The sequence below is a fragment of the Musa acuminata genome, chromosome BXJ2-6 (genome assembly GCF_036884655.1).
Source record: "Musa acuminata AAA Group cultivar baxijiao chromosome BXJ2-6, Cavendish_Baxijiao_AAA, whole genome shotgun sequence".
NCBI lineage: Eukaryota > Viridiplantae > Streptophyta > Magnoliopsida > Zingiberales > Musaceae > Musa > Musa acuminata.
The window spans coordinates 4,695,608-4,926,849 of NC_088343.1; the positions used below are offsets into that span (position 1 = coordinate 4,695,608).

Genomic DNA, 231,242 nt, shown 5'->3' on the forward strand with positions numbered 1-231,242 from the left:
TCCCTAATTCAATACTTTTAGATTTGTGTGATCTTTTCGTCTAGTAGTTAGTCAGATGCATCCAGATAGGTCACACACCGATATACATATGAACATTTCGATCAGCATAATGCCGATTAACAATCACTGCAAAAGTATGATATAGGTTTTCAAATGTAACCTTTAGAACCTTGGGGCTGTTTAGATGTGCTGATGCTACTAAAATTTGATTGTCATCAAATAAGAAAACCACAAATGTATATATATGATACTTCACATCTAGAACACCTCCACTCTAGGTAGTGGAGAACACCCTGTTTATATTCTTTGCCTTTGGGCATGTATTGTATTGATTTTCCTTTTCTAAAAGGCAGCTTTTGAAAAGCTTCTTTTGGAATTGATTTGTGGAAGTACTAGCATACCGTGAATATGCTTTGTTATGAACAGTTTGTTTCTAAAATTGCTTTTTGGCCAAATGTTTTTGTGAAGCAAAGTCTTGACAAGCAATGGCATCATCGGAGGAGATGGTGGTGGTGGCAACAATAGCAATCATCGTAGTAATGCTTTGTAATGGTGCAAATGTTGTTAATAGTGTTGGTGGCCAATGGAAGTGGTGACATTGGTGGTGGTGGTGGTGGTGGGGGTAGGGAGGTGGTTGTAATTGATGGTGGTAGTGGTGGTGATTACAATAGCGATGCATGTCGAGGTCGAGAGTAATTGTGTCAGAATTCCTTTTAGAAGAAGTCAGAAACAGGTCATGACCTTTTCTTAAACATTTTTTTTCTTTTATCTTTTTTTAAAAAAATCCTTTCAGAAAATGTGAGCAAATTCCCAAATTTTACAATAGCAACTTCTTAGTTTTAGAAATTAAATCTGCCAAAATTTTAGAAAAGCAACTTCTTTGATTTAAAAGTTAAAAAGTTGCAAAAAATTATTTTAACAAGCACAGACATTTTTTCTGTTCTTTTCCATCTTTTCGCCCTTTCTCTAACTTAGCCTTTTGCTATTTTTCTTTGGCGAGGCTGAGATATTGCATTATCATATTCTAGTTGGACACTTGTTAAAGATATCATTATATATCTTAATTATCACCTTAGATGAACATGAAAAGTGAGACATCCTGGTTCATATGTGCTTATCAACTTATTTCCTGCTCATAACACTATGGCATGAGGATTCTAGATAGTTTGTGAAAAATTATTTTCTTCTATCTGGTTTCTTGCCTTCTTTTATCTTTGTTTCAGATTTTAAACCAATATCTATGCATCTCAATCAATTTATGTGTTCGATCGTTTGTAATACATGTTTGTAGGAAAATTCTTTCGATCTTTCTTGTGTGGTGATTATGTTTCTTGTAAAAGCATGTGAAGCAGCCATGATTGAGTTATGGATGTGGTGTTGACAATAAAATAGTCAACTGTCTTTCCATTAGGAGGGACTTCTAACTCAGAAGGCTCAAACTAAATTAATAATGAGCGGTACCCTTACTTCACAATATGTAATACTATGTAGATTGGGATATCAGAGCATTGAGCTAGTAATCAGTTTAGAGGATTTTTTTTTTGAATGAATGAATGGGGTTTGTATTGATATGACACTATATATTTTGCTCTCTATTTTAATAAGTGATGCAATATATTTCAATTTAAGATTGGTATTGTAGAGGTTTGGTTTAGAAGCACATTTGGTCCATTTATCGTGGTATAAAAGATATCTCTATTAGATTTCATTGGATGGTCATATTTTGAGGCTAGGGAATGTTTTGGAGGATGTTTAGCTGGTGACTTTGAATTATAAGTTGTTTATTTGCCAGAGCCATTGTATGATTTTTTTTTTAAACTTTGAAGATTCTTATTTTTGTTCAGAAACATAGTCCACTGAAGAATTAAGATGTTCTTTCGTAAGCTGAAGTTTTATTTTGTTAGCTTCATATGATTCATGGTTTTTTTTTTTTTTTTTTTTTGCATATCTATCATTGATGGCTGGAACCAGTTGATTTGTTGTTATGTTATCGTGCTTGGTGGTTCATTTTAAGAAGCAGCCATGAACACCCCTCAATATCTGTACTCTGTACAACCTTTTTCATTCTCCAACTGTAGTTCCATTGTACTATTCATTCAGACTGATGAACTTGTGGTACTATTATGTGAATAACTGTGGTAAACCTTTTTTTAAATGAACTCTTTGGATTTTCTATTCCAGATTTACCAGTACCGGCATCCTATTCCAAGTTAAACAGAAATTCGTTTCGGATTTACTTATAATCTTCTGTCGATGTGGTTCTTTATATTCACTAAGAAATAGTGGCCATATCTTTGTTGTAATAATATAATGTTGGATCATATTTGCATAGGATTTAACTCATAGTAGTATTCAAGTATAAGTAAAATAATTGGAAAGGGCTTGTTGAAGGGCATTTTTGTCCGTGGCCATAACTATGTTATAATAACTTAATGTTGCATCATATTTGCATAGGAATTAGATCATAGTAGTCTTCAAGGAATTAGATCATATCATCATAGTCGTATTCAAGTATAAGCAAATTGTGGCCATAACTTTGTTGTAATAACTTAGTGTTGCATCATATTTTGCATAGGAATTATATAGTAGTAGTATTCAAGTATAAGCAAAATAATTGGAAAGGGCATGTTGAAGGGCATTTTTGTTCATGGCTAGTCTAAGATAATTATCTGGTGGTGTATGATAAACAAGGTATCTTTGTGTTGATTTTGTCAAATGATTTCCTGACTTCCTTCTATCTTCTATTGAATGACAACCTATCAATTCACAACTTATTCTGTTCTTAATGTCAACTTTGGCTTAATGCTTAAGTAGCAAACTTCCCATTGTGAACTTTCTTTTCTTTTTCCGTACTAGTTGTATCTCCTTACAATTTGATTTGGAATAATATCCAATACAACTGATCTATCTGTATGTAATATAGAAATTATGCTTGCAGTAAAAAAATGACATAATGCGCAGCTTCTTTACTTCTTGTACTTGGTTAGCATAGTATTAAGTTTTTCTTTTCCTGTTATTATCTTATGCAGAGATAATTTGGCTGTTTATGCCAGAGATTACCAAGCCAAATTTGTATTAGGATATTGTTCAATCTACATCTTTATGCAGACATTCATGATACCTGGTACCATATTCTTGTCATTACTGGCTGGAGCTCTTTTTGGGGTCATAAAAGGTGTTATTCTGGTTGTTTTCTCTGCAACTTCTGGTGCTTCATCCTGCTATTTCCTTTCCAAGTTAATTGGCAGGCCTTTGGTCAGCTGGATGTGGCCTGAAAAGTTGAGATTTTTCCAATCAGAGGTACTGACAGAGTTCCTTGTGTGATAATTTGCCTTTTATTTTCTGGGCTGCCTCTGTTTATATTTTTTTTCTAGAGACCTTTTCAGGCTTATGGCTTTCTTCTTTACATACTCCAATCAATTGATTAACAATTTGCTCATCTCAGAATCTGTTCTTTTCTGGATGCAGATAGCAAAACGCAGAGAAAGGCTGCTAAATTACATGCTCTTTTTGAGGATAACCCCGTCTTTACCTAACACATTCATAAATCTGGCATCTCCAATTGTTGATGTTCCTTTTTGCATTTTCTTTCTTGCAACGTTGGTTGGTCTTGTTCCAGCATCTTACATAACTGTCAGAGTAAGTTTCTTTTTTATCTGCTAGAATCTACTTATTTTGAACTGTCATTTCGTTTTATTCATTTTCGAATATCCTCTTGATATCATTCATTTCCACTCTAGTTTGCTTGGCTGTGTAGCCAGCTAAGATGTTTCTATATGTGGCACTAAATTGCTGTTGCATTTTTGCCCTATAATTCACTGGTGATGGATGTGTATTGAGATTAAAAGTTTTATTCAAACTTGCTAGTATGTTACATTTGAGCAACAATAGTGATCTTTTTCACCGTATTTAAAAGGTTGACCTATATGGGGTTAGCTCGTAGGTTTGTTGATCATTTCACTCTTGCAAATTGACATTTAAGTTAAGCCTTTGCAGACACTGGCTGAACAGGCTGACCCTGCAACATGGCCCAGCTCTTTCAGCCGGGGCCTATGAGGTGCCTACCCCTCTATTGCCTGCATTAGGTTCAATTCCATTTATAAAATTTACAGATTTTGAGGACCATCAATTTAGAAAAAGATCAACCCAGTGCATGAGGTTTTTGAGGGTCATCATTTCTATGCTTTATAATTTGGTGCCATCTGTTGCTGTGATTTACCAACATCTAAAGTGATTTGGGTTTCTTTTTTTTTTTTTACTATTGTATCTATCTCCTCTTTATGAATGCTGAGTTTCTTACTCTTGTTATGATGGCACGCATGTCACATCTGTGTTGTCCAAAATGCATTAAGATGAGAACTTGCAAGATCCGTAGACCCGTAGAATGTACGACTTGTAATAGATCTACCACCATCCTTGGTAGTTCGTACTATTGTTTAGATTAGCTTCACTTGAACTTGAACATTCAGCATATAATTCATTGACTAGGCTCTGGTGAATTATCTGAAAACATCTTGTTCTCTATTGGCATTTCTGGGTTGGTTGGTTGTTTGTTTGTTGATCTCTTTTAATCAACTCGAATTGGCCTTTAGCCAACTTTTATCATCATTGTTCATATGTTTTCCTATATAATACTGGGACTAACCAGACTCTACTGCTTTGTACCTGAAGGCTGGTCTGGCTCTCGGGGACTTGAAGTCTGTTAGGGATCTCTATGACTTCAAGACATTGGCGGTCCTGTTCCTTATTGGATTCGTCTTCATATTTCCAACAATCCTAAAGAGAAAGAGAACATATGAATGAGGCAGCTTGCTTGGCGTTGACTTTTTTGCTTTCTGTGACGAATTATTGTTCTCAGTCACCGGAACATTAGAAAAAGTAAGGTATAACCCTCAATTTTTTTATGTTTTCTTTGGCCACGAATCAAAGTGTTTAACTTTCTATTATTGGTGATACGAAGTTTCTGCTTTTGTTGTCGTAGAGATTGGACTTTTCTCTTGTTGTCGTTGCTATTGGTGATACAATGTACGGTTCTCATCTGTCTCGGTTCCCACAGGAAACAGGACTCCTCACTAGTCTGCTTCCCTAAGTTCCATGACGTCAGCTTAAGGATGCGATCGTCGCTTGAGTGAGAGAGGATTGGAGACGGCGGGGCCAACGGAGTTGCTAGCGTTGTGGGTTCCAATTGGATTGGAGACGGTCCTCAAATAAAATGTAGGGAAAAAACATGACGTATATAATTGTTTTTTATGTCATTCTATGTTTCGTTAGGTTTTGATATGCAAAACATTATTTTTGTTTTCATAAATAGTCATGAAGCTTTAAAACAGGCATTATGACAATAGCAATGAAGCATCACTGTATCATTATTACTCTTTTAACCTCATTATATCATCAGGTCCATATGGCCGGCCCATCACAACAAGCTCGGCGGCCCATATTCCTCCTCGTAACTCGCATGTCCTCTGCTAACTCGACAGCGTACATTTCTACATTACATATAGAAGTATGTTAATTCTTAGGATACGAAGACATGCAATGATTAATTAGTACTGCAAAGCTTAATTGACGTGCAATGGCACCTCCAATGGCAGGCATATAGAAAGAAAGGTCATGGAGACGGACGAAAGAAGAAAAGAAAGCAGGTAGGATCAGACGGCGGGTGCTGTGCGTCATTGCCCGGTCGGTATCAATCCATTTCGTATGTCGTCGGCAAATCATTCAACGTACTGATGGAATTATGGCTGGGCCGTCTTACTTGACAGCCTAATGGGCCTCCGTTTAGGCCCAATATTACCTTTTCACTAAGCGGCCGAGCCCATCTCTCTCCTGTCGTCCGTTACAAGTAATTCCCCGTTCCTCTTGACGCAACTATTCGTTCGCCGCTTCTTCGACCCTGCTGCTCTTCACGCCGTGGAAGAAATGGCCGATCGCGATCCTTCCACCACTTGCCCTCCCCCCTCCTCCGCCTCCATCTCGTCGCCGCCCACGTTCTGCTGCGCCTGCGGCGCCCCGACCGCCGCCCTGTCGTCCCCTCCGGCGTGGTCCGACTCCTCGCCCCCGCCGGTCTACCGCCCCATCCGGGCCCCCGCAATCAACGCCCCCTCCGCCACCGCCTCCATCGTCCTCTCCCCCGTCCCCCAACCCCTCCCCGTACCCCCTGCCGAGCCCCCCTTCCGGTTCGAGGTCCCGTCCAAGCGCATCTCCTCCCCCGACGACATCCGCCGCTTCCACGCCTCCGCGGCTGGCCGCCACTTCCTTGGCTTCATCGCCGCTCTCTCCCACTCCGTCCGCGGCCGCAAGCTCTCCGATCCCGTCCCCTCGCCCCTCCCCGCTACCCTCTCAGGCCTCCTCTCCATCCTCCAAACCCTCGCCCGCTGGATCGACGAGATCCCCCCTCTCCCCCACACCGCCCGCTACGGCAACCCCGCCTACCGATCCTGGCACGCCCGCCTTTCCGACGAGGGCCGCGGCTTAGTCCTGTCCCTCCTCCCCTCCGACGAACTCCACCCCGCTGTCGACGAGCTCCTTCCCTACCTCCTCGACTCCTTCGGCAACGCCTACCGCATCGACTACGGGACCGGCCACGAGACCAACTTCGCCGCCTTCCTCTACTGCCTCGCTCGCCTTGGGCTCATCAAAGAAGAGGACTATCCGGCCCTCGTCCTTGGGGCGTTCGCAGCCTACCTCGACCTCATGCGGAGGCTGCAGACCGCCTACTGCCTCGAGCCGGCGGGGTCGCACGGGGTGTGGGGACTCGACGATTACCACTTCCTTCCTTTCATCTTTGGATCCGCTCAGCTGATTGATCACAAGTACATGAAGCCGAAGTCGATCCACAACCAGGACATCCTCGATAACTTCTCCAATGAGTATATGTACTTGGCATGCGTTGCCTTCGTGAAGAAGGTGAAGAAGGGGGTGTTTGCGGAGCACTCGCCCATGCTTGATGATATCAGTGGTGTGCCGACGTGGAGCAAGGTGAACAGCGGCATGCTGAAGATGTACAAGGTTGAGGTGCTCGAGAAGGTGCCCATCATGCAGCATTTCCTCTTCGGGTCGCTCATCAAATGGTATGTTCATATAAATCGCTCTCATTTGGTTCATGAACTTTGGTTTGGTTTGGTTTACTTGGGTGTCCGATCTGCATTTCTCTATTATCATATCAACAATGTGTTGTTTCATGTTCTACATTCTGATTAGTGGTTAGAGTTGCCTTCTCTAAGTAATATAACAGAAAAGAAAATAATATGTTGAGTACAGATGTTTTTATGAAAGGAAAGGTTAAAAGGAGGAAAATATATTGGAAAGACCATAAGACAAAAAGCTAAATGCTCCCTCACTTGGAGAAAGAATGGTCCAAAGTGACATACTATGCAATTAGTTTAGAATTCCTGAGTAAGTTATCATGTATTACAGAAACAAAAGCATGAAGAAGGAAATATAATAGATGTTCATGGTAATTTCATCAAAGAAATTTATCGATAAGCTGATGTATAACTTTGGTACTTCATAATTGGTTTTACAATGTTTCATGATGTTCAATTTTCTAGCATGGTTCGGCTGTCAGGAGTTCTAAATGCAATTTTTTTTTCATCCTGAAATTGTTGTTGCATCGTGCGAGATAGACACATGTGTCACCTGTTACAGTTTTGTCCTGCCTAGACTTGTCAAACTTGCAGTGGCGGTAACTGATGTTTTGAATATAAAGTAGTTCTGCTAGAATTCTGATAACGATTCTTTTACTAATTTCTTCAACAATATACTAAATCTTAACTCAATTTGCGAGGGTACTTAGTTCTTGCTTCTGCTTCCCTCTATGCTATGTATTGGGAATCAACATGGTGCAGCTATTGCACGATCGGTAGCCCTAACGTTGCTTTGACATGCGTTTAAATATTATTTGAAGATTTCTTGCAGGTATATGAGTGTTAGTAAAAATTTATTGGAAACTTCACTAGAAAAAAAGGAAGCTGCACAAGAACTAAGAATAAGAAATGTTCACATTCATAGTTCTGATTAAGAAAAAAATACAAGAAAACCATTAGACGAGCTTAATCGATTATGATTATTGATCAGTGGTGAGATGAGAATCAGAGGGAAGTCCTGAAAGAACTTCATTAGGAACCATAAGAGGTGTTCTTACTGTTTTTAGTTTGATTAAGTGGCATTGCCCTAAACATAGTTAAATGGAAGGAAAAGAAATTCCATGTGATAATTGATACACTATTTCTCGTTATTGAAGTATTAGGTCAATAATTAGTATGTGAACCTTATTTTTGTACTTGTCCCTATGTCGATATATTAGCAGCAGTTGATTACCAGATCTGCAACTTTGTTGCATAGGGTTATGCTGCTGGCTTGTGCTATCCGTTATCATTTACTTCCTAAATGTATATCTGCTGATAATTATTCTCTTATTGGAATAGCATAGATGGTTTTGTGATTGGAACCAACAGAACATCTTCTAGTACCCAAAAAAAAATTCCTTGATCTGATATTACTGTTCATAAAGTATGTTTATGATCTATACATGAAATACTTTAAAATCCTTTGTGAAATTCCTGCTTGAAAGATTAGTTATATCACTTCTAGGATTAGTTTAACCAAAAATAAGAGAAATGCAGGATTAGTTTTCTGCATTGCATATCAAAGTTTAAAGCATATTCATCCAACTCATGAAAGACATGAAAAAGTAACCCAGCACAATCTAGATTGTTGGGAGCCTATGGTTTCCATGCTATTGGTTCTCGATTATTTTATATTTGTTTTCTTGGTTATGTGATAATCCAATATGTTAACAGATATAGATATAGTTTCATGTCTTTGAGCAATGTACCATCATAACTCTTGATCCCTGATGCATTTTATTCATCTGCCAACTTTTCAGGGAGTGAAGGCAGGCAGCTTCATCATCAGGCTTTTATATCATATCCTCTATGGATTCTTCAGGCATCCAGTGAAAATTCAAGATCATCATCTACTTGCCCTATGCTTTCATATGACTGGTTTTGCATCAAACTGAACAACAAATGAACTCGACTTCTTTGATCTCCTCACAGGTTTTGTTTCCTCCCCTATGTAAATACAAGGATATATTCATAAATGTCCAACTCAACCTTGGCCTATCTTGTCTACTGCTTCAGCGTTGATGATTCCGGCTTTCTTATATTCTCTTGCAGCTTTTTTGGAATCAAAATAAGATTTCAGGGCTTTCTTCTTCTTTCAGTGAATGTTACCAACAGATTTAAATGTTCATATTCCCTCCCAGTCGGTAGATATGCTTAAATCATGTCAGGCTCGAAGAAGCATCACTGATCTGAAACCCAATTGATTCAATTTGATCCATTGATTTTAATTGAAAAAATAAAATACTTTCCTAAGATTCTAAGATTTATTTATGTTTTATTTTTATATAATTTATTGATTAAAAATCATCGATACCAATTCGGCATCGCCCGATGCCGAAACCATCGACTTGATTCAACTCCGATTTCGAATCGAAACTGACTCTGATTTGAAGCTCACTGTGGTCACGAAGGCTTTTGTTTCTTATCCAGCTTGACAGGAAGAAGTCTCACCTGCGAGCGCTGACGGTGAGGATAGATAGTGTTAGAAGTCAATTCATTTTTCTCATGACAACTTCTACGAAATGCCAACTCAATTCGCTAAATTAGTAACCTTCTTAGCTCGCAAAGTACAGTGAGCAAAAATATAAAGAGTGTGGTATTTGACTGCCGCAATCTTTGACCCCACGTCATGGCTTAATGAGGGTCGTCAAGCTAAACCCACACTGTGTTATTCTATTCCATCAATCAGAAACAGCAGTCTGCAGTGACTAAAAAACCCTTTTCAAAGATATATGTCACTGCAGAATTCAAAACCTTCAAATTCGATATGGTCTCAGCACTCAATTACCATTTCCAGTACTGCATAAGAGGGTTAATTACATTTTCTCTTATGTTTAACTATATTTAATATTCCAATCTCTACACTTTAAAATTTTATATTAACATCCCTATAGTTACAAAAATAAAATATTTATATTCATTTACCCTAATAATATCGATTTTATTAATAGAAACACGAAAATAAAGAGTAAAAGATAATTTTAACACACTAGTTGTTGATCGGTAGTGGCTAACATCATAGCCGTTAAGAATCATGGGAGGAAGAGAGTAACGACGAGATGTGAGTGTCGCTATGCATCTACATCAACGTCGATGCAATTGTAGAGCGATCCTTTTATCGCTTTGCGATTGCATCAGTGTCGACACAATTACTGAACGACAAAAGAGACACTCGACATTTGCATCTACGACTCTTTTGTCGCTCGACAACTACATCGACACCGAGCGATGTCGCTCGACAACTACGCCGATGTTGACACAGATATATAACAACCTTAATATCTCGTTATCGTTTTTCTCATCCACAACAACTATCAACGACTGTAAGTGACATCATTGTCCACCACCGACCAAAATATTAAAATTATCTTTTTATTTTCGTTGATAAAACCGACAGCATTATAATAAATTGATTTAGATTTTTTACTTTTGTGTCTATAGTGATGCTAATATGATTTTTTAAAATGTAAGGACCAAGATGCTAATGATACTGCAAAAGATAATACGTAATTAACCCATTATAAAATTCACACCATGAAAAATAAAGCCATGCGGAACTAAATCGATGGGAAAATAAGCTAAGGTGAAGCTAGTCATTTCCAACACTCATCTAAGAGCTCAGTTTTGATACATTAAACTGATAACTACGAGAATTATGCCGTGCAAACACACCTGTAAGTAATAAGAATTGTAACATAGAAGAGACCCATCTCACCAATTTCTGAATATTAAACAGTAAAAGGAAAGGTATGAAAGTTTATACAGACATCAGCATCACTGAACAATTACTATAGAAAGCATGGAGAAACCTCTGCTTTTGCTTCTTTCCAAGAGAATACAAAACAAAGAATGTATTCTCTGTTCGCTCAAAGTCAAGATAGGTTATTAGCGAGTCTGAATTATAGAGAAGAAAGTCTCAGTATCAGAAGTTACTGCCGCAATCCATACTACTAATTTCTTATTGAGATAAAACATAAGGATCAATGTATGGATGAGGAAAATTGAAGGCCTATCAGATGCAGGCTGGGGGATTCTTCATGCATGATATATTAACTTATCAAAGGTTATCAGCTTGTAAAAGACGTAATAGATTCAGTTGCTACAGGTTCATACTAAATGATCTTTTAAGGAACAAAATAAATGACCAGACAAATGAGGGATGAACTTGAACAGGGATTAATGAATTATAACAAAGTTCACAAAATTTTACAGAATGTCCTCTGTCATATCATATATTAAGAATCTGAAATTGTCCTGCAAGTTTATGTCCAAGAAAGAGACGACAAGAGGAGAAGTTAGAGTGGCAAGCTGCCGGTTAGCTAGACAATAAAAAAAAAGCTCATAATTTACAAGTGTGTTATATTTAGGGAATTACCACAAAATTTACGGAGGCATACAACAATAACAAGCCTATGATATGATGATTGGACCAGGTGACAACGACAAGGATTCACATATGATCAACTGTTGGCTCATTCATCCAAAGGGATTGCAGCTTATCAACATGAAAATGCTGGAGGAAAACAACTAATATTCAAAGATACAAGATGCAAAGTGAGGCAAAGAGTTTGGAAGGCTGGCTTCCTGTCTATATTTGTGTGGAAAATAGTAAACTGGAATCATTGAAGTAAAAGAGACATTGAACCTTTGCTGATGATGGAGGTAGAGGAACCCGGTTTACCCGTCCTCTTAGGGATAGGAAACAGCAACGATCTAGACATTGTGCAGCATGCCCATGCCTAGACATTTGGAGCATACAAATGCAATATCATGACATGGCTATATGCATGACACAGCAACATTCTACATGTGCAAATAAAAAAAAAAAACAATGTTAACTTATATCGCATGCCTATGAAAGTAGCTACTAGTTTATGTATTTTATCAAACTTTTTAAAATTGAATGTATAATAAAACCAAAAAACCAAAACCTAGATATTAGCATGGTCATGCATGCCACATGCCCATGACATGATATGATATGTACCTTGCAGCAACATGTTAATCCATGAGACAATTTGCACAAAGTAAAATCAAATATTGAATGAAAGGGAAAGACCGACAACAACAATTATAAGAAAAAGTCTCATCGACTAGGACCAAGGTAAACAGAAAGATGGAACAGATCCCATAATAGATTGTCTCCAGCCTCACAATGGAAAATGTATTTAGCCAATTGCCTGTTCACGTATCTTTCTATTGCATTATATGACTAATTATATTTACAAAGATAACATAGAAATGCAACCTACAGAAGGAGCTTCACTAGAAAGCTAACTAACAACTAACGTTCTTCTGGTATTGTTCATCATGGGCTCAGATTATCATTGGTGATATATCCACAAAATAATACCGCTTGAATTTCACAAGTCAGAATAGTAGTTCAATCAATTGTACACAATTTTCTATTACTTAAGTCTTTATCCATGTTTTATGGTACATTTTGCTTCGTTTACCGTATGCAGTATATACTTTCTTCCTCGGGCCAAACGTAACTAATTTGAAAGCTCTAAATTTAGGCTAATCTCTCAACTTTGTTTTATAACATCCTAAATAAACTACCAGCACAGTCATTGCCCTAAAATTTTCCTCATTTGTTTATTGAATGAAGATATGAAAGTAGAGGATTGTCGGTGATGCTGTTTGAAGGTTCCTTTCTACCAGGATGTTTGGAACTAGTCCTAGATTTTGCCTCCATAGCCAGAGGAAAAATAAGAAAATCAAGGGGTCAAGTTGCTAGACCGGATGATATTTCAATCAGTCAGGTAAAAAGAAGGCTCTCTTTTTGGCCATCTCTATGCAGTTTAGCACTAGAAGTGTGGCTCATTATGTTAGCAGTTAAATATATCAGGGTTGTTCCAATTTTGATTTTTCATACCCAGATAAAATAGATATTTCTTAAAAAAGGTTAATCCTTCTTTCATGAACAATTGGCTAAAGGATTTAAAAGAAGAAACAACAATAACAAGAAAAAAGAAAATAGAAATGGTCATCCATCAATGCTTTTCTTGTCAAAGAATTTTCACAGTATAGCCGAGGCAGATGGATACCTACCATCAAAGCAGCACTTGGAAGTAGAAAACATAAGGTCATTGCTTCTTTCCTTTGTTCATTCATGCCCAGTCTTCTGCGTGTTTGTTTTAGGCTTATCTTCTCCAGGGCTGAAAATAATAATTAGTTTGCTGATACTATCACATTGTCAGCTGCTCCTTGTTCAGGGTCAGCCTTCATTTGACTCCAAGGAACTAGTCAAATGAAGCAGGAGGCTGCAGCCCCCATAACTCACCTCTTTCTCTTCTAGCAAAGGACAGGTGCTATAAAGAACAACAATAGTCCTAAAAGGTATGGAAATTTTACGGTTGCAGGTTCCAACGAGAACCTTCAGAACATTAACTTCCCCTAAGAACAATGATCCTAAAGATATATGCGATTTCAGAAGCTGTAAACCTGTAACCCTAAGAGACTCGTAGGCCTTGCCCTCCATGAAATTTTTTTTTTAACAAGCCATAGACATTTTAATCTAAACAGAAGTCTCTCATCATCTTTCCATATTCATACACCAAAAACATAGACTTTCCACTAACTTCCTCGTCTAAACTACTTAGAAATTTCTGAATTGAAACTAGAATGATACTTACTCAGAGTTGATCAGAAGAACGCTCAAATAATTCAAAGGCAAAAATCAGATCAAAGTTCTTAATCCAGTGTAATGCCTGCATCAACTCATGGAGCCTCTCTCTCTCTCTCTCTCTCTCTCTCTCTCTCCCCCTCTCCATATTCATTGGTACCAATCGGATCTGTTAAATTACCATGGAATATATAAGCTTTTTTCGAAGTATATGATAGATACTCCAGTTGCATGCTGATAGCCATAGATGAAAATTCCATCATTTGGTTTCTCCCCAGAGTAATAGATTCTATATGATGTTTTCTCATCTTAATCCTTTTTCTTTCAACAAGAAAAAAGAAAACAGATCACAAATGCAAGAATGAGAAAAGTTTCTCATCATAGTAACACTCATCTGGTTGACTTCCTTGCATTCCACCCGATGGACTCAGTAATTACTAAACCATGAGCTCACAACACTACCAACAGATTCTATAACTATTGTCCTTTGATATGTTGGATCTTGTCTTCTACCATCAGTCAATAGTCCACATACACAGACACCACATGGTTTTCCATACATGAAAACCAAAATCATCATCTTGTCGCTCGTGATATAAAAAATATTTCCTTTTGTTCACTTTCACAACTTGAGAATTTCTCTGGTGCACTGAAGACCACTGGTTGGGCAAAACATGTTCCTTCGCTTCCTTGCTCATTTTGTCTCACAACAGTCACAAAATAGGAAATGATCGAATATATGTCTGGGAAGCAAATTAAGAAATAAAAAATAACAGATTGATTCAACACAAGTTGATTATTATCTGTTAAGCAAACTGGCAATTGCCACCTGAGCCTTTAGGACGGTCTTTTGAAACATCTATTCGTTGGTCATTAGTGCACACCCATGTGATTGATAGGCAGCAAAGCTTATCGATGAACCATCTAACTCCTTTAATCAGATAGCCCAAGACCACAAAGATGACACCCTTATACTGGTCAGACTAAAAAAGCTCAAACAGCAAGGTGAGAATTGGCTATGTAAGCTTAAACAAAATATAAAATAAAATAGAAGGGGCCAAATTTCAGACCTCAATTAGAAGCAGAAAGCAAATGAAGAAAGAAAATATTCTAGAACATAAAAAAAAATTGAAACTGCAAAATTAGATGCGAAGGTCTAGTTCAAATGTACCTTTCTCAGCCTTTTTGGGCACCGGGTTAAAATTGTGAATCACAAGAAAGAAAAAATAGAGCTTTATTTTGGACAATGATACACTATGAAACATGGATATAGATATGACATGATATAGATATACCAACATGGAAAATCTTATATAAGACCCAACCCGGCATGGACACAGCACTTGGAAAATGTAAATTTTCATCTAGTATAGTAATTTTTTTCTTTTGTGCAATGTATTTCTCGTCGTATACTTCTAAGATGCAAAAACTAGAAACAACTTCTGTAGCAATATTTGAACCTACTGAAACTTTTTCCAAGCAATATGTTTTTCCTCACTAATCCAGTGTCATGCCCTTCAGGATCAGTTTAAGGGTGGCATTAGGAAGGAAGAAAGATGCTACAAATGCCCTCAGTAAGCAGATCAAATCCCGCAGGTGCAACAACAAAAGCATACTGTTACTCAATTCCTGAGGTTCCCACCTACAAATGGGAGTAGAAGGAAAAAAAATCAAATAAAAGGCGATTAAAATGGGCATAAATGAATAATTAATTGAAGGGGGAAGGCCCACTAACTTGAAACCATCCAAGATGTAATTATTGTTAATTGAGTGACCAAAAGAGGAAGAAAGGAAGGAAGGACATGATGCATGACCTTTTGCAGTAGCTTATAGATCGTGAGATTTCTTGGCCTTCTTGGATGAAGGAAGAGCGTCGGCGATCATGTCCAAGAGGCACCGCTGCGACTCCCTCAGCATCTCGGCCCTCTTCGTCTCCATCTGCATCCAATCCCTCTCCACCTCCCTCATCAACTGCATCCTCCTCTTCTCCATCCGCGCCAAGCCGTCGCCGAACCCCCTCAATACTGCCGCCACCTGCGACGTGACCTCGTTCCCGCCTGCGTCCTCGCCCTCCGATTCTTCCTCCTCGGATTCCCCTTCCTCCATCTCCAAAGCTCTCCTTGTCGCGGGGACGTGATTTCTGGGAACCCTAGATGGCCCCCAGTTGGGCTCCCGAAGGATCCCATTGATGCTCCGGGTGTTGCTCCCCACCCTCTCGTCCTCCTCCTCCTCCTCCTCCTCATCCTCCACCTCGTCCTCGTCGGTGGACGGGGCAGAGGCGGGACGCGGCGGGACCGGCTGTCGGGCGGAGATGGGAAGGGGTCCGCACTCCATGCGGTCCATCCGGCTGAAGAAGGGCCAGACGGAGGAGCCGGGGCGCAGGCGCTCGGCGCGGTAACGCTTGCGGAGCTTCTCGATCTTGTGGCGGCATTGGGTGCCGGTCTTGGACGGCTCGTCGATGCCGCAACGGGCGGCGACGGCGGCGGCGACCTCCTCCCACTGCTGGGCCTTGAGCTGGCCGCGCTTCAGGGCATACCACCGCTCCGCGTAGGCGTCGATCAGGTGGGTCGTCTCGATGTGGGACCACGGCTGGCCGGGGACGGGCCTCCTCGGCGGCGCCGCCGGCGGCCCGGCGGCCGCCATGGCTTCTGATGCAGGACTTTGTTTAGGATTAGGGTTTGTGTTTGGTGGTAGGCCGTCGGTATTGGGGTGGGTATGGGGAAGTGGGCGGGTGAGGTGGTGGTTGAGTGGTGGTGGCGGTGATGGGGGATAATGGTTGGGGGTGGGCCGGTGGAGTTGAGTCGGAGGCCAGTCCGATTCGGTTCATTTTTATTTCGGACCGGCCCTCTGGAACTGGATGGGGGCGTTGAACCGCGGATCCGGTCGACGTCACGTTGACAGTGTCTTCCTCATCATCAGATGATATTGCTTTAATTATTTTTATTATTATTTTATATATCTGATAATGTTTAATCAGAGCATTTGATGTTTAAAATAGCATATGAAATTAATATTGCTTAAAATTTGATCATCTATAAAAAAAAACAAATTAATAATGAATCTATCTTTTCTTACTCCTTTTACTAAAAGTAAAACATCCATATTTGTATGGAATTTGCAGTTAGGAAAAAGACATGATAAATTACATATTTTTTATTTGCACTTTCCCTGCGAAAGATTTAAGGTGTCTCACATGCTAATTTATTCCACCGAGCTTCTTAAGGTGAAGCCTCAATTTCCAAGGAGGATTGCTCTTTGACATCGATGGATAGCATAGGAGCCCTCACATATAGAGCATTAATCTTGGGCTTCACCTTCTCAGCAATCTTAACAGCACCCAAGAACATTAGCCTATAGAGCATCACCATGGCAAGCAAGATGGCAAGGTCAACCCACTTGGAGTATCCCATCTCCACCTGCCAAACACCTCTCAGTATCTCCTCACCCGTGATGATGGGAGAACCTCCTGCTACGTTTCCAGGAAAAGTCAACCCCAAGAACTCGTTCTTGTAGAATCCCTGGTTGGCGTACTTGTGGAACGCCATGTAGGACATGGGGTATCGCCACACTGGCTTGGGCAGGTCTTGTGGCAGCCGGAAGAAGCCGCCGTTGAGCATCATGACTCCTTGGATTCCAGCTCCGGTTATGATGCCCATGAGGAAGTCCGGGACGAGGCTGGCGACGATCATCATCAGGCCCTCGACGACCATCATGCACACGAACAGCACCAGCGCGAAGTAGACGAAGTGGTCGGCGGGCCGCTGCAGGCCGACTAGGTAGTACGCCATTGCTCCTGGTACGACGGAGATGAGAGCCAGATATGGAGTTGCAGAAAGCGTGTTGGCGATCGTGAACGCCGTCGCACCATAATGCCCATTTAGTCTCTCTCTTCCAAAGATCTGGGTAGGTTTCGGGATGGTAAATAAGCATCGGTCTGTACTCGCAACTGATCATTCTACCACAGGAAAAGATGAAGGAAAAGAATCAGTTCATGATCAGTATATGACAAATTCCACAAACCTTCATATCCTCCACAAAAGATGGGAAACCTCCAATCGCCATGAAGGTCAAGAAAGCCGCTGTGAACATGAGCATGGAACCCCTCGCCTGAACCAAAACAGCACGTAAGCAAGCATTAAAGAGGTCAGAGGATGAAACAATACGATTTACATGCCTGAATCGAGCCAAAACTATGGCCAACATCGTAGTAGATGGAGCCCACACACAAGCAAAGTGCGACGTAGATAGCGAATCGCAACCAGTAATAGCCTAAGTCTCTGTACATGTTGACGAAGGATCGTCGTGTGAGGACGCGCGTCTGAGTGAAGAAGCTTGCTTGGCTCCTCTTCTTCACCAAAGATCCTCCCTTCACACAGAACTATAAGCCTTTGATGTGCCTCAAGCAAACATAGTTAGTAGTTCAACAACATTGTGGTTACCGTATTCCGCATCAGTGCTATTTGTTGTGTGACTTCGTGTGAGATATCTGAAGAGCTGTAAGACCTGACGAGGAGCTCAATTGCTTGGGAAGCGCTTCTCGACTTGTGCGCAAGACTGTCCTCGTTATCCTGGTGATGGAGGCGTTAGCTTTGGCATCGATGAATAGTTATGTATGAAAGCTTTGGGGAAGATGAGACTGACGATGTCAAAGTCTTTGTTGATCGTCCTCAGGTAGTGATCCGAAGGATTGCTTGGGGAAGGACATGGGAAACCATTCGAAGCAAAAAACTGCATAAAAGATATATAGCACTGATTGGCTACAACGTTTTAGGACTCAAGAATCAGCCGAATATTCGATTCAAACATAATTATAAATAATATTACTCACAGCTTTATTGAGAATCTAATGTATATTAATTTTGATCGATTTGGATGAGACTCATAATTTCTAACGTGAAACCAAAGCAAAAGTTCATTTAAAAAAATAGTAAATAAAAAAATAAATCTAAATATTATTTATTGTCAAGTGAAATTAATCTATCCTTATAAATAGACGATTCAATAAACTAATTATATATTATCCCCTATAATTAGTTATGCATTCTGGTTCCTATATTTTTAAAAATTATATTGAGATCCCTATACAAATATTTTATATTTTATATTTTATAAAAATCGATGATGTAAGAAAAAATGAGATTAAATATTTTATAAAAAAATTAATAACATTACACATGAGAAGAGACTAAAAATAAGAGTAATTTCACGAGAATCCAATGAAACTTCAACTCACGAGAATCCTATATTTTTAAAAAAATATCCTTGTCGAATTTACAAATCTAATTTAGATATTTATTTTTAATCACATATTCAATCAAAGAAATTTAATGGTGATGAATCTGAATCCAACTAATTATTATCGCGTTCGAATTCTCATTACGGCGAGTTGGTCCCGAAAGCTACCTCATCAGCCATTTGAGGAGGGCCGAAGTAGACTGTCCTACCATAAGCCAGGAGGCTAAGACCGTGGAACAGCTCGAACACCTCGCTGCTCGGCTGATGAATGGCCGCCACGACCGTCATCGCCTCTCGCCTCGCCAGCCGAGCGATGCGGTTCATGACGTGGTACGAGGCGGCGCTGTCGAGCCCGCTCGTGGGCTCGTCGAGGAAGAGGAGCCGCGGCCGCGTGAGGAGCTCGATGCAGATGCTCACTCTCCTCTTCTGGCCGCCGCTGATGCCCTTGGAAGCCCACCCTCCTATTCTCGTGTCCATGGCTGATTCCAGCCCCATCTCCCGGATCGTTGCCTCCGCCCTCGCCCTCTTCTCCGCCCTCGACATGGAATCCGGCAGCTGCAGCTGCGCCGAGTAGTACACCGCTTCTCGAACCGTCAGTGTCGTCATGAGTACATCATCTCGAGTGACGTAAGCCTAAGGGAGAAGAACACACCAATGATCCTTACACAAACATTTAACAGGGAAGGACAAGGAGGAGTCGGATGAGAGCTTCGTACTGAGGTTCCGAAGGCGAGTTTCTGCTTCTGGCCATTGATCAAGATCTCTCCTTTCTGACTTACATTAGATGCTAGTCTTCCTGCAAATTGATTGAGCAACAAGGATTGATGTAAACGGAGATGAAAGAAACAGAAGGATCATATGGATGTATGTGTGTCACCTGCTAATGCGTCGAGGAGTGTGGACTTGACACAACCGGAGGGTCCCATCATAGCCAAGACCTCACCTGGCCGTGCGAACCCGGTGATCCCACAAAGAATGGAGACGTGCCCTCCCTTGCGGCCCGGCGCCGAGACCCACAGATCCTCCCAGGTGAGGAAGACACCTTGATCCACGCTCCTGCCATTTTCGACCTCCCCCGTCGAGCGGAGGTGCGGGGGAGTGAAAGAAGAAGCACCGAAGGGGAAGAAGGCGGCGTCGTCGACGTCGGCAAGCCTGGCTGGCGAGCGCAGCGGGCGGGTTGAGCTCGGACTGGGAGTCCATCGGGGCACACTCGACGGGGAAGGCATGGTCTGTTCCATCTACTTGCGGGTGGTCTGTTTTCCTGCTGCTCCTCTATCTGACGGCGTGCCATTGCCATCACATTGGAAGGTTTTTATCGATCACATTGATTTGGCCTCGTTCTACTACTTCACAAGTTGGAGCGTGGCGCAATTTTCCTCCATTAACTCCTATGTGACCATTAATTCCGATTGGAACGTGCATCTGTCTCTGAAATGAATTCCGATCCGAATCAATATCCGATTTCCTTTTCGACAATTAACATTGCCATCCAATGCGGAGCAGTATCCCTGTAGGTCGACAGCGCAGGGCACAGAGGCGACGACGAGGGAACGCTTTTTCGAGCTCCTTCTCGTGTACCCGTCATTCCTACCTGCCCTGTTATCAGAGGAATCATCGTCCCACATGTGGGACCCGCATGAGCAACGATCACGAAGCAGGTAGACCGGGCCGGTGACCGCAGGTAGTGAGAATAAAAGAAGAGCGGGAAGAAGAATGCTTCTAAAAGAAGTTAGTGGCCAATGTGAGCGCACCCGCATGGGACCCACGTTGTCGGCAATGCCGAGATGCCGAATTGCCTCATAATTTACACCATGGAGACAGGTGAGGCGTATCCGAACACATATCACTCGTTTAATTGGTTGGAGATATACCCACGTAATATCATCGATGATAATAAGAATACATTTGATTCTTTTATGATTTTGATAAGATATAAAGGTTGGAAAGTATAACTCATGTTCATTTCTCTGTTCCTAAAGATTGGCCTTCGATGTGCTTGCACGTCATAAATGCACACCAGTTCTTATGTTGATGACCTTGTCAATTTGGTGTTCTATGGATCTAACAAATTTGGCTTACCTTCTGCTAAACAAAAATTAACGACAAAGAAACTCGATCTATATGTGCAACTCTCATCTCTACGTTCTTTGATCTGTACAATAACAAGCAAACATTTAACGCATACGACAACAAGAAGAAGACATTAAAAGAACTTAATGCTAGTAGTAGCCGAACATGTAGAGAACGACTTGTGTTTTAGGAGAATAAGATCCACTTCGCTGAAGGCTTCTCTTTGAAGGTCTGTGGGCGCAGCGAGTCTCCATTACCCTCCTTCTTCTGTCTCCTCTTTGAACCACTGAGCAGCCATGACCAAAACTTGTCTTTCTTCTCCACCTTCTCCTTCTGTTTTCCTTTACTTACATCTGTCTCCTTTTCTTTCTCCTCATCCTCACGACTTCCGACGACGACCACCAGGGACCGGCTCTTCATCAGTGCACTGCTCGCCGCTGTGTCGCGCTTGAGAAGAAAGGAGACCCTCGCCCTCTTCACGTCACGGTGGCGCGGCGGTGAGGAGGCAGAAGAAGATGGGTTGTCGGAGCCGGACGAGGAGGACGATGAATGGGCCCATGGAGAAGAGATGTAGGCTACAAAAGAGGAAGAGGAGGAGGAGCATTGGGAGAGGCGAGAGAGCCTCTCCCGGAGGCAGAAGGGGCAAACTCCGGTCGACTGTGGGTGCTTCGGGTGCCGCTTGCACCAGCTTCGCCTCGTCTCCGGCCTCCCCATCCCTCCCCGATCTCTCCTCTGCTCCCTATTGCATTGCATGGGGGTGCGAAGGAGGCCAGAGATATAGAGGCGGGCGCCCCACACGAGCGCTTCTCGCCTCAAAAGCCGTGTACGTGCCTCGGCGCCCCACATTGGGAGTTTGCTCCCACGATAGCCACGTTCGCACGTGTGCTGTCTCCCTCTCACCTGACCGCTCTCAACCCGAGTCACGTTCGTGTTACGTGCCCTCGCTCGTCTCCATTCACATCACCCTTCTATCTCTTCCACACTGTCAATGGTTCCTTTTCAATGTTGTGTGAATTGCTTCTTTCTACAGTGCATCAAGTCTCTTCGAACGAGGAGAACTTGGCAACATGGCAAAGCTGCATGCAATTGCTCACTTGCCTTGATCATTATATCCACTTTAAGGTATAGAAACTCTCCTGTTATATTATCTGCAAGAATACAAGATTCGAGCCAAGGAAAGAGCTATATTTCCGGAGCTGTTCCTTTCAATGTTTTAGCACATTGCCAGAGCTTAGTATGCAAGAGCTAATTGTTTTGAAGTCAATACAGCTTATTCCTTCCCTTCATTTGCTGCATATTCCCAAATAAATGTAACTTGCTCCATAAATCACTGGCCATCATAATTGAGTTCATCTTTCTGCCCAAAGCAACCTGTCTGGTTCAAGAATTTAGCTTCTTCTTCTTCGTCTGGAACTGACCATTTCTTCACACGCTCCCTTGCTATGATTGCCTGAAAAGTACATGATTTATAAGAAACAGAGTAAAATTTTTGGGTAGGAATATGGTTGACTGTGTTACCTCTCTATCCCAGTCACACCGAATGGTCAGAATGGTCAAGATCAATGTCTGAATGCCTGTTCCACCAATCATTCCAGCCCATATCCCCTACATTAACACAGAATCAAAAGCGCATATTGTAAGTATTTTTGCATGATTTCATGTTCCAAACTTCCAATAACACAGTTTTATTGTTGTTCGTCATCTTACTATCTTCGTTAATTGAGAACAGAACAGTCGAACGTACCAGTACGCCAAGTTTAAGAATCCATCCTAGAAAGATCCCAATGGGGATTCCAATGAAGTAGTATGAACCTATGTTTACGTACGCCGCCATTGCTTGCCACCCTGACCCAACAGCAACACCTTCAGAAAGAATATCCTGAGATCAGTATGCCAACAGCCCTGCTGATGGAAATCAAGAGACTGTAGTGTAGATATCATCAGAGCTCACCGGAGATAACTGGTTGAACACTGTTGAGAAGAACGGTGAATGCCAATAGGATACTGAGCCTGTCAACGGCTTCAAGCACAACCGAACTCGACGAGAAGATGAGAGCTATCTTGTCGTGGAAACCAATGATTAGGGACCAGAAGATGAGGCCTATGGCTGCAGATGTCGTGACAGAGACGATGGTGGCAAACCTTGCTCCCTTTCCATTGCCTGCTCCAAGCTCATTAGCTACCCGAACTCTTCATTCTCGCCGGAAACCAAGCATTAGCGAGTACGGATTCAGGTGAGAGGGAATTATGCAAGGTGCAGGAGAGAGACTGTAGTATGACAACATACCCTGTGCCAGCAAAGAAAGCTAATGGAATCATCATCTCCCAGGAATTTATGTTCATGCTGTTCAGCCAAAAACGGAAGGTCCAAAGTCAGATTTCAGTCATCTTGCCAATTTTGTTACTGTGCATTGGCCGGCTTAAAGAGTCATAAATAACACACAAATTTCATATGCTTCTCACCACACTGACAGAGCATCCACTGCTATTTCAGCGTTCTTTAGGTTGCCTGCCAGTAGAACAAGTACCCTGTAATACCAAATCTCCAAGCTGCTCAATAAACATCCATCTCAGTACTTATGTTTTCTAGTTGAGTATAAAGATCTAAAAGAACAGTAGAATTCAAGCAATCAACAAGCGAAGATTCGTTATATACCATAGCATGACACCAGATGAGGCTGACAGTTTGAGGTACTCCCACAGCCCGGCCATTGCTTCGAAGGAGAATCCCTTCCAAGTTCGAGGACATCCCCCACAGACGACGTACAGAAACTGACCCGCCACCGCCATCCACCAAGAGAAGTCGAGCGTCAGCGCCGCCGCCGTCAACCCGAGCTGAAGCTTCCCCATGAATAGCCAACTGATGAAGATGTGGACGAGGAGAGCGAGGACGGTGAAGGCGGCGTTGACGGAGTTCTTGAGCTGGCACTGGAGGAACCTCTGCAGCGGGAACAGAATTGCAAAGGAGAAGTGGAGAGGAAGCAGCCACAAGGAGAGATATCCGGCTTCCCGTGCGATTTCCTTGGACTGCCCCAGTAACTCCAGTAACGGGGTGGCGAAGATGTACAAGGGCAGGAGCAGGAGGGCGCAAAGGAAGAGCACCACCATCGATCGCTGCATGTACACCCCCAACATGTGGTACTGCTTGGCTCCGAAGGCTTGCCCGCATAAAGTCTCCAACGCACTGGCCATGCCAAGCTGCATGCAATGCAGGAGCAAGAGCTTGAATCTGATACGAATGATTCTTAGCACGGGGAATATAGTACCAGTAAGCCGAAGGCCAAAAATGCGACGACAGTGAAGGCAATGGCGAAGGAAGCAAGCTCGAGGTCACCGATATGCCCAGCGTAGGCTTGCGTGATGACGGACATGGTCTGCAAGGCAAGTCTACCGATCATGGACGGGCCGACGATCGCCCACAGCTTCTTCAACTCCGCCCACGCCCTCCTCGCTAATCCCGGCCCGTTCTTCACCTCCCCATTCGTCAGCAACGCCACACTGGTTTCCCCAATCTCCGTCTCTCCTTCCATGGTCGACGCACGTACGTCCTGGGGTGATCATGGAATGCTTAAGAGAACCATGTCTACTTTTATAGATAAGATATGAGCAGCAGCTGCAACGAGGTCAACTGCTCCCTCCAATGCGACAGTAGGATTAATTAATGTCAGCATTGCGATGGCAGAGCAAATACAACATAAAAGAAAGGGTAGAAACAACTGAGGATGATCTCTTCACCTCTAAAAGCCTTCTGTGTGGCAACCACGAGAACAGCGGGTGGAAGAAAGAATCAAACTTGTTGTTCTTGTTTCCATTTCATGCAGGAACGGAAAGATATACAGACGCCTTGGTTTAATACCATGGCAGTGACAACTTTTGCATCGTACAGAATGGTCGTTGGGGTTGAGATCCACATCACCGATCTTTCTCGTCATTTGGAGATCCGACAGAATGGTTGTTTAAGAACCTTTCTCGTCACCTGCCATCAAACAGAATGGTCGCTGGAAGAGCCAACCACACTCCAACCAAAGAACCTTCCTCCTATGAGGTGCTTTAGGATCGCACGGGTTAACTACTGGGAACTATTGTTCAGCTTTGACTTCAATTGACTTCAATTATGCGAACCGCCATGCCAGTTGGTCAAAGGTGTGCTCAGGTTTGACTTCAAAGACGTGTTCGGGTCCCACAACGGGATGTCTCACTGGGTCCCTGTCCACGGGGATAATGATGTGTCAGGACGTGTCCGTCACGTACGATGAGTGACCACCTTGCCAAAAGTAAGTGACACACACGCGTATCCACTGACCGCTTTCCGCGTCCTCGAACGTTTCGGACAACGCGAAAGTAATCTTCTCCTACTAGCTCGTCAAGCAGTCGCTCATCTACCCGCCTTCTTGATCGTAAGAGCCAATGGGACCCACTACTTTCCCTTCTGTACGAAAGCGGGTCGGACGTGCCCCATGCCTAAACGATCCCCGCGACAGCACCCGACTTTACATTGTAGTTCGTCCGATTCGTCTTCTAGCCCGTCCTGTGATGCATGGGACCCGCATGTCTTTTCTGTGGGTCGAAGGTTTTCAGCCAATCAGAAGGCGGGTACTTGCCTCAACTATTACGTTGTCGTAGGTTGACAAGAATACTGAGATCGCTCTTTGGTATCTCTTTCCGTCCGAGCCAAAACATTCGCAAAATAGACGCCTGTGGCACCGCCCAAAACACACAGTAACCTCATCCGCAATGGAGCTCTTCGCGCCTCCCAACGGCCTCCTTTGCCTCCCGCACCACCGCTGCCCCTTCACCGCCTCCTCCCCTCTTTTCCTCACCATCCCCAGAAAGTCTCTCCTCGCCTCCCGCTCCCCCATCTCCAATCCCGGTACTTGATCCGATTCTTGTCCTGTTCCTTCTTTTTCGGGGTTCAATTCGTTGTTCTCTTGGCGTTTGGTATCCATTTGGTCGCAAATCGAAACCCTAGGGATTTGTTTGTTTGGTTCTGGATCCAGGATTGGGCCGTTCTGGTGCTCGCCCGCTGCGGGCCATGGTCTCGGGCGAGGAGACCTCCGCGGCTGTCGTAGCCGATGATGCTGCGGCGAAGCCACTCGAAGGACCGTCCTCCTTCACGAACTCGTCCTCCCCAGGGGAAGAGAACCCTGATGGTGGTGGTGAAGCGATTGCTGAGGCTGTGGATGATCTTTTATCTAAGCTTAATGATCAGGTCCTCTCTCACGAACTTGTACCATGATTGTTTGTTTCTTTATGCTTATGATTGAGGAATAATGCTTTGATGGTGCTGATTTTAGGTATATATGCTAGCTTGGCTCTGGTAAACATTAGTTCTATGTACGCATACCTTCTAGGTTGAAGCTGATAGAAAGAAAAAGTATCTACTAGTCTTATGTCAAGGGTTCTGACCATGGCTACAGATAAGCAAAAATTGGATCATTAGTTGGTACTTCTATAGGGTACAGTGCTCAAGTCCTCACTGCTTTTGCTGACATTGATTGATCCTCTTTTATCACGGACATGTTACTCAGTGTTGCTTTTGTAGACTTTTGTACTATGTTTTCCATTCAGCACCAACTTGTTTGAATCATCTTCTTTTTTGTGGACACTGAAGATATAAATGAACTGAACTGCAAAGGAAACGAGTACCATTTTCTCCCCTACATAAGGCTGTCAAATGTAAAAGCCACACTTGCAAATTTGCTTAATCGATTATCTCAAGAGGCATATCACAAAGTTACTACAATACATCATGATGGCTTACTGACATTGAGTTCTGTACTTCTCTTGTTATCATCAAATGCGACTTACATTTTATTTCTGGCTTGCACATAGTGCTGTTCTTGGCTAGAATAAGAGCTATGTTAGAAATACCTTATTACTTCGTAACATGGCAATAAAACTTTTTGGTTACTGAAACCTTCCATGTTTGCCTAATGATCTGTCTTTCTTAAACCCACTAACTACCAACAATTATCATAGCTTTTGCAAAGGCATTTATACTAAAATGATATTTTGAGATGGCATCAGTACAATCCATCGGTTTTAAATTCTTTGTACATTGTGGTATACTATAGACCCTGACTATCTGTTACCTAGGTCGGGTCAAAATGGAGAGAATGTGCCATTTCCATGGCTGGTTAATATTTATCTCAGAGCTGGAATTTAAAGCTCCAACATGTCCTTCTATCTTGCTCTACAATGAGATTCATATTATTTAATGAACAAAATTATGAACTGTCATTTGGATAAGGAGATGGTTGTGCATGCTTTTTGTCATATAATTTTATTTATACAGACACAAATCTGGGATATGAATTTTCGAAGTCAAGAATTCTTATTTCAGAAATTAAGAATCTGCACAAGAGATGATTTGCTTTATTATCACCGAATATTTTTCTGGTCTTATGGGCAATCAATATGTCTAACCTGGAATTTACCATTCGGTACCAACTCTCTTAATGCGTCTATTTTTTGGGAATTATTTTTTTCTCTAGTACTTTTTGGGATTGTTTATAGCTTTCCTAAATTATGTGATTGCCTATGATGCAGGTGGACTCTACCATCCTCTTCTATGGAGCTGTTGCACTGGTTGCACTGTGGATTTCATCAACAATCATTTCTGTCATTGATTCCATCCCTGTGGTATGCTTTTCCATTTAAGTTGCAGAAACACATGCCTAATAGTATTGTTGAACAAACTAGTTAATCTATCATTAGATCAATGATGGCAATACATGCTTTTTCTTTAAACAGTTCCCCAAGGTGCTGGAAGTTGTTGGCCTTGGCTACACAGTCTGGTTCAGCTCGCGATATCTGATCTTCAAGGTGAACTTTTGTTAACTGTCGGAGTTCTTTTCGTTTTTCTCCAGCTTCATGCTCTGCATAATAATCAGCCTGTTTGTGACCGAGGTGCAGGAAACTAGAGATGATTTTTTCTCAAAACTTGATGATCTCAAGGAGAAGATATTAGGACGTCGTGATGATTGAGAAATTCAGATAACAATATTTTCATAAATAGCCTGTTGTTACATGTTATTTTAGTGGTTTACATTTCCATACTTCCCTTTGTTGCATGTGTAGTCAATTCAAAGCGTCTGGATGTAAACTATGTCAACCATAGAAATGTATGTGGCTGTGATCAGGATTGGTACAAGATTGAACCAAAGGTAAGTTATTCATTTACGATGAGTGATTATAATCTTTCACTACTTTTGGATGTTTTTACCATCTTCAAAAGAGAGAAGATCGACATAGGTGAAAGTGAGGCAAGCGCCCAAAAGTTTAATGTCAATGTAACATTGTTCTGATAGGTAATTTAGGATAGTTGGCATAGTCTTTATAAAACTTAGCAATATGCACTTCTTGAGTATGAGCTATTTGGTCATTTGATCATAATATTACTTCTGTATTTTGTTCTATAAGATAATTTGAGTTACATCATGTGAAAAAAAACATACCTTTTATATCAATTAATTGGCAATAATATAAATTGAGGGACTTTACTTTACTTTACATCATGCTGAAATATTCAATATATCTTTTCGACTTTGTTTATGAATCTGATTTTTTTGTGTTAATCTGTATTGCTGGAAACTTATCACCATTTTCTTTGAGAATAAATAAAAGTAAATAGATAAAAGAGTAAGCAATAGAATCAGGTCATAATATTTTAAAAAAAATAAAAAAAATATTTTTTTATATTAAATAGCGTACAAAACTTTCAAACATGGTTTTGAGACGTATCATTTTGTAAAATAAATAATACACTACATTGATGTCTCAACAAAGATTAATCATATTATAATATTTATACATATTACTATAATTTTGTTCTCAGCGTACTTAGTCGCTTTAATTTGTGACATGAAATGAACATTTAAGTACATGTTGCATGATTAAATTTGCATCACTGTCCATAAGCAGTTCACTTTTATGATTTGAGGGCTGCAATTATGTCTCTTAAGATATAAAATGCTACCTCTTCCTAGTGACATTTTTGCTGTATCTCAACAAAGGCATATACATGTATCAGATGAATAAAGAAACACAGATGAAAACCAGCAGAAGAATCAGGAAGCTAGAAAGATTATTTGAAGACTTATTCATCCTTTTTTTTTCCCCTTGCACATGTGTATGTACAGTCAAACCCTGAAACTTCAGAGAGAGAGAGAAAGAGAGAGAGAGTTGTTTATGGGGCCAAAATGTACCTGAATCTGAATTCATATCTCAGAACTTGAATTGCCAGTGGAACAATCCTCCTGTCCATCTCAAGGCATTTAGCTGCTTCACTCCTCAACTCACTTGGTAGCTGCAAGCAGATCCAGTCCATCAGTGACCACACATCCTTGGCAAAATCAAGTAGGTACCAATCAAGCAGCTTAGGAATTGCCAACTTGTTTGGTGTGGATATACCAACAGCTGCTTGCAAATAATCCCTTTTGGCTGTTTCCAACTCATTCTCCACTTGTGCTGCTGTGTATACTCTCACCTTAACAAAAGACAATTACAAGTATCAGTAAACTCATGAACAGTAGAAGAGACTGAAACTGTTTCATTCCTAACTTTGACATCCCCTCTTGTTTCAGATCACTCTTCATTGAACCAGATATGGAAGATCAAACTTACAGCAGGGGATGACCAACTGCCACATGAGAGAGCAAAGGTAACCAGAGGTTCCCACCACTCCAATCCAAAGATGCCTCTTATTGGCATGGCACCATTTTTTGGTTCTTTAGGAGAGACCTTTAGGCATATTAAATGGGTCATTTTCAAATGGTTTATAAACAAGATTCCAAAAGTTTGAATAAGAGAAATCCTTACATTCTTCCAGTAATATGGAAACCTCAATATGATATGCTCTATGGTAATTGCACTGAGAAAGTGGCCACCCACATTTATCACTGCCTGAAATTAGAAAAAGCAATGGTGAAATTGCATACATAATATGTTCAACATAAATAGCTTCTCATAAGCATACTGCATTCTATGTCTCTGAAAGAAAGTTAAGAGATGAGGCAGAGAAGATCATACTTTTGTCATCAATGCAGCAATCATCTCAGGATTTGTTGGTATGCCTTGCTCAAGAAATGCCTAAGATCAAGAAATAAAACACAGAATTCAATCATAACAGAATGTAATTCCAGTGATTTCATGCAATTCATAGTTTGATTCGGATATAGAAGATTTGGTGGTAGACTAAACAGGGATTTGAGTTGACATCATACATTCATCATGCATGAGTTATAGATGTTGATCCAGAAAGCAAGCTTCTGCAGGTGTGTGAGCTCTGATAGGTCAACCGATTCAAGCTTTCTGAGTAAAACTCTGGAGTTGAGCAGATAGACTGTGATGAGAACCTCATACCACGTAAAAGCATAGCCAACCAAATTAAGAAGACACAGCTCACTTTAGCCTGCGCTTGAGAGATGCTGAAGCCGTAAGGTTTTGATGGTTCCAACTCACTTCAATCGATCGAAAGTTCTTATATGGACCGATGTCCCTTTTCCCGAATTCCGCACAGATACCATAAGGATCTTGGAAATCCGCCTCTACATATCTTTCACAAGAAGCCGAAGTCGAAGGAGATGTCTCCATGCCATCTTCTATCTTCTTTGAACTCATCCGCAAGAAAATGTTCATCAGGCACTTCACGATATCCTCGGATAATTTGTTTGGAATCACTTCATCCGAAGCATAGTCTCTCTCTCTATCAGTCACTGCACATTCTGTCTAGATTGATGACCAAATTGCAATTAACAGATGCTCGAGGCTGACCGAATACTTAAGTTGCTATATGCATGAGCTTTAGAAGTGGAGAAAGCAATTTACCTGTGCATCAGCATGCTTTACCGGAGATCTCTTGCTGTTCCTACTAAAGTTAGTGATCCATTGATTCTCTTTGCCTCGCTTATCTTCATGAAAGGCTAAAGGAAATCTCTGTTTTTCCGGTGTGTTTTTTATGTTTGCAGAGTGGTCGAAGGAAAGCCCAAATCGTTCCATGCCTGAAGGTTTGCTGGTTTTGGAGCATTCGAAGAGGCGACCATCCAAGCACAAATTTGATTCACCTTCCTTGGATTGCTTGGAGGATGAGATGCAGATAGCTTCCTGATAAAGGCCTTGCCGAAACTTCACTACCTGTTCTTCAAGACGAGCCACTTCTTCTTCCAAGACTGCTACTTCGGCCAGAAGCTCAAGTGTCTTAATGGGAACGAAAAGAACAACATAAATGGAACTTCTCAAGAAGCTCGACTGATTGGATTAACATATGAAAGCAGAAGAGAAGCTACATGCGAAGGGAGATATGGAGGAAGTCGGGGAAGTGCGCCCGAGGGTCTGGTGAAAGCCCTCTCCAAAGCTCTGTGGATGTTCTCTTCTTGTCTAAGCTTCTTCATTAGCTTGTCAACCTAAGATTGGAAGAAGAAACATAGCGCAACGCAAATTGATCGATACAGATTTAGTCGAATTAGAAGTGTATGAAGAAGAGCTGATACATCTTGTTGTAAAGCGATCTTCTTTTGTCTTCTAGACTGGCATCTGCTGAATCCTTCCTTTCTGTTCCCCTGCAGCTCGGTCTTCTTCTCCTCCTCCATTTCCTTCACCAACAAAAGATTTATAAGAACAAGCACGTGGAATCAGATAACGGAAGTATTGATCCTGCTGGCTAAGATTTGAGTGAATCAAAGAAACAACTGTTCTTTCTATATCCGAGATGATTCCATTCCTCGAAGGAGAAGAAGTAACGGAAGAAAACGCAGAGCCCATGTCGAACTCTGATCCAAACCAAAACACAATCGAAGACGAATAAAATTCTCGAGAAAAACCAATCTTTATAGCAAAATCTCACAGCCGGCCTCAGAATCGAAATCCACGGCGCATCCGTACCGTGTGAATCAATGGCCTTAAAAGATCCCATTTTGGATTCAAAAAAGGAACGGAGAACTCTCGATTCAAGCAAAGGAGCCAACTTTCCGATGCAAACAGTAAGAGAATTCAAAGAGAACAGCAACCCGTCACAGATTGACTTCAAAGAAGACTACTTTATCGTGCGACGCTGTCCGGACTCTGGCATTCATCGCTCCCTCGTCTTCCACCTCTCTCCTCCTCCGCCGCTTACACCGACCGAAACCCTCCAAAGTCACTGAAAAGGAGCCGCGGCAGTGGAAAAGGCTGCAAAGCCGTGGCTCGCAACAAGCCAACACCGCTTCCCAGACACGACAGAACTATCAAAACAGCCAGCACAGGAGATACCAGAGCGACAGAACCAGCCAGCGAAGAGGAGTCAAAGAAGAGTCAAACTCGGGGATGCCATCTCACGCCAGCATCAGAGCGGGAAAATTGAATGTGAACCGGAAGAAAAAGAGGACACCATTAAATTAAGAGAAGAAGAAGAAGAAAGAAGATAGGTGGGAAGCGCTTCGCCTCTCGCCTGCAAGCTTCGGTTCTTGAAGCTATATGGCGATAAGGGTTTGTCTAATGTGCTTTCTTACGCCCACCGCGCAGCACCGGACCGAAAGAATGGATGAATGATAGTTACGATGGCAGCGCACTGTAGCGTGGGAGCGTGGGACCGCGCAGGTTAGGGTGGGTTTTGCCACGCGGTCATTATTAGTTAACGTGCAGCCACCAGCTTTTGCTTCGTATGCTATGAGATTCCTCACCAAAGCAAAAGCGTGAAAGAGGAAGAGAAAACCATGTCATTTACTTCAGATGTTAACACTGGTCTCTTGGCTTCTTCTTCTTCTTCTGCTGTTCCCTTCTCCTGTTGCTTTTGCTGGTTCTGTGGTCTTTTAGTCATGGATCCAAAGGGACAGATCACAGCGAGACACGAAAGTGGAAGAGAACATACAGTGCAACCCTTGTGGTGTGTATAATCTGATCTCTTGTCTCCATCTTCTTTTTCTCTTCTCCGTGATCTTCTAGGCATGGAGGCGAAGGGAAAGACAGAGAACACGAGTTTGAAGAGGCACGCCATGCATGAAACCTCCCTTTCCACCACGTCCATTTCCAACTCTGAGCTCCAACTCCTACTACTATTCAAGTGACATGGATATTATAATACGTTGGGCACAAGCACCAAACTACAACTTGCCGTTGATATTGCATGCATGCATGCCTGCCTTGGATGAACTTGGTTGGGTTTTCCTGCATCAAGGAATCAAGTGCAAAGTCAAATTCCATCTAATCTATTTGTTGTTGTTGTCATTGTTGATGATCTTGAAGAGAAGGTTGCCTTCACATTCCTTCGATGTGGTTATCAAGAAAAAATTATTGAGAGTTACAATAGAAATGATAAAATAGATTGATGGGATCTTAGCATTGATCAAGACAGAAAACATCGATCAGACTTGAACCACATTGGAACATTCGATTGAGATCAGTAGCGTTTATCATAAAAATTTCTCTCACGATCGAATGCTAATTCATTGGTTCTGTAGTTCTTTCTACCTCAAGCTCAGAACACTTCCTACAGGCTGATGACAAGCTAGTTTTGCACCGATCATTTGATGTCAATGTGCAAGAGTGTTGCACTTCCACTTATTTCACCAACCACATTACCTGTTCATGATAGATCAGTCCTCCCCATTTGTTTCCCCGAGTCCAAAAGGGCATATGAACTTCGATCCGGACAAATGTGATATCAAAAGAGGCTCATAGCCTTTATTTCGATAATTAACAATCAGTTGATTGGTTAATTATCGAAATTAAATTTAAATATTTTGACTAATAATTTAGGTTAAATAAAGTTAATTGGTTAATTATCATATCAAACTCGGATGGTAACATTTAATATTAGAGGGCTTGAGTAGAAAATGATTATCGTAGATGAAGATGACTTATTACAATGTGCCATCACTATTCACATACACCATGTTAGGGTTATATCTGGGCTATGTTAGACCTTGATAATAACATCAAGCCGCCCTTGAGTGAAATAAAATTATAATATTCTGATTAATCCCACATTGGAAATAGATAAGTTTAAAGTTAACTTATAAAAGTTTGATGAATATATTATTATTAATCTTGATTTAAATATTTTGATCAATAATTTAGGTCAAATGAACTTAATCAACCTACTAGGCTCTTTGCAACAAAGACAAAATTATATATGTAAACCTCTAGTAAATAATTTTTATATTTAATCTTATAAATTTATTTTTATTTTTATATAAATTTTAAAAATATTTATAAATTAGTTATCTATCGAATCAGATTGTAATAATTGACACAAGAATTGCCACAATATTAGACATATATAGTCTTTTATATATATATATATATATATATATATATGTGTGTGTGTATGTATTGTATATAGTCTAATCAAGGTATAGAAATTTAAGATGGTAAGAGAGATAATAATAAGAATTTAATCATTGTTCACCATTTTCTCTCCTCTCATCTCACTCTTTTGTTTTTTTATTATGGATTTATGAGGGTTTTTAATATGCTATCAAAATAGGATTGATTTTGAAAGTTATTGAAGATAAAATCTTGATAATACAAAAAAAAAAAAGGTAGGCTGGAATTATTCTTGAGTTTGTATTCAATATCATCCAACATCAATAATCAGACTATAAAATCATTTTTAAATTTCGAAGAATGATAAAAAAAAAACTTAATTTGGAAGATAATTATCCTTCTTTTTAAAACTAAACACAAATATCGATATTTATATTATCATTTCTATTTTTTTTCCAAAAAATAAATAAAAGGGGATAAAAAAAGATATATATTATAAATACGTGAGTGTTCACTTCTCGGACGGTAATCTTTGAGCGGTCACCGAAGCGGACACATCCCTAATGTCGATATGCCTCTCTCCGGGCACGGGCTAAAAGGAACCCACGCCATCGACTCTCTGCTTTCCTGCCTTCGTCACCGACCCCGTTAGGGTTTCGCCCTTCACCCCACCCGGCCATCTCCGCCGTCCGCCACCGAGATGAACCACTCTGTCGGCTCTCAGTGCGCGGTCTTCGTCGGGGGTCCGTCCATTGCCGCGCCCCGACCAAGTGTTCGGCTTTCTAGCAACCCGGATTGCTCAAGACCCTCCAATGGTACTATTTTGATCACAAATTCACAATCGCTAGTTTTCTATCAAACCGTGGTTTCTTGATTCTCCATGTTTGTGGATAAGTTTCATGCTTTGTTTGTCAGAGTATATCAAAGTATGAGATGTCAATGTTGGTATAGTTTTGGAGGCAATCATGTGGTTGTTTACTTCAACTTATGCTCAATTACCTATTGACACGTTGGTGTGTTATCTCATGTTTTCGCGTCCGCCCAAAAGTGTTTTTCTGGACTTGTTTTTTAGAGGCTATAATGCCATTATAGCTCGTCATTCTACATATTGTGTGGTAGATGCTTGTCTTAATAATTGGTTTTAACATGCTGTCAACTCGAATACATTGTTCTATCTTGAATATCCCATATATCGATCATTCAAAGTCTTGAAATTCATGCTGGAGAAAATGAAGCACATGTTTCGCCTCTTTTTGTGGCTCATGAAGGCACTTCTTCTAAACAATTGCAGGGTTGAGGATCCATGTGGGGAGACTAGTAAATTGTTCAAGAAGATATGCTGGCACTTTGGCACTCTTCATAGGGCCTCAGTTGGGGCACTTCAGCTGTACTTTGTCGGGCAGGACTAGTGGAGACAAATTTATCGGACACTCGTCAAGAGGTGAAACAGCATTTACATTGTATGCATGGTCAGACAAACAGGTCAGTCAAAATTGATGGAGTAAAGTATCATAACTTTTGAAAGCATGGAATGACCTTAATTTTTTTTAAACATAGATGAAGAATGCTGCTTTAGGTCCTTAGACACATGGTTCATGATGATGTTGAATTATCGGGTTCAGAATTCATTTCCTGTTTTCGGAGATCTGTTACGTTCGTTTTATTTACTTTTTCATTAACACGGTGAAGTAAGAGCAAGAAAATTCTTGTGCTACAAGACACCAGGAATTTTACATGACCCTATCATTTCATAGACTTAAACATTTTGTCTCTGTACTTTGGTACCTAAGAATTGATCCAATGCCGCTACACATGTTGTGTTCAGTTTGAGTCCTTTGCATTCGTTTTGGGGAATCAACTTGATTAGTATTGCTTTTCTGACTTTCTTGGTTATATATTGTGGTTAATGGAGAGTGTTATCTCTTTTTCACAATGATCTGAACTCTGAAGACAGGAGTCTGGATAATGTTGTTGGTTAGCTAATTTTTTCTTACTTATCAAATATTCCATTGTCACTTGCCAACCATCAGGCTCTCTATTCTTGTGTATTATGTGGCGTACCATTTTTTTTTTTCCATTCTTAACCTTTCTTAATTTGTTTTTTATGACTTAAGTGATCTACAATCATGATGTTTGAATATGTTAATTTTGTCTTCGTGAAGGGTATCTTATTTATGTTGGTCTTATGACCCTCACAACTGCTATTTCTATGATCAAGGATCATTTCTTTTTATGGTTATCTTTGGTCATGTTTGATGCTAAATTAACCATTTCTATTTGATTATCTCTTGTTTCTATGTTTAATCATATAATATAAATGCTCATGTAATTTTGAAGGTCACAGTTCATATTTATGATAAAGTCATTGCAACTAATATATTCAATACAAATTATGAATATGATGAATGCCATGCGAAAAGATAGATGCTTAAACCTTGGCATTTTGGAGTTTGTAAGTGATGATAGATGAGTTCATACTAATTCTGATACATGGTCCAATCTATATTGTTCGCTTAATTTATTTTTTTTTTTCTTTGACCAATGATCTGATATACTTTTATCTTCTAGAGGCCAAGAATTTGTATCTTAGGTGGTGGATTTGGGGGCTTATACACAGCTCTAAAGTTGGAATCTCTTGTATGGACTGATGACAAGAAGCCTCAGGTAAATAGATAGATATTCCTTTATAATGCCTAATTTACTACTGGTGTCTCACTGTGGTTACCTGTGCTTTCTAACTTTTACATATATTTGAAGAAAGTTACTACTTTAGTTCAAATCCAATGACTGTAATGTTAGTGTGTTTAACAAAATACGTAAAGATAAAATGATGCAATTTGCTACTTAGGTTTGAGTTTTATGTATTTGCAGTAGTTATGAATGTTCTTACCAAACACATTCATGATGATTATCTCTATATACTGCACCTTTAACTACCCTTGAAGCCAATGCATGCTGAGGATGTCATTTCTAAATGCCATCAGAACTGTTCATCACATGAAGACTTTGGGACTCTTATCAGATCTTTGGTCTTTTTCCATATCAAAGATGCATTACTTTGTGACTCTGTTACACACTTCGATTAGACTCTGCATATTCTTAAGATGGCTGTGGGTTTTTTTCTTTGAAACACAGCTGGTGTCCTTTCTCAGGAAGAGGCACAATTTTTAGAGAGTGAATCTAATCCCAGCTGAAACACAGCTGGTGTGCAATAGCATGAACCTATTGCTAGCATAGCTATATACAATTTTGGTTTGGTCATAATATTTTGGTTTGATTGTTATGCTTAAGACTTAAGATGATTCAGCTCTTAAACTTTAATAGAAATTATAAATAAAGATTTAAGTACTCTAAACGTAACTAAACATGTGGCTTTTTACAAATCTCAATGTTGGCAAGAGATCTATGTAGCCGACCCCAAGTAGTTGGGACTTATGGCTTTGTTGTTATTGTTGTATCAAATATATTTCATATCAATAGTATTGGTAAGGCAGGACTTATTGTTCCAAACTAGAATGTCAAGAGTACTAATAAATCCAATATGGACACATAGGACACAACTTTGTTATCTCTTTCTTTTTCTTGTCTTTCCCTTCTTTTTGTTCTTCGTATAGGAAAGTTCGGCTCCACTTTCATTCTCGTGGAAGATAGAATAGGTTGGCAGATCAATTTTTAAAGAAATCTAACTATCTTTCTTCTTTAGGTTTTATTTTTTTTCCTAGCAAATTTGTATGAATAATGCCTTTTTGGTATTTTTGGTGTTATCCTATCCATCTTGACGTGAAGATTTAATATTGCATACTCTCATAGCAGATCATGCAACTACTCCTTTCCTTTTATTTTCTTGCATCATCTTTTACCAGCCCTCCTTATAGCTCAAAGTTTGTTCCATTTTAATCTTACTTTTGGCATCTGATGTTTCGTCCGTAATGCTAATGTTCTGTATTCTTCTGATATTCTATCTCTTAACAAAATTGTTACAGGTTCTTCTTGTAGACCAGTCCAATAATGAAAATGTTCTTAGGCCTCCTTCTAGCTCATAGTTTGTTCCATTTCAATCGTACTTTTGGCATCTGTTGGTTTGTCCTTGTTGTTAATGTTCTATACTTTGTTAATGCTATTGTAGCTCATAACCAAAATGTTACAGGTTGTTCTCGTTGACCAGTCTGATCGATTTGTTTTCAAACCGATGCTGTATGAACTACTGTCAGGAGGTATGAGAAGTTTGATTTAGATGACAACTTTTTAAATTTTATATTATATATAACATTATTCTTTCAGTGTCTATAATTTCTTATGTAGTGTTTACTACATGGCAGAAGTAGATGCATGGGAAGTAGCACCTTTATTTACAGACTTGCTGAAGAACACAAACATTGAATTTATCAAGGATAAAGTAAAGCTTTTAGACCCTTCTGATCACTTAACAAAGGAACCTGGAAGTACATGCTCTGGAGGAACTGTTCATCTTGAAAGTGGAATCATCATAGAATATGATTGGTAAAGTTATTTCATTGCCTGCAAAACTTGTTTTATCATAGAATATGATTGGTACATGCTCTGGAGGAACTGTTCTTGAAAGTGGAACCATCATAGATTATGATTGGTAAAGTTATTTCAATGCCTGCAAAACTTGTTTTATCATAGATTTTCTTTCCTCTCAAACAAAATAAGAGAAATATTAATCTTTTTTTAAATTCTTTCAGCTACCCTTTTAGCTCACTCTAGATGCTCATTTGATATTAAATTCTTTTCTTTGCTCATGCATCACTGATCATCAACAAGTTTTGAATATCTTATTAACCAAATTTAATCTTGTTAATATGTGATTCTGTATTTGTTTCTTTTAAACTTTAATGCACCAAGTATCACAAAACTACTCTGTCTGGCAAACTGTGATAATTCAACATCGACAGTAGAATATAATTGGGAAATTTTATAACAAGAATAATATGAGAAGCATCCGTATGCAGGTGTTATTCTTTTGAGATAAGTAAAAACTGACATTTGTACCAGTTTATTTGGATATTCTCTCTAATTGCGATAGTTGCTTGTCACTTTAAATGATCCACTGATGTGGCATTCCTTTTCTCTGTTTTTGCATATGTCACCCTATCTATCCTATGTTGCTGATTTTGCATTTCCTACAACTGGGCAGCCCAGGCTGGTCCTAGCTTTAGGAGCTGAAACTAAACTGGATGTCGTTCCTGGATCTGCTGAATATGCCTTGCCTTTCTCAACCTTGGAGGATGCTTGTGTAAGTATCCAGAGTATTCATGCCTCTTAATTTATTATATATGGCTTTCCCTATTTTGGTCACTTTCTCTAGATGATTTTTCTGTAATGCGTTTTTTAATTATAGTAGATTAATTTTAGGCCTTTCTTATGTTAGCAAGAACAAGCTTTTCCTAAGAAAATTCCAAGAATTTGTTTTGATTGCATCCCCCAATTTTACCCGCTAAATTCTGCTTGACTGGGATATAGACAACAATAATTTTCTGATGTCCCAAATCAAACTCATCAAATTTCATAAGAACTGCCGATAGTATGACTTCTTTGCATATATAATGTGAAAACATACATAACTTAAAGGTATTTTTATTTGCCAATGCATCAGAAACTGTCTGCTCGTTGTGTATATGTATATACGTACACATCTATAGTCTTCAATGTTTGCATCCGTCACTGTTTTGTAAATTCTTCTCTTGCAATGGTGCAGAGAGTCGACAAAAAATTGAAGGTTTTGGAGAGAGAGAGGTTCGGTAAGGATTCCTCTCCCATTCGTGTGGCTATTGTTGGCTGTGGCTACTCAGGGGTGGAGTTAGCTGCTACTATCTCTGAAAGATTACAGAATAATGGGATAGTTCAAGCAATCAATGTTGAAACTACTATATGTCCTAATGCCCCATCTGGAAATAGAGAGGCTGCACTTAAAGTAAGAATTCTTCTTTAACTTTTTATCTTTTGTATCTCACTTATGTTATTGTAAGTTTTTTTTTTTGGGTACCATATTCTGCTTCCACTCAGTTTTCAGGTTATTGGCTAGATTTACCTGCCATTTATCATGCTGTTAAGCTTAAAAGTGTGGAACACACTAAAGTGGTTAGAATTGTAAGCTTAAGGGTTGCTATAAAGTACTAAAGTCCATACAATCAAAACTATCTTAAATTACTGTAATCCACTACCTTCTAAAATGCTAGGGAAGTCCTTACTGATGTTGCAATTCACAATAATATCACACTATGTTGGCATTCATCTAATGGTTGTTTTTATTCCATATGAATTAATTGGAAACTTGACTATGTATTTATTTATTTCCTTCTCTTTCCATGCATTTCTATAGTGGGCATCAAGGTTCGAAATATAACATGAGAGGATTATCTAGAGGGTTAAAATTTCATTGTAGTTGCATGTATGTGATGTAAAATTTGGTTGTAAGGCAATTGTAATGTGAAAATGGAAAAACATAAAATCCTTTCTACGAGATAATTGCAAGCATACACATCATCTATCAACTTTACTTAAAGGGAGTACCATGATATTTGTAAGTCTACATAAAAGAACAATGACTGTGTGCATACTATTCTTTTAAATGTTGCAATTGAATGATAGTTAAGATAAACAAATGCAAATGCACGATTGTACAATAACCTCTTGTAACATCTGTCTATTTGATCAGGTTCTTCAATCTCGGAACGTTCAGCTGTTCTTGGGATATTTCGTCAGCTGCATAAAGAAGATTTTAGATTCTGAAGATTCGGCCAAGGTGATTGGGATTGAAGAAGAAATGGGTACTGAGACTGCAACCTGTGGAAAGAAATTTATTTTGGAACTTCAACCTGCACAAAGAGGCCTTCAGAGTCAAGTTCTTGAAGCTGATTTGGTGTTATGGACAGTAGGATCTAAGCCTCTGCTTCCTCAGGTGGATCCATCAGATTATTATAACATGATTCCACTGAATGGTAGAGGGCAAGCTGAGACAGATGAAACTCTCCGCGTAAGAGGACATCCAAGAATATTTGCAATTGGTGATTCATCAGCTCTGAGAGATTCCTCTGGCAGGATACTCCCTGCAACTGCACAAGTACACCCATTTATTGTTTGCATGCATCATGTATACTAATCCATGAGCTAACAACACTTGCTGCAATTGATTCTTAGGTTGCTTTTCAGCAAGCAGACTTTGCTGGTTGGAATCTTTGGGCGGCGATCAATGACCGACCTCTATTACCCTTCAGGTTAGTAACTGTTAGGTCTTTCTTTGCTGGCAAAGCATGGTTGATATTGTAAAAGGGATCACAACAGCACAATATAAACTTGTTTTTTATTATTAGCTATTTAAGCTCCGAAACTCTGATGAATAGAACCTAATCCATTTTCAGGTTAAATATGCAAAGAATCACCTCCTATGTTAGCTTCTGTTATGTAACATATGTAATAGGCAAGCCTAGTTCTATTCAACAAATATGTAACATTTGTCCGTATTGATGTTACCTTTCAATTAGCTCTAACAAAAAGTGATTTGCAATGTAGAAGAAAGTAGTTCCGTTGAATGCAACTTTCAGCTCAAGATAACACTTAATGTTTCATCTGTCGTGAAAATGAATACGCCGAGTTAGTTTTGTTCTTGCTAAAACAAAGGGCGTAAATGATTGTTTTGTTCTCAGCAAAGCACATGATTAGTTAGTGGTTTAAAGCTTTCCCCTTTTCTGGTAGCTGAATCCGGCTTTTGTTCTGATTTGTTGGATCAGTTTTAATAAAATTATACTGGGACTGATAGAAGATTCATGGTCCAAAGGATTTACATGGTTCATGCAAATTTTCATCTTAGGTTCCAAAATCTTGGTGAGATGATGACTCTCGGAATGAGTGATGCTGCCATCACACCCAGTTTCATCGAGGGACTCACCTTGGAGGGTCCCGTTGGGCATGCTGGTATGTATTCATGCTGACCTGCTTCTTTGCTCGTTGCATGATTAGTGAAATCCAATTCGGTCTTCATGTGGCTTTTACATTGCAGCAAGGAAGATAGCATACCTGTTCAGATTGCCCACCGATGAACACCGGCTGAAGGTAGGCATGAGTTGGCTTGCCAAGTCTGCTGTTGATTCGGTTGCTTTGTTCCAGACCACCATTACCAAAGTCATTACAGGTTCATAGATTCTTACTTTTTCTTAGAGTTTTGCTGTATCTTTTTCATGAAATAAACAACTATATGCTTATGCATCTTGTCTGTGTTATTAATTAATTGCACTCCTATTATTTCTTGCCATCAAAACAATTTTTTGCTTGATAATTCATCCTATATTTTGGTGGTGGAACAAAATCATAGACAGTCGTTTATGAATTATGTCATTCAGCTGCATGAGCAAAAGAAATGTTTTTAGATTATGTCATTCAGCTGGCCGGCCGGCCGGAATAAAGAGTATCAAATGCTTCCCGTGAAGATGACACTCTAACCAACCGAGTAATTTCCCGAGTTGATGAGTGTTATTTCTCGTGACCGCCGATGGTGACTCGATACGATCTCATATATGGATCGAGAAAAGGTGGGAGGACATCTTCATGTCTGATGAGATCACTTTGAGACTCGTGGCGATTGTGGAATTTTTCCCGTCGATCGGATCGATGGATCAAAACTATGATTGGGTCAAACATTTCAACCTCAGGAGTTATATTATTGATCGACTTGTCTAAAGTATCAAACGCAAGAAGATCCACGGCATTCGATTTTATGATGTCTAGAACCGTTGGAAGCACGGTTTATTGATGGCTCCAGGTGGGCTGTCATCCGTCCGTCCATTTCTGAACTCACGGTTCCGATCAATCGGAAGTGAGGAAAGAAACCACGGTCTGCATCATGCTCACCGCTTTCGCGCTCTTGGGATCATGGATATGGAACACATGCTGCTCCCCCTCCGCCTCCATCAGCCGCGCCTCCCCTTCCCACCCGCTCCGCTCCAGCGCCTCGTAGTACGCCCGCCCCCTCTCCCGCAGTATGTCCTCCTCCGCCACCATCACCAGCACCCGCCGGCACGGCAGCCCGGCCATGCTCGTTGCCCCCTCCGCCAGCGGGTTCAGCCGCGGGTCGTCCGGCCCCACCGTTCCCGGGCACACCAACGTCCAGATTTTCTCCGGCCCCGCCCTCGTCTCCGGATCCCGGCTTTCCGACCCCAGCGGCTCCGCCCCCCAGAAGTACGGGTGGATCAGCAGCAGCCCCTTGATCGTGGCTGCACCGCCCAACCCCTCCGCCGCCACCCGCAGCGCCACCTGATGCACGATGTTGGCGCCCGCGCTGTCCCCTGCCAGGAACACCCGCCCCAGGTCCCCGCGCTCCGCGAGCCACTCCTCCGCCGGAGGCCGCGACGCAACCCACTGGAGTGCCGCCCACGAGTCGTCGTACGCGGCCGGGAGAGGGTGCTCCGGCGCGCGGCGGTAGTCCACGGACACGGCCACCACGCCGGCCGCGGCCACGAGGGAGTTGAGGTAGTTGTGGTACGTCGGGGAGAAGGCGGTCTCGATGACGAAGCCACCGCCATGGTAGTAGACAAGGACTGGGAGTTTCCTGTCCGGTGGGCTACCGGCGAGGTCCGGGAGGTAGAGGCGGGCCACCAGGTTGGTGGCCGGGTCGATGAGGACGTCCTTGGAGACGACGCCGGTGGCGGGGTCGAGCCCTGCGGGGAGTACTTCGTTGCCGAGGAGGCGTTCGACGCGGCCGCTCTTGAAGATGCGAACGAAAGGTGGCGCATCGAGCACGACTTCGGCATCGGCGTCCATGGTTGCGAACTCTCGCGGCCGGAATGGTGGTGAGAGAGGCTTATAAAAAGGTGGAGTGCAAGCCTTCGCCAATGCTTTAATAGAAATAAATTAATCAGATCGTTTGAATTTTCAATAGGTTGAAGAAGTATTCTCAAATTTATAAAAATAATTATAATAAAAAAATATTTTTTTTTATTTTTTATAAGTAAATATTATATTCATTTCTCTCATTCTCTTATAGTTCTCTTTTATTATTTTTTAAAAAAATTATTATATGTTTTTTTTATATTTTTAAGGTAATATGTATTTTTAAAATCATATTTTCTAAAAATTTATTAGGTTTACAATTCGATCAATTGGATTCGATTTGGATAAATCTTTAACGAAAACTTAGTACATCATTTCATATAAGATAAAAAAAATATTTAATTTAAAAATCGAGAGAGAATCTATTCCAATTGGAAACTTGATATATTAAATTATATCAAATCCGATTCAATCGATTAAAAATATCTGAACTTGATTTAAGGAGATGAAGAAGACAGGAGAGAGACCCAAAAAAATCAGATTTACTAATATGACGCATGCGATGACGGATTGAGTTGAGTCCATTAAACGTGCGGTGCACGCGATTTCAAAGGGCGAGAGAGAGAGAGAGAGAGAGAGAGAGTCAAAAAGAAGTGGATTCGATTGGAAGAACCACTACCGACTCTATCAACGGTATCAACGTCAAGCTGAAGTTTCAATGCATGAGATGAAGTTGGGAATATTATAGGATTGGGACGGAACATAAAGTCCTCCCTTGATTTGTTGTTTTCGATGGCAATTAGTTCTCAAACCAAGACGTTCTTTTATGTCTTGGTCTTATCAATGAAAAGGCGGTCACCCTTTGCAATACACTCCCATTAAACCTAGCAATATAATGATGCATACAACATCACTTTCAACCTAATTAACAACTGTGGGGGTGATTTCCAAGCAAAAGTCATCTTTTTATATTTTTTTAATAATTAGTATCCTTTAGCTTTTTTTCCATCGTTGTGTCTTTTTCAACTACGGGGATAAGGATGACGATACGAAAGACTATCGGAAGCGAAAGTGATCAGGACATTTCCATCAAAATGTTGAAAAACAAACGCTCTTATGTTGAAAACATTATGAGAACAAAATAAACCTTAAAAGCAATTTTTTTAAAATAAAATTATTATATATATATATATATATATGATGAGATTTTTAATCGATTAATTACAATTAATTTGCCGATGAAATAAGAAAAAAGAATGAAGTAATAGATGCAAATATCATGATAAAAGAACTCAGTTCTAAGGACAAATTTACAGCCGAATTCAATTCTCAAATAAACTACTTCACGTAAAGCCATGTTATGATGATTAATCGAATATTATTTTTATGTATAACCTTATATAAAGTGTTAACTCGGCTTTGCTGTCGCTTAAATCAATGAAGTTGTCGATGTGGAGAGTACGGAGTGCGAGAAGATCGAAGAACATATATCGTAGTCGAGGAACCTTCTATTTATAATTTATAATAAATGAATCAATATAATTTATATTGATTAAGAAAATATTTCTAAAATCATTATAAATTCGAAGAATATTTTCTATTATGATAGATGCTTATGTGACTGACATGTCTTACTTGAGCAATTTTACGAACATATTATTCTCGGCTACAATTGTTTGTATGTAGCAGAGACGATTACAAAGAGAACAAAAGGGTATCACTAATCTCAAGATTGGAACATCAAACTAACATCATCTAAAATTTTGAATTAATTATAAATTAGCTATCCATAATATTCTGATACATATATTTTAAAAAGTTATATTCACATATCTATAATTAGAAAAGTAAAACATCTAAATCTATTTACTATAACATTGTTGGTTTTAACAACTAAAATATTAAAACAAAGAATAATAATAATTTTAATATTTCGATTGGTAATAGCAAACGAACAATATAGCTAGGGACCATAAGTGATTGTTTTTGATGAAAAAATAACGACGAGAGGTAACAGTCGCTATATATTTACGTCAACGTGAATGTAATTACCGAATGACCTTTTCACCGTCTTGTATCTACATTAATATTGACATAATTACAGAGTGATCCTCACCTCTTATCGTCGTTCTTCTCATCCATAACAATCACCCATAACTCCCAACGACACCATCATTTGTCACCATCGGCGACGTCTATCATCATCAACTGAAATATTAAAAATATATTTTTATCTTTTATTTTTTTATTTTTATTGGTAAAACCGATATTGGATGTCACTATATTTTTTTTAAATATAAAAAGAGACTTGTACTTGAATTCTGCATTAAGGGACATGCTTGTCATAATATACAGGTTGGATGATCAACCCAAAGCTGCACTAATCACATTAAACTCGGTACAATATAATCATACATCGGCATTTGCTGTCTCAGATCTACTATTATGGCCTCAAGCAGTAATTTAGATGACCAAAAGGAGGCAAACAATCCACCCAAGCATCACTAACCACTTTATACTGAATCAGCACAAAAGAATCCAACCTTTTGTCAGTGTTTCAGATCTGTTGTGGTCTGATTCAGTGATTGAGATGACCAAAAGAATGTGGATAGAACATGAGCATCTTTCTGAAAGTAGTTATTACTTTTGTTCATTTTGTAATGGAGATCAAACCCTCCACTACTTTTTTTCCACTGCACAGATTCATGCTCACAATCATCATCATCATCTCAACACTTAAAGCAATAGCTCAGGACAATTATTCCAGTGCCAGCATACAAGCACATGCTAAGCATCACAATTAGACATCAAATTAAACTCACAATTATTCCCCACCTCAACATTAGGCATATGACAGTCCAAGGAAAAGAACAAATAAGAAGTCAAGCTCTCACAAAAAACATTAGGAACCACAACCATCAATTATTCCAATAATGCAATCAAATAAGACATCTCACAATAATGTACTTGTATATTGCAAGCACCAACACTCAAACAGGCCACATCTCCATATTATGCACGACAATTAAGACGAGAATCATGAAATAAGAGATAGCAGTAAGCTCAGAGATCAGCACTATCAGTTGGCCTCTCTTCCCCACAAGACACAGCTCCCTTACCTGTGTCAGGCCACATCTCTGGCTACAACAGACTTCACCTTGGGAGGCCAATGCCATCCTCTCTTAACCTCACCAGTAGCAGCAGTAACAGGATATACAACTCTTTTTCATTTTAAAGCACCAAAATTTTTGCATATAATCCCTTCTGTATGGTGGAATATGCTTGTTCTGATAGACAGAGAAGTTCTTCCCCAAATGAGCATGAACAAATAATACACCAACATCACACTGTTGAAAGAAAGCTCAAATAGAACAAGAGCAATTCTACTCATAGTGGATATGCCTAAAGCTTATATTCTTAAAACTAATTTAACATACAATTAGGGCCTTAAAAGCATTACAACAGTGAATTCACTTACTCGATTTGTAATCAGATATACCTTTTACCACATTTTCCAGACACCAGATTCATGCATTTCCAGTAGTTTTTCCAGGGAACAGATTCATCATGCACAGAGCAGAAAAAGATGCTAGTTAAGGCAAAATACAGACAACTCATAAGCAAGGTTATGCACCACAATGCTACCACATTCCATCCCCAATAGAGATGTACACACTAAGCATCACAAAAGGCAATCCATCTCAAATTCACAGTAATTTCCTAATGCAAACACAAACACTGTCACAGTAACAGGAGAAGTAAAAAATTAGAAAGTAAAGAACTCCCAGGAAAGATAGAAACAGTAGAGATCTGAAAGATGCACCACAATCATCAGTTTTAGTCAGTCATTTTCGGTAGCACAGTCGACTAAGACATCTCAGCATAATGTACACGCAGATTCCAAGCACCACCACCCCGACAGGCTCCATCTCTAAATTACTCACAACAATTAAGACAAGAAACAACAAAGAAGAACGGCAACAAGTTTAGATATCAGCATTAGAAGTTGACCTCCCCGGTTTGCTCCACTCATGCCGCCTCCGTCACTAGCGAAGGCTTCACCTTGGGAGGCCGACCCCGGCCTCTCTTGACTACACCACCGGCTGCAGCGGCGGCGGCAGCGGGAGCGGCAGTCACTGACACAGCAGGCCGTGCAACCTTCGGCGGCCGGCCGCGGGGGCGGGGGAGCCCGGCCGTGGCCTTGGCGACGGCCGCGGCGAGGGGATCTTTAGGCTTGGGGGGCCGCCCGCGGGGTCGGGGCGAGGGGAGGTCGGCGACGGGTGGCAGCGCCGGCTTAGGCTTCGGCGGCCGGCCGCGGCCACGCTTCGGGGGCGCGTCGGCACCGGGCCTGATGTAGTTGTTCTTGACGAACAGCAGCTCGCCGCTCTCCTTCATGCGGGCCAGGTGCGCCGTGAGCAGCGACGAGTGGGCCGGCGGCAGCTCCCCGTACTTTGACTCCATGTACTTCGAGATGGCCGACTTGTTCGACCCGTTCTTGTCGTTCAACGCCTCGATCGCCTCCGTTATCATCTGCAACTCGCACACAAACCAACACATCAACTCAAGATTCATGATAAGGACACCATCTTGAGAGAGAGAGAGAGAGAGAGGAAAGATCTCAACACACCTCAGGGTATGTTTTGCTAGCTTCCTCATCCGTAGTAGCCATGGAGAGTGTGATTTCAGCTGTAGGATTTGGGGTTGGGGAATAGGTTGCTGATTGGGGATATCGGTTGCAGGATCGAGAGGGCTTTTAATGGAGGAGAAAGAGACGGGAAAGAACAGAAAAGATTAAAAAAATTGGCTGAAAATAAAAGAAATAAAAGGGAAGACGGTGATAAGAGATGCGAAAAGGAAAGGGAGACGGGAGATGTGCTCGTTCGGGAGAGCCGATGGACGGTCCGGATGTCAGGAGACGGTCAGGATCGAAGCATGACGAGTGCCGCGAATTGACGCCTCGCGGATCGGTGACGTGGTGCGGAGTAAGGCCGTCCCCGTCATATCTGGGTTTTCGTTGTACTTGCACGCTTCGCCAAGCTGAGCTGGCATTGGGCCGGTCGGATCTCGGTTCCACCCATCCATCCCGGATCCGAACCGGGCCTAATTAACGGGTCCTGTCATTAACGTAATTTATTATTCATAATTAGATAAAAATAAGTTTCCCGAAAACAGATGGATATGACTTCATTTAGTCATTTTATAGCCTATCGATTTTTATAGACAACTTCATTTAATAGCAAAACTATATAATTTTTGCATGATTTGCTCGTATTGCCATTGGAAACGACAATTATGTTAACTTCATGATATAAAATGTACTTAATAGATTGAGTCTTTTCTTGTTTTGTCTTTTATTCTATTAAGATACCGACACTCATCTTGTAGCATCAATTATTATAGAATCGATCCAATATCAGAATATTCCACACTTCCTAATCGCATAATTTTCCATCGAAACACTTTATTACGACTCAATTATTAGCTAAACCTAAAACCTTAATCATGCTCAAATGCTTTAATCTTAATCAGAGTTCAGACTTGTCATCTATCTAATCCATAGTTACATTAGTTTAATACGGTGTGGTGTGTAAGACGCCCTTTGTCTGGTCGTCTCTTTCGTCGCGGGCTATGGTTGCACCCTTTAAGAAGCCCAGTCGCTCTGCTCTCTCTCTCTCTCTCTCTCTCTCTCTCTCTCTCTCTTCCCTTACGAAAGTAAGTGTAGAAGTGCTGTTCTTTTGGTGGAGATGAGTCCATCGATGGGTTCAGAGGGACGGGGAAAAATGGGAAAGAAGAGATCGAGTGCATTAATGAACAAAGGGACAATACTGTACGTAAATGAAGCGTTCTTGCGGACGTAAACTGCCATGCAAGTAGTGGTTCTACGGATGAATGCTATCTATCTACCAGACTGTAAGATGGTGTGCTGTAGATTGGGCGAGGATGTGAACCTGAATGTGATCGAGTGGATGCATGATGCTCGACTCTACGCTGAGACTGCATGCATGCAGCTGGGATCACAATCTTCTCTTATCGTTCATGTCAATGAGCAACTCCATAACATCTCTGTGAGAGTGTGTGCAGCTAACAGTTATTCTGTAAGAGCTCACCCTCGTTTGTGATTTAGAACTCAAACCAAGATGGGGAAGAAGGTGGGCCTGATGTTAAGCATGATCTCCTGGCACACAACACCGTCCAAAGATCACTGGTGATGCAAGGAGAGGAGGAGGATAAGGAGTCACTCGAGAGGGAGGGAAAAGAAGAGAGCCATCACATGTGTTGTCACCTTTGTGCATTTCTTTTCAATCAACTTCACATTTGAATTTGCCTGTGTCGTCTGGTCCCCAAGAAATAAAGAAGAAGCCAACGCATCTACCAAGAGATGATTGTTGCATCATTTCTGCCTTTCATCATCTCCAAAAACAAGAATTAAAGCAAGAGGGAGGCCACTTTTGAGTTATAATCATAATTGGGTCACTGCCCATGGCTTTGTTCCATGGTTAAGTCTAGCAAGAACAAGAATTGTTGCAGAAGAATGGGGGAGAAAGCAAAGGACAAGTACATGCATGCATGGCTGCTACCTTTCGCTCTCGTCGTCGTCTTCTTCTTCCTCTATCATCATTAGCTTCGTCCAACCGCATCTAAGAACATGTCTCCTTCCATCGTTTTCCATCACATGCCTGCTTGTGTAGTTGCATACAAATCTTCTCTCCAGCTCCCATCCATCATCATTGCTGCTCGCCAGGGAATTCAAGCTCATAGAGTCGCGAGTTACGTTACGACGGACAGACATGGCACGCATCCAAAGACTACATCAATAATTGTCGCTATGATCTCGCAGGTTTTGATCTATCTGTTGATAGGACGACTCGCCTATCTAAATTCAAACATTTTGATGATGCCAAAATTAAATGAGTCTCAGCTCACTAATTTGAGCTAAGATCTTAGCTTAGCTTTCGAATCTTACATAGATCGAGATAAGAAACTCGGTCATCCTTTAGAGTGAGCTCGTTTTTAAGTTCAGATTAATATTATTACACCATGAGATGATCTTATCTATACGATAGAGAATTTTTTTCAACAAAATAAAAAGATTTCCTCGTTTTAAAAAGATATAGACGTCCTTGAAACTTCGTTTTTCTCACTGCTATGATACCATAATGAAAATAATAAAAAAATAAAAATAATTATTTAAAAAAATTTATTAAAGAAATAAAAATACTTTAATATATTAAATGGAAATCTTATCGTATGTCATCTTATAATGTATTGAATACCGAATCAAAGTTATTTTTGACGTCATCTATTAGGTGTTGCATATAATGCCATATAATATCGTTGCGGAGATATTCGTCGGTGTTTACAGAAACGTTTCTCTTCGTAATAATAATAAAGATTTTGACGGCCAACAACACGGCGTGAGATGACATCACCCGTGACAGTTTGGAGGATGAGATGACATCACATGCGCTCTCGAGGGGAGACGCCGCCCAGGAAAGTTGTCAGGGTTGAATCAGTCAAGCTATCGATCGCAAAGTCCTGGCAATTATTGGAGATCGTGATCTCGCGACGGGGCCCACACCTCGCACGAGACAAGTAACGGCACTGATGCCTGCCTCACAGATAAGGGTGTTTTTGTCGTGATGTCGTGGCCGGACGGGCGGCCCAGATTCCATCACCCGGCACGAAACGCGAGACGTCAAATCACGCTCGGTGCCTCTTGGCCTTTGCGAAACGCCTCCCCGAAGCGTTACCCTTCTCTCTCGCGGGCGGGCCCCACGCTGCTTCGTCGGAGCGGAGAGAGGCGTCGGTGCGCGCCTTTGGGGAAGCGAGAGTAAGTCTCGTATTTCTTTTCACTCGTCACTGTGTGATGAGAGGGAGTTGTCTTCAAAGTTGATGGCAACGGTGAATGGTCCAGAGTCATGGGGCCCGCGATAGCTGTGTCCAGTGGTTATCCAGCTAAGCTGTTGGACCATCTTTACATGGTCCATGCTGAGGGCATCGCTTCCCCATTAAATAATGCACAGCTGCTGTTATAGATTAAAGGATGCGAATGAAAAATAATACAAAATAATATTAGAGTTTTGGAAATCGATTTTCTAATATATATTTGTAATGAGTGTTTCACACGTGAATTTTAATATGAATATTCGAGGAACATTTAATTTCTTTGATCGTATTTGTTTAAATATATTGAGTTGATCGTTTAAGTTTATTTAGATTTATAATCATATAATTAAATTAAAATAAATAAATATGAAAAAAAATAAATAAATAGATACCCATATTGGAATCTCTTTACTTCGATTTGTCCTATTTAAATGCATAAGATTCGTGACACACATATAGGAAAAGTTAGATACTCATTTAAAGCATGGCATTTTGTTCCCAATATATGCATGTCAAAAGTAGATAAATAGGATCTCATCTGATTTATCGACACACCTCATGAAATATCACTTACCTTGTATATAATTTGACTCAAAATGATATTAGAAAAACTTGATCTTGTTTCTTTTTTTCTCTCAATTCAAAATAAACTTTGTAATTATATAATGTAATATATTTTTTTCTATAAAATGATAAGCGGTGAGAATAAGATTTGATCATAATATCGGATGTATGTGCGCGAATATATTTATGTATTTGTTTGTAACCTACGATTAAACATCCTTCGAGATTGTGTCAAATATTAACTTATTTTTATGAATATCACATGAGCTAAGATAAGATAATTAGCATATTTAAGCTCGAACGAATTTTCAAATATTAGAATGAGCATATAACTTAGCGGAAGATATTAATATAAATCTATATAGAGTATAACTATAATCATGGAAGACATAATTATCAATATATAGTTTTTTAATGTATATACACCAAATCAAACTTATATAATTTTTTTTTTTTGTTTATGATGGAATGAATCGAAGCACTAATTTATTTCTTCAATCGATAATCAAACGAGATTTATCAAATCATCTTATATAAGCTTGAACTCATCATTATATATTATTATATATATTGTTATGTTTGATTTGGATACCATCAATTTTTTTTAAAATTTTTATTTCTTTTTATCATTAAGCAACTAAACTTTATTGTGAGCATAATTTTTACCTTAATTCGTGACTACCACTCTAAATCACACAATCTTTCTCCATTTCTTTTCTCAATTGATAATTATAATATCATTTGTGATCCACAATTAAACAAAAAAAGTTATATTTTTATCGAACAAATCAAAATACTAATTTATTTCTTCAATTAATAATGAAATGGGACTTATTAAATCATTCGATGTAAGCTTGAACTTGTCATGATATATTGTTATGTTTGATTTGGGTACCATCAATTTTCTTGAAATAAGAAAGTTAAACGAATGATATTTTATTTTTTTATCATTAAACAACTAAATTTTATCATGAGGATAATTTCTGCCTTAATTCGTGACTATCACTCTAAATCACACAATCTTCATCCGTTTCTTTTCTCAATTGATAATTATAATATCATTTCCCATCGACAATAAAACAAAAAAGGTTAAATATTCTTTTTAATTTTATTCCTAGGTGAATAAATGATGTTAATATATATAATATCATTGGTATATTTTTTAGGTGTAGGTGAAAGATTGTACATAATAAATGACGAATACAATATTTGATGTATTTTTATTAGTTAAATCAGTTAATATCTTTATAATTCATAAAATGCAGTTTTGAATCGTCAATCTAAAATAAAAAAAAATACAAAATAAATATGTCAAGCTTCGTCGACATGGGATTGAAGATGAGAACAAGTCAAATTATATGGCTTGTTGCTCCAATATATCTAAATCTACTCGCATATTATATTTCATGTGCCAAATGCTTCTCGTTAGAGAAGATACAATTAATTGCCTCATTGAAGTTGTGACAACCACAAGCATACAATTATTTATGTGCTCTAACTATGCTATACGAATACCGTATGAAGAGGATGATCATATGACAAATGACATGTAGGCACGACGTGGATGCAACATCATTTCCAACGCATCAATAACTAATATTGGATCATTTACATGAAACAATCTTACCATTGTAATCTTGGTTTATACACCAATACATTTGGTTTATACACATTATTGATTATATCATACTATTTTTTTTCTAATATAATATTAATTCATTAATAGTTAGAATCTTATATATTATATTAATATAAATTGATAGATAATGTATTTATAGTTGATATTTATTCGACACTTGACTATCATGTGATGTTAAGGGTGGAAGAAGAAAACGGAGGTCATCAAGCACTCGTCTTTTTATATCGGTAATGGTTCAAAATAAACGATCATGAGTTACACTCGTGTCATCCGTATGAACGAAATATCAAATAATGATTATTGGATGTAATTATATATTATCTTATTGTATAATATTTCATATAATATTATACTCATTTACGTTCGATGGGAGATCACCTTTATGAAAACTTATATACGTACTCGTATATCTTTAGTTACTAATTGAAGCGTCAAATAAATCGGATCAAAAAATATCTGATCTTCATATAAATAACATCTTATAAGCTCGTTCTTTTCACATCCAAAATATATGAGATAATCTTATGCATATGAGTTCAGACAATGACATCAATTACTTATTCGAAGAGAAATTATCATTTGAAATGTCTGAAAAATAATCTAAATGAGATTAATTTATTCAAAGTAGACCGGTCTGACCGATCCAATATTTGAAAAGTGGCCTACTCCTATTAAAAGATCACAAAGTATTAGACGTGTCGATCGTGAACCTATTGTAGGGACGATTGTATTGGATCCTAACTCTTGCCAAGTTGATCGCATCGGCCCAAGCCGGCCGAAGTGAACCGAAACTGACCCAAGTTGTGCTGATGCGAGCCGAAGGATACCGTGGAAGCAAAGAAAAGGACGGGCAGTGGGTGGGGATCAGCTGCTCCACGCTTCAAGTCATCCATCCACAAACCGATCCATCCCAACGCTGCTGTGGAACGGGAACGTGGCTTTTGGCGTAATCAACGCGCTAGTGGCCAATCGTTGTTTGACAACACAGCTATTCTCGTGTATCACGATTGACATCTGACACCGGATCTCGGTGGAATGGCGATTCCGTAGTTACATTGGAATAGAGGGGCAGATCAGTGAACCCATTTCCACAATCCCCGTTCCTTCGAGCTGGTCTCGCCGGCATAAGCGCCGTGCACGAGATCTCGGCCGTTGATTTCGATAACCCCATCGCCTACAGCCCTCCTTATTGCTATCTTATTATATAAAGGAACGAAACGGCATATTAAATTGACCTCTTGATTTGGTTTCCCGAAGAGGAGAGAGAGAGACGGCGGCGAAGAGGGAGAGGCGCGATTTCTAGGGTTAGGAATAGGGCTAAGGTTTCGGCTTTGTTCCTGCCGGCGATGGAGAGATCGAAGGGTCCTTACGTGGGGTGGCAGGAGGTGGTGGTATCCAACGACAGGGGTCGCCGGGTGGTGCACTACTACCTCAAGGGCGCCGGCGGCGGGGCGGATCTGGCGGTGGTGGGCCGCGAGAAGAGCGTGCGGCATATGTCCTACGCCGTTCCAAATCAGTTCGTTAGATTGCTCATGGCTAGGCCTCACGTCCTGCCTTCCTCGCCCTCGTCGTCACCGCACTCGCTGCAGGCGTTGTTCTCGTTTAAGTGGCGCTCGAGGAGGGAGGTCATCGACTGGCTCTCTTCTTTCGTTTCAGGTGCGCTTGAAGGTTCCGATTTGCTATTTGAAATCGTCGGATTTGATAAGGAATATGTGAAGAAACGTTGAAAATTGAAAACACACTTTTTTTAAAGAAGCGAGTTGGTTTTTATGGCCTGTAAAATGGTTTGTGTGGTGAATCTGTTTGGTTCGTGATGGGAATTGATTGAAAGGTCGCTCCTCGTGGGCACTTTGTTTGATGATTTGGTTTGTTTGAGCGTTAGCCTGCGGGTTTTCTCATGTTTCCTTTCTTAATACGTTTTTTCTGTATTTGATGGACACCGGTGCTTTCTTTTATGCTTGAACTTTTGCAGCAGTATTTGATTTATTTCTGCAATTGATGTGTTCGTTGGAATTGGTGTTCTTTTCCTTATCTTATGTGCCAATCCTTTTCAACAAATTTGTAACAATTGATTGTAGGGATGGATATATTTGGTTTCTAATGGGATTCTTGCCAAAGGTGCATCCTTATGACTGCTCGTTTCTGGTTTGTTTGGATTGTGAATTATCTCTTGTGTTCTTTTTGAGGTGTTGTGTGTGCAAATGTTTATCCGTGAATAGTAGAATTATATTCAGCTGAGAAACAGGAACAAAGAAAGATCAAAAACATTTTTTTCTCCTGGATTTGTGTTTCGAAATTGTGGAATAAAACTTTGCAGTATTAGATTGTTTTTATCTATCGATGTGTTTTTTTTGGAGAGGATCTTCGTTTCTCCTTGTATCTTTCTTTGGTAGATCATTTCTTGCGCGGTAGAGTTATATGATTCTTTCTTGATCTCCAGTTATACCCTTTTTGTTGGCATGCTGAGATAGAATAATAAGAAATATAACAAGAACTCACGGAAAAATAATGAAGTTTTCAACAAGAATTCCTCTGGATGTCTTGATGTCTTTTAGTATTGTTTGGTGAAATTTACAGTGTTTAGGATTTTTCACCCATCTTTTTTTTTAAAGATAGAGTAACTTAAGAATCTATTTGGTTGGGTTTAATGTGTTTTTGTTGCCTTATTTTTTTTCAAATATATGCATCGATTTGATCTAAAAATATGCAGACTGTTGCACGTGTTCAGTTTGTGTTCTTGTTGTTATGTATACACATTTATAGCATTGTTTTTCCCTTTTTTCATTGAACTTGTTCTTTTAGATCTGGATTACTTTATTTTTCTTTTTATCTTTTGTAATTACTTTCTCTTGTTCGTTTTATTTGTCCTTTCTCTCCATTTTTCTAGAACAAATCTAGTGGTGCTTGATTTGGCCTGTGGTTATTGCTTTCTTCCTTGTTTCCAATCCTGCATGGTTCAACTCTTTTGTCTTTGAAGTTTATTGAAGGATGTTGTAATTCTTTTCTTTTGTGACTCCTCCTCATAACTGAGATATATTTACCAGTTTCATGTTATTTTCTTCCTCAATTTATTGATCTGTGGTGTGTCTAAATTCTTCTAGTTGGACTGTGGATTCTGTCATGCCACACTAATCTTTTGTGCTTATGCTTTTGCCTTTTTAGATCACAGTGTGCTAGTTTCTCTTTAAATTATCTATGATTTCTCGTCGTTCATCCATATTAATAAGATTTTTTTGGATGTTTCTGCCAAAACTTTCTGAATATTGTATTTATTTAATTTTTCATTTTTACCCTTTGATATAGTTAAAACTTTCATATCTGAATCACTTTTGCCTTTTTAGATCACAGTATGCTAGTTTCTCTTTAAATTATCTATGATTTCTCGTCGTTCATCCATATTAATAAGATTTTTTTGGATGTTTCTGCCAAAACTTTCTGAATATTGTATTTATTTAATTTTTCATTTTTACCCTTTGATATAGTTAAAACTTTCATATCTGAATCAGTTGCATGGCTGATTATTTCTCTTTTCTATTTCAGATCTCCATTGTGAGAACTGAAATAGAAAAATACCATGTTGCTATTTCTCTTTTCTGTCATATTTCTCTTTTATATTATACCTTGTTTCTTTAGATCTTTTCTTTAGTCTTAACATTGGTCGAAGTGAAACAAATTGATTTATTTATGAGAGAAACATTTTGAATTAGGCCAGATTTCTACATCTACTTTACCATGTGAAAAACATCCATGTGTTCTAGGATTATAGTGTATGCACTGATTTTTGTTTGGTTGTTGTCTTATGTTGAAACTTCAGTAACTTCAAATGTTTTATTGATGGTTAAATGTAGTTGTTTAGGAGCCTTGTGTTGCATATTTGGCAACTAATGAATCATAGGGGAACTCTAATTTATATGTTGATCATAATTTCTAGTTATTTCTGTTGGCCTCTGTTTTGTAACCTTAACAATCCTGTTTGTTTTTCTTGATTGGGATATAATAGTAGTTTTCCTTCTGATTTTCATTTACTTAAGTCTCTATCTAGTTGAAACATGTTGTTACCCTTTTTTAATTTTCTCACATTTTGTGGCTTGCTTTCTCTATTCAAGTTGTAAGTCTGGAATTTGTTCAATCGAATGTTTGAATAGCTAACATGCTTGTATATCCAGATGCCAATGCCACCGAGTCTCCTCTGGCAGTTGATGGATTTCCGGATTGTGAAGATTCTGAAACCGATCTCCCAAATTCCAAGGTACCAAAAACAGTATAATTGGATGTCTTTTAAAAATTAGTTGCAATATGATACTCTTCTATAACAGAAAAATATTTTTTTATTAACTTCAATGCTCATGTTCATTCAGCTTCCTTCAAGAAAAACAGCACATCCATCTAAAGAGTTTTCATGGCTAGGTGCCTCATGGATCTGCCGTAAAAGGAAAAAGCATTATCGATCCTTCTGCAAGAACGGAACCACAATTTCAGTAAGCACTATTTCCAAAATTTTCTTTGCTACCAATGTTATTGGCAGGTCCTTGATTATGAATGCTTTTCTTTTCCTGCGTAGGTCCATGATTTTGTCATTGTAATGGCTGAAGAGAAGAAGAGTCTTGTTGCTTATGTGGAAGATTTATATGAGGACTTGCGAGCTAACAATATGGTTGTGGTACGGTGGTTTCACGAAGTTGATGAAGTTGGTATTGTTTTGCCTCCCGACACTAATGACAGAGAGATTTTCTTTTCACTTTGTCTTCAAGATTTCAGTGTTGAGTGCATTGATGGATTGGCTTCAGTTCTCAGTTCTCAGCATTTTGAGCAGTTTCAGAACGAGGCAAGACACACCAACTGGAGACCTTATATGTGCCGCAGGCAGATTGATAATGATGATGTAAAGCCATTTGATATCACCCAACTCCAAGGCTACTGGAGCCAGCAATTACTTCGGTCCATGTTCACATCTCCCGTTAAGTTGAGGCTGAAGATTACCCGTGGTGGTTCTGTTTTATCTGCAGAAAAAAGTGATGTTTCCCTAGGTGATTCCAGGAGGAATCACCAGTTGCATGATCGGGATATCCAAGTTGCGGAAACCACTATAATGGATATGCAATCTAGAGGTTCTGCTGTTAGCAGAAAAACTGGAAAGAATGTCACAAGCACCCTTTCTGGATCTGCTTTGATAAGAAAAAAGTTATTTAAGCAAAAACTTCAGCAACAATTATATCCTGGTTGCCATGTTGAAGTGCTTTCACAGGACAGTGGAATAAGGGGTTGCTGGTTCCAATGTGTGATTATCAAAAGGCATCAGGATATGGTAAAGGTCCGTTACCAAGATATACTAGATCCTGAAGATGGTGGTAATACGGAGGTAATTACTGGAAACATTACTTTTAAGTTGCCTCTCTATCACATCTGTATCTATGCTCAGACCTTTTTTTTTGGCAGGAGTGGGTATCGCTATCCAGGGTTGCAGCACCTGATGAGCTTGGCATTCGCTGTGAAAGGACCATTGTTCGTCCGCACCCTCCTCAGAGAGGCAAGACATACAACTTTGATGTTGGTGCTATTGTGGATGCATGGTGGCATGATGGCTGGTGGGAAGGAATTGTTATTCATAAAGATTTTGAAGGGCAAATGCATGTGTACTTTCCAGGTATTGTTACTACTCATGTTATACAAGTTATGCCAAATGCATTCCAAAATTAGATATTTCATCCTGATAGAATACTTCTATGCTACTAATGTCATGTATTGCTAACTCTGATTGTGCAGGAGAAAATCGCACCTCGGTTTTCTGTCAAGGTGAGTTGAGGCAGTCTCATGATTGGATCAATAACAAATGGAACAGATTAGAAGAAAGGATGGATATTGCAGATTCACTGTTCTCAGACACGATGATCAATACGAAGGATTTATCTGATTCTGAACAATTCACCAAAGAGCAATACACGGAAGAAACTAATGGCAGCAGCTTACCAGCTGACATGGTACAAGATGAGAACATTCCAAGTGGAGATTCATCGAGCGATGGGGAGGCAGGCATACTGGACCTTACCAAAGACTCCCATTTCAATAAGCTCAGATGGAAGAGAAAACGAAGAAGGGAGCAAACAGAAGATGGTTCTTCTCACAAGAAACAACACTGTGAAGCTAGCAGCGGTGGCAGTCAAGATGCGGCGGAGTCCAATGCCTGTGGGGGCTTTGTGCTACCCAAATCATTGACTGTTGATCACGAGAACTGCAAGATCGGTGGTGACCCTCTGTTCAATACGCCAATGGCGATCTCCAGCCTCGTGATGTCCCAGTAAAGCCTGGTGATTGTACATTCCCCACGTTGGATGTTGCTTTATCTGAGGATTACGGCAGCCATGGCGGGATGCGGTTTTCATGCATCCCCATGCTCTCCTCACTGAATAAAGCCCTCAGCCTGACACTTTCTACGTTTGTGTTTCTGTTCAAGGATGAGGAGGATATGCAAGAACTGAAGCATTGACCTCTAATGTATCCTAACCCAAATTTTGCCCATCATTCATTTCGAATGACGTCCCATCTCAATCCCAGTCTTGCCTTTGAACACTAACCGTTGTATTTCTTATTTAAGTGAAAGAAATGACTACTTTATGTTGTTACTTTCATCTCTGTCGGTAAGTTTTTACTGTGCATAGACAGTACACCAAATCTTTAACCAGGATAGATTGCAGTGCTACTGATGGTATTGTCAGGTTGTGATTGCAAGTAGCTGCACATAATTAGTCTATTGCTAATTCTCGTCATCTGCCGTTTCCCGCAGCTCTGGTGTATATAAGGTGCTTGCTTTGGTTGGCAGAACAACATATTATAATTAGTCCCGACTGTTTTGTGCTTCAAAAACTGGTTAGCTGATGGTTGGAGATTCATCCGTCTGGTTGAGTTATCAGTTCATCACCCTCGTCACTGTTCTTATTTTCGTTGACTTCGGACTACTACGAGACTGTTGACCGCGAGATTTGAAGCACATCACCAATTTGACATCAAGTGCTTATCGTTCCGTCTCGGGAGCCCACAATTTACCCCTGTGGTGACTCCTTGGGCTCGTCTCGGGACCCACAAGACGCACTGACGAGCGACTTATTATACCCACCGACCATGTTGCAATGTCACATATGCGGGACCCGACAGGCACCGGAAAAGGTAAGCGAAACGGGTTCGAATTTCCCAAGTCGTCTATTAATTGGTGCTGGCGGCCCTTCGTCAATTTCTGGTGGTCTAAAAGGACGAAAAATCAAGTGTCAATTACGATCGGTGGGTGATTAGCTCACCGCCTTCCTCGCCCCGCAATCCCAAAGCCACCTCGCATCGGATCGGATTGCTGTTCGCCGACTCTTTCCTTTCTTCGATTGGTCGTCGCTGATGGCGACGAGACCTAAGAAATTCTTGGAGAGCCTCATCAAGCCCTTCATCGGCGGCCGCAACAAAGGTAGGTCTTTTTCTCTTCTTCCTGGCCTTTGAGTCTTTGAGGTTTGTTTTCCGGCTCCAATCCATTTGTTATGGTGTCTGCAGAGGAGAAGGGGGAGGATGACTTGGAGGCGATCGCGGCCACGGAGCACAAGGTGTTCCGCTACGAGATGCTGGTTGCGGCCACCCGCAACTTCAACCCCAAGCAGAAGCTCGGCGAAGGGGGATTCGGTCCCGTCTTCAAGGTAAAGTGTGCGCAATCGATTAACGACGATGAATTAGGGCTTTGAATTTAGCGGAGGGAGAAGTGGCGTATGTCGATTGATGAGTAGCGTGATCGATATTGCAGGGACGGTTGGAGGATGGGCGGGACGTGGCGGTGAAGCGCCTGGGGCGGGGTTCGCGGCAGGGGGCGCGGGAGTTCGAGAACGAGGCGATGCTGCTGTCGCGGGTGCAGCACAAGAACGTGGTGAACCTCTACGGCTATTGCGCCCACGACGACGACAAGCTCCTCGTCTACGAGTACATCCCCAACGAGAGCCTCGACAAGCTCCTCTTCTCCGGTAAGCACTCACCCCCTTCTTCCTCCTCCCGCACCGCACCCCCGTAGTAACTCAACGCACTATTCAATGGCCGACGAAAGTCACGACGACCGAATGGTGTCATCGCGCACTGTAGACCCACGGGGGTGCATGTGCGCCACCTCGGTCACCCGGTGACCTAGTCGTGACTCGAAGCGCGTCTCGTTTTGCAGCTTGTGTTCATCTGACATGCATCTCTGAGCATTCATTCAGATTGCAGGAAACGCGTCGAAAACGACGACGCGGTGATTCTTTAATGACTACGATGCATCATTTAGGAGTCCCACTGCCTGACATTACATGGTCCTTCGACCCAAATCATCACATGTGAATCACTCGAGTCACGGCTTGTACGTCACTTTCTTCGCATGGAAATGGTTTCTTGAGAATGGGGTGAGTTCAAATTTTCCACGGCCAAATAGTAGTCCCATCAAATCAGACCGCGAAGCCCGTGTGTAACGTGTCTTGCTGATCAACAAATGCTGATCAACATAAGTCAGCATTTGTTGATCAGCAAGACACGTTGCATTCCGTGCATAAGTCACCATCGATGCTTCCTCGTTTAGACAGAGAGCACGCAAGAAGGAAACCGACGCAATGTCATCTTGTTAGGATCCGTATCCGGTAGTCTCACCTTAATTGTGTAATGGTGGTCAACTAATAAGACCACCCAAAAGGTGCTTTTAGACGTGTATGATTGGTTTCACCCCATGCGGTCAATGTAGGCATCGATGAAAGGCAAAGTCAATAACTTTGACTAGTCTACCGCTGACAACAGGCTGAGCTGGATTTTGCATCATCTGGTTGAGCATATCTGGAGAACCACTGTAATTATTTCCTCTTAATTTTATGCATGGAACATGTGAATTGTGATTGGTAGCTGACGTTTACTGCAATTTCTTTGTTGAGAAGGAGAAGCCGAGGGTAATGGGAGCCAGATGCAGCTGGACTGGAAGCGGAGGTACCAGGTGATCGTCGGGGTGGCGCGGGGGCTGCTCTACCTGCACGAGGGCGCGCACACCGCCATCATACACCGTGACATCAAGGCCAGCAACATCCTGCTCGACAACCGGTGGGTCCCCAAGATCGCCGACTTCGGCATGGCGCGGCTCTTCCCCGAGGACCAGACCCACGTCAACACCCGCGTCGCCGGTACCAATGGCTACATGGCGCCGGAGTATGTCATGCACGGCTCCCTCTCCACCAAGGCCGACGTGTTCAGCTTCGGCGTCTTGGTTCTCGAGCTCATATCAGGCCGGAAGAATTCCGCATTCAGCCCCCTCCCCGACCCTGAGGCCAACAGCCTTCTGGAATGGGTATGACCCCTTCCTCCTCCATACCTATATATTGTCGGATGACATGTTGATTCGAATGGCTTCTTCTCAGGCTTGGAAGCTCTACAAGAAGGGCCAGAGGCTGGAGCTGCTGGATCCTGCTGTGGCGTCCACGGCCGACGCAGAGCAAGTCGCGATGTGCGTTCAGATCGGCCTCCTCTGCACACAGTCTGACCCCAAGCTTCGGCCGGACATGAAGCGCGTGGTGATCATCTTATCCAAGCAGCCGAGCGTGCTCGAGGAGCCGACCAGGCCTGGCATTCCTGGATCCAGATACCGAAGAAGATCCTACGGAACCCGCGGCTCCCACTATTCAGCCGGCGAGTCCTCCTCGACTATCAACTCCGCCTCCACCGCTGCCACGACGGCAACCACCTCGACCACCCTCACTATGCATCACGAGTCGCATCAGGAGCAACATCCTAATCCTACGTGACAATAGATTGTGTTGTTCGCACTCTCTTCGTTATTTTGTATAAAACGAGCAGGTATTAGTTTCGTTTTATTATACGTTGTTCCTTTTGTTGTGTGTAAATTCTTTTAGGAACACTTGGTCTCTTGGACGAGCTTTCTGGAAGTAGGAAATCTTTAATGCAGAGAAATGTTGGTTTTGAGATAAATTAGTTGAGCATAGATAGGAAATACATAATTAACTATTCATCACCCGTCACGCAAGCGTCACATAAGATCCATGGGAGGAAAAAGCTCAGACGACCTGCCATACGCTTGTTTGTGCGGATAGGAGTTCAAATGACAGCTCGGGGTGGTTATAAATTGCATCTCTTGTAAAATTTTTATGGGAATATTTGATCTCTCTAAGATTATGTATAAAAACACACTCTCAACTTTAGATAGAGAGGCGTCCAAATTGAGAATATAGACCCACAGAAATTGCCCTCGAGACTAATTTGAACGTCGAAGGAACCGATAAGGGAAACCTCTTTCGACTTTGATTTTTATGCACGTTTTTCACCTCGGATGACTCTATATATACATATCAAGACTATATCGAGCTGATAAGAACATCAACAATATTTTTTCTTAACAAGTATAAATAATAAAATATTAAATTAATTTAAAATATCTTAATAAGTATAAATAATAAATTATTAAATTAAATTGAAGATATCAGCTAACATAATTGGAAAGTATTTTAATAGTTTAATGTAAGTTCCTAGGATCGAATTCTATCTTCCGTCAGTTACCCTTAAAAAAAAATTTGTTGAAGAAATAGTTTATGATAAATTTGTTGAGCATAAATAATAAAATACTCGAGATAAATCGATTCGCTTGATAAAAAAAATTAATAATTTATCGTAAGATCCGGAGATTAAAATCTGTCTATGTCACTTACCTTAAAAGAAAAAAGTTGGAGAAATAGAAAGAGAAGGCTGGAAGGAGGATAAGATGAACAGCAAGAATACATGAAACAAGCAAACAGGACTATGATGTTGCATGGAGACGCAGTTTCTCGGATTATATCGGATGAAGCATCCGAGGCCATTCCAAAAGCCACTCATGAAAGTAAAGAAAAGGTGATCTCCAAAAGACTTGGAAATGTTCAAGCCAGAAACCAAATCAAACCATTCATACAAAACAGGGAGTGATATCAAGAACTCCATCTAGCTATAATATATGCCTCAGCAATGGAAACTGCATGACTAAACATCAAAATCCTATTAAGCTCATCTTAGCTGACAGTATTCCAACACCTGAATCCAAATGGCAGTCACCCTACAATGGATGCCGCTGTGTGGAAAAAGTCGATCTTGAGCATCGAGGGGACTAATCGATAGCGTAGGAAAAAGGCCATCCACGACAAACAAACAAGAACAAGATCACTATCACTGGAGCAACCCAGATGGATCAGTAGCTACTTCTACAGCAAATGATGCAATTCCCTTATATATATATATATATATATATATATATATATATATATATTATGCGACTATCATTCCAGCAAAACTTTGAGATGTCCTGGTTCAGCTATCATCGTCAAGACCTCTGCTTTACCATGGACCTGTTTGTGTCCTCCTCAAGAGATGTTTCTTTGTTCCATGCAGCTGACTGATCATCTGCAAGTCCTGTTAGAACGAAATTTAAACCTTAAGTACATTCATCTTATATAGAGTATATCAATATTCCGATTAGATAAATATATTTGCACAACAAAGTTGATATATTAAAGAAATTTGACAATTAATTAATGACTTTTGGTCTGTTGGATTATTTTGGCATGTTTTGATTAGGGCTTGAAGTTTGAAAGAACATTAAAGATTATGAGAGGTCTACTTCGGCGCTATTTTGATCCGCGTTGAAAATAAAAAGCATATCTTGAAATTCTAAGTCGAGAACAGCAAGATTATTGCAACATCTTTAAATAGAAGGAAAAATTATAAATGAACGATCGTTTTAGAAAGAAAGAGTTACCTGATTCTTCTGCATCTCCATCATCTCTGCCTGCAAACATTGAACAGTGTCACCGATGTTACTCTCATGTTTGCACATAGTGTCGTATATAACTGTGTATAGTATGGCTTTCTAATATCATAACTTTCATATTTACATGCTGTGGCATAGTGATAAGTGTTCATGAATATCGATGAAACAAACGAAACCGGAAGGTGTTTTTTTTCCTCAACAAATATGTCCATTCTCTTATTATGTAACGAAAATATCATAGTGTTAGTGACATCATTCAACTAACTTATAGGCCTTTCCAGGCAGAAGTATGAAATCAGGATTTCCAATTTAACTTAAAGGCTACCACTCTCACTTTGATCCCCAACTTGCAGCCTCCTATCTCTGATAGTCACATACAAGCTGCGACTTCATCATTATAAACATCCAAGTGGAAAAGACGATGACAATGTTACTGAAAATTTCGGACAGTGATGCAAGAATTGCGGTCATAGAAAGGAAGAAACTGATGGACATCTATTTTTATAGACAGATTTCAATGACTTGATGAAAAATTAAATCATGTTATCATGAATCGGACATGTAAATATAAGCATTACAACTAGAAAAACCTGCTTTTCTTGCAATTCTTGATTTTGCTCTTTGAGTTTTTCTACTTCAGCCTCCAGCTCCATGGTATAAGCCTAACTCAAATCAGTAAAAAAAGAGTATCCACTCAGTATCTACACAATGTCCTTTAAAAAAGAGAAACCGACAAAAGCCCTTGTTCTCCATTCAAATGACAAAAAGAAACTGGAATTAGGAACATAGCCAATGATTACAAGCATTATTGTTTGTCGTTGGGAGTAACAGCTTAATTGTTCTATAGATTACCACCATAAAATACTAAAGGAAATATCATGCCAAATAATTTATGAATCATCAATGTAGGATTGAAATATGTAATCTCATTCACAGAAAGATAAATGCTCAGCATCAGGCTAAAGCTCAATTACGACTTTGCTTGCCTAGATCTACATTGTTCTGATACTTGTCCTTCCAGCATCGGTTAGTTGTCCGCAAGCATGTTGATCAAGAACATACTTGCCTTCCAGGAATAAAATGCATCTATATATGCCACATGGTGGCCAAAGATCAATCAAGCCTTCCATCTTTCGTCTGAATAATAATGTTCAGAAAACTTTTTGACACCGAACATTAACAACATGAACCGTGTTCGTATATCGTATTGGTTTCATTATCATGTCACGATCGATTCAGGATCCTAAATTTCTTGCAACCTAAACAACAAATTTTGTAGCTCAAAACTCGAAAAGCTGAGGAACAAATTTCTTACCAAAGAACAGTCTCACATCTCATGCAACAAACTAAGAGAAACTTGGCCAGGCTAAATCTTAAACTAGCACTCACAAGTAGAACACCAAATCCAAAATGCATAGTATTGTTCTATTAATGTGCAATTATGCAAAGAATTCAAGCAAAGCATAAACTAGGAAAGGTACCTGTTTCCGGGCACGCGATCTAGCAGCTGACTCCCTGTTCTTGATCATCCGCCTCTGTCTCCTCTCTATAACTTTCTCCACGCTCCCACTGCGCTTCCTTCCCCTCATCCCGCCACTAAACATGTATGGAACCTTCGGCACCGAAGACAGATCCCTGTTGGCTTTCTCGAGTATGTCGGGAGAGAGATGATTCCCCGGCGACCCGGTCACTGCTGCAACTCTAGCTCTGTCTGGGCCAATTATCCCTGTCATCAACCCATCGGTCATTTCAGCATCATCGAAGCTAACAAGTCCTCTGCTTCGCACAGGAATCGGAGCCGCGTAAGGTCTCGCCACGGTGACCATCATCCCCAGATCGGCAGCTGAACTACGAGGGATGCAAGCGTTGATTGTGTTCGTATTACTTCGATGCTCGAATCCAAGAGCAAGCCCGGTGGCGTTGTTTATCGTCGGCATATCGTCAAACAACACATTGGTGCTACTGCTTCTGTTGCCGGCCGGCCTTGGAAGTGCTGGCGACGGAGTCGAGTCCTCCCGCACCACCCCGGCTTTCACCAAGAACTCCTCGAGGGTCATCTCTCCTAGACTGGTCTGCTGCGGGACGTCAGCGCCGCCGCCGGCGATTCCCTGAACGTAGGAGGCGGTGGAGCCGCCGGCGAGGTCCCGCCAGACCTCGTCGACCGTCTTCTGGCTGAGGGTCCTAGGCAGGGTGAGCAAGCCCTGCTGCTGGAGGCCAGGGCCAGCTGCTGTGCCGCCGCGGCCCTCACCGAAGGCCGTGGTCATGGCGTAGGTCTCCTCCGCGGTCCACACGTTCTTGAGCAGCTCGTCCATGTTCATCGACCCGAAGTCCCTCCCCAGCCCACCGAGCGTGGTCTGCAACTCGTCGAACGTGAGCGAGTAGATGGACCCCTGCCGTGCCAGCGGCGGCGCCTCTCTATCGGCACCTCTGCCACCTCCAAAATTCTCGAGATTCATCTCTTTCCTTCGACCTCCGAAAAATGTAATCCAATCATGACACTCAGTTGGATTCCACAAACAAACACTCAAAACCTGCTTGCAACCAAACAGCAGTGACAACATTTCCCACTACCATATCTCACATAATTTATCTTAAACAAATATATCTTACATAAATTAGCATAGCATCGAAGAATCATCATCTCAAACAAATATATCTTACAAAAATTAACATATCTTACAAAAGTTGACATCATAAACAACTATATCTATATCCCCATGTAATTCTTCTTTCCAAAATTAGTAAAAACACTAGATTTCTTATGAACGTGGGTTAGATGACGGAGACGAGGAGAGGAAGGATGAGAAGAGAGGCACGCGTCTCTCTTCTCGTATTTGCTTGGTGATGGCAGCTTGGAGGGAGGCCCAGGTGTCGGAACGCGGGAGGGCGGGAGAGACGAGGGAGGTTGGGGCGGCGCATTAGAAAAAGAGGTGGCCGCTCGCGACGTGGCTCACTCCGAGGGGGAAGCAGCGGACGAGGGCCACGCGCCGCATGAGGATTCGCCTCAGGGTGCCGCTCCCGCCGTCGCTTTCGCGGCCCGGACAGGTGAGGTTGTGCACGCGGACAGCACGAATGCGGCCCACTAGCGGCTTCGGTGTCTGCTTCCCTCACCCTTGGATGGAGATCTTGTGGGGAATTGTAAGCAAGCATTCATGGATGGATCCATATTGTTGAATCGAAGTACCTCGGGGTTCATTGCGAGTGTTACTACACTTCACCAGATTGAAAGTACGATTGACCGAAGAGCTTTGCACAAGTAAACACAGACATTGCCGGATGTGCGTCAGGGTCTAGTCCGGATGAAGCAGGAGCTGTTGCTGGATCATTGGAGAGAATGACAGAAACCAAGGAGGTCTCACATTCTCATTGATGGCTTGACATGAGAACTTTCTGTCATGTCTCAGTCAAAGGCTCCTCTTTGCTTGCCCGATGATGTCGAACCCGACATGGCTCAGATGAGTCGGTTGCCGGGGAGCAACTTCTGACGGCCAAACATTATAGAATAAAGGCAGACCATCCGACCAGAAAGCTTGTACTGAACAATGAATCTCCTGCACTTGCCAAACTGGCTGCGCCATTGCGTCTGTCCCTGAACTGACAAATCCAAACACCAGTAATCCTTCATCCACCTCGACCATAAAGCTGTGGCCCCAAGAACGCAGATGAACCAGAGGGAAGCAGCAGCAGCAGCTGAGGCTCCGTGCACGACAAGGTGGGGAAACGACGTCTGCGCGCCGCTATCTCGATATCAGGGAACGCGAAAACTCACAGACGCTTATATGATCGCATTTGTAATAGTACAAAAAATATCGATGATATTTAAAGTAATCCGATTTGATTCGGATGAATGTATCTAAGAAGTTTGATGTGATAAGGAGAAACTCAAACACTTGTTCAAAGATTGATGTGGATTCGGATACTAGTCGATCTGCATAAAAATCAAGGTTGGAAGGGTTCACAATGGTAGTCTTGACTTCAATATTAAACATTTGGTCATAACATCAAGCATTTGCTTGCGTAAAACTTACGACCTCACATACATTACCGATATCCGTATATATATATATATATATATACATACACTTTACCATGCAATGTGCTCTATTCTCAACTCGTTATACGGCTCAGCGCACCGCCTCGGCGAGCTTCTCGATTTTAAGAGCAATCGCCGGCGGTACCTTCACCGGTGGGTGGCGTTCCGTCCCTCTTCGCGGCCCGAGGTCGAGGCCCAGCGCGTCGGGGAACTCGTCGGAGCCCCAGCCAGCTCTAAGTAGCGAGTCGGAGCAGACGTCCACCTTCACGAGCAGCGCATCGAGAACCGCCTCCGCGTCGACCGCGGCGTCCTGGTAGCCGTTGAAGGCCCCCGTAGACGACATGTAGACCATCTCACTGATGTCCGATTCCCCCCACCCGCCTTGCCTCAGGACCGAGCCGAGCCGGTCCAGGTAGCTCGTGAACCAGGTCAGTCTTGGCGTCGGGATCTCCACGAACCGCTCCCGGTCCAGCGGCGGTGATGACGAGGACGAGGAAGGCGTCTCGGGAGCGGATGAAGAGGAGGTGCACAAGGACGACGACGACGACGATGAATAGGAGTTTCGGCAGTGGCTGTCGAAGGCGGCTTCGCTCCAGAAGTCTATTCGGCGGGGGCTGAATCCGGCGGTGGCGTCGAGGCTCCGGGGAAAGGCCTGAAGGGCCGCGAAATGGCGCTGGAAGAAGTCGGCCAGGTCGAGGGCGCAGGAGAAGACGCGGGTGTCGTCCACGTAGAAGATGGGGTTCCCAGCAAGGCAGGGGTAACAGGGGAGGTAGCAGCGACGGAAGAGCGGAAGAAGCAAGGGAGCACGGCGCAGGGCGGCGCGGGCGCAGCGGAGGGCACGCACGGGCTCGGCGGGGCGAGGCCCCCAGGAGCGGGGCCAGAGAGCGCCATGGGCGACCTGAAGGGCGGCGGCGGCGAGGGGGAGGCGTAGGAGGCGACCGGGGCGGGGGGCGCGCCAGTCCGGGAAGCCGGGAGCGGAGGGGAGGGCGAGGGCGAGGAGGGCGCGGAGGTCCGGGGGGAAGGAGAGGGAGAGCTCGGCCTCAAGACGGGCGAGCTCGGGCTCGGAGAGTCCCGGGCCGAGGGGGACGGAAGACGCGCGGAGGTGGGAGAGGACATCCTCGGCGAGGGGGCGGTGGGAGTGGAGGCCGCGGCGACGGGAGGAGGAGGAGGGAGCAGCGGCAGCGCGGGAGGAGAGGCGGCGGAGGCCGGCGGCGTGGGCGGGTGTCAGGGCCGCCATGTGGCGGTCGACGTCCACCATGGAAGCAGAAGTGCGCAGATAATGGGGGGGCTTATGGTTTGGAGATGGCAGAAGGCTACAACTCCTCTTCGCCGTGGGAGCTACGGAGGCCAACTTATTGGGAGAGGGAGGAAGAGAACAGTAGAGACCGAGTGGGAAGGGACTTGGGGACCTCGAAAGAGTTGCTTCACTGCAGTGTGCACTACCTTCCCAGCATTTACAGTGTTCAATTCATTTCACATATGCATCGATTTGTAACATAGTTAAGCGATTAAAAGAAAAAGCTTATCTTTTCTTATTGTAATTATAAGGAATACTTTACTCAGCCTAAAATGTGAAAATAATACAGAGAAATTGCATTGCACCATTTGGAGTACCTATTTATTTTAAGCCATTGACCATAGAGATCATTCTATGTAGGATAAAGAGAGATGTTCCACCATTCAAATGAGTCCTATAACAGCAATACAGATAATAAACTAATTCAAATATACTCACATTTATGATCCCTTCTCAATATTTTGACCCATACAAACTATTAAACAAGGTGTCAATGAAGTGCTGTGAGGTGGCAGAGTCATCATCAACCCATTAAAAGGATATGGACAATCGAACTCATCAAGATCATTGTATTAAAGGAAAAGACAGGCTTACAAGCCAGCAGAGAGACCAAAATATTGATGGTCCAAAGGCAGTGAGAGTTTTGGAAAAAGTGGTCTTCCACCTCTTCTCCCTCCTATTTGAACTCTCCTCACCATGCACATTGGATTAAAAGAGAGAGGAGGGAGAAAGTTCATGTAAGTTTTCCGTCTTTACCTTCATCTCACTTCCCTGCATGTTCTTGTTAGTGTCAGCCTGCAGAAACATTTTCCTTTATGAGAGAATTTTGCATGGTTTAGCAGTTCTAAATAGAATAAATTCATTTTGGCTTATATTTTCTTTATGAATGCAGTGATCATCTTCAGTAAATGGCTGTGTCTGAAGAGGTAAATTCAATTTATTATATTATATTTTCCATTAATAATTGCAAATCCTTTTTACACATTCTGGATTGATTTATTATATTAATTTCATCATTGGAGGCACTTAAAATAAATGACTCTTCACCGAAGATATCAAAACTGTCAGAGAGTATAGGAAAATATGACATAGATCGAGGGCATATCGACACTGCTGCACCCTTTGAGTCTGTGAAGGATGCCATAAGTAAGTTTGGAGGAATCGTTGATGGAGAAGCTCAAACAATCTTAACCATAGAGGTATATTTATTTTCCTATATATAGTTTTCCACTAAACTCTGATCATTCAAGTCAAATCATTTTCTATTAGTTTGATTTTTCATTGATGTGATATATATGTAGAGGCAGAAGCATATCCAACTTGAACTCGAGAAGATACGAGAAGAAATTACAAAGTACAGACAACAATGTGAAGCTGCAGAAGTTACCAAAGAACATGTGCTGAAGGAGTTAGATCACGCAAAGAGATTAATGGAGGAGCTGAACGTAAGGCTGGAGAAGGCAGAATCCCAGGAGGCACAAGCAAATCAAGAAGATGAACTCGGTGAGATCAACAGAGAAAGGAACACAACTGTTGTTGCAGGGGTGGACTCAGAACAACTAGAGCTGGAATCAATGGAAAGAGAACATGTTGCAGCAAGGAAAGATCAAGATCTTGCCTCTGCATCCGAGGAGATTGAGAAGACTGTAGAGGACTTAACCTTGGAACTCATCGGGACCAAGGAATTGCATGAAGATGGTGCAGCCTTGGCCTTGGAGCAGGACAAATCAAACTGGGAAAGGGAGCTGAAGCAAGCTGAAGACGAATTGCAACAGCTGAACGAGCAGCTCATGCTGACAAATGATCTCAAGTCAAAGTTCGAACAAGCTTCTGCATCACTTTGTAGTCTGAGAGTTGAAAGAGCTTCGCACATGGAAGCAAAACTAAGTCAGTTGGTAAAGGACTGTACATATACAAAGGAACTTGAGGAAGTGAGGACTAACATTGAGAGAGCTACCAGTGAAATCAATCACCTGAGAGCTGCAGTTTCTTCGCTCAAGTCCGAGGTAGAAATGGAGAGAACATCCCTCACCACCATGAAACAGAGGGAAGGTATCGCATCTTCATCGGCCTCATCTCTCGCAGCTGAACTCAACATAATGGAGAAGAAGGTAGAGGAAAAGACGGTGGAGCTGAAGACGTTAGAACAAGCAGCCAAGGAAGCGAAGCAAGCTAAATTAGAAGCTCAAATGGCACGAAAGGAGCTAAGGAAGGCCAAGGAAATAGCAGAACAAGACAAAGCGGAAGCTACTAAGATGGATGAAAGATTAAACGCCACGGTTAGCGAGATCAAGGCAGCTAAAGCAGTGGAGAAATTAGCTTACTCGGCAGCCAAAGCAATGGAAGAGAGTGAACAAGCAAGCGATCGAGTAACTCTATCAATCGAGGAGTACTTCAAGCTTAGAATGAAAGCTGACGAAGCCGAGGAGCTCGATGATGGTAGAAGAACAGTCGAGGAAACATTAAGAGTTGCAGCAGAGAAGGTAAGCGCATGGAGAGGTAAGCAAGAACAAGAGAGAGGAGCGAACGCTGTCACCAGGAGCTTCTCCGAGTTGCCAAATCTAGACGGCATTGGAGAACAGGAAACCTTCACAAGCGAGACAGAAGAGGTTCTTCATCGGAGTCCAGTGACAGTTCCCAAGCTGCACAAAATGTCAAGATCGAAAACCATGGATTCCAAGACCGACTCAAGACGAAAGAAGAGATCGTTCTTCCCTCGGGTGGCCTCGTTTCTGAGCAGAGAAAAGGTTCAACCACTGAAGGAATAGGAGTTGAACTGTCCTTACAATTCTCGACAAAGAAGTGCATGCAGCTTGATCTATTCTTGTGGTTATCCACCTGATATGACATTTTATGCTGAATCTTAGTCTCATGCTTGGTTTATTTTTCGCTAGGAATTGAAATTACACAGCCTTATTTACAGCAAGCGTCTTCATTTGGCTTAATGGATGGGATAGACCTCAGAATAAGAGATAGAACAATCTCTTAATTCTTTTATGCTAATCTCTTATCACAGAATAAATTTGATCCAATTCACAAATACAAAATTGAAAGCTCTTCACAGAATAAATCTGAAATATGGACAACGAATCCATATATAAATCATATTTTATGAGAATGATGCATGGAACATCACCTAGCTACTGATATGAGATCATCCAACATCATATTTTATCGTGATTCATGCACACCAGCATCTCATTCCTGCCAGCCGATTCCATCGCATCTGAAATCAAGAACTATTCAGACTTATCTTGTGGATTGTTCTTCGTGAATCAGCTTTCCGACCGACTTCATTATTGGAATAAAGGCATCAAGTGGCAGCCCTTATCGTCGCTTTATACTATTCCTCTCCTTGCTCGATCACCGAGACCCACACAACATATGCCCACTCGCTGTAGATTTCAATAGCTTTTCTAGCTATTGCTAGAATCCTTCATTCTACCCAACCAAACGGAATTCTTTTGCTCGAGGAATAAAGGCGAGTCTTCCAGCTTGTGGAACAAGGTGACAAGCGCTTTGGCTTATAAAGACCCTAACTTGGATGAGTATTGCTGCATCGTTCGTTACCACAGAGCACAGTGCGATGGCCATCAGGAACGCCTCCCCGAGGTCCTTGGAAGGGGACATGACGGTGGATGAGTTCAAGGAGTGGCTGAAGCGGTTCGACACCGACAGGGACGGCCGCATAAGCCGCGAGGAGCTGAAACGGGCCATCCGCAGCATCCGCGGCCGCTTCAGCGGCTGGAAGAGCAAACGTGGAATCAAGTACTCCGACGCCGACGGCAATGGCTTCATCGACGAGGGCGAGTTCGACAACCTGGTGGACTTCGCCCAGAAAAGTTTGGGTTTGAAGATTGTGTCCTTTTAGTTCTACGTCGCAGTATAAGTGTCATCTATTATCGTCGTCATGCTGTCTACGAGCCATAAAAGCTTTGTATTGCTAATTACCGAGCTTGTTCTGTATGTCTCAAGCTTTGTTTCTCTGGCATGAATTCTATCTACTATGAGTACAGGAGGCAGTGGGTTCACTGTGAGCTATTGGTGTTGAGGTTCTTGCTGCTACCTGTGATCTAACATCAAGTTAGGCTCTGATCAGATCCTCGATTCTAGTTGATTAGGTGTAATCGTAGATTATATAGTTGATTCTTTGTGGATCGACAAGGAAGCAAAAACATGCACTTGCAACAAATCACCTCTTTATGCTATGTTTCATAATCAAATCAATTACGCTATGACAGATCATATTCTATATGTTTTCACAATTTTAGCGTGAGAAATGGCTGACAATCCTTTAGGAAACACCTAATTTTAAACGTTTGTCATGTGATGAGATTGTAAAGCCATATTAGATCATTTTCATGTGTAAAGTAATTTTTGATATAGTAGACTCTCACGACTGTTAAATTAATATATGTTTTTTTTGGACTTGATTGTAATCATGTGATGTAGTTTTGGTTTGATTAATTCGATCATGTGGTAAAATTTCATCCTACGTGATTTTAAAGTGTCAAGCACATGTTAAATATATGACTATGAAATATCAAACACGTGTTGATTATGTGGTACTAATATATCAATCATATGATGTTGAAGTGTCGATATCGTAATGCTATAGTATTGATCACAAAGCACTAAAATGTTGATCACGTTATTATACAGAAATGGAACGTTGGGAAATAAGATAATATTGACCAAATTACTTCTGTTTCCGTTCCCACCATCAAAGTTTCTCTTTGACCATCGACCATCCTTGCCCTCCTCCATAACTAGCATGGCATGACCTTATCCACTCACTCGACCCATTTAATAACATTGAGAGAGAGAGAGAGAGAGAGAGAGAGAGAGCCTTGCGATAAGGAGAACAAAGCAAAAGCCAGAGACCAATTGTGCATGCCTGCAACCATGAAAAAGGAAGCAACTAAGTTGACCATTCCGCAGTTTAGATAGGAGTAAGAACATTTGGAATCTATCTCTTGTTGGTGACTGTTCTACAGTCGTATAGTCAAATCCTATCTCCAGCCTACCGCACAGTCGAATGCAATCATGAACAAGGTGGTGGTATTGGTATCCATAGCATGGGCGATGTGGCTGGATAAACAACCATGAAGTTGCAGTAAAATGCTCGAGTAAAATACACGGGCATCGTTCAGCCACGTCAACCCTGCCGCACAGCAAGGTTTGACCAGCCATGTTAACCGTCATTTTGCATGAAAAATAATCAATAATATATCAACAGCAAAAAGAAGATGTATGTTTCATCTTTTGTTTCAACTATGAAATGAAGTTTCGATTGATGAGTATTGCTGTCATTTTAAGATTGTTATGTATATTTTGTGCGTGTTTCCGAAATTATCATATGTCTAATTCATAATCAATTTTCTCCCCCATTTTTCACATCTCTCTAACTTTCCACGTTGGCAGATCCATTTTGGAAATTAAAAAAAAAAAGAAAATGACATCAGCGTGGGCCCCCTTGCTATGTGAGCTAACGGAAACAGCGGGTGAGACATCACGTGGTCTTATCCAGCTGTCCTCGTCGCCAGCTCACCAGCTTTCTAATAACAAACACGTCAAAGACCGGTCAACGCAATCCCCACCGCCACCTTGTTCGCTTACAGTAATAACCCTGCCCGTGGCCCCCACGCCTTTTTCTCTCTCTTCTTCGTATCCCAAATTACCTCGCGAATTCGACGCTGACAGGAGGAAATAGTTGCGCTCTTCGGCCGAGTCGTGGGTTAAATCGGGACTGAAGCCGTGGTCTATGCGGTCAATCGAGAAGCTACTCTACTTTCACAGTGGCTTCGTCTTCCTATTGGTAGGTGAGACAGTCCGGACTGCCCATTCCACCCCTCGCTCTTCTTCTCTTATGGTATTATCATCGTACATAGTAACTCATCCCATCAGATCCTTTTCGAGGTTAAATGGTTTTTTCTAGGGTAATAAATTTAAAATTGTGAGTTAATAAGTCTCAATATGGAACACAGTTTCTCCATCATTACATTACCACTGGCAATAAATTTCTTTTGAATTCTGAGACAATACACTGTACCCTAAAATGGTGACGCCCTGTTCGATCGTGATACAGCAATTCCATCTACATAAATGCGAGAACAGCCATATACTACTGGCTTACAGACACCTTAACCATATAGATGGTGAAAGATATAGATATAGTACATGTCTAGATGCTACTCTAACCTATCTACACTGCAGAACCACAGGCCTTACGTTATTAAATCCTCAGTTCCACTGTTCTCTAATGGGAGGCTACATCAACTCGAGCCAAAGTAGTGGTACTATCAGATCCCTCAGTGTACACCACACCTACACACGAACAAATTCTCTTGTTTGTATGTAGCCATTGCTTGGTAGAGCCTGCAGGTTCTTTCTTGAGGGAACGGATGAGGCGAAGCTGATCAGATCAGGGTCATTCTTCGGCGGCATGCACTGACATGTTCAACCCGGACTACCCGAGCCTCTGTGGCGGCGGCGGCGGCAGCCCACCCGCTCCGCCGATAAGCCCTCGCATCTCTTTCTCTTGTGACTTTGTGGTGGAGAGGCCAACCGTGCGCGTTCCCGGTCCCCCGCCTGACCCCAACTTCGAGTTCGCTGTCGGCAGCCACCCGATGATCGCGGCCGACCAGCTCTTCTTCGAGGGCAGGCTTCTTCCTCTCAAGGACAACTGCCCTTCTGGTTCCCGCAGGAGCGTCACCACGCTCCGTGACGAGCTCCGCACCGCCGGCGAGGGCGGCGGGCAGCAGCGGGAGCGGCCGTCGAAGGGCCCCATCAAGTGGAAGGAGCTTCTCGGGCTCAAGAAGCCACGTGGCTCCGCGGCGAAGAAGATCGATAAAAGCGAGGGTCCTTCTGGAGCTGCGGATGACCATCTCGGAAAGTCTATGCAGGTCGGTGGCAATATTTTCTGAACGAGGAACCACATTGCTTCGCTCTGTTTATGTACCTTCTTCTATATGCCACGCTATGCTTCCTCTCCTGAGACTTTTAGGCTATCTTCCTGTCATCTCGTCCTTGTTAGGGTTTTGCTGCATGTAGACGCAAAAGACACTGTTGGCAGTAGCAGCTAACTAGTAGTACAATACCCTCGCAAAGATCACAAACACTGATGGGACTTGGTCATCTCTCTTTTGTTTCTTTTAGGGGCTATGAAAACTAGAGGAAAACCTGATCTTAATGCTGCAACGGCAACAGTTCACTTAAGCCAGTAGCAATGCTTTCTCTCCATCTTCGTGCTGATGCTTTGTTGTTCCTTAGGGTGGAGTTGGATAGACACTCCTAGCAGAAGCCGGTTGGAAAGGCTATGGGGGTGGTGTTTGTGAGAAGGAAGTCTGTTGATGGTATTAACTCGCTCATTAATCTGTATATTGTGGAAGGAAACATATGCATTGTTTTAGAGCCAGGGATGTATGTATCAGATGAGCTGTCTCTTCTCTTCTTCTGTATAAATGTCTGTGGCTAGCAAATTTATGGTGCGATGAATGTGAACCGGGGAGACGAGGGTCTTTTATGGCTTTGATGTGGCATCAATCTTGTTTGGCTCCTCCTTGGTCGGCAACAGTGCTACATTTGTCTCATAGGTTCAGGTAGGAGAGAGAGATCAGGAAGGACAGTACCACAGATCGGGAGAGAGATGGAGTCATAATATATTTCGAATGGATTCGCATGCATCCACGACACATTATTCATTTATGTCACGTATCTGTTGCCTCTGCGACTTGAATTGTTTTCGCTGCTGTTGCTCTCGATAGAGAGTTGCATCACGGGAACAGGAGAGGAGGAAGACGACAATAAAAATATTTTTCTTGTGAGAAATTAAAATAAAGTTGATTTTAAGCGGTAGAGAGCATGAAAATTAATTTCTGTACGGCGAGAAAAATAGAAGATAGAGGTTTAGAGATCTGTGACTTTATTAATACTACATAACACATCAAATAAATAAGACTCTCTCTACATAATGTTTCTTGATGATCGATTCATCCAAACAATCGATTAACTAAATATGTGATTCAAGCAAGTCTTTAGGAACGATATTTACAGAACGCCTTTTGAGAGTTTATAGAATATTTGATTAATTTACGAAATTATTTAATTAAAGAAATAGAAAACGTAGAAAAATACTTAACCGCCTTAAGCTATTATCAATCACACACTGCACAACGTCCACTTTTCACGCTTCCCCGTACAGCAGCGGTACTGTCCATATAACTCGACGCTTGTACTTATCTTCGGCCTCAAAGTTTGCAATTGAAGTCCGCATGTTATGTACTTTTCCAGCCAGCCAACAGCGAACCATATATATATATATATATATATATATATATATATATATATATATATATATGTGTGTGTGTGTGTGTGTGTGATGAATTCATAAAAAAATTATATTTTTAAAAAATTCTCGCTTAATACCTTAACTTTCAAAAATATACTTAGAATATTTTTTTAATAATGATATTATATATATATATATATATGTGTGTGTTTGTGATGAATTCGTAGAAAAATATATTTTTAAAAAATTCTTGTTTAATACCTTAACTTTCAAAAATATACATAGAATATTTTTTTAAAATGATGATATTATCGCTCTCAACCATCATCTCTATCTAATATCGTCACTCTTATTAGATTGGCCCCTACATGTTTCATTATTGTCGTTCTCACCTATGACATAGATGACCACTAACACCAATCACTCTAACTCCATTATGTTCTATCGAATCTATGACAATCTTATCATTCCTTGCCCGTAGCCCCTTTCATCATTGGTCACTTGTGCCATAGGCAACAACGATAATGGTGAGGCATATAGGGTTAGGTTCAAGGAGGGCCATCATATCTGTGAAGGTAGGGGTAGGTCTGGCTAGGATAGAGGGGAGGGGAGTTAGGGTGATGGGGGGCCAACGATCACTTATACAGTGAGTGAAAATGACAAAGACAAGATGCATATGGAAAGATTTGATAGGGTCTATCGAGATAAGGACAGGTTTGATGATGACGAATAGGGTTTGTAGAGCTAGGGGCGATATAGTGAGATTAGGACGATGATGCAAGATGAGATGAGGGTAAAATAATCCCAGACACTATAAAAAATTACAAAAGTCGGGATACTTTACGAAAATTTCTCAAAACTATTTTTTTTAAATATACACGTATAATTTTAGCATGTGATTTAATTTAATTTAATTTAATTTTCTAGGTAAAATTATACATAAATCCCTCTAAACTCAATAGTACTTCTTAAGTTTTGATTAAGCATATCCATAAGAAACGTACAATCTTGTAAATATAGGCATGTAGTTTATCTTCTTTAGTTGGAGAAATTCTAATGACCTATAAAGGTATAATTGCTTACTGATATGATGGTATCAATATTAGATGCCTCGAAGTAGTTGTCATCAAATATAGTTAGAAGTACTTAAGTTGAATTTTATATATCGAAGGATATATATATGGTGTTAATATTTGGAAGGACATATAAGTTTAGGTTTTTTCTTGTTTTTATTGTTTCGTGATGGATATATTACACGTGCTAGAGTCTAAATAAATTAATCTTAGTCTTATCTCATTCAAACAGTGATCCATGACATAAGGTTAGACAAATATGACTAATATGTATAATGTTGATCGTAAATTCAATAAGCCATTAGAATTTCAACTACTAAAGAAGATAAACTGCATGCCAATCATTGGCATAAATCGAACATAAAGTAATAACTTGACTTGAAACGAGAAAAACAGGATTACTTTGTGTATAAACATATTCTTATTTCCCATATCGTGGAATTTGATTGCTCCTAAATTTTCACTCATAACTCTCAGTCATTCCTCTCAACCATCAGATAACGTAAATTGCGTCTACCAACAGTCTCATGATCCGAACATACTTACAACTCCTCTCGACCGGCGTTCTACTTCGATCAGTATCATATCCGTATCTCTTCACGTGTATTGCACTATGAACAGCTGTACTTCCGAGATCGGCACATGGTTTGCTTTCACACGGATTGCATTTCTACTTTGGAAACCTCAAAACATAAATTCTAACGAAATTACGATTTTTTTGCGTCCACATATTATATATTTGTTGTACTGATATGACGGAAATATTGATGTCGTATATTTTATATTTAGCAAAAGAAAAAAAAAATCTCGTTCCCAAAGGTGAGAGAAGTACCAAATCACATCAACACGATGATTTGTCCCCGTTTTTTGACCCACGCTCTACCTACCATATGAGCTCGAGTTTTAGTGGGCCCCAGCGCTGTCACCAATTACAAGACAGGTACAAATATGAACGGCGCTGTCACCAATTACAAGACAGGTACAAATATGAACGCCGTCACAGCTGTATCAGAACCAACGTTGTGCTACCGGCATAAGGCGGAAGTTATGAAATGACGGAGACGGGCCCCACCGGGCCCCCACTTGACAGTCACTGACACGAAGCCAAGCCGGTGGAGTTCTTTGACCATTATCTGATTACCACCGTGTGAATACGGCAGATTTCATTTTTCGATGTGGTTTGTCGTCTTTGGACCTCTTTGCTCCCAACCTTAATCGATTCATCCCTTGTTCGAGAAATCGCCCGAACCCTAGATTGGTCCGAAGATGGAGCTAAAGCCCGGAATGTCGGCTCTCGTCACCGGTGGTGCCTCCGGAATAGGTATGCCCCTCTCTTTCCTTCAAGTATGGTATGATTACCCTGCTCTAGTCGAAGATTGGATCGTAATTGCTGTGTTTATATAGCTTAGAGGATTAGAAGATTGAATCGTTGATCGCGTGTTTATATCGGTTTGGGATGAATTTTTGTTATCATTTCAACGTAATTTTCGATCCTGCGCGTGATTTGAGACTCTTTTGCTAATTGAATGTTGACGCGAAGTTTATGGATGATCGATGATCCACATGACAGGAACTGAAAGAATATATGAGAGAGATGTTCATTAAAGTTTTATCACCAGTGATATACGTAACGCTAAGTTTACTTGGTTGATTACCTGTTGTTTCTGTTGAACCATCTGTCGATCTTCTGATGTCGGACTTTCGTTCTATTTCATTTTGTCCCTGGGTCTTGTCTCGAACCTTTTTGATTTCGTTCTTGTTGAGAGACGGATCCTGGGAGGTGCTCTTTGCCTTAAAGTTGTCATGGAGGACCGTTTAAGTTGCTATTACCATTTTGTTCTGTATTGTGCTTCTTTCTGCATAAGGATTAAACAAAAAAGTGTGATACTCATAATTCCTTGTGTTAATTATTAAGGATTTAATTGCCACCAGCTGGAAGTAACAGCAAGCTTGTGCCAATTGCCATTGGGCATCTTCCAACCAGAATGAAGTGTGCTGATGGCAACCATGGTGTTGATTGAAACAGAATGCCCATGAAGATTTAAAAAAAAATGTGAATGCCTTAAATTAGTAAAAATGGATAAACCTATATGTCCTTTCCAACAGTATATTTGCAAAATTTGAATCTTAAGGCGCCTAGGCGAGTGCCTAGTGCCTCGGGCATTTTGGGATTTTGGCGCCTAGCGCTTTTTAAGTCACTGTTTAAGAATCAAGATATATAATTCCAGGTCGGTGCTGATACCAATCAATGTCTAGATGGATATAGTTTTTGCTACAAACCGACATACTGATACTTCAATACCACTCAGTCCAATAGAGCAGGGAAGAATAGAGGAGGAGGAGGAGGATTGCCGGATGGGGTGTGAAAAGGAGAAGGAGAAGATGAAGGAGGCAGAAGAATAGGAGGTAAAGAAATGGAGTAAGAGGAGAAGAAGGGGGAGGAAGTGACAACCTAATGATGAAGCAATGTGGCAGCAACTAGGCTCTTGAAAGAGGAGGAAAAGGTAGAGGAGGAGGGGACAGAGAGATGAAAAGAGAAAGAAAGAGAGAAGTGTGTGAGGAAAGCTAAAAAAACAAAATAACAAAAAAAAAACCTGTCAAGAGTTGTCGCAAAGAAAAAGATAAGGACAACAAGTGCTAGACTTCTCATCTGATACACCTAGTTTTGACCATAATGTGCTCATTAGGGTTATCGGGTGGTAATCCCTTTCTGGAATGAACCAAGTGAAATTGTCTGATTTGCATTGGTTGGACCAGTTCAATTGGTTGGTTTCTGATACCTGATAGTGGCGTTTGAGTCTTTTCTATTTTGACACGAAAAAGAAATAATTTGACTTAGAAAACATACTAAGTTTTTCCTACTTATCAGTGTCCATGAGTCCTTTTCTTACCATCATCTCTGTGGGTTCAGGCCTTTGTGCCACATTGGATGGCTAAATGATCAAGCTACCCTCCACTTTCTCTACTTCCTTGTTCTTTTCAAGCAAAGATGTGAAACAATTAGTAAAAGAGTACATTGGTTCAAAATAAGGTTATAAAACATGTGAGGACCATATAGGAACATTATATATAAATGTAAATCACCCAACATGGAAGAATAATTATGTTCAGGGATCACTGATTTTGATGAACTTGTAATATCTTATATAATTTAGAAACAAGATGTTACTCCCTCCACCTAATTTGAAACTCTATTGTTGTTGAGACAAGGTTTCAAGTTTCAATTGGAAACCTATATTGATCCCTCGCCAGACCTTTATGGGTTATGGGTCAGGTACATACTGGCATATTACATGGTACATCGGCATGCTGGTTGACAGAGACCAAAAAGAAAGATGGAGAAATGACGAGAGAAGGAGCGGTTGGGCGGAGGGGGAAGGGGAGGAGGGCAAGGATGCTAGGAGGAGGAGGAAGAGCCGCAGATGCTGTGTGGGGGCCTGCTGTTGACAATTGACAACCCTGATGATAGCTGATAGGCTGTCCAAGTAGAAAAATAAATTAAGTTTTGAATCAGATCAGATAAAATTGCGTGGTTCAAGTGCTAATCCTGGTCGGATCGGTAAATACCGGTTGGTACTAACTGGTCAGATTAGCTTTTCTAAACTTTGGTTATAGGTATCTCATATTGATTAGTTTTCTTTTTTAGGGACAGGGCAAAGTGTAGGATACCTATTTTATGGTTATGATTACATGTTGCCTCGTACAGTTTACTTCATGATACTTAACCCACCTTTGGTTTTCTTTGTTTGTCAGAATACCTTTTCATTATCCACCTCAGTAGAAAATTAAATTATGGCTAAAGAAATCTTGATCAAGGAATGTCATATCATGTAGTGGACTCAAATTGATTGCTGCCCGGACTGGTACATACCAGTTGGTATTGGTATTCTCGACACATGGTATACCAGTATGTACCGGTGTTTCAAAGATGAAGAAGGACAAGAGGAAGGCACAATGGAGGAGGATGACAAAGAGGAAGGAAGAAAAGGTGGTGGAGGAAGAGGAGGAGGAAGAAGGAAGAAGGAGGAAGAGGAAGCAGTGGAGGAGGTGGAAGAAGGAAGAAGAGAAGGAGGAGAAGAGGAAGGAGCATATGAAGGAGGTAGACTGTGGTGAAAGTTATCGGTGGCAAAAATTACAGTGGCAACGTCGAACAGAAGCAACGAGGTGAATGACAGCGACGACAGCGTTGGTTCCACGTGCCCCACGAGAAGAAGTGAAAAATAGCAGTGGCAGAAATAGCGGCAGGAAAGCTGAACGGTAGCAGCGAGGCGAATGACAGCAGCGGCAGCGTCGGTTCCACGCACCCCATGTGAAGAAGCAAGCCCTAACTAGTGTTTAAGTTTTCTTTTTGTTTTTGTATTGAGTTGGACTAAACAGACTTCCTTGATCTTGATATTTTAATTTTATATTCTATAAGGTGAGGATCATTTTAATCATGAAATAGAACATATAAAATTTTGGAAAAGGGTGTAAACTTGGCATATTTATTCAAATAGATGCCTTCATAAATGTGTGGCAGAATGATGCCAGTAACAAGTGCTTCATAAGTCCCTCATGAATGGCATGTATTTGTGATGTCAATGAAATGCTATATCAGAACTATAGTTATTGATACATGTGATACTTGTGTGATGCTCATGTAGGATAAAGATTGTCAAAACAGGACCTCATATGTGCCACTTCAGCACTGTGTCATAATAATAGCAACATGAACATCACATTTGACATCATAATATCACAAGTTAACATCAAATTGACAAGCACAATTATGCCATTTCTCGTGTTGATATTTTCTGGTATTCTTTATGTTAGGTGGTAACAGAGCTAAAACACTGATCTGTTGTATCCTTTGATTACTTCATTGTTTAATCACACTTCAACTTGGGTTGTGTTATTAACTTCTTATTTTCTTTTTAACTAGAATGAGTTTTGTTGACTAGCATAGTATACTTACTGGAACTATTGCTTGATTATAGTAATGATAGTTGAATCATCAAAGATTAAATTTGAAATGCATAAAAGTTTTAACAATTTTTGTTTCCTGATGGTGCTTTGATAGTGATGTACGATAATCTTATCTCTTGTTATCATATGAGTGATAGAAGCTAAAACTCAAGATGTTCCCAAAATTAGGCAGTTTGGGAGTTCTCCTTGCTGTTTTTTTACTTCTATTTATCTTTCCATGATGTAGCAGACCTTGAAACACATGCTAACATTTTGATTCATTTTCTTTTATAGGTAAAGCACTTAGTATGGCTCTTGCACAGAAGGGCATTTTTGTAACTGTAATCGACTTCTCCGAAGAGAAGGGAAAAGAAGTGGTCTTGTTGATTGAAAGGGAGAACACAAAGTTCCATCCAGAACTTAAGTTTCCATCGGCAATATTTGTTAAATGTGACGTTACCGATACAAGTAAGCTTTCAATTATTACCTTTTTCAGTATATTTCTTGTAGTTACTCTTAAATACCTTATGATGATTGTGCTTCTGTTGAAATACAAGAAGCATCAGTATATAGCTTTTCCTTGATCTCTTACAAGTATTAGGATTGACCCTCTCTAGGGTTTTGTACAGTGCTAGGCCAGAGACCTCCCAAATTATCGTTTGTTGCTGGAAAAATAAGTGAAGTTTAACAAAGATGACAATCAGAAAATGAAAGAAGTCTAACAAGACTTATACATGGTACTACATTGGACAATTTTATTAACAATAATAAAATGTTTGGACTGGAATAGTCCTGAGAAGATGACTTTAACTTCTCTCTTTTTCCCTTTGTCTGATACCCTATTTTTTGATGATTTATTGTTCTACAAGATTTATCCGTAGCACAGTAAGAAAAAAATTAGATCAGCATAGTCCTAAGAAATGGGCTTTACCTCTATCTTTTACTCTTTATCTGACACCCTATATTTTGATGATCTGTTGTTCCCTTAACTCCTAGAGGAGTTGTCTGACACTTAGAGACAAGGCCCCCCCTTTTTTCGAGTCTATGGAGGAGTTGTGGGATCTGGTTGGACTTAATGATGTGGACTGCATTGGATGAGGTTATGGAAAGTGGTGCAGGCTTGCAAAGTAGGACGTTTTATTGACTTGCATTAAACAACTCATCCTTCCTCATCTTGCCTTTCTCTCCAAGGCAAGAACTCTGAAGATTGTTGGAGATCATTGTGAAGCTCCCAAGTGCCATCATCCTGCAAACAAATGTTGCATCTGACAGGAATATTTATTTTAAAATTTCCATTAACTTGATAGTTGTTGGAGCTCAGGACTTGTGTCAAAACATGTGGTAGATCCTCATTCAACATAACATGAAGCATTGGCGGTAGCTTAGGCTCTTGCAACATAGTTTGAGCTCTATTGTGTGAAATACATCATGAATGCATGAAATGGAAGGAAACTGTTAGCAATAAGCAGTAGACCAAATGTTCTCCAACACCTGAAAGGGCATACAGAATTAAGGGAAGAGCTTGCTTAGTTTATTAAATAGATTGAAAGTTGTCTGTATAGGAAAGAATTATTAAATTTTGGGAATTGATCCATAATACACCAAGGGCTGATCTATAATACCATGAGGACTGATCAATAATACTTGAGGATTGATCTGTATTATTCAAGTAGTAATAATTTAGAATATTTTGAGGATCGGATTGTAATATTCTGAGCATGGTTTGCAGTACCGGTCTGTACTGCCTGGTATGGGCGGTACGTACCGGTCCGAAAAGGTTTCCGGTACGTGGACCGTCTCTTACCGGCCCGGTACTGTAGCACTGCTACAGTGCTCGCACACCTGAATATACCGCTCGGTACACCTGGGTGTACCGAGCGGTATACCGTACCGTACCGGTACCGAGCCCAGGTCGAAACTCCGATACGGTACGGTATTGCGAATCTTGATTCTGAGGACCCAATTTTAAATTGATTATCATCTTTTGATCTCTTGATTGATTTAAAAAAAGATCTTGATATCTTTGGATTTTCCTTAAAAGTGAGTGTTTTTCAAAACTAATTATCTGGTGAACTTTTGAACTGCTCCTCTGACTAATAATCTTTTTGCTTGCTGCATTTATATATTAGTTATCGATGCACATTGAAGATTTTTTAAGCTGAAGTAACGGTAGTTACCCATTAGACTCTTATTAGTCATTCTAAGTCTTGGGTGTACTCTTCTCATGAGATTCTGTGACATGGAGGTATATGATTTCAATGTATCATGATAGCTCAATGGTCGGATGGTTGTTCAGGGTGGAAGTAGAGCTAGAGAGTTAATATGGTTCTAATAAATGTGAACAATATATGAGAAAATATATAACATTATGTTATGACTTCTTGAAGAAAGGTTTATGCATGACACGATCTTCTTGAGTTACAAGTTGAGTCAGACCTGAAAATAACACTTTCTTTTGGTATTTGCTACCTCTATGTACCAGTATGTCAGTCCATACCAATGACCTATATGTACCAGTATGTCAGTCCATACCAAGACTGAACCGATTTGTCTGCCATTCGGTATCAGCACTGGACCAGAATCTTAAACCTAGTGAGTGGTGTGGACTTGAAGAGGGAGCATGGGCTGGTGCGCTTGCATTTTAACAACTTCTGTCTTATAGTCTAGTAACTGCTTAAATTTTGAACCAGAACCAGGTATAGTAATTATTGGCCTTTTGGAGCCACCGAACTTTAGTGTAGCATTGAGTTCATGTAATCTTATATTGAGCCATGAATTGAAGTTAATGATCTGATCTCCAATGAGCTCTGTTTGTTGTGTTAGGTAGCAATGTGTGTCAGCCTAGGGAGGGTTAACATATTGCTCTTTAAGAGGAGAATTTGTCATGCTATCATTGCTTTTTTAATGAGTTACTTTCTACCTAGATCATTAACATCTTTCTTGTTTTGGCTCTTTCTCCTGCATTTAAGAGAACATCCTGTAAATCACATTGACTTATTGTTTTTACTTTTCTCTTTTTCTTTAAGCCTTTGGAAGAAAAGGAAGTTGCTACATTTTGTGAAATTTGTCTTCCTTTCATTAATGTCAGCTGCTTTACTAGGAAAAGAACAGTACTAAGTTACTTATCTTCACTTCGTCTACACTTTTATATGTGAAATCATGCGGGTGACATTAATTTCCATTGTGCCCATATAAATTGTTAAGTGGCTTAGTAAAGATCATATCTTCCTGGTAACTCAGTCCATCCATAATTTATTCCATAATTACCTTAGGATAACCAAGAAATTGGCAATATTCTGTCCTCATCAAGTATATGCCAACCAGATCATTTTGTTTCAGCGTTCTTATTTCTAATGTTTAATCATTTGTACATATTTTAGCAACATGAGAACTTCAATGTCATCATCATTTTGATTATCTGACTTGTATTATCAACACTATATGTCATTCTAAATATATCTAATATTTAAACCATCTGTATCTTGTGTGTACAACCTCTTTTGTGCTTTATGTAAAACGTTGTGTCATTTCTAGATGGTCTAGCTGCTGCTTTTGAGAAACATTTAGAGGTGTTCGGAGGACTGGATATCTGCATCAACAGCGCTGGAATTAGTCATCATATCTTGTTTCATGAAGATAAAACCAATGGGATTGACACTTGGAAGCGTACCATAAATGTAAACCTGACTGCAGTTGTTGACTGCACCCGCATTGCGGTATGCTTCAACTCAGTTACTCCGTTATAATTTCAGAAGTAAACTTAAGTAACCAATTTACGAGAAGATTCCTGGATGAATTTACATATTTGATGAAGCATTCTTTAAACTTCCTTTTTTCATATTAAGACACTGAATTGTAATTTCTTCAGAGTTCAGACAGACATGGGATCTTGTACAAATTGTTTTAGAGGTTTAGGGTTTACTATGTTGAAAATGCCAGCAACTAGATTCTAGAATGGACATATAAAAAAACGCTCTGTTGCATGTGGTTTATATGCTAGGGGACCTTATCATGCTTGTGGATTGTATGTGGAGGCTTCCTAGGCTCAGTAGCTCCTGACTCCTAAGATACTTATGAAGTACAAAGTAGGGATGGTGTCAATGGGAACAAATGCAAACTAAAAATAAGATGCAAGCTTTATGGGCCAGTTTTAGGAAATTAGACAGTAAGGTAGTTGAAAGGATAGTGCAATAACAACATATCAGTCTCACCTCCAACAAATGCATCTGTGATTTGAATTCAAGAAGTCCCTCTTACTATCAACTAGAGAATTAAATTACTAAGTAGAGGCAAAACCAGTGCAGGTGGCTCCCAGTAAGTAAAGCCACCAAATTGATTGCCACATCAACATCCAACACTTTTTCTTGGTCTGACCTCCTGCCAAAATTAACCCAAAATGGGGCTGAACAAAGGTCCTACACTGGTCAAGCCTGGCCTGACTTTTGCTGGCCTAGTCCATGCACAATAACAAGATCATTGTGATGAGAGTTAGGATCATCATCTTGTGTATCTGGAAATATTAAATATAAAATGATTTCACTTGTGAAAGAACTGGGGAGAACTCTCTAAATATAAAATGAGAGAAAACTAATTTAGGTGATTCAAAAAGAATTGTAATAGTGATGAGATGACCAGGTCAGAAAATTCAAATAGGAACCCAAGAGGATGTAGTCAATGTTAATAAAAAGGGAAATGACATCATTAGATTTTCTTGGTTCAGACTGTATGAGTGGTATTGACCCATGCCGAGTGTCAGTACAGTCATAACAGTCACGGTCTGGTCATTGATCAACCAAGATTTTAATCCTTGATTGACATATATTTGAAGGAACTTGTTCATGCTTAGAATATGGTATGCTTAGGTATTGATTTGTTTAACTTGGCATGCCATTGTTTGCCTTTAGATGAAATATAAATATCGGTGACATATAATTGTAAAATTATGTATATAAATACCTTTTTTTTTTGTTTCTTTGCTTACTTGCTTTCAGATTTCTGTATCAATATCTCTCCATATTTCTTTTGCCAAATTAGTAGCCAGTTCATGATGGTGTTGAAGCTTTTCTATTTTTTCTTTATAAAAATATCTACAGATTCAAATAATGAGGTATAAAAAGAAGCCTGGTGCCATAATAAATCTTGGCTCAGCTTCAGGTCTTTATCCTTTATATGCTGACCCGATCTATTCTGGCACAAAAGGTTTGACTTCTCCTAGTTCTTTTGGTTTAACAGAAAAAGCTATATTATCTTATAAACACTGCTCTTTAACTTGTGTAAACTATTTCATCATTGCTCCAGATATATGATAACCTCATATTCATAAAAATTTAGTGCATGCAAACTTGATTTGATGTTGACTATTATTTTTCATGTTAATCGTAAATTCTTTTACCTCATTATCAACAACTGGTTTGCTTGTTATATGTTTTGGTATGTCAAGGAAAGGTGCAAATAAATACATTTTCTAGCTCCTTATCCTACTTTTGTGGACATCTAAGTTTTACAACTGCATTGGGTAGATAAGATATATTAATCTTTAAGTGAATTTTTGATAGAACATCAGGTTGCATGTGAGAACTCAGAACTTACAATTGCAAACTGAACTCACACAATATTGTGATTCAAGATTCCATAATGTTTAATCTGTTTTTGTATCTGGGTGTTTGATATACAGTTATTGCTGCCTTCTTGTGGACATATAAGGTTTGCAGGTTCATAGAGCTTATTTTTTGGAATGATATTTATAGAGGGCTTATTTTTTGTTTCTCAAAAGGTAAAATTTAACCGAACTTTAAAAACAAGAATTTATGTACTGTATAATGGTTCCATTGCTGTGTGATAGCTTACTACTTCATCATGGATTAGTTCTGCAAGGGGATCGTTGGTATTAATCTAGGTATATCTTTTAAAAGAGCCCTTTTTGATTTATGTATTGTAAATTGATATGCCTGAGTGAGCTGACTGGACCATATAAATTGCAATTAATTCATTCATCTAGATTTTTTAGGAATTCAGCAAAGGACCAACAGTAAACTCCTTGACTGTGACTCCCCATGTATGATATAATCAGATTTTTAATCCAATTAGAGGCCAGATAAGAGGAATAGATGTGTCAGCCCATTAAACCTATATACTTTCTTACTCTCTGATTTTTCTTTTCTTCCTTCAGACAGGTTTGTGTTGGCATGACAGATTATGACATGACTTGAGCTAGCTGCTGGCTGGAATAAATCCACATTTTATAATTAACTATTCCATTTTTTATTTTTGCTATACGTGAATTCAGAAACTACTTTGTGCAGGTGGTGTGGTTCTCTTCACTAGAGCACTTGCTCCTTTGAAACGTGAAGGGATTCGTGTTAATGTGATTTGCCCCGAGGTATTAGATTATGCAGCCTACAGTTCTGTTTTCTCGTTGGGAGTTGCTTGGAACGAGATCCAATTGACCGTTATTTGGAAGTGCTATATGCACTCTGCTTAGTTAACAGATCAACTTTCATTTTAGTATTAATTAGATGACACCACTTCTTTAAGATGTCTGCACTTCAACCCATCAAGTGCCCCATGTAATCAACAAATACCTGAAGTCTGTTAGCACCGTCAATACTATATTGACCATTAATCTCTCTTTTTCATACATTCCCTTTTTTCACTACCTCCTCCTCTACCTCTTCCACTATGATAGCATGACCACTGCCTCTGTTACCTCCCTATCCTCCCCAGCCACCATTTTACCAATGCCAAACTGTCTTGTTATGTCCACTGCCATCACCAGCTCTACTACCATTATCACCACCACCACTTCCTTTCCCATCCTACCAGAACATCATCTCATCGTTTGTACCAGTTTATGCGGAGTTAAACTAATGTCTTGTATTAGATCTAATGATTTTTTTTCACAGTTTGCTCGTGCTGGTTGTCTGATCTATTGCAGTTTGTTCAAACTGAGATGGGATCAAAAATAAACCCCAAAATAGTTGATGCAGTTGGTGGGTTCCTGTCTATGGACACAGTGGTTAATGGTATGTTATTTACTTATTTTTGAACTATGGTACTTGTTTGATGCAAGTTCATTTCTTTGCTTTCTGAAATTATCTTTGAGGGAAGGTATATCTTGCCTTAGCTTATTACTATTCTTTCACCTTCTTAATTGTGTTGATCTTTCAACTTCTGTATACTTCTCCATCAACATAACTTTACTTGCTTCAAATCTGCCGAAGAATCAGTTTAACTTCTATTTTTGAGTGCATTAAGATATATGTGAATACCCTAGATTCTTCTTAGTATTACGCATATCAGATATGTGATGGAGACATTTATTTGCCTTTTTGTGTATCTTTGTGTTTTACTAATTTGATTTATGTGGCACTCTTGACTTGGTGGATTCTGAAATAACAAAGTTTCCTTGGAACCAGTTTTTCAAAATCCAAGCCATGGTCACTTGAATGCAATCATATGTTGAGGAATATAGACTTTTCAATTTTCAGAAAAATATCCACCCTTTTGTCCATCTAATATATAATGTTATGGGACTTAGCCTTTCTTGATGTTCTTGATAACTGTGTCTCGAATTTCTCTGCTTCACATTAACTAGGTGCAATAGAGCTTATTAAAGATGAGAGCAAAGCTGGTGCTTGTCTGTGGATAACAAGACGTAGAGGAATGGAGTATTGGCCTACACCATCAGAAGAAAGAAAGTACTTAATAAGGCCATACAAGTCTCGAAGAAGAATCCAATATACAACAACTTCTGACATCCTTATACCAGATACCTTTGAGAAAGTGTAAGCCACATCCATTCTGTTGTCTTTTAGGCTTTTACCAAAGCCATTATGATATATTTGGTTTATGCTGGTTATTGGTACCTAACATTATCTTTTCTAAGGAGTTTTGGCATAGTTTCCCCATTATTGTATAATAATGTATAAACTCAGAATGTTGCTGCTTTAGATTTTTGTAGCCTTAGTCTTTAGGAAAATTTAGATAATACTTGGTCTAATGTTAAAATTGAATCTATTTGCTAGTATGTGTCTACTCTTGTGCTGATTGGGTACTAGTGTTGGACATAGTAAATATCATGTCATGTATGACATGTACTGTACAAGCTGTGCCATGCTTTTTGAAACATATTAGAGTGGGCTGTGCCTCACTATTGTCCATATTCCTGTATGGCATCGCTGTGACAACTGACAAATATCATCGCAGATTCTTAGCAAGAATGGCACATCGATCAACTTTTGCCATTTTTTAGTCTGTTGGAAAAATGTCAACTGGATGCTCACTTTCTTTTAAATTAGATAACCAACCATTATTCTATTCCTTGCCAATTATGATTTTTAATCATTGACATTTTCAGGTTGAAATGATGAAACTGTTTGGACATGAATTGCAATTTATTATTGGGAAATCTTAGATTAAAAATGTGAGATAGAGGTGAAATTTGAAAATGTTCTTATATTCACAAGTCACAGCTATGTGTAAGCTATCACTTGGTTAAAAAATAAGATAAAGGTTCTAATGTTCATACGTTCACGAGTACTTGTAACCTTTCACTTGAACATGAGAGTAGCAGTCAAGATTGTGATCTTGTGACATATTATTGCTTCTTATTGCTTTCTGCCTGTACGTGCCAGTTCAAAGTGATGGTAGTACCATTTTTTATTTTCAGGCTATTTCCATTTAAGCTTTCTTATTAATCGTAGGACTAGTAATTTAGGAGAGCACTTCTGATTTCTGAACCATCTTGGAACTCTAGCAGCACCTCCTCAGTGTTTAGCAGTTTATGTTTGCTAGGTAAAGAAGTAAAGAACGTAAGCCTGACTAATAAAGAGTAAAAATTTAATTGTGGTTTATTGTAAATGAGGGTAATGATCCAATGCAACATTGTTGTTGTCAAAGGGTTCTCTCTCTCTCTCTCTCTCTCTCTCTCTCTCTCTCTCTCCTTTGTGTATTTCCTAACTTCATGATACTCTGATCACTGTAAGTGCCCTGGTCTATGTAATGGTACTTGCTAGAAACCTGAAGTGAATTCCAAAAGCATACACCAAAGATGAAGATAAAGCAACTTCAACAGATTCTTTTGTTGATTGAACAAAATGGTTCTTACTGTAGTGGATAAAGTTCATTGGGAATGGAGCTCCATGCTAAAATACTACTATGCATTCCTATATAGGCTCTTGACTTTGGAGGAACTCTTCATGTTTCAAAGGCCTTACCAAGTCTCCTAATAAAGCAAACTTTTTCACGTCAGCATAGAAGGATAGACCAATAGTTCATTCGGGTAATTTATTGTTCAGAAAAAATTGTAGTTGCATTGGCACAGATGGTTTGGCGGCTTTGGCCACTAACCAAACAGAAATTATTGATTATATTCTGCTTCTGTTCCTTTACCAAACATGCTTTGCACCCTCTATTCCAAAATTCAATATTAAATCATTACATACTAAAACTACGTTGCTCTAGGCTTCGTGGAGAAAGAAAAGAATTAAAATGGAATGGATGTATAACATATATCTAGGGTTGGAGGAATAAGAGACTTTTCAGATGAATATCAAAAGATACCATTAAGGCCTCTTTCAGATGATTTATATCTGGTATAATTAAAATTCCTGCAAGAAGACATTACCCAGCCTTTTTGTTCTTCTACCTTGGTTTTGTCAGAATAAAATGTGAAAAATGCTGACATATCTCTGTAGATTATGTGTCTGTTGGATTAACATTTAGCAGATGCATAATTTGGAGTCTGAGGTTTGGTGAATTATTTTGAAGTTTTCCAGATCAAGTATTGCAATTTTGGATATCACACTAGTGTTGAATGTTGGCTGAACCTATATGGGTCTGGTACAAACCAACGTACCAACACATGGCTGGTACTACTGCAGTACCAGAAGGTGGGAGGAGGAGAAGATAAGAAGAAAGAGAGTTGGAGGAGAAGATAAGAAGATGAGGGGAGGAGGCGGCGGCAAAGGAGGAGTGGCAGACAAGGATGAGGAGGAGAGGAGTACCATCGATGGGCTGAGATAATGAGAGAGAGGGTGGGAAGTGATTGGGGGCAAAGAATAAATATAAAAGAGGCTTATCATCTGGTCCAGGCCCAGTAAACTTTGTATCGCATGTAGATAGTCCAAAATTGGATGTTCCATGTCCCTGCGAAATTGCAGTCCTTGATCCTGATGTATAATTAATTTCATGCAGTGTGTTTGGTATTGTAGACTGTAGAGACCACAAAGAATTAGCGACATATATATATATATATATATATATATATATACACCAGTTTCTGGGATAAATTAAGGCTGAACGATTCAACCAATAATAGCTCTGATTTTGGGGCTACCTATGTCTTTAACATGTAAATGAAGATCTGATAGGTACTTTTAGTCGGTTATAGGACTAGTTACTTGAACTTAAATTGAGTAATTGCTTACGTCCATCCATGCTAATAAAGTGGTCTGGAAATATCTTGTGAATTCTTGTTTTTATTGCTGATGTAGCCTGGATGAACATAGATGTAAAGAACTAATCAGCTCACAGACTTGTGGTGGTATAAATTATGAAAGCTTCGAAGGATAAGTTAACAATATGATCGACAACTTTTTCTTTTTCATTATTTCATCTTTCTTCCTTTGGTGTAGCTGGTATTAATGTTGTTGATAACATATCATGTTAGTGTTTGTTTACTCATTGCATCATTATTTGTTTTATGATTCTTCCTGGACAACTTTTGTCTCCCTCCATAGTTATAATTTACATGGCTTGGTATAGCCAGTAAATGTGTTGACTGTTAACTATTGAAATGTTCACGTATTTTGATGGTAATTCATGAGTATGTAACTCTCTCTGGGAGAACCTTGTTAGCTTAGGTTTAGTAGAGCATACCTTATTATTATGTTGGTATTGCCCTCCACAATGATAAATGATAGGAAAAGATCCATGTAGCCAACCCTAAATGGTTAAGACATTACGGTTTGTTGTTTGTTTATCTTTTGTGGAACAATTTATGCTAACGTCAACATTTGGAGTAGAAGTTTCGTGCAAGGTTCATAATTTTGTGTACTGGTACTGTGCCAGTTAGGCGTCAAAACGGTAGGGTATCAGTCTATACCAGTGTATCGAGTTTCAATATGGTAATATGTATCAAGTCTCAAAAAAAGCTTAAAAAAGCCGAAAAACATAAATTAACAGAAACTGCATAATGCAGAGCTTGTACCGCCCTATACCGGGCGTTATTGACCCTTTGCCGGGATGAGTGTGAACTGGGTTGTACGCTCGGTAGAGGTGGTCAAGTTTTAATACGACAAAACATATCGAGTCTCGGAAAAAGCTTTAAAAAGCTGAAAAAAAAACAAAAAAGAAACTGCATAATTCTGAGCTTGTACCGCCCTAGACTGGGTGTTATCGACCCTTTACAGGGATGAGTGTGAATGGGTTGTATGCCTGGTATCACACCTATACTGGGTGTTACCGACCCTTGTCCGGATGGTATAGGGTCTAATATCGGGGTACAACCCAGTTTACACTCATCCATGTACCGGTAACCTATCAGACTGATAACTACCACACTTACTGAACCATACTATACCGGACAGTATTGCAAACCTTGGTTATATGACATAATGTTTTGACTAAGATGCTGGCCTATGTTTTTCTTGGTCTGTAGTTAAATTTTTAGAAGCTGACATTTTTCTCTTTGTTTTTGGATGGCAAAAAGAAAGTTTAAGATAAACACTCACTGGTGCAGTAAACATTTGGGAGAATTAAAAGCAGTAGATGTGAAAGATACAGTTGTTGCAGCTAGCAAATTCACTGTTTAGATATTCTGACTGCTGAATCTAATGTTTTCTATTGGACATCAGAGTTCATTCCTGTAAATTCTGTTATATTGGTCATTGGATATCTATTAGAATTTAACTTTGTTGTTTTTATGTAGGATTGTCCACTCTCTGGATCACAATTTTCGATTTGCTACAAAGGTTGTTCAAACAGAGTTGAAGTTGCCTATAAAACCACACCATGCCCTTGTCAAAATCATATATGCTGGTGTGAATGCCAGTGATGTATGCTTGTGATCTTAACTATTTAACTTTTTAAATATGTTATAGTTTACTTTTAACTTTCCTATTAATCTGATGTGATAAATTATGACACATCTGACAGGTAAACTTTAGCTCTGGGCGATACTTTAAAGGCAAAGATAACGAAATTGCTGCACGGCTTCCATTTGATGCTGGTTTCGAGGTTTTGCAATATTATAATTCATAAGATCACATAAATTTGGTTAACTGGCATCTATGAAGCACAGAAATGAGCAATATGTTTTGATAGGATGTGATATAAATGTGAAGATAAGACAAAACCTGAAAACATTTGCACTAGTACATATCAGAACTTATTATTGATTTAAAGCACTAACTCTGATGTTTCTTTAGATTAGCAGACGTGTTAGGGAATATCATAAGTTTGTTTGTCAAGAAAAAGCTATTTTTATTTTCTATGTCTACTACAATGGTTTGAATTTCAATCATATTAATTGGTAAAGAGTTCACCGTTATCTGGACCAGGCCCGATCTAGTTTGACACTAGGCTTGCCACCTAGTACATTTACATATCAAGTGTGTCGTCCAGTAACCTTCTTGGTACTGAGCTATTACTGAGTCCTTTATGGTCCTAGTCTGTTGGAAGATAGATGGAGCGTGGGCCGAGGAATAAAATGATGATCATAGTGCACACAAATTCACCTTATTAGTTTTCTGTCAGAAAGGAAAGGGGATGAGATGAGAGAAATTATACAAGATCGAAGCCAGACATGAGTTTGTAGCTGGTGTAGCCTTTCAATTGGCATAGATTTTATTGATCACAATTTGATGTCAATAATTTGTACTCGTTCACTAAACCTCATGCTCCATATGGTGCACAACACCAGTAAACTGATGACAAGAGCAGTTCGTTTGCTCAGCATCGACACAACTGTACTTGCTTCATTCCTACTTTCCGCAACCCTACTTGTTGCAACCTAGTTGCTCCAAGCCTAGCCAGTTACCAACATGTTAGCTAGTATGCATGCAATACTTAGTGACCAACTTGCCATGACTCTTTACTAGTTTGATTCATTTATGGTAGACATATATTACTATCAGATGTCATGCATGGGTTTTCGAAAACTATAATTATGAATTACAATTAACTTGATGATAATAACCCATGTCTTACGCTAGCATGATGATTCTATTGGTGATAGTAGTTACTGATAAGGGGCATGTATAGTTGTTAACTTCTGGTTTATCTATGTATTTACAAATATTTTAAAATTTCAATATGCTGGTCCAGCACTTTTAGAAGCTTTTTGCACATATTCTCTTCATAACATATTTCATTTCAATATTAAGCAATAAAACCAAAAATGCCAGTCGGTTTGGCTGGTAATGATGGTAACGGTATCAGATTGTGATTTAATCCTTGGTCTGCTATTTGATGTAAATCATTAAGCCATGGACAAAAATACCAGTATTGGGTGGTACTAGCACACTGTAAAATGTAACACTCCAATGGACAGCAAGGATAAAATACAAACTGATTTAATTCCTTGGTCAAACTGAATTGATATAATTTGACGATAAAGATCCATTGTACATCAGTTGTTGCTCCATAAAATTGTCCCAAAACCAAACTTGTAAAGTTTATCATTATTCCTCTTATCAATTATTAAATGGTCAACTGTCATGAGTAGCATTCTTCCTGAAAGTGTGTGTAGGAATTATTTCCCAATGCAAAATATTTGAATTCTTATCTTTACTTTAGTGTAGGTAAGTAGATAAAGTTTTGTGTGATATTTTGACATATTAACACTAGTAATTGGTTACCATATTATGTATACATTTGAAAGTATTTTTCTTTTATAGTTTGGCATTGTGGCTTGCCAAAAGAACAATCATTCCTTGGTTGTATTTTCTTTTATTGTCGTAGTCATAATATTAATGAAATGCTTATTACAATACACTAATCATGTACCATCTCCAATGACAAGGTGCAGTGATGATAAATCTGAATATTAATTCTAACCCTCTTTGATGCTCTTTCCTTGCTAAACTAAAATTTCTTTGTCCAGGCAGTTGGCATAATTGCTGCTGTTGGCGAGTCGGTCCATCTGAAAATTGGAGCCCCTGTGGCATTTATGGCTTTTGGAAGCTATGCTGAATTCTCAGTGGTTCTTATTTTTGGCATTCCTTTATTTCAGTTGGGCTTGCCAAATTGGCAGTTACATATGATTAACATCAGCTTTCAATGTTTCTACCTCTGTATTTTTTTACTTTTTCAGGTACCTGCAAAGCATCTTCTTCCTGTTCCAAGACCAGATGCAGAGGTTCTTGCGATGCTAACATCAGGTTTGACTGCTTCAATTGCTCTAGAAAAGGTATGGTTGAAATATTATATTTCTTTCTTTCTTCATATATAGAGACTTCCATTCTTTTATTAATGCTTGAAGTGTAGCTTCTTCCTCTTTAGATCTATTTACTGGAATTACTTACACTAGATTCGAGTTTTAAGGATTAAATTGTCATGGTATTCTTTTTTATATAATTTTTACTGTACTTGAAGCTAGATCGTCATAAGTCATCCTAAAAACCAACAACAACAACAACAATGCTTAATGTCCCAACTATTTGGGGTCCGTTACATGGATATTTTACCACCAATCATCCTAAACATCATGTTGATTACATGCCATTTTTCTAGGCTGGACAAATGGAATCTGGACAAGTAGTACTAGTGACAGCAGCAGCTGGAGGTACAGGACAGTTTGCAGTTCAGGTATGTCATTGCTATGTTCTTCTCTTTTTCGCAACCAAAGGGTCATTATTTTTGTTCATTGGTTCCAGCATTTTTTAGTGGAAATTAAAGTTTTTGAGTAAATGTTGATCAGTTGACAGTAATCTTACTCTTTTGTTTTTTGCCTTTTCTTTTGCTTTTTGCTCTTTTGTACTTTTCTCATATTCCTAATAAAATAGCATTGGAACATTGCTGTGTTTGCCTAGATCTTAAATTATTTTATGTTTGAAGATCCTGTTTCTGGAGGCACAGGTCTTAATATATAATGTTAATCCGCTGTGATTTGTGAATCCTGAACTCCCAAAATCTTCACTCAGCGGAAAAGCTGCTTGGATTTGGCACTTGCTAGACCCTAAATGGAATGATCATCAGGCAGAAGGCTGTACTTTTTACATGATTCCACTGTTGACATTTTCTAATATTTCTGTTCATAGCATCCCTCGTTGCTGCACTATTTAATAAATAACTAAAAATTATTAGTTATCTTGTCTTTTAGAATGTCATGTGACACCAAAAGCATCGATTGTGCCTTCCACATTATGATGAATAGTAAGATGCGAGTTTTCAATTTGTGAACCAACAAATTTACCATGTCAATGTTATGTTATACTGAGGTTCAGTTATGTTATTCACCATTTTCAATTCTTTTCTGTTATCTATGATGCAAATTAAACTAGAATTTCTCTTGATAGCTGGCAAAATTGGCTGGCAATAAAGTGGTTGCAACATGTGGAGGTGAAAAGAAAGCTTCACTATTAAGGTCCTTGGGAGCTGATCGTGTTATTGATTATAAGAAGGAAAACATAAAAGATGTATGTTTCTATAATTCTTTCTGCTCTTGATTGATTCTCTGTGAAATGTCACGGACATAACTTGATTTATGTTGCTAGCTATTGTATTGTTACTGTTTTTTATTTTGTTGGTTGATGCACTAACTTTCAATATAAATCCATTTTAGCTGCTGGATAGTTTATTAATATCTCATATTGATTGGACATTGTTTTGTGATACCAAAATTTTGATAGCATTTGTATGTGTTCATACATGAGTTCAATCCTTATGTAAATGAAATATGTTGATAATGTTAACGATAATCATTGATCAATATTTACTTGTTTATGAACCCAGAAGTATGGTTTGCAATACCGTACTGTACTGGTCGGTACAAACATACCAGTCTGATAAAGGACCGGTACATGCGGTACATCAGTATATCTTAGTGTACTATGTGTCGGTATGCTCGGTACAGCTCAGTACATACCGTACCGACAACTGATCGGTATATTGGTACGGTATGGTATTCAGAACCTTGCCCAGAACTACTAAGTTCAGATTTGAATAAAGGGAAACAGGCAGGACATGACTACATAAAGCCTTGGTTGTTCCATTCATATGCAAGTAAGTTGTTAACCATCAGATCTTATCTACCTTGACTTGTATACAAGCCTTATTAAAATATATTTGGTGCTATTGTTGGTAGTGGACATGATTCTTGCATTGTAGAATGAGAAGGAACTTTATCTTTTATCTACGGAAACAAGATTTAACTGTTCCTGTTCATGTTTGTTGCTAATTTTTTTTATTTCCAATTGTAAGCCTGGGAAGAAGAGGGTTGTATTAGGCAGCTGATAATAAGCATAAAATTTTGTCATATCTTATGAGCATGGATGAAAATTGTTGTCTTGTACCAATATCGATCTTTGGGCAGACTGACATAGTGCTGGTAGGGACCCTTACATCATGGGTCAGTCCAACTAGAACAGGTCGGACGTGGACCTATTTAAAAAATCGCCCTAAGCCTAAATATGGCTAAATAAGAAATTAGTAACTTAAACTTTTGGCTAAACTTAGGTTAAATAATGAACTGAAATGCTTTTATTGAGTATTGCAAACCATATATGAAAAGAACATGTATTAAATTACATATAACTCCTAAACATGACACATGACACATGCAGTACAATCACATGAGTATATACTGGCCAATTACCACCAAAATGAATGTAGTGTCCAATCCTGCCTCAGGTTAATAAAAACTAAGGAGATTGACTGGAGAAGAAATTTTGTCAAGGACTCCATTGCAGAGTTCTGATCCTTCATATTGTATCCACGACTCAGTTGCTAAGTCACAATTGAACAATTACAGTAGGCTGTACATATGATTAAGGTGGATTAAACGTGAGTTTTTTAAAGAATTGTGTTAACAGGATATATGAAGATTCTTTTGTGTGACATGGCATATTCTATTCCAGATTTCTTGAATGTGGTTTTGCAATTTAGCAGAGGAGGAAACCTGTAAAGTAACAGAAAAAATGTGGATTATTGGGTTACCATATTCCTATTCTAATGGAGTTGCTACCCTGGCCTTGATCGCATTAAAAAAAAAAAGCTATCCATGCTACTAAGAAATCATCAAGAAAACCAAGTCTACGTATTTTGGTGAAGAAATATGTTCTTATTGGAAAATCAATCTATCTTATCTATGCATGTGTTTCTTGTAGCTTAATTCTTCATATAATAGGATTTTATAGATGAGTTGTTATTTGCTGAAAATTCCATTATGAACAAAGAGGCATCTTGTGGCTGTTAATTCTTCAGAAAGGACTTTACTGATAAACTGTTACTCACTGAAAGATGAATTGTTATTCACTGAAAATTCCACTGTTAATAGATACATACTAAATCTTGAAGATATGTTGATTAATTACTTTTTCTGTGTTCCTTTGTCTATCATACTGTATCAAGAATTTCTATTAAACTTTGCTTCAGGTGCTAAAGAAAGAATTCCCTAAAGGTATTGATATTGTATACGAATCTGTTGGAGGAGAAATGTTCAATTTATGTCTAAATGCTTTAGCAGTTCATGGAAGACTTATTGTCATTGGAATGATTTCTCAGGTATTGTCCTTTTTTTTTTCTGCTTACATAAAATTTTCAACTTAGTTGAAATAGCTTCATGTTAACAAAAAGCACTTATCAGCCTACTGACACTATATAGTTTTGGCCAGAGCACTTCATATAGGTTAGACCTCTGTTTTTATATCTCTAAATCTTTTACAGCGCATCCAAAAGGAGCTCCAAATAAGGACTAAGTGTGTTAGTGTGCATATGCTGGTGAGGCAGAGTGTCCTGGTGGTTCTTAGAACCGGGGCTTTTGCTGTGTCAACAGAAGTATCACCAGTGCATTTGCTGTGTCAACAGAAGAAGAAGAAAAAAGAGAAAAAATAAGAAAAGTTCTCTAGTATGGCTCCCTCCTATTGCAGCCTCCACTTTCTTAATCTTCTCCGTCAGCCACTCATCCTCAATGAGACGAGGTGATGAAGAGTACCAGCTATTGTTTATTATTACAAAACTAAACAAAGGGGTGAAGCTGAAAAAGAAAACTAAATCATAAAAAATACTAAACCATAGAAGTGGTCTCTAGACGACATCCCTCCTATTCTCTAGCGACATTTTCTCTCTAGAATTGATGGTGAAGCTCAGAGATGAAGTGGGATGAGGAATACCCATCCAACTAAACTATAGAACATCCCTTTAATGTTTTTAACTAGTAGCATTGCTCTCAAGGAATTGAATTTCATGTATAGGACATGTACCGGTCCAAGCTCGACATGGTATGTTACCAGTATGTATTAGCATGCCTACACAGGGTACTTCGGTATGTGTTGTGATACAATTAAAAATGACCAAAAATAGGTCAAAATAAAAAAAATAAAATCTAATTTTGGTTTCTTTCTCATGTTTTCTTGGCATGTACAATCAATATTGATATTTGATAACAATAAAATGATTAGTGGATCATGAGTGATGTAGCTTAGATCTACAAGAATCAAGGCTTGATCTTTGTAGATCAAGCCCTAAACAAGATCCAAAGGGAAGAGATCTAGGCAAATGTTGGAAGAGAAAACGTAAATCCTAACCTAATTGCATGAAATTTGATCAAAAATTTGATATGAAGAGTCCGACCTCATCTTGAACTTAAAATCTTTTTCTTGAGCAAATAGCCCTCCCCTAGACGTTCATTGATGATTTTGCAAGAGAGTTGAAAGAGATTTATAAGGGAGTGAGAGTGAGTGAGAAAGGGTGTATGAGAGGGAGAGTAAAGATGAGGATAGAAGTCTGAGAGGAAGAGGGTTTAAAGCTGCCAAAGTGACCTCAGGATCACTATCGGGTATGCTTATCACCTGGTACAGGGCTGTTATGGGGTCTGTACCAGGCGTTAAGCCTCGTTTACAGGAGTGACAACTGTTCCAAACATTAGCCATCTGGATGGGCTTGGTCCGCATCTCGACAGCTGATCGGATCGGTAAATACTGCTCATAGTGTACCACTCTAGTTGGTTTTGCAAATAATGTTTAAAATATTAAATAAATATGCAGAACCCATGACTTGAGTTTTAAGAGTTGGTTCACTGAACTAGCTGTTAAACAATTCTCTGTGAACTAAAATAGCTGGAAACATAAAAAGCACTAAAACATACCTTTGCATGAGTAAATTTTTTTGTTTCCTTAAATTGCATCTTTTGAGACTGTTGAAATTCTGAAACTAACACTCCACTAGCATGTTACATATTGTGGTACTAATAGATTTTTGTTGAATCATGATACAGGCGCTAGAATTAGTGGCATAGCATGCAGCTTGCACTTGTGCCCTAAATAACTAACATCACATTGCTGAATGTACAAACTGGTAAAAGCGATATGTACGGGATTCCTGCATTAATGGTTCAAAGAATTTCATGTCCTATGTAGGATGCCCGAGATGCTTGATCAAGTTATGCGGGTCATTGTCACTAACTAAAAATCGATCTTCATATGCTAATAGTGTTTATTGCATGGTTTGCAGTACTGGTCCGTACCGCCCGGTACGGGCGGTACGTACCGGTCCGACAGACTTTCGGTACGCGAATCATATGTTACCGTTCCGACACTGTAGCATTAATGTAGCAGTACTGTAGAACTGTACCGTACCGGTATACTGTACCGTAACGAGCGGTATACCGTACCATACCGGTACCGAGCCCAGATCGAAACTCCGGTACGGTACGGTATTTGCGAACCTTGGTTTATTGAATCTAATGGCAAAGGGCTTCTTTAGATCAATGCAATAATCAAATTAACATTTATAAGCCATGGCCCTTTTAGTAGAGTTTGCCTTTGTGTAACCATGGTTCATCATTTTGATTTGCTTTCAAAATGTACTTACCAATGGAAGATCCAAATAAATGAATATTGAATTTCCATTCAACTGTATATTCTAGTCTATCTTCTATCACATATGCACTTTTGTAAGAATGCCTTTTTCTTTTTATGCATGTTTCAGTACCAAGGAAAGCATGGCTGGGAACCTTTGAAATACACTGGTTTGTGTGAGAAAATTCTTTCAAAAAGTCAAACAGTGGTATGTCCGGCTGAAATGCAAATGGATAGAATTTGATTATTTATGATTATCTTTTATCTTCATCTGTGATGTTTGATTTTAAAGTCAGCAATTTGTTACTGATAGAGCATTTCTTGATTCGGTACCTTGCCTTGATGTCACCAGATTTAGTTTAGCCCCACTTCTATGTTTTTCATGTTGTGTTCCCACTACTATCACCTGCATCTTGAATTATAAATCAATTTAGATGAGTTATCTTTTCAGAGCGAAATATTGTTGTTTAGGAATATCATGTGAAAAGAATGTGTTCTTCAACAGAAAAATGTTGTATGTCATTTTTATCTAGTGCAGCATCAATCCACAATTATCACCAGTATCTGAAATTGTAAGTCAGTTTACATAAATCAGCCTTTTAGAAAGAAATATTAGCATTTAGAAATAGCATGTAGAAAAATGTGTTTTTTCATCGAAAAAGTCGGTACCAGTCATTTGCATCTGGTGGAATATCAGTGTTAACTGTTAAGCATAATTATTATGAGCCTTTCTCTCGTAACATCTATGGTTCCATGTGTTCATGAAGAATTCAAGATCATAATTAATATGTTTATGCCTTCTTCTATTAATAGCAGCTAACATCCTCTCGATGTTGGCCACAAACTTAGATGTCCTTGTATTGGATGGTCAATTTGTTGCGTTAAGAGCCATTACATATTAATAGCTTCATAATTTAGACTTTAGAGGCTATCTGGGAGAGCAGGTTAGTCAGGAGAAAGGCTTTCTAAATATTTATGGGTAAGTCGACATATATTAACCCTTCTCAGACTTGCTATAACCTAAGAAGCACAGACATGTGACATGGACACAACATGACACGAAATGGTGACATGTCATCTTTAAACAAATTAGGACATGGAATGGCAAGGGCACATGTTTTTTAATATTATATATATATATATATATATATATAATATTCGATTAACATGAATTTTATGATATTTATACTTAAATTTTATAAACTCGGTACATCAAATAATATTTAACAATCTCCAGATATAATTGATGTATGTTTCTTTACGACGATCTCTTGTTCTCTTTCCTTGCGATGTTGACAATTAGAATATGAAGCAGATGGCCCTCACGTGAGGGCCACACAAGTACAGCATCGTATGCAAGGGCCACTTAAGATACCAAATTTTAAATTCAGTATTATCATTCTCTCTAATTTTTTCCCTACTCACTTAGTCTCTTATAAGCAAATAATATTTATTATTCTTTTGATCATAGCGTCTACCAATTCTAATCCCTTCCCTAATAGTATTTCTATATTCCAAGTTGCTAACATAATCCTTTGTTCTTTGATTAACTTCTTTATTCCCATTGGTCTAAAATAATCAGAGAACCTTCATCTACTTGGCATCACATTTGGGCATTGATGTGATGGGTCACTTTCAGGCGACCTCCTAGCACACCATTTGTAATTCGGGAGACCTAAGTGGTGAAGGTGCCTCATATCACTTCCGGGTGATGACTAGCTCTATACTAAGATCGGTTAAGATTCATGTTCATGAGATTTGACAGTTTTATGTTGATTGTCAATGACCTAACCAAGGTTCACAATACCATACCATACCGGTATTTCGACCTGGGCTCGGTACCGGTACGGTGTACCGAGCAGTACACCCAGGTGCACCGACTGTAGCACCGCTACAGTGTACTGAAGCACTGTACTGTTATTATAACAGTGCACTGCAACAGTAACTGTACTGTGGTGCAGTGCTACAGTGAATTGCACAGTGCACTATACTGTTATAGTGCACTACAACAGTGCAATGTACTTCTGCACCGCTACAGTCACTGCTACAGCGCCGGTACCGGTGGTCCGCGTACCACTGGCCTATTGGATCGGTATGTACCGCCCATACTGGGCGGTACGATTCGGTATGGCAGACCTGGGACCTAACGTAACCCTCCACATTTTTCATCTGGGCTTGTGACCAGCATTGGCGGTATTACGAGTATTGGATTGTCACTATTTTTGAAATTCTAACGACCAAAATACATTTAGTTGTGGAATTCAGTTGATGCCTAATCTGGATGGACCATAAATTTATCATGTTGTTATTTGCTTGTTTCCTTGATCTATGCTTGCATCTAAGACACTTTATCAAAAATAAGATACTGACATATCTATCCCGAAATGATCATATAATTTTCTTTGTTTCACAATTTAAATTATTAGTAATGTCTAGTAACTTTAAAAGCTGGATTTTACTTTAGAATATACCAGCATATAGTTTTGTAATAATATTGTTGGAATTCTTTACATAATACTTATGTTCTCACTTCTCAGTCAATGTTGCTTACTGAAAAACATTAATTTCTTTAAATAACCTAACCATGATTTTCACGATCCACAAGTGATGACATAAGATGCTAATCTTGCAGAGAGCTACTGATTAATTATGCTAACAAGTAGTTTCATGCAATATCACACTAATCAAGATTAACAGGTGAATTTCATGGTTTACTGTGTTACAAAATTTAAAGGAGTGGATACCCTATGTATTAGTCAGCATGTACTTTGCCAACGCTGTATAAATACTGGCATACTGTCATCTCAAGGGCATGTTGACATTGAAGTGTCATCCTTAAACTATCATTTTTAATAAACTGTGATTTATAACCCTGATCTGTTTTATTTCATGCAGGCTGGCTTTTTCCTGATTCAACATGCTAGCTTGTGGCAAGAACACCTGGACAGGCTTTTTGATCTGTACTCTGCAGGGAAGCTTAAGGTACTACTTCAGCATTGGATTATATTTCTTCAAAAGAGAGGATTCTTGTGCAATATTTTGGTTGAGCAGCTAAATCTAACATGATTCAGTAACTTGCAGTAAAAAATAACAAGGACACCACTAGTAGTCTTTTAGGATATTGTCAAAAAACTTAAAAAGGTAACCCCCACAAAAAAAGAAAATTGTATGGATCTCCACTGTTACACAAATGTGTGTTTAGTTGTTTTACACATGTATCTTGAACACACAAGTGGGAACAAATCTATTATTGCTGCATACATACAATTATAGACATTCACTGATATAATATATTAGTTTTGCACATATGTCCTAAACACATATATATAGGTGAAAATGTAATATTGCTGAATTCTTAAAACTTTATAGATGTTCACTGATAAAGTGTATTAGTTATCATCATCTTCTCGTTGGTAATAAAATGCATTTCTCTTTTGGGTTCCTCGTACAAGCAAACTTCCAGTTCATCTGCTTTCTCTACTGCAAGTACTAATTAGGTGGTAGATATTCTCCAGTTCTGTCAAGCTATCATTTTTCTTTTAGAGCAGGAATAGTCATTGTTTTTATAGGCAAGTTAAGCAAATTGATTTTTGTTTCATGAAGTTCTGCATCCAGACAACATTTGTCGATTGGTGAATTATATATTTCATGAGTACTGTTTTTATATTTCTTGTTTTGACTAATTGTCTAAATTTCACAATTTCACTTCTTTGGTTTATGTCACTCTATATCTGTGCTAGACTGTAGTAATATAAAGTTGTTGATAGGGATCTACTGATTACTCTGGGGTTTTAAAACTTGGGCTTTTATCCATCCCTTATAAGTTGTCATTTGACCTAATAGAAGTTGCAAAGAATAGTAGTTGAATTGGCTAACAGAGTGAGGTGCTAATTCACTGATTGGCTGCCTAACATTTTATCTGTGGTTAAAATCTTTCATTAGTTAGTTTTGCAGCATTAGTGGAGCATGCTTTGTGTGTAGTTTCCACATTTTCATGTCCTCTTCAATTAAGAACCTTTTGGTGCTATAGATAATCAGAACGGCCCATTCAAGCCTTGTACCTGTCAGATTGTACAATTTTTTTCTGGTTCTTCAATGTCTTGTAATTCTGTATTATACAACCATTACATGGGAATGTTGGTATCATTTTACAGAAGCTTATCCTTAAATGCAACTGCCACCTAGATTTCTTAGGAGCACCTACAGCACTGCTTCATTTACTGCTCAAGAAACAAATCTACACCTATGTTCAACGTGCCTGTGATTCAATGCTGACCAATTTTCTTGTCATAAACTGCACATAATAGGTTGCCGTTGATCCTAAAGGATTCATGGGTGTTGGTTCTGTAGCAGATGCAGTTGAATATCTACATTCTGGTGAAAGTCTTGGCAAGGTATTTCAGACATCCAAAGGAGGGAAAATAAATCTTCTTGATGTACTAATCTTTTCTTCAATTTTTTTTTTTTCATTGAGGAATCGTTTTCTATTTGTTGCAGGTGGTTGTGTGCATTGATCCTACATTTTGCAAGAAAACGGCAAAATTGTAACTTGGAAAAGCAAAATAAATCACACACTAAAAAAACAAGCCATGATATTTGAGGACTTCAAGTTGTGTCCATTGGATGAGTTGGAAATAAAATATGTCCGATACGACGTGGACATGTATCAGATGCTTGCTCTAATTCTTTAGTATCTGCAATAATTATTTAAATATTTAATGTATTGTAGGGTATGTTGGAAATAATCCTCTTTTTTCTTGAATGTTCTGTAGGAGGTTGTTTAGGTTGTTGATCTTTCGATCATCAATGAGATGTTTATATTTTCGGATGGATTGTTTATATAGAAAAGTTAATTAAAAGGATAAATTATCTTTATAATAAGTTGTCAATTTTCTATATTCTTGAATTAGGATGTTACTAATAAAATATTCTTATTTCTCGTGATGGTTAAATTAAAAGATTCTTGTCAATTATTTGTTTTAAATTATTGTTTCTGTGATTACATGCACCGACTCTGTTACACATGATCTTATATTTGTTTTGACGGACGCAGAAGGATTTTGTGTATTGAAAGGAAACTAATTCTTTTAGGTGCAACAACCATCCCGAGTAAGCTAAAGTCAATACTCAAAATGGGTAGTTGAAGTCAGTGATGAATTTTGAAGGAGTATATCCAAATAAAATTTAGTAAAACTAACTAAATACTCGGATCAGTTGGTTTCGTAAATCACTTAAAAGACACTCGGATACTATAACAACAAAGCAAGGGGATTTATCTAATTTCATGAGAGTTAGGGGTGTTCAATTTGAATCAATAAATTAAATTGAATTGGAATCTAACTTGAATTGAATAGGGTCATCAGTCTGCCTAATTCCTTAATGGGTTTAAATCGGTTAATCGAATCAACCCAAAGGTCTAATTTCATAAATGAGTTTAATTGGATCAAGATTCTAATTTGATTCAATTGAACTAAATTAATTTATTTTAAAAAGTATATATTTTTAATTTATTTAAAATTATAATTTAGTTAATGGATTAATCAAATCAGATTAAATTACTTTTAAATTAATTTGATTAGGTACATCTGAATTGATTCTCATTCGGATTATTTTATTTTAATCAAGTCGAATTAATTAAAAAAAGATTCGATTTCACCTTTTAATGATTTTGTTTGAACTCATTTGAACACCTTTAGTCATCTTACTATATATATATATATATATATATATATATATATATATATATATATCGACCGCATTTTGGAATCACTTTCCTTCCGGTCCAAGCAAAGCGCGATATACCGCTGAGAGAAAACCGACGGTTAGATCCTATATCGCGTTGGAAGTCATGGCCCCCTTTTCTTGTTTCACCAACCGTTTCATACACTAGAATCTGTTCTCTCCAAACAACAAACGCTCGGCCACCGCTGGATCTCCCATGACATGCTGCGTAGCCAACATAGATACGATGATAAGGATGGTAAGTTTTGGGTTCGTTGTTGATAAGTAAGCAAAGAAATTTGGTTTCGTACCCTTTCCCTGTTAACATATAGTAGAGCAAGGATTCCTCCGTGAAGAGAAGGGAAGCGAAAGGTTCGTCGACTAGGGTTAGGGTTTCTTTTCCGGCGGAATCGTTGATCTATCGATCGATCGATCGATCTCATAGACATGGCGTTGGAGTGGGTGGTGCTGGGCTACACGGCGGGCGCGGAGGCGATCATGCTGCTCTTCCTCACCCTCCCGGGGCTTGACGGTCTCCGTCGCGGGCTTGTCACCGTCATCCGGAGTGCCCTGAAGCCGCTCCTGTCGGTGGTGCCCTTCTGCCTCTTCCTACTCGCCGACATATACTGGAAGTACGAGACGCGACCGACCTGCGAGCAGGAATCCTGCAGCCCTTCCGAGCACGTCCGCCACCAGAAGTCCATCATGAAGAGCCAGCGCAACGCTCTCCTCATCGCCTCTGCCCTCCTCCTCTACTGGCTCCTCTTCTCCGTTACAAGCCTTGTCGTCCGCATCGATCAGCTCAACCAGCGCATCGAAAAGCTCAAGCGCTCCGAGTGAGCCCAAGATCTTTAGATCCGAACGGAGAGTACATGTGCCTTTATATTACGTTCGGGCTTGGCCGATTTCGCCCTTTCTTTATCAATGGACCCACTTTACCTTTTTGATATTAAAGATGTAGGTTTTATTTGTATGCTCTGTTCCTGATTTATGCATCTTTTTATGGTTGAGACCAGTATAAGTAATCGTTATTTGCTTTTTAATTCTTAACTAGCCTGTTATGAGATTTGTGAAATTACTCGGATGATTATGGTCTTTGGTTTCAGTTATTGGTGAAAATAATGGTGCTCTTGCATCATCTTATCTGGCTGAACTTTACAGTTTCTCTAGTTATTGTTCTTGACTGATTATACGTTCATTAATGCTGCTATTCACTAACTAGTTCTGCTAGTTCATGTTGGCTGTATATGTTGTACCTCTTTTTGTGATTATGTAAGTTTCCACAAGTCATTCTTCAGCACCTCCTTATAGTTGCTCTAATAATCATAGTTAGAGACTAGAGTGCTAGCATCTCTCTTCTTTATAAGGGGAGTGGCTTATCAGTTGTTCGGTGGATGTTGCAAGGGTTTTGTGAGTTCAATAATCTACTATGATGCGGAGGTTTGTTTCTAAGACTCAAAAAAATTAGCTTGTTCTGCTTCTGTTACCTTTTCCTGCTATAGAAGAACTGAATTATTGATGTTAATATTTATATCTGGTGGTTTTTCTAGGTCACGCCAGTAGGTGACTGTCTATAGTTTTTTCTTAACTGATCTTTCTTTGATATCATGTTTTGTCAATGAGCTCTTAGTTCTCTTCGCAACTAGGAACCTTAGCAAACCTTGTCTGTTACTCATGTTGCAAGGTATGATAATTCCAATTGTCATTTTAAGATGGTTTGAATGGTGAAGTCCATCGGGAGTAAGTTGCATGTTTTGCAGTTTGATCATAATAATGAGTGTTATGCACTTGCTTTAGATACTTTGAATATAAAAGTATATCGTTATACTCACAGAGATGCTATTTGATCCATTTATTTTTCAGATATCTCTGAGTACCTAAAAAATCCTCTGGAAGTACATCATATTGCCTTAGTTATAGACGGAAGGTAGTTTCTCTTTTTTATCATTAAATAAATTGTCATGTAGTTGTGATTGGCATAAGGAGTCTTCATCAAACAGTGTAGATTACATAAATGTTATTTATGAGAATAATGGACTATGGGGATTTAGATCTGATTATAAGTAATTGCGAAGATTATTGCATGCATTAATTTTCCAACTGGAGTTCTTGTTCTTTTCATTCATGCAATGATTGCTACTTTTTTGCTATTTTGGACCTTGTTTTATTCATACTTTGATTTTTTTCTAGATATGATTTGTACAATCCTTTTAATAGTCTGCATTCTTTTGTATGCCAATTTTTTCTTTCATTTTGATTCTCTTTTTGCTTATTGTTATTCAAATATTATAGATGGGTACAATGTTTCTACTTTTTCTGCCTTCTTTTGTGTCATTTTCTCATCTTTCCTATTTTCAATATTTTATTCTTTGCTTCTAGAATGAGTATCAATATATAAATTTGTACTTTGCTTATACAATGAATATCAATACATAAATTTGTACCTGTTTTTCTTACCATTTTCTCTCCTTTTTGTGCTTGATCCAGATACAGCAACTATAAGACCAAATACAGAAGTAATCTTTCTTGTAACCTTTTGTCTCTTCATGGCATTTCTTTTGTTTTTCCTAAGACTGAAATTTGCTCTATCAATCCTTTTTCAAATCCTAGATCCAGTGTTTATGATATTCCCCTGTGCTGCTTACCTTTGATGCAAGATTGAGCCACTCTCAACTCGTGGCCTCAGAAAATAGTTATTAAGAGTTCATCAAAAAGTAAGAATCACTTTTCAAATCTGGTAGAAGAGCGAGCCTAAATCATTGAAGAAAGTAGGATATTTTGTTCAAGCCGCTACTTTTGCTTACATTAGGTGGTCAAATGAACTATTTGTTTTGAGAACATGTTCCAATTCATGACAGAGGGCAGCTTCTAGAGAAGAGGTTAGTAGAGAGATTTTGTGAAAAAAAGTACATCCCTGCACCATCAATTTGAGAGACCATTTTTCTATTAACCTTGTTGGGACTTATTTCATCTTGTAAACTGAAACTCAATAACTTCTAATCCCCAACATGGAAATAAATTTGGACCTTGAACAAAACTCATGATTTTAGGCATTACCAGGTTATATGCAATTTCTACAGCCTATGTGTCAGTGGTTCTTTGCAAATGACCATTTAAAATGATGTTATATTCCTTGAAAGATTGTTCCACTTCTGATTGTATTAGTTTGTTTTCCAGGTGCTAAATTGGTGCTCCATTTTCTGACATCCAAGCCATATACGACCAACTATAATTATTCTACAAGTTCTAGTATATTGTGGAATTTTGATTGTACAAATGGGATAGTTGTTAGTTATGATAAATAAGCTTGTTGTTTTGTCTGAACATATAGATACTGTTTACATCTAGGTTAAGTTGATACGAGATTGTTTCCTAGGATTCCAATTTTAAAGATGTCTTTTCTATACTTAGAAGGCAAGAGTTGGTGTCAGTGTAAGGTTGCTTATCCACAACCTGGGTTACAAATGTTTGAGTTACAAAGACATCCTTTGGCTTGTAAGAGTAGAGCTGTGTATGTTGATCCTTCTTGGACTCGTTGTTCTATGAATCTAGTACATTGAACTACCATTTTTTATAATCCATAGAAGACTATTAGTGTATAAAATGTCAAATTGTTTATGAGCTTGAAATTTAGCATATAGGAAACACTGTTAGATGTGTTGAAGTGTTATCTCGCTGATGAGATGTAGTTGAAACCTGACGATAGTATATAACAAGTCGTGGATGTTGCTGATGATAGTTAGAATTAAATACAATAATTAAATCAATACTAAGTGGTCAGCAATGGCTAATTGCATCAGCTGAATCATATTAGAGTTTTAAATTTCCTAATTTATGAATTGTTCATGTTGATCCTCCTAAGTTTCCTCTCATATGGTCATGCATGTGTGAGGGTGACCAAGCAAGCAGGTCAAGTCCAGAGCCTTTGTGTTATCAACTTGAAAGAATTTTAAGCTCTGAACTTTCCTCCAAGTCTTCCTGTTTGCATATCTCCATTACTTATTTTCATCTTTCATCTCTATTCATGTCCTGTTAGGATGGACAAATTCATCCTGTTCATTCTTCTGATGCCAATTAATTTGTTCCTTAGTATCAAAAAAGGGTTTCATTGTAGTACTACTTCCATTCATCCTGCCAAGTTCTTTTACGGTAGTTTTAGGTTGATGTGCACTAAACCATATAGTGTGCTTTGTTTTCGAACATTGGCCATCTGCAATGGTTTGCAGTTTTCTTCAAATATTAATACGTGTATCACCCAAACAGATTATCAATTTGAGGATGATTTAGTGTGTCATCATAAGCATCCTTGCTTTTCTCATTCTGTCGATTTCTGCTGCTAGAACACACTTTTGCTTCCATTTTGGATGATAATTTAAGAGGTATCTTGCAAATGATATTGCAAGCTTACTGGTTACATTCTATTTGGTTATTGCAAGCTTACTGTTATTTACAAGGATTCATGTTAGAGAATTTTTGTTTGTTCATTTTGGATGATGTACTTCAATGTTTCTTGTCCTGTATAAATATATCACATGCTGACATCTTAGTAAAATATAGACATAGGAAACCTTCATCGCATTTATATATTTAAAGAAGGTATAGTGGATAAAATTCTTGCACTCTTATGGCAACTAAATGAGAAATAGATAGCAAATACAAACTTCATGTGGCTGGGTTAACTTTTTGTATTGTAAATACAAACTCCAATGCTTGATTTTTTATACCAGTTGATGATTAGTAAGAGTCTCATTCCAAGTGTAGTCCCTGAATTATCTCGTCATGACATTTTTTCTATCCTTAATTACTTTTGTATTGTCATAATTTCTTGTTCATTTTACAGCTCTGGAAAATGTTTATCTTATACACGAACCTAAACTTTGTTAGGTGGGGCTAAATCGCTCAAGTATGCGTAGACTATGTTAATCCTAATTGCTGAAGTGTGGGATGTTATAATTTATACGTTTGATTATTTGTATTTTCAACTGAATATTGTCAATTGATTCAATTAATTTTGAATTAGGCTAGAGATCAAATGCCCGTTGATCCCCATTGAACACAATAAATTACCTCAAATTAAACCTAAAATCAACTAACTATGGAATTATCAAGTGATAAGACAATGGTGCCCTTGGACTGAAGTGATAATTTGGTGGACTAATTACAAATTTACAAATTATCCCTTGTATAGTTATATATTTTTAATATCCTGATCAGATTTTATGTTGAAACCCCACAAACATTTAATTTTATTTATTTTAATGTCATCGATTTTATTGACGAAATATATAACACATGACAGTTGGTGTAGAAATGACACGAAAATAATAGATAAAAAAATAATTTTAACATCTCAATGAAAATAATATTGTTGGGGGTTATCAATAGTGTAGAAATGATAGTTAGTATAGAAATGACACGAAAATAATATATAACACATGACAGTTGGTGTAGAAATGACACGACGACAATGAGAGATGAGGCAAAGGGAGAGGAGGAAGAGGATGATGCTGATGTCAACGTTTTATATGTGTCGGTGTCACTTGGAAACTATGTAGGTGTTGATACACTTTTCAAGTGGTATCGATGCAAATATAGAGCGTTAACATTTATATTATCATTTTCCTCTCTTTCTTTTGTTTTATCTCTTGTCGTCACTCTCCCTCCTCACTCTCCTCCCCTATAAAAAGCTATAGAAGCCTCCAATGTTCTCATCGATTACTGTGTCATTCTCGTCGACCACAATCACAATCACAATAATCACTTACGGCTCCTAACGATGTCGTTTATAATTATCAAAAACATATTCGGAATATTAAAATTATCTTTTTACTCATCGTTTTTGTATTATTTTTGTACGTATTGTATCTTTTATCGATAAAATTGACGATGTTAAAATAAATAGTATTGTATCTTTTATCGATAAAATCGACGAGGTTAAACTAAATAGAGTTAAATATTTTATTTTTATAATTATAGAGATTTTAATATAAATTTTTTAAATCTAAAGATCGAGATACTAAATAGATTTAACCATAAAGGATAATATAAAATTAATCCTAATTTGATATGTTACATTGGTAATATGAAAGTGAGTGAATAGAGGGATCATCAAATGTTCAAGAGAACATATTATTGACAACCTACCACTAGCAGATTATTGGCAAATATATAGGGCATCAGATGTCACGGCATAACCAGTGGCTCACTATTCTGAGATCCAAATATCACGACAGATGACACCACGTTAGAATCATGCATGCACTATGCGTTACACTACTGATTCGAAATTAAACCAAAAACATCAACAACATAAGAATTAGATGCATGTAATTTTATTTCTTTATTGTCCACATGGCTCATTCAGTAAACTCGGAGAAGCCATTTATTACTGCTCTATCCCATCGCAGCCGCCCCTCTCCGCCTTCGCCTCGCCCGCGTTGCAGGCTCCACCGCGTCCCCCGCCGCCCCGCATATCCCCGCTGCATGGCCCAGCCACGACCCTCTCGCCTTACCCGCCGCCCTTCTCCCCTCCGTCGTCCTCGGTGTGGCAAAGGCCTCCTTGTCCCTCGCCATGATGAGCCGCTCGAGCTCCCTCGTGATCCTCTCGATCTCGTAGACGTCCAGTAGGGGGACGGCCGGGCCGAGTTCCTCCACCGCGGCGAGCGCCTCGAGCTTGTATCGGGAAGGCCGCTGCCTGCGGGCTTTAGCGGCGGCACCTCCCGTCCAGCCGAGGTCGGACTCACGCGCGGTGCGGTCGTCGCTGCCGGAGCCGTGCTGGTACCACGCCCACGCCGCAGCCTTCGCCATGGCCAGCTCATCGTCCGCGGCCGTTGCGGCGGCCGACGACGACATGCTCATCCTCCGCTTCACCCAATCCATCGGAAGAAGGGGTGAAATCAATGGCCTTTGGTTTGTATACCTCCGCAAGGAGACCGTGCAATCATTAATTTTTGGTTTGATTGCCGTGCATGTGAGTTCGTAAGCAGCATATTTGTCCTTACAAATTTATTATAGTTTAACCCTCCATATACACTAATATTCTCCACATATGCCATCCCCATTAATATCTATTCTAATTATATTAGCATTTGTAAATTTAAATTAAAAATATTTTGATGTTTCTATCACCATAATAATCTAAGTATTGTGGTCGAGTGTATAAAACTTATTTATTGTTAGTATAATTCTAGTTATCCGACTTGAATATTGATTCGGATTCAATCGAGATCCTATTCCATCTCTATTCTAGAGTGAGATAGTGTCGAGAGTGCTTCTGATAAACTACATTGAGGATTAGACTATATGTTTAAGTTTATTTGAAAAAAAATACTCTCAAAGATCCAAATATATATAATGGCCTTTTTATAGTGAGATTCAAAATCATTGTATTCATTTTTGATATTAGATACGATGGTATAACATTGAACTAGGAGAATATTATATAATGATTAGTCAAGTTAGATCCTATATTGATGATATAACAATAACGATGATATAACAATAACGAGAAGATGAAATATTGATAATTTTTTACGATATCACCTATTAGAAGGTTTATGTAGAAATATTCACATGGTAGGGATATATTCGACCCACTAATAAGGGCTAAAAGTTTGAAATCTTCATCCAAATAGGTTTCTTGGAATTTAGTGGTGATCAAGCGGACAGGTACAAGAGAATTCATGGCCTCATCTTTCTAACGCAATAATTGGGCACGCCTCAATCGACATGTGAACAAGCTTATGTTTCGTAAGCAACACGAGCACATAAGAACATGAGAATGATTCCTCCTTTATCTTGTCGTCGGGGGCAAGTAATCATGACAGCATGGAACATAAAAACACCCAAATGTTCAAAGTTTTGGGATTTTGCATTCAAGAAATATATATATATATATATATATATATATATATATATATATATATATATATATATATATATATATATATATCTTCACTAATATTCGGAAGGTGATAGATAGTTGTTTGATTGTTAAAAATGTTATCGTAAAGTCGGAAAAAGTTATTTGGTAATAACATTAGCAAAAAGAAAAATAATAAAAATAGTTTGAAGAAAGAGAACACACAGCTTCCAAATCCATGTCATCGTGGGATAAGATTGAGGCTCCTATTGTTAGGATTAGGATAGAAGAAGAAGAAGAAGAAGTGTCGACCAGAGTCTCCACACCTTCCTCTCATTCCATTGATCGATGACCGAGTGGGGCAGTCTATTATTAAGGTAGAACGAAGCGAGCAATGATTCCCATTAAAACAACTTAAATCAGATATATAGACTTCGTGTATAAACCCACGAAATATATTCATAAAAAAAAACATATGTGAAGGATGGTAAAAACATACGTGAGGTTAATTACATATTACCTCCTAATTAGATTTTTTAGTATTTTAGTTTTTAATTTTTAAAAAAATTATAATAAAATTCTTATAATTATCATAACGTCATTTGTTTTACAAATAGAAACACGAAAACGATGGATAAAAAGGTAATTTTAATATCATAGTTATGTTTTTAGTGATGACGGACAATGCTATCGTTAGGAATCATGAATGACTGTTGTAGATTAGAAAAAATAATGATGAGAGGTAAGACAAAAGGAAAAGAAAAAATGGATGATGCAGATGTCGACGTCGGTCGATAACTACGTCAACGTCAACATAGATATAGAGAGATGAAAGGTTACTCAGTATTTTATTGACGGATGTCGAGCGATATCGATGCATAGTGACACCATCCTGTCTCGCATTATTATCAACATCGATGCGGATGCAAAGTGACGTTGCCCTTCCCCGCATCACTATTGACACCAACGCAGATATAGAGCATTAGCATCTGCATCGTCCTCTTCCTCTTGGCGACTACCCTAAGTAGTATTCCCATCACTATCATCGAAAATATAATTAGGATATTAAAATTATCATTTTATCAATCATTTTCGTACTTTTGTTGATAAAAGTAACAGCAGGATATTTTAATATATTTTTTAAATTTAAGAATTGATATGCTAAAGAGGTTAACTACTGATATATAATTAACCTCCTTTATCATGTGATATGCTCATCTACATTTCACCATTTGGGCGATAAACTTTGGTAAACCGACAGAAGTACGAAAAAAAATGTACGTGGGGGATCGTAGAATCACAAAAACATAATTTTTGAGATTCAAATCTTGCATCTTTAGATGTTCATCAAACAGAGAGGAGCGCATCCTTCATTTTTATTGTTTTCACGACGTACTTTACTGTACAGATTTTTGACTTTTCCTTTCTTTTGTGTAGCCACGAAATTATTGTTTTTATTTTTATTTTTTTGTAAGAATGCCTTTTTTCTTTTTTATGCATGTTTCACATCACTGCCGAGGAAAGCATGGATGGCAATCTTTCAAATTCACTGGTTTGTGCCAGAAAATTGTTGCAAAAACATAAACGATGGTATGTTCCTCTGAAGATGCAAATGGATAGATTGATTCTTTATGGTTTTCATTTATCTTCACCTGTGATGTTTGATTTTAAACTCAGCCATTTGTTGCTGATCACAGCATTTCTTGATTCAGTGTACCTTACCTTGTTGTTGGTATGTAGTCCATTCCACAAAAACTATAAGATTATATGAATCTTGTCGATCAAAGACTCCCAAAGTTAACCGGAGATTTATATGAATCTACTTAGAAATAGTTATGTTTGATTTCGCCAAAAAGGTTTTGAAAGCATCACGGATTTATTGAGTTTTGAAGATCAAGCTCGTAACATCGGTCTTGATAAACCCTAATTTATTGCTTCCTCTTCATCGATAGTGTCAGTTCGTTTTGCTTCATTAAAAAAAAAAGACAAAAAAAAGCATAATGAGTTTTTGATATTCAATTATTTTAGTTAAAAATAATCATAAAAATCCAAACATTTATCTATCCAATCAGAACGATAGTTACAAGTCCGATACAAAAAAAAATTATACATCATTCACATTGCCTATAGAAATAATTCATTCTCACAATTCAAAACAGAAAAAACAAAAGATTGTTCTTTTTTTTTTACATGAGATAAATATGATTTTTTATTTTTATTTTTGATGAAACCAACTGCGAGTAAATAACAGAGTCATTCATATTATTCATGATTCTATAGAGATAAATAATTCCTTTCAAATCAAAATTTTTATTTCTCAACAACTTCTCTCATCAACTATTATAATGTTCATGAATAGTGTCATGTATATATTATAATGTTTGTTAGTGTAAATAAATACTCACATGATATCCATTCTACTCAAACCATAAATGCACCAATATTTATTTATATTAGAAATATTGGCCACCACATTGCATTCTGAAACTGAGCTTTCTGCATCTTTACTTGTATGAGAAGCTGAGCTGACACGCAGAAGAAACACATTTACTCTTTGATGAGACAACATTTGCTGGCAGCTGAAATGTTGGTAGCTGCTCTGTCAATTTCTCCTTTAGCACTGCCAGATTAAACAAGGAATGATGACATGACCTCTCTATTTATTTCTTACTCACACTATGATGGGGTAATCCATTGCCATCACAGGAGACATATACGAGCTACTAAATTATGTCACACTTGTAACATTCATATTTGGATAGATGATCTCGAGAGAGAACAGCTGTTTTATTATTTTGGTGGTTGATGTGATGGATGTTGGTAATATCTCGATTAATTTAACTAGATTCAGACACATGTGTACAAGACGCAGTTGAACGAGAGACGTCGATGTCTGTTCAAGTAAAGATCGATATCAATTAAGATTTTTGACGAAATTTGTTTGATGTTTAAATTAGTTTCGATACGAAAGATACGAGTTTCGAGAAAATAATAATTGACCAATATAAGTGTTGTATTTGATATCCTCGTATAGTTGAATACTCTAAAGAGGTGGAAGAATACTCTTAACTTTATATTTTTCAATCTTCAACTCACTATCGAAAAATAGAAAAATATTGAACCTCTAAAACATCTTCTGATTTAAGATTTGAAGACATTTTGCAGAATATTGTCTAGTAATAGTTATTGGAGTTGTATGGAATTGCTTTGCATGCTTTTTGAGTTCTGTACGTTTTGTTTGTTTCTTTTGTCCCCTATTAGTGCAACTTGTTTCTTTCACACAATACTATATTTTTCTTTTATCTCAATAGTATTCTTATTATTTTGTCAAAAAAAATGGTTATCAGTATTTTTCCTACTCAATGTATAATATTTCATTAGGTGTAAGCAAAGACATGTTAATTTTTAAAAACCTAATATGCATATTATTATTAATTTAGATTTAAGCATTATAAGTTGATCTTTATTTAGGACTATTTTTCTATTGGAATGCTCTCTTTGATAGGATCTATAAAAATTCAACTGTTGCAAGATTTGTGAGCACAAATCTTCTCTGAAGAATGTGTTGGCATCTCTGATGGGACAAATTGCATGAATTCAAATGAAGGTTGGAAGGTCCCAAGTCACTTCCTACATTGATGTCTATTGTTCTTTAGCATATTTTTTTTTTCTGAAAGAGATATTGAGAGGGCCTTGAAAAGATGCATGTTGTCATTTTCTAAGACTCAGAAGATAACCTCCACTCACAATCAAAAATTGAGATCAGTGCTATAACTTTAATATGCCTAAAACATTGTAGTTATGATTGATACTATCAAAAGTGATTCATATTTAAGTTCAAGTAATAATTGAAATAAGGTTTAACAAAACTTGGCCATTCTCCAAGCATCTCAAACCAATGTACCAATTTAATGAAGCTTCTTCCTTGAATGTTCCTTTCATGATTGCAAGTTAGCCAACCCCTAACTGGAGTATCTTTAGAATTATCTGAAATGATAATATGTTTCCAATCAACAATTTCTTGTATTCATCAGATATTTTAAGCATGTTCATGATGCTGTCAACAATTCTCCATGAGCTGACAATTGTTGACCAAACTTGCAGGGCTTATGATTCAAGGCCAAGCAGGATGGTGCCCCAGAGATATATATTATAAATCCTTTAGGGTACCAAAGAACAGTATCACTGGTCAATTCAATCATATGAGTCTTCTTTGCATGATTGTGATGATAGACACCAAGAGATATTGAAATGCTTTGGTGGACTGGGCCATGTCAGTACTCATGCCAGCTCTGCCATTTACTTACCTTGTCACTATCTTGAACACCATTAGGAGCTTGTCCACTCACAGTGACAATTGTTGGTACATGACTTTGTGCCCCACCATGGCCAAGTGATGCAGCTTTTCCTGATTACACCGCTTCAGCTTTGCTGTGAGAAATGGTGATGTTTTTACTGCAGATGAAGTAGATGGATACTGTTAAAGAAGTGCAATGCCTATAGGTGGTCTTTATTGCTCATTAATTTTGATTTTTCACCCTAGTTGAGATCAGTTCAGCTTTCCATTCTAATTAACAAAAGATTTTAGACTATCCAGGAAAAAAAAAAAGAAAACATTATCTGCCTGCCATCATCATGGCAAATAATTTGTTGATGAAGATTATTGTACTCAGGATGGGTCCTCAAAATCTTGTAGGAAAAGCTAGTGAGATGGATTCAATCACCCTTCATATCTTTTATGAGTGATGTGATTTGACATTTGTCAATCTGATATTTGTAAACGGAGAGAATGCCACAAATTCATGTATGTGATGAAAACTAAATCTAGCAGCCTTGAATTGATGACTGAGAAAATAATTCCAAGTACTCAATCAAGATCTGGTAAACCTACTAATCATTGTATTATTTGGTAAACCTACTAATCCAAAAATAAACAATCTATTGATTACCATAAGACTACTTGACAAGATAGAGATGCCTACTGGAAATTTATTAGGGGTACAAAGATGTTCTTCCTAGTGCCTTCTTCTTCTTGGTATCTTCTTCTTTCTTTAGAGCAAAAGATGAAATCATGGGTCCGCAGCTGGTGGCCAGCAGTGCAAACTGGTGGCGAGTCACATCAGGAGGACGGCTGGAATCATTGATGGCTAAATTGTTCTTTCTTCTACTTTGTTCTGTGCTTCCTTTTCTTCCCATATGTCCTACTTAATGCACCACAATTGGCCATCATTGAGTGGGCTAAACATGTCACCCATTTCTACCTGTATCCATTTGGAAACTCGTTCTTCATTCAATATGGTGCTATCACTCACCCAAAGCAACTTCATAATTTTGGAAAAAATAGGAAGAAAAAAGACAGAGAAATGAATGTTGATTTCCTGGGTCACATGGGTGAAGTGAACTTGATATCCCTGGAGGTAAGTTTGAAGAGGTCACCTGAGGCTAAGAAGAGTAAATGTGTGTGATATAGCAGCATCATTAATGCCAACTTTTTGTAGGTATGAGTCATATTTTTATGTTCTCCATTGTATGCATTTTGATATGGTTGTCATAAATATCATTCAACTTCCATCTTTTTCTTTGAAACCTTGTTGTGCAAGCAGCTCCAGCTTCAAGAGCAATTGACTTGAGCAAAGGACAATCCAATATATGGCACAAGATCAATATTCATGGTTAATGCTCCTCCTTGTTCAGATTATAAAAAAGTGTCTGTGATTGGATGAAATATTTCATAAAAGTCCTACCAAAATGTGCTTCTTGAATACACAACAAAGGATTTACTTACTGGCAACAAAGGACATGTTTTGCCAACTCAGCAGGACATGTTCACTGTTACTCTGTCCTTTGTCTTCCTGATTTCCTATTTACTTTCATTTTGACCCATAGTCAAAAGGAAAGCTACTTTCCTACTCTCTCTCACTTCAACAGTTGACTTCAACTTGGTGCATCTTGCAATCCAACCCAAACTGGTACGATCACAGCAACTACATGCATGAAGTTGTCCATAAACATCATTTATTGTCATCCAAGAAAAGGATACACCACTCTCATTTTTAATTATATAGATCTCATTTGAGGAGTTACAGAGAGTGATGACAAGACCTTCCCTGCTTTCCTCTGGTACCAAGGAGTATCTTTTCCCCCCTGCCGCAAAAACTTCCATCAGTTTCCATTCTCTTTCACCTTGGTCTGCTTTCTGCCATTAAAAGCTCTTATGGGAGCAATAACAATAATCATGTCTGCTCCCTCCTTTGTCCTTGTCACTCATGACTCTGCTTTCTTTGCTTCCTCTGTGCTGCAGTACACTGTAACTCTTCTCTATCCACTTCCAAAATCTTTGGTTCTCCTGTTCTGAACGCCAATTTTCCTTCTGGTTCTCCTCTCCATGTACCTGTAACATGGTGTGCTAACTTTACTTTGGCAGCAGCATAGTTCCTTCCAGTATCTTCCCTTTCTTTCCTCATGCTTCGTGCAAAGATCTAATGGAGGCTTTTTCTTCGTTAAGATTCTCATGAGATCTCAGTCTTTCTGCCATCCCAAGTAGTGGTGATGTAAGAAATAGGGACTCGAAAGAAAAGGAATGCTATCTACCCCTTTCTTTCACCTTTTGGGTCTTAGTTTCTCTTTTCTAAAGGTCTGAGAGAAGAAACAATGGATCTTCTCCCTTCTTCTCCTTCTCTTTCTACTGTTGTATGCTTTGGCCTGGAGGAAAGAGAGGGAACGGTGGGGGTTTCGGTTGGAATGGGGAGAAGCTGCGGTGGGTTGCTTAAAGAGCTTCAGGTTGTTTCTTCTTGTCTTTCTGTGTTTATGGATGAAAAATGAGATATGGGTTTGTGTTTTGCGTGTTCTCTTGTTCTTTGTTTCTATAATTAGAGGTGAAATCTTGAAGTATCATTTTTCTAGAATTTCTAGTTTGGAGTAATATGTGAAGTTCTAAATAAATTTTAGTTTGCTAATGAGCTATTCTAATCAAACATCAGATAATTTCATCTTTCTATGGTAAACCTGGCTGAAGACTTGGATGAATCATGTAGATTATTCCTTTTGTTTTCATGGGTTGGAAGTAAATATTTGTTGGGGAAAACCACTTCAATCTTCAGTACTTATGATATGATCTTACATTCTGCTTTCCTTTTTGCAAGAGAGCAGCAAATTTGGGAAGAGATCGGGGAGAGTGAGGCAGAAAAAGAACTAATGTTGTTAGAAATAGAAAGAGAATGCTTGGACATATATCAGAGAAAGGTTGATGAGGCCAGCAAGGCTAAGGCACATCTACATCAGTCTGTCGTTGCAAAGGAAGCAGAGATTGCAGCTCTTGCGGCCTGCCTCGGGGAACATACAGTCCATGCAAAGGTACATTTCGGTATGCAAATTTGTGTGTGGTTTCGGTGCTATTTGTAATTATATGAGTTCAACTAACACAGACTATAAATAGTTTAGATGCTATTTGTGATCAAATTACTGATGCTAAGCTTCATCATGCACACATATGAACACTTGATTCTAATCAAACTCGTAGTTCAAACTCCTTAATTTGAGTACTGGTCGATAATCGAATGCTAACATTGTAAATTAAACTATCTAATCCTGTTTCTCCTCTAATATTGTGAAAGTTACCACTCGGTTAATGAGGCATGTCTATGGAATTAGACAAACCAGGGATTTTAGTTTGCATAATTTGGACGTCGTAAATCTTGATAAAACTGTAAAGAATGTTCTCTGGATTCTGTATGGAGATCAAATTGAATATTTTGTTTGTGTTGGCTTCTAGTGTTCCAAACTTTGAAACATTCAGAATTGGCATGATAAAGGTGCTATTGTTTTATAAGATATTTTCACCATCACTGGATCATTTTATTCACCTTTTCGACCATAGCCCTTCAGCTATTGCGTGCAAGGAATTTCTGTTGCGTAATATATAGCATGATTCTAAATTTTTGAAAATTGTGTTAATATCTTGTATGACTAGTTTACTAACATGTGAATTATATTATGACCTTCTGAATACAGAAAGACAACAAACCAGTGTCGATAAAGGAACAACACAATTTAGTCACAAATACGTTGGAACATCTGAGAACAAAGAAAGAGGAAAGGGTCAAAAAATTTGCTGATGTATTATTGCAGATTGAGAAGATCAGTGTTGAGATTAGGGAATATGCACATCAGCATGATACCATGGAAGGTCCTGTTGTTATGGATGAACATGACCTCTCAACGAGGAAGCTTGATGAATACCGTGCACAACTTCGTGCCCTCCAGAAGGAGAAGGTATTTGTTTTCTGATATGAAGATCAATTGAATTTAATATTGAATGTTTGTTTTTGAACTTTTGCAACCGCTTATAGTATTTCAGTCATCGACATTACTACAACAGACTTGTGAGTCGCAGAGATAACTTGAACTTCATGTCCTATTCAAAAGTGGAAGAGATTAGATGAAATAATCTATTAGTGATAAAACTGCAATTAACTAAATATTCAAGTAAGTATTTCATTTGAAAATCATGTGGCACACAATTGTATGTGAGTCGTGATACAAATTGAGTCTTTACAAGTCAGAATTTGAATTTGAGCAGAAAGGTTCAAATTGATACGCTGACAGCATACTCAGAGAGATTCGAATAAAACCATAGGTAACAGGACAACTTTCATGCCTAACATTTTCCAAACTTAGGCAAATCAACATTTTAAGGATTTTGTGCAACTTGATATGTATCTTATGTCCAATATGACACTATGTTCTCCTATAGCATTCAAATAGTGACGAATTTGCCTTCATATCTGTGAAGGTTCCCAATGGAAGATTTTCCAACCAAAATTTTGCACCTAAAAAGAAAAAAATCAAGTTTGTTGGTCCAGAATCAAAATTTCACATTTTCTTCTCTCATGATCTATTGATTATTCAGTACTTGGCATTACTTACTCCAAAGTTGTTCTTCTCGTACTCCTTTACAAGTTCAAGATGAGAATTATATGTGTACCTTGTCATTAGCGAATTCTGCATTTCATGATTGTCATGTGCATGATGACTGTTGATCTATTTATGCATCAAATGTACTTACTAATCACCAACATTTGTCTATGTTCAAGTCTGATCGCCTTCAAAAGGTTCTGGAGTATGTAAGTGAGGTTCACTCTTTATGCGGCTTACTTGGGCTGGATTTTAGGAAAACATTAGATGAAGTTCACCCCAGTTTGCATGATGCTCATCCTGAGCAATCTACAAATGTTAGCAACAACACCCTAGAAGGTCTAGCTCAAGCTATCCTGAAGCTGAAAGCAGAAAAGAAGATTCAAATTCAGAAGGTAACAAGAAATTATTTACTGTCACCTTTCTTTGTTCTTTTTGGTTCCTGTACTTAATATCATTACAGTTTTTTATCTGTAGTTGCAAGAAACAATGGATTCGTTATTTGAACTATGGAAGTTAATGGATTCATCACAAGAAGAAAGGGAGCATTTTGAAAAGTTAGCACACATCCTCGAGTCACCGGAAGATGAAATCACTCACATTGGTTTACTCTCACATGAAACAACCGAGAAGGTCTGGTAATTAGTACTAATTAGAGTTCCCTTGTTATCCCCAGAACAGTTGAACTAGCTTTGTTACATCTGCATCGTGTGTTTGACAGATAGAATCCGAAGTTTGTAGGCTGTCTAAATTAAAAGCCAGCAGAATGAAAGAACTTGTTCTAAAGAGACGGGTAGAACTGGAAGAGGAATGTAGAAGAGCACATACTGAACCCGATGCAAACACAGCAACAGAGAAAATCACTGCATTGATCGACTCTGGTTTGTCTTTTATTCTTTATTAATGAAAATTGAGACCACTCTGACAATTCTTTTCTTTGTCATGATTTTTAGAGAAGGTTTATTAGGGTCTTACATTATCATATATTATTTGCGTTGCAGGGCTTGTAGATCCTTCTGAACTTTTGGCCAATATTGAGGCACAGATAGTGAAGGCAAAAGAAGAATCTATAAGCAGGAAAGACATCATGGATAGAATAAGCAAATGGCTTGCTGCTTGTGAGGAAGAAAATTGGCTTGAAGAATACAGCCAGGTAGCTATGCTTCATAAGACGGTTCACTTTAGATTTATGCAGATAATATGTGGAATAATTTACATTGTTGTGACTTCTCCTAACCACCACTTTCATGAATTACCGATGTCGTAGATACACATACTCTTAATCGGTTGTCAGGCTGAATCTTCGCTTCTGTTGATTTTCTATAATGTTAATAATGTTAAAAATGTTAAATAAGATAATGTAATATCCTACTAATTTAAGTTTTTAGATGTTACGACATTCCACAAAAAATTAATATGATATCAGAAAGGAAGGTCTTGTTTTCCATACTCTGTGACCAGAGAGATTGTCTCAAGTACCGGCTTAAGCTCTCCAATGCAATGGTACTGGTCAAAAATTTAATAGGTGTTTTTGCCTACTTGGATGCAGGATCAAAACAGGTACAATGCTGGAAGAGGAGGGCATATAAACCTCAGACGTGCAGAGAAGGCACGGATCATTATCAGCAAAATCCCAGGTACTAAGCATCTCAAATCCTGCATCATACTAACCTTCTATATTATATACCTGACCGAAGAAATAAATTCTTTTTCAGCTATGGTGGACAATCTTATAAGTAGAACTTTTGCCTGGGAAGATGACAGAAACAAAATTTTTCTGTACGATGGGGTGAGTTAGAGTTTCAATCTTTTTCTTGTTTGTTCTCTGGCTCTTTCTTCATTGATGATGCTATTCCCAAATTCCAGGTTCGCTTAGTATCTATTCTCGAGGAGCATAAACTTACCAGACAACACAAAGAAGAAGAGAAAAGGAGGCTTCGGGTATCTGTTGCTTGATAAACTAGAATACATCTTCCATTGACCTCATATGAGCAAGCAGTTTTTGTTGCAGGATCAAAAGAAGCTACACTCTCTGCTACTCACGGAGAAGGAAGCATCGTTCGGTGCCAAATCAGTGGCTAAGAGGAGTAACAGTCTCGGTAGAAAGCCAAGCGGGTATCAGGTGAATGGGTTCATGACGCCCGCACCACGACGGCTATCTGCCGGAGGTGCAACCCCGGAGCTTCTCACCCCGCGCTCGTATTCTTCTGGCCGCCATAATGGGTACTTCAAAGAGACGAGGCGGCTGTCTGCCACGCCATTGAACTTTGTCGCCATACCAAAGGATGACTCCATGTCCACACTCACGTCCGTCAGTGGTTCAGAACCCGAGTCTCCGCTGCTAAATCGAAGTTCACTGCTTTGGGACACAAATCAAGTCATGAAATAGAGGAGGAGAAACAGATTTCTAGCATGTATAAAGAGAATGTATACCAGCTGTTTTCAGTGTGTTTGTTGTCTTGCTACCTTAGGGGGTTTGGTCGTTTGACTGTGGTTGGTGATGTTTGAGTTAGCCAACTTTTAGGATGTCCAAGAATGCTAATTAACTTTGGTGTTGTGCGCTGGTTTTGTTTCTTTCCCTTCCCTTCAACTATATTTTTACGCATTATGTTATCTACAAATTTCACGAGTTTCAAAACATTTTAATACAAATTATTGCGTCAAATATTATATATATATATATATATATATATTATGTTCATATATAAATTCGAATTTGGGATCTATTATTTATGAAATGATATATTAATCAATCGGGATATGTCTGTCAAAATAACATCCATGTCTCACGTGAGCCGCAGGTGGCTAAAGGGATAAGCCAAAATAACATATGGTCTCACGTGAGCCGTAGGTGGCTCAAGGGATAAGCCACCTGTCTTCGCAACCGAGGAGATCTCCACATCCACAATAGCCAGTCTCCAGACCCTAGCTTCGAGTCATGGACGCCGCCGACGCCGAAGTCGTGGTAGAAGTGCCCTTTCTGGCTCGCGTCTACAAGAGCGGCCGCGTCGAGCGGTTCCTCGGCAACGACGTGCTTCCTGCCGGGGTCGACCCTGCCACCGGCGTCGCATCCAAGGACGTCATCGTTGACCCAGCCACCAACCTGACTCTGCGCCTCTACCTACCGGACCTCGCCGGTAGCTCCTCCGAGAGGAAGCTCCCCGTCCTCGTCTACTACCACGGGGGCGGCTTCGTCATCGAGACCGCCTTCTCCCCGACGTACCACAACTACCTCAACTCCCTCGTGGCCGCAGCCGGCGTGGTGGCGGTGTCCGTGGAATACCGCCGCGCGCCGGAGCACCCGCTCCCGGCCGCGTACGACGACTCGTGGGCGGCTCTCCGGTGGGTGGCGTCGCGGCCAGCGGAGGAGGCGTGGCTATCGGAGCGGGGGGACCTGGGGCGCGTGTTCTTGGCCGGGGACAGCGCGGGAGCCAACATAGTGCACCAGATGGCCATGCGGGCGGCGGATGAGGGACTGGGAGGCGGAGCCGCCATCAGAGGGCTGGTGCTGATCCACCCCTTCTTCTGGGGGGCTGAGCCGCTGGAGTCGGAGAGCCGGGACCCGAATGCGAGGGAGTGGGTGGGGCGGATATGGGCGTTCGTGCGGCCCGGGACGGCGGGGCTGGACGAGCCATGGATAAATCCGCTTGCGGAGGGAGCGCCGAGCTTGGCGAGGCTACCTTGCTCGCGCGTGCTGGTGACGGTGGCGGAGAAGGACCTGCTGCGGTGCCGGGGGCAGGCGTACTACGCGGCGCTGAAGCGGAGTGGGTGGGAAGGGGAGGCTCGGCTGTTGGAGACGGAGGGAGAGCAGCATGTGTTCCATCTCCAAAGCCCCAAGAGCGACAGAGCGTTGGCGAAGCTGCAGGCTGTGGCAGCTTTCCTCACTGCGGATTGATCTTTAGCTGATGGTTCTTGGTGCTTGAACTCTAATAATGAATGCAATGCTTATGTTCATCTCCGATTGCTTGCTATTGAAAACAGGTCAACTAGTCTTCAAGGATAGGAGTGATCAAATCTATTCTACCACTGACATTGCTATTTAAAAAGCAGTATCAGATTAATATTTACATATTGTTGTCAGCAAATCATGTTTTCTAATTCGATAAACAAAGTACTTCGATATCATAATTTCAAGTTCATCACAAAATAAAGCTTACAAATACCAACAAAAAATCTTTCATTCACCATATGGTATTCTCAAATACCACTGTTTATTAGAAACCACAACACAAAAGATAAATAGTTGGGAAAAAGACAGCAAAAACATAATAACACTTCCATATGATCAGCAATGAAATTATGTTCAGAATTAGAACAAGGAATTCAAACAATAAAACATAACAGTTTTGCGATTCATCCATGCTTATAAATATAAGTAGATAATACAAAAGAGTGTATGGCTCAGAGATTAAAAGTTCACAAGCATATTGGAATGCATATTTGCTTTTATTACATGTCAAGCCTCCGTTTGTTCAAACACTAAGAATGAATGAATATACTCTCTCAAAAGATTACACTAAGAACGTACCCAAAAAATTAGATACAGGAACTGAGCATTTATCATAGTGCAATTGGTACAAAAGCCATAAAATGGTATCAGCTAATTTAATTTAATATTACTGCGCTTCAGTTCTGACATGAGCTTAAAAGTAGTCTTCTGTGAAAACACTTATGCTTGCTGCAAAACAGTTGCCACTTCTTAGTACTTGTATTTGTCTATGGCAGCTGCTTATGGCATTTAGCACAAAGATTGGATCAACCGCCAGAAGAGAGCCTCACTTACTTCGCCATCGAATTGTTCTTCAATCAGATGAAAGAAAACTTCATGCTTTTGCATGTCAAAGTTAATTTAATGACAACAACCAAGTAGAGAGCTCCTGAAACTTCATCAAGAACAGTTAAATAGTTGACATGAAGGTTACGTGTAATGCATGCCCTTGACAATGGCTACTGGTATTCACATTATGTCATTGGCTGGACTTTGTATTCCCACAGGTTTTTTCTCACTTCTTTTTCTTTTAAAGAATAAAACTACTAGGTAACTACAATTGCATTCAGTCATGCAGATATTACACTGCTTCATATGTAGGTGGTAATCCATACTTTTCAGCATTTGATCAGGCATTGTGAAAATAGAACATGGAGATCTATAACTAAAAAACAGGTATGGCACCAATACAGAGGTTATTATCTTGATCCAATTGAAGTATCTTTTTTAATGACTGCCTGATCATGTGGAAAGCAAATGCCTTGTAATTCAAATAATGAACTCATACAAATCACAGAGCCTTTCATGGGTCCTCATGCAATAGGAATTATTGACTTACAAGGTTGCAAAAGTTAGCATGCCCAGATTCTGTGATTTAAGATCCCTTGAAATGCTGCACTCAAAATAGACAATAGAATTGCTTAATGACTTTGTTGAACATTAAAAGTTAAGATCTTTCTTGGGTTCCTTTATGCCTAAAATCCTTCTTCAAAAGATTTTAGCTGATCTTATGAAAGCTCGACCATTGTAGTAATGTTTCCCCAGGTGAATCAAAAAACAAACCAATTCCATATGAGCCACACTGCAACCTTCAATCGACATTGTTGGTTAGGCCAGACACCCAGACAAGTTGATCGCACATAAACTGAAGCTACTACCCACTTTAGTTCCTACCCCAAGGTTTCCACAAAATCTATAAATGACAAATGAATGTTATCACAAAGACTAAAAAGAACGAACAAATCTCTCACAAAGACCAAAAAGAAACGCATACAATATTGTGACAATTAGACATAATAAATTCCAACTTCAGTATACGTTTGACGACGATTATTCTCAAAGAAATCACATAAAACCAGATTTCGAGATGTCGAGCATCTGAATGCATAAGCCAAATAATACGAATGGCATATGCCAGAATCTCAGCCTTGCCTCGTTCTCGGCAACGTACAGCGCTGACGACGCTATTAAAAGAAGCGCATCAGAGACTCTAATTTGTTGCCTCCACTTTCGATCCGATTCCATCTCCGATCGAAAGAAATCAAACAAAAACCAATAAAAATCATTCTTTTTTTTGTCCAAGAAAGTCCAAAGAAGAGAGAAAAAAAAAAGACCAAGAAATGGCTGGCTCAGAGGCTAGTAGATGTATCGACATCGTTATCTTCTTCTGAGTTTGATGGTATCTTTTTTCTGGCTCATCACCGCCCAAAGGCCATTACTGCTTACGTAACATGTAGAATCAAAATAAGGTAGGAAGATAAAGTAGAAAAACGAAATAGGGAGGCCTCAGAAGCTAGATAGCATCAGAGAGACGGCGACGTTACCGGATCTCAGATGGTACAGACAATTGATCTTGTTTCTTATCACTGGCCCACTCATCAGCACTACAAGTGAGCGCATGAACGAGAGAATCCATGTCAGGCAGTAGATTGAAGGTCGTAATTTGGAGGAGACGGCGAAGCCAACGAAGAAGAGACCGTGGCGAGACGGTGTTGGCCTCCTACTCGATATATAGGGGGAGTGGACGGCGACGAACCCTAACTTTAGTAAAATGACTTAAATACCCCAATGGGTGTCGTAGGTAAAGTAAATTGCTTTTCGAATGACTTGAAATCCCCCGTCGATAGTACGGCTAGGGTTTCCCCTTCTTGTGTTTCCGGGATAAGGTGGTTGGGGGAGGGGGGTTGCGTTCTGAGGCCTCGAACGATGGCTCCAAGCGGTGGAGGAGTGGTCCAAGCAGATGCCCATCGTCACGCGGTCGTATCTCACCACCGCGATCGTCACCGCCGTCGCGTGATCCCTCGAGGTGCGAATTCTTTATTGTCTTTGTCTTTTAGTGGCGTTCTTGGATTAGATATAGGGTTAGGATTGCGAGCGGTATGATTTCTTCTTAGGAATTTAATCTTTCGACCTCTCGTCATTAACTGCGATGCAATGATAGATTTGTGCTATGTCTTGAACTTGTAAAGGCGAGAGAAAACTTGTCTTTTTTCGGATTTTCCAGATCATATCACCCTATAGTTTGTGTCTGAAACCGAAACTCATAGTTCAACAGTATGAGATATGGCGCCTCGTCACAAACTTCCTCTACTTTGGAAAATGGGTTGGTCTAAAGCTTGCGGTCATCTAATCATATATGTATTGATAGCATACATTATTTTGCATCCTTCGAACTGACATTTCTGTTGCTGAAATCGATGGTCATGTTGGTTGCAATACAAGTGCTGAGATGTCAACACGGCTTGGTCTAATCGGAGTGCGCAAGGCTGTCCACGTGGCTTCCCGGCTGGAGAGGATCAACGGTAGGTCGGATTGGGGCACTGTCTGACAAGTCCCCCCGAGGTAGAGTCAGGAGTCACTTCGTCCTTCCTTCCGCATCGGGTTCTTGCACATAGATCGAAGTCGGGAGGGGAATTCCTGACTCAACCTCTCCGAAGCTTAAGTCAGTATAGAGGTGCTTAGGCATTGGCCAGGAGGTCGGTTTTTATACCCGCAATCGAGGGCTGGTTGTATGCAGTCCGTTAATGGCCGCCAACGCCTTGGGCGACTGGCTCGTACACTCCGCACAGCGCTAACCGACTTGCACAGCTCTGTACCACGCAGCATTGCTTCGCGTGTTCTCGAGCGGCTCCATACTATGTGGCGTCATCTCGCACAGCCTCGGGCGGCGTGGGCGCAATCGGCTGTCTCGTACAGGTATATGCTGACGGCGCGGGTGCAGGTGACTGTCTCGTACGGGTCCGAGGTGTCACGTTGGCGTGCGCGCCATGTCAGCTCCGAGGCACCACGTTGGCTCTAATGTGGCGATTGATTGCTGTTGCGGGAGAGATGCTAGAATATGTCCTATCACCATTTATGATTGATCCAAATGCCTGAGAGTGTCTTCTGGATTAAAACCTTCGTGAATGTTATTGCAATATGTATGTGGTTTAGTTTCTTGTAGAAGAATGTGAAATGTCTCATCTACCGAATCTGATTTTGATCATGCTTTCAGGTAGATGGTATGGTCTAGGATTTGGTTATACATTACAGTCAATTTTGATTAAACTGTAATCATTGTTATCCATTGCCATAAGAGAAGTGTCATGACCATCATGGATGGCTGAGAATAAGTTAAACTGAAAACAGAAGAAATCTTATATTGTGTTTTTTTCACATTCCTCTGTAGCAACACAAATAAAGTTAGCAGAGAAGCATGGACAAATAAAGGAAATGGTAGATTTCAGTGAGACAATAGAAGTAAGAGTGAACAAGAAAAAAGAAATCAAATGGTTGATTGAAGGAAACCAGGGCTTTGATAGAAGGAAAGAAGCTATAACTTTTCTAATCCTTACCGATCATGAACTATGTAATCTAGAACTATCAGACAGGAGGAAGAAAGTGCGAGGCTGACTGGGTGTTTTATTACTGTAAAAAAAATTATTTTCTTGTTTTAGCTTTCTTTTCTTTTTTAAGTTATTTGTGTGCCATGACAGCAAAGTTGTGTGGCTTGTGCCTGCTTTCTTTTAACTTAGTAAATATCAGTCAAAAAATCCCCATGAAAAAGATATTCTAGTAACTAGTAACTAATGATCAAATAGTATTTTTGAAAGCATTAGGTGTCAAAAAGGCATCAAGGTTTCAAAACAGCGACAGCAAAGGGAACTGTGCACGAGAGCTACAATTGAACCAACTAACACCTAGTTCAATTGAATCAATTGACAATCATTCAATATTATACTATCATTACAGATTATACTATCTAACACATGAGGCTTAACATAACAAAGATCTCAAAGTTTGGTACAATGGTATTTTTTAGTAGTTTGCAACTTTGAAGTCCTAATTTCTTATCTTACTCTGGAAGGGCCACATGTTAATTTAGGAAGCTCTACAATGATGATAGAAAAAGTTTGTTTGCCTGTGTTAATTTTCTTGAAGAAGAAAGGGGATGTACCAACTTCTCCTTAGTTTCCAATTGATCAACCATGGTCTTATGGTAGTGCCTGGTCCCATTATTCATTGAGAATTTCAGATGGGCTGTTCACTCCTCATTGCATTTCTTCATTGTTTTTCATTCTTGATGTACTGTCAGTTTTGCTGGTTCTAATTATTATTGATTTTGAACTGTTATGTGCCATGCTTTTACAATACCACTCTCTTTGTTTGTGGCTGTACCATGAGTTTGGTACTTAAGTGGCATGATGATTCAGTTATTTTTTGTTTTACTAATTAATTTTCTTCTTGTGCTGAACAAATTTTATCGTCTTGAGTGTAGGGTATGATAGCAGGTCATGCATATTATTTCCTTGAAGATGTATATCCACGGATGCAAGGACACCGCCCCCTAAGAACTCCCTTCATCAAAAACATTATTTGCGGATAAAGTGGCCCAACCAGGGGATGCAAAATTTGACCCTCCAGCACGGGATGTTCATCAAAAGAGTAATGAAGAAGATCGTCTTACAGTCTTTCTTCCGCTTTTGTGGATCTAGCCACAAGCAGCAGGGAAATATGTTTCACTTCCTCACCTTCTTTTGTGTTTTTACTGCATCTTGTGCATGCCAAAAGGAGCTTATATGGTAATTACACTGTTCGAAGAAACTAAAATTCCCTAGTGGTAAGTATTGACATAAGCCTAGTCTGTCAGAATGCACTTGCAACTTAACGAAAGCAGAGTATGTAAACATGCTGAAACGTTTACTGTAAGATTGGGTGTTACAGCAATGATCGTTGGCACTATTGTGAACGGATTTTTCATGTATGGATGAAAGTGTGTAACGCTGCTTTGATGGGCTTAGCAGCATCTGTGGACTGACATCTCAGCCAAATCCATTTTAAGTGCCCAAAGGTTCCCTTCTAGTGAAACAATACAGCTATGGTTGGATTCCATCCTAAGATCTAAGATCTTACAATGATGGATTTTGCCATCCATCTCAAAAAAGACGTCAGTCAAGTTATAACTTAAAAAAAAGACGTTGCTTAGTGTACCTGCTAGGTGGGCTTATATCTTAATATTTTTTTTCTTTTTGTTATTTGAACAAAATCATCATAATTAATTTATTAGGATAAATTTAAAATATATATGTAAGTTTTATGTCCTTTTAGTTTTATTCTCCTGTAGCACTCGTTATTGTTTAAAAGATGAGATTATTACCCTTAGTACTATATTTTGTCTCTCATTATTTTTTACTTTACTATAGTCACTTCTATCTCGTGATGAGACCCATTTGTCTTTATATCTTATGATCGTGACATCCATGCAAACATCATGCCACCTCACCAACCTCATTGCTTCACTAGAAGCTTCCTCCTATCACTAACACCAACTACATCTTGGTTAATCGAAGTTTAGCCCCGTCGAAGAGGCTAGCATAGGTAACATAGATTGGCATGAAACTCGTCGATGAAAGTGCCCTGTGGTCATTCACAACAACATCTTCGTGGTACTTGAGCCTCATGTGACAATACGTGGCCTTGATCTCCTAACTATCGGTGCGATGAGAGATGTCAAGAGTATTGTAAAAAGGAGGAGGAGAAGTGGCCTTGATCTCCTAACTATCGGTGCGATGAGAGATGTCAAGAGTATTGTAAAAAGGAGGAGGAGAAATGTACAGTGGAAGAAGTGAAGTGGGATGAGGGTGATACTAGCAATGGGGGGAGGTTACTAATGACGCAACGATGCAATGGAGGAGGCCATACAATAACAACAATGGATGAGAGTGAGGGTGCGGGCGAGCTTGAGGGCTTCGTGTGCACGTTAGCTCATATACTATCTTCTATTCGATACTAGATCGAAAAAAAAAAGGGATAGGGATTTAAGGGTCTCGTCACAATTAGAATTGAGCTAGTTTGTAAGGACACGATAGAGAAAGTGATCGTAAGTGTGGAGACGATAAGATAAAGACGATGAAGCAAAAGTAATAAACGATGAGATAAGAGACGATAACAAACGGAGATAAAATGACTAAATTGATAAAGATGATCAACGTTATATGAAAATAAAGTAAAAAGGAGACTCTATCAGAAATAATAGAAATATAAATATTTTTAAAGAATTCATCAAATTATTGGATGGATCGATGAAGAATAAATAAGATCTCATTATTACCGTCTCATCCATCGGCAAGGCTGGCAAAAACGGTTTATGCACACAGCACTCTCACCGACCATATTTCCTCTCGATTAGGACAGTTCCGGTTGCATCCTTCTCTCCGCAAAGAGTCCCGTCTGTCCATCACAGCCGTTGAAGTCTTCCGTATCCGCTCTAATCACCGTTCAATCGCGTGGTCCCGACGGTAAATAGTTCGTCCCCCGCCCCCTCATGTGTGTGAAGCGCCCCCAGCTCATCCCCCTCTCGTCTCTATCCGTTCCATTCGAATCCCCTTGTCTTTCCCCCTTCTTTCCTTTGCCTTCCTCAGTTCCTTTCTTTCCCTTGTTCTCGATCTACAATTGTTGGGTCCCAGTGCTAATCGAACCGCCTCCGCTTCCAATTTGTTAGTTCTAATACGATTTCAGTCAACATCTTTACTTTTCTTGTCTCTTACGCCATCTTTTTCTGGGGATTTATGGCGATTTTCATCTCAACATGCAAGATTTCGGCTTTGCAAGTGATTTCTTAAGTTTGGTGCTAGTTGATTGTAGTTTTCCATCAGAATTGGTGATTAGGGTTTGGTTCTTTGGCTTGGTGAAGCTAATTTAAATGATGCTTGGAGATTAAGTCCGCTGCGTTGTTGTTTCTGTAATTTTTGTGGGTTTTTTTAATTTTAAAGTTTCATATAAGTTGTTTATTAGGTCTCATAGAGCCTTTTTTTTTTCCCCCCGTTTTTGGTTGTCAGCAATTGTTGAGCTGAGTTGCATGTAATGGAGCATTCAGTTGGAACCGTCATTGATACGGTGGGTAGCGATGAGAAGGGTGACAAAGAGAATAACGATAACAAGACCTGCGATTCAGAGCCCGTGGTTTACCAACTTGTTCGGGTAATTGATAGTGTTGATTATTTGTTGCTAGCTGACAAAATTTTTAGTCAGTGACTAAGTGTTTATTTTGATTATTTGAAGCTCTTGTTTATGTATATAGTTAATAATTATATTGTGAAATAGAAGGAATAGTTGCATTTAGTTGATTGTACTTATAGAATTGAAATATTGAAATACTAAATTGTGTATTGTGTTGTGGATATATATTATATATTATTGACTTGCATAATTGAGTGGTTTCAATTGAAATCTTCATTGAGGATGAGTATTGGAGATTTACAAGGAAGGCTCTTTCATTTAGTGGTCTACATGTTCATTAAAGCATTAATTACTGATACGTACACAAGTCTTAATATGCATGAACAATATACTGTAAATTTCTATTGGGAGAATCAATAGGGAATATGGATGGTTGCCAGTTGCGACTTTAACACATTGACAATCTCATCCAAACAAATCTTCTTATGTTGAAATGGACAAAACATCAGGTGATAGTGCAATTTAGGTGGACAATTAAAATTGAGTAATGGGCTTTCTTGCAATCTGCTGGGTCCTTTATCTCTTTTTAAGCAAGCTATACTTCCATTCAAGAAAAGGAATGTCTAATGTAATATATAGATTATTTCATGGAAAGGTGCTCATAGAAATGTCGAGCAGCAAGATCATTGCTCCATAGATCTTTAGAATAGTAAAATATTTGAAGAATCTTGAGATTGCCTACTATCAGACATTGTGAAAAATATAGTGGATCTTATTATGGGAATAAAACTGTTTCTGCACGGAATCTGAGGAGACTCATATTTTGAGGTTGAATGCTGATTTAGCCTTGTGGTCAAATTGATCTTATTTTGAAGGTGCAGAAGTAATCTCTTTCTGAAAATTACTTGGTAGTGGAGGGAGAATATCAAGTAATTGGTAGCCTCATTTAGTTAGCTCGTTTAGTTGTGTATGTTTTCCTTTTTTTTTAATATGCTCTTTTTGGCATAGTTCTTCATAGAATTTAGTGATGGTAAGAAAGTTTAGTGCGAAAATAGGTGCTTTCACTAATACCATGGCCATTCATTTAATAATAGGCACAAAACATCAATTTGATCAATTATACTGCAACCAATTCTTTAGTAATACATCACTCCATAATATTTACTTTAGCTTCATGAGCTTCATTAGTATATACCCTTGACAGTGCCACATCTATATCAGAATTTAGTGCTTTATTGTGTCTGACTTCATAGACCTGAATCCAGATGACAAAGATTAAGGTTAAAGTTGATTACATTTACAATTCATAATACTACCATCTTTAGAGAAGATAATTATACCCTTGTCCCTTCTTTCAGTTTCAATTGCTCCTATGGTTCATGATTGAATCTCGATACTTCCAGCTCTTATCCATCTGCCGTGTCTAAATCCTGAGACATATGTCTCATAAGTTATCTTTCCGTCAGGTTGAAGGTGATGGAAGGCTAGTTCCTGCTACTGATGATGAGGTTATGGAGGTAGAGCAGTTGCTTGAAGGTGAGAAGAGGGAAGTTAAAGCTATCAGGAATGATAAAGGATGTCTTTCCGGTGAAGTTTTCTCCAAGTCTGACTTGGAAGGTATTGAGTCATTGAATAGCATCTTGTTTTCTGTTTTAACTACTCTTCCCAATTGTAATATATCTATAACAATTTTTTTTCATTTTGTTTATATTCGGTATTGTTGTGAAGTTTATACTCTATTTGTCATCAGCCTCTGGGCTATTTTATGCTAGGCTCTTGAGAGATGTATCTGGTTATGGCTGGACCTCATACTCTGCATTTTTCTCCTTGCCTATGAAGATGTCCTTTTCTTCCTTAATGATGGTACTTCTTCAGCTTCAGTTACTTTCCAAATTGAAGACACTTTTTCTCACCGTCTTTTTTCTCTTTGTTGGTTATCATACTACCTTACCTTATTTTGAACAAAGAATAAAAGAGTTGTTATCTCTTCTATTGCTAATAGTTGGACACATGAAGTCATTTAATTTTGAGCCTGATATAAATAACCAAAAGTTGCAAATGCTTCCTGTTCAAAGTTCAAAGAATCCTCATTCTGTATTTCAAAATTATTAATATATTACGTTGTAGTGATTTAAAAAGGTGCTCAGGTCGTCGCCTAAGCGCTCGGGCGAGGCGAGGCGAGGCCCGAGTGCTTCATATAAGGGCCAGGTGGTGCACTTCAATAAGGCGTCGCCTGGGTTCTCGCTCGAGCCCAGGCGTCGAGCACCCAATTGATATAAGGCAACCAGGTTCAATTAAATGTGCGTTAGTTGGTTCGATTGAACCAACTAACGCATGCAGTTACCTCCAAGCTTGCGCGCGACCCCAACTCCCAACCCTAGCATGCGCTTTCTCCCTCTGCCTCTGCTGCCAATAATTTCTCCCTTTGCCTTCGCCGCTGACAGTTTCTCCCTCTGCCTCCGTCGCTGACGATTTCTCCCGTTGCCTCCAAGTCTTCCTTTGTTACCGATCGAGTCTCCTCAGCTTCCGCTGTTGTTCGTTGCCTCTTGTTGTCCGTGACTTCGCTGTCGTTGTTGCTGTCCGCTGCTTCTCTTCTAAGTTCTGACTTATGATGGTCGGTTTCACTGGGTGATATTTTTTTTATCCCTTTTAACAATTATACTCTTCCCTTCTAACTGTTGTTAATAGTAGATTATTAATTACTATACAAAATAATATTTATTTATTAGATTAATAATATTATATATTTTTATATTTTAATATTTTAGAACGTCTCGCTTCGATTGGGCGAGCACCTAGCGCCACGGGCATTTTCGAACCTTGGCATCTTTTGGCTCCTAATACTTTTTAAATCACTGTTGCGCAGGCAATAGATCTTCAGAATAGTTTATGGTTATTGCTTTTCATGCTATTGTCTTCACCTCTGTTCCTTGTTCCCTTCCTAAAATGCTTTTTCAAATCAAGAGTAGCTAGCTCATGGCAACAATGCTGCTTTTGTTGTAAAGAAAAAAACAATTCAGTTCTCCCTTGGGTACTCTAGACCCACGTGTTACTGATTTCCTTACTCCTGCATTTTCTTTCATCATGGAAAAATCTTTTGATTTAAACCTTCGCAGCACCGCAAGTTTGCTATTTTGCAGCCTGGTTGTCAAGGTTTCAAGTCACAGAATTGACCTCTCTACTTGTAGGGCTAAAGTTGCATATATTGACCCTTCCTAAACCCCGCATTGATAGCCTCATGCATCAGGGTACAAAACCTTTTGAATTTCTTGTCATTCAATCATTTGCATTTCAACAACCTACTCTGGCTGTGATCATCATTTCGTATTGTGGTCCATATCTTCAGCTTGAGCTTGCATAAAATATTTACTTGTTGCAACTTAAGGTGGGTTAAATATTATCTTGTAGAAATTTATGTTTAACTCTTACAGGAGGCTTATGTTGTGACAATTTTTTATTTAATGTTTGATGGGTGCATAATATTTTGTCACATATACTTTATGTCACAAATGAACTAGAACTTAAGCTAATACATCACATATAAATATTCTATTCTCAGTAGAAATTAACTATAATTTAGTTGGCAATAGTAAGCAAATTGGCTTTCCTGATGATGATTACCTCTGCTACTCTCCAGTAAGATGCATGCAATATTTTGAAATTTACACATAAAAGCATGGTTGGATATGTTAGCAGATATTTCATGCATGAGAGTGCACTTCAAATAAGGTAGGTACGATTACTGTTTTGTTCAAACTTTTTCTTTTTTTACTTACATCATGTAGTAGCCATCTGCAGTTAACAGTTTAGTAAATTGTGAATTTTCAGTGTGTCCTCTTCCATTTTGCTCCACCAAGATCTGTGCAAAAGGATTATATACTCCCTCAATTTATCAGTTTAAATAATTGATTTTTGGTGTAGACAAAGTTATCTGGAACATGGGCCATTCTGGGTGTGGTATAGGTGTCAGCATGGGTATGCCAATTAGCTTGGTCTGTGGTACATGGGATAGGATTATGTGGTTCACTAGCTTGGATCATCATATATTTAGTTATTTTACTTAGATTACTTGCTATATCAGATGTCTTTTTGGTCATTGAGTAATTTTCTCAGATAGTAATAAATAATGTTTTTATAATTACCTTAGCTTACAAGTTGTAATTTGTAATACTGCTTGAGGTAAACAAACCACTAGCTTTCATTATGTTTGGAGTCATGTTGTTTCTCATTATATGCAATTTCTCTGTTATCAAGGTTCATATTTCACTGAGTTCCATGTCTCAGGAATCATTCAATCTGGGAATGCTAATGATTCGAAAAAGTTGAATGCTAGGCTTGAGGTACGTGTTCCTTCTTGGTATCCATCATAAGAATGAGGACATGAACCAAGTTTGTACTTGCCTTTTGTTGTCTTAGAACATCCTTTGCATAACATCTTATTCGATGCAATGTTGACCAAGCTTATTGGAATTATCAGGATTCCCTGCCTTTTCACTTAAGTTGTATTTGGGGGGATACAAGTGAAACCTTTCGTTGGATAAATCTTGCTTTCATATGCATGTGGCATAAATGTTGAAGCAAATCATCATTTATTTTAACAATTGTAGTCACTGTTTAGGATTTGATGGGTGATATGAGCATATTGAAAGCAAATCAATACCATTTCTCTTGTTATGATAACCACATTAAATTTGTAAAACAATATTTTTTTGGTTACTTCCTGGAACATAATGAGGCCATTTACAGAATGCACATTTAAATATCTCATTTAAAGTACAGTTATAATTGATATAAAAGAACTGCAGATCTAATGTGCAACATAAACAGATGTCTATCTTTGCCAAATTTAGGCATGAGGGCTTGCACAGCCTAACTTTGCAGGTAGAGATTGTATTGAAAACAAGCAAATATGTGCATGAGAAGAAATAATATTTTCTAGATGCACATATATTTTCACATACATACTCGTGTATTCTAAGTGTGCCTATCTATCATCATATGGATAAAATACATATACGACTGTACAGATGTGTCTGCTAGAAAGATAGTTAAGACTTCTTTTCAAATATTAGCTATTGCTAATCCTAAACAATCATATGGTGTACATTATGCAATGTATTAAATGTCCCTGACGTAGGCGAAGGTAAGAAAGGGATCTACATTACATGTTACAAATATCATGGAATCAAAGTCATCAGCAAGTGTTATTAAGAGTTGTATGCTTAAACACCTTTGAAGATTAGATTAGTACAATCTGCACATTATTTACTTCAGGTTGGATCTGTTGAACTGCAATTAAATTCCTTATTCAGTTTATCTGTCTCTTTTTCCCTAAACTTGGCATGTGCCGATAATTTGAACTTGATGATGTCAACTTCATATTGATTACCTCTATAGAGTAGAAGCATCTGAAGTTGACGTCCAATGGTCTTTTTTTCTGTGGGTAGAAATTTAGCTTGTCTATGATTAGTAGCTGTTCATTTTTATCTTACATATTTAGTTAGTAATTCAATTAATTATATTTTGTCAGCATGACATTCTTGCTCCTGAGCTATGTTCCTTTATACTGTTTCCTTTTGTATTTAATCTTATCCTGTAGAATATAAAGGTGATGTTGCAAAAAGTTAAACAGGAAGAGCAGCTATTGTTGTCGGGTGAATCATTTAATCATTCTCCAAAATGTACGACCATAGAGGATCCAGCATCTGAGAGATGTAAGAACTCTAAAGCCTGTAATAACAAGCTCCAACCTGAGATTACATCTAGGGAAATAATGCCAAGATCTCTGGAGCTTAATAGCATCCACGATTTTGAGGTAGGAAGTGCTGAAACATGCTCAGGTCCCACAAACGAGGCAGTATCTAGTAAATCATCCATTTCTGAGTCTTGCACTAGTTTATTCCCTGAATTTTCTATTCTAAGAGGAGAGATTTGCTTGGATAATTTTTCAATCCGGGAGCTTCAGGAGGCTTTTAGAACTACCTTTGGGCGTCAGACTTCTGTTAAAGATAAATTGTGGCTGAAGCGACGGATAGCAATGGGGTTAACAAATTCCTGTCATGTTCCGTCAGCAAGTTTTACTATCAAAGACAACAAAATAATTCTCAGTGAGTCAAAAGAAGGAGAACCTGAAAGATTGCAACAGTCCAAAAATGAAGCTGAATCTTTATCAATGAACATTCATGTAATAAATGCCAGTCCCCAAGATTTTAAAACCAGCTTGAATAGCAATATGACAGACCAACAATTGTCTGGTAAAAGACTTGGATTATCACCCTCAAATCATGATGTGAATGACGAAAATTGTCAAATGGAGCACTGTGCTGTCAAAAGGATGCGGAAGCCCACGAAGCGGTATATTGAGGAACTCTCGGAGCTTGAGACCAGGGAATGTACTGCTAAATCATATTCATGCGTGAAAATTTCTGAACATAGTCATTTCCCTTCAAAACGTCAGATCAAGCCCGTTCGTGATGGTAAAACCCAAAGAAGAATCTTTTCAACCAGGCATATATCTGTGGGAGGATTCAGTTTTGAGGTACCGTATGTGCTCAGAACCAGAAGAAGGCAACCTAGGAAGAATTTCGTGGATCTTATGGTATGTAAATTGTTTAATTATGCATGGTCCTGTTTTTGGCCATGCCTTAATGTTACTGCACATTATTGTTTGTCATAATGATGAGTTCTAATTATTTGTAAGTTAATTAAAACCAGAATATATCTTTTCCGTGATATTCATAACTTCTATTGCATGTTTGTTTTTCTAGTGAATGAATAATAGATTAACATTTGTAATGTGTTATTTCATCCATAGGAAACTTGGCTGGAAATCCTTTCCATTATTGTACTTAGCCAATACAGCAGTATCTATACTCTTGGAAGCGACTCCTTATAGTGGATGTTATCCTCTGAACTGGACAATCAGGGGCCACAGTTTTTTTGACCCATAAAATACAAAGTTATGACCACCAAAGACATGAGCAATAGGCTTTCCTTCCAAGACAGTCACCTGCAAATCATGCCATTTCTCTAGTTATTGAATAAAACCAGAGATTACCTTTACAATCAACAGACTTTTGCTTTTCCCACTGCTTGGGAGCTCACATTTTCCTGTTCTATTATACTCACCAGGGTTTTTCTCCTTTCCCTGATGGTACTATGAGACTCTTTGTCTAGTAGTATCCAGCCCTGAAAGGTTTTCCTTGCTATAAGTCACATTGGGTTCCATGCGCTGAGATTATGGTTGTTTACCATTAATTGCAATGACGAAAAATAAGTTGCATTATCAATGAGCAAACATTGTCATGACCCATGAGGAACTCTGGATATCCACAGGAGAGATTATTTAAAATTGTTAATGCTGACTTTGACTCTTAATCTTTCTGAAGTCTGAGAAGTACCATCCATTCACTTGATTTGTAAGTTTCTGAGGGTTGTATATTTTTTCACCTTACCATGTAAAGCAAGTGTTCACCAAGGTTGTCATTGCATAAACTTCCTATTTATATGGAGAAATATTTTTTGTGCTATTTTCAAACTAATATTGATTGAAAATCTTCTCATATTTGATTATGAGTACGTAAATGATATACGTTGTCAAATGAAAACCATGTCCTTGAACTGAAACTCAAAATTATATTGAAATAGTTCCATATGTGCATGTTTCATTTTCAATATAATTATCTTCAGGGATAGTTTATTGTAATGGCTAAAATTAGGTTCATGTTCATTTGTGGATGACCAGAACCCAACATTATATGAAATTTCATGCTTCTTGTCAGTTCTTATGTTGGACTTTGTACAGATCTATTCAATATTATTAAGAGTTTGCAATAAACTTTTGAATCCTAACAGGCATGTATCTATTGCTTGTTTTATGGATGATACATGAATCCTAAAAAGATGGAACACATCATTCGACGATATTAATTAGAATCTTCATTCATTTACCATCTATTTGCATGATCCAAGTTTCATTTAACTGAAACTGATTTGACTGGACTTGTTTTTACTTTTTAGTATCATTGTTGATTGTTAGTGGAGTTTGAGCTGAACCTAGAATGGGGTTCTATAACACTATTGCAGTGAATCATTCGATTATGGCACCATGCAGATTTGATGAACAATATAATCATAGAACAATAAAAGTACATGAGAATGCTCTGTCTTTTTGATGAATTATGTAACAGGAACTTTATTCTTATTTACCTCAATAAGTTGACTTTTTTTAACTTGAGAAAGCTTTCAAAAGGCCTGTTCTTTATGATAATTGAATTACTTTCTCAAAGTGGAAAACCTCCTTGGCGTTTTCTTGTTTTGTAAACCTTATCCTTTATTCCTGTTTGCAGGAATACAACCCTGCTACCATCTCTCACATGGTAAAAACAGCTGTTATGATTCCTGCACTGGAAGAAGGCAGCGGTAATGGAAGCAGATCTAGGGAAATCGTATCTGTTCCAATGCAGATATTACAGCTGGTAAATCAATATGTAACTTATCATGCAGCCCTAAGCAAGTGGAATGCTCTGTGTATTTTCAACAAGATTTTTAATTACTGTTGAATCTTAGAGGGTAGGCTTTGGTGTCATTATAAGGTTGTTCCTTTTCAATTTATATGGAACAGAGTCTCTGAAGCCACATGTTCCCAGGCCCAATTCTACGCTGACTTCTTTATTTACTTTTTAGAATCTAACGAGTCCTGAAAACTTCCCTATAAAAAAAGATGGTCTTTCAGAGTGGAGGAAAATGTTAGTAGTACTAACCACTTGGCTTTAAGATTTGATGATCTCACTTTTTCTTTTTAAATGAACTAAAAATATTTTAGTCTATGCCAACTAGGATTTCACAAACACATTTTTATCATCTCGTATTAATATTGAAGCTTTGTTTTTTTCTTCTGGATCCACCCATGCTTAGTTATGACAACTCAATGTCTTTTGCCTTGCCTCTGTAGTTTTTGTGGGCATCAGCCTTTGGTCTTAAACATGAATATACATCAATCTTTGATGACCCTGAACCTGCTGAATGCACACATTGGAATTTTAAATTGGCAATGTTACTCAATAGAATTCATCATGTGCCAGAGTGTTGCTGGTGAAGGGGACGTGAAAATGAATACAAAAACATTGAATTGTGAAGAGGATTTAGATCTTCACCATAAAGGATTAGATGCAAATGGAGATACAACATACGGTAATGCTAATACACAGCCAGCACCTAAGGGTAGCGCAAGGAGGAAGCATCATAGGGCTTGGACTTTATGTGAGGTTCGGAAGCTAGTCGATGGAGTAGCTAAGTACGGAGCTGGAAGGTGGTCCGAGATCAGAAGACTAGCCTTTGCCTCTTATTCGTATCGAACCTCTGTTGATCTTAAGGCAAGTTCTCAACTACACAGTCAATCTCTGAATCAGGAATTTTAATATCTCATAATCAAGCAAACTTATGAAGATGAAGTATGTTTGAACTTTAATGTTATTAATATAACTGTTTGTTGTTTTTTCTTTCTTCAGGATAAATGGAGGAACCTACTGAGGGCCAGCTTAGCACAATACCCTACTAAGAAAGAGGTGAGTTTCATGAGTTGTTTTAGTTGTGTATTTTATTTAACAGATCCTTCCATTCCGTCTATGAAACCGACCTGAAGATGCATCTTTTCCTTGAGATAACTACTAGCACCCATTTCCCCTAAGGATTTATTAAGTAGTTAGGATCTTTTATTCTTTTATTGATTATAATTACTCGAGGCTGACTGGCAGTTTTGGTTGTGATTCATTTGAAAAGAGATAGTAACTCATTTATGCTGGTCATTTTTTCTGTGTTCCTGCAGGCAAAGAACTTCGGCAAACAGACTTCGGTACCAATACCAACACCCATTCTATCTCAGGTAAGGGAATTGGCAAAATTGCAGACACAGACTGGAATCAAACCTAGCCCAAAAAAGTTTGCAGGCCGTGGAGGCAGACCGCTACAAGGAGAAGGATCTGGTTTTTTGTAACACCCATGTAAACAAAGCAATTATGAGTATTTTTTAAGCTAATGATTTGGTCACTTATGTATTGTGATATGTACAATGGTCATGATGTGCTTTATGCATGCAACTCAGGAGCTTCCACCATCTGCTTCTATTTTCAGACTCAGCAACTTGCCAGGATCAGCTTCTCAACATATTCTTGGATGTTCTCCCTATTGAGCTTTGTTCACTGGTAAAACCCTACAAGTCTTTCTCTGTTGAATTCTAGGTGCTGTGTTTTTTTTTTTAATTAATTAAACAATTCTAATATTTATGTTCAACGTGAATAATATTATTAAAGAGACGGTTGGCTAATCTGAAGAAAATTATTAATTTTAAATTATTTGATTATCCATGTACTAAAAAAATGAAATAGTTAAATCTATTTTAATGTGATTACTGAAATTTCTTTTTGTATGATTCTCAATAAAACCCATCTGCCAGTAATAGTGCAGGAGTTGTTCCTTAATTATAGTTAAAAGGTAACTATAATTAAGCATTCTCAAATGCTAGAAAATGAGATCTCACAAAAGAAATGTACTTACATGTGCCAAATTTAGGGGATGCAATCGATCAACAAATAATCACCTCGTATTATGGGTGTTTGGTGGATCTTTGAGATGAATTCTAATAGTTGCCTCTTGTTGCTTTTTTAGGTCAAAAGAAAATTCTGATAGTGGCCTTCAATCATGTTGATTAAACTTGGTTTCCTTGAAATTTGCTGTTGGCGACATCTCATACACTCCAATATGGATTCTGTGCTTCAACCTCAATAGAAGGATTCTCGAACACGACGCATCATCTGACTGCCAACTCCGCGACAGCTCCGGAAATAAGTACATTCAGTTTCTGTGGGGTCCTTTTCATTTGGCCCGAACGAATAGATGCATCTCTCGAATCAAGAAAGCAATATCTCACATGTTCTGAGTCTGGTGCTCCGTGATCTCACCTTCCATCAGAGAAGTACTTTTCCCAGGACCAAACTTTCTGCTTTACGGAACTGTGTTGGAAGATCCATGCTCCAATATCTCGATGTGATCCGATGCATTTCGAAGGCGAAGTTTTGCTTTGAGAGATACGTCAGGATGATGCCATCGAGCCCTCCAATCTATTCGCCATTGCAGAAGGCAGTAAGCTTGGGATCAATCGTTGGCCGGCTGTGCCATCATGCGGTCGTCGGCAATAATTATTTGACTTAGGCTAATGGAGATGCGAGTGTGGCGCCAACGCTGGTGGCGCCGAGGAAAAGGATGGAAAGAGAATGACCAGTTTGTCGCATACCGAGACCTTTTGGTGAGAACAGAGATGGCAGATTTCGAGCCGGCGGTACATGTGGAGTCTGCAGAGACTTACTTTTGCCTACTGTCATGTCTTCAGATCAAGGACGTGTGATTCGTCATTTCCATCGGCAGCTTAATCAACTGACGGAACTCGAATACTGAGCATACATCAAGAATTTGTTCACTGCTTCTACTGGTCGTCATACGATGGTTGATGGAGTTGATTCCAGGACACAGCTTCTCGTACGAGTTTCATCGTCTCCCCACGCCATGACTTCTTCCGAGCAGAGGGCTGCCCTTCCATTGACTGTCAGCGCGGTGCCGTAGGTAATGGTAATAGTAATAATGTCATGTGCTGATCTCATGGGATCCGACACTCTTGAATGCATGTGGTCTGCACATCGGCAATGGAAGGACAGCCCTTTCTGCTCTGAAAGCGAGACGTTTCTTGGATGCTTTTTAAGGTCTGCAGAGGTAATTTCCATGGGGTCATCGGCATGTTGGACGTTTGCTCTCGTGCTTCTGTTCCCTGATTGCTGGGCCTGCATGCTTGGCTGCTTTTGATTCTTATCTCAGGGCAGATGTTTTTTTTTGCTCTCTTTTTTCTGGGACAGGAGAGATTAAATTGAGCTCGTAGAAATCTCTCCGAAGACAAGACAAGAATCACGTTGTGTATGTTCTTGTCGTGAAGCCTTGAACAGTAGTCTGTTTCTGGTTCAGAGTTTTGGATGTCACAGCCTAAATCAAATATGATCAGTGAATCTTGTCTGCTGATGAAGCTGTGTGACTGTGAAGGCAAATTGCGATTGTCACAGTCCAAGTCCTAAGCCATGCATGCATTATTTTCCCTTTTTTTATTGGAACTGACCATCAAGAACGAAAACATGTTCATAATAATTTTCTGTTCTTCCATCAAATATTCTATTTTCTTCTCGGATATTCAGGTTCAAATACCCATGGATTTTTCGTTTGTTTACTGACTTCATATAATAAGTAAAATATAAATTCTTAATTATATAAGACTATCATGCACATATGAATATTTCCAACAATAAAAATTTATTTTGGTGATTTCGACACCAGATTTTGATTGTGAAAAGAATACACGCAAAATGAGTTGTACAGTCGTTTCTTTTCACCTTTTCCTTCGAGTGAGATTTCCCCCATCAAACTTTCTTATTGCTTTGCACCACATCGGAATCTCTTTCCTCAACAACTTGGTGTCCAGTTCAGCCAGTCGTCGTCTGCGTCGAGAAAAGCTGCTACTGAACTGAGATTGAACTCAATGTGCGGTTGAAGGGAATCACTCTCCATCCAGAACTCGGTGGAGAGGCCACTGAGAAGGAACGTGCTATCGAGAGACATGCTGAAGCAGGGATCCTCGTCTTCTTCACCTACCGTCAGTGGGAGGTCACCCGCGGCACGTGACGGGTCGGCATTAGCAGGAGCATCAGGAGAGGCTTTCAGGGGGCTCATGGACGGCTTCGATGCCGGCTCAAGATGCTGTTGATGGGTAGAAGACGACACGAGTAGTGCTTGGTCGTGGTGGAAGAATGTCTTGGTGCACCTCTGGGCCTTGGTCTGGACGACGACAGCCGTGTGATCCGGGGCGGCTTTCGCTGTGATCGCAGCTGGACCGGCGGCGGAGTTATTACTCATGCAGGGCTTTAGTTGATATGCCTTGCCGTAAGCTTTCTTCCCCAGTGTGGTGTTCCAGTAGTTCTTGATTTCATTGTCTGTTCGCCCTGGCAGTCTTCCTGCAATTAGAGACCATCTGCGTCCACCATTGAAGAAACACTAATTATAGTTTAGATTTCTACATTTGCATGCTGAAATCCTGTTGTTCTTAACACGTTCTTCCACTGTGTCAAATCTATTATCAACCACAAACAATCGAATCGACATGTTCTGAGCTATAAAACGTAGTACGTATCTTTAAGACCACAAGAAATCGCTGAGCACCTGTTACCGAGGAGCTTGTGGAGTCTGATGATGAGTTCATCTTCGTCGTCGGATATGTTGCCACGCTTAATACCCGGCCTCAAGTAGTTGAGCCACCGCAGACGGCAGCTCTTCCCACATCTCTTTAGACCTGCACAAGTTCGTTCATGTTCAGTCGGAAGTACCATACGTGTTCCAAGGAACCTAATTACTCTGTGCTGCACCTGCTCGCTTGGGGAGGCTCCTCCATTTGCCTTCTCCATGGGTGTCAATGTAGGACTTGAGGATGTGGTCTTCGTGAGCTGTCCATGCCCCTCTGTTAAGCCCCTCCTTTGCACAGCATGGCTTCCTTCCCATCTCTCTCTCTCTCTCTCTCTCTCTCTCTCTCTCTCTCTGTGCTAGCTTGTGTGTGTTGATTGAAGAGTCATCATTTCTTGGTATTTATAGGTGGCACACCCCAATGACCATGTTTCACTGAGTTGGACCATGAATAAGGGCTGAGAGGAGGATTTGAAAGTTAGATGGCAGGTTAGATGGAAGTTGGAAAGCTTGACGTGGATGGCCATAAAACAAACTTGTAATGTGCTGCATCAGCAAATGGATAGCGATAGAATATGGATGGTTCTGTGTACACACTAAAGATACTGCTCCTTATACCTAACTCCTATATTTCATTTAGTCTGATATCTCAGATGGAAGCTTAGCACTTTCGGCATACTATTCTTGCAGGGTTTATTGCTAGTAATTTGAAGAACCATAGAAGTCTTCAGATATTAGCATGGAGCAGTAATCTGCACGATTCAAGAGAAGACTGAGATGAACTGCAAAGCTGAAATCTATATACCATGGTGGAATCCTACTTCCTCGATGTAGTATTCAAAGATTGTGCATGATGAATGCTCCGAACGGTCTGCAACTTGAAGAACTCGAAGATTTACACACATTATGACGAAGAACTACCATCACTGAACAAAATTTTTTGGATGATCACTCCACTGATTAAGTCATTAATCAACACAAAACAACACGATGAACTTGGGAATGGGGGATTCAGAATGATGTCTTCTCTTCCCAGTTTGGATTATATCAAGCCAAAATTATATTATACCTATGGATTTGGAGGTCACATGACATATCGGTAATATACAAATATGATCATTAAAATAGAAGCGTCAACAAACCTTCAACATACACTGAACCCGAACATGATAATGCTTCAGCTGCTATCGTGCATGTATAGGCTGCTATTTGAAGAAAAAGAGTAGCCGCCACAAGTGGCTTTGGTATCGCTATCACCAGTGGAAGCGTAATCAAAGACTTGTTAGCTTGCTTTACAGCTCTATCTGCATGTATGACTAGTTGAAGGTTGTGATTTGGATGAAGCTGCCACCGAAGTCACTCTAGTGTTGATGTCTGCTGAATTCTCAGGATTTGGATGACAGAAATTGTAGGAGGATCTCTTAGTATCTATCTATGCGTTATGGAATAAAATCTTTAACATCTATGATTTAGTTCTTTGATGGCATAGTCTGCTGTGGTCCATAACATCCTACTTCACGCGTGGTGTAAACAAGGTCTAAGTTTCTCGGCTTTTCCAGGAAACATTGGCGCCTTCACCCCACTGGTGGCTCAAAAGTGAGGATGTTCTCTTTGTTAAGATGGAATGCTTTGATTAGATAAGATAAGACTTTCCACCTGACGTTCTTTCATCCAAAAGCAGTATCTCATACTGAAAACATCATCATGAGTGATGATGACAACGCGGTGCAAGATCATTTGATTTAGATTGTCGGAACAAATTAGTATAAGCATACGGCGATCGAGATTTTGATGAGAAATTTTGAGCTCTTGGTTCCTTTTTTGGTCTGATTCAGAAGCTTCTGAGATGGTTATGCCATGACAAGTCGGGTAGAAGGATGAGTCAGTGAAAGAACTCCTCATCTGTTATTTTTTCTTGACTGCTCATCTCTTTTGCCTGCCTTTGTCGAGCAATTCGCTCTGTGTTTCTTCTCTCTTTCTTGTTACTCACGAAAGTTGCATATCAGCTCAGATACCATCGATAACGCATTGATTAAGAGGTCCCTATCGAGTTGCTGAAGGACTTGGGGAGCAGTTCACTTTCAGGAAAACTGAGAATAGGCATAGTCGTAAGGCAAGTCACAATGTACCATCCATACAAAAAGAGTTGTACTTTGGCGCCTAAAACAGTACATCCAGTGCAAGAGAAACTATAGTAAGAGAATTCTAGATAGCTGCAATGCTCAAGTTGTGAGCTGTTTGTGCCTCTCTTCTTTGCTATTTCTTAAACTGGGTAAAAGAAGCATCCATTTGTCTCATCTCATTACAGGATAGTTAGTGAGATCAGAAATGGACAGTTGCGAATGACCAATAAATAGTCAGTAATTTAGGTGCCTTAATGAAGATTGACAGTAAACGATGCATGTGGTCTAAGAATCATGGATTTTCCACACACAGAAACAGGGACACAGACTAAGGACAAGAGAGAGCATGCATGGATGATGTGGACAGTTCAACCCATGGTGTGGATTGTGACGTAGAAGCATGAAACATTTGAATTATTCGATTAGTATCATATGAGTCATTATATTAGAACTTGTTAGAAGGAACAATAACAATTGAGAGTTCATTGCCTACGACGAGGCCTAAGGTTGTATTTTCTGCTGTCTGAGATTACAGTGATGGAATTCTCCCCAACTTCTTCCTCCGGCAATATATAATCTGGATCAACCTTGTCATCGACGTCTTCCGGCAACTCATCGTACATCCATGAGTACTGGCTCACACTTATGTCACTCTCTGAGCCGAAAGCCAAGAACTTGTTTCCTGCACCACATCCATCAGTGTTCAGAAGCCCAATCTACAGATAATCTATCTACAATGGCAATGTCAACTTGAGTGATGCAATTACAGACCTTCATTTTGTTCCATTATCCGAACCTTCTCCACCAACGTTAGCAGCAACTGATGATTTAATATCTCATAGTCTCTGCACAGGCAAATATGTGATCTCAAATCCATGATTTCTTTTCTTTTTCTTGAAGAGAAGCTACAAATTCTGTTGATGTATTGTCACCTGTAGGTAAACAAAGAATGAATGATTTGGATGGTTGAAGCAACCAGAAACGAGGATCGAGTTAGGAACACTTTGGACATGATTCGAGACTGCTGATCGAAGTCATCGCCACCAAATCGAACGATGAGGACCTCGAGCACAAATGTGGTACAGAGACCTGTAATCGTTTGGTATCCAATGCTATCAATGGTGATCAGCAAATGTAAAGAATCAAACGCAGAGTCTCACCCAAGTAAAGGCGTGCTCGGATGCTGTATGTCTGTTTCGTACTAGTGAGCATGTAGAGAAGAAAGATCACGCAGGAGTAGAAGAAGAAAGCCTTCATGAATCGTGATTCTACTAGAATTGCGTTGTGCAGCGCGAAAAGCTTGTCCAGAGCAGCGAAAATGTTTGCTTGCTTCGTTTCGAATTCTTCCTGTTACAGAAGCCAAATCTGTCTGATGCGCCGGAAGAGAAGAATGCTTAACAGTCAGTCAGATTCAAGCATGGCTGTCATGTGTCATACCTGAGCTGCTAATATCGATTGAGAGTTCCGAATCAGACGGTCATGAGCCTGTTGGATTTGCTCTTGTCCGAGGAGTAGCTCCTCTTGCTGCTTGTTACCGAGCTCTGCTAGTCTTTGCAAGGTGTCCCTGATGAGAGAGAGAGCAAAGGTGGCAGTAGCAGATTCAGCAATGTGGTAGCAGATTCATAGAATTAACGAAGCGAATTTGGTACATTACCGGCTTTCTTCAAGCGCTTGGGATTGAAACTTGGTGAGGAAATCGAGGCCTTCGAGGGCCAAAGCCTGCCTGTCGAGAAGCTGCTTCTGTTTCTCCAAGGACAAGCCTGCAACACTACCAATATCGTCGGCTTTGCTTTGAAGATTCTGCATCTTTGAGGACATGGAGGTCCCAACTACCTGTATTTCTCTTTCGATTTCTACAGCTTCCTCCCTTAGCTTCAGCATCCCATCATCCAAACTCTTGTAGGACTCCTGCAAGCTTGCCATGCCGGAGATGAGCTTCTCTTTCATGTCGAGCTGTCCTCCTTGCAGCTCTACCTGCGAAGCTGCTATCTCTTTGGACTGCTCAAAGATCGCCTTGGAGTGCTCCAACACGTCATGGATCTGGGCCTCGACAGCACTTGATGCTTGGGCTAATTGCTGGTTCTGGAGGTTGATGGAAGCTAATGAATCCTGGACTTTATCGGAGTGCTGCAGTAGCTGCTCGGATTTCTCTTCCATGACGTCCAACTTTTGTTCTGCAAACTGAGCTGATCTCAGTAAATCATTGACCAACCTCTCTGTGTCATGCTTGAATGCATCAGTCCTGAAAAGATTCAACTCAACAATCTCAACATTAGACTGATGAACTGTGAATGAACAAAGATGTGATCGAGTATTACAATGCTTAACTGTAACTGGTGGCAGATGGAGTTGGTCTCCAAGAAGAACTCGAGGTAGACCTTGTGCTCCACATCATCTAACGTCTTGAGACATCTCAACATCGGAGCCCCTGCATCACAACTCGGAAAAGCTGATCTCCCGGAGTCTATCTGAAAGCAATCACTGAGCTGCCAAGCTAATCTCGATTGCTTCTCTTTATCGGCTATGATCTCTGCACAACCAGAGAAAAGATTTCGGTAAGCGTTTTGCCAGCAATTGTTTGCTCCGACCAGCTTGCTCCTTGCGTTCTCCACCAGCTTCAATCCCTTTCGGTCGTCGAGCCTTTCCATGGAGAACTCGGCTGTTGCAGCACTGATCTCCTTCGGGAAGCCTTGGTTCAATTCTCTTATAGATGATGGTGACGACGAAGAAGAAGAAAAGGGCCACGAAAGGCTCTGGCTCTGAGCACACAAGCAAACCAAGAGGAACGGCAACAAGATGTGCATGTTTACCATGATCAGACAAATGTTACTTTGGGAGACGCTGATTGCTTAGCCTGTATCGACAGTCAACAAAGAAAGATCACTCGGATTGCAATGCAAACATACGATACTATTAACTTCGATTACAAATTCACAGAGTGCACTCATATTTAGCATAGAACAAACTTGGCATATTCTGACTGCAAATTCTGCCAATTACTTGCTGCTTTATCAAGTTACAGAAATAAATACCTCCCAGAGTTAATTCCTCGGGAAAAGATCATGGCATCTTCCTAATTATTAGAACTATTATGAGAACGATCTGTGCTAATAACACAACGAGGAACGAGACAAATATGCAAAGTCCGAACAATAATTAAAAGAAGACGACAAAACAATCATCAAAAGCAAAACGTTAAACAGGATTTCTTGAGCCGGCCGCAAAAGACAGCATCATCCACAGATAGTCCGTAATCATATTTATAGAGAGACAGAGAGAGAGAGAGAGAGAGAGAGAGATAGAGAGATGAACCGGCGTCGACTTGGGTGTTGGACGTCCGTCTCCTAAAAGTCGATGCATGGAAGAAGGGGAGCGACTTGGTACTTATGGCTGCCCGCGAGTGGCGGCTCTCGGAGGAGGCGCGACCACATGAGACGAGAAGCGTCGGCTGGGAGATTAAATCGTGTGTTAAACCGGAATGGGATCTTTTATGAGGTGGAGTTATGGTGATACGCCCGTAATAAATGAATTGGAGGATCTGACGGCCTGTATTGCTTTCCTAATTGGGAAAGTCAAAGAGATTTGATTGGGAGTTAGAAGCCACCCTTCCTTACTGGAAAAGGTCATCTAATTCCACTAAAAGAAGAATTGAATTGAATTGGTCAACCTGTGTTCTCCAATAGCCCATATATGACTGACTCATGGTTTCATAGATAGATAGATGTCTCATTGTGATGACTGAAAAGAAATTAACCTTTAGCCAATTTATTATACTTTGCTTAATAATCTTCCTAACTTGTTCCAAATATTTTGATCAACATAGCAGTCTTAGCCAAAAGTACCAATACAATCAATCTCTTGGTCTTATATTACTCTTAGCACTAATAGGAAAACTCACATATTGATCAACTTATGGTGTTGTAGAAAGAAGATCTCTGAGGTTGTGATATTCCTACTATTTTTTATTCAAACAAACGAATAGATAATTTATTTGTTTTAAAAAAAATATGCTTAATTTGATTATAGCAAATTATGTGGGTGAAGGATAATTAAGAAAAATAAAAGCATTGGTTAAACCAAATTTGGTACACGAGAATGATACCGTCAAGAAACCCAATTCAACATCTTTCCTTGAGTTAGCATCACAATCCACCTACCAGATTGAAGATTATGTCCATTTATATTTCTTCTGGGATTACATTCTTGTTCTTGTATTCCTCGAGATATTGTTCATAGGATGTAAAAAGGAGTGCCATGTACCATTAATCTTAATTTGCAAATCAAATTGTTTCAATCTTTAATCTAAAGCATTACTTTCCATCTGATATGATAAAAACTCGACACTTAAGAACCAATCAAATGGGTTTGTCAGGCAAACATGAACAAAATATTTTTTATTCTAAAAATATTCTTTATCTAGGATTCAATCTTTCCATCCTTACACTTCAAAAATTATGTTGACTTGAGCATAAAAATAATTATATTAAACATATTTCTAATATTTAATTATATATATATATATATATATATATATATATATATATATATATATATATATATATATATATATAGAGAGAGAGAGAGAGAGAGAGAGAGAGAGAGAGAGAGAGAGAGAGAGAATCAAAGAGTCATCATACAAAATATTAGGTGGGTGGATCATCTTTCCAAAAAAAAAAAATAATAGTGTTTATAAGATTACGAGCAAAAGTATTGTTATTCTTATTGATGTAGGACCATAAGTGACTTACACCATTAATGCCACTCACACAAAATGTTATAGATGGGTCATACTCGAGAGATTTTATTTTCTTTGCAAAAGATAAATGATGAAGACAAGATATAAAACTATTATCTTATTGAGATATTCATATGCATATTAATCATGGTTTTGAAGTTTGCATAGACAATATGGCATGTGAGTTGACGAGTAATTTTGAGGCCCTCCAATATGGCAAAGCATTTATTTCACTTGGAGGGTAATAATTTTGCTATCCCACTTATCTGATTTAATTGCTCTGAACATACTACTATGAAATATTTGACTCCTCATCAGAATGGACTCAATTTAATTGCTCTGTATTTTCAAAAATCAAAGTTTTTTTCTTCTTTGTAATCTATATTAAATAAATTAACAGCTCTCTTCTTAGGTTTATCTTAATTTTTTTATCATTTTCCCGAATGACTTTAATTGTTTATCATAACCGTTCATCCACAATTAAAATTCGGCTTGAATTTATTATAGGTTTATCTTATCAATTATGTTGAAACTAATCATGAATAAGAATGAAATCATGAATATATAATTAGAGGACAGATTTGTTGCTTACATATTAGGGCATGCAATAATCATGACATATGACATATGATATAGTCTTTATCAACTAAACTAACTATTCGGCACCAATTGTGTACTCATATGCAAATCCAATTTTCTTGTACCTTATGTTCTCCATAGATTATACAATATAAACAATTACAATATAAATAATTTATAATTATTTAATTATATATATAATTCATAAATACGAATGGCGGTTTAGTTTCATGTAAATAATTATCGTAATATCACTATTAGTTATGTAGACAAAGATTAAGAATTACTTACAATGATGTAATGAGTATATTATTATTATTATTATTATTATTATTATTTTAAGTTAAAATATTTTAAATTAATAGTTCAAGAATGATATTAACGTGATAATTGGTATTAATTTTAACATTAAAAAAGTCGATGAAAAATAAGATTGACTTATAAGAGCTTGATAAATATATTATTTTTAAATTTAGTTGAGCATTTTGAACCGATTTCATCATATAGTGATAATTAGGGTGCATTTTAAATTTAAACTTTTTTCTTAAATCTCATTCATTTATCTTAATAATGATATTAATTGCATTATACACATGGACAACAAGGCATCTTTCATGTGATAAACAATAAATATGTATAGTTTTACCAAACTTTATACGTATCCAATGAAATAGTAATCAACGCTACGCGCAAAAAAGATTTTGCATGTGAAATAGTTGAATTAGAAATCAGCGTTCATAATATATGTCAAGGCGCTTTCGATGGTGTCTTACACTTTGGTTATAGGTTTGCAGAAACCACCTCATTCACAGCCTAAAATACCATCAAACTTGTTTGAGAGACGTCATTGTTTAAGAGCAGTAAATTCTTGTGTCGGCATCACACCAAATGACATGTTGATCATTCTATGAATTTGACATGGAACGATCTGAATCGATTGAATGATACTGTTTCAGAATAGATGTTGTCAATCATGCATGTGCTACGATTAATAAATGCTTTCGATCAGCAAAACCACTTTTGTTGGGAACTCGGTGTTTACACCTCTTGCCATTTACTTTGGTGGATGAGATAACATGCTAATACATCTAATCTTTGAGTTAGATTTTCTTGAAAGCTTGATGATAATAATCCGGATTTTTCGCAATATAATTAAGGAAAAATAACGCATTAAACATGCTTAGAAGTTGAAAGATCTTTTGTTAGCACTGGTCAACGGGAAGAGTTTTCAACGCAGCTAAACTGCGGCAAGTTAAGAGGAACATGATTCCGTGTTTTCGGAGGATTTGCACCTTCTTCGCCTTCCCCATTTGACATTTCTGCTCTGAGAATAGTTCCTGTATAGACTACGCGGATTGTTGCTAAGTTGTGTGTCTGACCTCCTCCCTCTTTCGTCTCAGTGTCTCTCACCGAACCCTCCTCCACCACAGGCGTCTTCAGATGTCTATATAACTCCGTCAGGATGACTTGTTTCTTCTAACCACCAGAAGAATTTATTCATGCGGTTTGAGTAGATATTGTTGCGGTCACACTCGGCAACCTTACAACGATGTCTAGCCATTCATGGCGGTCCTTCATAACAGCCTGCTGGAGAAGCACCAAAGAGGGCTCCGTGACAGAAAACAAGAAGTCTCGGCCGATTCCCAAGTCCCCCCAGAGGCTGTCCTATTATGATATCAGCAACTCCGGCACTCCGCTCTCCCCCGAGGACCTGTCTCTGAGTCTTCCAGGATCAAATCTCCATGTGTTCACGCTTGCGGAGCTGAAGGCCGTGACGAGGAACTTCTCCACGACTAATTTCATCGGGTCAGGCGGCTTCGGTCCCGTCTTCAAGGGGTACGTCGACGACAAGCTGCGGCCGGGGCTGAAGGCGCAGCATGTGGCGGTGAAGTCCCTGGACTTGGAGGGGCTGCAAGGCCACCGGGAATGGCTGGTGAGTATTCATTCTTGCAGCACTGTTTGGTCTCAAAACTCGGTGGAATTTAGCCTCGCTGTGATTTGTTCTTAGGCCGAGGTTATATTTCTTGGACAATTGCGGCATCCTCATCTGGCGAAACTGATCGGCTACTGCTGTGAGGATGAGCACCGGATGCTGGTTTACGAGTACATGGCTCGAGGAAGCCTGGAGAACCACCTCTTCAAGAGTAAGTCTCCATTGCTCAATGATTACATCCTTAATTGCAAGGCATCCCTGTTCCTATTAGAAGAATATAGATTAATGAAGCAAGGAAGATAACCTTTCCTATTCATCCACGAACTATTCAAAGCTGTCATACAGTGAAAATGGCCAAACAATGTCAGTGGTTAGGATAGGGAAAGCTTAAAAAGCAAGGCAGGTAAACTATCACATCGACGTGGTTTGCTTTGGCACCACAATTTCACCGAGAACCTCTTCAAGGAGAAGACTAAATCAAGCATCTAAATGTTCGCAGGGTTGCTTGCTTCGTTGCCATGGTCTACGAGGATAAAGATAGCAGTGGGAGCTGCCAAGGGGCTTGCGTTTCTTCACGAAGCAGAGAAGCCCGTGATCTACCGCGACTTCAAAGCCTCAAACATATTACTAGACTCGGTAATATTCCTGCACCTTCCTCCTCCCTAAAGTCATAGGGTTGAAGAAGTCAACGAGAAAGTTGAAGTGTGTATTCACGTTGTCAATTTGGTCTTCATATCTAAACGCAAATGCATTGTCGTCATCCCTGAAGTAGTTGGCGTGTAGCTTTCAATGAGATGTGGATGACGTTAAACCAAGTTGGCTGGTTCAATTTTGGATCTGAACGCTTCAGCTTTATGTCAGGCTGAACTCACATCTGACATGCTTTAGGAAAGGAAAGCAAGTGAGCCATTTTACTTGTTGAATAAGGAGAGGCAGAGTGTCTATTGTCCATAGTAGGGTTATAGGGTGTTTCAGATCCAATCCAATTGGAGCCAACCGGTTTCAAAATAGTTCGATTTTAATCGGTTCATATTTTGAAGTTATAAATATTTCTGATTAGGAGCATTCTTTTTCAGTTCCATTAGTCTGTTAAAATCGAATCGATTTTAATTTACACAATATCAATCTAATCGAATTTACTATAGATTCAAATTGATTAATTGAGTCAAATTTGATCCAATTTCACAAGTAAGATGAGTTCAATTTTATAAATTTTACCGGTCTAATTGAACCAAATTTCGGTTCGGTTCACTTGGACCAAATCAATTTATCGAATCCCATCAATATATATATATATATATATATATATATATATATATATATATATATATATATATATATATATATATATATTAATCGAACTGGTTGGGTTCAGTTGAACCAAACCAAATCGATTCGGACCTTTAACTGTTCGGTTTAAACCGATAAGAGGGGGAGTCTTTACCATGCAAACGTCCATGTTACGTGAGCTTGAGCTGATCATCTCTACCGCAAAACGCAGGACTACACGGCGAAGCTTTCGGACTTCGGGCTGGCAAAGGACGGACCCCAAGGAGAGGAAACGCACGTCACAACCCGTGTCATGGGAACACGTGGCTACGCCGCGCCGGAGTACTTGTTGACTGGTAAGACTCCGAACGAAGCTAATTTGCTGTCGACTCTCTTTCGGCTTCATGAACAAGGAGCTCACTGCCCGGTCATCCTTACCCAGGCCACCTGACGGCGAAGAGCGACGTCTACAGCTTCGGAGTGGTCCTGTTAGAGCTGCTCAGTGGGCGGCGGTCCGTCGACAAGAACCGGTCAAACCGGGAGAAGAACCTCGTCGAATGGGCGAGGCCTCAACTGAACAATCCACAGAAGCTGAGCCGCGTCATGGATCGCAACCTCGAAGGTCAGTACTCCACCAAAGGTGCGCAGAAGGCAGCGGCAGTGGCTTACAAGTGCCTCAACCTCAACCCCAAAAAGAGGCCTGACATGAGAGCCGTCGTGGAGACCTTGGAGCCTCTGCTGGAGATGAATGACGTACCCATCGGCCCCTTCGTGTACACAGCGCCAGCAGAGACAGAAAATGATGGCAGGAAGGAGATGGACGTGAAGACTGCAGCAAAGGTGAACGGACTCAAGCAACGGGTCCCCAACTCAGCGGTCCGTTCTGAGGCCACCATTCACATGGATAGCAAGGGTTTGTACAGGAACTCTCCAAGGCACCACCAGAGCTCGAGGAGACAGAACAGGGAACATGGAGTGTGATTCTTTATGTTATGTATAGAGAACAGATTGATGATGCATTATATTGGTTTCCTCTTTACATGTTCAGATAATAGTGAATGTTTGGAAGAAGTTTTGGCAAAGACTGTGCAGTTTAATGCTGCAAATTAATGGAATATGCCTGAAAGGAAGGTTATTGGATCAACAGCTTATACATTCTCCAATTCTTTGGTTCATTGCATCATATGTGTGTGGTGAAGAAAGATGGGCTAAGATAATAATCTCGTATTACTAAGGATTAAAAGAGTCGATTTATACTGGATCTAATCTACAACTTAAATAAAAGCTTAAGATTTTGATTGAATTAGCATAAAGTCTTATATATGTTATGTTGATCCCGATTAGTTCGACTCAAATTCATCATTATTTGATTTCTGAAAATTTATACATTTGTTTCTTTTCTATTTTTCAATTGTTGTCAAACTTAATCTCTATCATAATAATACATATTAAGTCTATCGTCTCCTATTTATATGGGTTAGGAGGGAGGATTTCCCTCAACAGATTAGAGGACTTTCCTGTAGACAGATTTAGTTAAGAAAATCTTATCTGCTATCATGCCCCCCGTAAGATGGTGCTCCTGTCAAGAACACTAATCTTGGATCAATGTAATTCAAAATGTTGACGAGCGAGAGGCTTAGTGAGTGAGTCGGCTAACTGATCAGCCAAATGGATATGAGAAACTCGTAGTTGACGGCGGACAACTTGATCTCGCATAAAATGGAAGTCGATGGTAATATGTTTCGTGCAGGAGTGAAATACCGGATTAGCACACAAATAGGTAGCTACGATATTATCTCAATATATTGTAGGCGTATAGTTGATGTTGAGTTCCTTCAGTAGTAGATTTATGACCCAATTGAGTTCTGTAGTGACAGTGGCAGTGGCGATGACACGGTAGTCATGTGTACTTAGTGAAGTGATTTACAAAAAGGACATAAAATTTGAACTTATCAAAAGACAGGATTGGAGCAGGACCCCAAATATCGATATAAATAATTTCAAATGGTTTAGAGGAGGAAATGAAAGATGAGCCAAAAGGTTGCCGATGACTTTTATTACTAAGACATGCATCACAATGCATTATAGAACTAGTGGATTTAAAAATAGGAAGAGAGTAACGAGAAAGTAATTTCTGCTAAATAAGGGACAAGGGATGACCAAGACGATGATGCCACACATCAACTGGAGCCACGACAGAAGAATGAACAGTGGGCTGGGTTATTTGTGAAGCTGATAGCCATTCGTAAATATTACCTCTATTCGGGCCCTGGACCAAGGATGCCCCCGTGCTCAAGTCCTTAATAAGAAATGAATCAGGGAAAATTTCAATTAAAGTATTGTTATGTTTGTAAAATTGAGAAACAGAAATGAGGTTGCATTTAATATGAGGGGCGCATAAAACATCATCGAATGTAAACATAGTAGAATCAAAATTAAGTGTTGTGGAACCAATATGAGTTGTAGGAAGTCTTTTACTATCATGGATGATGATATCTTCATCGCTACCATAGGGATTGTGAAGAGACAAATTCTGAAGATCAGCGATGATGTGATGGGAGGCGCCAGAGTCGACAATCTAGTTGGACTGGCTAGTCATTGGAGTAGTTATGAGATTTGCCTGAGGCTAGTGTGATGGAGCAGGGAGGCGGGGATGAGACCGGTAAACTTTAGTGGAGTGTCCGACTTTATCACATAGTTGGCAGACTACCTGTCTTTGATGGCTCGGTGGGGCAGGATGCCAAGATGGACGATTATTAGAGTTGTCACTTTGCGAGAAGTTATTATTAGGAGGATAAGAAGGGTGTTGCATGAGACCCATAGAATCAAGATGTATATTGGCCAAACCTTTGGTGATGTTCGGAGGGTACCGAATACTTTTCCGTTTAGACTTGTGACTAACTTGAGCTATGATAGTTGGCCCGAGCAGTTTGTTCGCAAGCTTCAAATATGTCTCATAGTCAGTCAGCTTGTCATAGAGTTCTTCAAAGGAGACTGGCTAGTCGTGTGTCCGAATTGCAGTAGCCAATTCCTTTTAGTCGCCGCCGAGACCATTGAAGGTATGGATGATGATCTCTTTATCACATAGGGAATAACCAATCAAAGCCAAGTCATCGATGATAACCTTGATATTTTGTAGATAATTAGTGATAGTACTTCTCTCTTGTTTTGTCACCATCGGCTTGGATAGAAGACTGTGCTTGCGAGTACATGAATTATTCACCAAGGTTGTTTACAGTTTAGACCATACATCGGTAGCAGTCACATATGAAGATATTAAAGGAGAGGCGGATCCAGCAATTGGGGCTTGAATAGCTTGGAGGATGAGATGATTTTGATGCAGTCACAGTTTGTGAGCTGGATTGGGTACTGGACTGGGTTCTCCAGAGATGTTGAGCATGGTTGGTGGACAACTGAAAGAGTCATTAACGTAGCCTAACAAGTCATATCCAAATAAGAGATTATAAAATTGAGTTCACCAAGATGCATAGTTGTCACCCTTTGATAACTTGAAAGGGATTAGCATGACAGCGCTGATGGAGATAAGTCTGATAGGAGACTAATGGTGAGTCTCTATAGAAATAAGAACCGGAATATCATAAGAAGAAAAGAACGAAGACATCCCAGTTTTTTTTTTTAGGCTGCTGCAGCTCACTACTGCTGTGGCCGCTGCTACACAGCGACTGCTACGGTAGAGGAAGATGTTGTAGGAGGAAGCTATAGTAGCGATGCTATTGGAGGAGAAATCTATAATGATTTGGGGAATCTGCAGGCAACGAAGAAATCTGCAGTCGACGAAGAGGGCCCAACCGCAGTAACCGGCAAGGTAATGGGAGCCCGCAATGGTCGCCCACAATATCTTTTCATCGAACGACCAAGGAGATGCCCGCTGCAGTTGTATAGGACGAGGCAGAACGGCCGCGGCCCTTCTCGCTCGAGCGAGATGCGAGAACAAGGAGGAGAGGAGAGTGCAGTCGACTCTGCTTCGGCTCTACTTCAAAGAATGCCGCCGACACAGGGAGGAGAAGAGGGAAGGACAGGCCGCGATCTAGTTGTTGAAGGAGGGTGCATCCACCGTTCGCTTACGGAGAGGAAGCTGCAGCATCCACCATTCTCTGTGGAACAGCAATAAAGATGCCACCAACGTCGGGTGTGGTCATGGTGGGAGCAGCGAGCGGCTGGAGTCGCAGCCGAGGAAGCTGGTCCACTTCTTAGAGAGCCTTCACGACGATGGCTCTGATACCATATTAAAGTAGAGTAGAAGATAGAAATGATTGAAGAAAATTTACATTAATATATCCTTCTCCTATTTATACAGTTAGGAAGGATTGTCCTCACTAGATTAAATGATTTCCTAATAAAAAGATTATCTACTATCAATGTCAACGTCCACAGGTTTTTAGACGATGAAGTCTCCTTCTGCCTCATCCGATGATGCAAAAGGAAATATATCATTTTGCAGCAAAAGATACAATGATTTGGATTTGATATAATACATCGAAGTCAACGCTTTACCAATTAAACTAATCAGTATGTTTGTAAGAACAAAATTTGATGTAATGTGTGATGGGTAATGTGTGAGTCAGTGGATCGTCCTACTAATTACAAAACCGATAAGATATTCGACGAGAAATCAGTCATACAATGCACCTTTGGGCAACGAAAAATTAATGCCGGTCTTCTTCTTCCTCACCGTGTCCGTTTTCTCCGCCCCGACCTTCCCCTCAGTCCTCGTCGCTGCTCGAATCCGACATCGAATTACGGTATAGGAAATCGGGCGGCAAGTTTGGGAACCTGGCCATCGGTCTCATCCGCCTCTCCGATCCCTCCCTCGACGACGGTTCCGACTGTGAAGCCGACGTGGACCCGGACCCCGTTCTTGCCGCCGCCGGCGAGTGCTTCTTCTTTTTCTGCTGTATATTCCTAGCAATGTCGACGCAGGTCTTGTCCACCATATCCAAGAAATCCTTCACTATCGTAAAGAGCTGGAGTGGGTGAGCCCCTTTGACACTGGAGTCACCGGCATGGTAGTACTCTGTAGTCTTCTTCACCAGCTCCAACACCCTCGCTTGCTCTCCTCTCGCCGCCTTTAGCTCATCCTCTGATTCCTCGACAAAGGTCTGCATCTCCCTCGCGAACCCGCCCACGCCGCACTTCTCCAGCACCCGCCTGATCTCTGTTACGCGGGCTTGCAGCGTCGGGCAGGTGGTTATGAGCTCGCTGTAGTCGATCCCCGCTGCCCTCTTCAGGTTGGCGAACTTGTCGCTGAGTCCACCGACGATGGGCAGGCCGAGCATTATGTACTCCTTCTCCCTCTCTTCCCGTACTGCGGAGCGGCTCGTGGACCGGTCGAGGGTGGCGCCGCTGTTGGAGCGATGGAGGCTGTAGTTGCGGTTGACGACCAGGCTCTTGCCCTCCGATCGCACGACCTCCTCCACCACGAAGTGGAGCAGCGTGGTGCTCCCGTCGCTGCTCTTCACGTCGGCCAGCTTGAGGAGCGCCGTGAGGTTAAAGGCCTGGGCGTTGCCCCTCGCTGTGCCGGCGTTCATGCGGTTGCCGGCTTTGAGCACGGTCTCCAACAGCTTCAGGAAGGGACCCCGGGTGGGCGTCTTGAGCTCCTTGCAGGCCTGCTCGAGAACCTGCAGGTATCGCTTAAAGGTGCCCACCTCGAGCGCGTAGTTGGACCTGAAAAGCATGGCGTCGAGGCGGGCGAATGGAACGGTGACGGCATGAAGGATGTGGAAGAGGAACGACTCGGCGTCGGCGAGCTTGGATGGGTCGCCGGTGTATCCCAGGACGAGATTCTCTTCGTCCTTGGTGGGGGCGATCTTGGTGAGCCGTTCGAGGACGTCGGTGCTGAGGCCACAGCCCTCGGTGAGGCCGTCGATGATGTCTTGGCGGCTGATGGCCGTCGACCGCAGGACGATGGCGATGTTCTGCGACCTGCGCGGGTCCAGCAGGACTATCTGAGTGATGGCCGCCTTGGAAGTGGAGGGGTTGGCGGCGGCGTCGACTGCTTTCCTGTTGCTGAATGCGCTACCGAAGAGAGCTTCCATGGTGTCTTCGTCAACCCTGTTTCGATTACACAGAGAAATCAAATCAGAACAATGAACTCGACCAATTATTTTCTTGTGGCTGGTCACTGGTCAATCGATGTTGACAATGCTAAATTACTAAACCACATCAACTATCTTTTGATATTATAATAGACGACTGATGTGTTCAACAAGGACTAAATTTCCTCCTAAATCAGCAAAATCACGCAACTACTAGGTCAACTAACTTCATAATCGTGGTCAAGGGTTGACCAGTTCGTGCTACCATGTAAAACATATATAAAAGATGTTCAAACCTAAATATAAATTGACTTAATCGCATATACATAAATCGTAATCAAGAATTTACTTACTTTAATGAGCCATTGGAGATCTTGTCCCACACCATTGAATGTTCAACGTTAATGGGGTTCATCTTGTCCCAGTGCAATGGCTTCAGCTTCTTGGGCCCACCGTCCGCCGCACCTGCAGCCGATGTCCGCGCTGGGGCCGGTGGCGGAGGCCCCGAAGATGGCGCACCGCCCGGGCGGCGACCGCCTGGTGGCGGTGGTGGCGCTGGATTATTGTTGTTTGGCAGGGGTGGCGGAGGCGGCGCGGGTTTTGGAACTGATTTCGTCGCCGGCGGTGGGGGAGACGGTGCAGGCGCCGCGGCGTTCGACTTCATCGCTGGCGGCGGAGGAGGCGGAGCAGGCGCCGCGGCGTTCGAATTCATCACTGGCGGCAGAGGAGGCGGTGGAGTTGCCGCATTGGACTTTGTCGTCGGTGGTAGCGGAGGAGATGGTGGAGCCGGTGCTCTTGGCGGCTGTGACGTATTACTGGTCTCTGTTGGTGCCGCTAGTAGCGACCACGGCGAGCCACTTTGGGGCGGTGGCGAATGTGATGCCGATAACATGGCCGTACTGGGCGGTTGCGAGCTTGTCGAGCCGCTTCCAAGCAACGATTGCCGTGACGTCAATGGTATGGCTCTACCTGACGCCGGTGGCAATTGCTGATTGACCTGCGTCGGTCTCCGCCAATACGAGCTCCGATCATGAAAATTCCGGGACGATGAATCGATGAAGCTAGCCGGAAGCAATGAATTCTCTTGAATCCTCCGATCGTTTCCTGGTGGCGAAGCGAACATATCATACTCGCGTCGTTCTTCATCGGCGTCCTCCCTCGGCCCGAACGGATACCCTTTATTGCAGTGACTGCAGAACTTCGTGTCGAACTCGCGCCAGTACAGAGCATCCAAGCCATCGTCGTCCACGAACGCACTCCTCCGCCGAGCAGGATTCGCATTGGATCGCAGCGGCCGCAAGCGGGTGCTTTTCACGGGTTGTACCGATTTCTTTTCACGCCGCCTGGCGACGAAGAAATAGAAGACGACAAAGAGGAAGCCGCAGAAGGCACAGCTGCTGACGGCGGCGACGACGACGGCCTTTGTGACACCGGTATCTGTCGGTCTCAAAGATGACGGCGCCGGAGGAGACGACGGATACTGGAAGGCTGGAGAAGGGAGGGACGGGAAGAAGGTCTCTATGTTCCTTTGCAAGGTTGGTTGTGAGGATGTCAGTGTGAGAGAAAGAGAGCAAGAAAGGTAGAAAAGAGGAAGAAGAAGAAGAAGAGGCCTTAGGTCTGAAGCCATGAAGGAGAAGGGAAAGGATCTGAGGACATGGCGTAGTTGTTCGATCTATGTAGGGGTGTGGAGGTCGCTTGTGGCTTTGGCTCACCTGCCCAGTTTGGCTGACGGATTCAAAGGAAGCCAAGAGTGGTTGCCGGTGGTCGCATTCAACAACTCTGCAGAATAAATGAATTAGGTTGTGATGTTTTACCTCCTCCGACCTGCCCGCCTTGTGTTCAAATGGAAGGACAATAAAAGTCGGAATCTAATATTATATTTGCAATTGAGGTTTTGTCATTCGAATTCAACTCACGCAAAACCTTCCTTAAACTGTAGTAGTGTTTATCTAAATAATGAACTTACCGTGGTTGAGAATGGAGATGACATGAAAGAATAGGAGACATCATTGAGTCTTTGAAACTTCAATTTTTTTTTGTCTTTTATCTTTCTTTGTGCAAAATATAAGTTTTGAGTAAATTTCATTGATGTATAATGTACAAAGGATATTTAATAATTATCTCATGTTCGATCGTAACGAATGTTTTTTTAATCTAGGATAAACGTATAACGACACAAAAGGAATGCGATGAATCGGTCACGGACACATCAATCGCATTATATGCTTTCAAATTTTTTTTATCACAATCAAAGATGTGTTAATCGTATCGTATACTTTAAATTTCTTTTTTATTCGTAGTAAATATCATCATGCGCAAAGAGATTCGTCGATTGTGTCATATGCAAACATGTTATACGCAAAGGTGATACATTGATCACTTAAGATCTAAAACATGGTCTTATGGATAGTTATATTTTAATATAAAAAAAACTTTTACATAATGAATATGTTAAGAGTTGAAGCTTTTAAAAGATACAAAATATTTTATTTTGTTATCTCAAGTCCAACCATGGTGAGATGGGCCATTGCAGGCCCGATGAGCAAGATGAGAAGAGATTCGATGAGGAGAGATTAAGATATGATAAGGAGAGGAAGAATTGCTCGAAGAGGAGAGGTCTGAATTGAGGCCGAATCCAATGAGGTCGAGATTGAGATGATTCCAAGTTGCTGTCCGATTGCAAGCAATTTGTTGTGATAGATATCAATCCTAATTGGCAGGTCGATAGGAACAGCTTAAACTGTGAGGGCTGATGCTATCTAACTTGGTAATATGGTTTAGGATTCTAAAAATAATGTAACCGGAGAATAAAGAATCTAATTTAAGCTATTCCATTGGAACAAATTATTATAGCGAAATAATTATTTTTTCTCTTTATATATCAAAATGAGTTTCTCATCAAAAAATTAATTTATTATTAAAAATAAATAATAAAATAATAAATCAATCAGAAACTAAGATACCGAATTTTTTACATAAAAAATTCAATATGAAAAAAATCATCATGGGAACGTAGCCCACTTCAAACTTTTACTATCATAAATAATGATAACAGATTTATAATAAGTCTTCTCCCGAATAACTAGCGGATCATAATAATATCAAGAACACATATCTTAGCTCAATAGTAACATATCATCATCAAATAAATTTTATGAAGAAAAAATTTTAGATCTCACCAAGTGGATATAGCAAAAAAGCAACTTAGAGGGAATAAATTACATATCAGTACGGTTAAAATTATAGAGCTTTTGTAAGGATTATTCACATAAAATTTAAGCTAAAATCGACAAAGTCTAACAAAAACCTTAAAACCATAACATTTCTCTCTCCATTCATTTTCTCTCGACATGCTTTTATTCACAACACTCTAACGTTGTATATCACTTTTTTTTCTAATAAATTAAATTTAGGTTCAATACCTAAATACATCCGTCTAAGCTCATGACCCAATAGATTATACCTAACATAATTGGTTAAAACTTCGGTTGTTTAATAGTAAAGTTCATCATTAAGGAAAAGAATTTTGCATAATTAATTCTTGATTTTTTAAGTAAATACCTTAGTTAAATATTTGCAAGTAATTATCTATTCTTAATATTTTTAAAATTAATTTGTTAGGGAAAAAAATCTAAGTATGAAAAAACTTCTATGTTAAAAGGAAAGAAATCCAAATATAAATTAAGAGACTACACGAGATTCCAGATTATGTCTAGGTTAATTCAAAAGAAAATTTTATTTATTATATTTAATTATTTTCATATAGTGAATAATTTATTTTCATATACTAAATTTTAGACTGGCTAATCGGATTTGAGTTCGATTGTTAATAGTTAAATCTATTTATTTGTTATCGTAGTAATATACCCTAATATCATTCTTTGTGTCCGATGGTTTAGGAAGAGATGTTAGATTTATGACCATATTGAGTATTATTTTCCCGCAAAGTTAAAATATGGCTTTGATTAAGTTGTCAAACCTAACTGGTTTGACTTGTGACCATGTGATCTCCCATAACATTATAGGACCTAATCAAACTTATATTTATAAAGTTATTTTAATTGGTTTAGATCTATTTTAGTTCATAGCTCGATATCCATGTCGGACAATCGATTACTACAAAAGCCTTTTCATGGCATAATCAAGACGATTGTAATTAGGATGATAATAATCCAAACCCCTCAAACAAACTATTAATATATTCATGGCATAATCAAGGTAATTATAGAGATCAAATTAATTATTAATTTGTGCATACATCCACTTCATTTAAGTGTAATTATGGAAGCAAACAAATATATTAGTTGTATGAAGGAAAATAAAAGGGGTTCAAACTTACCATATATATAAATATCATTTAATTATGTTAGAAATATTTAATCATACACGTGAGCTACCATTATCATATATTTTAGTGGCTAAAATATAATATAAATAATGTTAAGATATATTTTTATTGTCTGATATCGAAAGAAATTAGGATTCAATCATAGTCTATATCAAAAAATAAATTAGATTAAATTATCTAGAATAATCTTAAAATGAAGGAAGTATTCAAATAAGAAAAAGGTAAAACATGCGGTCAACGGAAGATGGTAATGAAACACAAACAAATCATAAAGTTTTCACTAATGCTGATCGATTGTGGCATCTCACGGGAGAATATATGCTTCGAAAGCATATATGAATAAATCATTAAAGAACCATGAGATAAACCATTTATATTTTAGGAATATGATAATATTTATTTTTAATAATTAGAAATCATTTAATAAAAAAGAGTAATTCGCCTTTTTTTCTCCTTTTTATCAATTAAAATTAATTTTGACGTCGTTGAGTATCTTTCATTTTCCATTAAAAAAATTAATTATGTCTCATCTTAAATTTGTTACTGTTTCAGCGATAAGATGGAAAAAGAGTCAACAAAGTCTATTCCTCAAAAACCCACCATTAATGTCATATTGACTTATGTTCGTTGACCAAAATGAAGCTTATGATCGCGTGCGGTCACTTCTTTTTCTTTTTGGATTTTGTACAACAAGCGAGAAATTATAGCTCGAAATTTCGACTCTCACTAATCCCTTCGCGTTGACCCCCGGCAGAGGAAACAGGCGCTGCCACTCTCTTTCTTCTCTTATTCTCCGACGGCGGCGGCGTCTCCGGCGATGCCCTCTTCAGTGGCGCCGCGTCGTCCTGCGAGCTGATGAGGAGAGGGAAGTTGAGCAGCGCTCGGGAGCCACGGATGCGGAACGCCGCACGGTCGTAGGCCAGCGCCGCCTCCTCCGCCGTAGCGAAGGTCCCCAGCCAGACCCGCGCCCCTTTCCTTCCCGGGTCCCTGATCTCCGCCGCGTACTTCCCCCACGGCCGCTGCCTCACCCCCCGATAGTTCCTCCCCCTTTCCCGTGCTTGCAGCGGCGGAGGCCGCTGCGGTGCAACGACGGCGGAAAACACCGCACTGTCTCCGCCATTCGCGTCCAACGTCGCGAGAGCCTCTTCGTTGAGGAGATGGTCGCGGATCGCGTCGAGGAAGGCGAGGTCGGGGCACCGTCGTTGCCAGTCCTGTTCCATTCTATTGATCCGTGGGATGAACGAGGGAAGAGCAAGCTGAGAGAGTTGTAGTCGTGGCGGCGGTGTTAGATGGGGTTGCAGACGGTCATATAGACGGCGACGAAAGCAACCATCTCCCTCTCTGCCTTCAGCAGCTCGGCTTCGCTGAAGCTTCCTGTTGGGAACGAACACGTGCATGTTTTTCACGTGCAAACATACCTTTAAAATAAGATAACGTATATAATCTAAGACCGTTTCCTTTTCAGGCAAGTCTTCGCTCCGTTGAAACGGTCAGCGGTCGCATTTGGACTGCGCCGCCGCCCCCTTATCTAATGGTTATATGTTGGATCGAACAAGATCAAATTGGGCACATCGAGTTCACGAGTTAGGTGGGTTTTGTTCTTCGTCTTCCTGCGAGGAAAAGGGCTTAGCCAAATAGACCACATGATATGCAAAAAGAGTAAAGATCTCAGTTTAGGGTCAATCTAAATTCTAATGGACAGAGAAACTAATGGTGCAATTTATTGCAGGGGTACAAACCCTTACAACTAAGTCTGATCATGATTGAATAAGGATTGGAAACGTAATGGAGAGAGAGGATGTATTTACAAATAGAAATCACTAAATAAATAAATGCTTGTCAGATATATGTACTGTAGCTAACCTTCCGACCAACCTTGCGAGATATACACATATAGTTGTTTGTGATACCATTTCATCTATTATTTTCCCCCGAAGTCAATTAAAGTGTGATGTGTGTAATATAACCGTTATTATTAAATAGTTTATTTAATAATAATATAATCATTCTTATTAAGTTCATCATTTATTATAATCAATTTCATAAATATTTTAATTTTTATTCTAAATGAATCATTATTATTAAATATTTTATTTAATATCATTAAAATTTTAAAATTCTTCATTATAATCCAAATGTTACAAACTTGAATTAATTCTTGTATGTTATGAGTTTGTGATAATAAATGTTCTTGATGGGAGAATATCTATATAAACAATGATTTTTGTCTCTGGATTCAACATCTCTTTGAAGTCAAAATAATTTTCTATTCCATCTAAAGTCGGAGTTCTGAGCCGAGAAGTGTCAAAGTTCAAGAAGAAATCGTTACTGAAATTCTTGACAACAATGGTTGGAGGTACGTTATTTCGTTTCCGTATTAGTTTTATTGTATTTCTATTATAATGATTTAGAAACACATATTGATATAAAAAATATCTAACATATAAAATAATTTCATTAAAACTAACATCTTATAAACCATAATACCACAAAATATTCGTGCAAACAATTTCATGAAAATTAGCACCTTATAAAACACCATATAAACAAAGTAAAAGGTATCACTAGCCTTTCAATTGTTGGTACGATATTATATCAATCATTATGATTATAATACCTTTTTACAAGCATGTCGATGCTTCATTTTGGCATATTATAAAAAGGCTTGTGTGGTTCATTCATGATTCTTGATCAACTTAGATCTTGGAAAAACATATATTTGAACCCTTAGTTAATCTTATCAATTGAGTTGTGGAATAAAAGATGCCTAATGTCTCTCCTTTTTCAAATATAACAATCGATGATGCATGACATAAGATAGAACTTGAAACAATTGACTCTACAATATCACGAAAGCAAGTGCGTATTAAACAAGGAGTTTCGTTCACATATTATCATGTAATTTCCATGTATATTAGATATTAGTCGTATATGATAAAATGTCATGCGTACATGAGATATAAGGAATATATTTTTGATGTAGTAATATGAAATATAATCTTGTATAAAAGCATATATGTATAAGCTAAAATATTGAAACTTCAAGCATATCTGCCATCTCGTACAAGCGATCATCACAAAGAAGCCTTCCATCGATCCTCATGTGCTTATTACGATCATGAAAAATCGACAAAGATGTTTCGTTATTGGTAAATTAAAAACATAGAAAGTCATTAAAAAGGTCATGAAGAAAGAGTATTAAAGTAGATTTTGATTGTTTGATTTGGATGTTGTTTCGAAACTAATCGAGGTCCTACTTCGTGTCTATCTCGCCTTCCACCTTCCATCGATCCTCATGTGCTTATGATTATGAAAAATCGACAAAGATATTTCGTTATTAGTAAATTAAAAACATAAAAAGTCATTAAAAAGGTCATGAAGAAAGAGTATTAAAGTAGATTTTGATTGTTTGATTTGAATGTTGTTTCGAAATTAATCGAGGTCCTACTTCGTGTCTATCTCGATGTGAAGTGGTATCGTATGTAACGTTCCGATATCGTTCGTTGTAAAATTGTGTCAAACATTAAAAATGCATCAGATATTCGTAACAAAACCTCTCAAAAACATAAACTAATTTTTAAATCGATAGATTTAATTAGATTTCAAGATCGTTCGTTGTGAAATTATGTCAAATCATGAAAACAAATGCGTTGAGACATTTCTGACAAAATCCCTAAAAACTTAAATTAGTTTTTGAATCAGAGGATTCAGCTATGTGTGAATCTTTAAAAGCAAAATACATTGGAAGAAAGTCCAAGAGATGTTCTTATATTAAAGCCCAAAACCATCGGATTTGAGGTCGTGATTGATTTAGATGTGATCGAATAACGACGAGGTACCAGTCGTTGGTCAGCTTTCTTCGTCAAACCGTGGACTACCAAACGACAACTACCAACGTATGCCATGCATCCATCATGTTGTAATTGAAGTCAATCCTGTCAGCTGCTACCGCTGCGACTAATACAACAAGTGGTGTTATCGGTGATATATGGTGGTATAATGATCAACATGCACACTCGTGATGCTTATACTTCATATAACATTTCACTTGGTCTATTTTGTATAATTCAATATCAGTTTGCCCTATTCGAAATCCTCGTTTGAATTGATATGACATTTCACTTGGTTGAAATAAGTTTGCTTCACATATTTTTATACATTTTTACTACTATAACTTGTGTTTATCTAGCCGATGTCGATGTCAAATCAATACCAACACTTCAGTCGGTCGAACTAATTACATATTATCTTATATAATTAGTTATTTTTAATATTTTAATTTTTATTTATTTTTTAAATTATATTAAGATCCTTATATTTATGAAAGTAAAATATTTAATCATATTTCTCCTTACGTTATAATGTACGTATTATCATGAGTGGAAAATGATACTAAAATAGAGTTAAAAAGATAATTTCATAGTGCTATTCTCATCGTCCAAAGAAAAAAAAAATCATAAGAAAGAGAGGTTTTGTTAGGACACGAAGTAAGATAGCGCCATTTTTCCGAAGAATTTGTTGGAAAGTGAAGCACCGGATAGAAAGGATCTTTCTCTCTCTCTTGTAATCCTACCTCCTCCTCATCTGTCTATTATTATTATTATAGAACTATTGGTTTCTCGACTATTGCTTTCACAGAAGTTATAAAAGGAAAAATTAATATCGATAAGAATATCACTGTAAAATTATCCTTTTAACCTTGTTTTAGTATTATTTTTTATACGTGACAACACGTATTTTTGTCAATAGAGCCAATAACATGAGAAAAAATAAAATTAAATATTTTAAAATATAAGGATCTCAATATAATTTTTAAAAATATAAGGATAGATAACTACATGGTAATATATAATTAGTCTCACTTCAACCCCTCTCGTTGATCCGAAAGATGCTAATAGTGGTGACACAGAGTTTTTAGAGAGGGAAATCGGTCACCTTAAAAAAAATTTAGAACAAATTTAGAGCACTCCGAATTTATTTCTCAAAATAATAATAGAATGATTAAGATTTCTAATCCAAACTAGCTTTAGTTTGCACTTGATATCGATGCAGTAGTGCTCATCTCATTAGGAAATATCATATTAGAATCTTTTGTACAGAGTTTTTAGAGAGGGAAGTCGATCACCTTAAAAAATTATTAGAACAAATTTAGAGCACTCTGACTTTATTTCTCAAAATAATAATAGAATGATTAAGATTTCTAATCCAAACTAGCTTTAGTTTGCACTTTGATATCGATGTAGCAGTGCTCATCTCATTAGGAAATATCATATTAGAATCTTTTGTTCCAATTAAAATTGGATCCTATTTAGGATCTTAAACCTACTCTTTGGTTGCCACCAGTTTTCTAAACCCAAAAGAAAAGTTGAGTGTCTTTGTGAATGTGGATATGCTTTTCGAAAAGTGATGCCTTGGATCATGTGGGGGGTGAAAGAAAGTTTCAGTGACAGCAATGTTTGAGGGGGACATAAAATGAGCTGTTTTCTTGCAATGAATTAATTATCTTCAGATGCTTAATCAGGAAGATAGATACAGCTTATCTTATACTCACTAATTATGTGTCGAAGGAAACATATTGCGTCCAATCAATTCCATGACCACTTACTTTAAGAGAGTTCTTCTATTCCCTTTCATGCCATATTTATATTTGAACATTAATTTTTTTTACTCAATCTTTTGGTAAGTGAGTTTAATATATTTTAGGTGTCAAAAAATTCATTGGATTAGATTTTGATAAACGAACATTAGATTAATATTTTAGATGATAAAAATTTATCGAATAAGATTTTAAACTCTTAATCCTTTGTAAATATGGGTTTGATACCACCGAAGCAATGATTTAGACGTAAAAATAATTTTGTATTAAAATTTCTTATACAAGAGTTGGTTTAACCCTCAAACTTTAGAATAGTCTCCTCTTAGAGGAGACTATTTCCGATACCAATCTAATGTTGTTTATTTCCGATAAACATGTTTATTTCCTCTTAGAATAAACTCACGTTTATTTCCGATACCAATCTAATGATGAAGATGGTTCCAAACTAGATTTGGTTCTATCAGGGCAATCAATCAATATTGACATTAACGAGCGTCCTATCACATCATTACATTTGTTGATGTATCATCAAAACATTTAAATACATTGCATGAGATTGAGGTTAATTTAGTATTGGGTTCTCACTCACATAATATCCTCCTCTAATAAAAGGTATGATTGTTTCTTGATTTAGCCGCATTGTAATGATTCCAATTCATCATGGTTTTTTTCTTATTTGGACCTAAATACAAGTCTAACTAATCACATTAAATATAAGTCTAATTTTCTTTCTTTTTTTTTCTTCTTATTTGGCTACAAACACAACTCAATTTAATCAATATTTGGCTATGGCTTCACTCAAGCCACATCAACTATTTATCATAATGATTTTAGGTATTTTATTCTAAAAATTCTTCAATATTAGATTTTAACCGTAGGTATTCATCTTTCATTGATTTGATAAAATTATCCCTCACCTCCACTAGTAATCTTCAAGTGTTGTCACCTTCGTCACTCCATTCTCTCATCATGAGTAGGATCGCCCTCTTCTTTATTGTTTTCGACAAAAGCTCATGAGCAGAGTCAAAAGCCTTCCATCTTCGATCGTAAGAAAGAGGGAGCGATAGAGGGCAATGCATGCTCTCCGTCTTCGATTGTAAGGAAGGGAGAGCTACAGCCACAATGGTTACAACCTTATTGAAAGAGGTAGGCAACAAGGGTGCTAGCGATAAGCGACAAGAACACTAGTAGCAGAGATAATACAAGCGATGATGAAAGAGAAGAAAGAATGAAGGATAATAGCGATGTCATAGGAGAAGAGGGTGACAAAGGCGATGGTGGTTGACGACGAAAGTGATGACAACGACGTCAATTAAAAATTGTTAGTAAAGACCAATGATATTTTTATCAAATCGACAAAAGAGAGATACTTTCGGGGAAAATCCGTTCCGGAGGGCAGTAAAAGTTTAATATTAAAATAAATAAGATAAAATAATCAATAATTTTAGTATAATTTAATATTTGAATGATGTAATATCTCCGTTCCTTTTTCATGTACCACTTCACAGTCTAATCCGGGAAAGCAAGTTGCCTGAGGACGCCTACATAAGGAAAGTAATCAAAGGTCTTTCTAGAATCCTCTTCTCCATTTTTATTTTATTTTATTTTATATATTAGCCACCCGTAATAACGAAAATAAATATTATACGCTACGAGTGGAACGAATGGGAACGGGCGATTGGGATCACAAAGTTGCGAGGAGATGAAGGAATCCGAACGGTCCATTACTAACTAAGGACACGTCACCCACATACCATTTGTATTCTTGGTGGGGTTCTCTTCCAAACCCAAACCAACGGAAGTCTCCCGCATTCCTCCATCAACAGTTGCCGCCAATCCGGCGCGCCCCCAACCCCAGCATCGGACCTTTCGTCAACTCATCCCCCCTCCTCGCATCCCCCCCTTTGCATATTTGCACCCCTTCCAAACCCGAACAATAAAACCCCTCCCGATCCCCCGATCCATCCAACAACCGCAATCCCCCCCGCCAGCGACAGGGAGTGTCGGATACAGCCTCCCATCTGCTCGCTCCCGTCTTCCCCATCGAGGAGCGGGAGGAGGAGAAGAAGAAATGGATCCGCAACAGCAGCAGCAGCAGGTGGCGGCGATCCTCGGGCCGGACGCGGCGCCCTTCGAATCGCTCGTGTCGCAGCTGATGTCGTCGTCGAACGAGCAGCGCTCCCACGCCGAGTCGCTCTTCAACCTCTGTCGTGACCTTCATCCGGACGCCCTTGCTCACAAGCTGGCCTCCCTCCTCCACTCCTCCCCCGCCTTCGACCTCCGCGCCATGTCAGCTCTCCTCCTACGCAAGCTCCTCACCTACCGCGTTGGTTCATTCGCCTCCGACGCCGACCTTTCCTACCTCTGGCCCCGCCTCTCCCCCTCCTCCCAGGCCTCGCTCAAGTCTCTCCTCCTCTCTGCTCTTCACCTCGAGACGGACCGCTCCGTCTCCAGGAAGCTGTCCGACGCCATCTCCGTTCTTGCTTCCTCCCTCCTACCCGACTCTGCCTGGCCCGAACTCCTTCCTTTCCTTTTCCATGCCGTCTCGGCGCCCGATTCCCCCCGCTTCCATGAGTCCGCTCTCCTCATCTTCTCCCAGCTTGCCTTCTACCTGGCCGACGATACGTCCTTTGTCGGGCATCATTTGTCCGCCCTCCACTCCATCCTTCTCGCTTCCCTCTCCCATCCGTCCTCAAGCGACGTACGCATCGCCGCGCTGTCGACGTCGGTCAACCTTATAATGGCGCTCGAATCGGCTTCCGACCGTGATCGACTGGCCGACCTCCTTTCTGCTATGATGCGGACGCTGACTGAGTCGCTCAATTCTAGCCAGGAGGCCACAGCCCAGGAGGCGCTCGAGCTGCTCATCGAGCTCGCCGGTGTTGAGCCACGCTTTATCCGCCACCAGCTTGCTGATGTGGTTGGTGCCATGCTGCAGATTGCTGAGGCTGATGGACTTGAGGAGGGCACGCGCCACCTCGCAATTGAGTTTCTTGTCACGCTTGCTGAGGCGAGGGAACGCGCTCCTGGGATGATGCGGAAACTTCCTCAGTTCGTGGGAAGGCTCTTTGCGGTCCTTATGAGGATGTTGCTTGATATCGAGGATGATCCTGCATGGCACACTGCTGAGATTATTGATGAAAATGCAGGGGAGACTAGCAATTATGGCATGGCCCAGGAGTGCCTCGACCGGATTTCGGTTGCCATGGGGGGAAACACCATTGTTCCCATTGCATCCGAGTTGCTTCCGGCTTACCTAGCAGCACCAGAGTGGCAGAGGCACCATGCTGCTCTCATCACTCTTGCCCAGATTGCAGAAGGTTGCTCAAAGGTACGGTTTGTTGATCTGGATCATTCTTTTCTAAAGTTAGGATATATACATATTCTCATAAAAGAGTGTCACCTGGTTGAACTGACTAACATTTTTCTCAAGAAACAAACAACTTTTGCTTGGTTTGACTCCATTTGGTGTTCTTACTACAAGTAGGTGATGACTAAGAACCTGGAGCAAGTGGTGAATATGGCTCTGAATTCATTCCAACACCCACATCCTCGTGTTCGTTGGGCTGCAGTTAATGCTGTAGGGCAGCTGTCAACAGATTTGGGTCCAGATTTGCAGGTCCAGTATCATCAAAGGGTGCTTCCTGCATTGGCATCAGCTATGGATGATTTCCAAAATCCCCGTGTACTGGCAAGTCGATTAGCTAGTTAACATGTCGTGGTTTCTTTACAACATGTGCAACAACTGTCGAGTTGGAACACATTTCTCTGTTAAATGAAATTAAATCATGATTAAAATTTCTATGATTTAAATGTTTTTAACTTTTTACCTGAGGTTTACTAATCTGGTGTCTCATGATTTGGGTCGTAAGCATACAACAATCTTCTAAAATTTAATGCTAAACATTTAGTTTAGTTGCATCAATAATCAGAATAATAAGATACATGTAAAAGAGGGATCTTGGCGGCAATACAGTAGCCAAATTTTTAGTTCTACTTTAATTTACCATGCCACTTTACAATGTATATGGAGTCACATTTTAATATTATGAAAAGCTACTTTGTTGATGAGAGTGACATGCTAGACTGTAACTTGAAATGTGAGTGCATGGTTCCTCAGAAGCAAACTACGTGGAACAGAGCTTGGGCATCTGTGATTGGATCATGCTTATTAAATGCAATTGTTGTCATGCTAATTACCAACTAATGCTGTATGCAGTGCCATATCAACTGGTGTTTGTATTTATATGGACAATTTCTATGACACGTTGATGCCACCAATCACTTTATTACTTGCAATATGGAAAATTTTGGGTTGTTTATGGATGAAGATAAAAATTACACCACGTGGCCTGGCCCTTGAGATTTGAAGGTAGAATTAGTTGGTCTCCTATTTTGAGTTGTGGAAGCATCAAATTCCTTAGGATACTTAACATATTAGATAAATATGTAATCTTGCTAAATCATTAGCTATATAGTTAGTTGGGTCATTTCTTTCTCCGGGTGCTAAATTTTCTATACTTGTACAGGCCCATGCTGGTTCAGCAGTTTTGAACTTTTGTGAAAACTGCACTCCAGATATTTTGCCACCTTATTTAGATGGGATTGTTGGCAAATTACTTGTGTTGCTCCAGGTATATACCAAGTATACTATCTTGTTTTTGACACTGCTCTTGTGTTTTCTCCACTTGGTCATTATTGTTGGAGATGAGTTGTACATGAAAATGTCTCTATTCAGAATGGAAAGCAGATGGTGCAAGAAGGAGCTTTGACTGCTCTAGCCTCAGTAGCAGATTTATCACAGGTTCTTGTTTAATCATTTTTTCTTAGATTGTTAATTCTTCATGTTACTATGACTGGTATATATTTAAATTTGTATGCACATATCAATTGCAGGAAAACTTCCAAAAGTACTATGATGCAGTTATGACTTACCTCAAAGTTATTTTGGTTAATGCTACTGACAAGTCCAATCGCATGCTTCGTGCCAAATCCATGGAGTGCATAAGTTTGGTTGGAATGGCTGTCGGCAAGGAGAAGTTCAAGAATGATGCTAAACAGGCAATAATATTATTTTCCTTCACTCTAAAGTTGTGTATATTTATTCGTTGTTCACTCTTAAAATTATCCACTTAGTATTGGACTGGTTGATGTTTTCAGAATGAGGCTTTTTGGTTATTTGTTATTTTTCTTTTAGGTTTGTAAATTTTTATTCATTTTGGTTGTCTCTAGTTGAATTGGAGTTTCTTTGAAGAAGCTTTCTTCATCTTCTTTGGGAGGTTGCAGCATGTTAGAAGCAGATAAATCTTCATAATCTATTCCTTTTTGTCTAGAAAGTTAACATTTAATAAATAAAGTCTAATAATGGCTATTTGAGTTTCTATACCTTTTTGTCGAAAGACAATCACTGAAAGCATCTAGATTCTACCTTGTGGTAAATTCTGCATCATAGATTTTGGAATTTGCAGTAAACGACTAGTTCTTTACCATCTCTGTTCTTGTATACTTATGCAAGTTTTGTCTTCAGTTGATTTTTTTTCTTATTCTCATTTGTTCCTGAAACAGAAGCAAAACATCTGGCTAGTTAAAACTATTTTTGTTTCTTCTGCTTCTTTTATGCATAATTTTTGTTTGTTCAAAATTAGTTGTTTATGAATTTCAAGTATTGTTTTCCAGAATGTGAGACTACAGAGAGGATTCGGTAATTTTGTTTTCTCTCTGTCAGCAACAGAAAAAAATAAATGAACTGGAAATTGATGAGAAAATTTACTTAAAACGTTATCTAATTGGCATGTAATATCAGTAGTCATAGGTGAAAACAAATTTGATGTGCCTCATAAAACAATCATATTCTTTCTTTTCTCATGGCAACCAAATAGATCTATTGGGATAGTGACTGTGTGTATGCGTTTTTCTTGTCTTAAACATGAAGAGACATGGAAAGCTTATGAATCTAGCTTTTGTAGGTAATGGAAGTGCTGATGACCCTGCAAGGATCACAGATGGAGACCGATGACCCAACAACAATCTACATGCTACAGGTACATTTGATCTCTTGTAGCTTAATGCATGATATAGCAGCATAAGTCAACAACACATTTAATTTCTATGTTTTGCATGTAGGCATGGGCCAGATTTTGCAAGTGCTTAGGACAAGATTTTCTACCATACATGAGTGTTGTTATGCCCCCACTGCTTCAGTCTGCTCAGTTGAAACCAGATGTAACAATTACCTCTGTAGATTCAGATGATGATATAGAAGATTCAGATGATGAAAGGTTTGTATCAATGACCATTACATATAGTTCACTAGGCACTTTTTACTGGTAATCCTGGTGTGCTATACCATAGGACTTGGTACATTTTTTGGAATACATGATGAGGAACACGTAGTTCCATGCAATTGGTATGCTTAGTTGTATTGTTCTGGTGCAGCATTGAAACCATCACTCTTGGAGATAAACGGATAGGTATCCGGACTAGCGTGTTGGAGGAGAAAGCCACTGCTTGTAACATGCTTTGTTGCTATGCTGATGAGCTCAAGGAGGGATTCTATCCTTGGATCGATCAGGTTGGTTATGATTACTATCATAATCTAGAAAAGAATACATCAAATGACTAATCAGTTATAATGCAACCTGAGTGCAGGTTGCTCCTATTTTGGTACCCCTTTTGAAATTTTATTTTCATGAAGAAGTTCGGAGGGCTGCTGTGTCAGGTAATATTATATTTATTACTTTATGCTTTAGTAAAATAAAAAATATCCTAAGATTCCTATGTTTTCCTTCTTTCACTAGCCATGCCAGATTTACTTCGTTCAGCAAAGCTAGCTATTGAAAAGGGGGTAGCTCAAGGTCGGGATAAATCATATGTGAAGAAATTATCAGATTATATAATTCCAGCTTTGTTGGAAGCATTGCAGAAGGTCAGCTTAAATGTGTGCCCTAGTATAGTAGTATTGTATTTTATTATGTCTCATGAGGTATACTATTGATCTTTTCACTTGAAATCATCTGTCTGTAGGAACCTGAAACCGAAATATGTGCAAGCATGTTGGATTCCTTGAATGAGTGCATGCAGGTATGTCTTTTTTCCTAGAGTTATGTATTTAGTTTGCCCACATTTTTAATACTTTGTATAGATTCATCATGATACAAGTCAATATCATTGCATGTCAACCGACGTCTTGCACATGAAGCACAAAGTTGTCTCTTTGATTTAGTGACACTAAGATATATGCTGAAACGTTTTAGATCTGCAGCTCATCTAGTAACACCAAACATCGAAACCTTATTTCATTTATGTAGAAGACTCAGCAAAGAAGAATGAAGGAAAGATTGCTTTTGGTCCTGTCAGAATAAAAGGGTGTACCTAGTGCATAAGGTCCCCGCATAGGCAGGTCCATGGACGGTCAACATACGCAGCATTGCCTCTAAATATAAATAGGTTTTTCCATGACTTGAACTTTGGTTTGTCACGTCGTGGAGGAGCAATCTTACCATTGATCCTACCAAAATACATAATTATTTTCAAAGCATAATGCAGGTCAAGTAATTATTGCTTTTGTGTTCCAATTTATGGTTTTGTTTTGTTTTTTTTTCTACAGATGAATTATTTATCTACACGGCAAAAAAAAAAGTCAATTCCCCTTCTTCTGTAGCCATTGTTCTTGTTTTAATAAACAAAATTTTGGCCATTGCCTTTTGGATTTTGTCTTATGAACGAAAGAATTTGTTCATCCTTCGGATCCTATTTTTGTCTTGCCTATGGAAGTTCACATAAAAGAATGGGAATAAATTTATTATCATTATAAAGTCCCTCCTGTTTTTAAAACCTATCCTGCATTTTTTTCTGAAAAGAACCACCAAAATAGCTTTTGGGTTTATCACGTTTATGTCATACAGCTTGCTGGAGCACATCTTATTGAAGGCCACATCAAAATGATGGTTGATCAAATCAAGCATGTAATGACAGCTAGTGTAGCCAGGAAAAAGGAAATGGCAGAGCGAGCAAAGGAGGAGGATTTTGATGATGAGGAAGGAGAAATGCTTAAAGAAGAGACTGAAGAAGAAGAAGAAGTTTTTGATAGGGTTTGAACTCAGTGAAAGATATTCAGTTGCAGGATTATTCACAAATTTTCTTATTTAAAAATGTTATTTTGATGCCAAACTTCAACTTTATTTGCTGTCATTATTTTAATCCAGGTTGGTGATTGCCTGAGCACCTTGATAAAATACTACAAGGCTTCATTCCTTCCATTTTTTGATGAACTATCAATATATATAACACCAATGTTGGTAAGTCCTCTTTATGTCATATTAAGATTTGTCAATGGCACAGTCAATCTTGCGAAAATTTCCATTTTATATACTTTTTTCTGTCATGGCCTAGCTTTGCTCAAGCTTCTTTCACTAAACAAATATCGGGGCCATTTGTGCTATATGTTTTTGCTTATCTGCATCCAATAATTTTCTTAACTAATTTGAGAATAGAGACCTTGAAATCCCAACTCAGCTACCTCACCAGTTATTCTAGCAGCCATCATTCAATTAGACCAAGTAAACCAATTTTCAGAAATTCTGAATTAGCATATATAGTTACTTATGTACTAATCTCAACCCCAGTTTTTTGTTTTTTGTTTTTCATCAAAATTCGGTAACGTATCCATTTGGTCATAACTCATAAGTCTAGATACTTATTTGCAGATCTCTTCAGATGTTATTGGATCATCTTCTTGACATTCAATATGCTTTCTTATATTGGGTATTCAATATATCTCTTTTCTTTTCTTGTATGCTAAAGTGTAGAAGCTCCTTTGATCATTAGAAAAAGCAAAGTCCTGCTCCCAACTTCTTCAAACATAATTTATGTAAGTGGTTTTTAATGTCCAGGGAAAGGATAAAACAGCTGGGGAGAGAAGGATTGCCATTTGCATTTTTGATGATGTTGCAGAGCATTGCCAAGGAACAGCTCTCAAGTATATCTTTTTCTGTATATTTTTACTAATATTTGGGTATCTTTTAGTCCAATTTCCTCTTTAACATATTTAATTTTTTTTAATGACAGATACTATGAAACCTATCTTCCTTTCCTACTAGAAGCCTGCAATGATGAAGATGCAGATGTCAGACAGGTTCACATCCATTCTCTGTCCATCCTCGACCTTACCTAAAACAGATGCAGAATTTCAATATGAACATGCATAATTGCATTATTGCATATTCACGAATTTGTCATGTTTTGAATACTATGACTAATTTAATTTCAGGCTGCTGTTTATGGAGTTGGTGTTTGTGCCGAATTTGGTGGTTCTGTATTTGGCCCACTTGTTGGAGGTATATCATATTTAATTGTATGAATGACATTTCTGCCGTTCTTTTTCCTCATGTCAATTATTATCTTGTATGACATTTCACTTCTGTTTTTCAGAGGCTCTCTCAAAGTTAAATGATGTGGTTAGACATCCTGATGCTCTGCAGTCAGATAACATAATGGCATATGACAATGCTGTTTCAGCTTTAGGCAAAATATGCCAATTCCATCGAGACAGTATCGATGCAGCTCAGGTAGTTGACATTTCTTTCTCTTTTATTATACTCTCTCCCTCTCTGTCTCTCACGTGCTAATGTAAGCAAAATAATTGTTACACATATAGACGTTAATTTGACAATAGTGTTAGATGTACCTCTTGCTGGTGGTTGTCTTGTCAATTATGGTTTATATTTTCAATCAGAACCTGACGGCTGATTTTTTGTTGCTTTCAATTCATTGGAAAGCCTGTGTTCAAACATGATAGGAATTTGTTACGTAGGTGAGTGATAACTTAGAGATGCCAGGAAAGGCAGGGAAAGTCTAAAGAAGATCTGGTTGTAAACAATAGTATCATCATTTGGATTATCTACTTAAATTACCCTCAGCATGATTCACATAGCTGATGTAAAGTAGTAGGTAATTGCTTCTCACAGAGGGGATTCTTTGTCTTGATTCAAGAGCCCATTTCCTGAAGGATGAATGTCCATTATTATAGATATTACTATTGTTATTTCCTTTCCATTATTATAGGTCTTCCATTACAGCATATGTTACTGATGATAGAGGTTTGACAAGTCTTTTCAACCTCCGGAGCATCACTTGCTCTATGCTTCGAATGCAGTTTGTTTGCTGTGCTTATTTTGTTGATTTTATTTTTCAAAGTATTGAACCCTGCAGATATTTGACAGGTTTTACCTGCTTGGTTAAGCTGCTTGCCCGTGAGAGGTGATTTAATTGAAGCCAAAATTGTACATGATCAGCTTTGTTCCATGCTTGAAAAGTAATTCAAATCTTGATTTTTGTGCCTTTATATATATTTTTTTGTTTGGATAAATTTAAAATTTTGAACCATGTGCTCACAGGTCAGATAGGGAACTTTTAGGCCCGAATAATCAGCATCTTCCAAAAATAATTACAGTGTTGGCTGAGGTAATTGTTTAACTCATCTATTTGTGAGATGTGTCTTATCTTATTTGAATGTTTTCAGAATGAATCTCTAGTTTGGCAAAGCCTAGTTGACCAAGTTGATCATGGAGCTGTTTTTTTTTTTTTTCTTCGTTCCAGGTTTTATGTGCAGGCAATGATCTTGCTACAGAACAAACTGTTATCAGAATGATCAATCTTTTGAGGCAATTGCAACAGACGATTCCACCATCCGTTCTTGCCTCAACTTGGTCTACTTTGCAGCCTCAGCAGCAGCTTGCACTGCAATCCATGTTGTCCTCATAGTTTTACATTTTCCTCTTCTTTTTTTCCCCATCTGTTGGTGTCATTCCGAAACCCCTCTGCTTTTGTGATTGGTTTGTCTTCTAGAAATAACTTTTTATTACCATTATTTTGTGTATTTATTTGAGTTGGGTAATGAATCAGTGTGTCGTCGAGTGAGGTTGTTTTCACCAATAGGAATTTGCAATTTTGGTTCAAAGTGCTTAAATTCAACTGTGATGCATATTTTGTCATGTACACTTGTGATTGGTTACAATAACATGGCTTTTGAGTTTTGCAAACTGTATAAATAACATGAAATTTTTACAATTCATGAGGATGAAGCATACTCTAATGAACATATGCCTAATAGACTTGTATTTAATGCTACTCGATTACATTATGATCCATGTTGAAGTTGGTACAGATATTTGTAACCGTAAATTGGACTTGCGTCAATAAAGTATGAAACGCCACCAACATTTAATGTTGATAGCTATGTGGGACGAGATTAGATGTCACCTTTCAATAGTCCCTTTGGGTTCGGAGAGGACGGCAAGTATCCGATTTAGATTGGGAGTTCCGAATGCCATTAGTCGGTGCGTTCCACCAACGAAGCCACATGGCACGGTCGGATTAGTCTCCGGTGTAACTCATCACACAAATGGTAGCTTAAGAATTAATTACCTTAAAGGAATGACTTGACTTCTTTTTCATGTGCTATAGCGAGACGATGCGTCTGCCCCAAGTACGTCGGTGATGAGGTCATTCGTTGTCAACAAGCAGCAAATCTTGCACGATGAGCAACACAAAACGGGCGTGTCGTTGCCCCTCTCTGTCTCGGGTCCACTTCGAGCCTTACGCCTCACGCCAATTGTGGTTCATCGATGCTCGACACCCGAACCCGATTCGAGTCGAATCGAATCATCACTCGGCAATCAAGTCACGTAAAGGTCACGGCACGGATGGTGCAATCATCGTCCGTCCAAATCCAACGGTTCTTCTTGCCTTGCTGTCTCTAAGGAGCGAGGGGGGCATTACGGGCATGTGGGACGTCGGGTATTACTGAACGCTTTCTATAAGTGCTGCGCCACCGCGGGCGAGAGGAGAGTGGAAAGATAATTCGAGCCCCGTCTCCCTTCCCTACCGACTCATCTTCTCTTCTGCTGCTGCTGCTGCTTCGGCCATGGCGATGTCCGACATCTTGGTGCTGCTCGTGGTCGCCGCCGCTGGGGTGGGGCTGTCACAGGCCGTCGTTTACAAGGTCGGAGATGCGGTGGGGTGGACCACCATGGGGAGTCCCAACTACACCGCCTGGGCCATCTCCAAGACGTTCCACAAGGGAGACACCGTAGGCGAGTTTCTTCCGTGACCTCTCCATTCTTTGACGTGCTTTGTCTTCTCCAAGAGATTAAAATTGCTGCAGGGATTAGATGATGGTTTTCGTTTCTTTTTCTTTTTCTTTTCTTCTCCAAAGCCAACACTTCGCTTGAATGGTTTCAGAAGAGGATGTGTCGCTGTTTTCGACTCATTTAATGTTACGAAAAACCGATCAATGTCGGAATTGATTGCGGTCAAAGATTTATGACTCGGACGGTTGACCAAGGTTAAGGTCATGGCGTTTCTGATGTTAGCTTGAATGCATGGCTGCCACTTGTCCGGACGGCGAACTCGAAGCTTTCTGGTGGCAGCGATCACGTTTCATCCGTGGATGTTGTTGATGCATATCCTAATCTTAATGCGTGCGTTGGCTTTTGCATTGGCAGTGTTCGAGTACAACAACACCTACCACAATGTGCTGGAGGTGAGGAGGGAGAACTACAAGGCGTGCAACGCCGCGTCGCCCATCGCCACCTACACCTCCGGCAACGACTCCATCAAGCTGAAGCGCCACGGCCACCACTTCTTCATATGCGGCAAGCCCGGCCACTGCGAAGCCGGCCAGAAGGTGGACATCAGGATCCCCAAGCCCACGTCCTCTGCTGCCCCTTCCGGCTCTCCCGCCGCATCCCCTCGTCCCGCCACTGGCGGCAAGGGGGACGTCTCCAGTCCCGTGGCCTCCCCTGGGCCCAGTGGCGCTGCTACAGCTGCGCCGGGGGGTCTTGTTTTTGCTCTGACGCTGCTTCACCTTGCTGCTCTCGCTGGTGGCCTCCTTCCGCAGTAGTTATGGCAGGGGGGCAGTGCCTTTGAGATGATGTTTCTGAACATGATCTCAATTGTTCTCTTGCGGTTGTAGTCGATGAACATTCATGCTCCATTTTGGGTGGCTTTGATATTGAATAAAAGGATACTTTTTTGTTATAATTTATCGGGTAATTGTTTTTTTTTTATCATATTCTATTTTTTTTTTAAATATCAAATTGATCGATCCAATTTTTCTCTTTTTTTTTCAATCAGATCAAGATCATTTTTTTTTTTGACTGAGCTAAAGAGACAAAAAAAAAAAAAAAGAGGTTCAGAACGAAAGAAAAAAAAAAGAATGGAAGTCGAATTGATTTTTTTGAAATATATATATATATATATATATATATATATATATATATATATATATATATATATATACTATTATTATACAATATTTAAGGTGTCTAATATATTGAAAGTATGTATAATTTATTTCTAGAGTCTATCAAAATCCAATATTTAAGGTTTTGTTTTATTGTTCTACCAATCTAAGGGCTCAGGATTTGTAAGCCTATCCATGCATTCATCTCTTTATTTTATTGTATATGTTCGATACAATCGTCAGATGATTAATGCTTGTATCATATCATATCTAATTCGTGTTACAAACAAGAGTAAGAATACTTGATGCAGTTTGAAGTGATATTTTTAATTAGATGGAACTGGAGATTTTACTTAGGTTAATTAGAACATTAATAAAAAAATAAACATATTTAAATTGATATTAATATGATCTAAACTCATCAGCTTGTTATTACCATATAAAATAGCATTAAAAAATCTCTCATTCAATCTTTCCAAAGAAGACCCATTAAGATTAATGTTAAGATATAATACTATATATGATTTTACAATGATAATAAATAACAATTAATTTTTTTAAAAATTATTAATAAATATATCATGGTCAATAATCATAAATATAAGCAAATGAGCATGCTATCAAATTTAAGGTATAAGCATTTCTTTTAATATATCAATTTTATAGCATTACTTATTCTATATTTTTTATATTTTATTTTAAAAAAAATTATTTATTTTAAAAAATTTTATCTATATAGACGATATAAAAAGGACGATCAATAGGTGAATGATCCGAGGAGGACGATCAATGAAGGTAGATGATCGGGTGAAAGATGATGATCGATGAAGGTAGAATGATTATTTTAAAATAATATTATTTAAAAAATTTTAAAATTATAATGCTCTAAAAAAAATTAAATCTGTGTTTTCTTTTTTAAGAATTCGCCCAAATACTAAATCGCTATTTTCTTCCCAATAAATCGCCTTATTTTTTACGCACAACAACAAAGAACGACTATAAAAGAGGTTTCCAAACAAACACGGCAAAGGTGTGAAACAGGTGTCGGTCTCGGCCAAATCCGCAGCCTGTCCCTTTCTCCTCTGCGTCAACACCAGACGATCCCCAGAAAGGCCCTTATACCAATTGAAGTGGAAAACCTCCCCAAGTTATCGACCAAACCACCCTTCCTTCCCTCTTCCAACGTCCCCCACCTTCCCCTTTCCCCATCTAATCCAACACCATGACCGTCTTGTCTTCCTCCTCCTCCCCTTCTTCTGTTCAACTTCTTCTCCTCTTGTTTTCTCTTCTCCTCGCATCCCTCACCGCCCAATCCCCCGGCTCCCCGCCCACCGGCACTACCATCTACGACCTCCTCCCCGAGTACGGCCTCCCGTCGGGCCTCCTCCCCGACACCGTCAAGTCCTTCTCCCTCGCGGAGAACGGGAGCTTCGCCGTCGAGCTCTCCGGCCCCTGCTACATCGACTTCGAATACCTCGTCTACTACGAGCCCAAGATCTCCGGCGTCGTCAAGTACGGCGGCATCGAGGACCTCAAGGGCGTCAAGGTGCGCCGTTTCCTCATCTGGTTCGATGTGGATGCCATCAAGGTCGACCTGCCTCCCTCCGAGTACATCTACTTCCAGGTGGGGTGGATTACCCGCAAGCTCCACGTCGATCAGTTCCAGACGGTGCATTCGTGCAAGGCGACTCAGGGGTTCCTGGAAAGCGCCGAGGAGGTTTTCGATTGGTCGATATAGGTTTGAGCTTTTCATTCCTTTTTATCTCTATTTTTTTGGTCTAATTGGTGTTGAGATTTGGGAATCATTTCTTGTGCTAATCATAATGCGGACTTTAATCGTGCCCTCGTTTGACTTAGTTGTACTTCGCCATGCTTTTGCATTGTTGACTAGTTATTTTTTTGCTTTGTGCTCTTTATATGAAATACTTCGGGGACGAAATTTTATGTGGAGCATGAATTTGCACTCTTTCTGTTCGCATATGCAGAAAATTAGAAAAATCTTATATGAAATTTTTGAACTACGTAATTTGAAGTTTGTAAGTTGATCGAGAATTAATCTTCGCTAATCTTGGTTTGTGATGTCTCTGCTCCAGCGCAGATATAATCTTCTAAGGCACTAAACGAGAGAAAATACAAGTAATAGAACTGAGATCCAAGGTGGTTCTTTCTCTAGGTCACCCTTAAAAGATTGATCTACCACTGACAGAAAAATAAATAAATAAAGAAAGAAAGAAAGAAAGCAATGGGACAAAGCCATCCAATGTCATCTGTTTCTTTTTGCTCTATTTGAGCAACCTTTTACTGGGCTAAACAGAGATGCCCCTTATCGGATAAGCCTGGATGATGCTTATTTCAAGTGGCAGCGCCCTTCCCAAGTAGGAGACTGTCTTAATTTCATGTCCCAGGACATTGAGGATCAATGTTCCACAAGTTTAGGGGTCACTGCTTCAAAATAGGCAAGTTTCTAGCCTCCTCTCTTCCAAGCTGTAGGATACATTTGTAGTCTAGCTAACTAGCTGCAAATTCATTTAATATCAGCCTCTTGTTTTGATGATCATCGAACAGAGTTGTCACCATGTGCTTCCATCATTCGTTCCTGGAACTAAAGGGGCTTGATCCATCAATTTCCAGAGCCAGCCAACCTGCTTGACCTTCTGATTGGCAAACCAACTTTACAGGTGTCCAACCTGGTACATTAAGGGGTTAGCTGCCTTTGCTTGGTGCCTTCGGTCTTTGGTTAAGTCATTATCCTAGTTATCACTTTTATTTATCTCATATTGTTAATTTTTATGTTTTATGTTTCTTTCAATAGTCCCACATTGTTAGTTAGGTAGGTTTGACAGCCTAGAACTAGTATAAATAAAGACCTCCTCCAAGTTTATGAAATTATCAAAAACCAATATCTTCAGGTATTGTAAAGGTTTTCTCCACCATAAAGAGTTGATTTATTTTGTCCTCTCTTATCAGGTCAGTTTACTAGAATCTTTTCTAGTAGTAATTTCCTATTTTTATTTCCGTTATGCGTCATTTTGTCCCTCCACTACTTATGACATTCTTCTGGTACAATCCTTCCTGTGAGAGCGACACCATGATTATCTCATGAGAATAGTGCCACCATTATCCATACGGCAGTAATGTTTATGAGACGGTTACGATAGTAGTGTCGAAGAGGAAGACCTTCAAGAGAAGGTTTTGGAAGAGTCATTGAAGAGGATGCAATGATGAAAATCAGTGATATGATAGAAATTGAAGTATGCATTGAATGTCATGTGAAGCATGTTGCGAGGGGCTCATCACTTGATGAGATTTAAGAGAAATCAGCAGATGAGCCGCAGTTGATCTTATATTATATGTCTTAGTTTGTATGAATGGTTAGATTGAACTGAACTGAATCTGGTCTGGGTCAAAAAGGCTCATTTGTGCTTGGTTGAGCTGGCTCAATTAAAGCCCAGAAGCCCACATGGCTCCATCCTGACCTGGCTTAAATATTGCTTAGCTCCATAGGCCCAAGCCAGTTCAGGCCCATTTTTAAATCCAACCGAGGCAAACAAGTTGTATTTTTCTATGTCCTTTTTAATTGTGTAGGTGTCTCAGCTGACACTACATTGTTTTAGCTTGCATCAACCAAAACCATTGTTTTAGGTGCTCACTAGTTAAAATGACACATTTTTTACTATTGTGTCTTTTAAAGGTTTTTTTTTTTTTCCTTTCTTCTTTATCAGCCAAGGATCACTTACAATTAGGATGATCTTAATTTTGAGGGTTTTCTTGTAGTTTTAGAAACTTCTATATATATTTGGCTGAGCTAAAATGACTCATGCAATTCAACATATTGTTAAAAAAATACAGAAAAATTGGTCCAACTTTGGATTTTTGTGCAACCTTGAGTTTGATGAATTGGACTCTCAATGTCCAGCTAGTACATGGGTAACTCAACTGAGTCACGGAATTTGCTTGCCACGTTTTCTAAAACTGTACCCAACTTGCCTATGTTGACAAGAACTTTTTGCTTTGACTATATCAGGTACTCCGACACTTCGCTTCTTCAAAATTTTTTAAAAGGTAGTATAAAGTGAAGGAAACTGATATTTCCAAAATTTGTGCTTCTTTTTTGTTTGATGAACTCCATTCCATGTGCAGAGGAATGAACCTCCTTGATTCATTTCAGTCTCTGATTCCCAGAATTTTTATTCTTGGTTTGTCCTGGTTTTCTTTTGATGACAAGCATTAGGCACGCATTCTCGTCTACACTTTTGTCTGTCTCCTCAACTAAACATCCAGCTTATTGTTGATCAGAGGATTTACTAGTAGTGGCATATCATTAAGCTGCCTCACTGATGATCATATGAATGTGCTCCTGTAACTGTTCCTCTTACATTGAAGTAATACATCATTTCTGTTCTTTTCACTGGTGCAGTTTTGATCCTAAAGTAAGAGTAGCAAACTCACTTGAAATGTACGACTTTGGTCCATAGACTAAGCATGGAGAAATTTGTCGGATTAGTGATCCTGAGAGTTAACATTGGACTTGTTCAGGGTGACCCATGCCAAATACAGATACTGAGCCATAGAGGGATAGTTGATCCCACGAGTAAGCAATTTTTGCTAGTTGCTCGTATGTCATTTGACAATAAATTTCAGTAACTTTTACCTATTGCCATGATTTGTTTTGTTTCTCTTCCTATTATTTTTTTCAATGTCTTCTGGATGGGGGGAACCAAAGGAAACATCCAAAGGTGTGCAGACACAAAGCACCAGGACATGCATTCTTTGATGTGGATTTAATGCACCCATAAGAATAATCTATTTTGCTGGAATATTAAGCCTGATGTCTTCAATTAATTCTTTCTTTCGCAATTTTGCAGCTCTGTGATATCTCCCAGCCAATGCCATAGATCAAGCTGGAGACCATTGAAAGATACAGTTAGGCAATTCAAGGCAGCCTAGCTAGCGATGTAACTGTCATTTTGGCATCTCTACAACCGTATGAACCTTTGGCATGAAGATATCCTTCCTTATGTCACTTACCTAAGCTTCTTAAGTGGTGGTTCAATCCATCTAAATAACATTACTCTTTCTTTCTTTCTTTCTTTGTAGTAAAATGATTCTCATCATGCTCTCCTCAATTCAAAACAGAGGATTTAACAAGAACTGCGCCTGCTAACTCAGCAGCAGTAGAATATTATGGCATTTAATTCTTCTTATGAAGCATTCGTCAGTTAGAAAAATATGAATGGCTACATAAACATAAAACATTTAAGCTCATATAAGATTGGCATGGAATCTATGTGATGCAATCATATCTTCGTAAAAGCACTTTCAAAAGTTATCATAATAATTTGTTTGAAATATCAGTCTCCTCTCATCCCTCTTGCAAACAAAAAGACTTACTAATCTGCTATCACAACGCTCAAATTCTATGTGCACCTCATTGACTAAGGATAGATCGAGAATAAGTCACTATAATGGACGAATGGCCTACATGTCACATACCATACAACTCTTGCGACAATTCCCAGCAGTCTCATTGTTTCCCATCATGTAGAGGGGATTCTTTTCGCACTCTCCTGCAGCAGCCCATCGAGGACAAAACTCGCTTGCATCCGAGCAATCCCCTCTTGTGCTTGTCCTCTGTGGATCCTCAAAGGACCTGACATGGATCCATTTTGGTGCTGACCACTTCTCGCCTTCTATGACAGGGCAGCTTCCATGTAAACTGGCTGGATCTGTTGTGCCATCGATGTGAAGACTGAAGAAGAGTACAGCATCACCCTTGTGAGGTTTCACTGCAAGCATACAAACCACAAGGTAAAGACACATTTTAAACGTATCATCAGAACATCGAGCTGATCATAAACATTTCAATCAGCATTCTTATTAAAGTACCTGCAAGGCCATTTCTTGCACACTCAGACCAGGTTTCATCTTTATGCTGAGATGAAGCACCCTGAAACAGTCGCATATAACTACGATGTAGAAAATAAAATAAAATAAAATAAAAATTGCAAGAGCTTAAGTTTCTTTTACCTCTGCATTTGGAAAAACAGTCTCCCCACCCTTTTTCACGGTAGAAAGATACATTAGCACTGTAGCATATCGATGTCCTCCTCGTGCTTGATTCTTTGGATCACGAAAATAGTCATAATGAGGTTCATACTTTTGACCATCCTGGTAGCGCAGTACTTGAATGGATTCACCGTTCTCTGCTTTACGGAAAGAGTTGCTGATTACATATAGAAAGGATAAAAAGAAAAATTACATCGAGCAATATACAAATTCCATATGGAATTACCCTCTGGAAGAAAGGTCCATGCCGCAATTCTGCTCTCGATTCTTGCGATTACCTCATCCTTGGTCCCAAGAGAAAGATTATGTTAGACTCCCTATCTTATTCAAATGCAAGCAGCAAACTTTGTGTCACTCGAGCAACAGTAGGTATCAGCATTTAAAGTCTAGTGATCCAATCAAAAGAAAGAGACGGACATATCTTAAAGGAGTCAAATTGAGGGAGGATAGCTTCTGTTTTACTTAAGCTTGGATCATCCACACTAAATAATCTAATAAAATGTAGTAAAAATCTGATTTTTATGAGCCATGGTAATTCTAAGCTTTTAATCGATAGAAATATTCCATGAGCGAGAAGGAAGATGACCAAGAGAGGGAACAAAAGTACCTGGTGCTTCTGGAGGAACATGCCGGAGCTCGTCCGCACGTTGCTCTTGACGCTGTTGCCGGAGCCGTTGTCCGCCACCATCGATCTCGCCATCTTGCTCCTCGCCTGCTCGAATTTGACATGAAAATGAGCGGACATGAACGCAAACTTAGAGCCATGAAGAGGCAAAGACAGGAGGATCTCCCTACCAATTTGATGATGTGATCACATTCCTCGTCAGAAAGAAACCCCTTGTACAGGAAGATCCTGTTCGAGAGCCAACTCTGTTTGAGCTCCAACAACAAATTACTACATGCATCTACACGTATAATCGGTATTAAATGGGCACCTGGGACGCCAAGAGATCTGGGTGACACGTTTGGGGTCGTAGAAGTCGGGCTGGGCGATGCCGATAGGGACGAGGCCGGGGAAGGAAGCGAGGAAGAGAACGGCAGAGGAGAAGAAGAAAGCAAGAGGAGAGGCGTATCCCATCGCGGATGCGGTGGAGGAAGTGTTTGTTCCTTGTTCATCGCTGCGTTATAAAAAGCAAGCGACGTTGGAAGGAGAGTTCGAAGGTTTCATAGGCGCCCACCGTGTGCTTTTTGGTTTTGCGTTTCCTGCGGCTGGAGCTACGGAGACATCTCTCTCTCTCTCTCTCTCTCTCTCTCTTGTTTTTGACCTTCTCTGTACTGCGTGCGAAGGAGATGAAAGCTTCAAATGCTGCGCCCACAGGATTGAGAGTGAGCTGAGGAGTACTCTTCGGAACTACTCGACGTCCTACCTGCCATATGATTGGAGGACATCGGGAGACGCTCACCGCATTCTGATGCGACGACCGGCAGGTGAGACACGTAAGCTATTAGCCTTTAGAGTCAACTCCAGCGTCATCGTTTGAAAGGTGTAACCTGAGGTGCCACGGTCCGGTCCGGTCCGGTCCGACCGGCTTCGTTTGGCCGCGGAACGGCTCTTGGTCGACTCGGATTACATTTCGACCGAATCAATCGTACTGGCTTAGAAATTTTATGCCGGCAGCCCACGATGTCTTGGTCGTCGTGGGCTTAACATTAGGTTAATTATAGATTATCTTCGTATTGGATTGCACAGTTATACTTTTTAGTATTTCTATTTTTAGACTTAAAAAATTTAAATTAAAATCTCTATAGTTATGAAAATAAAATATCTTATTTAATTTCTCCTAATGTCATCGGTTTTATTGGCGGAAGTATAAAAGCAATATACAAAAAGATAATTTTAATATTACAATTACGTTTTCAATGGTGATGAACGACGACACCGTTAGGGGTTGTGATAATTGTGTCGACATCAACATAAATGTAAAGCAGCATCGATGCAGATATAGAGCGACGAAAGGACCACTCGACATCTGCATCGGTACCAACATAGATGTAGAGAGACGAAAGAGCGACGATCTATTGCGAGACTGATGCGACCTTCCTTTGTTGGGCCTGCAACGCGTTTGTCCACCGCACTAACTTCCTCGTGGCTTTGCCACGTCCACTAGATCACTTATGCCTCTTGCCACTCCCTCGACACTAACGGTCGTAACTTTGGAGTACACCTCCGGTTGTCGAAGCGTCGCCCAACTGCCCCTTTCCGCTCTCGCATCTTGCTCTTGGAGGTTGATGGCGAATCACAACATGGCCATGAGGGCCACTTGTAGTGGTAGGGTCATGATTGTTTCTTGGTGTAGTAGGTCAACCACGTGAGCCACTGCTTCCATGCACCATCATCCGCTCCGTAACCCCATCTTTCGTCTCCAACCTTAGATGACGATCGCCACCCTTTCCTTAATCACCTTGTGTGGTCGCTTCATGGTCATTTGTCAAGGATCTGTGGGCTTCTTCACTTGAGGTATTATTGTGGACTCGAAGGTGGAAAGACAAGAGTTAGAGGATGAGGAGGCCATGGAGTACGAAGAGGAGGATACAAGATCAAGATCGTGGGAAGTGCAGAGGGGGTGGACCTACGCCGAAGATGCAACAACCAACATTAAGGGAGTGGTAAGTGGCATAGGTGACCTGATAGACGTGATGAGCCATGAGGAAGTTAGCTCCATGGACGAACGCGTTGTAGGCTCTACAAAGGAAGGCTGTGTTTGGCTCATAGTAGACCATCGCTCTGCATTTACGTCGGCATTACTCGACAACTACGTTGGCATCGAGACAAGGGCCGCTTAACATCTATATCAACGTTCGTATAGTTGTCACAATCTCCCGCAATATTGTCAGCTGTCTGAAAATATAATTCAGATGTTGAAATTATTTTTTTGTCAATTATTTTTGTGCTTTTATTTAGGACAAATGGAGATAGATATTTTGATTTCATAATTATAAAAATTTTAATATAAATTTTTTAAGTCTAGAAACTTAGTAAAAAAAAAAAAAAAAAAGGAGGATTCGATGGAGAGATAGAACAACGCAGTTAAGTCTAGAGACTTAAGTTCGAGTTAAGAGGTCTTAAGTGTTCGGATTGTAGTTGAAATTTATCTACAACAAATATTTTATTTTGTAAACAATTGAAATATATCTCAATAAAGAATAATATGTTAAAAACGAAAAAAAGGGATTCGATGGAGAGATAGAACAAAGCAGTCATACCGTCAATCACCTATCACGTCTTTGGTTGTAATGGAGCGGCTCGGTTGACTCCAATTGGATTCCGTTTCGATCGAGTCAATCGTGCTGGGTTGGAAATTTCATACCGACGGCCCGCCCATGTTGTCTTGGTCGTAATAAAGGGCTAAAAACTTGGCCCACTACTTGACAAAATGGATTCAATGGACGAAGAGATAGAACAAAAGCAATCGAACCTTTCGGTCACCATCGTGTCTTGGCTCGTGCAAGACTCGACTCGGATTCCATTTCGATCGAATCAATCATGCTGACTTGGAAACTTCATACCACTCGGCCAATATGTCTTGGTCATAATTTAAAACTTGACCCACTATTTGACGAGCTTCTTACTATTTAAAGTCCTCTTTTTATCATCGTATTTTTTTTAATAAAAAATAATAAAAAAAATAATTTACTGATTGTCGATCTTTCATTGATGTGATCGTCATCGGCTTTGTTGGCTACGGAAGAGGAGGAAGTCATTATGTCGATCATCGACCCAATTTTTCTTTTTATACTCGATCTTCTGTCAACTCTGTTGCCTACGAAAAGGGGGAAAAAGATGAGAAGAAAAAAAAGATGAAATGGAGAAGGAAGAAAGAAAAAAAAAAGAAAGATATTTTGATACATTTGCAAAGGAGTATTTTAGATATATTAAAATTAAAATGAATTAAAAAAACTAAACTACATCTGATGACACTGTTTCCAAAAGAGGTTGATTTTGAATGGTGTTTCAATTGATTTTCTAGTTAGAATAATATTTTATTATTATTATTATTATTTTATAGTAATTTTATGTTTTTAGTATTATTTTATCTTGACTAACTTTGAGCTTCGATATCCCAGAAGATTAAATATAATCGATAGCCACAGCTGTGCAGGTGTTAGAACATCCTGGTTGGAGATGGTGGTGACATGATTGAGATCTGATCCGTGAAACAGGTCTGCTGCTTGGGACTCTGTCTTTGCTCCCCGGTCTCTTCAAAGATGGTGCAAGAAAAGAAGCAATAAAGAGAGAAGCAAAAGGGAAAGCTACTTTGGTAGTTGAATTGCCATTCTGGATATACGTTCTCTCTCCTCCTGCTTTGTGTCATTCCATAGCTAAGTCGATTGATACGAGACTAGATGAATTGTCATGCATATTTAAGCTATTTTCTCGATGACCTTACACTGCTCGTTTCTCACCGCCAGTAAACCACATCAATATCCTCGCACATACACATGCACATGCAGTGAGAGGAGAGAGAGAGAGAGAGATTAAACTATTCGATTTGCTCATCTTTCCATGGCAAGCCATGGTAGTATAGTTGCTCGTAGGATTGTTCTTTTGTGATCGAGCTTAGTGTTTTAGATTTACTTTCCTTCTAAATCAGTAAAGAGGATGACAAATCTCTTCACATCAAGATTTCTAGAACGAACTGCTTGTTTCAACAACAGTCGGCAAAGCAAGGATGTCATGCGTGGCTAATGTTTCAGGAGTCTTTGAAGGTGGCCCATTTCATGGAGACATGCAAGCTGAGACCCACACTCTGCAATCCTTCTTGCGAACAGAAGCCTCCATTCTTTTGCGCACCACTATGCTTCGACCGGAGGTTGTCGAAGTCTCCCCAATCTCCTGAGAAGCACACCCATAGACACGATGCAGTATCAGCTTCATCGATCCCAACAGTCACAAAGTCTTCCCTTAGATATGCTACGCATCGATTTCAGAATGAGACGAGAACGAGCAGGAAGAAATCAATCACAAGTTGTGCAAACAAGCACCAGGAAAAGAACCTATAGAGCTCGGTAGATCTCAAAAAGCTTAAGCGAAAACATCGTGAGCTGTATTGTGTACCTGTTGTGAATGGGATCAGGCCCCTTGGGCACTCTCCTCTTGCAGGCATTGAGCGGGTCCAAGCTCCTGTTCATGGTGAGCATGTCTCTTGCTGAAGCCACGACTGCAACAGGCACCGGCGGTGGTGTTCCTCCGCTAATCGTGGATGCAGAGAGAAGGAGCTCGATACACAAGCAGCATACTAGGCCAGTAACCAAGGCCCTCGTGGACCTACCACCGCACATTCTTCCCCTTCTCCTAAATCCTCCTCCCTTGGAACAGCAGGTTGCCGATCGGAGTCGGAAGAGCAAAGCCAGGGAGAGAGGTGTGGGATGCTGTTGTCTTGTGGAGGGGATTGGTGTGTGTGTCTTTCTCTTTACGTATCTTCAAGAGATGGGAGGCATTTTTTGGTGCAGTTTCGTACAATCTAAAAGTAAATGCAAAAAAGGAATACGATAAGAAGAATCCCATGCTTGGGACCAAAAATGGCCCCACGAACTGCTTTATATGCTTGGCTTTGTGTTGGAGCTCAAAACTGCTCGTGCTCAGCTCAACCAAGCGTGTTCTGATCCACCTTTCTTGCCCAATAGATTAAAGTTGGATGTGAGTGAGGGACTTCGTGGTTTGCAACTGAGAGAGAGAGAGAGAGAGAGAGAGAGAGAGAGAGAGAGAGAGAGAGAGAGGCAATGTGTAGAAGCAGATGGTCCCAGTAAACTACAGAGAGGGACAAATGGACCATCAAAATAAAACAAGAACAAGGAGAAAAAGGGCTACATTGCCATTGGGAAACACCGAATACAGTTCATGACAGAAGAAGATGTGTACTGGATGGGAACAAAAAGTGATGAGATGACAAAGACATCAAATGCTTCAAGATTTGGATTCAGTCATACTGAGGCTTAATTCTCCTGACAATTGAGGGAATTCAATTTTTAGATTTGTGTGTAACCAACCTGACATCTTGGTTGGAGATTTAAGCCACCTTCTGAGTAAGCAATTTGGCTGCTCCCGTGCAAACATCTCTGCTAATGATTACAATTTTTACAATGGCTGCTTCAGTGTAAAAGGAAATCATCCAATTCCAAATGATGACATCTCAGCTAAATTATTACAGGTGTGATTTCTTATTCTGCTCCAGTGCAAACAGCAAACAATGGATCGTCCATGACATGCAGTGAAACTATAAATTTTGAACTTTACATCAGAGTTTCAACTCATATGACAAGAAAGAACATACAAAGTCAATCCAAGATTCCGGGTGATTAAAGTGAAGCTGTAAAATCCTCATTTATTATAGAATATGCTAAACCATGTAAAGCAACAATATGTGTAAGTTGTAAATGATATATTCATATAGAAAGGAGAGGCGGCAGTGGGCACTCAGAAGCACTGGAAGCCATGGCAAATAGACAAAAATATGAGGAGAATTAGTGCGATAATGATGCCAAAGACAATCAGCTTTATCTTCATATTCTCTATCCACAGTTTCCTCTTCATCTTTGTACCCTGTTGCCTGAAATCTTGTGCCTGAAATTCCATACGTCGGAGATCCATTAGAACTATGAACATGAAAAATCAAGATCAACATGCTAGAAATGAGTAGAAAAAGACCACAAATTCTCCTATCCAAAACAACTAACAAATATACTACTACCTACTACATCCATACTTATGTATGACAAAATGCATTTTGTACCTGGGAGCGAAGGTTTTCTGTTTTGTCAACAAGCAGCTCAATTTTCTCCCCACGATCAAGAACCTAAAAACAGCAGAAATGGGAACAATAACTTACTTTTGTATCGGCAAGAAAACAAGTTGGAATAAATAAACTTCACACATAACTGGAGGATTAAACAGCAAAAAACATCACCTTCTCAATATTTTCCATCATGACTCCTTTTACTTCAGAAACCTGAGCTTTCACTTTGGCCAGTTTGTTTATCTCCTCAGGGTGCTCCACGCAATATTTCATGTGCTCCTTAAGCTTAGACCTGATATGTCAGTGATAACTTCATAATCTAATATGCTAAAACAAACCTACAACAACTAGGTTGGAGGAGAAAAAAAGGTACTTGAACTCTCGGTTTAGGCTTTTGGCTGTAGCCGTTGAAGCTTTTCCTCCTCCATATCTTTTATTGAAGTCCTCCTTAACCCTCTCTAGAAAGGCTATGGGAATTTGCCTGCCAGCCGACTCAACAGCAACCACACAATAAGCTGCAACATTGATATCTCAATTAAGCTCCGATAAGTAAAACCAATACAAGAAGCATCTATTAGAATGTCTGGAATGTAAACAACCATTAACCTATTACAAGAAACCTAGTAACCTGCCCGTTGCTATTTGGACAAAGTAATGGGACTTGGAGAAATATGTCAAAAGGCATGTGTGAGACCAAAACACATTGAGAAAAATATCACCCTGGTTTGTGAACCTATGTTGTTCTTATTGACAACACTTTTGTTAGAATCCAAAGTGTGGTTTAGTGGAAATTCCAACAAGTGCTTCTTGTGAGCAAAAAGAAAATGCTACAAGTTGCAATTGCACGTGTAGCTGTTTGGATGCCGGCAGTATAGTTACTAATTATAGTTGCAACTAAAATAGGAGTGGTGGCTAGTGCTCAGAGAGGAAGGAACTTTATCAACATCCTCCAAGAAACAAGCTATATAAATGTGACATGTATAATCTTCTAGCTTCGTATGTCCTGTATACTACTATACTACTATGAGTCATTTCATTCGTATTATGCGCAGCAAAAAATGGTTGAGCATCTAGTTAAACACCAATTAAAGAAAATACATCAATAACCACTTGATTCCATTGTGTTAGCCTAATAGCTAACTATATACCTGTAAATAAGGAAAAACATTTGTTTCTAGGGTTTACTTGAAGGAACTAAAATTATTTATGGCTAGTTATTGACAGCATCCATGTGCAATTTGCTAGTTCATCATTAACTATATCTACCAAAACCCCTTGCATCCCTAAGAGAGGTATCCTATGGAGCTTCTCAAAAACTTTAGCTGTTTTATATTTTATAAACATTTCATATAACTTGACAGGTAAACTTTTAGTTGTAAAGATTCTAAATCTAGTCAAGGGATTTCTCAATCTTCAAAAAATTAAATTGGTCTAATGGACCAAATTTAGAAAAGGCTAGAGAAGATGAGAATATTCTAGACCTAATGTGATTAACCAAGCTTCTAACTGTTCTTTCCACCTAACAAATTTTGAGCAATTGTCTTTGTTGATGCACTAGTGTTTTATTGTCTTGATCATTGTTGTTGTGCTAGTGTATAATTGCAAAAGTGATAGATTTTATGTTCAAGTCCACATAACAATATTATGCACTATCTAATGTAATAAAAAACTTTTCAAAAATATTAGTATAAAAAATAAATTTGAGAAATTGAACCACAACTTGAGATTGAAGATTAATCTAGGGTCACTAGGCAAATTCTAAATTTTTCGTAAGCAAAAAGATAAATCAAGAAGAGCTATATCATGCAAATGTCTTGATCATTGTTGTCGTCGTTTATTCATTGAGCAAAAATGCAATTGATAATTTCTATATTCTTCATTTTTTTAATTTGTTATGATATTTGTTTCAAGCAAATAATTATAAGATACCTATTCGTAAGAACTTTTATTTCCCTTTAATTCAAAATTATAATTTAAAATAATTAACGATAGTTATGAAATTTAAATCCTGATATTTAGATCTAATTTTCATAATTTTAAAGTATTACAACACAGAATAGTTGAATAAGTCAAGGAAAAGATGTAAATTTTGAAACATTCTAGACAAAATTTAAAACTACTTAGAATGAAAGACCAGGAGTTTCATTTCGAAATAAAAAAAATAAGTGACTATTTATTCCGGAAAAGGGGATGTAAAAATATTTGCAAGCTGGTCCAAATAAGTATTATTTTTAACAATGAATAAAATACTGTTTTAAATTAAATATCATATAGAAATAAAACAGCTAATAAAACTCTTTTATCAAATAGAAAACTAATTTGACAGGCAAAAATAAAAACTGTCTTTTAAAGATAGAAATGTTCAGTTTTCTAAATTTGTGTTTTCTGAATCAGTAACATTTTTTGCTGAACAGACTTCTTTTATAAGAAACAAAATCTGTTGATATTTCTAAAATAATTATTTTTGAACAATTATAATTTTATTTGAAAAAAAAAATTATTTTTATAAATGAATCTGAGATATTTAATTTAGAACTCTAATTTAATAACTGTTTTTAGAAATTTAGCATAAATACTTGTTTCAAGTAAAGAAGATACATTAAAAATAGAAATATGTTTTTCCAAAAAATAAAATAATTTTCTGTAAAAAAAAAAAAAATTCATATCTAAGATATTAATTTAAAAATATAAAATATCCAATAAATTTTCAGAAGTAAGGTCTCTAAATTAGTTTCATTCGAACTTGAATAAAGTCCTTCCAATATTTTCTTGCTTTATTAGATGACATGCTAATTGTTGATGACAATATTAAGAACAATACATATTTGAAAAACAAATCTGTCTGAAAGAGACTAACAATGTGTAAATAAAGAAATCGTTATCATAACTTGCAAAGAAAAAAAAAAAGAAAGAAACAAAAGAGAATGTTTGAGGGAGAAAGCATAATATTCTATCAGAGAAGTAGAAACCTTTATTGATTAGATGGCTGATTTATGTTGACTTTCATGATTTTCAGCACTCATTCTTTTTAATTTCATTAGAATTAACATTAATCTCGATGATTGGTATTGATTTATGAAAAACTTACTCCTACTCTGTTATTTAACATCTCTATTGATAAGATATTAGCTTTCTCCATGGTGTATTTGTAAAGCGCATCTAGGTGATTATATTATGGACCAAAAGTTATTCTTGTGGATAGTTGATCTAAAGAGGACTTTAGAAATTGTAACAATTTTAATTTATCTTGCCTTGCATGTGATTGTATTCTTTATTGTTCCATTCCTTTTTTGATTGGCTTAAGTATTGTTATTTATTAGAGCTTAATATATTATTTTTGACCTACACGAAGAGGAAAAAGACAATCTTTAAATGTTGCACATTCATGCATCTTTTCCGAACGTTCAAAAACATAACACGTGGTCCAAGAACACCAGAAACCACGGAAGCAACCGAATCAATCGCACAAAACCTTACACGATCCATCCAAAACTACGCCACAGAGCTAACATTCTCCCCACCGATCAACCGCAAGATAGAAACGCGACAAAAATCGACCAAATCGCAAGACAGGGGATTCGGGGACTCACTGTAACCATCTTGGACGAGGTAATTGAAGGTGTGGCCGTCGCAATTGTAGGTAAACTTGTTGCTGGTGGCGGGGAGCTTTTGGAGGCATTGGGAGGCGACGGTGGTGAAGTTGCCGGTGAACTCGGTGTATTCCGCCAAGATCACCGTCCCTCGGGCGACGAAACTATAGATCAGAGATTGCTGCCCCATCTCCCCGCCACCAGAAGGAGAAACCGTAACCCTAGATCTGCAGAAGCTCTAAGGGAGGAGGAGCGTGAGGAGATCGAGCAATGACGACGTAAAAAGGGGCTGTTCTGTTTTTATTATTCGCATTTGGAAGCTCGGGGAAATGATGCCAAGAATAAATGTTTATGCATCCCACGGGTTCTATTTTTGGGAGGGATCCGTTCCGTTTCAGGGAGAAGCGTGTTTTGCCCTTACCCTCTTCGATGTTAAGGGATGACAGCAGTTGTTGAGGTTGGTTTTGGTATTGTCCAAGTTTTTGATGCATTTATGAATTAAAAATAATGTTTATCTTTATTTACACCTTTTTTTTTTTAGAAAATTCATTTAATGGTCATCGCTTAACAGTTAATTTTAGATGGTCTGAGATCCAATGTGTAGGGACGAAATCCAAATGACAATTTTTGTTTTTGAATTTTACTATTTGTTTGTCGGACATTATCGGATTATAAATTTTTTATTATTTAATTTTTACAAATTAAAAAAATATTATTTTATTAAATGAAGATAGGGTTATTCATATATTATCCTTTATTTTTAACTTTTTTTTATTTATAAATAATAAATTATATTTGATCCCAAAATCTTGTCATTGTTAATCAAATTATTTATAATTTAATATATAAAAAATTATGAGTGAATTTTTGAAAAAAAATCTCTACTTTTTGAAATTGTCCCTATAGAGCATTTACTTTTAAAAAAATTCCAAAAGAGTGCGCGCTGCGCTTGTGAAAAAAATCATTTTGTCACTTCTTATGTTAGACTCATAACCTATGAGAGGCGCCTCCATTAACCTCATCGACCTATTATATGCTTCGCCCATAACTCTCACGACGACAAAGGCGTGTGCCCTTCTCCTCCTTTCTCCTTTACGATCAATAACGAGGGCACATGGGTCGCCTCATCTCCTTCTTCACCTATGGTTAACGACACAAGGGAGGCTTAGAGGTGACGAGAATGGCTATGGGTAAGTAGAGAGGGTGGGTCTACAAGCGACAATGGTAATGGCTACGGGCGATTATTCGGGATGAAAGCATGACCACACGAGGTAAAAGATAATGGCCAATAGGAGTAAATGGGTCATTTTGAAAAAAAAAAATATATTGTTTCAAAAATTTTTAAAGTAGAGGCATCTCAGTGAAATATTTTGAAGTATGAACTTATTTTGAAAATTGACTCAAAATATATTCGATAAGGTCTCAACCTCCCAATCTTTGTTAAATAGACCTAATACACCATTATGAGTAATATTTTAATAAAAAATATTAGATAAAATTTTTAATCATCAAATTCAATAAGTATGTTCTAATATTTTATGTATGCTTTATGTATAAAAATCGAGTATTTGGAATCATTATTCTTTGATAAGTAAATATATTATTACTAGATAAATATTTTAAATATGAAAAATTTATTGAATGAGGTACTAATTGATTGATCTGGTATACCATCACATTAAGTGTACAAATTTATCAAATAAAATTTAAAATAAATATATTTTTGATGATTAGATATTGTTAGAAAAAAATATCGTGATGTCTTAGTCAACCCGACGTGGTCCATACCCGTGTGTGTAAGAATGTCCGAAGTATCTCGAAGTATTGCACTCCCGATATGAAAGTATTGTGTTATTAAGGTAGATGTATTCACGCTCCCGAGTTAAAAGTATTGTACTCCTAAGGTGGAGGTATCGTATTCTCGATGTACCACTTACATGAAGATTAAGATCGAAAGAGGTTTCTAGACCCAATTTTTTTAATGCTCAAATTAATAATATGAGGCCCCTAAATATGTGCTCAAATAGTTCAGAAAAGGAGAGAGCTCTCTCCTTTTCCTTGTTTAGAATATATTTTTATAAGTAGAGGAACTAAGCTTGTGATGACCTTATCATGAAGGAAGAGAAAAAATTAAGATTATTTTTCTTGTTATAAAGGGAGAGAAGGAAGCTTAAGATTGTCTTCCTTATCATTATCGTATGAAGAAAAAGAAAGCTTATATTTTTCTTTGAAGCGAATGACTTGAATCTCATATGGTACTCATGTCCCAGATTTCCTATCACATATAAGATAGATTTATATTAGTGTTTCTTACTTAAAAATATTTTCTTTTTTACTTCAATTATTTTAGCACTAGATTGTCCCGTTTCTTAAATAAAGCCCAGGAACTCATTATCTATTATAACCCTTTGCTTATTATTTCTCCGTGTTTTTGTGAGGCTTATACAAAGAAAATTAATGAAACTTCCATCGTTACTTAGATCTTTATTTTGCCATCGAAACATTATCTTCGTCATCCTTATTTACTCAGGTAGGTAGATGATGATGATTGTAGTTTTGAATGAATTCTCAATCAAAACCTATATAAATATTAAGAATAAGCTCTTTAGACAATTAGCCGTACTTAGGAGTTGAATTATAATCGATAATAATCTATTTTATAATTTTATTAAAAGGATAGAAGACATGAATAATCATCCTATTATCAATATTACTTTTTAGACTAACATTCTGATCCTTAGATTTAAAAAAAAAATATTAAAATTTTTATAATTATAAAAGTGAAATGTTTAACTTCATTTATCCTGATGCTATCGATTTTACCGACGGAAGATATAACACATGGTAGTATATGCATAAATAATACGAAAACGATAGACAAAAGAGTAATTTCAATGTTCAAATTACGTTTTCGATGATGGTGGATGGTGATGTCGCTAGAGGTTGCAAATGGTTGTGATTAGCAAGAATGATGCAGTTGTCGACAAGAACACTAAGAACTTCTTATGGGGGGAGGAGGAGAATGAGGAGGGAGAGTGGTGGCTGAGAGGTGAGGTAAAGAGAGAGGAAGAAGATAATGATGTAGATGTCGACGCTTTGCATTTGCATCGATGCCGCTTGGCAACTACATTAGTGCCGATGCATATATTACTCTATATCTATATCAGCACCAACAGACAGTAAGTAATATAGGGAAGGATGGTGCTCATCCTTCTTCCCTTATCTCTCATCCTTTTCCCCTTTTGTTGCTTGGCATGCACAAAGAGTGGGAAGAAGGATGAGCGACGTGGGGATGCCGAGCATCGCTCATCCGTCTTCCCACCCCTTGTGCATGCCAAGCAACAAAAGGGGAAAAGGATGAGAGATTATGGAAGAGGGGAAGAAGGATGAGCACCATCCTTCCTTGTATCATTGTCAGTGTCGACGTAGATATAGAGCGGTACTTTTGTTACTTCACTTTTGTCGTGCGACATCGACATAGATATAGAGTGTTGACATTTGCGTTGTTCTCTTCCTCCTCTCTCTTTATCTCACCTTTCACATTCGCTCTCCTTCCTTATCCTTCTCCTCCCTCCAAAAAGTTCATAGTGTTCTCACTAATCACCAACCACCCACAACCTCATTATCATCGAAAATATAATTGAGATTTTAAAATTATCTTTTTATCGATTGTTAAAATTATATTTTTATCAATTATTTTCGTATTATTTTTGTTTATGCTGTCACGTGTTATATTTTTATCGATCGTATTGAAATAAATGAAGTTAAATATTTTATTTACATATTATAATATAAATTTTTTAAGTTTAAAGATCGGGATAGTTTTTAATTAGCCCTCTTTACTGTACATCTACAATATGACGCTAATCTTACAAGTATTTGTGATAAAGGACTAATATTATGCTAATCTAACTTTTGGTATTTCCAATCTTTATTTTGCCCATACTAGTAAGAAAAGGATCTCTCCGACTCGGAGCTCGATTTCTCTATTGAACGACCGACTTCCATTTTTAGCGCTGCCCTTTCTATTTCTCTCGTTGCCACCACAGTGCACAGACAACACCGATGGCTCCTCCCCGAGAAGAGGAAGGCTCGAGAGCAACTGAGGAAAAGGAAAGCGAAAATTATGATGAAGAAGAAGCAGGAGGAGACGACGAGGACGAAGCACAAGAAGATGCTCCTTCCCACCTTCCCCTCGCCCCTTGCTCGGAGGTAGCCTAATAGCGAAAGACCAAATAATTTTTCTTGTCCCTCTTTGCTTCTACTCGTAAAAAACTTGATGATTGTCTGATTAGGTCGAGTCGTAAACCTGCTTGTTGACACTATTTCTCGGCAACCTGGTGTCTAATCTGGACTTTCGCTTCCTGGAGCATCTGCTGAAAAACCAATGCTCTCTTTCACACATAAACTCGAACATTTATGCTTCTTTTAGTATATAGATTTTTTCTTTTTATGTTTCAAGTACTTTTGATACATCTCTCGGTAAGTGGCAAATACTGGTGTTGCATGGAACAACACTTGTCGTGATTAAAGGATGGTTGTTGCAATCATGAATATTTTCCAAGTAACGAGTCTTAAAAATTAGTAACCGAATAAATGTTTAAGCTGTATGTATATTTGTTCGGTATGAGTATTATTCTTAAAATGTCTGAGATTAATAATGAGATTTACATTTCAGAGCAACTCATGTAGCAACCGGAAAAAGATTAAGTAGAAGCTATAGATCATTCGGAGCTAAGAAAACAGAGCAGGGAGAAATCAGAAGAGTAAAATTGGAGAAGTAATGTCAATGAAGAATAAAATAAAGAGAGAATGCCAACCAAGCTATTAGAAAGCAAATATTTGGGGATAATAATAGAGGGGTGAGAATAAGAATCGAGGAAGAAGCTTACCATCGCAACTCATTGTCCCCTCACAGTCTCTCAGTTTGTCCAACTTTTACACTAATTTATACATTTTCGAATAGAATCCTTTGATAATTCATATTGTTATCATTTTTGTTGTTTTGGATGGGATGCAGAAAGGGGTTGTTAAGGCCTTATTGATTAGATATTGGCCAAATAGTTGTTAGAATAATTAGGATTTGTTGAAAGGGTGGCATGTGAAGTTCAACTTGAAGCGCGTACTCAAAGGTTTAAAATCTTGGTTTGGTGTTGATCCGGTTGGCGACTGAACTAGTATGTTTCTGATGTAGCGACACTTGTTGTTTCGGTTTGGTAATGTTTGGACTAGAGAGAAAGGAGGAGGAAGAAGATCAGGGGGGTGATAGAGATTGGCCAGTAAGCTCGGTCCCAACCAGTTATGGGCGTGACTAATGATCTGCATACCAATTCATGGTCGGACAGATAATTGCCAACCTGTACCAATGCTATCCTTGGTTTTTAATACCTTGGGTACAAGTATGAAATATAAATAACTCTACTTGGTTGTCAAATAAGATTAGATGCAATTGGCTTGCTCTAATTAATCGAGGAATCTTTGGTTCGAAGGGTGATGCATCCATGACTTGTACAATGAAAATGATCTTCTTCGTGAAGTTTTGCTCCTCATCCTACTTTATTTTTGAGCTTTGTGCTTCCTTAATATCCCCAGCTACGCTTCCAATCCTGTTGACTTTCTAGAATTCATATTTTTACATGATTTGTGATGTTATGACATGGACATCATGCAGATATTTGTGCAGAGTCTGAATACTGATTCAATAGTCAGCTGTTATTCTATGCATCACCTTTTTTCTCTTTTAGGTATAACCTCTTTTAACTTATAGTTAGCCTCCTTAAATACTACAGATTAGTACTTAATGACAAGTCTTGTTAATGAATCATGGATGCCAGTACAGATAGTTTTGATTTTGTTGAAGCTTTATGTTGAGAAGTCTAAATTGACTTTATTAAGATCTTTTGTTGTATCACTTGTATGCAGCCTCCATTTTCTAGATACAGAATCTAACATACTTGAAGTAGTACTATCTGAAGTTGTAATTGCTAGAGAGTTTTCATCATTTTCATTTAAGAGCTCCCTCTGTATAAAAGAGTATGATGATGATGTTTATTGTCAATAGTGATCTAAAAGCTCAGATTTTCTGATGGTTTTTTTATTTATGTAGATACTAGATATACCAACAACTGTTGATCCCAGCTATATCATCTCTCTTATACGGAGACTTCTGCCACATAATTCGAGGGAAGGGACTCAATCTCAAGTGACAGGTAATCAACTAAAGAATAAGTATGCTTTCTGGAACAGAAATGTGTGAATCTAATTGTCTTCATTAATAAAAAAACCATGGTGCATAATTACTTTTAAAAAGATCTTTTACATGGCTTTTCACAAGAAAAAGAACCATAGTTTTGAGAAGAATGTTGATGATTATAGTATTTAACAGAAAATTCTGCTACATCTGTGATGGGTTGTGAGATGAAGCGGGAACTCAGAAATGAAGAAAGAAGTGATGTTTTAGATGATAGACAATCATTAACCGAAGACACAAAAGATCCTTGGGAAGACTGTGGTTGTGTACTTTGGGATCTCGCCGCTAGCAAATCTAATGCTGAACTAATGGTATATTCTAAGACTTAATATTTCATTATTTCTTTTCTAACTCAAACTACTGGTAGCAGTTAAAAGTTCAAACATAAATAAAGAAGTCACCGGGCTTAGTTCCTGTTCTTATGCTTAAATGTTCATTATAAAGAACTTTCTGTCCTTTGTATGGAAGGCTTATAATTTTATCTATGCTATTAACATGTGAAATATGGATGATTTTTTTTTATTATTCAGGTATTCAACTTTTGATATTGATACCTGATGGTTCTGCCAATCATTTTGTCAGTTACACCAAATGCTTGGAATTGAATACAATTTTTTTGGTTTGTTGATGACAATTGGTGGTTAGGATCCTACTAGTATAAACAGTTAAGGTGTTCTACTTTGGCTGACTTAAATTAGTTTAGTTGATACAATTTGCTCAAACAGGTCTGTTTGTTGGGAGTCCACCAAAAACTAAAGCTGGTTTAGTTTTGAGACACATGGCAAAATTGTGTTTGGTTCTTGTGAGATTGAGGATGTATATACCAATCCAACATTGGTTTCTATAGCAGACTGGTGTGGTATCAGTATAACAAGATGTACTGCCAATTCTCACTCGAAAATAAATTAAAAATGAATATGCAAGGATTAAGTTTTCGGTTATACTGGTTGATATGGGCCAGTTCGTATCAGTCCAACCAAGGACCAATACTGCTTGATATAGATTGGTATATTATCTGGTATACCAGTTTTGTACCAGTTTAACTGATTAACAAAATTTATATTGAATGAGATTTAAATTTTTGTCAAGCAGTGCCCAAGTATATGTATTATTACTAGTTCCTTATCAAAATGGTAAATACCAATAATACATATTGATCCATCTGGTTTTTAAACCATGGTTGCTACATTCAAGTTTTCAAAGTTTGTTTTTTTTTTTGGTCATCTCGGGCATATTAAGATACTGGTTGGATTGAAATGTATAGATTAGTACCGACTGGTCTAGCCAAGCATTAGAATAGGGTCATACAACTCATTATCGTTTGGTATGCCATTAATTTTCCTTTTCTTATTATTGTTTCTAGAAACAGTAATGGTACAAGTCGGTATACTGTTTGATGCCTATGGTCGCAATCCTATAGGCTGTTGAAAATTGAAACTAGTGTAGGAGCAGCTTTTAAAACATTAATTTGGTATAAAATATTTGCATGCACATGGAAAGTGTTGGCAAAATGTTTGATCCTTGTAAAATATGTACAAGAAGAGAGTACTAGTAAATGGTAATATATTGGAATCTATGGTATGTTTACACAAATACAGAGCATTTGCAAACAGGATGCAAACATGTCGACATATCAAGTTATAAACATGGTTTGCATTATCGGTCTGTGTCGACCAGCTGTCGATACGATATGTATCGAGCTATACCAAGTGTACTTACACACGGTACACTAGGGTGTATCGATGTACTACCCATATCAATCCTCTGTCATATTGATACGTACCACCCGTACCGAGTAGTATGCTTCGATGCGTCAAACCTTGGTTATGAAGTCAAAAATGACTACACAAACATGACAATAATACATTTTGTATTTTCTGTGAATTGTTATAATTCATATGTAGTATAATACAGATAGCTACAAGCATCGTGTATGTATAATTCATATGCGCATAAAGACCATTCTGATAAATTAGAAACATTAATAATAATCCAAATATGAAATAAAATTTTGAGGATTAAACTAAATGTCCTACTTAGATTCATATTTTCAAGATTCAACTTTTCTTCAAGCCTTATTTCTCTAATTAGCTATATGTATTGGGAGTTATTGAATGATAGTTAGTGTCTGACACAAAAAGGGCTAGTATTTTGAAGTGTCTATGGTTCATAAATTGGCATGCTATGTATGACCCAAAAGACATGAATCAACATGGTTTCATGGACTCTAGTCTACTCTAAACCTGTGTAACATGCATCTTTGTCATGCTTGTCCTTTGGATCAATAACTTTCCAGCATGAATCAACACAGACTAGTACTTAAATCTATGGTTATTTACTTGTTTAGGCCCTTATTGTGCAATTGTAAATTGTTTAGCTTTATTTTCTTCCTTTTGAGAACTTAAAGTGAAGTATTTTAATTTATTAGTTAGTCATGTTACTTTATACACTATCCCATATCCATGCCCAAAAAGGAACAAAATCTCATAAACCCAATATTTTGAAAATCCATGACAAAGATTATTCGTGCATTTTGCTAATGTAGATAGTTGAAATCTGTGTGTTTGAGAAACAAAACAAAGTGAAGTAACTTTTTTGTGATGTTTTTGATAGGATATGACATTACTATTAGGCCTTTCTGTAATTTTAGCAGAAAAGGTCTTCAAAGGAAGAACAAGATAGAAGAGAGATTTGTTGATGAATAAACTCTCACTAAACTAATTGCATAAAAGAAATAATGTCTTCAAGCATGGCTTTTAGTCTTTGTGAGCTCTCAATATAAATATATAGAAAAAAGCAAATCCTGTCATCCCAAACATTCCTACTAAAATTAGAGCCTAGAACTCTCAAAGTATAAGTCCTGATAATAACTTATTTGACCTACACTAGATGCATATTGGAACTCCTTGAAACCATAAAATTAGAAGAGGACACCAAGGACTTCGTAAAATAACTACTGAACTAATGGACAAAATCTATCTGAAAATGATAGAATAATGAAAAAATCTATCATATCACTACTAAAATTTCATGAGGAGGTTCGTTCAATCCTCACCTTTCCTAACTTAATTAGGACTCTTGAGGAAGGATAGCTTCCCTCCTATTTCAACTAGGTTTTAGCTGTCGACTCTCTTTTGAAGTTAGAGAGGCAGCCTGCAAATTGCTATATGAGCTGGAAAAGATTCATATTGTGCTAATTTTGGCCCTTTTGCATATAATTTTGCTGGATTCATGTGTCTAAGGGCTGCACCAAGCTGTCTTGAACTGAATTGGTCTAGAAGACTAATTTACAGATGATAGGCCATGGCCCTGCCTCAAGTTGATGGGAGTGGGTTGTTGGCTGCATGGTAACTCTTTAAAAATTTGTCTCTCATTCGATTATTAACCATCCATAAGCCACTTTTAAGTCCACTGATTAACAAGTGGACATAGATGTGGATTTTCCAATCTCCAAACTTTTCTTACCCCTATTATAGATGCTTGGTTGAGGTGATGAACATAACCTTGGAAATAGATTTCTAGGATAAGCCTGAACATGATGGAAAAGGATTTTTTATCTTTATTTGATTGAGGAGCCTGTAATGAATTGGAAGGATGCCTCAAGCACGTAAAAGCAAGGATTTTAATTTCGAATGATATTGCTCATACCGAGTGGTACATACCGGTCCACCAGCAGACTAGTACGTGGACCGCCCGCTACCGAGCAGTACCGTCGATTGGGGTTGTTTTCGTCTTGTTACCATCCGAAATCGGTCAGTGACAGTCAATTTTGATTGTTGCCGCCCGTTACTGGGCGGTATTAGCCGAGAGAGAAGTAAAGGGAGAACCTGGAGATTCGGCGTCGTTGTCCCTCGACGATCCCGATCTGTCGCCACCCTCCCTCACCGGAGCAGATGAGATGTCGCCTCCTCCTCGTCTGAGGCGATGAGGCCTCGGCGTCGTCGACGATTTCTCTTGATCTGCGCGGGGAGAAGAAATTGAGCAGAAGAAATGAGGCAATGTCGCCCCCTTTTTTATTTTTTAAACTTTTTATTATATATATATATATATATATATATATATATATATACATATATATATAACTCGAGCAATATGCCAGAACGTACTGCTCAGTATACTCGTACCGTACTATACCGAGTTGAGCTCGATACTCCATACTCCGATATGGTACCAATTTACGAACCTTGCATAAAAGTAGGTTCTTTGTGATTAAGTTCACAAGCATGCATTTATATCGTTGATATATCTTTTTGAGGTTTTTTATAGACATCACTTCTAATTTAACTGATTCATTAGATGCATTCTATTTCTAGTGAAAATTATAAGTTGTCTCTGACTCTGTTGATTGATTGTTTTTTAAACTTTTCTTAGTACTTTTTTACGTTTGAAGGAAATATATTGTGGTTCTCGTTGGTTTTAGGTTTAGTAACTTTAGTTAACTATTTTAAATGAATAAGGTTATTCATGCGTTATAATTTGTAATTAACAAAATGCAGGTGAACAATTTAATACTTGAAGTGCTACTCACCAATCTTCATGTAACTGATTCTTTCCGGGTGGTGGTAAGATGCTGAAGTTATTGAAGATGTTTGTTATATACATAAATTATGCGAATATATAAATAGTTGTTGCATCAGATGGTTCTGAAGCATGAGTTGAAGCACCATGTACTATGTTTACTGCACTGTATAATTCTATGTTAGTGAACATGGGGCATGATACAGAGGTGCATATCTCTTTATCATGCATTCCAAATTGCTGTATATAACATGGACTGGTAACCACAATTGCACAAGCATCGACCTATCTTCTGACAATGTGCCATGCCATGTGCCATCAGCACTTAAAAGAGATGAAAGCGTAGATCTTGTCTTAAAAATTACTCTTTTTTTAGTACATGGATAATCAGATTGTCTAAATGGCTGTTCTTAATTAGATAATCTTGGACATATCTGGTTACCTACAAACTTTTCAATATATGCCACTTAGGATCTAGCATCGAGCATCATATGGTGTATTTGAGATTTAAAAAATCTTCCTTAGAGATTGCAGTATAAGCTTCTGCAACTCGTACAACTTTCTAATTTTCTCCTACGGAAATAGGAGATGGTAGAAGTGATGAGGAGAAATTTGCACCTAACAGAGTTGATTCTTGTTTATTTTAAAATTGAATTACATATCACAAGATTTAAATTTCCCCATAAATCTTTTGTATGATCGCTTTGTAGAGCATTGAATATGTAATTATCTGCAGGAAATTTGCCTGGGAATCATTGGAAACTTAGCCTGCCATGAAAACCTAAGCAATGCAATAGTTTCTACAAATGGTTTGGTTGAAACAATTGTTGACCAGTTGTTTCGAGATGATTCTGCCTGCCTTTCTGAAGCATTCAGGTATTGGATTATAATTATACCAGTAAAATTTCTACAAATGAGAAGAATTACTTTTAGAATATATGGTATCAGGCATTGAAACAAAATTTCCTGATTGATATGTTGGGAAAGCAAAACTAGGTGAAGAAAAGGTGCCACAACTATTAATTTTAGAATGCATCACAGTAATTTTCTTCATTTTTGAAGAACTTTTACTCTATGCAGGTATTTGCCTTTCTTCTGACAGTATGTTTGGGATTTTCAAGTTCATTTCTCTTTTGACATTTATATCTATGTTACCTTATTTATCATTACTGACATTTTATTTGCTTAATGGTGATTCTCTCTTGTAACAATACTGAACTGCTGTCTAGTATAAAACCTGGAGCATTTCTTTTGCCTTTTTTTTTATATGTATGAACTGTTAAAACATGAAATAACCGATATAATTAGCTCTAAATCCATGATGCACTGAAGGCATTAAACATATCTAATGTTAGTGTCTATTACAGGTTGTTAGCAGTGAGTCTCCAGACTAGCAATTTTATCTCTTTCGCTGAAGCCTTGCAACCTGAACAAATTCTTTCACGTATACTCTGGATAATTGGGAACACACTGAATTCTACCTTGCTAGAAAAGGTACTGATGTATTTGATTAAGCTCTATAGACATTAAGATTAATGCCATGAAATTCATCTTATTGTTGACAACCTTGGACTTTGGTAATTGTTTTTATAATTTCTGTCATAATACTAAATTTCTTGGACTTTCTAGGGCGCCATTTCACTTTTTTTACTTTGGTGTCTAAAACTACAAATCCATTTGTAAAGGCTATTCCATGTGAATACTATTCTTATTTGTATTATATTCACATGCAACTCGATGCTGAGGCTCTAGAGTTCATCACATCATTTTACTTACTGTCCAATATACTATAACAGAATTTGTGGTTTATGTTTGTGTGCTTGATATTAAGGAAATATTTTGAGAAATATCTATTCTAGAGGCAAACTAGGCAAAAATGAGAACGAATACTAGTTTTTTCTTCCATTAACTTAGTAACTCTCTTGGGGTGGGAGGCTGTATGTTAGAATGGGGGACACCATGCTCTAGTAGTAAGGACTATATAAGCTTGCTTCTCCAATAACCTTGTTCTCCTTCATGTGTGTGTTGTCTATGCATATTTGTTTTATATAAAATTGATAAGCAGTAGGATCTAGATCAACCATATCAGGAACTCTCCAACTTCTAAATCATTTGATAAATACCCCTAGCCCAGACTGCCTCATGCTTACGGTCATTCCAACAGAGAAGGGTTAGCCAATTACCTCATGCTAGAACTCCTATCCAAGCCTTGTGCGTCAGTGGAAGCGGTCCGCACTCATAATCAATAATCGACTGAATTCAGTTGGCCACTGCCACTACGGTTGCCCCTGTCATACTCATACCATAAGTTGCTCTGTCTATGTCTCATCACTTCATTTTAAATGTGCCGATGCTCCATGGGACCATGTATGCTGGCTGCAAGATCAGGATTGACATCATCATCGCGACCCTTGTACTCATCGTATGTATGTGACTCTAAAACATGCCTATCAAATTCCTTCCAATGTTCATTCTTCTGCATTCATAGTGTTCGCCGATATCAAATTTTGCTATGAAGGCCCTTCTGATATCTTGAGGTATCTTTTTGCAAATTTGTATGATGTAGACACAATGAATACTTGTCAGTGATGGTGGTACTTGTCCATGCGACAGGTTTTCTGCCATGCTAAATCATTACTTTACTGTGTTGAGGACATTTTCCTACAAAAGAGTTATCAACATATAATCAAGTCCGTAAGTTCTTGGTGGCACCAAAATTAAAGCTAGATTCGTTTGGATCAAGGCATTCAAATATAGGCTAGATCCAGCCATCTAGGAATATCAAGGCTACATCCGCAAAGATTGATCATCGATTTGAATGGATGAAGCCTGCATAGTTTTAAGTTAAATGTTTGCGTACTGAGGCTAGATTTTCGTGGATCTAGCCTTGATCCATTCAGATCTAGCCTTTTAAAACAACTATGGTTTGAGGAGCTTAAGAATTATTAAAATGGTTAATTGAAGGTATCATTTGGAGAGCTCAAGAATTCTTAAATATAGTCATGGCCTTCGCATCGAGATATCTTGTGTTCACCCGAGTATTTGTGGTCTATTGCAAATTGATGCATTTATTGCACTGCTACTAAGGACAATAAGGTGCCATCAAGCATGAACTACAGGCTTGGTTACTATTAGGTTTGAGGTAGCAAGAAACTGCAGATGACATATTTGCCTCCAGAACTTCTTGTGCCTGGTGTAAACATTTGCACTTAAGAATACCTGGTGTTGATAACACTATTTTGCTATCAACAACACCTTCCAAAATTTGGCCACTGGGAGGTTCAAGGTGGTATACCACCTCTTTATGAAGGCCAGGAATCATCCCTCACTAGATGTTGACAAGCAAATCTTTCTCAGACCAGCACAAGGGCAGGTTCAAAAGGCGCTCAAAGTGTGGCTAGATTCTTGATCCATCTTGTTCTCCAGCAAACTAGTTCTAATAAATGATCCTCAACTATTTGAATTCATCGCCTGGAGGCACCCTGGTATAAAGAAATATCTCCATTCGATATCATACTTTATCTAGAGTTCTATATGAGTTATTTGAGCTGTTCATTTGAAGCAGATTTGTCTACATTATTGAGATATTCTTGGATTTCTAGTTTCTATAAACTCCTAAGTCATCAACTGTCTACTACTCCATTTAAGAGAGCTTAACATTTACTTTGCTAGCTAATATGACGTCCAAAATAATGAAATGAAAGCCAAAGATCATTGTGTATCATACTCATTTGGTGTTATCTCCATTAAAGTATTCTGTTGTATCATAGTTATCCATGATAAGTAGTTTGATAATGCATTCTTAGGACCACATGTTGTTCCTTGTTAAATTTTAAATGAAATAAATTGGAGATTAAGTAAATTGGATAAAAAAATAGTAGAGATTAAAAGGAAATAGAATAGCAGTTTTAAGAACGTGGTTCGCACAACTGTCCGTTCCAGTGTATCTACCAACTATCGGTACGGTACGTACCAAGCTATATCGAGCATACCGACACATGGTACACTGGGATGTATTGATATACCGCCCATACCTGTCCTCTATCGGACCGGTATGTACCGCCTGTATTGAGCGGTATGATTTGGTACGTCAAACCTTGGTTAAGAAGTCTATGTTATTACATAATTTTAAACTGAAACAGTTGTCTTGTTTCATCTTTCATTTTCTAAGTCTATTTAAGCATTTAGTTAGAAATACAAGACATGCATTTTCTATGAATTTACTTGGTGCTACGTGTTCTTCTAGTACAGATTCATGACATATCCTTTAACTCCCTGATGTCTTTTACTAATGACAGAGCATTGATTTTTTGTTGGCTATAATTTATAATCAAGAAGTGAGAGTTATTCTTCTTCAGCCTTTGGTGAAGCTGGGTTTGCCAAATCTTATTGTGAGTCTGTTGGCATCTGAAACCAACAAATCAACGGAAGTGAACCAACCAGAAAGGTTCCACTAAATTACCTCAACTTTTATTTGTTCAGTCTTGTCGCCAAATCCCTTGATTAAAAGTGTGCAGTCTTTTTCATTTCTGTTTCATGTTTGGAGCTGTTATTTTTTGTTGCTTCAATTTTCTATATCATATTTGGTATCTCTACTATTTACCTCTTGTATTTGTGTTTTGTCATTTTCTTGATCTTTTCCAGAAATCAAATACATAAAATAAGCACCATTTAGCCTGATTTCTTGCAAGTATGTCTAATGGCTTTTCTTTGGGATTGCAGAAAAATTAGAATGTATGCATAATTTATAATTTATAGTAAATATGTGGAAGACACTTTATGACAAACCGAGATTAATGTGTATGCATGTTTGTTCTGTGATATTAGAGATTTAGAGGGAAATATTAGCTACCAAGTTAGGGCATTAAACATGCATTCTGGTTCAGGAACATGTAGCATTACTTAAATACGTTTAGAGGTAGACACTTTACAAAATATAGATGAGCTTCGATGCCAATAGGTACAGGATTCTAGGTTCTAGTGGTGTTCAGCTTACTCTCAGTTACATCTTGAACAAGGCCAAGGAGCAACAAACAATAAAGTGTAAACTTTGGCATTTGGGTGAAGAAATAAACCTGCTGGCCAGAGTGGGTTTTAAACTAGTCAATTTTTGGAGAAATTCTAAAACATGTTTGGTTATGAATATCATTTTTTCAAGGAAAGGGTTTGCAATACCTGTCATATTGGTCGGTACTGACCGATGTTACTGGTAATATCTTGTGTTAACCCATATAAATATATAAATTGTTATTAGGCTCTTAGCTCTTAGTTATTTTGAGGAAAAGAATAACGTTTCTTTTTCTCTGATCCCAAATTCTCATCCTCTTCTCATCTTGTTCGACATCAGTTAGTTCCTTCAGGAAAGAAGACAATGCCATATTAGTTCATGAGGGACTAGAAGATTTAGGTATAGATAAAGGGACAGAAAATTTAAGTGGATCAAACAAAAAGAAGGCAAGGCTTGTGGGGCTCCATCATGGTCTTCGTTTGGTTAAATGTAGGTACAGAAGATATGAATAATTTCATGTCAGAACCCCATCTAAATGAGACATACCAGCCAGTACAGTTTGGCATGCTTAGTAAGTGTCATCCATGTTTTCTAAGTACTAATGCTTATGATTTTTTTTGGATATGATTCAGTAGCTAGAAAAATCATGAGATGACTGTGCCAAGGCTCGTCATACCACAGCATACCGCCTGGTACAGGTTGTACAAATCGATCCGATAGAGGATTGGCATGGGTGATACATATTAGTCTGTCGGTATGTCCCATGTATCATATGTCGGAATGTCGATATGTACCATATCAATAGTTGGTCGGTATGCCAGTACGGATTGATAAGGTGAACCATGGACTGTACTATGTTTTTTATTGCACCAATCTACTTTTATTGGAGCTGATTCATTTCATGTAGTAAGATGCTACAATAGCATATATTTGTTGGCTTTGGTAAGGTCCAATATTGCATTCATAATCAGATCATTTAAGGGGTTCTAATTTTACTTTATGTACAATTTGAACACATATAACTTGTCAGCCTACAAAGTTACTGAACATAACATAGGGGCTGTTTCTTTTTTATCAGACAGGTTCCTCCATGTGCAAACTGTGTATTGCGCTTTTGATACTGAACCCTGTACCACTCGTTGGTTAGATTTTTATGATATGCCATTGGCATCCTTTATACTGGTAGTCACCAGTTGGTACTGGTTAAGAAAAATTATGCCAGACTTATCTTTCACTTGCAGTTGAAGCTGTGAGTGTTAGCCCTTATTGGGCATTAGTAGGAAAGGTGGTTGGAGAGAACCCATGGCCAGCCAGATTCCATGGGCAATGGTGGCAGTAGGGAGGTGGCAGTGGAAAGGGAAAGAGTTAAGGTTTCAAAAGGCAAGGTTCATATTTTGTCAGATAAGTAGCTTTTTGACTGTTCTGATTGAAACAGGTGGTATCTAAGCTTTTTTGGTGTGTTTTACTATCTATAGCGCTAAACTGGGTGGTTTTCATTATGGTCTCCTAGCTGAATGTTACATACTGCTTGATATGAGTGGTATACTGTGATTTTGCAATCCCTCATTCATACATATTAAAGGAAAATAATCCAGTGGTGCAGGATAATGATTAGCAGAAATGTAGTCAAGCTGATCAGATAAAGGGCTAATTACAGATTATCCTCTGTAATTAATTATCCTTAGCATATCGGTTCTTATACTTTTAAAAATTACATTAAGATCGTTATACTTATGAAAGTGAAATATTTAGCCTTGTTGCTCTAACAAATTTTTTTTTTTTAACCCTATGAAATTACCTTTATAACCCTGTATAGGGATCTTAATATTTCACTTTGTAAGTATAAAAATCTCAATATAACTTTTGAAAATGTAGGGATCGGAATGTTAAGGATAGCTAATTATATGAGATAATCTGTAATTAGCTCTCAAATAAAAGATGCTATTGAAACAGAGAGGAAGAAAACTTTTGAAGAAGCTAATGTAACATGCTGACACTGTATGATAAGTATGACGAGAAGGAGGTTAATAGAGTATATTTAGGAGAAACAAATTGAAGTTAAGAATTTCTTGCCTGTGTGGGAGTAGGTGCATCTAAAAATACATGCACAGCTATAAAAAAAAATATAAGTTATCTTATGATCCTCATCTGATGCTGCATTTCTGATCCTGATAACCTTGTTCAGTGCTAAGTCGGATTTCTTTTCTTTGTGTTCTTTTTAGACAGTGTTCATATCACCATATTTTATTAGCTTTCAGTTAGTAGTATATTCTATCATGACATTATAGAACTAATATTTGGTACACATGGAAACACTTATTTGTTGTGATCATCTCAGGTTCTTTATTGTTGATCTAATTCTTCGATTAGTTGAAGCACTTTCTACAGCAGATAATTATTCAGATGTGATATCTTCAAATGGTGACCTTTTTCGTCTTTTTTGTGACGTGGTTAAGCTGCCTGATAAGTTTGAGGTTTGCATGTTGCTTGATGATTATATATCATTGGATTTTGGACTACTGAAACAATGCATTCTCATACATTGCACCAATTACAATGATCAACATCCACTGCATTAAAAGGTTATGTACATGTTGCTCTTATACTCATAACATCTCTCCTACTGTAGGCATACTTTCTGTGCAATGCTGCATTGTACTGCTAATGCAAAAGAGCCACAGCAAATTTATATAATTGATTCTTGCTATTTTCTGAAACTAAGGGTCGATTTTACCTTATGAGTTTACACGAAAATTCAACCAACTTAAAAGCTCATCATTTTGTTTTTATCTTCTTATTCAGAGTAGAAATAGTATAGTAACCAGACCAAGACAACAAAATGCCTTTTGGCAGTATACTTTCATGCATGATGAAGGCATCTGTTGAGTCATGCCACTTTAGCTTGTACTTAATCTCTTTTATCATGATCAATTTATTATTTATCAAATAAAGAAGTACAAGATGTTAAATAAAAATCAACAACTAACATGCATTATCGTAAACTGGTAAAATGACCAGCAGTCTTTGGATGACCATCTCAAACTACAAGATGTCGCTTGTATATTTTGTTCTCTTGAATATTTTATTCTATTGTGTCGAATGTAGAAGTTGTAGGCAATAAGCATGAAAATCTTGACAACTTAATATCGGTAGTTATTGTACAAAATCAAATTGACAATTTCGAAATATATCTCTTTTTTTATATAAGACAGATTAGTTATAGTCTTAGTTGAGTCTAATTTGGACTTGTAAAGTTAGATCATCATTTTTAATTTTTTTTATTGGTTATCACTTGTTAAAGCAGAATTTGGTTGTCCGACATGTGGTGGAGATTTAAAGCCAACCTTGGTTTGAGTCCGAGCCTATCACAATCTTGAGTCTCTCCTACAAAATTTGCATTGGGAGTGTGCTCGAGAAAGGCCCTTCCGATGCAAAGGATTCGATCAAATGTTGAATCTATAAGACATAACTAGTCTTTAGAAAGTCTTGGAGGAATACCTGGGAGCTCTTTTATAGTGTTATATGCTATCGTTGGTTGAGGTCAACAGTTATGTGCACTGTTCAGTCATGAATGGGGTCGTGGAGTTATATGTTGTGCCGAACTCGACGGATACGAAGCCAAGACTACACAACTCAGCTTTCCGTTGATGTTATGTGGCTAACCACATAGAGTTTAGTCAATCGCCTTGCTAGCACCACACTGTCTGTATCATAGATTCTGGCCCTATGTAATACGTAGGCCGAATGGGGTTGGCATTTCAGCTAGGTGGAGATGATGTGTCGACATGGTTTCAGTTACGTGGAGCTGACGACTATAGTCCACGTGTCATATTACTCAAAACTTTGGATTGGGTTGACATGTGAATTAAAATTAAAGTACAAGACGTTACAAATTAAAAAGGAATGGATAATTTAACAAATACCTATTTGATGAAGATGCATTAAAGGAAATAGATACATAGTTCGAACTCATTACATGCTTTGCAATCATGATAGAATTTTTTATTAGGTTCCAACTAATTCCAAAAGCTTAAGCTGTTAGGAAAAGGTTTAGTTTTTTTTATCTATACTTGCCACTCTAATGACATTTAGATCTAGGTTTAGGTTTTTTTTTATTGTTTGGATTTTTGTCCAGATTTTCATCATTGTTTTTCTTGGTTATTTAAGAGTCTTATTTTGAGTGAGACTGATGTTGGAGTCATAACATGAGTATATTATTGTTTAGTACAGGTGTTCATTCAAATAAGTGTTTTTTTTCCATGAGTCTTCTTAATTTACTTGGAGTTAAGTGAAGTCTACAAAATGAGCCTAATTAAAGAGGCGTTATATGATGAGATGATCATCAAAGTTGTGTTTTTGTTTAGGCCTGTTTGCCATGATTGTATCTTCTTCTTGCCTATCTTGCATCTCTCTCTTCCTAAACACCTAAGCACACTTTCTTCCTGTTATGATAAAATAGAAATATTGCAATCATGATAAAAGAAACAGCTAAATGTTGATATCTTGAGAAAAAAATTTATGCTAATTACCATTTCTTACAACAGGTTGCTAGCTTGTGCATTTCTGCTGTTATCATAATTGCAAATACCTTAGCAGATGAGCAGCATTTGATATTGGGCATTCTGAATGGTATGTGATTCTTCCACTGTAAAGCCTGTTTGGAATACTGTTATGGCATCAGAACAACTTATACAATGTTTTTCCTGCTAGATTTTCAATTTTTGCAGGGCCTATTTGATGTTTTACCTTTTGTTTCCGATGATTCACAAGCTCGAAATGCATTCTGGTGCATCCTAGCTAGGTTGTTCCAACAAGTTGATGAGAATGTTAGCACCACATCTAATCTGCACCAATTTGTATTGCTTTTGTTGGACAAATCTTTCCTTATTGAAGAAGACCTTGATAGCCATCTGGTGGACAATCCAGGAGATAATTCGAGTTCCCGTGTTGTGGAGGGAAAATTGTATGCAGTGACTACCTGCGTATCCTTTACAGCAACGTAAAAATTTGGTACTACAAAGCATAGGACATTGCAGCGGACTTTTTTTTTTTATCAATTAAATCATTTGAACAATAACAAGTTTCTATTTAAACTGGAAAATTTAATATATATGCTTGATTTATTTGGCTGGCTCTGAAATTTCCTGTTCACCTTGACCCTCATCACAGCTTAAGAGAATTGCCCGTATTCTTGAGAAATGGAACAAAGATGGAGCTGCTAATTTGGAGAAAGATGATTCTTGGGATGGAAACCATGGTGGTAAAGCTCGGAAGTTGCTTAGTTACTGTCTCAAATACTCTTCGTAGGCGCTACCTCTAATGTCAGATCAACTTGAGATGATTAGCTCCTTTTATTTTGTGGATTTTCTGCCTTAAATTTTCTTGATGGGAAATTGATAGATATTTTTTCTTAATTATTTGAGTTTCGTGTAGGTGATCTTTTTACCTTATATGAAAAATTCCTTTTTATGCTCATGTACGGTGCCATTATTTAATGTTCTGTGCTAAGTACCGCAGAATGGATAAGTATTTTGTAATGTATTGACTCTTGGATTGCAATGGTCTACAGGATGATGTTTTTTCTTGATGACTAACCTAACCTCATAATGATGAAAAGTGAAAGTGAAAAGAATTCAAATATATTTAGGTTTACTAGAGAGAGGAGTTCACCTTACAATTTGCTTTCTAGTTGGAAGTCGATTTATCTTTTTCATCAACTTAATTGGGCATAAATTCTCCAATACGACATAAATGGATTATATTATGTAAGTTACTTTCAATCGGGATCAGTGGCAAAATTTGTAGCTAAAAAATTATATCGATTTGATTTTGAGGAATTAAATTATTATGGATTTCATTTTATTTTTTTCAACGTTACTTTTC

The 231,242-nt window shown here is 38.9% G+C and overlaps 32 protein-coding genes, 2 long non-coding RNA genes and 1 pseudogene across 55 annotated transcripts in view; 20 read left to right on the plus strand and 15 right to left on the minus strand.

Moving 5' to 3' along the window:
* LOC135614340 (uncharacterized membrane protein At4g09580-like) overlaps positions 1–5,425 on the plus strand; it is a 6,098-nt gene extending 673 nt beyond the window's left edge. Inside the window, exons 2-5 of one of the 2 annotated variants that reach the window (XM_065111608.1) lie at positions 3,030–3,300; positions 3,469–3,639; positions 4,672–4,878; positions 5,057–5,425. In XM_065111608.1, coding sequence (XP_064967680.1) covers positions 3,030–3,300; positions 3,469–3,639; positions 4,672–4,803 — 574 coding nt within the window. In that variant the 3' untranslated portion in view covers positions 4,804–4,878; positions 5,057–5,425. Of the gene's footprint in view, positions 1–3,029; positions 3,301–3,468; positions 3,640–4,671; positions 4,884–5,056 lie in introns of both variants that reach the window. The other variant, XM_065111607.1, reaches the window with a different exon arrangement.
* A 440-nt stretch (positions 5,426–5,865) lies between these two features.
* On the plus strand, positions 5,866–9,128 carry LOC103986923 (uncharacterized). Its single transcript, XM_009405072.3, has 2 exons — positions 5,866–7,073; positions 8,891–9,128. Exons 1-2 carry the CDS (start codon positions 5,923–5,925, stop codon positions 8,895–8,897), a joined length of 1,158 nt encoding a protein of 385 aa, XP_009403347.2. The 5' UTR covers positions 5,866–5,922; the 3' UTR covers positions 8,898–9,128.
* A 5,850-nt stretch (positions 9,129–14,978) lies between these two features.
* LOC135614341 (trihelix transcription factor ENAP1-like) lies at positions 14,979–16,533 on the minus strand. Its single transcript, XM_065111609.1, has 2 exons — positions 15,573–16,533; positions 14,979–15,400 (listed from the first exon to the last, which is right to left on the minus strand). The coding sequence occupies exon 1, from the start codon at positions 16,399–16,401 to the stop codon at positions 15,586–15,588; it is 816 nt and encodes a 271-aa protein (XP_064967681.1). The 5' UTR covers positions 16,402–16,533; the 3' UTR covers positions 14,979–15,400; positions 15,573–15,585.
* Positions 16,534–16,807: 274 nt separating this feature from the next.
* LOC103988221 (ABC transporter G family member 1-like) lies at positions 16,808–20,328 on the minus strand. Of its 2 annotated transcripts, none has more exons than XM_065111610.1 (8): positions 19,871–20,328; positions 19,710–19,789; positions 19,162–19,626; positions 18,400–18,486; positions 18,198–18,326; positions 17,933–18,136; positions 17,779–17,865; positions 16,808–17,657 (listed from the first exon to the last, which is right to left on the minus strand). In XM_065111610.1, the coding sequence occupies exons 1-8, from the start codon at positions 20,229–20,231 to the stop codon at positions 16,977–16,979; spliced, it is 2,094 nt and encodes a 697-aa protein (XP_064967682.1). In that variant the 5' UTR covers positions 20,232–20,328; the 3' UTR covers positions 16,808–16,976. The 2 variants fall into 2 exon arrangements, with proteins under 2 accessions (XP_064967682.1, XP_018682851.2); XM_018827306.2 differs by having other exon boundaries at positions 17,933–18,124; positions 19,871–20,325.
* Positions 20,329–21,113: 785 nt separating this feature from the next.
* LOC103988224 (protein DETOXIFICATION 27-like) lies at positions 21,114–24,867 on the minus strand. Its single transcript, XM_065110449.1, has 9 exons — positions 24,799–24,867; positions 24,330–24,611; positions 23,720–24,261; positions 23,527–23,613; positions 23,351–23,407; positions 23,015–23,253; positions 22,808–22,926; positions 22,582–22,668; positions 21,114–22,513 (listed from the first exon to the last, which is right to left on the minus strand). The coding sequence occupies exons 2-9, from the start codon at positions 24,591–24,593 to the stop codon at positions 22,391–22,393; spliced, it is 1,518 nt and encodes a 505-aa protein (XP_064966521.1). The 5' UTR covers positions 24,594–24,611; positions 24,799–24,867; the 3' UTR covers positions 21,114–22,390.
* Positions 24,868–25,739: 872 nt separating this feature from the next.
* Positions 25,740–28,245, plus strand: LOC135614343 (protein CURVATURE THYLAKOID 1A, chloroplastic-like). The gene is made up of 5 exons (XM_065111614.1): positions 25,740–25,933; positions 26,061–26,272; positions 27,613–27,705; positions 27,817–27,888; positions 27,979–28,245. The coding sequence occupies exons 1-5, from the start codon at positions 25,798–25,800 to the stop codon at positions 28,048–28,050; spliced, it is 585 nt and encodes a 194-aa protein (XP_064967686.1). The 5' UTR covers positions 25,740–25,797; the 3' UTR covers positions 28,051–28,245.
* A 32-nt stretch (positions 28,246–28,277) lies between these two features.
* On the minus strand, positions 28,278–32,630 carry LOC135614342 (uncharacterized). 2 transcript variants are annotated; one of them, XM_065111612.1, is made up of 11 exons: positions 32,100–32,630; positions 31,554–31,655; positions 31,350–31,466; positions 30,892–31,260; positions 30,470–30,792; positions 30,288–30,387; positions 30,094–30,153; positions 29,884–29,967; positions 29,689–29,805; positions 29,476–29,551; positions 29,247–29,371 (listed from the first exon to the last, which is right to left on the minus strand). In XM_065111612.1, the coding sequence occupies exons 1-11, from the start codon at positions 32,133–32,135 to the stop codon at positions 29,361–29,363; spliced, it is 1,395 nt and encodes a 464-aa protein (XP_064967684.1). In that variant the 5' UTR covers positions 32,136–32,630; the 3' UTR covers positions 29,247–29,360. The 2 variants fall into 2 exon arrangements, with proteins under 2 accessions (XP_064967683.1, XP_064967684.1); XM_065111611.1 differs by having other exon boundaries at positions 28,278–29,551; positions 32,100–32,628.
* A 2,205-nt stretch (positions 32,631–34,835) lies between these two features.
* LOC103986928 (alternative NAD(P)H-ubiquinone oxidoreductase C1, chloroplastic/mitochondrial) lies at positions 34,836–42,631 on the plus strand. The gene is made up of 11 exons (XM_009405078.2): positions 34,836–35,120; positions 35,597–35,787; positions 36,874–36,969; positions 38,453–38,519; positions 38,625–38,805; positions 39,469–39,562; positions 40,025–40,240; positions 40,985–41,389; positions 41,467–41,543; positions 42,137–42,240; positions 42,326–42,631. Exons 1-11 carry the CDS (start codon positions 35,006–35,008, stop codon positions 42,463–42,465), a joined length of 1,686 nt encoding a protein of 561 aa, XP_009403353.2. The 5' UTR covers positions 34,836–35,005; the 3' UTR covers positions 42,466–42,631.
* Positions 42,632–42,950: 319 nt separating this feature from the next.
* On the minus strand, positions 42,951–44,146 carry LOC135614344 (tuliposide A-converting enzyme 1, chloroplastic-like). Its single transcript, XM_065111615.1, has one exon. The coding sequence runs from the start codon at positions 44,080–44,082 to the stop codon at positions 43,129–43,131; it is 954 nt and encodes a 317-aa protein (XP_064967687.1). The 5' UTR covers positions 44,083–44,146; the 3' UTR covers positions 42,951–43,128.
* A 3,737-nt stretch (positions 44,147–47,883) lies between these two features.
* Positions 47,884–48,918, minus strand: LOC135614345 (HMG-Y-related protein A-like). Of its 2 annotated transcripts, XM_065111617.1 has the most exons (3): positions 48,719–48,918; positions 48,103–48,621; positions 47,884–48,022 (listed from the first exon to the last, which is right to left on the minus strand). In XM_065111617.1, exons 1-2 carry the CDS (start codon positions 48,758–48,760, stop codon positions 48,121–48,123), a joined length of 543 nt encoding a protein of 180 aa, XP_064967689.1. In that variant the 5' UTR covers positions 48,761–48,918; the 3' UTR covers positions 47,884–48,022; positions 48,103–48,120. The 2 variants fall into 2 exon arrangements, with proteins under 2 accessions (XP_064967689.1, XP_064967688.1); XM_065111616.1 differs by having other exon boundaries at positions 47,884–48,621; positions 48,719–48,917.
* Positions 48,919–55,419: 6,501 nt separating this feature from the next.
* LOC135614346 (uncharacterized) lies at positions 55,420–60,801 on the plus strand. Its single transcript, XM_065111618.1, has 6 exons — positions 55,420–55,837; positions 58,348–58,430; positions 58,540–58,659; positions 58,743–59,540; positions 59,618–59,825; positions 59,945–60,801. Exons 1-6 carry the CDS (start codon positions 55,528–55,530, stop codon positions 60,478–60,480), a joined length of 2,055 nt encoding a protein of 684 aa, XP_064967690.1. The 5' UTR covers positions 55,420–55,527; the 3' UTR covers positions 60,481–60,801.
* A 604-nt stretch (positions 60,802–61,405) lies between these two features.
* On the plus strand, positions 61,406–64,141 carry LOC135614347 (cysteine-rich receptor-like protein kinase 43). Of its 3 annotated transcripts, none has more exons than XM_065111622.1 (5): positions 61,406–61,628; positions 61,712–61,851; positions 61,956–62,169; positions 63,106–63,503; positions 63,574–64,141. In XM_065111622.1, exons 1-5 carry the CDS (start codon positions 61,562–61,564, stop codon positions 63,955–63,957), a joined length of 1,203 nt encoding a protein of 400 aa, XP_064967694.1. In that variant the 5' UTR covers positions 61,406–61,561; the 3' UTR covers positions 63,958–64,141. The 3 variants fall into 3 exon arrangements, with proteins under 3 accessions (XP_064967694.1, XP_064967691.1, XP_064967693.1); XM_065111619.1 differs by having other exon boundaries at positions 61,407–61,628; positions 63,097–63,503; XM_065111621.1 differs by having other exon boundaries at positions 61,407–61,628; positions 63,100–63,503.
* A 1,276-nt stretch (positions 64,142–65,417) lies between these two features.
* On the minus strand, positions 65,418–68,742 carry LOC135614348 (bZIP transcription factor TRAB1-like). Its single transcript, XM_065111623.1, has 4 exons — positions 67,448–68,742; positions 66,557–66,628; positions 65,955–65,984; positions 65,418–65,608 (listed from the first exon to the last, which is right to left on the minus strand). Exons 1-4 carry the CDS (start codon positions 68,525–68,527, stop codon positions 65,534–65,536), a joined length of 1,257 nt encoding a protein of 418 aa, XP_064967695.1. The 5' UTR covers positions 68,528–68,742; the 3' UTR covers positions 65,418–65,533.
* A 1,158-nt stretch (positions 68,743–69,900) lies between these two features.
* On the minus strand, positions 69,901–73,608 carry LOC103988225 (uncharacterized). 2 transcript variants are annotated; one of them, XM_009406777.3, is made up of 2 exons: positions 73,270–73,608; positions 69,901–72,067 (listed from the first exon to the last, which is right to left on the minus strand). In XM_009406777.3, the coding sequence occupies exon 2, from the start codon at positions 71,255–71,257 to the stop codon at positions 70,091–70,093; it is 1,167 nt and encodes a 388-aa protein (XP_009405052.2). In that variant the 5' UTR covers positions 71,258–72,067; positions 73,270–73,608; the 3' UTR covers positions 69,901–70,090. The 2 variants fall into 2 exon arrangements, with proteins under 2 accessions (XP_009405052.2, XP_064967696.1); XM_065111624.1 differs by having other exon boundaries at positions 69,901–72,091.
* LOC103988226 (protein WEAK CHLOROPLAST MOVEMENT UNDER BLUE LIGHT 1-like) lies at positions 72,205–74,072 on the plus strand. Its single transcript, XM_009406779.3, has 3 exons — positions 72,205–72,222; positions 72,319–72,495; positions 72,598–74,072. The coding sequence occupies exons 1-3, from the start codon at positions 72,205–72,207 to the stop codon at positions 74,062–74,064; spliced, it is 1,662 nt and encodes a 553-aa protein (XP_009405054.2). The 3' UTR covers positions 74,065–74,072.
* A 773-nt stretch (positions 74,073–74,845) lies between these two features.
* LOC103986935 (polcalcin Phl p 7) lies at positions 74,846–75,333 on the plus strand. The gene has a single exon (XM_009405087.3). It carries the CDS (start codon positions 74,883–74,885, stop codon positions 75,165–75,167), a length of 285 nt encoding a protein of 94 aa, XP_009403362.3. The 5' UTR covers positions 74,846–74,882; the 3' UTR covers positions 75,168–75,333.
* A 2,048-nt stretch (positions 75,334–77,381) lies between these two features.
* Positions 77,382–78,713, plus strand: LOC135613419 (uncharacterized). Its single transcript, XM_065110450.1, has one exon. It carries the CDS (start codon positions 77,752–77,754, stop codon positions 78,220–78,222), a length of 471 nt encoding a protein of 156 aa, XP_064966522.1. The 5' UTR covers positions 77,382–77,751; the 3' UTR covers positions 78,223–78,713.
* Positions 78,714–81,822: 3,109 nt separating this feature from the next.
* Positions 81,823–110,502, plus strand: LOC135614349 (uncharacterized). 2 transcript variants are annotated; one of them, XM_065111625.1, is made up of 18 exons: positions 81,823–81,980; positions 85,898–86,071; positions 89,138–89,319; positions 90,697–90,802; positions 91,906–91,982; positions 92,538–92,625; positions 93,198–93,387; positions 97,533–97,659; positions 97,760–97,840; positions 99,708–99,806; positions 99,918–100,013; positions 100,337–100,411; positions 101,122–101,241; positions 103,199–103,327; positions 105,752–105,829; positions 108,517–108,603; positions 109,929–110,015; positions 110,119–110,502. In XM_065111625.1, the coding sequence occupies exons 1-18, from the start codon at positions 81,926–81,928 to the stop codon at positions 110,167–110,169; spliced, it is 1,902 nt and encodes a 633-aa protein (XP_064967697.1). In that variant the 5' UTR covers positions 81,823–81,925; the 3' UTR covers positions 110,170–110,502. The 2 variants fall into 2 exon arrangements, with proteins under 2 accessions (XP_064967697.1, XP_064967698.1); XM_065111626.1 differs by lacking the exon at positions 81,823–81,980 and adding an exon at positions 84,710–84,968.
* Positions 110,503–111,680: 1,178 nt separating this feature from the next.
* On the plus strand, positions 111,681–112,392 carry LOC135614350 (uncharacterized). The gene has a single exon (XM_065111627.1). The coding sequence runs from the start codon at positions 111,790–111,792 to the stop codon at positions 112,180–112,182; it is 393 nt and encodes a 130-aa protein (XP_064967699.1). The 5' UTR covers positions 111,681–111,789; the 3' UTR covers positions 112,183–112,392.
* Positions 112,393–124,669: 12,277 nt separating this feature from the next.
* Positions 124,670–130,737, plus strand: LOC135614351 (65-kDa microtubule-associated protein 7-like). Of its 4 annotated transcripts, none has more exons than XM_065111631.1 (11): positions 124,670–124,701; positions 126,346–126,556; positions 127,214–127,474; positions 128,296–128,511; positions 128,594–128,749; positions 128,838–128,997; positions 129,118–129,269; positions 129,666–129,753; positions 129,832–129,905; positions 129,983–130,057; positions 130,116–130,737. In XM_065111631.1, the coding sequence occupies exons 1-11, from the start codon at positions 124,685–124,687 to the stop codon at positions 130,503–130,505; spliced, it is 1,800 nt and encodes a 599-aa protein (XP_064967703.1). In that variant the 5' UTR covers positions 124,670–124,684; the 3' UTR covers positions 130,506–130,737. The 4 variants fall into 4 exon arrangements, with proteins under 4 accessions (XP_064967703.1, XP_064967701.1, XP_064967702.1 ...); XM_065111629.1 differs by lacking the exon at positions 124,670–124,701 and adding an exon at positions 125,321–125,983 and having other exon boundaries at positions 126,353–126,556; XM_065111630.1 differs by lacking the exon at positions 124,670–124,701 and adding an exon at positions 125,321–125,983 and having other exon boundaries at positions 126,353–126,556; positions 130,128–130,737.
* A 237-nt stretch (positions 130,738–130,974) lies between these two features.
* Positions 130,975–132,074, plus strand: LOC135614352 (probable carboxylesterase 12). Its single transcript, XM_065111634.1, has one exon. The coding sequence runs from the start codon at positions 131,055–131,057 to the stop codon at positions 132,009–132,011; it is 957 nt and encodes a 318-aa protein (XP_064967706.1). The 5' UTR covers positions 130,975–131,054; the 3' UTR covers positions 132,012–132,074.
* A 450-nt stretch (positions 132,075–132,524) lies between these two features.
* On the minus strand, positions 132,525–134,569 carry LOC108953185 (uncharacterized). Its single transcript, XR_010487498.1, has 2 exons — positions 134,429–134,569; positions 132,525–132,916 (listed from the first exon to the last, which is right to left on the minus strand). It is a non-coding gene; the product is annotated as an uncharacterized LOC108953185 (long non-coding RNA).
* A 181-nt stretch (positions 134,570–134,750) lies between these two features.
* On the plus strand, positions 134,751–137,832 carry LOC135614353 (uncharacterized). Its single transcript, XR_010487497.1, has 2 exons — positions 134,751–134,910; positions 137,362–137,832. It is a non-coding gene; the product is annotated as an uncharacterized LOC135614353 (long non-coding RNA).
* A 1,401-nt stretch (positions 137,833–139,233) lies between these two features.
* On the plus strand, positions 139,234–150,206 carry LOC135581776 (uncharacterized). Of its 7 annotated transcripts, none has more exons than XM_065111636.1 (9): positions 139,234–139,381; positions 139,922–140,063; positions 141,509–141,659; positions 144,327–144,382; positions 145,642–146,640; positions 148,391–148,519; positions 149,126–149,416; positions 149,552–149,608; positions 149,869–150,206. In XM_065111636.1, the coding sequence occupies exons 2-9, from the start codon at positions 139,947–139,949 to the stop codon at positions 150,034–150,036; spliced, it is 1,968 nt and encodes a 655-aa protein (XP_064967708.1). In that variant the 5' UTR covers positions 139,234–139,381; positions 139,922–139,946; the 3' UTR covers positions 150,037–150,206. The 7 variants fall into 7 exon arrangements, with proteins under 7 accessions (XP_064967708.1, XP_064967707.1, XP_064967711.1 ...); XM_065111635.1 differs by lacking the exon at positions 139,234–139,381 and adding an exon at positions 139,407–139,579; XM_065111639.1 differs by lacking the exon at positions 139,234–139,381 and adding an exon at positions 139,407–139,579 and having other exon boundaries at positions 145,675–146,640.
* Positions 150,207–152,417: 2,211 nt separating this feature from the next.
* On the minus strand, positions 152,418–153,666 carry LOC103986943 (transcription factor MYB1). Its single transcript, XM_009405103.3, has 3 exons — positions 153,497–153,666; positions 153,294–153,423; positions 152,418–153,105 (listed from the first exon to the last, which is right to left on the minus strand). The coding sequence occupies exons 1-3, from the start codon at positions 153,627–153,629 to the stop codon at positions 152,541–152,543; spliced, it is 828 nt and encodes a 275-aa protein (XP_009403378.2). The 5' UTR covers positions 153,630–153,666; the 3' UTR covers positions 152,418–152,540.
* A 2,250-nt stretch (positions 153,667–155,916) lies between these two features.
* LOC135613630 (protein GAMETE EXPRESSED 1-like) lies at positions 155,917–158,238 on the minus strand. Its single transcript, XM_065110660.1, has 7 exons — positions 157,763–158,238; positions 157,089–157,676; positions 156,872–156,998; positions 156,595–156,781; positions 156,367–156,523; positions 156,206–156,279; positions 155,917–156,116 (listed from the first exon to the last, which is right to left on the minus strand). The coding sequence occupies exons 1-7, from the start codon at positions 158,236–158,238 to the stop codon at positions 155,917–155,919; spliced, it is 1,809 nt and encodes a 602-aa protein (XP_064966732.1).
* A 3,855-nt stretch (positions 158,239–162,093) lies between these two features.
* On the plus strand, positions 162,094–165,094 carry LOC135614354 (serine/threonine-protein kinase RIPK-like). The gene is made up of 5 exons (XM_065111643.1): positions 162,094–162,681; positions 162,757–162,892; positions 163,181–163,317; positions 164,183–164,306; positions 164,393–165,094. The coding sequence occupies exons 1-5, from the start codon at positions 162,298–162,300 to the stop codon at positions 164,929–164,931; spliced, it is 1,320 nt and encodes a 439-aa protein (XP_064967715.1). The 5' UTR covers positions 162,094–162,297; the 3' UTR covers positions 164,932–165,094.
* Positions 165,095–168,386: 3,292 nt separating this feature from the next.
* On the minus strand, positions 168,387–171,708 carry LOC103988228 (formin-like protein 16). The gene is made up of 2 exons (XM_009406781.3): positions 170,360–171,708; positions 168,387–170,022 (listed from the first exon to the last, which is right to left on the minus strand). The coding sequence occupies exons 1-2, from the start codon at positions 171,631–171,633 to the stop codon at positions 168,675–168,677; spliced, it is 2,622 nt and encodes an 873-aa protein (XP_009405056.2). The 5' UTR covers positions 171,634–171,708; the 3' UTR covers positions 168,387–168,674.
* Positions 171,709–175,055: 3,347 nt separating this feature from the next.
* LOC103988229 (ethylene-responsive transcription factor 1A) lies at positions 175,056–175,574 on the minus strand. The gene has a single exon (XM_009406782.3). It carries the CDS (start codon positions 175,572–175,574, stop codon positions 175,056–175,058), a length of 519 nt encoding a protein of 172 aa, XP_009405057.2.
* Positions 175,575–181,823: 6,249 nt separating this feature from the next.
* On the plus strand, positions 181,824–190,947 carry LOC103986945 (uncharacterized). The gene is made up of 20 exons (XM_065111644.1): positions 181,824–183,281; positions 183,438–183,641; positions 184,480–184,584; positions 184,689–184,754; positions 184,847–185,011; positions 185,917–185,991; positions 186,074–186,228; positions 186,386–186,521; positions 186,599–186,668; positions 186,748–186,875; positions 186,974–187,030; positions 187,855–188,040; positions 188,155–188,247; positions 188,842–188,927; positions 189,017–189,083; positions 189,219–189,285; positions 189,380–189,516; positions 190,171–190,262; positions 190,345–190,411; positions 190,547–190,947. The coding sequence occupies exons 1-20, from the start codon at positions 182,022–182,024 to the stop codon at positions 190,709–190,711; spliced, it is 3,381 nt and encodes a 1,126-aa protein (XP_064967716.1). The 5' UTR covers positions 181,824–182,021; the 3' UTR covers positions 190,712–190,947.
* Positions 190,948–191,790: 843 nt separating this feature from the next.
* Positions 191,791–193,182, plus strand: LOC135614356 (mavicyanin-like). Its single transcript, XM_065111647.1, has 2 exons — positions 191,791–192,042; positions 192,454–193,182. The coding sequence occupies exons 1-2, from the start codon at positions 191,874–191,876 to the stop codon at positions 192,849–192,851; spliced, it is 567 nt and encodes a 188-aa protein (XP_064967719.1). The 5' UTR covers positions 191,791–191,873; the 3' UTR covers positions 192,852–193,182.
* A 1,096-nt stretch (positions 193,183–194,278) lies between these two features.
* Positions 194,279–198,275, plus strand: LOC135614357 (uncharacterized). 3 transcript variants are annotated; one of them, XR_010487500.1, is made up of 4 exons: positions 194,279–194,931; positions 197,611–197,623; positions 197,730–197,784; positions 198,059–198,275. XR_010487500.1 is itself a non-coding variant. In XM_065111648.1 (2 exons), exon 1 carries the CDS (start codon positions 194,416–194,418, stop codon positions 194,929–194,931), a length of 516 nt encoding a protein of 171 aa, XP_064967720.1. In that variant the 5' UTR covers positions 194,295–194,415; the 3' UTR covers positions 198,059–198,275. The 3 variants fall into 3 exon arrangements, 1 of the variants encoding a protein (XP_064967720.1); XR_010487499.1 differs by having other exon boundaries at positions 197,611–197,784; XM_065111648.1 differs by lacking the exons at positions 197,611–197,623; positions 197,730–197,784 and having other exon boundaries at positions 194,295–194,931.
* Positions 198,276–198,482: 207 nt separating this feature from the next.
* On the minus strand, positions 198,483–200,409 carry LOC135614355 (probable prolyl 4-hydroxylase 6). The gene is made up of 7 exons (XM_065111646.1): positions 200,195–200,409; positions 200,055–200,112; positions 199,867–199,971; positions 199,486–199,543; positions 199,221–199,396; positions 199,080–199,140; positions 198,483–198,979 (listed from the first exon to the last, which is right to left on the minus strand). Exons 1-7 carry the CDS (start codon positions 200,335–200,337, stop codon positions 198,672–198,674), a joined length of 909 nt encoding a protein of 302 aa, XP_064967718.1. The 5' UTR covers positions 200,338–200,409; the 3' UTR covers positions 198,483–198,671.
* A 5,147-nt stretch (positions 200,410–205,556) lies between these two features.
* LOC135613421 (putative vesicle-associated membrane protein 726) lies at positions 205,557–209,912 on the minus strand (annotated as a pseudogene).
* Positions 209,913–213,523: 3,611 nt separating this feature from the next.
* Positions 213,524–230,834, plus strand: LOC135581798 (uncharacterized). 3 transcript variants are annotated; one of them, XM_065111649.1, is made up of 11 exons: positions 213,524–213,795; positions 215,690–215,792; positions 215,969–216,144; positions 220,330–220,395; positions 221,088–221,227; positions 221,719–221,845; positions 224,650–224,798; positions 227,698–227,833; positions 229,904–229,988; positions 230,070–230,341; positions 230,529–230,834. In XM_065111649.1, the coding sequence occupies exons 1-11, from the start codon at positions 213,649–213,651 to the stop codon at positions 230,664–230,666; spliced, it is 1,539 nt and encodes a 512-aa protein (XP_064967721.1). In that variant the 5' UTR covers positions 213,524–213,648; the 3' UTR covers positions 230,667–230,834. The 3 variants fall into 3 exon arrangements, with proteins under 3 accessions (XP_064967721.1, XP_064967722.1, XP_064967723.1); XM_065111650.1 differs by having other exon boundaries at positions 213,536–213,795; positions 230,070–230,369; positions 230,529–230,662; XM_065111651.1 differs by lacking the exon at positions 230,529–230,834 and having other exon boundaries at positions 213,536–213,795; positions 230,087–230,228.
* The last annotated feature ends 408 nt before the right edge of the window (positions 230,835–231,242 follow it).

Bases quoted from the DNA above. Each gene is read 5' to 3' on its own strand.
- LOC135614351 (XM_065111629.1), top strand. From the start codon at position 125,855: ATGGATCTTCTCCCTTCTTCTCCTTCTCTTTCTACTGTTGTATGCTTT. The intron at 128,512-128,593 runs GTAACAAGAAAT...TTTTATCTGTAG, and splicing joins AGAAGATTCAAATTCAGAAG to TTGCAAGAAACAATGGATTC. The intron at 129,906-129,982 runs GTGAGTTAGAGT...CCCAAATTCCAG, and splicing joins AAATTTTTCTGTACGATGGG to GTTCGCTTAGTATCTATTCT.
- LOC103988221 (XM_065111610.1), bottom strand. From the start codon at position 20,231: ATGGAACAGACCATGCCTTCCCCGTCGAGTGTGCCCCGATGGACTCCC. The intron at 19,790-19,870 runs GTGACACACATA...ATCAATTTGCAG, and splicing joins ACTCCTCGACGCATTAGCAG to GAAGACTAGCATCTAATGTA. The intron at 17,866-17,932 runs GCATGTAAATCG...GTTTTGGTTCAG, and splicing joins ATAGTTTTGGCTCGATTCAG to GCGAGGGGTTCCATGCTCAT.
- LOC103986923 (XM_009405072.3), top strand. From the start codon at position 5,923: ATGGCCGATCGCGATCCTTCCACCACTTGCCCTCCCCCCTCCTCCGCC.
- LOC135614343 (XM_065111614.1), top strand. From the start codon at position 25,798: ATGGAGCTCTTCGCGCCTCCCAACGGCCTCCTTTGCCTCCCGCACCAC. The intron at 26,273-27,612 runs GTCCTCTCTCAC...CCTATGATGCAG, and splicing joins TATCTAAGCTTAATGATCAG to GTGGACTCTACCATCCTCTT. The intron at 27,706-27,816 runs GTATGCTTTTCC...TTCTTTAAACAG, and splicing joins TCATTGATTCCATCCCTGTG to TTCCCCAAGGTGCTGGAAGT.
- LOC135614356 (XM_065111647.1), top strand. From the start codon at position 191,874: ATGGCGATGTCCGACATCTTGGTGCTGCTCGTGGTCGCCGCCGCTGGG. The intron at 192,043-192,453 runs GCGAGTTTCTTC...TTGCATTGGCAG, and splicing joins CCACAAGGGAGACACCGTAG to TGTTCGAGTACAACAACACC.
- LOC135614352 (XM_065111634.1), top strand. From the start codon at position 131,055: ATGGACGCCGCCGACGCCGAAGTCGTGGTAGAAGTGCCCTTTCTGGCT.
- LOC135613630 (XM_065110660.1), bottom strand. From the start codon at position 158,238: ATGCACATCTTGTTGCCGTTCCTCTTGGTTTGCTTGTGTGCTCAGAGC. The intron at 156,524-156,594 runs GTGAGACTCTGC...AAACGATTACAG, and splicing joins CCGAGCACGCCTTTACTTGG to GTCTCTGTACCACATTTGTG. The intron at 156,280-156,366 runs GTGACAATACAT...TTGCCTGTGCAG, and splicing joins CATTCTTTGTTTACCTACAG to AGACTATGAGATATTAAATC.
- LOC135614355 (XM_065111646.1), bottom strand. From the start codon at position 200,337: ATGGGATACGCCTCTCCTCTTGCTTTCTTCTTCTCCTCTGCCGTTCTC. The intron at 199,544-199,866 runs GTACTTTTGTTC...CTTGGGACCAAG, and splicing joins TGTTCCTCCAGAAGCACCAG to GATGAGGTAATCGCAAGAAT. The intron at 198,980-199,079 runs GTACTTTAATAA...GTATGCTTGCAG, and splicing joins TGCAAGAAATGGCCTTGCAG to TGAAACCTCACAAGGGTGAT.
- LOC135614357 (XM_065111648.1), top strand. From the start codon at position 194,416: ATGACCGTCTTGTCTTCCTCCTCCTCCCCTTCTTCTGTTCAACTTCTT.
- LOC135614344 (XM_065111615.1), bottom strand. From the start codon at position 44,082: ATGGACGCCGATGCCGAAGTCGTGCTCGATGCGCCACCTTTCGTTCGC.
- LOC103986943 (XM_009405103.3), bottom strand. From the start codon at position 153,629: ATGGGAAGGAAGCCATGCTGTGCAAAGGAGGGGCTTAACAGAGGGGCA. The intron at 153,424-153,496 runs GTGCAGCACAGA...GAACTTGTGCAG, and splicing joins GAGCCTCCCCAAGCGAGCAG to GTCTAAAGAGATGTGGGAAG. The intron at 153,106-153,293 runs GTGCTCAGCGAT...TGGTGGACGCAG, and splicing joins CACAAGCTCCTCGGTAACAG to ATGGTCTCTAATTGCAGGAA.
- LOC103988225 (XM_009406777.3), bottom strand. From the start codon at position 71,257: ATGGTGGACGTCGACCGCCACATGGCGGCCCTGACACCCGCCCACGCC.
- LOC135613419 (XM_065110450.1), top strand. From the start codon at position 77,752: ATGTTCAACCCGGACTACCCGAGCCTCTGTGGCGGCGGCGGCGGCAGC.
- LOC135614346 (XM_065111618.1), top strand. From the start codon at position 55,528: ATGGAGAGATCGAAGGGTCCTTACGTGGGGTGGCAGGAGGTGGTGGTA. The intron at 58,431-58,539 runs GTACCAAAAACA...ATGTTCATTCAG, and splicing joins CCGATCTCCCAAATTCCAAG to CTTCCTTCAAGAAAAACAGC. The intron at 59,826-59,944 runs GTATTGTTACTA...CTGATTGTGCAG, and splicing joins AATGCATGTGTACTTTCCAG to GAGAAAATCGCACCTCGGTT.
- LOC135614341 (XM_065111609.1), bottom strand. From the start codon at position 16,401: ATGGCGGCCGCCGGGCCGCCGGCGGCGCCGCCGAGGAGGCCCGTCCCC.
- LOC135614342 (XM_065111611.1), bottom strand. From the start codon at position 32,135: ATGAATGCCAGAGTCCGGACAGCGTCGCACGATAAA. The intron at 30,793-30,891 runs GTAAATTGCTTT...TCATCAATCTAG, and splicing joins TAAAGCATGCTGATGCACAG to ACAGAATGTGCAGTGACTGA. The intron at 29,552-29,688 runs GTAAGTTTGATC...TCTTTTGTTAAG, and splicing joins GCAGTTGGTCATCCCCTGCT to GTGAGAGTATACACAGCAGC.
- LOC135614350 (XM_065111627.1), top strand. From the start codon at position 111,790: ATGGCGTTGGAGTGGGTGGTGCTGGGCTACACGGCGGGCGCGGAGGCG.
- LOC135614347 (XM_065111619.1), top strand. From the start codon at position 61,562: ATGGCGACGAGACCTAAGAAATTCTTGGAGAGCCTCATCAAGCCCTTC. The intron at 61,852-61,955 runs GTAAAGTGTGCG...TCGATATTGCAG, and splicing joins GATTCGGTCCCGTCTTCAAG to GGACGGTTGGAGGATGGGCG. The intron at 62,170-63,096 runs GTAAGCACTCAC...TTCTTTGTTGAG, and splicing joins CGACAAGCTCCTCTTCTCCG to AAGGAGAAGCCGAGGGTAAT.
- LOC103988226 (XM_009406779.3), top strand. The intron at 72,496-72,597 runs GTATATTTATTT...ATATATATGTAG, and splicing joins AAACAATCTTAACCATAGAG to AGGCAGAAGCATATCCAACT.
- LOC103988228 (XM_009406781.3), bottom strand. From the start codon at position 171,633: ATGGCTTCAGACCTAAGGCCTCTTCTTCTTCTTCTTCCTCTTTTCTAC. The intron at 170,023-170,359 runs GTAAGTAAATTC...TAATCGAAACAG, and splicing joins ATCTCCAATGGCTCATTAAA to GGTTGACGAAGACACCATGG.
- LOC135581776 (XM_065111636.1), top strand. From the start codon at position 139,947: ATGGAGCATTCAGTTGGAACCGTCATTGATACGGTGGGTAGCGATGAG. The intron at 144,383-145,641 runs GTACGTGTTCCT...CTTATCCTGTAG, and splicing joins AGTTGAATGCTAGGCTTGAG to AATATAAAGGTGATGTTGCA. The intron at 146,641-148,390 runs GTATGTAAATTG...TCCTGTTTGCAG, and splicing joins AGAATTTCGTGGATCTTATG to GAATACAACCCTGCTACCAT.
- LOC135614354 (XM_065111643.1), top strand. From the start codon at position 162,298: ATGTCTAGCCATTCATGGCGGTCCTTCATAACAGCCTGCTGGAGAAGC. The intron at 162,893-163,180 runs GTAAGTCTCCAT...AAATGTTCGCAG, and splicing joins GGAGAACCACCTCTTCAAGA to GGTTGCTTGCTTCGTTGCCA. The intron at 163,318-164,182 runs GTAATATTCCTG...CGCAAAACGCAG, and splicing joins CAAACATATTACTAGACTCG to GACTACACGGCGAAGCTTTC.
- LOC103986928 (XM_009405078.2), top strand. From the start codon at position 35,006: ATGAACCACTCTGTCGGCTCTCAGTGCGCGGTCTTCGTCGGGGGTCCG. The intron at 38,806-39,468 runs GTAAAGTTATTT...TGGGCAGCCCAG, and splicing joins ATCATCATAGAATATGATTG to GCTGGTCCTAGCTTTAGGAG. The intron at 42,241-42,325 runs GTATGTATTCAT...TTTACATTGCAG, and splicing joins GGGTCCCGTTGGGCATGCTG to CAAGGAAGATAGCATACCTG.
- LOC135614348 (XM_065111623.1), bottom strand. From the start codon at position 68,527: ATGTTGTCACTGCTGTTTGGTTGCAAGCAGGTTTTGAGTGTTTGTTTG. The intron at 66,629-67,447 runs GTACCTTTCCTA...GATTTGAGTTAG, and splicing joins GATCGCGTGCCCGGAAACAG to GCTTATACCATGGAGCTGGA. The intron at 65,985-66,556 runs GTTTTTCTAGTT...CAATGTTTGCAG, and splicing joins AAGAATTGCAAGAAAAGCAG to GCAGAGATGATGGAGATGCA.
- LOC103988229 (XM_009406782.3), bottom strand. From the start codon at position 175,574: ATGGAACAGGACTGGCAACGACGGTGCCCCGACCTCGCCTTCCTCGAC.
- LOC135581798 (XM_065111649.1), top strand. From the start codon at position 213,649: ATGGCTCCTCCCCGAGAAGAGGAAGGCTCGAGAGCAACTGAGGAAAAG. The intron at 220,396-221,087 runs GTAAGATGCTGA...AATTATCTGCAG, and splicing joins CTGATTCTTTCCGGGTGGTG to GAAATTTGCCTGGGAATCAT. The intron at 221,846-224,649 runs GTACTGATGTAT...TACTAATGACAG, and splicing joins ATTCTACCTTGCTAGAAAAG to AGCATTGATTTTTTGTTGGC.
- LOC103986935 (XM_009405087.3), top strand. From the start codon at position 74,883: ATGGCCATCAGGAACGCCTCCCCGAGGTCCTTGGAAGGGGACATGACG.
- LOC103986945 (XM_065111644.1), top strand. From the start codon at position 182,022: ATGGATCCGCAACAGCAGCAGCAGCAGGTGGCGGCGATCCTCGGGCCG. The intron at 188,928-189,016 runs GTATATCTTTTT...TTTTAATGACAG, and splicing joins TGCCAAGGAACAGCTCTCAA to ATACTATGAAACCTATCTTC. The intron at 189,286-189,379 runs GTATATCATATT...TCTGTTTTTCAG, and splicing joins ATTTGGCCCACTTGTTGGAG to AGGCTCTCTCAAAGTTAAAT.
- LOC135614349 (XM_065111625.1), top strand. From the start codon at position 81,926: ATGGAGCTAAAGCCCGGAATGTCGGCTCTCGTCACCGGTGGTGCCTCC. The intron at 100,014-100,336 runs GTATGGTTGAAA...CCATTTTTCTAG, and splicing joins CTTCAATTGCTCTAGAAAAG to GCTGGACAAATGGAATCTGG. The intron at 103,328-105,751 runs GTATTGTCCTTT...TGCATGTTTCAG, and splicing joins TCATTGGAATGATTTCTCAG to TACCAAGGAAAGCATGGCTG.
- LOC103988224 (XM_065110449.1), bottom strand. From the start codon at position 24,593: ATGGAAGGAGAGACGGAGATTGGGGAAACCAGTGTGGCGTTGCTGACG. The intron at 23,408-23,526 runs GTGAGAAGCATA...TTGGCTGAACAG, and splicing joins GTGGATGCTCTGTCAGTGTG to CATGAACATAAATTCCTGGG. The intron at 22,669-22,807 runs GTACGTTCGACT...GTGTTAATGTAG, and splicing joins TTCTTAAACTTGGCGTACTG to GGGATATGGGCTGGAATGAT.
- LOC135614345 (XM_065111617.1), bottom strand. From the start codon at position 48,760: ATGGCTACTACGGATGAGGAAGCTAGCAAAACATACCCTGAG. The intron at 48,622-48,718 runs GTGTGTTGAGAT...TGCGAGTTGCAG, and splicing joins CTAGCAAAACATACCCTGAG to ATGATAACGGAGGCGATCGA.